This window comes from Schistocerca americana, chromosome 8 (genome assembly GCF_021461395.2).
Source record: "Schistocerca americana isolate TAMUIC-IGC-003095 chromosome 8, iqSchAmer2.1, whole genome shotgun sequence".
NCBI lineage: Eukaryota > Metazoa > Arthropoda > Insecta > Orthoptera > Acrididae > Schistocerca > Schistocerca americana.
The window spans coordinates 27,045,661-27,289,453 of NC_060126.1; the positions used below are offsets into that span (position 1 = coordinate 27,045,661).

The 243,793-nt window shown below is 40.7% G+C and overlaps 2 protein-coding genes and 1 non-coding gene across 6 annotated transcripts; 1 reads left to right on the forward strand and 2 right to left on the reverse strand.

Moving 5' to 3' along the window:
• Positions 1-64,751: 64,751 nt before the first annotated feature.
• Trnas-uga lies at positions 64,752-64,826 on the reverse strand. The gene has a single exon. It is a non-coding gene; the product is annotated as a tRNA-Ser (tRNA).
• A 37,180-nt stretch (positions 64,827-102,006) lies between these two features.
• Positions 102,007-178,775, reverse strand: LOC124545021 (lisH domain-containing protein C1711.05-like). 3 transcript variants are annotated; one of them, XM_047123800.1, is made up of 5 exons: positions 178,487-178,775; positions 168,140-169,482; positions 117,066-117,222; positions 115,633-115,731; positions 102,007-102,620 (listed from the first exon to the last, which is right to left on the reverse strand). In XM_047123800.1, the coding sequence occupies exons 2-5, from the start codon at positions 169,394-169,396 to the stop codon at positions 102,487-102,489; spliced, it is 1,647 nt and encodes a 548-aa protein (XP_046979756.1). In that variant the 5' UTR covers positions 169,397-169,482; positions 178,487-178,775; the 3' UTR covers positions 102,007-102,486. The 3 variants fall into 3 exon arrangements, with proteins under 3 accessions (XP_046979756.1, XP_046979758.1, XP_046979757.1); XM_047123802.1 differs by having other exon boundaries at positions 178,482-178,775; XM_047123801.1 differs by having other exon boundaries at positions 178,473-178,775.
• Positions 178,776-178,964: 189 nt separating this feature from the next.
• On the forward strand, positions 178,965-241,148 carry LOC124544839 (F-box/LRR-repeat protein 7-like). 2 transcript variants are annotated; one of them, XM_047123544.1, is made up of 3 exons: positions 178,965-179,077; positions 215,857-216,820; positions 240,061-241,148. In XM_047123544.1, exons 2-3 carry the CDS (start codon positions 215,870-215,872, stop codon positions 240,403-240,405), a joined length of 1,296 nt encoding a protein of 431 aa, XP_046979500.1. In that variant the 5' UTR covers positions 178,965-179,077; positions 215,857-215,869; the 3' UTR covers positions 240,406-241,148. The 2 variants fall into 2 exon arrangements, with proteins under 2 accessions (XP_046979500.1, XP_046979499.1); XM_047123543.1 differs by lacking the exon at positions 178,965-179,077 and adding an exon at positions 179,088-179,259.
• Positions 241,149-243,793: the final 2,645 nt, after the last annotated feature.

The window sequence follows — 243,793 nt, forward strand, 5'->3', positions numbered from 1 at the left end:
TGAGGTTAATACCTTATCAAGAACCTGATTGTGTCGGTTTGCAGTAACATAAGAATCTTCATGTTTATTTTCATACTAGTATATTCTCTTTTCATTAGCTGTTGATGACCTCTTAAAAATTACAGTACTGTATTAAAAAAACTGAATTAATACTATACCTCTGGCTACAGTGATTGAGATAGGTGTAGTGTGCGTACTGTAAGACCTTTGGTACACACACCATCAGATTATTTGACTTGTCACTCTAACGAAGTAGGCGAGTGTCAGCAATATGTCTCGTGGTCTTATCGTGGCGTGTTTATCTACTGCCGTTAGGTCAGATGATAGAAATGCCACCTGCACGCTTAGAGTAGCAGATTGACAGTGACCAACTTAAAACAGAACTTGATTAATTTTCACACCCATTTATTAAAATAATAACAAGCATAAAAATTACTTAACTTGGTTCTGGATGCTATTTACAATTGACAATCTGAAGTTGCTTTGGTCTTGGTTCGTTAATCTTATTCTCACATATCTCTGATACTTGACAAAGTGTCTATTCATTTATCTTCATGGCTATGTACAGGAATATGGTAATCTTATTAGGCGCAGACTGAAACTTGACTACAGACTGGTACAGACATATGCAGACTCGTACAGACTGGTGCAGACAAATGCAGACTGACTAATCGGAGGTCTGTACACTCGTTATAATACCTCGAGCGTTCAGGTATCACTGCGCGAGTGTGATCCGCGAGGAGAAAAGGTTCTACATTAGCAGCAATCTCATTGGCTGCGTTACATATTCACACGCGGATCGGTGGAAGCAGAATGTGGTCCGTCTTTATGGCAGCGCCATCTCGTAGTGCGGAGACGGACGAGTGCAGCGCCTGCGCTGTTGTGCTTAGCGGGGCGCGCTCTATTGGGAAAGTTGTGTACGCGCTGACTACGCGGAACTATGTACACAACAATAGGAAAGCGTCAAATGTTAAGCATATGGCAAAATACTCTCCTCTTTGCAAACCATCATTTGCCAAAACCTCGTTTGCTATTTCGAACGGTTTAGGAGAAATGAAACACGTTAAGGATATTTCATTCTCACGTACATGCGATTGGAAGTGGAGGCGCTGCATAAAATTCATTTTACGAGATTGGAGACAGAGACTTTCTTCCAAGTCTAAAAAGAGTTCAAATGTTAGCTGACTTTCATTTGCAGCAACATGTGGTGTAACATGCACCAAACGCAAAATCATTGTGACCCCTGTTTACCGTTGTAAACTTCTTCGATTTCGAGCAGTGTCTTCCCTAAATGTGAATATCAAAAGAAGTATTGTAATTAGGGAGATGATGGATATTTCACCATGAAGCTGACACATAAAGCTATAAATAATGTAAAAATCAAATTCGTTTCTTGCATCTCGCTCATGACTGGCCATCTTCATTTCCATTACTTACCAACGTATAAATGTAATGTCTCATAAAATCCGCCAACTCCATAACTGAACTTCAACTGTATAGAGTAGCTGAATATAATTGTTTTTACGAAGATGCTAGTTTATTGTATTTTCTAAGATGTGGTTATCCAGGAATCTAATAACACAGCTTAAATTGCTGCAAATGAAACGAGTAGCATTTATAGTGTTGTTTGTGACAAATACTTTGCTGTTTTCCATGAATCTGTCACGATTTTTGAGGACATAATTATGCAGGAACCTCAAAGCACAGCTTAAATTGTTGATATTTATTTGTGAAGTTAAACAAATGAAGAAACACAGTGTCACTGGCTATCTGGATCCGACTCATGAGTGTCTGTTTTCAATTCCCATGATTCAGCGCACAGTTATCAACAGCTACCTACATTTCGTACAAGTGGATTTCTCTATTTTCAGTCTCTTATTCTGTAACTGCAAATTTACAATAGTATCTTAAGTTGTACTGCACGTCTCCTGTTGATGTTCACATGTTTATTCCTCGAACGCTTCGTGACTGAAAACATAATTACAAACTAAAAATGTTCAAATGAGGACTAAAGTTGAAACAGCCTTTTCAGTGGATATTTTAACAACATTAGATCTATACTGCCTTCAACAGAGTTGCATGTCAAATTATCTGAAACGTTAAAAATTACAATTATTTCATTTTATCAATGAGAATTTAATCACTGGTATGCAGTCAACTATGAAACCAAGTATGTTGTTTACAATAATTGCAATCACAAAATTGCACTTATAGTTACAGTACTTGCATAATACTGTCATGCAACGAAACTAGTAAGGCAATGTGAGAGTAAACATTTTTCTTACAGCCAGCATTAGTCAGTAATGTGGAAGCGTACACATTTCAACACTGCTACTGGGCCAGGCAAAACAGCCACATCGCCGCTCTTAAGAGAGACTGCGAGCAACTCAGTGGAAAGTAGTTAGAACAGTGCAGGTGAACCACCTTCGGTACTCCCGTAGCGTTACACACGAGACATGAGGTGGGACACAGCAACGACTAGCGACGGTCTGACTAAGCGGTAAAGACTCTGTAAGAAATTTGTTATGCGAACGTTGCGGGACTGAAGACCGCTGATAACTTGGGAAAGTCATTACGAGTGACATCGCACCCTCGTTCCTCTTCTCACTCGACAGTAGGATTAATGGCATTCATGTCGTTTGCATTCATTGATGTTGATCTTGCTTTTGTACCTTGAAAGACGATCAGTAATCCTAAGCCACGGATGATGGAGTCCAGCAACCAATACTGACGTCAGCACAGCAGCTACCAACAGGACTCCAGACCAGGGCGGAAACTGCCCTAAAGTCTAGCATCGCACACGTCTGAAGGCCTGCCGCACCGGCAGACCAAAATCAGCATTCAGCACGACTACACGGCATGTGATATAGCGGTCCATCTTAGGGGAGTGGGCAGTGATCTGGGATGGACCGAGAAGTCTCCAAACAGGGGTGTGAATCAGAGCACACGAGTCGTGGTCACCGCCTTCTCTGAAAGCGGACCACAACACGGAGCCATCGACTTCGACTCCAAGCTGACGCAGCACCCTGAGCAGTCGCGAGTCTGCTAGTGGATTCAGCGGATCATTATCTGGATTCCATAGCCACTTGTATTTTCATTACTAAATGGCATAATTTGGAATATTTTTATTGCTTGTAACGACGTTGCACAGGCTCATAGTCTGCATCCCGGCGAGTTAGCAGGCCTTTTGCAGCCTGCCAGAGGGCGGCCCCTACAAACTGGTGTGCAGGAGTGCTGCATCCCAACGCCTGTGCACGTTGGATGCCTTCCAACGATCCAGCGCAACAACATCAGCGGGGTTCACAGTGGACGGATGAAGAGAAGCCTTTGCCACTTGTTTTCTAAAGAAAAACTGTATTCTATGCCATGTGCAGGATAAGCCTTAAATACTTTGAAGAGACCTGGTACAGACCGAGAGAGCCGGCAGATTTATTGCAGTTCAATGGTAACAGACGGTAAGAGTACCTTTTTCCGAAATTTTGCAGTGCACCTTGTGATAGATTTGTATCAGCAACCTGTAGTACTTCTAGAAAACATGGTCACATGGCAGATGATTGATCAGAGTGACGTTGGTTGATGATTAGGCACAGGAATCAAATGTAACTATTTTTACGACTCTAGCTATTGAGTTATCGTCCGAAGTAATACTAGTTTGATTCGTGTAAAAGAGGGAAGAGTAAATTGTACAATCATGGTACAAACACGTGCAGATAGTATTAAAGAGACAGACACCATTACGGAATAAGTTCCTAAATTATTGGCGGATAATGAACAGCAGAAAACAATTAACGGACAGCTAACTATATAAGTGCAATCGTTATTGGCAGAACAAATGCCTTAACCGGGTTTGTTTCAGACTAAAACAGCAGTAAGTGCTCCTTCATCATTTACTGATCCTTCAACCATAAATATAACAACTCCCTTCCCCGGGAAAACAACAAAGCACGGTACTGTATTTATAGAGGATGTATTAGCCACAGCCGCGTTAAGCAGCTGGCCAGATGAAACACGCTTGAGGTTGGCCTAGTTATGTTCATGAGTGAGGCAAAAACCTATATCTCATATCATGAAGTGGCTAATAAAGTACCTACGACCAGTGACTTAGCAGAGTGTTCTCGTCAGAGGTATAGAAAACAAAAGAGTACATAATTTGTTTAGAGAGAAACTCAACAGTTTGATACGAAAGACGAATGAAACAGTGGAATCATTTTCTGTCCGAATACGCAAAATTAATGCACAGAATATGAGCTGATGCAAAATCCAGATGCGCAGAAAGTGTTGCTCTAAGAAGCGGAAAGTAAATATTTGGACGTGTTTCTCAGAGGTATCCACCCAGATTTTTCATGATGGATAGGAATGGAAAACCCTGAGGATTTAGTCGCAGCACTTTGCATTGCTACGCACTGGCAGAAAGTGTATAATGCAACTAAGATGCACTCTGAACGAAAAAAGATTCAGATCCGGTAAAGAATGTTACCGTTATGGACAGCAGGAGAATTTAAAGGCACATTATTGCCAGCCATGATGTTAAAATTGCCAACAGTATGGGCACAAGGCTCGGGATTGTGAATCTAGGAAACAAGGCAAGTACAAAGTGAAAAAGAAAGAGTTAGATGACAGCGGGAATGCCCCTTCCATTGAGTAGCGTGCCCAATAAACCACAGTACTGTAAAAACATACGCAGAGTTGGATGGCTGCTTGATAGCTTGAATACATAACAAGAAGTATAAGTCTTCAATGGATACTGGGGCACACACGTCAGTTGTGAACCTGGATGTCATTGACAAGAAAATACTGTGATAGAGACTGCGTGCAGTAGGAGACAACAAAATAGATTCAATGGGGACAACACCACTCAACTTAAGAGTAGGAAACACATGGTTTTAGGAGCAAATGGAAGTGTTGCTAACTGTGGGACAGGTATTTTCTGCAGTACTCGGACTCGACTTTCTGGACAGGCATCACGCTATAATCGACCTTTGACAACAAGCAGTTGAACTCAACAGGAATCCATTTCCAATGGGTGCAACAGTTCCAAATGTTTCTGTATCACAGGGTACACCCACTGCTAAGCTGGCATCAACTAAACTGTGTAAAAGTACATTGAAAGTTGTTTCACAGAGTACAAGTAGGTACAGGACAGCTAGTTTGGGTTATGACAGATATAGATGTTCCAAAACAAATCGTTGTTTAATAGATGTTCTGTCAAGTAATGACATGTTGGATGAACATGATTATTTTATATGAAGAAGTATTGAATACGATAGGAAAATAATTGAGCAAGTTATGGTGCCAGTAAGTCTGCAAGCAGACTATCAGGACGTCTGCATTACATAGGAGGTACCTTCACATTGTTGAGTCCAGCTCTCACAGTACCTTAATTTGCTACATAAACTTGTTGTTGTTGTGGTTTTCAGTCCTGAGACTGGTTTGATGCAGCTCTCCATGCTATTCTATCCTGTGCAAGCCTCTTCATCTCCCAGTACCTAATGCACCCTACATCCTTCTGAATCTGCTTAGTGTGTTCATCTCTTGGTCTCCCCCTACGATTCCTACCCTCCACGCTGCCCTCCAGTACTAAATTGGTGATCCCTTGATGACTCAGAACATGTCCTACCAACCAATCCCTTTTTCTAGTCAAGTTGTGCCACAAACTCCTCTTCTCCCCAATTCTTCTCATTAGTTAGGTGATCTACCCATCTCATCTTCAGCATTCTTCTGTAGCATCACATTTCTAAAGCTTCTGTTCTCTTCTTGTCTAAACTATTTATCGTCCACGTTTCACTTCCATACATGGCTACACTCCATACAAATACTTTCAGAAACGACTTCCTAACACTTAAATCAATACTCGATGTTAACAAATTTCTCATCTTCAGAAACGCTTTCCTTGCCATTGCCAGTCTACATTTTATATCTCCTGTACTTCGACCATCATCAGCTATTTTGCTCCCCAAATAGCAAAACCCATTTACTACTTTAAGTGTCTCATTTCCTAATCTAATTTCCTCAGCATCACCGGACTTGATTCGACTGCATTCCATTATCCTTGTTTTGCTTTTGTTGATGTTCATCTTATACCCTCTTTTCAAGACACTGTCCATTGCGTTCAACTGCTCATCCAAGTCCTATACTCTTTCTAACAGAATTACAATGTCATCGGCGAACCTCAAAGTTTTTCTTTCTTCTCCATGGATTTTAATACGTACTCCGAACTTTTCTTTTGTTTCCTTTACTGCTTGCTCAATATACAGATTGAATAGCATCGGGGGGAGGCTACAACCCTGTCTCACTCCCTTCCCAACCGCTGCTTCGCTTTCACGTCCCTCGACTCTAATAACTGCATTCTGCTTTCTTCACAAATTGTAAATAGCCTCTCGCTCCCTGTATTTTACCCCTGCCACCTTCAGAATTTGAAAGAGAGTATTCCAGTCAACATTGTCAAAAGCTTTCTCTAAGTCTACAAATGCTAGTAACGTAGGTTTCCCTTTCCTTAATCTTTCTTCTAAGATAAGTCGTAGGGTCAGTATTGCCTCACGTGTTCCAACATTTCTACGTAATCCAAACTGATCATCCCCGAGGTCGGCTTCTACCAGTTTTTCCATTCGTCTGTAAAAAATTCGCGATAGTATTTTGCAGCCGTGACTTATTAAACTGATAGTTCGGCAATTTTCACATTTGTCAACGCCTGGTTTCTTTGGGATTGGAATTATTATATTCTTCTTGAAGTCTGAGGGTATTTCACCTGTCTTATACATCTTGCTCACCAGATGGTAGAGTTTTGTCAGGACTGCTCTCCCCAGGCTGTCAGTAGTTCTAATGGAATGTTGTCTACTTCTGGGGCCTTGTTTCGACTTAGGTCTTTCAGTGCTCTATCAAATTCTTCACGCAGTATCATATCTCCCATTTCATCTTCATCTATATCCTCTTCCATTTCCATAATATTGTCCTCAAGAACATCGCCCCTGTATAGTCCCTCTATATACTCCTTCCACCTTTCTGCTTTCCCTTCTTTGCTTAGAACTGGGTTTCCATCTGAGCTCTTGATATTCATGCAAGTGGTTCTCTTTTCTCCAAAGGTCGCTTTAATTTTCCTTTAGGCAGCATCTATCTTACCCCTAGTGAGACAGCCGGCTGCGGTGGCCGTGCGGTTCTGGCGCTGCAGTCCGGAACCGCGGGACTGCTACGGTCGCAGGTTCGAATCCTGCCTCGGGCATGGGTGTGTGTGATGTCCTTAGGTTAGTTAGGTTTAAGTAGTTCTAAGTTCTAGGGGACTTATGACCTAAGATGTTGAGTCCCATAGCGCTCAGAGCCATTTGAACCATTTGAACCCTAGTGAGATAATCCTCTACATCCTTACATTTGTCCTCTAGCCATCCCTGTTTAGCCATTTTGCACTTCTTGTAGATCTCAGTTTGGGACGTTTCTATTCCTATTTGCCTGCTTCACTTACTGCATTTTTGTATTTTCTCCTTTCATCAATTACGTTCAGTATCTCTTCTGTTACCCAAGGATTTCTACTAGCCCTCGTCTTTTTACCTACTTGATCCTCTGCTGCCTTCACTATTTCATTCCTCAAAGCTACCCATTCTTCTTCTACTGTATTTTTCCCCCATTCCTGTCAATTGTTCCCTTATGCTCTCCCTGAAACTCTGTACAACCTCTGGTTCTTTCAGTTTATCCAGGTCCCATCTCCTTAAATTCCCACATTTTTGCAGTTTCTTTAGTTTTAATCTACAGTTCATATCCAATAGATTGAGGTCAGAGTCTACATCTGCCCCTGGAAATGTCTTACAATTTAAAACCTGGTTCTTAAATCTCTGTCTTACCATTATATAATCTATCTGAAACCTTCTAGTATCTCCAGGGTTCTTCCATGTATACAACCTTCTTTCATGATTCTTGAACCAAGTGTTAGCTATGATTAAGTTATGCACTGTCCAAAATTCTACCAGGCGGTTCCTCTTTCATTTCTTAGACCCAATCCATGTCCACCTACTACGCTTCCTTCTCTTCCTTTTCCTACTGTCGAATTCCAGTCACTCATGACTATTAAATTTTCGTCTCCCTTCACTACCTGAATAATTTCTTTTATCTCATCATACATTTCATCAATTTCTTCATCATCTGCAGAGCTAGTTGGCATATAAACTTGTACTACTGTAGTAGGCGTGGGTTTCGTGTCTATCTTGGCCACAATAGTGCTTTCACTATGCTGTTTGTAGTAGCTAACCCGAACTCCTATTTTTTTATTCATTATTAAACCTACTCCTGCATTACCCTTGTTTGATTTTGTATTTATAACCCTGTATTCACCGGACCAAAAGTCTTGTTTCTCCTGCCACTGAACTTCACTAATTCCCACTATATCTAACTTTAACCTATCCATTTCCCCTTTTAAATTTTCTAACCTACCTGCCCTATTAATGGATCTTACTTTCCACGCTCCGATCGGTAGAACGCCATTTTTCTTTCTCCTGATAACGACGTCCTCCTGAGTAGTCCCCGCCCGGAGATCCGAATGGGGGACTATTTTACCTCCGGAATATTTTACCCAAGAGGACGCCATCATCATTTGACCGTACCGTAAAGCTGCATGCCCTCGGGAAAAATTACGGCTGTAATAAACTATTATCTGTAAAAATAAATGCTTAATTTCGCCTTGTGTTCCTGTCTCTGGCTGTACTAAATCAAAAGGTGACGATATCTTTCGCCCATACACTACGTCGTGTGGTGAAGTCCTGTCCTGTGTGGTTTTTTGAGTTGACACACTCACCACATAGCCTAAGTAGAGATTCCAGTCTAAATGTTGACTGTTTACGTAGTGACTTAGTATCTTTGTTATAGTACAGTGTACTCGTTCTGTATAACCATTAACTTGTGAGTAAATCGGAGTCGTTCACAATTTCTTTGTTTTCGATGGACATTACTGTTTCATCAGATCAGGTATAAAATTACTTCCTTGATCTGTGACTATAGTTTGTGGTACATCAAACTTAAGTAACCAGTTGTTAACAATGGTTTGAGCTACAGTGCTCACTTTCTAGTCTGGTGTTGCTATCATTGCAAGCTCCCTTCACGATTGGACGATCGTCGTCAGTACATACCGAGTTCCCACTAAACTCCTGTCTCCTATCAAACGGCCATAATACGTCAATTCCTATCATATTAAAAGTATTTTCTGATTCTGGTTATCTCTGAAGTTGTATCTTTTGATGACTCAAATCTGTTTATTGTGTGCGTGGGATTGAATTTTTTACTTTTTGCTCTACATCACCAAATCGTATTCTCCACCAAAATCTCCCTGTGACTCACCTGTCAGTAGCCCTCCTACCTCCACGTCCTATAGTACCGGGTGATCAAAAAGTCAGTGTAAATTTGAAAACTGAATAAATCACGGAATTATGTAGATAGAGAGGTACAAATTGACACACATGCTTGGAATGACATGGGGTTTTATTGGAACCGAAAGAATACAAACGTTCAAAAAAGTCCGACAGATGGCGCTATATCTGATCAGAATAGCAATAATTAGCATAACAAAGTAAGACAAAGCAAAGATGATGTTCTGTACAGGAAATGCTCAATACGTCCACCATCATTCCTCAACAATAGCTGCAATCGAGGAATAATTTGAACAGCACCGTAAAGCACGTACGGAGTTATGGTGAGGCATTGGCGTCGGATGTTGTCTTTCAGCATCCCTAAAGATGTCGGTCGATCACGATACACTTGCGACTTCAGGTAACCCCAAAGCCAATAATCGCACGGACTGAGGTCTGGGGACCTGGGAGGCCAAACATGACGAAAGTGGCGGCTGAGCACACGATCATCACTAAACGACGCGCGCAAGAGATCTTTCACGCGTCTAGCAATACTTTGTTTTTTTTTTTTTTTTTTTGTTCTAATAAAACCCCATGTCATTCCAAGCATGTGTGTCAATTTTTACCTATCTACATTATTCCGTGGTTTATTAAGTTTTCAAATTTATACTGAGTTTTTGATCACGCGGTACATGATCACGTGCTTGTCGTAACACTTTCGTTTGCAGTGCTGCAGAAACAACAATTTTTGAAATCTACTACATTCAGTATGGATGCCTGCAACACTGCAATTCTCCTATGGAATGTATCCGCATGCATATGTTTGACTACAGGCTTGTGAACTACTTCATACTGAAACTCACTCAATTTCAGTGCCAATCATGTTAATCGACTTTCAGGGCCTTTTAGTCCTAATAACTACTTTAAATTTATGGTCGTATTGATAGCAATGGAAATATGAATATATTAAAGATAACATCTTATTTTCTATAGTAGAATAACTGTGCTCAGTCCTATGTAGTCGGCAAGATGCATAAGCTGCCAGGTGTTTTGTCCAGCTACAGTTTGAATTAAAATAACAATTAGAGCTGTGTTGCTTATTCGTCATGATAATATAAATTCATAGTAAAATGAGGAGAAGTTGGTACAGAGGCTGAAATGAGCAATTCTTTCGAGTTTTGAAAGACTGCTTTACATTCTGATGTCCCTTTCTCAGTACACTGTTGTAGGCCAAGGTGCACAACTATAGACAGCTTTGATTTTTGTGCGCTGGACCAACGAGGCAATTCTTTTAAAAACTTATTTTACACTTTTCACTCTCACGAGTATGTAGAAAGTGTTTCAACAAAAAATAACAATACAAAGGAAATACAATCTCAAACTTATCTCAGCATACCTGGTACAATACTACAGGAAATGTACAGTCTACTCCCTCACAACCCACTTGTGTCCGAGCTCTGGGATACTGCACAAGTCCCTTTTCGAAGGGACCTTCAATGGCACACTAATTTTGCATACATCATCTGGTATTTTGTACGTTAAAATATCTTCTAGCGTTGACCAAAAATTCCCGCTTTTCTAGATGCAGCTGACTGTGATGGCTGATTTATGCACCTTCAGTGTGGCATCAGACCAGTATTGCCCTCATATTGAACTTGAGGCACATATACTTCTGTCCCATCAACAGAGTTCATTAACGTCTCGTCACTTTCATCTGAACTGCTCAAGTCAAAGTCATTATCGTCATTTGATATAAATGATGCTGTATCTTCGTCACTACTAGTGGTCACCATCTTCTTGCGAATCTAAAAATTAAAAAGTAATATGAATCACATCTCCTTAATGCAAATAATAAAAGTAGAGGAGGACAATGTACAGTCTTAGACATAAAAACTGACCGCCGGCCGGCCGCCACAGAGACTAAGTCCGAGTCGTTCACTTAAGGTGGCCAATAAAACTGACCACCCCTGACAACTCAAAGGCCGGCCATCTGCACAATCTGGCAACACTGTAAGATGGGGAAGCGTTAGGAGGAACTTTTGTCTACTTCCGAGTTGATATGGACCGACTGAGCCCGTGGTCTTGCGGTAATCGTCGTGCATTCTAAACTTGGAGTCGCGTATTCGCGTCCAACTGTTTTTTTTTTTTTTTTCTTTTTACCACATTTCGGTCTAAAGTTATGAGTCTGACTGAACATTAAACCAATTCGCTTGGCATACTACCCACCCGCAATAACAAGTATTCCAGAAACAATTCCGCAGGACAGCTCGTGGCTGCATCGCGATCATAGCAGCTCACGCTCGGGCGTTTCCTCGCGTTGCAGCGGCTACCGGCCACCGGCCAGACGCCACCCACAGCCTGAAATGCGGCGCCGCCCATGTGAAGGCGGCGCCAGGCTGTCAGTGTATGTATCAATGCCATTTACGAATTTGAAGCTCTAGTTATCATCTTGCAGTTAAGCATTGGATTTTGAATACTTGAAAATCATGAACTACAGTGAAGCATTGTAAAATTGAGTCGCAAGTGGAAAAAGGTGTAACATCTGCAACACAACGTTTACTTTTGGTATAACTGAGGGGCGAATGTAGAGAAGGCAGCTAGAAAGATTTAAACTGTGAGTGGAGCGAGTGCTTTTGGGAAAAATACGCCAGAAAAAGATATTATTGTTTCAACAAAGATCGTTCTGGCATGAATGATTTTCCACATTAAGACAGTCTCGACTACTGGTATATGTGACAGATTACCATCATGCGACATTTGCATTCAACAGACAAAGTTCAGAAGTCTGGTATAGGAGTATTGCATGCTCTAATTCGAAACAACAAAAATCAACGGAGTGACTAATATTGAACGTCATCAGGTCGCTCATTGAGCATTCCTATGCAGTACTATTACTGGTGACGTGTTATGATGCCTTTATCGTTAACTTCCTAAGAAGAAATGAAAGGCTGAGCCCCACCAAAAGACGTAAAGTGTAGTGTGAACATAATATTTCACATTTGATAGCTCCATAAGTGTGTTTTGGACTACGAATTCTGCCCCACGGTGTGTGTGCAACACAGCTGGAATTTGTTGTCAACAACTGAGACACCTTTCGGTCGCGGTGTAAGAAAGTCGAGCAACAAAACTACATCATCTATGCTACTGCATGATAACTCACTCTGTTGATTTGAGAAACAAAACTATGCAGGAGATTGATAGGAAAGTCGTCTCTCAGGCATTTGTGCTGATAGAGAAGTCCTCTCTCAAGCACTTGTCCCTCTCGTCATATATTCGTAAAATATTACCTTTCAGCTCTTGATCGATCAACCGTCAAAGCAATTCATTTCTAGACGAAAACACTCTGAAAACTACACTGGTTTAATGACAGCGTTAGAACCAGTGGGTTTCTACAGGGGTAGAATTTGTAAACAATAAACAACTGTTGCCTTGTCAAATTGTTGTAGATATCGTGAAAGAAAATTCAGCTGCTGATTAATTTCTCTTTGATGATTACTGTTGCGTGTAATAAACTAATGGAAAATGGAAATAAAATATTCACTTTACTAATACAAATTAAATTCAGCTTTCTACAGAAACATCACGACGGCAGTCTATCTTAATAAAGCATTAAGTACAAAAATGGTTCAAAGGTCTCTGATCACTATGGGACTTAACTTCTGAGCTCATCAGTCCCCTAGAACTTAGAACTAGTTAAACCTAACTAACCTAAGGACATCACACACATCCATGCCTCAGGCAGAATTCGGACCTGCAACCGTAGTGGTCGCGCTTTTCCAGACGGTAGCGAAGCATTAAGTGTCTGTAAGACGATTGATCCTATTTTAACACGAATTATTAGGATATTACCGACTTTTAACTTCGAAAAGATATGTATTTACTTCATTTCCTGTATCATTCGGAAGTATTATGAAAATGTGGCATTTCATAGATAGAATTATGTATACACAACAACAAAAAATATGTCGGCAGAAAACAAAAGTGGCATTATGAAATTGGCAGTACCGTAAGGTTTTCGCTCTTACAGTAAGGGTTACTGAAAGTACCAAGACGAATTTTGCTCGAGCGCTGTCTTACGATTCCCTTATTGAGTTTGTATCTGCCTGCTTGTAGCTCTACTACAAAAGGATAAAAAATCTGGCTTTCAGCGAGTCTAGAAAGGCGAACAACAGCAGCTTGCACCTGGTAGCCAAGCATGTTACCTGAGAAATGGTATTTTCCTAAAGTGGGGAGACAACCTTTTGTGGTTGAATTGTTGGAAAATATGTCAGACGTGTGCCGTTGGTCTAAGCTTTTCGGTGCGTTGAATTTGTACCAATGATTTTTCTACAGGTTTTTTCTGTCCCAAATAGAGAGTTGAAGTCTCCCTTTAGTATTTTCACGTCATCTTGGTGAATTTTCCTCATAGTATTTTCGAGTGTGGTACGCCATTCCCTACCTTTTGTTGCATTTTGCTCTTGAAGATGCAATGGTTTCCGTAATGCAAGGTTTCATTGTCAGTTAGGCGTGGTTCTTGAAGAGCAATGATGAGAATTTTTTGTCGGTCGTTATTTGGATCCATGTACCGATGTTTTGTTATAAAAAAATGTTCTTATGTGCGTGAAATCTTATGGGACTCAACTGCTAATGTCATCAGTCCCTAAGGTTACACACTACTTAACCTAAATTATCCTAAGGACAAACACATACACACACACCCATGCCCGAGGGAGCACTCGAACCTCCGCCGGGACCATCCGAACAGTCCATAACTGCTGCAACTTAAGCCGCTCGGCTAATCCTGCGCGGCGTGTAGTTTTCAAATGCATGTTTTCTGCTTGTAGTGAAATTTACAAGAGATCTTCAATATTCCCTGCCGTGGTAACCTGGCATCCCCTGAATCCGAAATTCCAACAGCCGCCTGTCGACAGTGTGCACAGTTCATGTTTGCTTGTGTTTCATTGGTTTGGCCTGGGTGATTCCAGGACCGGACAGGACCAGAGGGTGTTGAAGCCTTTGGAAGCAAATATTTTCAGCCGAGCTAATTGAGCTGACAGACGGTGACCAGAGTAGCTGTGGTTTTCACTCAGACGTGCGTGGATTTTGAATTCAACGGATTGAGTAGTTGTTGAGGATTGTGTTAGTATTTGGTTCACCCCAAGTATTTGATTTCCACGGTACCACCCACATGGGGGAGGGTTTCCCCTATCGGCCCCACGGGATTTAAATTTTATTATTATTATTATAATAATTATTATTATTACTGTCATTATGTCATCAGCAAATCCGATATGGTGCATCTTCCCACCACTGAAATAGATGTGCATTGTTCGACTCAGTATTTTCATCAGGTAAATATGGGTTATAATTACGTTACATTGCTGCTAGTAGACATCTCACTTTTTCTTGGGCAGTTGCTACCTGTTACTCCATCATAGGAATTTATGTGCGCAACATTGTTGTAATACAGATGTTCTAATTATCCGATTTCTGTAATTTTATTTCGCTACCAGATCGGATTCAACCAGTCAGGCTTAATGTGGATATCCGAATACGACTCTCATCATTTGATAGACTGGGTAAACCACATTCTTAATCGGACGGTTGAATCTAGATCACTTATTTATGACAGGGCCTGAATTCTTAAACACTGTGAAAAATAATAATACAATGTGATAATTACTAATATTTTATTTAAATATAAATATATGAACGAACGAGATAACAGTTTATTTACAGGAGCAGAGCCCCATCCATCATAGCAGATTGGTTTCAGGGCCAAGAGAGGATAAAGCTGTTGCCGTTTGTTCCACGATCACCGAACATCAACCAGATAGAGAATATGTGGGCAGAGGTAACAAGGTCATTGCCATGTGGACCTACAAATGCAAGCGACCTTTGGACGAATATAAAAAACGTATGGTGGGAAGAAAAACCATCACGCTACACGTCGACGACTTAATGAAAACACTGCCCCTACGCCTTCGAGAAATCTTACGTAATGATCGTGGGTGGGTCGGTTACTAAAAGTATACTCGTCCACAAAACCCATGTGGACAATTATCTGATAGTCGGTCAAGCTTTGCTTTGTCGCAGCTCTTTAGATACAAGTCCATTTACTTTCAGTCTCCTCCTTACAATTCTTGCAATGCAAGGTAATTGAAAAATCTCATACACTCGACGCCAACTGAGGCATTGACTGGTGCATGTGTTGTTCAACACACAGTAGTTGTCACCCTCACTGGAATAAATGACTGTTTGTCTGTGTGTGTTTTCGTGTTCACGCACAATCTGAACCAATACTATTAACATTAGGGAAACAACCAACAATAAATATTGCATCAAATATGACTGTAAAGTATTTTAATGCGATGGGAAGTTACAAACTGAATTTTTACCCAACCCACGACCTGCATATTACGTTACGTTAAGTAAGATGTATTAACTCCATAGCATCGCTAGCAGAGACAGTGCGCTCTTGTTGTCGAGGCTCGCGACAAGTGCAGCGATTAGCAGTACCCAATGCCTCCGCGATTTGTTTATGTTGGCTGAGCGTGGACACTGCAGCATACGCTTCGCCATAAACAGAGAGAAATCACCTTGGCTCTGACTGCAGTGAGCGAATATCACTGCCTGCGTGTTCTTATAGTAACCAACGTGAGACTCTACTCACAGGTGCAATGGGGCATTTGCAACGGCTGTCATGTCATTAGTCATCAGAATATTAACCAGTGATGAAATGTCCACTCTATTTGAATCCCAAGAAAATAGGAACCTTCTCACAAAGGAATGTGAGATGATATCAAAATTTATCCAACATACAAAAATTAACTGCAGGGCTTTCATGCATGCAGTAGTAGAACACAAGGAAATATTATGTCTTGGAAGCGTATATTTCATTTCCTCTTCTCATATCAACGCCCTTGTTTTAGTATGAAGTGAGAAAAAAACATGAAAAACTTAAGTTCCTGAGAAGCATATCAGTCATTTCCTCTTCTCGTATCATAACTTTTATTTTGGTATGAAGTAAAAAAACAAACAGTTTAAGTTTGTGAAGCACAATATGACACAAGATTCTTATCTTAGGCGCCATCGGAAACGCAAAAAGCAGGGAGCTGTCCATTCTTTTGTCCAACAGTCTGTCTCCTTTCATGCGTTACTCCAGCTGGGAGATTCTTATTTAAGGACTTGTGGGCATCAAGTTCTTCAGCAGAACAAGCCTCTTGTTATTGTGCTAATTACGGTATGGAAAAAAATGCAACAAAGACGATTTCCCCTAAAGCAGTGGGGATATTTGCAAATGTCTGTATTCAGCAATGACTGCCAGCTGCCATAACACTTCACAGAATCCATGCGGCAGGCAACACAACTGTGCGTGCACTTCAGACTTCATTCAGTAAGACGTCTGGAGATGGATGGAAACGTCAAATTAACGTCGCTTTCCGAGTCGTATTCAATCCAGAATGAGGTGTTATTAAGGTAGTTGAGCGTTCTAGCAACTACACTTTTATAATTCCCGTATGAGTATTCCGATAGCCAAAAGAACCCGTTAGTGTGAAACTATCGGGAACAGCATTAATATCAAACTGCAAGAACTTGAGACAATGCGTGGACTCTTCTCTTCGCTGGGTGACCTATTACTGTTATTTAGGATTCTCTCCGTCCTGGGCGTAATGCAAATGGAACTTCAGAGGCGCTCTCCTCTATTCTTGACAAACATCAGCAACTCGTAATCACTGCGAATTACAACTGCGTGATGATGTGGCTCAGGTTGTCAGTAGTTGTGGTGGTGTTATGCTGTCAACCTGCTTACAGTAACGTTAATGGTGGCACACATAATTTAGCGCTGACTACCTACTTAAGTAAAGATAGTGTTGTGGCATCGGCGCTTCTCTTTATTTGGCCTCAGCTTGAGTAATCCGATTTAACGAACATAGTACTCCATTCGCGGGCTGCTAATGATATAGTATGACTACAGAGATCATAGTGCGGGTATTACATTAATTCTGCAATGAACTGCTTAACAAATATTACCCTCGGCTATGCAGCTGGAATGACCCATTACATAGGTACTCTATGTTGCACTTGGTTAAGGGATCATTTCGCTGCAATCCTGCTTCTACTGTTCGTAAATACTTCTATACTTCATAAATGGTTCAAATGGCTCTGCCGGCCAGGGTGGCCGAGCGGTTCTAGGCGCTACAGTCTGGAACCGCGCGACCGCTACGGTCGCAGGTTCGAATCCTGCCTCGGGCATGGATGTGTGTGCTGTCCTTAGGTTAGTCAGGTTTAAGTAGTTCTAAGTTCTAGGGGACTGATGACCTCAGAAGTTAAGTCCCATAGTGCTGAGAGCCATTTGAACCAGCCATCAAATGGCTCTGAGCACTATGGGACTTAACTTCTGAGGTCCACTAAACTTAGAACTACTTAAACCTAACTAACCTAATGACATCAGACACATCCATGCCCGAGACAGGATTCTTTTAAAGTTTGAGAAGACTTTCAACACCAGATAGGCGGAGGCAAAGAGGGCAGGGGTAGAAGATCCGGGATGCAAATAGAGTGGACATTTCATCACTGGTTAATATTCTGATGACTAATGACATGATACCCATTGCAAATGCCCCATGGCACCTGTGAGTAGAGTCTCACGTTGGTTACTATAAGAACACGCAGGCAGTGATATCCACTCACTGCAGTCAGAGCCAAGGTGATTTCTTTCTGTTTATGGCGAAGCGTTTGCTGCAGTGTCCACGCTCAGCCAACATAAACAAATCGCGGAGGCATAGGGCACTGCTAATCGCTGCACTTGTCGTGAGCCTCGACAACAAAAGCGCACTGTCTCTGCTAACGATACTATGGAGTTAATACATCTTACTTAACGTAACGTAATATGCAGGTCGTGGGTTGGGTAAAAATTCAGTTTATACTTCCCATCGCATTAAAATACTTTACAGTCATATTTGATGCAATATTTATTGTTGGTTGTCTCTCTAATGTTAATAGTATTGATTCAGATTGTGTGTGAACACAAAAACACACACACACACAAAACAGTCATTTATTCCAGTGAGGGTGACAACTACTATGTGTTGAACAACACATGCACCAGTCAATTCCTCAGTTGGTGTCGAGTGTATGAGATTTTTCAATTACCTTGCATTGCAAGAATTGTAAAGAGGAGACTGAAAGTAAATGGACTTGTATCTAAAGAGCTGCGACAAAGCAAAGCTTGACCGACTATCAGATAATTGTCCACATGGGTTTTGTGGACGAGTATACTTTTAGTAACCGACCCACCCACGATCATTACGTAAGATTTCTCGAAGGCGTAGGGGCAGTGTTTTCATTAAGTCGTCGACAGTGTAGCGTGATGGTTTACTTCCCATCATACGTTTTCTATATTCTATACTCAGTCATTACACAGAAATTAATGACACATACAACACAGAACAAAATAATAAATGAAGAACAAAAAAACTGTTGCAAAGGAGCACGAGGATGTAAAGAGCAACTGATAATAGATGCAGAGGTGACATACCAAGCTAAAACTAAACATAGGTCGCTACACTACGCATACATTGATTACCAAAAAGCTTTTGATAGTGTACCCCACTCATGGTTACTACAAATATTGGAAATATACAAAGTAGATCCTAAATTGATACAGTTCCTAAACATAGTAATGAAAAATTGGAAAACCACACTTAATATCCAAACAAATTCAAATAATATCACATCACAGCCAATACAGATTAAGCGTGGAATATACCAAGGAGATGCATTAAGTCCTTTCTGGTTCTGCCTTGCTCTGAACCCACTATCCAACATGCTAAATAATACAAATTATGGATACAATATTACTGGAACATACCAACACAAAATCACACATTTGCTATACATGGATGATCAAAACTACTGGCAGCAACAAATCAACAACTCAACCAATTACTAAAGATAACAGAAGTGTTCAGAAATGATATAAACATGGCTTTTGGAACAGACAAATATAAGAAAAATAGCATAGTCAAGGGAAAACACACTAAACAAGAAGATTACGTATTGTATAACCACAGCGATTGCATAGAAGCGATGGAAAAAACATATGCCTATAAGTATCCAGGATACAGACAAAAAATAGGAATAGATAATACAAATATTAAAGAAGAACTAAAAGAAAAATATAGACAAAGACTAACAAAAATACTGAAAACAGAATGGACAGCAAGAAACAAGACAAAAGCTATAAATACTTACGCTATACCAATATTGACCTACTCATTTGGAGTAGTGAAATGGAGTAACACAGAACTAGAAGCACTCAATACACTTACACGATCACAATGCCACAAATATTGAATCCATCACATACATTCAGCAACAGAAAGATTCACATTAAGCAGAAAGGAAGGAGGAACGGGATTTATTGACATGAAAACCTACATTATGGACAGGTAGACAATTTAAGAAAATTCTTTATAGAACGAGCAGAAACTAGCAAAATACACAAAGCAATCACTCATATAAATACATCGGCTACACCACTACAATTTCATAACCACCTCTACAACCCTTTAGATCACGTAACATCAACAGATACGAAGAAAGTAAATTGGAAAAAGAAAACACTACATAGCAAGCACCCGAATCATCTAACACAGCCACACATCGATCAAGACGCATCCAACACATGGCTAAGAAAAGGCAATATATACAGTGAGATGGAAGGATTCATGATTGCAATACGGGATCAAACAATAAACACCAGATATTACAGCAAGCATATTATTAAAGATCCCAATACCACAACAGATAAATGCAGACTTTGCAAACAACAAATAGAAACAGTAGATCACATGACAAGCGGATGTACAATACTAGCAAATACAGAATACCCCAGAAGACATGACAATGTAGCAAAAATAATACATCAAAAACTTGCCATACAACATAAACTAATAAAACAACACATTCCCACATACAAGTATGCACCACAAAATGTACTGGAGAATGATGAATACAAATTATACTGGAACAGAACCATTATAACAGATAAAACAACACCACATAACAAACCTGACATCATACTCACCAATAAAAAGAAGAAATTAACACAACTAATCGAAATATCCATACCCAATACAACAAATATACAGAAGAAAACAGGAGAAAAAACTGAAAAATACATCTAACTGGCTGAGGAAATAAAGGACATGTGGCATCAGGATAAAGTTGACATTATACCGATTATACTATCAACTACGGGATTCATCCCACACAATATCCACCAGTACATCAACGCAATACAGCTACATCCAAACTTATATATGCAACTACAGAAATTTGTAATTAATTATACTTGTTCAATTACCCAAAAGTTCCTAAATACAATGTAACATATACTGTACAGTTAAAGGGAAGTCACGCTTGATCAAGGTCCGCATCACTTTCCATTTTTAACCAGACATAACGTCTGAGAAAGGAAACAAATAATAATAATCCCGTGGGGCCCATAGGGGAGACCCTCCCTCATATGGGTGGTGCCGTGGAAATCAAATACTTGGGGTGAACCAAATACTAACACAATCCTCAACGACTACTCAGTCCGTTGAATTCAAAATCCACACACGTCGGAGTGAAAACCACCGCTACTCTGGTCACGGTCTGTTAGCTCAATGAGCTCGGCTGAAAATATTTGCTTCCAAAGGCTTCAATACCTCTGGTCCTGTCTGGTCCTGGAATCACCCCAGGTCAAACCAATGAAACACAAGCAAACATGAACTGTGCAAACTATCGACAGGCGGCTGTTGGTATTTCGGATTCAGGGGATGCCAGGTTACCACGGCAGAGAATATTGAAGATCTCTTGTAAATTTCACTACAAGCAGAAAACTTGCATTTGAAAACTACACGCCGCGCGGGATTAGCCGAGCGGTCTGTGTCGCAGCAGTCATGGACTGTTCGGATGATCCCGGCGGAGGTTATAGTCCTCTCTCAGGCATGGGTGTGTGTGTGTGTTTGTCCTTAGGGTAATTTAGGTTAAGTAGTGTGTAAGCTTAGGGACTGATGACATTAGCAGTTGAGTCCCATAAGATTTCACGCACATAAGAACCTATTTTTATAACAAAACGTCGATACATTGATCCAAATAACGAAAACTAAATTATCTCACATATTAACTCGACCGACAAAAAATTCTCATCATTGCTCTTCAAGAACCACGCCTAACTGACAATGAAACTTTGCATTACGGAAACCATTGCATCTTCAAGAGCAAAATGCAATAAAAGATAGCGAAAGGCGTACCAATCTTCACCATGGCATTTCTCGAACACAGATCTATCATCAGTTCTGTCAAAGAAATCACACCCATCAACAATCAACTTATGACTATGCTCATTCAGAGCCCCAGTAAAAAATAAACACTCATCAATGCACATGGCCCCACCAACATCGAAAATAAGAAAAACACCAAAAATATCGAAAAATTATGGAACACACTCGAAAATACTATGAGGAAAATTCACCAAGATGACGTGAAAATACTAAAGGGAGACCTCAACTCTCTATTTGGGACAGAAAAAACCTGTAGAAAAATCATTGGTACAAATTCAACGCACCGAAACGCTTAGACCAACGGCACACGTCTGACTGATATTTGCCAACAATTCAACCACAAAAGGATGTCTTCCCACTTTAGGAAAATACCATTTCTCAGGTAACATGCTTGGCTACCAGGTGCAAGCTGCTGTTGTTCGCCTTTCTAGACTCGCTGAAAGCCAGATTTTTTATTCTTTTGTAGTAGAGCTACAAGCAGGCAGATACAAACTCAATAAGGGAATCGTAAGACAGCGCTCGAGCAAAATTCGTCTTGGTACTTTCAGTAACCCTTACTGTAAGAGCGAAAACCTTACGGTACTGCCAATTTCATAATGCCACTTTTGTTTTCTGCCGACATATTTTTTGTTGTTGTGTATACATAATTTTATCTATGAAATGCCACATTTTCATAATACTTCCGAATGATACAGGAAATGAAGTAAATACATATCTTTTCGAAGTTAAAAGTCGGTAATATCCTAATAATTCGTGTTAAAATAGGATCAATCGTCTTACAGACACTTAATGCTTCGCTACCGTCTGGAAAAGCGCGACCACTACGGTTGCAGGTCCGAATTCTGCCTGAGGCATGGATGTGTGTGATGTCCTTAGGTTAGTTAGGTTTAACTAGTTCTAAGTTCAAGGGGACTGATGAGCTCAGAAGTTAAGTCCCATAGTGATCAGAGACCTTTAAACCATTTTTGAACTTATAGCTTTATTAAGATAGACTGCCGTCGTGATGTTTCTGTAGAAAGCTGAATTTAATTTGTATTAGTAAAGTGAATATTTTATTTCCATTTTCCATTAGTTTATTACACGCAACAGTAATCATCAAAGAGAAATTAATCAGCAGCTGAATTTTCTTTCACGATATCTACAACAATTTGACAAGGCAACAGTTGTTTATTGTTTACAAATTCTACCCCTGTAGAAACCCACTGGTTCTAACGCTGTCATTAAACCAGTGTAGTTTTAAGAGTGTTTTCGTCTAGAAATGAATTGCCTTGACGGTTGATCGATCAAGAGCGGAAAGGTAATATTTTACGAATATATGACGAGAGGGACAAGTGCTTGAGAGAGGACTTCTCTATCAATACAAGTGCCTGAGAGACGACTTTCCTATCAATCTCCTGCATAGTTTTGTTTCTCAAATCAACAGAGTGAGTTATCATGCAGTAGCACAGATGATGTAGTTTTGTTGCTCGACTTTCTTACACCGCGACCGAAAGGTGTCTCAGTTGTTGACAACAAATTCCAGCTGTGTTGCACACACACCGTGGGGCAGAATTCGTAGTCCAAAACACACTTATGGAGCTATCAAATGTGAAATATTATGTTCACACTACACTTTACGTCTTTTGGTGGGGCTCAGCCTTTCGTTTCTTCTTAGGAAGTTAACGATAAAGGCATCATAACACGTCACCAGTAACAGTACTGCATAGGAATGCTCAATGAGCGACCTGATGACGTTCAATATTAGTCACTCCGTTGATTTTTGTTGTTACGAATTAGAGCATGCAATACTCCTATACCAGACTTCTGAACTTTGTCTGTTGAATGCAGATGTCGCATGATGGTAATCTGTCACATATATCAGTAGTCGAGACTTCGTTAAAGTGGAAAATCATTCATGCCAGAACGATCTTTGTTGAAACAATAATATCTTTTTCTGGCGTATTTTTCGCAAAAGCACTCGCTCCACTCACAGTTTAAATCTTTCTCGTTGCCTTCTCTACATTCGCCCCTCAGTTATACCAAAAGTAAACGTTGTGTTGCAGATGTTACACCTTTTTCCACTTGCGACTCAATTTTACAATGCTTCACTGTAGTTCATGATTTTCAAGTATTCAAAATCCAATGCTTAACTGCAAGATGATAACTAGAGCTTCAAATTCGTAAATGGCATTGATACATACACTGACAGCCTGGCGCCGCCTTCACATGGGCGGCGCCGCATTTCAGGCTGTGGGTGGCGTCTGGCCGGTGGCCGGTAGCCGCTGCAACGCGAGGAAACGCCCGAGCGTGAGCTGCTATGATCGCGATGCAGCCACGAGCTGTCCTGCGGAATTGTTTCTGGAATACTTGTTATTGCGGGTGGGTAGTATGTTAAGCGAATTGTCCTAATGTTCAGTCAGACTCATAACTTAAGACCGAAATGTGGGGGGAAAAAAAAAACTGTTGGACGCGAACGCACGACGATTACTGCAAGAGCACGGGATCACTCCAGCCATACCAACTCGGAATTAGACAACACTTCCTCCTAACACTTCCGCATCTTACAGTGTTGCCAGATTGTGCAGATAACCGGACTTAGAGTTTTCAAGGGCGGTCAGTTTTATTGGCCGCCTTAAGTGAACGACTTGGACTTAGTCTCTGTGGCGGCCAGCCGGCGGTCAGTCTTTGTGTGTAAGACTGTACATAATATAGACATACCGTAAATCTGTTTTCCTTTTTCTGAATTCCCCAGAGGTTCATCTTCTCAGTCGCAGTTGGTTGAATGATCAGCAGTATCTGTAGTATGTACACCCTTCCCTAGCTCGACATTGACTTTTTTCTCTCCTTTTGATCATACTACCAGAGTTGGTAAGAGTTTCTTGTGGCCTCACTAATTCGACATGGTCTATGAAAGAAGCACTCACTAGTGATAGCGAGGAAATGAGTTCATTCCTGTTAAGAGAGTAGAGTCCCAGGTTTCTGGAAACAGCTTTCAAATTACAAGGTACACTGCTGGGCAACCTATCTACCAATTTCTGTAAAAGCGACAGAAAATGGTCTTTTGGGATTGTAGGGTATTTTCTTCTGCAAGATGTTCGTTTACATTCATCCAGTATCTGAGCTCAGCAGGTTTTCATAGGGAACAAATAAGACAAGTCGAGAGGTTTGGTCAGGTGTGCTGCATTGTGAGGGCAAGGTTTCAGATATCTGTTTGTCCTTCCTACCTTAAGGTTTCAGATATCTGTTTGACCTTCCTACCTTCTTTCTTCTTCACTCAGTATAGTCATGAATCAGCTTTGAAAATTGGTTCTGTTGAACCAACCACTTTTTGTGTGGTTATATCTGTCTCCTAGGGGCCACCTTCTATCCAAGTATTCAACATTTTCTCTGCCTTATAATTGACATATGTTGGTAAGATCTCGCCAGCCACATTCCCACGCATGATGATTAAGACCAATGCTTTGCTTGAATTCATTATGAGTTCAGGATATTTACATCCCTATTTGATACAGATCCTTTTCTTTCTTCGGTCATCAGTCGGGTTCATCTCACTGCAACTACAATTTCCAGGAACAGTGCCTTCCGTTTCCTTCCCAATGTTATTGAAGTATAAAATTATGACTTCTCTGTACACGGCTGCTCTATTCCTCTCAGCATTACTTTTATTGCAGAAGTCGATCACGGCGTAGTTGAACAAATGATTCAGTCAAACGTTTTCCAGGAAAGTTGCTGGTGAACCTTAGTTTTTCACAGCGACACGAATCCAGATACATTTTTAGAATGTAGTGGAGCTCAAATGTGGAAATACGGAATCCGAACTCGCTCAGTTTGACAGCATGCTGTAGAAATGATTCCTCCTTTTGTGAAGTAAAGATGCAGCTTCGTCCAGGGTATGCCACATTATTTTCCCAGATATTTTAAGATTTATGGAACTATATGCAATTGTGTAGACTGATGCAGCCTTGCGAGTTGATAGTCTCTTTTTATTGATATCTTCCAAACATTATTGCACCACATTTTCAGAATAAGGTTTATATGGGCGACCCATAATCTTCCACCTTTATCTGTTACCATCATTCATTGTTGTCTGTAAGTTATCTAAAACAATCCAAAAAATTCCTTATCACTCTTAACTTGACTGTATGCTCTTAATTACGTTCTCAGACAACAGTTTTCATCAGTTGAGAACATGGAACACAACATTTATCAACCTGAAAATTCGACCACAGGTTATATATATATTTCTTTTATTGCACAGTTCTGGCATATATCATCAGCAGATAAGCACCAAATTAAAGATAATGTATCTCAAATATTTTGGACTAACAATTGACCAGCATTTAACGTGGAAACCTCAACTATGAACCATCCAACTGAAAGCCCACAATAGACTAAAACTAGTAATGGCCGAACTTGGGGATTGTACCCTTCCACAGTCCTCCACGACTATAAATCCTAGATCCATCCCATGCTTTGCTATGCAAATGTTGCACGGATCTCGGCCCCATCCAAGTTCTATCAGCCCCTTGAGATCCTGGAACGGAACGCCATGCACTCTGCCTCGCTTCCCCCACATGGATCCTTTACTTACTCATCAAACTCCCACCTCTCTTCACTCACACCGAACAACTCCGGACAATCTACACCATCCACAAATTCGACTCCAATAATCTTGTCAATTCCCCTCTACTTTCCAAATCTCATATGTTGCCACGCCTTTACCAACACATCCCACCAACCCTCCACTTTCACATCCTTCACATACTCTCCCAACGAAACATCAAAAATCTTCTCTTCCCAAAACATGAACTCCACCCTGACATTAGCCATCCTACTACCAGCTATAGGTCCACCCCACCCAGTACACTTTATCAGTGCCTCCTCACCTTCCCCTACCCACATTTACTTACCCCCTTTTTCCCCATCTGGTAGAGTCACCAATTCCCCCTCTACTCCACCCCCTCTTCTGTCCCAACTGCAACTCCTAGCCCATCGCTGCTATGCGCAAGTCCTCCGTCGTTATACCACCACATTCCTGTCCTTTTAAGTGGCGAAATAATATGTGTGGATGGATGAAATAACAACAAAGAAAAAAAGGGTGTGAGCTTTGCAGAAACAGTTATCACAAATTTTTTGAGGGTCAGACTGTAATGCCTATCTGAGCCAGCAAGAGTCAAGAGTTCAAGACATCATAGTTATACCTCTTCACCAACTGGCTTCCTATTCCATGGCAGGTCCTTCCAGTTTCTAATGACAGAAAAGTGCTTGTTTTAAATATCATATTTCCAGCAACATATTTTAAATCTTTTAAATGTGTGCTTATTTGTATTCCATTTTACCTTTTATTATTATTTTTACTATCAGTGCAATGAGTCATCTACCATATATATCTAAAAACCTCCATTTTATTTTTCACCTTTAAAAATTTTAAATTGAATGTAAATGTCTACACTATGTGTTTCTTGTTTTTTTGTCTCATTTAATTTTATATTGTCAACTGGTTGAAGAGCAGGTTGCCTGTACCACTGACAGCCCACACCACTGCCCATATAGATCGCAGATTAGCTCCAGGACAACAGTTAGGGAGCTTGTGTTTAGTTTTGTGTTGGGTTATCTGGATTAATATAATTTTTTTTTAGTTTGCTATGTAGTTTTCTATGAGCTATGCTGTTGGCCTAAACAGGGAGGGGACTGATGAGAATGCCTTTCTCCTAAGTGATGTAGAAGGTGATGTTTCAGTATATTATCATTGGTAAAATGTTCTTGCACGTATGTGAAGTAGAAGTGGGTAAAATACAACAGTTTCTATTGAGAGTAGAGCAAGAGAAAAAAGAATTTCCAACACAGATACTACATGTTGTATCGTTACTGAAAAGTAATTTAACATTTTTCTCTTATGTTTCAATAATCCATGTTTATTCAGATCCAGCTAGTGTATATATTGACATACAATTTCCAGTTCCAAGTTTAAATTCCCATTACCATTGTTTCACTATCCATCTGTACATGGTCAAATAGAAAATTATCAATAAGTGGGTACAAGTGAAAATGCAAACTAATAAAGTGTTACTTGTGGTAAGAACAAAGAGATACGCATGTTGTAATGACAACAGGAGATCTTAGCAATTGTGTCACGGAGATAGTCACCATTGGCCAGAACAGGTAGTTCGAACTGACAAATGGAAAATTCAGTTGTCTGCAGAGAACATGACAGCACCAGTGTGCAAAAATTCACCAGAAACAGTAATAGTAAATTGCTACAACAATTTATGGGTATGGGAAAATAAGAGTTAAAACAAAGTGGATTATTAGTTAAAGGAACTAAGTGTGATACAACTGGAATAAAGTTACACTCGTATTGGTTTGAGAAACATTTTAGCATGCGCAACCTAACCTTCCTAAATAACACTGTATATCCCACTTTACTGTGGAAAATTAATGAATTAAATTACAATTAAATCAATATCATTAGCTGCTGATGGACGTTGATGTACATCAATGGGGACAAATGGTTCGAATGGCACTGAGCACTATGGGACTTAACATCTGAGGTCACCAGTCCCCTAGAACTTGTTGTGGTCTTCAGTCCTGAGACTGGTTTGATGCAGCTCTCCATGCTACTCTATCCTTGCAAGCTTCTTCATCTCCCAGTACCTACTGCAGCCTACATCCTTCTGAAGCCGCTTAGTGTATTCATCTCTTGGTCTCCCTCTACGATTTTTACCCTCCACGCTGCCCTCCAATACTAAATTGGTGATCCCTCGATGCCTCAGAATATGCCCTACCAACCGATCCCTTCATCTAGTAAAGGTGTGCAACAAGCTCCTCTTCTCCCCAATTCTATTCAATACCTCCTCATTAGTTATGTGATCTACCCATCCAATCTTCAGCATTCTTCTGTAGCACCACATTTCGAAAGCTTCTATTCTCTTTTTGTCTAAACTATTTATCGTCCACCTTTCACTTCCATACATGGATACGCACCATACAAATACTTTCAGAAACAACTTCCTGAGATTTATATCTATACTCGATGTTAACAATTTTTTCTTCTTCAGAAACGCTTTCCTTGCCATTGCCAGTCTATATTTTATATCCTCTCTACTTCTACCATCGTCAGTTATTTTGCTCTACAAATAGCAAAACTCCTTTACTACTTTAAGTGTCTCATTTCCTAATCTAATTCCCTCAGTCTACATTTTATATCCTCTCTACTTCTACCATCGTCAGTTATTTTGCTCTCCAAATAGCAAAACTCCTTTACTACCTTAAGTGTCTCATTTCCTAATCTAATTCGAATACATTCCATTATCCTCGTTTTGCCTTTGTTGATGTTCATCTTGAACCCTCCTTTCAAGACACTGTCCATTCCGATCAGCTGCTCTTCCAAGTCTTTTGCTGTCTCTGTCAGAATTACAATGTCATCGGCGAACCTCAAAGTTTTTATTTCTTCTCCATGGATTTTAATACCTACTCCGAACTTTTCTTTTGTTTCCTTTATTGCTTGCTCAATATACAGATTGAACAACATCGGGGATAGGCTACAACCCTGTCTCACTCTCTTCCCAACCACTGCTTCCGTCTCATACCACTCGACTCTTATAACTGCCATCTGGTTTCTGTACAAATAGTAAATAGCCTTTTGCTCCCTGTATTTCACCCCTGCCAACTCCAAAATTTGAAAGAGAGTATTCCAGTCAACATTGTCAAAAGCTTTCTCTAAGTCTACAAACGCTAGAAACGTACGTTTGCCTTTCCTTAATCTTTCTTCTAAGATAAGTCGTAGGGTCAGTACTGCCTCACGTGTTCCAACATTTCTATGGAATCCAAACTGATCTTCGCCGAGGTCGGCTTCTACCAGTTTTTCCATTCGTCTGCAAAGAATTCGCGTTAGTATTTTGCAGCTGTGACTTATTAAACTGATAGTTCGGTAATTTTCACATCTGTCAACACCTGCTTTCTTTTGGATTGGAATTATTATATTCTTCTTGAAGTCTGAGGGTACTTCGCCTGTCTCATATATCTTGCTCACCAGATGGTAGAGTTTTGTCAGGACTGGCTCTCCCAAGGCTGTCAGTAGTTCTAATGGAATGTTGTCTACTCCTGGGGCCTTGATTCGACTCAGGTCTTTCAGTGCTCTGTCAAACTCTTCACGCAGTACCGTATCTCCCATTTCATCTTCATCTACATCCTCTTCCATTTCCATAATATTGTCATCAAGTACATCGCCCTTGTATAGACCCTCTGTATACTCCTTCCACCTTTCTGCTTTCCCTTCTTTGCTTAGAACTGGTTTTTCATCAAAGCTCTTGATATTCATGCAAGTGGTTCTCTTTTCTCCAAAGGTCTCTTTAATTTTGCTGTAAGCAGTATCTATCTTACGCCTAGTGAGATAAGCCTCTACATCCTTACATTTGTCCTCTAGCCATCCCTGCTTAGCCATTTTGCACTTCCTGTCGATCTCATTTTTGAGACGTTTGTATTCCTTTTTGCCTGCTCCATTTACTGCATTTTTATATTTTCACCTTTCATCAATTAAATTCAGTATTTCTTCCGTTATCCAAGGGTTTCTAGTAGCCCTCGTCTTTCTACCTATTTGATTCTCTGCTGCCTTCACTATTTCATCCCTCAAAGCTACCCATTCTTCATCTACTGTATTCCTTTCCCCCATTACTGTCAATTGTTCCCTTATGCTCTCCCTGAAACTCTGTACAACCTCTGGTTTAGTCAATTTATCCAGGTCCCATTCTTCATCTACTGTATTCCTTTCCCCCATTACTGTCAATTGTTCCCTTATGCTCTTCCTGAAACTCTGTACAACCTCTGGTTTAGTCGGTTTATCCAGGTCCCATCTCCTTAAATTACCACCTTTTTGCAGTTTCTTCAGTTTTAGTCTACAGTTCATAACCAAAAGATTGTGGTCAGAGTCCACATCTGACCCTGGAAATGTCTTACAATTTACAACCTGGTTCCTAAATCTCTGTCTTACCATTATATAATCTATCTGATACCTCTTAGTATCTTCAGGGTTCTTCCATGTATACAACCTTCTTTCATGATTCTTGAACCAAGTATTAGCTATGATTAACTTATGCTCTGCGCAAAATTCTACCAGGCGGCTTCCTCTTTCATTTCTTAGCCCCAATCCATATTCACCTACTATGTTTTCTTATCTCCCTTTTCCTACTGACGAATTCCAGTCACCCATGACTATTAAATTTTCGTCTCCCTTCACTACCTGAATAATTTATTTTATCTCATCATACATTTCATCAATTTCTTCGTCATCTGCAGCTAGTTGGCATATAAACTTGTACTACTGTAGTAGGCGTGGGTTTCGTATCTATCTTGGCCACAATAATGCGCTGACTATGCTGTTTGTAGTAGCTTACCCATACTCCTATTTTTTTATTCATTATTAAACCTACACCTGCATTACCCTTATTTGATTTTGTATTTATAACCCTGTATTCACCTGACCAAAAGTCTTGTTCCTCCTTCCACCGAACTTCACTAATTCCCACTATATCTGACTTTAACCTATCCATTTCCCTTTTTAAATTTTCTAACCTACCTGCCCGATTAAGGGATCTGACATTCCACGCTCTGATCCGTAGAACGCCAGTTTTCTGTCTCCTGATAATGACGTCCTCCTGAGTAGTCCCCGCCCGGAGATCCGAATGGTGGACTATTTTACCTCCGGAATATTTTACCCAAGAGGACGCCATCATCATTTAATCACACAGTAAAGCTGCATGCCCATGGGAAAAATTACGACTGCAGTTTCCCCTTGCATTCAGCCGTTCGCAGTACCGGAACAGCAAGGCCATTTTGGTTAGTGTTACAAGGCCAGATCAGTCAATCATCCAGACTGTTGCCCCTGCAACTACTGAAAAGGCTGCTGCCCCTCTTCAGGAACCACACGTTTGTCTGGCCTCTCAACAGATACCCCTCCATTGTGGTTGTACCTACGGTACGGCTATCTATATCGTTGAGGCACGCAAACTCCCCACCAACGGCAACTACTTAAACCTAACTAACCTAAGGATATCACACATATCCATGCCTGAGGCAGGATTCGAACCTGTAACTGTAACAGCCGCGCGGTTCCAGATTGAAGTGCCTAGAACCGCTCGTCCATTCCGGCCGGCTTCAATGGGGACAGTTGAAAATGTGTGCCCCAACTGAGACTCGAACCCTAGATCTCCTGCTTACATGGCAGATGCTGTATCCATCTGAGCCACCGAGGGCATAGAGGATAGTGCGACTGCAGGGATTTATCGCCAACATGCTGCCCATGAGACCCACATTCTCAACTTAACAGTCCACATATTACATTCGTAGTGCCCCTGCCATTATACTGATTACTCGCAGCAGACAGTCCACCAAGTCCTGTAAGGGTTCAGGCAATTAGTGTGCATCCACACTGAAGATGGTCATCAGCTGGTTAGCCTTAACGATATGAAGATTGCATCTCTTCTTTCGGATGATGAATAAGTCATTACAGAAAAAGGACAAATCTCAGTAGCTTAAACGAAATTCCTTTGGAATAGATTCGTACTATTAAGAAGAAAGCAAGAAGAATATATTTATGCTAGGTTACGATATATTATGATATAAATAACAAGAACTTCAAAATAAATATACATATTGAAACGTCCCCTTAGAACAATTACACATGACTGTGCTTAAACTGACACACAATATTTTTTGGCGCAACGCAATCTTTCAAAAATCCCTACAAAAGAATGGCCCTGACTAACATTAACCTATACCTTTCACCAATCACTTACCTCACAAAAATCTTGGTTACTTGAACTACTGCAGTACAGCGAGCGCCACTACTGCCAGCTAAATAAAAGATTCAAACTACTGAAGGAACTAACTACTGATAGGTATAGTTAGCAAATGAAAGATTTTGATAGAGAACAAACAATGTATTTACCTCAATAGTGTTCAAAAGTCATAATACACTCCTGAAAATTGAAATAAGAACACCGTGAATTCATTGTCCCAGGAAGGGGAAACTTTATTGACACATTCCTGGGGTCAGATACATCACATGATCACACTGACAGAACCACAGGCACATAGACACAGGCAACAGAGCACGCACAATGTCGGCACTAGTACAGTGTATATCCACCTTTCGCAGCAATGCAGGCTGCTATTCTCCCATGGAGACGATCGTAGAGATGCTGGATGTAGTCCTGTGGAACGGCTTGCCATGCCATTTCCACCTGCCGCCTCAGTTGGACCAGCGTTCGTGCTGGACGTGCAGACCGCGTGAGACGACGCTTCATCCAGTCCCAAATATCCTCAATGGGGGACAGATCCGGAGATCTTGCTGGCCAGGGTAGTTGACTTACACCTTCTAGAGCACGTTGGGTGGCACGGGATACATGCGGACGTGCATTGTCCTGTTGGAACAGCAAGTTCCCTTGCCGGTCTAGGAATGGTAGAACGATGGGTTCGATGACGGTTTGGATGTACCGTGCACTATTCAGTGTCCCCTCGACGATCACCAGTGGTGTACGGCCAGTGTAGGAGATCGCTCCCCACACCATGATGCCGGGTGTTGGCCCTGTGTGCCTCGGTCGTATGCAGTCCTGATTGTGGCGCTCACCTGCACGGCGCCAAACACGCATACGACCATCATTGGCACCAAGGCAGAAGCGACTCTCATCGCTGAAGACGACACGTCTCCATTCGTCCCTCCATTCACGCCTGTCGCGACACCACTGGAGGCGGGCTGCACGATGTTGGGGCGTGAGCGGAAGACGGCCTAACGGTGTGCGGGACCGTAGCCCAGCTTCATGGAGACGGTTGCGAATGGTCCTCGCCGATACCCCAGGAGCAACAGTGTCCCTAATTTGCTGGGAAGTGGCGGTGCAGTCCCCTACGGCACTGCGTAGGATCCTACGGTTTTGGCGTGCATCCGTGCGTCGCTGCGGTCCGGTCCCAGGTCGACGGGCACGTGCACCTTCCGCCGACCACTGGCGACAACATCGATGTACTGTGGAGACCTCACGCCCCACGTGTTGAGCAATTGCGGCGGTACGTCCACCCGGCCTCCCACATGCCCACTATACGCCCTCGCTCGAAGTCCGTCAACTGCACATACGGTTCACGTCCACGCTGTCGCGGCATGCTACCAGTGTTAAAGACTGCGATGGAGCTCCGTATGCCACGGCAAACTGGCTGACACTGACGGCGGCGGTGCAGAAATGCTGCGCAGCTAGCGCCATTCGACGGCCAACACCGCGGTTCCTGGTGTGTCCGCTGTGCCGTGCGTGTGATCATTGCTTGTACAGCCCTCTCGCAGTGTCCGGAGCAAGTATGGTGGGTCTGACACACCGGTGTCAATGTGTTCTTTTTTCCATTTCCAGGAGTGTATATATATCAGTTCATGGCATCCAGTCTTACAAATTTACTGTCTCTGTCCAAGACTCCGCCATCTCACTCCCCACATCCACCACTGCTGGCGGCTCACCTCCAACTGCGCAACGCTACGCGCTGTTCACATCCAGCTGCCCAACACTACAATAGCGACTATTGCAACAATGCCGACCAGCCTCAGACTGCACGCAGCACAGCCAGTGATTTTCATACAGAGCGCTACGTGGCGTTACCAATATAAGAACCTAAACAGCCTACTTACCATATGTTAGACAGTTAACCAAACAGAAAACGGCAAAATTTCCGACGAATTTTATTAAAGTTTAGGAGAATGTTACACGACAAAACTAGTAAGGGAACGTGAGAGTAAAAACGTCCTGACAGCCGTCATTACTCAGTCAAGTACAAGAGTCGCCAGCTGCCTGCTGAAAAGTGTAAACATGCCAACACCGTTACAGTGTCAGGCAAAACAGCCAGCTCGAACTCTTAAGAGAGGCTGCGAGCAGCTCAGAGGAGAATGGTTTATCAGTGGATTCTGGAAGAGCAGAATCGATTCGTTGATTACGAATGACGTCTTAGAACAAGGCCTCTCCTCGCTGACATAAATAATAGTTTTTGGCACTTGAGACCTCCCCAAAACGGCGTATGTAACAAAATACACACGTCGAGGTCATGGACATCTGCAAAAACAGAGCTACCGACAGGACGTGTCTACCTCGTCAGCAGCCGGCGAAATCGCCATATCAGGAGTCATCGACTTCCATTCCAAGTGATGCAGTGCCCTCGGCAGCCCTGAGTCCGCTATTGGATTCAGAGGATTCTTCTCCAGATTACGTAGCAGTCAGTCGTTGCAGAAGAAACGGAAACTACTTGTATTTCCAGTAATAAACTCAAGTTCTCCGTCTGCATCCTGACGAATTAGTAGGGGTTTGCAGCCTGCCAGAGGGTAGCCTCTACAACTTAATTGATTAATGCGTCAAGTGTGACAATTGCTATCTTCTAGTTTCTTCTTTGTGTGAAAAATTTCACTGATTAAGTTACAAAGTAACAAATTGCTAAAATCCATTGTGTCGATAGACCGCGTGCCAGTACAGTACTGAGACTCGAAAGAAATTGAAATTACAGTACAAGAAAGTTTTAAAGAGGAAGGCTTTATATAAATTTCTATGCATCCACAGTTTAATTCAGACATAATTTTCTCACCACTAATTTGGTACCCTCATAAGATAACATTATTTCAGGCTACACAAGTGATAGTAACTGATCATCCATCAGTGGCTTACATTCAACAATCTCTTTATAAAAGGAAATGTCCCAACTGACAGAATGACCGACTGACTCATCATCGCCCAGCCCAGCCCGCTAAGGATAGAAGCCTTATTCTGTACATGTCGTTTAAGAAGGGACTTTTCGAAATAGCGCCATAAGGGGGTGAAAAATGGTACGAAGATTTCGAAGGTAGAACTATCAACTTGGACAGAAAAAAAGAAATATATGTTCCAGCATTTTTGGAAATTTGACACCTACAGGGGTAACATAGGGTGTGAATTTTTTTAAAAGTAAGTTATTATTAAAGAACTTCTAAATCATTTTAAAGCTACATCTATGAAAACTGGTATTTAACTTTTGGTTGCAAATATATATATATTGGACATTCGACCCCTAATAGGGTGATGACATGTTTTATGAAAATATTTCTATACGAAAGGATTTTTAAAGCAGGAGCTATAATAATTTGTATTTGGCTCCTCAGTTAGAATAAAAAATTGCATGTTTCATTGTCTATGAAATTCAGTCCCTGATGGGGTGAAGTAGAGCATGAAACGTTCTATTAAGAGATACCATTAAGAAAGCATATTTGAAGCTAAGTCTATGAAAATTTGGCTTCTCGGCTTCTCGGTTGGAAATAAAAAAAATTGTTTTTCAGCATATTGGGGCAGTTACTCCCTATACTCCCTAAGGGAGTAAAATACGAGATAAAAATTTTATGATCATATTTCGTTACATTAAAACACATTTAAAGCTAAATCTATGAAAGTTGATATTTGACTTCTAAAGGAATATGCGTTAGCAGGTGAAAGTTTATATGGAAATTTCACAAGAACTCCAAAGACACGATTAACAAAGACCTCCAACTCTAGCTAAGCGCATTGCTTTTTGATCTGAAGTACACTAGGAAAAGACTATGTTTCCATGCCTTTAACAAGCGTGAAAAATTTAGAACACGTCACGGCAACAGTTCTTTTAACCGGTTTATTTAATTACCTCACATGACTTGGAAAGTGTTGTTGGTTTGTATTTGTCTCTCCCACAGTTCTTAATGATTTAACTTCCCAAACTTTGTTTGTCTGTAGGAAATATTGACCTGATTTCTTTAGATGAGCTGCTACTACAGTTCTGTGCAGCACAGCAATTCATATCCAACTCCAAACACTTCCTAGCGACAGACACTATACGAATACAGTCTACTACAATCCAAAATGGCGGCCATCGCAAAAGATCACGGTAGCGTGACCTGACCTTGAGCATAGCTTTAGTCAACTCGTGGTAGTGCCGTGAGGCAGGACTGCCATCTCTCGGTACCGCTAAGTACTTAGTTGTACACAGCTTAGTTGTATAGAACGCCGTTCATCATTTAACTTCAAATTTTTGAAGTTTTGAAGAAAAATATTTGAAGTAATAGTAATTTTCTTAAAATTATCCCTTATTTATTTTCCATTTTATTACCAAAATTGCTATAAGAGTTTGCCACTTTGTAATTACTATTTTCAATAATACTTCATTCCCGTTGGACTCGTTTGTAACGTGCTGTATTTATATGTCAACGCACGCTCTTGCAACACGAAGTATTTTCTAAACATGTTTGGTTTGAAAACTTTGATAAGAACATCATGGCGATCTCAGTTTGCAAGACTTTTAATGTCATGATCATGTGACCGATGTGGCTGATTATTACCCTTGCAGAATGAATCAAGTAAACGAAGGCGACATAGTAAGTAGCTTGAATAGAGGGTAGTTATTCCACTTTGCTGTTGTTGTGTGTGATAGAGAAGCGAAACTCAAGATGTCCCATACGTTTTATGATAAAGGGTCTCAGTTAGCCAAAGTTTGTAATCCTGCAGTACAGTACTTTCCTTTCATAATCTAAATCTAACAGATCAGTATATATTATTGCCAAAATTTGACCATTATGGTATTATAAACAACTGAATATTGTTCTACAGCAGGGCCGGCTGCAGAGATTTTGGCGCCCCAAGCCCACTGTTTGTGCTTTGTACCGATTGCTGCTGTGGTGAATATGATGTTCAGGAGAGACAGACTTCGTGAAGGCACATATTTGCAGGGACGTTTATCTTCACATGTGATACCTATTCCTAGCACACCACAAAGACTGTTCACTGCAGTGTTGAACAGTGATAAGTCGCATACGATGGCGGAGGCTGCAAGGCACAAACCGTGCCAAATTAAGTCAACTATTTCCGAGCAGAACTATGGGTCTCAGGAAAAATGGAAAAGGAAACAGGCTATAGTATGTGAAATAGTACTTCCAACTTAGGTTTGCGCAGATAGGTGACACTGACAACCTATTTGGCCGTTAGACAAAAATAATTTAAGCCTACCCTAAGACAAATCTTTGTTATGTAAATGAAAGAAAAATCACGACATACATAAATAAATCAAAACTAACATTAATAATAGACATATGCTTACACATTCACCTTATATTAAAGATATTTTTCTTGCTTTGGCATCAGTGAACTCCTGTATGGCTTTGTTGAAATCCAAACATTCAGCCATCCATCTCATGTTTAATCGACACTTTTTCTAGCCCACGCAGTTGTGCCTTGCCCATTGTTACCCTCAGATGCGTTTTACTCCGTTTAAACTTTCTTCTTTCTCTACTTGCTACTGTCACCAGTTACACTAGCAAAGTACCTATGGCTACACTTTAGTTGTGAGCTACAAATATCTTGGTACTGTTTACTTCAACAAATTACCTGAAAATGCCTACACAGTGCCAGTAAATAAGTTTAAAACTAGTCTTTCGACGTGGATCAAAAGTAAAGTAATTTACTCTGCTCAAAAGTTCCTTGAGTATGTGACAAATGACCCACTTTCCTTATGAGAATGAACTATAAATAAACTGCAAACTATACATATGCCATACTGTGCAACTATTTTATTACTGTTTCATGTACTTATTGTTAATTGATGAATTAATAAAGATGAATACACTAAGCAGATTCAGAAGGATGTAGGTTGCAGTAGGTACTGGGAGATGAAGAAGCTTGCACAGGATAGAGTAGCATGGAGAGCTGCACCAAACCAGTCTCAGGACTGAAGACCACAACAACAACAATTGTTAATTATCAGTTTGATTGTTTATTTGTCATTCACTGAACTATGTAGTTCATTTATCTTGTAATTGATCTATTAGGAAAATTCTTGTTATGATTTACATTTATAAAATATGTATTGCATCCATCCTGGATTATTATATTGTAGTTAATAACATTTATATTATTATTATTGTTATTATTATTATGTAAACACTGACGACACCAGTTGCATGTAAATATGCTCAACAGTGGAATGAAACATTTGTATTTATTTGTATGTGAGCAAAGCCATACTCTTGTATGAGCTTCAAAGTTTCACTTGGTGTACTACCAGACTTTATTAACATTGGTCCAATTTAAGTTCATCTTAAAGTCGACAAGATTGATATGCTTAGCCTATCATGACAAAAATTGTCACACAGTTTCAAACAATAGTCACTGAGAATCCAAGCTGATGTATCTTTAATTTTACTAATGATGCACAAAAACATTAAAAAGCTCACTGTGATTCTGAAGCTGTTGAAATCTCTCGTACAGAGCAAATATTGTGATACAATATCCAGTACTGTAAAGTCCAGCAATTCTTTTAAACGGTCAATTTAGTTATCTGACATAACTTGGAAAGTGTTGGTATGGATTTGTCTCTCCAACAGTTCTGTAACCGTTTAACCTCCAATCTTTCTTTGTCTGTAGGAAATATGAATGACTTGATTTCTATAGATGAACTGCTGCTACAGTTCGGTGCAGCAGAGCAATTCATTTCTGAGCGCAAACACTTCCTAGCGACAAACGCTATACGAATACAGTCTGCTACAGTCCAAAATGGACGCCATCCTAAAGGATCATGGTAGCGTGTCCTGGCCTTGAGCATAGCTTTAGTGAACTCGATGGCAGTGTCGTGAGGCAGGACTGCCTACTGTAGTGCCATCTTTTGGCAACGCTTGGTACCAGGAGTTGTCTAGAACGTCATTCGGTGGCAGGACCATATGAAACTCGTTTCATTTCATATTTTTGCGTTTTAAAGAAAAGTATTTGAAGTAATAGCAATTTTCTCAAAATACCCATTATTTATGTTTTATTTAATTACCAGAATTGCTACAAGAGGTTGCCACATTGTAACTACTATTAACTATTTACAACAAAACTTCATTCCTGTCGGACGTTTTTTTAACGTGGTGTTTTATATGTCAACGCAAGTCTATAAGCGAATGAATCAATAATCACAGAGTTAGCAATTTTTGGAAGACAGATCGATGTGATGATCTGAGCTAGTAAGTGTCAATGCGTGAAAAGTCGCCTATGTACCTATAAGTATGTGCTTTCATTGTTAAAATCGAACCATATAGCCAAAGCGACGTTGTGGTAAGTTTTCCATCTTGCTGTAGTGAGTTATAGTGCAGTGGAAATCTAGGTGTCCCATAAATTTAATGATAAACAGTGTTCTAGAGCCAATGCTTATATTTCTGGTGTACAGTACTTCCCTTTCATAATCTTTATCTAACAGTTTAGTATATTTATTCCCAACATTTGACCATTATGGTATGATAAACCATTGACTATTTGTTCTATAGCAGGGCCGGCTCCAGGGGTTCTCGCGCCCCGTGCTCAGTGCTTGCGCTTCGTACCAGTTGCTTTTTGCGGTGAAAATGACGTGCAGCAGACAGGTATCATGAAAGCACATATTTTCACAGACGTTTATCTTAAAATTTGGCACCTACTCGTAGCACACCACAAGGACTGTTCACTGCAGTGCTGAACAGTGGTAGGTCGCATACAATGGCGGAAGCTGCAAATGAGCTTCAAAACTTCACTTGGTATGCTGCCAGACTTTACTAACGTTGGGACCAATTTAAGCTTGTCTTCAAGTAGACAGGATTGATGTCTTCAGCCTGTCCATGACAAAAACTGTCGCACAATCTGAGACAGTAGTCATTTAGAATTCCAGGTGATATATCTCTAATTTTACTTACGTCGCAAAAAGCTCACTGTGACTTAGAAACCGTTGAATTCCTTCACTCAGAGCACATATTACAACATCCATTACTGTGAAGTCCAATCAATGCCAAGCCGAATAACTGCTTGCATAGGGGCCAACACGTCACTGACATACTCAACTTGTCTAGCTCCTCCTCTTGAGTGAATCATCCAATTATTCTGAAACTGTTGTCCTTTGTTTGTCTGTACATAAACGTCACATCTACCACCTTTGTACCATTCTGCTAATTCCCTCGTGGTGCATTATTTATTTATTTTGTGTCTTAGAACTAACAAAGGAACACAAAATCACTGCCACCCTCATGTGCGACCATTCTGTCTGTATTTTCGGCTTCGCTTATTATAACCAGCGCAGAATTGACTTCTTCTGCGTTATACTTAAGAGGGGCAACTGCCTAAATCCTACATTCCCGTTTAATTGTAATCACTGGCTTCAACGTTAGGGCAGATACATGACCTCTGCAGACTGTCCAGGGTCCCGTAGACACAGAAAATAAATCATAAATTTATCTCTCATACAACAGAATCAAACTGCGTATTCAGATGTGTGTGCAACATCATTCACTACTAGATTCAGTGCAAGACTACTGCAGGGAACATAAAATGCCTTGGGATTTATATCTAAAATCTGGTTTTACATTCCTTTGCTCTTGCCCTGTAGATCAGAACCTTAAGCCTTGTCCCCTCATGTGTTCTAAATACATTTTGATTCGTTTTAACTGTCTTAAGCTTACCTCTGTAGGCTCCAAACCAGATGTATCTCATGTGGGTACAAAGCCAAGAAAATGTTCAGTAATATTTATATCATAAATGTCAACATCAGTGGAATTCACACTAATTAAATGCACTATCATTTCAACTGCTCAGCACTGGAAATGTGTGTGCACAGTACAAAAATATTCCATAGTTTTAGCACCTTCACTAATGACAGTATTTTGTTTTTTGATTGTTTGATGGAGTATTTGAATTATTTAATTTCGTATGTTTCTCCCCAGATGATGAGACTTATTTTCACCTCGAGTTGTTCTCCTTATAAGTGGTGGGGCAACGTATGTACCACAACACTTTCCATTGTTGCCAAATTCATTCAAGATGGCGGCGATGACGTCACCCAAGATGGCGGCATGCAGACTTGTCAACACTGCATGACGTCATCCAAGATGGCGGATTTTGGCGGGAAAATATACCAATTGTGCTACGTCCACTAACCTAAGCCTCCAGAAGAAAAAATGGCAGGAACTTTGAATTCCAACAAGATAACGCATGCAAAACTGTACTTGTGTTTGTTATCATTTATTATCGTTCATTATCACTTATCATCATTTATTAGCATTTATTATTATTTATTATTATTGACCTGCCTTCACTAGAAAATTCCCTCCAAATTCAAATTCCAACACGATAATGGCTGCAAAACCTTACTTTTGTTTATTATTATTCATTATCATTTATTAACATTCATTATCATTCATTGTCATTTATTATGATTTATTATTACTATTATTTATTGTTATAGGCATATCTCCACTAGAAAATTGCCCCAAATTCAAATTCCAACACGGTAATGTCTCGAAAACTGTACTTCTATTAATTATTATCATTTATTATTTATTCTAGATGTCCGATTTTCTCGGCGAGAAAGCCATTTTCCTTACATCCATAACAAAAATCTATTTCAAGTTCAAATCCCAACGCCATAATCGATCACACATACGAACTTTCTTCTCCTTCACTTATCTTTTTTCACTGGTAACCTATCAGAATCGCGTCAAATAATAAACTGCACTAACAGTAACCTAAGTCACGTCCTTTGATTTAGCAGGGGGGCAGGGACTGAAGACTTTATTTCAAGCAGTACGGTCATCACTTGTTCTCCAACACAATCAGCACACATCTTTGATATCGCAGTGCAGTCGCCACGACGTCCGCGCTCCAACTGAATTAGTTCAATTCCTCGCCACCCCCTAGCCAGCACGTGGAGCCACTGCCGACGCCTGTCACGTGAGGCTGCCACTCGCGCTAGACTGCCGGTATGCTGGGCGCGAGCCCAGCGATCGCGGCGGGTCCACCACATTTGAACGTTAACCCTACTCTACCGCCGGTCCAGGGAGCCTTCCGCGAGGCCTGCATGTACATAGAGATACAGAAAGCAGAGCAAGCGCTCTCCGAATGTGGAAGTGACTGGATATGCCTTGGTTACATTTAGAGAAAATTTTAGAACACAGAACGATAGCTTATGTCGAGGTCGCATGGATGGATCTGACATAAAATCGAAAGAAATGCGAAAACTGATTAGCGCATGGGTATAAACTAACCTAATATACAACGAAATGCGGTGAAAATGAGAACGTACTTGCTTATCTTCTGGTTCGTAGGGGAGAATTTGTACATGGAGTCAAGTATGCGGCAACAAAAGGAATGTAGGAACATGATGACATTGAAGCGAGCGGAATAAGGAAGGCAGTCAATTTTTCTCGTTGAGTTCGTATTATAGTGTATGTCTACTGAGGTAGCAGTGATACATGCGAGTTGAATACTGTATTTGATGCTTTTCAGGAGGACAGAGAATCATTCACATCTAAACCTACTCACATCTGTGTTAAATGATAACAGAGAGTGTACAGGATTATCGATTGAGACAGAGCTGCAACTAGGTACGATTCAAACGTTTAATCATTTATTCTAGAGAAGGACAAGTTGCTGAAGGTCGATTTTTTTTCTAGTATTCTATTTGGATGCTTTAGTCATGTGATATAGCCTGCGTTCTAGTCATATGCGGCTACATGTTCCGTATGTGACTTAAAGCACTGTCTACTTGCGATCGTTAACGGTAAACCCGTCGGTCATCAGAGGTCTTCCATCTCTTGTGTGATGAAGGTTGACACATTTCTCTAAACGCACTTTGATTTACGCGATCCCCACCCTGTCGTATGCTTGGTGGAAAATCGAGACTTCAGCGTCATAACTACATTAGCTGTGGGTATTTGTGAGGGCCTGTAATCATTGTGTACACACTTACCCGACAGATGGGTGTTAACAGAGTCGCTGACGGGATGACTTTTAATTTTCACATGTTGGATGTTGCTGTTATACGTATCTGTTTGCTTGTAGGATGTACCGGCTGCTAATAACTATCATTTTTATATAGACCTGATGGAGTAATAGTATTATTTCTGACTCGTGATCGGGTGTGATCATTGGGCACTAGACGTGTCCGCAGGGCTATATTGGGCTTGCATCATAGAAAGGAAAAGGAGGAGAGATAGCTCAGTGTAGGGGAACCGGGGAGAAGGATGTATGTCTGACAGGACAGAAAAGCAAGCGAACTAAGGTTATCGCCCGTTTTTAAGTGTTGAACGTTCTAGTCTTAGGAGTGTGTGTGTGTTTATGTTTCTGTCTCTCTCTCTCTCTCTCTCTCTCTCTCTCCTACCGCAGAACCTTCGATGCACCGATCCTGGACCCTAGGACAATAGTTTAAACACGATAGATTGGATGATATAATTAAAAATGTGTCGAACAACGTTGTGTATAAACATCGCTCCATTCTTGTTCTTCTTAAATGTATGCTATTAAATTAAGGCACTTTGAGATGTGTTACTATGGATCGATATGGTGTGCTAAGCTCCAAGACTTGGTTACATTTCAGGAAATGTGGTGCACTTGGAGGGTTTAGGACTAGGAAAGCCCTATTCAGTCAAGAGAGGTGGAGTGTAGCTGTATTCGTCTGCTTGGTTGACGAATAATTGGGTAGCGATGTTGCGGGGTAGGTTGGTCAATGCCGAGGTAAGGATCGTCTTTTAAATTAAGAGGACTAGATAGCTCTGTGACCACCATAAGCAGAGAGATTGATCGAGTACTATGCGCGAGGTCTTAGAAATATGTATAGCGTTGTCTGGTATAATTTGATCGTTTTCATGTGTGAATGGACGTGCTGAGCAGTCATCTATGAATGTTCGCAATGATACTTGCAAAGTAGAGGATGTATGGTTTAGCTATGATACTGAAATTAGGAAAACAAGCTGTCACATGATTGGCCAGTGTTGGACTTACTGTAAAATTTTTCGCGATATCAGCAGCGATGGATAATATTACAGTAGATCGGTGGTGTCTTATCCATCGCATCTGTCCATTGGGTACGACATAATGATTGACTGACATTGCTTGTTTGAGTTGGAGGACAAATTTTGGTTGATGGACCGCAACTTCCGGGGTTGCTAGCACTGAAAACGGTGATCCCGTACTTGTGTGCAAAAATAACCAATCACTAGAAATGGAACGCAGAGTTATAAACTATTCGGTCACTGCGCCACATGAGTTTAAATGTAGAGGTGGTCAATCACTTTCGAGGGAAGTCGCTACAACGCCACCAGGCTCTTCTAGTTTCCTTGTATTGTGGCTGTCATTTATTTAAAATCATTCAATGTTATACTATCGACTGTAAGAATATGATTTACAAGGTGCAAGGTATAGTTACCTGTGAGAGGCCGTGCATCAGTCCGTGGTAATGTCTGTTTAGAATCAGACACTGACTTCGAAGTCGTGGCAGAAAGACGAAATGTTCGGCAGTGTGCAAAATCGTGTTAGAAAACACTGTTTGAACAAGGGCCAGAGGCAGATTCTCATTCGCTTAGAGTATGGGTGATCAAACTTTAAAGGGGTCTCTGCAGCGTGTGTATATTTAATATGATCTTGTTCAAATAGGCATCTGTAGTTTGAGGTGTTGGACTTGGCGAGATGTTAGGAATTCTTGGATGGTCCCACTCTGAGTTATTCGGGCAGAGTATTGCGAATTCCGTTTGTCTGCACTGGAGGTGGATCGCATTGGTGCCTTCGTGACGTTTTCACTGTTTGATGGTAGAGGATAAAGATGATAGTGTCTGTCGTACTTGTACCTAATTTGGGGCGTACAACATTGCGCGAATTTCCGGCGAATGGTCAAAACAAGGTACTGTTGCAGTAACTGAGATCGTTCTGTTTATAGACAGGTTGCAGAAGGTAATAGATATGTCGTTCTCCAACTTAAATTGCAGAGATCAGATGGGTGAAGATAAATGCATACTCATCTATGCTTAGAAAGGGAGAATGCTTTTTTATTATTAAGTGCGTTTTGGCAGGAGTGAATATGGTTTTATATATGTGAGTGTTTAAGATTTGTGAGTGGAAATTGTCAGCGAAGGGTGAATGTCGTCGGGTTCGCTGGCTGGGGGAGCCACTGTTTACATGTCCTGTTGGAGATGCAAGGGGTAGATAGAGATCTGTGCTATTCAGGAATCCATTTGTGCACTGTATGTCGTTAGACAATAGCTGGAGAGCAGGTATAGAGAGAGCCCACTTCAGCATGCAGGTCCTGGGGCTGAGTGGACGGTTGTTTAGATGGACAGCTATGTGGCTTTGACATGCCACCGGCGGCGCTCGGACGCTCGCTTTGTAAGGCGCTATGGGATTAGTTTGAGCATTTAGCGCGGTTCTAGGCGCGCAGTCCGGAACAGCGCGACTGCTACGGTCGCAGGTTCGAATCCTGCCTCGGGCGTGGATGTGTGTGATGTCCTTAGGTTAGTTAGGTTTAAGTAGTTCTAAGTTCTAGGGGACTGATGACCACAGCTGTTAAGTCCCATAGTGCTCAGAGCCATTTGAACCATTTTGAGCATTTAGCACTTGTTTTGGTGGTTATTGGATTAAGAACTGTAATATTGAAGGTCATGTCCTCAGCAGGACCGCTGTGTAATCGAGTAAGAGTGTTTATGTATTTGAAGATATGTTTCGCGATTGGTGATGTTAAGTTGATGGCGCGATTTAGCTACCACTGTAAAAAAGTAGCTGTCTGCTGCTGAAAGAAAGAAAGAAAGAAAGAAAGAAGTGACCTTGCCTTAAGACCTGATGGATAAGTTATTAGATAAGAGCAAGTGATAGTTGTTGAATGATGCTATGTGTTCGCATATAGGAGTCTCTAAACGGCGGCGCGAGAGTTTTTTATGTGGAAATTTATGCAATCTATAGATACTGATATTCGACCGCTAGTGACAACAGTTAATAGCGGAAAAATAGGTCCAAATCGAGCGCTGGCAGAATGTATCGGCAATGGTAATAATATTTAATTCAAGGTGGAGGTGGTAAATATGGACCAGGCTTTGAATATTGGTGTGAGTGTCGTATGTGCTTGATGCTCTGTATAAAAGTTTGACCCTTTAACTGCATTTGGTATTTCTGGGTGTGTGTAAAATTAATTTTACTGTTGAAAGTGCGAGAAAGATGAGTTGATTGGTGTTTAGATAGAGGCTACGTTTGTAATTCGAAAAGAGGGGATGAGAATGGTAAATTGATTGATGGACATGGTTTGTGGGGTGATATATGAGTGTCAAGATAGGGTTGAGGACGTTTGCGTATGGTGATGGTGGGATGGGTGTGAGGTTAGATGCAGTGGGAGGAATAAATTAGATCTTATTTAAAAAAAATTATGTAAAGTAAGAATAATATTGAGATGGTTTTAGATGGCTGGTCACGCGACGAGGCAAGAGCAGGGATGTGTAGTTATATTTAATTAAAGGGCCGTGTAATGTCGTGTCAGGAGCAATGCGCAGTGTGCTACTGTGTGGTAGGAGGTAAAGACGTGCTGCTATGATGTGTCTAGCGTATGGAGGCTGCGCTTTGGAGTTATGCTACGTCGATATAAAGTTCACTTTCACCCGCGTTCGGTGGTCGCGGCTCGGGGTTGTGACGGATCATGGACCTGGACGGACGTATGTGTGTGCTTTGCCCGCTGACGAGCGCGTTGACCGCGCCAACTCACGCTTGTGGAAGCCGAGCAGGGGCTGTGCGAGGTCTGAAATCAGACGGATGGGTGACTTCACGATCCTGTGGGCAGGGTGTGGAATGGGGGTACCTGCACACGTCTGCTGAGTTATTTTGCGAGCGGATCTGCAGGCTCTGCTATGCGTTATTAGGGTAGTTTACGAGTACTGAGCTTATCTACGTATCTGTGTGAAGAATTATTTAGTAGCAGTTTCCTATAGTGTGTACTGAAATTATGATTGGGTGCGTGTCTGTGGGCTGTGCAACATGGCCCAGGGCACATCTGGGTGGGTGTTTTTGTGATAGCGTGATAGATATACTGTATGGTTAAATAAATTGTTCGAAAAAATAAATAGAGTGTTCTCAATGATTACACGCGCCTGAAGCGCAGATCAGCGTGACTGGTTTTCTGGCACCATCTCAGTTGCATGCGAGTAGTAAATGTTTTCAAATGGTTCAAATGGCTCTGAGCACTATGGGACTTAACAGCTGTGGTCATCAGTCCCCTAGAACTTAGAACTACTTAAACCTAACTAACCTAAGGACATCACACACATCCATGCCCGAGGCAGGATTCGAACCTGCGACCGTAGCAATCGCGCGGTTCCGGACTGCGCGCCTAGAACCGCGAGACCACCGCGGCCGGCTAAATGTTTTCCTGGCCGCGTTAATCATGTGTGTCAACGAGCAATGAGCTATTCTGACAATAGATGTGAAGGCAGTTTCAGACCTGAGACGCCGGCGGCATACATGAGAAGAACAATGCAGCTTTCACATGTGTCAGAGGAGAGTGCCCTTTCTGGTCATCTGTCACAAGCGCTCGGAAGCTGAACTTGGCTGGAGGCTCTGGAACGCCCTTTCCCGCTGGCCGCACGCGCGTGCGCCCTGCCTTGGAGCGTAATCTAAGGCGCATAGGCGATATCAATTTCTCCGGAGTTAGACGCGAATGCGACTGTATTGAGGTCATGTTTGGGGGAGGCCGAGCAGAGACTTTTGGTCGGTTTGGCAAGTGGGGGGGGGGGGGGGGGGGGGGGGTGTTTGGGCGGGTCTGTCACACTATTTTTCGAGCATGTCTGTGCACTGTGCGGTGCTTTATTTGGAGAGTTTAAGAGTACAGATCTCGTCTGCTGATATTGTGTACTGCATTATTTAAGAGCTTTTTGCTATTTTGTGGTGAAATTAGGTGTTGTTTACGTGTTTGTGGCCTGTGTCAGATGACCACAGGCGGATCAGTGCGGGTGTTTTGTGACAAATATACTCCACGACTAAATAAAAGGGCTCCAAATAAATAGAGTGCAGTGCTTCCTTACTTCCCCGAGCAGCACAGCGCAGTCTGAGGGGGTTTTGTGCAAAAACTGCAATCTGGTCAGACTGTGAGTGAGTCAACAAATAACTGGACAAATTTATCTGTAGAGGAGTTAGAGGTCTGGATTGGAATGAATATATTGATGGGTGTGGTTGTGTTGCCACGTGTAGTGCACTACTGGAGTTCAGAATCTGCCTTATGTCAGCCTTACATATCCAAAACCTATGAGATGCAAAAGTTTCAAAAAGATATGTCCCAAATAAATAAAGTACACTCCTTCCTCCTTCCATCAGCCTATGGACTGAAATTATTTCGGAAAATTAGGAGTTGTTTGGCTATTTGGAAGTAAATGTTTTGCATTATTTATGAGCGGTTTGCATGTCTGTAGACTGTGCTACGCGTTATTTTTAACTGTTTACAATTAGCAAGCATGTGTCTAGACCATTATAAATGAGTTATATAGGAGTGTTTTGCAGGTCTGTATGGTGTGGAACATGTCGGTGTGATACATATACTCCATTCCTAAATAAGGTAAATTCGTTCCTCCATCCATGGGCCTAGTGCAGGGTGAGTCCTTTTACCCAAAACGTGTTGGAAGAGGTTGAGTGCTGGTGGCTTAGTTTAGTGGTGATGAGCTTCGTTTGAAAGAATTTTCTTAGGTTGGTGGCAGAAGCGCAAGTGAGCTTTGTTTACTGCTAGATTTCAAACTTGGCGCTGGTTTCTAGGAGGAAGTGGCGGTCGTGTGGCTGAGGTTAGTACAAGTGCCCTTTCTTTCCAACAATTTCGTTAGGTTGGTAGAATTCAAACTCGGCACTGGTTCCTAGGAAGAGGTGGTTGTCTGGTCCTCGAAAAGTAGTTGAAATTAGGTAGTTGAACACCTTTGCATATGTATATGAAATTGTAAATTGAATTATTTAATATGATTAAAAACGAAATGTTATTAAGTAGTTAGGTAATTGATAGGTTAGATGAGGGATGTGGGAGTTAGCATATTTACAGAAGACTATGTCCATCGCGTGTATGGAGGGTGTGTAACGTAAGCGGGGTGGCGGCGCAGCGATAGTAAAGTTATAACGCGTGCGTGAGAGAGAGTCAATTAGCGAGCGTCCTAGTGCCGACCAAACGTGCTGTTATATGGTCATGGCGGATTCCACTGTCGAGCAAACTATGCCGCCAAAAGTGTAGCACTGCGTTCTTGCTTGCACAAGGACACATGGTGGATGGTGAGTGGTTGGCATTGACAGGTTTGAACGTGTCCAGGAAAACAACTTTGGCGCCAAAAGTGTGGTAGGGAACAGCCGACCGTTGTGTGATTCGGCTCCGAGGCAGACAGTTTTGGCGGGAAACGTGTGGAGGCGAAGAATACACGTGGTGAGCAGCCAAGGGACCGCTGTGACGTCAAACTCGGTAAGTTCCAGCGTGTCCAGCGAAAACATGTTTACGACATCGGAGCGATCACTGGGCTCGCCCCCAGCGTACCGGCAGTCCAGCGCGAGTGGCAGCCTCATGTGACAGGCGTCGGCAGTGACAACACGTGCTGGCTGGGGGGTGGGGAGGATTTGCACTAATTCAGTTGGAGCGCGGACGTCGTAGCGACTGCACTGCGATATCAAAGATGTGTGCTGATTGTGTTGGAGAACAAGTTACTATAAGTGCAGTTTGTTATTTGATGCGATTCTGATAGGTTACCAGTGAAAAAAGATAAGTGACGGAGAGAGTTCGTACGTGTGATCGATTATGGTGTTGTGATTTGAACTTGTGATAGATTTTTATTATGGATGTAAGGAAAATGGCTTTCTCGCCGAGAAAATTGGATATCTTGAATAAATAATAAATGATAATAATTAATAGAAGTACAGTTTCCGAGACATTATCGTGTTGGAATTTGAATTTGGGGCAATTTTCTAGTGGAGGTAGGCCTATAACAATAAATAATAGTAATAATAAATGATAATGAATGATAATGAATGATAATAAATGACAATGAATGATAATGAATGTTAATAAATGATAATGAATAATAATAAACAAAAGTAAGGTTTTGCAGCCATTATCATGTTGGAATTTGAATTTGGAGGGAATTTTCTAGTGGAAGCAGGTCAATAATGATAAATAATAATAAATGCTAATCGTACAAGTACCACATTTTAAGTACCTGGGAGAAATCATCCAGCCATCAGGGATCAACCTAAAGGCCAATGAGGAAAGAATAAAAAAACTACAGAAAGCATATAAACTCACATGGAACTATTATAACAAAAAGTCCATATCCATTAATGCAAAATTGAGGCACTACAACACTGTCGTACATCTGGAGGCACTGTATGCATCTGAAACAACACAAATAGGTGGGCAAACTAAAATCAAAGAAATAGAGAACAAGAAAGGAAAATTCTCAGGAAAATTTTTGGCCCAATACAAGAGCAAGGAATCTGGAAGAAGAGACCAACATCAGAATTATATAAATACACAGAAAAGATTACGGATACAACAGAGTGCGATTTGTGCTTTTACCAGTGGGGGGAGGGGGGGGGGAGGGGAAGGATGTCCTAGGGGGTTAGTATAATTATATATGTTACTAGCTTGGACCGTGGCGTTACCCATGGTTAAACAGTTATTTATAAATAGATGTTAACCCCAAAACTCACTATTCACGCATATGCACTACCAGAAAAGCCATCCCTTGTTATATCTGTAAAAGTACATTATAAGTAAAGCTTATTTACAAAATCATCTACATACAGGTATACGAGGGGAATTCAAAAAGTAAAGGTACATTTGTGAAAAGCTGTACTAATTCTGATGATAGAAAACTGAAACATGCGTTATTTTTCTACGTAACATCCCTCGACTTCAATGCAGTTTTCCCGACATTTTACGAGTTTTTTTATTTCATCAGAAAATACGTTTATCGGTTCCATCTGTAACCAATTGGCCAGCAATGACGTCTTCATCACTTTTAAATTTTCTTCCCTGTAGTGCTTCCGTTAAGAGTCCAAACATGTGAAAATCGCTTGGAGCCAGGTCTGGACTGTATGGTGGATGTTCCAGCACCTCGAATCTTAACTCCTTTATTGCGTCGGCTGTCCGTTTGGCAGAATGTGAGCGAGCGTTATCTTGCTGCAGGATGACTCCTCTTCACAGTTTTCCACGAAGTTTGGATTTGATTGCGGGTTTTAGTTTCGTACGCAACACATCACATCCACCATACAATACAGACCTGGCTCTAAAGCCTCGTTTACGCTGGGGCGACGTCTTGCAACATTGTGGCATGCTACGGAAATGTGGCGTGCGTCGTCTTGTCATTTAGTTCTAAATGTTTTGAAACGCTTACCTACTACATAACACTTTTTCAAAATTAATAAGCAAACATATTAACAGTATTAATAGTAAGACTATGTTAAAAACTTTCAGTGTTCGGCTCGACAAATTTAATTATATGTAAAGTTTTACTCCCGTGCGTGGGAAACAAACATCCCAGGTAGGGATGCATAAACTAAAACCAGAGGAGGGGATGATTTGATGTAGAGGGGGGGAAATCCCCCCCTGCAAATCGCACACTGGGATACAATAAGGAAAAGAAGAATGCAGTTCTACGGACATATCCACAGGATGAATGAAAACAGAATTTCAAAACGAATTCTTAAAGTCATCAATTCAGGCAGGGAAAAAACCAAATGGATAAAAGAAATTGAAGAGGACCTCAGACAAGCACACATAACGGTAAACGATGCAGAAAATAGAACTCAATTCAGGAACATCTTCAAAAAACATAAATTTCACATCACAACACAGAAAAGACCAGGATGCAAATGGACAGTGGAGCGTAAGAAACAACACGGTGAACACATGAAGAAAATTTGGGCTCAGAAAAAACATAAACAATCATCATAAAGGAATTCAGGTTCAAATGCTCTCTTCAATGGGAATAACCGAAAATAATAATAATAAATGCCAATAAATGATAATAAATGATAATGAACGATAATAAATGATAATAAAGACAAGTTCAGTTTTGCATGCGTTATCTTGTTGAAATTCAAAATTACCGCCATTTTTTCTTCTAGAGGCTTAGGTTAGTGGACATAGCACAATTGGTATATTTTCCCATCAAAATCCGCCATCTTGGATGACATCATGCACTGTTGCCAAGTCTACATGCCGCCATCTTGGATGACGTCATCGCCGCCATCTTGAATAAATTTGGCAACAATGGAAAGTGGGGTGGTATATATGTTGCCCCACTACTCTTATATGTTCTCCAACAATTTATTAAATTTCTCCAAATAATTCGACCAATTTTAAGCGATTCCCATTGTTGTGGGTTACCAGTTCGTCTAAAAATGGTTCAAATGGCTCTAAGCACTATGGGACTTGACATCTGAGGTCATCAGCTCCCTAGACTTATAACTACTTAAACCTAACCAACCTAAGGACATCACACACATCCATGACCGAGTTAGGATTCGAACCTGCGACCATAGCAACAGCGCCTAGAACCGCTCGGCCACAGCGGCCGGCAGTTCCTTTAAGTTCCACTTAAAGGAAGACACTGTATAGCAAAAAATGAATAATTGCTATAAGGCTATTGATTACCGCTTTCTAATGTCAGGTTTCCACATTTAATATCTGCAGAGTTCCTGCATCGACAGTACTGCCAGATTTTAATCTTAACGGGGAGCTGCACCCACTTTTGGTGCGACGCGACGCTATGTGAACTTGGGACCTTCTGCGGCTGGCTAGCGCCTCAGCCATGTGCCGCCAGTCACTGTAGCCACCTGAAGTGAGTAATATTTTAATGTTAGAAAAGAGTTTGCAGCAGAAACAAAAAAAAAGTAAACTATCTTCCACTAAACAATCTCACCACTTCACAAACTGTAATTCTAGCTTTTAGAAGTGATGTGACGGTTCGAATCATCCTTTGGACAACCGCCAAAATCGGTTATTTGTTCTGGAGGGTCTCTTTTGACTAAGGTTGTCCAAACAAAATCGCCTATTTTGTCAGCTCAGTCTGAGGGATCCGTATCAACTACATAAATTCTAATTTGTGTGAGAGATGGGCTGTAGCTAAACTGAGCTTAAATAATTTCGCATTCATTAGATAGCTCACATACAGTGTCCAATTTACTCTGTGACGTTGAAGGTACATCTTCACCTACCGAAGGCGTATCCTGATTTATGTCTGCATCTGCATGGATACTCTTGACCAAAACCTTCTTTAGATTGAAAAAATTATCTAACGAAAATTTCAGTTTTTCGTGTTTTTTTTTTCTTTTTTTTTCTTTCAGCTCGTCTTTCCCCACACTGACTGCCCGAGAGGCGCTTCTTGCCGTCAGACATTGTAAGTTTATAACATTCGCAATATAGCTCGATGAAAACAAGTCACATCACAATGAGAAAGCCTTTTCACAATACATGATGTATCAAAAAGACGCTTCCGATTTTAAAAAATCGTAACTATTATGTTGTTTGAGATACGTGCGTGAACAATGGACTATTGGAAAGAGCAAACTCTCGAGTTTTACATGGTTTCTGCTAGGTAGCAGCAGTGCGCGCCCACTTCAGTTCTAGTAAAAATGGTGTCGGGACAACAGAAAGCGTTTGTTCTACGTTTTGCGCAATGTGGGTCAGTAATAAGTGTTCACAACGACTTCCGTACTAGGTGTGGTGTGGATCCTCCTACAGCACAGAGCATTATACGATGGCATGAACAATTCCGAGAAACAGGTTGTTTGTGTAAAGGCAAATTGCCGGGCCGTGTCCGATTGCCTGACACAGACGTCCAACGCATCCACCATAGTTTCACAAGGAGTCTGCAGAAATCCGTTCTCTGTGCAGCTCGACAGCTCAACACGCCCCTGTCCATCTGGCGCGTGTTGCGCTGACGTTTATACATGAAACTCTATAACATTCAACTACTGCAAGCTCTTCGTGATGGTTGGTTGGTTGGCTGATTTGGATGAAACTATATAAAATTAATATATATATATAAATATATAAAATTACTATATATAATTAAGTCGGGTGATTCTGAGGGAATTAGATTAGGAAATGAGACACTTAAAGTAATAAAGGAGTTTTGCTATTTGGGGAGCAAAATAACTGATGATGGTCGAAGTAGAGAGGATATAAAATGTAGACTGGCAATGGCAAGGAAAGCGTTTCTGAAGATGAGAAATTTGTTAACATCGAGTATTGATTTAAGTGTCAGGAAGTCGTTTCTGAAAGTATTTGTATGGAGTGTAGCCATGTATGGAAGTGAAACGTGGACGATAAATAGTTTAGACAAGAAGAGAACAGAAGCTTTCGAAATGTGATGCTACAGAAGAATGCTGAAGATGAGATGGGTAGATCACCTAACTAATGAGAAGAATTGGGGAGAAGAGGAGTTTGTGGCACAACTTGACTAGAAAAAGGGATTGGTTGGTAGGACATGTTCTGAGGCATCAAGGGATCACCAATTTAGTACTGGAGGGCAGCGTGGAGGGTAGGAATCGTAGGGGGAGACCAAGAGATGAACACACTAAGCAGATTCAGAAGGATGTAGGGTGCAGTAGGTACTGGGAGATGAAGAGGCTTGCACAGGATAGAATAGCATGGAGAGCTGCATCAAACCAGTCTCAGGACTGAAAACCACAACAACAACAAGTTTATGTAGCAAATTAAGGTACTGTGAGAGCTGGACTCAACAATGTGAAGGTACCTCCTATGTAATGCAGACGTCCTGATAGTCTGCTTGCAGACTTACTGGCACCATAACTTGCTCAATTATTTTCCTATCGTATTCAATACTTCTTCATATAAAATAATCATGTTCATCCAACATGTCATTACTTGACAGAACATCTATTAAACAACGATTTGTTTTGGAACATCTATATCTGTCATAACCCAAACTAGCTGTCCTGTACCTACTTGTACTCTGTGAAACAACTTTCAATGTACTTTTACACAGTTTAGTTGATGCCAGCTTAGCAGTGGGTGTACCCTGTGATACAGAAACATTTGGAACTGTTGCACCCATTGGAAATGGATTCCTGTTGAGTTCAACTGCTTGTTGTCAAAGGTCGATTATAGCGTGATGCCTGTCCAGAAAGTCGAGTCCGAGTACTGCAGAAAATACCTGTCCCACAGTTAGCAACACTTCCATTTGCTCCTAAAACCATGTGTTTCCTACTCTTAAGTTGAGTGGTGTTGTCCCCATTGAATCTATTTTGTTGTCTCCTACTGCACGCAGTCTCTATCACAGTATTTTCTTGTCCATGACATCCAGGTTCACAACTGACGTGTGTGCCCCAGTATCCATTGAAGACTTATACTTCTTTTTTTTGGCCCACCACGAATTCCCCTTCTGTTATCATCCTCTTCATCTCAGAGTAGCACTTGAAACCTACGTCCTCAATTATTTTTTGGATGTATTCCAGTCTCTGTCTTCCTGTGCAGTTTTTGTCCTCTACAGTTCCCTCTAGTACGATGGAAGTCATTCCCTGATGTCTTAACAGATGTGCTATCATCCTGTCCCTTCTCCTTGTCAATGTTTTCCACTATCAGTCCACCTAATTTTCAACATTCATCTGTAGCACCACACCTCAAATGCTTTGATTCTTTTCTGTTCGGTTTTCCCACAGTCTTTGTTTCGCTAGCATACAATGCTGAGCTCCAAATATACATTCTCAGAAATTTCTTCCTCAGATTAAAGCCTATTTATTATACTAGTAGACTTCTCGTGGTCGAAAATCCCATTTTTGTCAGGCCTAGTCTGCTTTTGATGTCCTCCTTTTTCCGTCTGTCATTGGTTATTTTGCTGCCTAGGTAGTAGAATATTTTCTCCTTTCATCAATTAAATTCAGTATTTCTTCTGTTACCCAAGGATTTCTACTAGCCCTCGTCTTTTTACCTACTTGATCCTCTGCTGCCTTCACTGCTTCATCCCTCAAAGCTACCCATTCTTCTTCTACTGTATTTCTTTCCCCCATTCCTGTCAATTGTTCCCTTATGCTCTCCCTGAAACTCTGTACAACCTCTGGTTCTTTCAGTTTATCCAGGTCCCATCTCCTTGAATTCCCACCTTTTTGCAGTTTCTTCAGTTTTAGTCTACAGGTCAAACCAATAGATTGTGGTCAGAGTCCACATCTGCCCCTGGAAATGTCTTACAATTTAAAACCTGATTCCTAAATCTCTGTCTTACCATTATAATTCTGTCAGAGACAGCAAAGGACTTGGAAGAGCAGTTGAACGGAATGGATGGTGTCTTGAAGGGAGGATATAAGATGAACATCAACAAAGGAAAAACGAGGATAATGGAATGTAGTCAAATTAAGTCGGGTGATGCTGAGGGAATTAGATTAGGAAATGAGACACTTAAAGTAGTAAAGGAGTTTTGCTATTTGGAAAGCAAAATAACTGATGATGGTCGAAGTAGAGAGGATATAAAATGTAGACTGGCAATGGCAAGGAAAGCGTTTCTGAAGAAGAGAAATTTGTTAACATCGAATATAGATTTAAGTGTCAGGAAGTCATTTCTGGAAGTATTTGTATGGAGTGTAGCCATGTATGGAAGTGAAACATGTACGATAAATAGTTTGGACAAGAAGAGAATAGAAGCTTTCGAAATGTGGTGCTACAGAAGAATGCTGAAGATTAGATGGGTAGATCACATAACTAATGAGGAAGTATTGAATAGGATTGGGGAGAAGAGAAGTTTGTGGCACAACTTGACCAGAAGAAGGGATCGGTTGGTAGGACATGTTCTGAGGCATCAAGGGATCACCAATTTAGTATTGGAGGGCAGCATGGAGGGTAAAAATCGTAGAGGGAGACCAGGAAATGAATACACTAAGCAGATTCAGAAGGATGTAGGTTGCAGTAGGTACTGGGAGATGAAAAAGCTTGCACAGGATAGAGTAGCATGGAGAGCTGCATCAAACCAGTCTCAGGACTGAAGACCACAACAACAACATATAAAATTCAACTACTGCAAGCTCTTCGTGATGGGGATGAAGGGATCAAACAGCGAGGTCATCGGATTAGGGAAGGATGGGAAAAGAAGTCAGCCGTACCCTTGGAACCATCCCGACATTTGCCTGAAGCGATTTAAGGAAATCTCGGAAAACTTAAATCAGGATGGCCAGACGCGGGTTTGAACCGTCGTCCTCCCGCATGCGAGTCCAGTGTGCTAAGTACTGCGCCACCTCTCTGTCTCGTGAAGGTGACAAACAACTTGTTCAGTTCTGTAATTTCGTTCTTGGCGAGATAGAGGATGACAGTTTTCTTCCACACTCAGTGTGTAGTGACGAGGCAACATTGCATTTAAATGGAAAGGTGAACTGTAATAATGTGAGAATATCGGGTACGGAACAACCACACGAGGCTGTACAACATGAGAGACCGCTAGAAATTTAATGTGTTTCGTGCAGGTTCACGGGGAAAGGTGTTGGTCCATTTTTCTTTGCCGAGAACACTTTTATAAGAAGCACATATCTCGATACGTTTGAGAACTTTCTTTTCCACAGCTGGAGACTGACTCGGAAGACTTCGTTTACTAACAGAATGGGGCACCGCCACACTGGCATCTGGAAGTGCGGGAATTTTTGAATCATAGAATTACTGAACGATGTATCGGTTGCACTGGACCAAATGATTCAGTCTTACATTACTGGTCTCCATGCACCGGACTTGACTGTATGTGATTATTTCATTTGGGGGTGTATAAATGACTTTATGTTCCTCCGTTACCAACAACAATGAATGAACTGAGACATCGCATAACAGCAGATGTGGAAGCTGTAACTCAAGACATGCTCGCTGCAGTGTGGGAACAATTCGAATAGCCGTGCATCTCAAGGGAGGCATAGTGAACACTTATGAAAACGAATGAAAAAAAAATTTGACTTTCCCGTTTATCCTGTAGTGAAGTAGAAGTGGATAGTTCCTGTGAATTATTATGGGTGGAGGTTACACTAAACAACCGAACTAGGTTAATAATTGGCTCCTTTTACCGACCTCCCGACTCAGCAGCATTAGTGGCAGAACAACTGAGAGAAAATTTGGAATACATTTCACATAAATTTTCTCAGCATGTTATAGTCTTAGGTGGAGATTTCAATTTACCAGATATAGACTGGGACACTCAGATGTTTAGGACGGGTGGTAGGGACAGAGCATCGAGTGACATTATACTGAGTGCACTATCCGAAAATTACCTCGAGCAATTAAACAGAGAACCGACTCGTGGAGATAACATCTTGGACCTACTGATAAGAAACAGACCCGAACTTTTCGACTCTGTATGTACAGAACAGGGAATCAGTGATCATAAGGCTGTTGCAGCATCCCTGAATATGGAAGTTAATAGGAATATAAAAAAAGGGAGGAAGGTTTATCTGTTTAGCAAGAGTAATAGAAGGCAGATTTCAGACTACCTAACAGATCAAAACGAAAATTTCTGTTCCGACACTGACAATGTTGAGTGTTTATGGAAAAAGTTCAAGGCAATCGTAAAATGCGTTTTAGACAGGTACGTGCCGAGTAAAACTGTGAGGGACGGGAAAAATCCACCGTGGTACAACAACAAAGTTAGGAAACTACTGCGAAAGCAAAGAGAGCTCAACTCCAAGTTTAAACGCAGCCAAAACCTCTCAGACAAACAGAAGCTAAACGATGTCAAAGTTAGCGTAAGGAGGGCTATGCGTGAAGCGTTCATTGAATTCGAAAGTAAAATTCTATGTACCGACTTGACAGAAAATCCTAGGAAGTTCTGGTCTTACGTTAAATCAGTAAGTGGCTCGAAACAGCATATCCAGACACTACGGGATGATGATGGCATTGAAACAGAGGATGACACGCGTAAAGCTGAAATACTAAACACCTTTTTTCAAAGCTGATTCACAGAGGAAGACCGCACTGCAGTTCCTTCTCTAAATCCTCGCACAAACGAAAAAATGGCTGACATCGAAATAAGTGTCCAAGGAATAGAAAAGCAACTGGAATCACTCAATAGAGGAAAGTCCACTGGACCTGACGGGATACCAATTCGATTCTACACAGAGTACGCGAAAGAACTTGCCCCCCTTCTAACAGCCGTGTACCGCAAGTCTCTAGAGGAACGGAGGGTTCCAAATGATTGGAAAAGAGCACAGATAGTCCCAGTCTTCAAGAAGGGTCGTCGAGCAGATGCGCAAAACTATAGACCTATATCTCTTACGTCGATCTCTTGTAGAATTTTAGAACATGTTTTTTGCTCGCGTATCATGTCATTTCTGGAAACCCAGAATCTACTATGTAGGAATCAACATGGATTCCGGAAACAGCGATCGTGTGAGACCCAACTCGCCTTATTTGTTCATGAGACCCAGAAAATATTAGATACAGGCTCCCAGGTAGATGCTATTTTTCTTGACTTCCGGAAGGCGTTCGATACAGTTCCGCACTGTCGCCTGATAAACAAAGTAAGAGCCTACGCAATATCAGACCAGCTGTGTGGCTGGATTGAAGAGTTTTTAGCAAACAGAACACAGCATGTTGTTATCAATGGAGAGACGTCTACAGACGTTAAAGTAACCTCTGGCGTGCCACAGGGGAGTGTTATGGGACCATTGCTTTTCACAATATATATAAATGACCTAGTAGATAGTGTCGGAAGTTCCATGCGGCTTTTCGCGGATGATGCTGTAGTATACAGAGAAGTTGCAGCATTAGAAAATTGTAGCGAAATACAGGAAGATCTGCAGCGGATAGGCACTTGGTGCAGGGAGTGGCAACTGACCCTTAACATAGACAAATGTAATGTATTGCGAATACATAGAAAGAAGGATCCTTTATTGTATGATTATATGATAGCGGGACAAACACTGGTAGCAGTTACTTCTGTAAAATATCTGGGAGTGTGCGTACGGAACGATTTGAAGTGGAATGATCATATAAAATTAATTGTTGGTAAGGCGGGTACCAGGTTGAGATTCATTGGGAGAGTGCTTAGAAAATGTAGTCCATCAACAAAGGAGGTGGCTTACAAAACACTCGTTCAACCTATACTTGAGTATTGCTCATCAGTGTGGGATCCGTACCAGGTCGGGTTGACGGAGGAGATAGAGAAGATCCAAAGAAGAGCGGCGCGTTACGTCACCGGGTTATTTGGTAACCGTGATAGCGTTACGGAGATGTTTAATAAACTCAAGTGGCAGACTCTGCAAGAGAGGCGCTCTGCATCGCGGTGTAGCTTGCTCGCCAGGTTTCGAGAGGGTGCGTTTCTGGATGAGGTATCGAATATATTGCTTCCCCCTACTTATACCTCCCGAGGAGATCACGAATGTAAAATTAGAGAGATTAGAGCGCGCACGGAGGCTTTCAGACAGTCGTTCTTCCCGCGAACCATACGCGACTGGAACAGGAAAGGGAGGTAATGACAGTGGCACGTAAAGTGCCCTCCGCCACACACCGTTGGGTGGCTTGCGGAGTATCAATGTAGATGTAGATGTAGATGTAGATCCAAAAACAAAATTCATTGTACACGTTTATTAGTTTCAGAAATATAGACGTGCCAAATCGGATGATTCTTTTTGATACACCCTGTAAACCAAGAATCACTGGACACTTAACAACGTCATTTCTGTCGTCTTTACTGGACAGCCTCCAACAGGAATGATAAGACAGGTGACAGAACCTTCTTCATCTATATGATTATAGTTCGAAGTTAATACAGTAAAACTTCGTTAACACGAATCCGAAGGGACCGAAAAATCAGGAGTTCGTGTTAAAAAAATTCGTGTTAAGAGAAAAATACAGATTTTAATAAGTATTCATGTACAGCAGTACACTAAAGTGTAATACACTCCACTATCAATCACGCTATTGTAGACTTATAACACTATAAAGTGATTGTAAAATTACAAGTACTCACAAATTATGTACGTTACTTTCCTGGAAAAAATTCGGTCATGGTTCGCTGACGTTCATGGGAACGATAATATATTGTAATTTCACAACCAATTGTAAAGATAGCGTCCGTAAACCCAGCAGTGATGTCGGTGTTGAAGCAAACCGTTCTAAACAGTCCAAGGCTGTAAACATCTCCTGACACGTAGGTGGAATGGTATCTGTATTCCCTTCCTCTTCACTTTCTTCTGATGGCCCTTCTTGCACCTCGTTCACAGCTTTTGGCACATCCGATTCCACAGAAGCACATATGGCAACATCGCCGACTACACTAATGAATTATTCGAAGCTAATCCCAGGGTTTGCAACGTCCTGCAGAACTGTCCATTCATCAGGTGAAGTGGCATCTTCTAACTCGTGGACATCTTCAGTGTTGCTATGTCTCCAAGCTCTGTTAAAGCACTTCCCTATTTGACGAGGCGATACTGAGTTCCAGGCTGATGCGATGGCTTTTATTGCGTCAAGCAGATTCCAATTTGGGGTTGCACTATTGTTTTCAGCAGCAGGAATTGCCGCTCTTACAAGTCGCTTATGGTAAGCTCTCTTTATGAGAGAGATTATGCCTTGGTCCAAAGGCTGAAGGCGGCTTGTGGCGTTGGGTGGAAAAAACTGAACCTTTATGTTGGATAGGTTCAGATCATGAACGTTATGGGCAGTACATATGTGTCCAATGTAAGAATAACATGTCTATTTTGAGCAACCATTCGACTGTTGAAACGAAGAAGCCACTTGCGAAATGATGTGCTATCGATCCAAGCTTTCTTGTGGTGAGAGTAGATGCAAGGTAAAATGTCCATATTTATGTTTTTAAAACAATGTGGTTTCTCGGATTTACCGATAACCCAAGGACGAAACTTCTCACTGCCGTCAGCAGCACAGTACAACAGTCACATGTTGTTCGCTTCGTACTCCATCGTGACACTTAACACCTTTTATCCCCAGGATGTGATTTGGAAAAATATTGTAGAAAAAAAAAACAGTTTCATCTATGTTAAACACATCACACGAGGCATACTTTTCCCTCACTCGATTGAATTCATGCAACAAACTGTTCGCACTTTCTTCATGAACTTTATTTGCTTCACTACAAATTTGTACAGATGAAATTGAGTGTCTCTTTTGGAACCGATACAACCAACCATATCTTTAGCAATATCATTTGCTTTTCACTGAAGCACAGGGCCAGTTAAAGGTATGTTAGATGCACGCATATAATTCAACAATTCCAGCAGTAACGTCTCGATGTCTTCACACTTGGCGGTACGAATTCGTTTGGATTTGTTTCCAGAACCTGATGCTACAGCATTAATAATTTTTTCTCGATTCTTAATAATCGTAGATAAAGTAGATTTAGGTATTCCAAACTGCTCTGCAATTGCTGTTTTCTTGATACCACGGTCAATTTCACCTAGAATCTTAAGCTTTAACTGTACATTTAGAACTGTCTGTTTCCTCTTTGCCATTTTCGCGTGCTACGGTACCAGTTGTAACTGTAGTTTTTATTCAGTATTCCAACTCGATACGGCTACGACTAACAGAACACCTGTCAAATCTGCCACTGAGTACGTTCCTAAATGCTGCTGCACACATTATTGAATGCCTTACAATGTACAGCATACGCTGATTGTTGAGGTGATAATCGCGGCTACCGACCTAGAATGCGTTAAAAGCGAGTCAACAATAAGTATAATTACCTTTGTAGCTACATTTCCTACATTCATTTGGGGAAAAAAATGACGCTTTAGAATACTCTAAGGTCGGAAGTTTGTGTTACAGTGAAATTTAATTACGCTAGGAACTGAAACAGAGTTCGTAATTCGCCTTAACCGAAATTCGTGTTAACCGATAAAACATACCATAAAAACTAATGTATTCCTGGTGGGACCTATATTTTTTTTCGCGTTAACCGTGAGTTCGTGTTATGCGAGTTCGCGCTAACGAGGTTATACTGTAGATAAAAAGAAATTGTTTGCGGCGAATGAAATACGTTTCTAACAAACACGGCACTTACAAACCTTTATCAGCGACAAAAAGCACAGTTCGACCACCACATCACACTTCACTCACCACTGACGTATTAGTTGCCCATTAACTAGCAAAGCAAGCGAATATTGTTTCCCCATATTGGAACTGCTATTCATCGCCTGGTGGAGACGGAGTGGCAGCTTCGAGACAGCTGAGCACTGCGTTGTTGGCGCTTCTGCTGTGCAAATTGGAACGTCATACGACAGCGATGACTTACATATAAATGCTTTATTTTTTGGGAAAAAAGTGTACAAGTTGCCAGTGTCTATGTAGTTTGTCCATTGTACACAAGGGAAATGAGCAGCTACGGTCGGATATCGGGAAGGCGTGCTTTCCCACATGCCACGACCACGATTTATGGTTCAAAACAAGTAATTTTGAAAGCACTATCATTTATTGTAGCAAAAAATAAAAGTTAAATTGTAAATAAAGTTGTTGAAATGCGAACAGCCTGAATTACGACGAAACTGGATAAACAGTTCGTGCAGTGCACTGCAACTGCAAAATAAAAGTTTGATAGCCTTTTTTCCGTATGATCTTTCTTTTAATATCTACTGATGATGGCTTCAACATGGAGAAAGAAAAGGAAATGCATGGAAAACTAAAATAAAGTTAAAGACAAAGCAGACAACATTAATTTAGATGCGTGTGGCAAGACGAACAGCAGTGTACTGTTTCCAGAATGAGATTTTCACTCTGCAGCGGAGTGTGCGCTGATATGAAACTTCCTGGCAGATTAAAACTGTGTGCCCGACTGAGACTCGAACTCGGGACCTTTGCCTTTCACGGGCAAGTGCTCTACCAACTGAGCTACCGAAGCACGACTCATGCCCGGTACCCACAGCTTTACTTCTGCCAGTATCTCGTCTCCTACCTTCCAAACTTTACAGAAGCTCTCCTGCGAACCTTGCAGAACGAGCACTCCTGAAAGAAAGGATATAGTGGAGACATGGCTTAGCCACGGCGTGGGGGATGTTTCCAGAAAGAGATTTTCACTCTGCAGTGGAGTGTGCGCTGATATGAAACTTCCTGGCAGATTAAAACTGTGTGCCCGACCGAGACTCGAACTCGGGACCTTTGCCTTTCGCGGGCAAGTGCTCTACCAACTGAGCTACCGAAGCACGACTCACGCCCGGTACTCACAGCTTTATTTCTGCCAGTATCTCGTCTCCTACCTTCCAAACTTTACAGAAGCTCTCCTGCGAACCTTGCAGAACGAGCACTCCTGAAAGAAAGGATATAGTGGAGACATGGCTTAGCCACAGCGTGGGGGATGTTTCCAGAATGAGATTTTCACTCTGCAGCGGAGTGTGCGCTGATATGAAACTTCCTGGCAGATTAAAACTGTGTGCCCGACCGAGACTCGAACTCGGGACCTTTGCCTTTCACGGGCAAGTGCTCTACCAACTGAGCTACCGAAGCACGACTCACGCCCGCTGCAGAGTGAAAATCTCATTCTGGAAACATCCCCCAGGCTGTGGCTAAGCCATGTCTCCGCAGTATCCTTTCTTTCAGGAGTGCTAGTTCTGCAAGGTTCGCAGGAGAGCTTCTGTAAAGTTTGGAAGGTAGGAGACGAGATACTGGCAGAAGTAAAGCTGTGGGTACTTGCCGTGAGTCGTGCTTCAGTAGCTCAGTTGGTAGAGCACTTGCCTGCGAAAGGCAAAGGTCCTGAGTTCGAGTCTCGGTCGGGCACACAGTTTTAATCTGCCAGGAAGTTTCAATGTACTGTTTGTCCACGATAAGCTACGATTGGCGCGGTGGCTGTAGGGAATGGCCGTGTCCCCACATTATGGTAGGGTTAGTGAAGTTAACTCAAGACTTAAGTTTTGACAATGGCAGGAATAGTTACAGAATTGGTGATTACAAGTTTGTTTGTTAGAACGCAGAAAGAGAAGAAACAGGGACATCACACAAATCATATGGACGAATATGACCTTTCCAAATGTATATAAAGATTTCGTACTACTACTTTTTGATCTCAAGCTTGAGAAACTGGAGCGCATGAATGAAATGTGAAACTACATCCTAACATAAATCTTTTTGCTTGTATTTGATGTTGGTACTTCGTGAATTATATTCTGTTGTGTTATTTATGTAAATGAGGTACATAAAAATGACCATTTGTGCCAAAAGAGTCTTGCTTTTTTGGCATGTGTTACAACTGCTGCAATATTAGAAATGCCTATTTCGTTCATCTAGCAGACAGTAAAGAACCGCACCAGTCTTGGGAACTATTCGCGTTAAACAGCTTTTTCAGCATTTAACGACATTTTGATTTTTCTTGTAGAAAAACGTTTGACTATCTTTGATGAGGTAATAGATTCATTTGTAGAAAGGAAAGGAGCCATATGAAGCTGTAGCAAGCTAGGGGCAGCTTGACATTGGCAGCACTTGGAGACAAATGAATATCTTTCAAGTAGTGCTGATTTTCTCCGCTTCTGGCAGCGCTGAGCACTAGCGAAATCGTCAAGTTGTCGTGGCCAATGCTAGGACCTAAGGTTTGAAGAAATGTGTACTGTCTTACTTGTCTCTTATCTTTACTGATTTTATGTTTCCTATATTTAATGTTATGTCACATAAAAGAGGCAGTTATTAGTTAATAGGCAATAAAGGGCGCAAATCTAAGAGTTCTTATTCTCCCCGTTACAAATAAACCCAACCAGTATTAATTGTGAATTTTTTAAACGCTGGGTAAGATGTCAAACTGGCCGACTGGGAGCAGGAGAAGCACCACAGGACACTTTAATTTCCACTGTCCTGAATATAGGTTTGATGGCTTCCATTACAAGATACACACATTTGAATTCCACAGAGCAAACTATAGTGACGTGCGATAGAGTGGTGTGTGAAGAGGTGTGGCCCTGAACTTTGGTACAGTTAAGACCAAATAACATGTCTTACATTTCCTCGAACATACAGTATATCCTTTATATGTAAAGCTCCTTAGAAATCAAGTTTTCGCCCCGGTTCGGAAATATCGTAGATCCGGGGCTGCTTACAGAAGTTACTTACTAGTGGACACAAGCCTTCCGTAATACTTCGCATCTAGGGGCAGCTTGACATTGGCAACACTTGGATACAAATTAATATCTTTCAAGTAGCGCTGATTTTCTCCGCGTCTGGCAGCACTAGCGAAATCGTCAAGTCAGGCCAAACAATAAGTAAAAAACAGATCCAATGGAGAGGGAGTGGTGGACGGAGGATTCCATGCATCTTTTCACATGTAAACTCCACTTAATCACAATACCTGGGTTCAAAAGACTATGGCATGTGACGGGTAGTTCATATTTTTTTTATTTATTTGTTAAAAGGTGTTTTTCTCAGTGATGCTGCTAGAGGTGTTTAATTTTTCTGTATAGCAACAGTTACGCCATAACCTGCTGACATTTATCTTTTTTTCCTTATTATAAAGTTTTTCGCATCTGTAGGGACTTTCAGGCTGACGTAGGTACATTTCAAGTGTTGCGTACGTGCATGGTGGAAATTGAGTTGGTAACACTACCACTAGTAAACTTTGCTATTTTGATAACTGCAGCGAAGGTTATCAGCTCCAGCACTTGGTGTGTCATCTGTTTCACAATACTGTAGATAATTTCCACTAAGACACTAGATTTTATGAGGTTTCGCCTCACTGAGCAGTGGCTTGGTGCCCCTCCCCGAGCTGGCCCTGTTTACAGCTGAATCACTGCAGGTTGGTTGGCCTAAGACCATCAGCCGATGGAACTTTCAGTTATCCACTAGCTTGTGCCAGGACAATGAAAGGCGAGATATGTAGTTACGGAGTAGGCAAACGACAGACAGGAAATCTTGGGTAATGGAATACACACATGTAAGAGATCTTTTTTTACCCACATCTGACCTGTTCCTCTGTGTTTAATGTGACCAGTGCTACTTAGATTAAAGGAAATGCTGAGTCGCGATACGCACAATAAAAAGATTCACACAATTAAAGCTTTTGGCCATTAAGGCAGTAGACACACATACACACACACACACACTGCAGTGTGGTCTGAGCTCTCCGAGACTGCAGATGTGTGTGCAAGTTGCGTTTGAGTGTGTGTGTGTGTGTGTGTGTGTGTGTGTGTGTGTGTGTGTGTGTCTACTGCTGACAAAGGCCTTAATGGCCAAAAGCTTTAATTGTGTGAATCTTTTTATTGTGACTTTCGCGACTCAGCATCTCCGCCATACGGTGAGTAGCAACACATTCCATCCTGGGTTTTCCATTGTTAGATTAAAGGAAGATAGAGAAAAGATTAAACATGAGATGTGCCATCCAGCAAGGATATAAATACAAAGCTGGTGGCAAACTTCCACACAAAACTTGTATATTTATTCGAACCTATATACATAAATTTCGTGACAAACTTTGACACAAAATTTCTGCAATTTTGGGAACTTTCAACATAAACACACTGATCCAACCAGGAAAACTACACAACCTAATATCAATGCTCGATAAACAAAAGATAATTATACCATACATAACAGACGAAGACACAATGTGTTACAGATACACGCTATTGTACCTTCAAGACAGAAAAACGAGTCACCAAGAGTACTCCACTTCTAAGCACGGCCCTCATGGTAAATGTACAGATAATCAGTTCAATCGGAGAAGTCACTCCTGTGTACAACAGGTTGATGAAATGTGCTTACAGTGTGTAAACATGAAATGCACCAGGATAAATGTACACAGCACCACAAATGAGAATAGCAAAAAAGACCTCAAATCAACAGAGAAATTCTGGGCAAAATTTAGACAGTGATGACCAAGATCCCCCAAAATGAAAAACGTAATTTCAATGCACATATCACCAGAGAAAAATGACACCGCCCACAAATACACAGTGGTATGAGACTCATCAAAGTACGTCAGCAGAGCAACCAGAAGATTATCTCAACATCCCTGAGAAAATCTCCATGAAATAGAAAATGTGTAGTAATCTATACAAGAGGTGGGAGAAAATCAACTAGACCATGCACGATTTCCTATCTCTGACATTCAAGTTGTCAGAGGTGCGAATGTTGACTCTGACCACTACCTAAATGAAATGAGATTTACAATGAAGAAAATTCATTGGAAAAGAATACATACAGAAAAGTTTGACATAAAAAGATCATCAAAACCAATATAAAATGGCAAGGGTAAGATAAGAAGCAAATTCATCGGAAGATTTTCACAGAAAGACCACAAAACAGCAAAAGAACTAATACAATGAGAAAAGAATATTAAACACCAATGTTTGGGCCAGGATATAAAAAGGTAGTAGAAAGATGCAAACAAGCTTTCTAGAAATACAGAAACATAATTTATTTATTTATTTATTTATCTTACAGCTCGAAACATGTATTTAACATGCATGGGCAATGTTATAATAATTACATTCAGATTATTGATACACAATATAAATAGATTACATGCTACTAAGTAAAATATCATTGAATTATATTTAATATAGCATTCCTGAGGTCAAATCATGTCAGCACCATACTGTATGGGCACTTCAATACAAGCCATTTTTTTAACTCGTTTTTAAAAATTCTACCAGAAAGCTGTTTCAGGTTGTTTGGCAGAGAATTATAAAATATTGCTCCCTTAATGAATGGGGTATTTGTTGTTAGATTCAATCGTCTGCTCACCATATGAAAGTCTGATTTTTGTCTTGTATTGTAATCATGGATTTCCATATTCCTGTTTGTCACTTTTTTGTCTTTTTTCACTAATAATATTGATTGAAACATATATACTGCATAGATAGTCATAATATTAAACTTAATAAACAGGTTTTTACATGAAGTTCTGGGTCTTACTTTTGCCATAGTTCTTATTACTCTTTTCTGCAATACAAATACCCTTTTTATATTGTATTGGCTACACCCACCCCACAATACAATTCCATAAGATAGATGGGGATACACCAACCCAAAATACGCTATTTTTATTGCTTCTATATCTAAATATTGAACTAATCTCCTTAGTAAATACAGACTAGATGTTATTTTACCACAGACATGATCTATTTGCTGATTCCATGAAAGTCTGTCATCTATATATATCCCCAGAAATTTACATTCTGAACAGGTATTTTCCTGAATGTCCTCATTTAGAACAGTATTTTTATTTGAACTACTTGTCTTAAAATAAATTAAATTAGTTTTGTTAATATTGACCCTCAGGTTTTCTTTTTCAAAATGTGTTTGGGCTTTTTCAACAAAATTCTGTACCACTGAATTTAGGCCATCATTACTATGTGCCCAGCAAACCCCAGAGGTGTCATCAGCATACATAGTAATACGATGACTGGTGTCTAATACTTTTGGGAAATCATTCACGTAGCAAATAAACAAGAAGGGGCCCAAGATAGAGCCTTGTGGCACACCAAAATTTATGTTCCTTATCTTCGATCTTCTTTTTGCAATTACCTCTCCATTATCATACACAACTTCTGTGCATTGTTGTCTATCTTTAAGGTAAGATTCTATTAAAAGCAACAGTTTCCCACTGACACCATTATAAGCAAGTTTACTTAAAAGAGTGCCATGATGGACTCTGTCAAACGCTTTGGAAAGATCTAAAAACACTCCTGCCGTTTCGTATCCCTCATTTATTTTCTCCATCAGACAGTGTACAAACTGTACTGCTGCAGATATGGTGCTCCGACCACTTCTAAAGCCATGTTGGAAATCTCCTATTAAGTTATTCATATTATAGTGCTCAATTAGGATTTCTAGCATTATTTTTTCAATTAATTTACCAAACACTGACGTTAAGGCAACTGGTCTGTAGTTCTGTGGTTGTTTTCTTTCCCCTTTTTTATATAAAGGTTTAACTAAAGCAAGTTTCAGTTTCTTCGGAAACACACCTTCTTCAAGTACACAATTTATTAGATGGACTAACGGTCTGGCTAGCTCACCCTTGCATTTTTTCAGTAGAAAAGGAGAGAATTCATCCCATCCAGCTGATCTTTTATTTTTTAGGTTGTCAATTAGCTCAGTTACGTCCTTGATGGTTACTGTAGGTAGCATACAAGAGTCCCTTTCCTTTTCCTTATCATATTTAAACGGCCTCTCCTGTTTCATGCAAGTATCATTTTCAATAGCATCTATAAAGTAATCATTAAATATATTGCTAACTATATAAGGATCAGAAAAATTATCATTATGTATACTTAACTCTATATTATTAATTTTAGTTTTTGAATCAGTGTTCCTCATATCATTAACTACTGCCCAGCACGACTTTGAGACACAGTCAGAATTTCGGATCTGTTTACTAATATGTTCTACTTTCCTTCTCTTTACTTCCTTGCGATACTCATATTTATATTTTTTATAATCCTCTTTATATGAATCAAGACTGGTTTCTCTGTGTAGCTTATACATATACTCCATTCCTTCTTTGAGTCTTTTCGTTTTTTCATCAAGTTTTACATGTTTGACTATTGGAGGTTTATTTTTATTTACATTCATCTTCTTTGCCGGGATAGTAATATCAATATGTCTAGTTAAAATTTTTAAAAATACTTCCCATTTGCTGTCAACTCCCCTTTCTCTATAAACTGATTCCCAAGATTCTTGACCCAAAGTATTCTTTAGCAAGGTGATGTTGTATTCAGAAAATAATCTTCTATTCTCAAATTTTTTGTTTTGTTTAAGTTTATTAAGACAACCAATCACTAATAATTGTCCTAGATGATCAGATATGTGCCCGTTTACAGTCTGTGCCGAAACAACATTTTCATAATTGGTCATCACATGATCTATGGAACTGCTGCTTGACTCAGTTATTCTAGTGGGCACATGACCAAGTAGATCTTTAATATCATAGGATCTTATGCAGTCTTGTAAACCTTTGCATTCCTGGCTGTTGCTTAGTGTGTTTATATTAAAGTCTCCTAACATTACAATATTTACTGTATTGCCACCCTTGCTTAGCTTCCCCAATACACTATCCACTGCTTCCAGGAAAACCTCGAGATTACCAGAAGGGGCTCGATATATACCTAGCACAATAAGTGGGACGGATACAATCATTAACTTAATTATCACTGCTTCAAAGTCTTTCTCGATACAATAATCCTTAACCCATGATACTTTTTCTACAGAACTTATTAGGTTACATTTCCTTACGTAAGTAGCAACACCCCCTCCTTTATGTTCTGTTCTACAAAAAAACGATGTAAGATTATACTCCTGTAACTTATAATACTGAATATTATGGTTAGCTTTTTGATGCTCTGTAACCACGATTACATGTGGAGCTAGATCTGTAACTAAGGCCTCAAATACATCGATTTTGTTACCTAAGCCCTCAACATTATAATGTAAAAATGATACATTGGTACAATCATGAGAGGATATATCCTTCTCAAGGTTAACATTATCACACAAATTGATAGTTTCTAAATTGGGAACACTGAGGGACTTTTTTATCCTAAAAAATCCACAGTCTTGACACTGCAGTGAGGAATTATTTCGGTTTGCTTGCTCTGCAGGCATATATAATTATCACTTCCGTCTTTCGTGTGTATGACATCTGAGGTACAAGGTATCACATTTGAATTATCGCATTTTGTTTCCTCAATAGCTCTGTTGATGTCAGTTGCTAGAGTATTCTTGCCCAGACGATTAAGATGTAGTCCATGTACAGAGAAGCTGCTTCTTTGATAACTGTTAAGGTCCAGCAGTCTCACATTTTTTAACTTGGAGCAGAAATGTTTTAATTTTTTATTTGTAGATCGGATTTCTCGGTTCACACACGACCAGTCAGGCAGATCAAATCTCGCCGGAATATTTGACAAGATCACATTTGTATGGGACAACATCATTAACATAACAATCAACTTTTTAATAAATGAACTGGCCTCGTTGCAATAAACGTCGTTTGAACCTGCTATAATAACAACGACGTCACTTTCTGTACAATCGGTGCAGTCGTTGTTTACAGAGCTTGTTACATCAACAAACTTCGCCCCTGGTTTAATAACGGATGAAATGCGCACGTTTTCTGTGGTCGAGTTAGACATACAATCTGAAATATTGCGTGCATGACTATCTCCGTAAATTTTAACATTCTTTTTAGACTGAAATTGAGCTTGTTTAAACTTAGGACCACTTTTTGTAGTTTTGGTGACACTACTTGCATTTGCAGTTGCACTTTCACACGTGGTTTTCAATTCTTGTTGTTGTTTTGTTTTATGTATTTCACCCACATCGGACTGTTTTTCAAGTATTAATCTAGAGTTTTCTTCCTTTAAACATAGTATTTCAGTTTTTAATGCCTGAATGTCCTTTTGAAGTAATTTTATAATTTCATTTTTGGAGTCCACTATAGTTGCAAGAGCGGCCGTTTCGTTACGTAAACAAGCGTGACACGTCCACGGAAAATCTTCACTGATGTATTTTAAGTTTATTTTCGCGCACTTTTCGTGTAACCAATAGTTGCACTTGACACACCAAATACCTTTCATAATCTGCACACATCCAGAAAACAGGCTGCAAACCTCATTAGGCAAACCAAGAGAAAGTACATGAAGGAGTAAATGGATGCTATAGAGAAAAACTTGTGGAACCACAACGCGAGATAATTGTACAGTACTTTCACAACGTAGATCTGAGTGTACACACTTCAGAATTTCTGCTACCAAAAACAAGATAGAAAACTCACACTAACCAATCAAAAGAATTGTCAGGTAGTGGCAAGTAATTTATCTAATCTTCTTAACTGCTGTGAACTTGAAACAAGAATTCCAACACAGAACTGCACCTACAATCACTCCCATCAACATGAGAATAGATACACAGACATATACTTGAACCCAGAAAACAACAAGCCATCCAGTGAAGATGGCATCATAGCAGAATTTCAGTACTGATACTGAAAGACTTTGGACTAAAGTCTCTATAGGTACTCAAACAATATCACAATCATCTGGCAAACAGAAAAACTTTCTGGCAATTGGAAATGTGCACTTATCGATCCGCTGTACAGAAAAGGAGACAAGACAATTGTTAACAAGTACAGAGGAATCTCACTGCTGCAATTTTCTCAGCATGCTTACTCCATAGAACACAAGAAAAGATAGAACAAAAAACTGGTGAATATCAGGCAGGATTCCACACTCGTGAATTATGCACAGAACAAATATTCAATCTGAAAACAATTGGAAAATAGGGCCACCAGGAATGCTCCACTGATTTGCACATTCATAGATTTCAAGAAAGCGTATGTTTCTGCTGACCGAGAACCCATGTTCAACATATTAGGCAAACAGGGACTTGACTCTAAAACACTATGCTTAATCAAACAGACATTGGCTGACACAACACTGGAAGTCAAATTCATGGTTGAAATCTCTGATCCCCTCACGATCAAAACTGAAGTACGCCAAGGCGATGGATTACCCCCGTTTTGTTCAGCCTAGTCCTGGACAAAGTAATGAGGGAATGGTAAAAAGAACTGAAAATCCAAGTGCACTGGAATCAACATGATTAGGATACTCCTGGGTCAAAATAGAATTCTCAAACACAGTTTTCACAGATGACTGGCATTATTCTCTGCTAACAAAGCAACAGCAACCAATCAAGTAGAAATTCTAAAAGAATGCAAAGAAAAGTTGGCCTGCAAGGCTTTTACCAGAAGTTTGAATTTTTTCCTCAAAACTAAACATACAAATATTAAACACAAAATACAGCAAGATAAATGGAGTTGCACAATTCATGTATCTGGGTGAAATCCTCGAACCTAAAGAAGGAGACACAAGAAGTATATAATAATATAAAAAACAAAGATGCTGTGACTTACCAAACGAGAAAGCGCTGGTAGATAGACACACTAAAAAACACACAAACACACACACAAATTTCAAGCTTTCGCAACCCAAGGTTACTTCATCAGGAAAGAGGGAAGGAGAGGGAAAGACGAAAGGATGTGGGTTTTCAGGGAGAGGGTAAGCAGTCATTCCAATCCCGGGAGCGGAAAGACTTACCTTAGGGGGAAAAAAGGACAGGTATACACTCACTCATACACACACACACATACACATATCCATCCACACACATACAGACACAGGCAGACAAATGTAAAGGCAAAGAGGTTGGGTAGAGATGTCAGTCGAGGCGGAAGTCCAGGAGCAAAGATGTTGTTGAATGACAAGTGATGTACAGGGTGCGGCAACTTGAAATTAGCGGAGGTTGAGGCCTGGTGGGTAATGGGAAGAGAGAATACATTGAAGGGCAAGTTCCCATCTCCAGAGTTCTGATTGGTTGGTGTCAGTGGAAAGTATCCAGATAACCCGGGCGGTGTAACACTGTGCCAAGATGTGCTGGCCGTGCACCAAGGCATGTTTAGCCACAGGGTGATCCTCATTACCAACAAACACTGTCTGCCTGTGTCCGTTCATGCGAATGGACAGTTTGTTGCTGGTCATTCCCACATAGAAGGCTTCACAGTGCAGGCAGGTCAGTAGGTAAATCACGTGGGTGCTTTCACATGTGGCTCTGCCTTTGATCGTGTACACCTTCCGGGTTACAGGACTGGAGTGGGTGGTGGTGGTGGGAGGGTGCAGGGGACAGGTTTTACACTGGAGGCGGTTACAAGAGTAGGAGCCGGAGGGTAGGGAAGGTGGTTTGAGAATTTCATAGGGATGAACCAAGAGGTTACAAAGGTTAGGTGGACGGTGGAAAGACACTATTGGTGGAGTGGGGAGGATTTCATGAAGGATGGATCTCATTTCAGGGAAGGATTTGAGGAAGTCGTATCCCTGCTGGAGAGCCACATTCAGAGTCTGATCCAGTCCCGGAAAGTATCCTTTCACAAGTGGGGCACTTTTGGGGTTCTTCTGTAGGAGGTTCTGGGTTTGAGGGGATGAGGAAGTGGCTCTGGTTATTTGCTTCTGTAGGGGGGTAGTTGCGGGATGCGAAAGCTGTTTTCAGGTTATTGGTGTAATGGTTCAGGGATTCAGGACTGGAGCAGATTCATTTGCCACGAAGACCTAAGCTGTAGGGAAGGGACCGTTTGATATGGAATGGGTGGCAGGTGTCATAATGGAGGTACTGTTGCTTGTTGGTGGGTTTGATGTGGACGGATGTGTGAAGCTGGCCATTGGACAGATGGAGGTCAACGTCGAGGAAAGTGGCATGGGATTTGGAGTAGGAGCAGGTGAATCTGATGGAACCAAAGGAGTTGAGGTTGGAGAGGAAATTCTGGAGTTATTCTTCACTGTGAGTCCAGATCATGATTTCATCAATAAATCTGTACCAAACTTTGGGTTGGCAGGCCTGAGTAACCAAGAAGGCTTCCTCTAAGCGACCCATAAATAGGTTGGCATATGAGGGGGCCATCCTGGTACCCATGGCTGTTCCCTTTAATTGTTGGTATGTCTGGGCTTCAAAAGTGAGTTAGGATGAAGCTGGCTAAGATAATGAGGAAAGAGGTTTTAGGTAGGGTGGCAAGTGATTGGCGTGAAAGGAAGTGCTCCATCGCAGCAAGGCCCTGGACGTGCGGGATATTTGTGTATAAGGAAGTGGCATCAATGGTTACAAGGATGGTTTCCAGGGGTAACAGATTGGGTAAGGATTCCAGGCGTTCAGGAAAGTGGTTGGTGTCTTTGATAAAGGATGGGAGACTGCATGTAATGGGTTGAAGGTGTTGATCTACGTCGGCAGAGATAAGTCCTGTGGGGGCTTGGTAACCAGCTACAATGGGGCGGCCGGGATGTTTGGGTTTGTGAATTTTAGGAACTAGGTAGAAGGTAGGGGTGCCGGGTGTCAGTGGGGTCAGGAGGTTGATGGAGTCAGGTGAAAGGTTTTGTAGGGGGCCTAAGGTTCTGAGGATTTCTTGAAGCTCCGCCTGGACTTCAGGAATGGGATTGCCTTGGCAAACTTCGTATGTAGTGTTGTCTGAAAGCTGACGCAGTCCCTCAGCCACATACTCCCGATGATCAAGTACCATGGTCATGGAACCCTTGTCAGCTGGAAGAATGACGATGGATTCGGTCAGCCTTCAGATCACGGATAGCCTGGGCTTCAGCTGTGGTGATGTTGGGAGTAGGATTAAGGTTTTTCAAGAAAGACTGAGAGGCAAGGCTGGAAGTGAGAAATTCCTGGAAGGTTTGGAGAGGGTGATTTTGAGGAAGAGGAGGTGGGTCCTGTTGTGATGGAGGATGGAACTGTTCCAGGAAGGGTTCAATTTGGATAGTGTCTTTGGGAGTTGGATCATTAGGAGTAGGATTAGGGTTATTTTTCTTTGTGGCAAAGTAATATTTCCAGCAGAGGCTACGAGTGTAGGACAGTAAATCTTTGATGAGGGCTGTTTAGTTGAATCTGGGAGTAGGGCTGAAGGTGAGGCCTTTGGATAGGACAGAGGTGGTTTCGGATTGGGAGAGAGATTTGGAGGAAAGGTTAACTACTGAATTGGGGTTTTGTGGTTCCAGATTGTGTTGACTAGAATTTTGAGGTTTTTGGGGGAGTGGAGCTGGAAGTGGGAGATTGAGTAGATGGGAGAGACTGGGTCTGTGTGCAATGAGAGGAGGTTGAGGTTTGTTGGAAAGGTTGTGTAGGATGAGTGAGTTGCCATTCCGGAGGTGGGAAACCAGGAGATTGGATAGTTTTTTGAGGTGGAGGGTGGCATGCTGTTCTAATTTGCGGTTGGCCTGTAGGAGGATGCTCTGAACAGACGTGTGGATGTGGGAGGGGAAAGATTGAGGACTTTGATTAGGGATAGGAGTTGACGGGTGTGTTCATTGGCTGAGTTGATGTGTAGGTGAAGGATTAGGTGGGTGAGGGCTATGGATTGTTCGCTTTGGAACTGGTATAGGGACCGATGGAAAGAAAGGTTCCAGCCAGAGATGGGAACTTTAAGTGTGAGGCCTTTGGGGGTGATGCCAAATGTCAGACAAGCCTGAGTAAATAAAATATGGGAGCGTAATCTGGCTAGGGCGAAGGCATGTTCGCGGAGGGAATCTAAATAAAACTTAATGGGGTCGTTGTGGGGATGTTGTGAGGGTGACTTGGTATTAGAAGGTGGAAAGTGTAACATGAGGCTAAAGTGAAAATAAAAATATATGGGGAGAGATAAAGGTGAACTAGAAAGCAACTGGAGTTCTGGTGTGAAAAAAGTCGAAAAAGTGTTGGTTTAAGATGAGCTATGTTGATCCTGTGGTGAACTTAGGTTGGTAAACAACATTGTGTAAAAAGGTTAGGTAGTTCTATTGCCTCCAAAACACGTTAAAGGGTGGAGAAATTCGGGAACATTTTGCATTAAAACCTGTGGGAAGCTGCTAAAAAATGATCAGTTATGTGGGAAAAACGGGAATGAAAATAAAACGAAAGTTGTTAGAACTAGCAGAAATGATTGTTTAACAGGTGAAAGGAACTGAAGCTGTGAAATAGTATTCACGAGATTACACGAGAAATGTTTGTAAACTGGGAATGGTGGATTTTATAGCAGCAGTAGTGTTGAAAGCGATAAAAATTTTTTTGGTTATGGTTTGGAGGTAAGTTATGTATTATTGAGTATATATAGGCAGGATACAATTGTGTGTGTGTGTGTGTGTGTGTGTGTGTGTGTGTGTGTGTGTGTGTGTGTGTGTGCGCGCGTGCGCCCGCGCGAGTGTATACCTGTCCTTTTTTCCCCCTAAGGTAAGTCTTTCCGCTCCCGGGATTGGAATGACACCATACCCTCTCCCTTAAAACCCACATCCTTTAGTCTTTCCCTCTCCTTCCGTCTTTCCTGATGAAGCAACCTTGGGTTGCAAAAGCTTGAAATCTGTGTGTGTGTTTGTGTGTTTTTTATTGTGTCTATCTACCAGTGCTTTCTCATTTGGTAAGTCACAGCATCTTTGTTTTTTATATATATTTTCCCCACGTGGAATGTTTCGAGGTATATAAAAAGAAATACATGTCCTTTCACATAAATATCAGAGACTACAACACAATAATCAAGCTTGAAATAATGTATGCAACTGACGATTGACACTCATACGAAAAGCAATCTGGAAAGCATACAGAAAGAAGAATGCAAAATCATGAGAAACATTCTCATCCCAAAGCCGACAGAAAAGAGATACAAATTACACTCTAGGAAAACCACAGAGGAGATGTCAGACGTAGCAGCAGATGTCAGCATAAGAATGCTAAAGTTTTTTGGGCACACCAGCAGTCTGTCACCAACAAGATACAGAATTCTGATATACAGACAAGGGGTCAAGTCAACAACACTGTGGATCACACAAATGAAACATGACCTAGAAAAAAGCATAAATCGATCCAGTAGAATCTGAAGAAAGAAACATATACAGAGATAAGTGGAGTGTGAGGTCAGAGAATGTTGTCCCAAAGAAACCAGGGATGAAATGGGCTGAAGGTAGACCTATGTGACAGAAAGCAGCTCGTGTGTGTAGACAATCAAAATCAAACACTCTACGATTCACAAAGGAAGTGCCTTAGGGCTCAGTTCTTGGACACCTTTTATATACCGGTATATGAATGATGTGCCCATATGATTTGCTTGTGGAACAGTGTTCTATGCATATGATACTGCACTAATTGAGCATGATTACAGCTTGAAATGTAATGCAGCAGCAACAACAAGCAATTACAGTGTATGGTTTAAGGTATATACACTGCAGGTAAATGATACAAAAGCTGCATACATATTGTTCAGTCCAAATACACCAAACAGAGCACTATGTCAGTAACATTTGATGGTTTCCAAACTGACTGAAGACGTACATAGGAGACACACATCAACAAACTATGCAACAGACTTGTGGATAGTACGACTAGCGTAGATGCACGACAGTAACATAAATCTTGGCTGAATTTCCACAAAGTGTTCATACAGTGCGTATGAATAAATTTAAAGGTAATATTGTAAAGTGGACGAAAATTAAAGAATATCACAAAGTGGAAAAATCAAGACAGTATATTAGAATATCTGCTTTTATGATGACCAGCTGTTTAAATAATAAAATGCTATGTTAAACAAATCATTGTGAAATGTACATGTACAATCTAGTGTGAAATCATAATGTAGTACTGCAGGATTAATTAATTATTGTAAATGCATTGTCAGCTGTAAAATATAATGTTTAGGCATAAAACATTTTTGTAATTATAGCATCGTACGCAAACTTCGACTCCATTGTAAATCTAGGTAACATATGCTCTGCCACATACCTGATGTTGGCCTGCTTATTTGAGGTTTCAATGGCATTTTCTTTCACCTACATCACACACTTTTTCCACAAACTCTTCTAAACTTTGTAAATAAATCATGTGAAAGAAAATTATGAAGCTCTTCTGGATGGCAATCGATAAGCCTACCATTTTTACCTTAAAGCTTATTAAAACTGATATTTACAATACGGAAGATTGTCCCCATGACGTATTTTGTTACAACACCTACATGATCGTCTGGTTAGATTAGTCAGTTTTCATACCATAGACCCAAAATCGAGATGATTCTCATGGGTGTGGAACAAGTGAGAAAGCGTAACGTAACACCTCTGAATACGATACTCACTACCTTGATCACTTGTCATGAGATTGTCAAAATAGGTGAATACCGTACAGTAAACTGGACTCCTAGTATTTACAGGATTAATATACTGTCAGAATGAAGCATAGTTATGCACTTTTAATAAATTTATATACACAAAATACCTAATCTTGGCTGTTGTGACCAAGTGCTGTCAAAGCTGAAATCTAGCAGACATCTTTACTTAAGCTGGTCTGACAGACCCTGTTAAGATATTCATCTACAGACTACAAGAAGTTGCCTATCAAACCCTGTTAAACTGTGCTTTATCTGAAACCGTTTTTAATGGTTGCTGACAATTTGCTGAAAATGTGTGTTCCAGAATACTGGACCCCTTTTTGGACCAAGGTAAGTGATTTTAGGTCTTTATGTAGGTTTTTTTTATTCCTAGTGTTGATACGACGTATTGAGCTATTGGCTGGAAATAGTGATATCTTGCAACAAATTTCATTAAGGAATAAATATACTGAGAAGCAGTGGTTGGAATACAAAGTTCCTTGAACGGGTTTCTACATAATGTTCTTGAATTTACACCACAAGTGAGTCTTAGTACACACTTTTGCATGCTAAAAATGTTTGCTCAGTTTGACCCCGTATGACGTAATAGAATGAACCAGAATATTTATATCTCCTACATTTGTCATCACTCTCACTGCAAATGCAGACTTGTTTAAGCACTTCAGCACTTCCCAACTGAATTTATTGTCGAGTTGTAATCCCAAAAATTTAACACTGCCAACCTCTTCGATATGCATGGCTTCCTATGTTTTACACACGCTAGAAGGAAATCTCTTATGGGTCCTGAACTGCATGTAGTGGGTCTTTTCAAAGTTTAATGACAGGGAAGAGCGATGGAACCTCGTGGACCACCACATGTAATTAATTCCCAGTCAAATCGAGCAGCAGTAAGGGTTGAAATTAAACAAATGCTTGAATAGAACACAACTGAACCTTCCCTATCACCATATTGTAGTCCATTGCTAGCAGTAACCAAGCTGAATTGAAGCATTCATCTCATGTTAAGACACAGGAGCTATTCCTACTGGTAAATAAAACTAACACCAGTATCTAAAAAATATACAGCTGTTAGTTTCGGCAGTAGGAGTTATTAGTTCCATATCCTGTCTTTTGGACCTAATGTCAGTTTTGGAGTGCTCATCTCTACTTTCGACACACTACTAGGTCAAGACCTACTTGAAAGTATAACACTGTATGTTGACAATGTTCTGATAGCAACAAGTACATGAGAAGAACATCTACACATTCTAGAAGGAACATTAGAGAAGTTTTCACAGGCAGGAGTAACAGCAAACCTACAAAAGTCTAAATTAGCAAAGAGAGAAGATCAAGTTTTTAGGACTTGTAATATCATCACAAGGAATACGACCAGACTGTAATAAAATTAGCACAATCAAGGATTTCCCATTTTCATGTACAAAGAAACAGTTAAAAGAATTTCTTGGTCCTTTTTCCCGTAGTTTTGTACTTGACCAGTTACTCAGTAGCACTACATTACATACTCTACTTAAGAAAAACACCTTAAGGATCTGGATGCAGGAATATATAGATGATTTTAACACAATCAAGGAAAAATTAGTTAATTCAGATATCCTATGTCATCTTTATGAGTAAATATTTTTCTGTCACTGCAGATGCCTCACGTAAAAGTTTGGTCTTGTATCTGTTTCAAATTGATAAAGAATAAGGTAAGTATGAAGAAAAATGATTAGCTTTGTGAAGAGTACACTCACCGAATGCAAGCATTCCTACTAAACAACAGAATTAGAAATATTAGCAATAGTATGGGCATTCAAAAAATGCAGTTACTACATTTATGCTAGAAACATAACGATCATTGAGCTCTAAGGTTCTTGATGTCACGCAGATTATTATATCCATGCCTAACGTGATGGGCATTGCCCTTAGAGGAATATTCATTTGAAATAATCCACATAGCAGGAAAACAATTTTCTCAGCTGCCACAAGGTCTAACCGAAAATGCCGGAACACTAGAACAAGTAAGTAACTGTGTCATATCTTGCGTAGTAAACCACTGGAAAGTACTGCCCTTGATGTTGCAGGACCATATCCTACCGCCCTTGGAAGTGTAAAATATATCATTTCTCTGTATGACATTTTTATCAAATTTGTAAAACTATATGCTGCTAAGTTAGCTACAGCTGCTGTAATTATCAAAAGGATTTCAAGTAACTACATTCCGATAGTAGGAAAATACAAGACGCTGTTACTCAATAATGTATCTTACTTTATTGGATATAAATGGAGAACTTTTTACAAGAAGATAACAAACAATTTTAATATCCCGATTTAACTTGCAAGGAATTCCATGTGAAGGGGTGTTCCATGAGTTTTATCGTTTTATACAGACATATACATATCTTCAACAGACCCACTGGATAGAATATCTCGACTTATTTGAGCAGGTAGTGAATCATCTGCCTATCATGATACACAATACACTCCTGCAGACTTGATGCTGAACATTAGTGAAAGCAATGAGTGGGTGGATCCCTTCCACAAAATACAGAATCCTAAGAAAAGAAAGTAAGGTCTCATCAAGCACACATAAAGAAATTACAGTAGGACAAGAATCAAATATAAACAAAATTATGAAGAGGGAAACTATGTTTTACTGAGAACTTACCAAAAATCTTTGTATCTCAGACACAAGAATAGCAAATGGGCATTACTTTATGAAGGACTTTACTTCCTCACATGTATTCCACATCCTGGTTGTCATCTACTCGTGAATCCTACAACCAACAAAATCCAAGATTTATTTCTGTATAAAAATTTAAAGAAATTTCAACCTGCACAGAACACTGTAAATGAATAACTTGAGAGATATCATTCTTGACAGTACTAAAAGTGCTGAACTCTGAGTTATAGAAAACATATGTGAAACCTGATTAAATGTACCTAAACTTCTGCACTACTCCCATGAAACTGCAACTTTCTCAACTACCATGAGTAAGGAATACCTAAACTGAAGCAGCTGATGACTTGGCTTTGCTATGGAGTGAACACTACACTCGCAACACACACAAGTATCAGTGATATAGACGTAGTCTTTGTTGAAGTTCTGTCTACCTACATACATATGTACATATTAGTTTACGGAAGAAGTGCAATAGCACCAACTTATGTTTAGGATTTATTTTTCTGAGTACAGAAGTGTGTCTCAGATCAAGGCACGGCTGAACATCCAATGTGCCTAAGGCAACACTATACTATGACACTCACTTTGTGCAGAGAGAGGAGAACCACAAAAGCTTACAAAACTGGTTAGATTTTGAATTTTGTAGAATGACAACATGCCACTAGGAGAACAATATTTATGTAGGAAAATTTGGACACCGGTACACTAACTGTATGTTCTGAACTAACCATATTAAACCATGATGACATGCAAGTACTGAATCCATTATCTTGTTCAGTCAGTAGAAACAAGTGGTACACTAGCAAGAAAAATATTAAGTAACAAAAGGAATAGTGTTCTGCTCATGTGAGCTTTGTCACAGTAGAGGTCGTCTCTGCTCAATTTAACTAACACACTGAATCTGTTTTACAGTTAATTTATTTCTTTAGTATGAGTTGCTCTAATTCACATTCATATACCTTGGGTAATGGTGTGTAGTAGTGGCATTTCTCAAACCTGTCTTTTAAGTGTGTATAATTTATTGCGATTTTGGTTTTGGCGGTGAATAAACATTTTTACCCAGACTTTAAAACCTATTGAAATTACAAAGCTGATAACCTAACATTTTAACCTTTGTAAAAAAAAAAAGGCATTAATACCAATAACAACAAAAAATAATACCTAGATGATTAAGGAAAATAAATGCAAGAGACTTGTACATAGCATATGAAAATATGAAAGCCCATCATAAACAAAAGGAATGGTACAAGGGTACTTGAACTTTTAAGCAAATAAACCCGAAACAAATAACAGTGCGTCACAATAGTGATTAATGAGTGTACTGGAGTGAAGGAAAGGTGCTTTGTATACAACTTTGTTCCTAGCAGAATGTTAAAAAACCAGCAGGAATGTGCACTTACATTGTGGAGAGCTAGGACTCCTCTGAGTGTGACACATAAGGGAGGCCAATCAATTCCAAGGCACAGGACTCCTTAAGACATGTCACCAACACCAGTCTTCGAAGATGGAACTTTAAAACGCAAGCACACTGTGTCACATCCAAACGGCCTCTTGTGAAGTGAACCGCAGCCAGGTCCGCAGCTAAATGGGATTGTAGTGTTGAATGTGTCATGTGGTGGATCTTTTTCAAGAAACAAATATTGTACTAGGATTGTTTCATGAATCCTGAAATGTTAGTACTAGTGACTGTGTGCAAGCAGACACTAAGGTGCGAGGCAACTAATCGACGTCATGTAAGCAGACTGAATATGCACTTACAGAGCTAGCAGCCAGTCATCATTGACCAGTTGATGTCATAGAAGCTACCTGTGATGTCACTCTAGCAGTCGTCTGACATACTCCAGCATGCAAACACGTCACTAACGTAAACTATCCTCCTATCCTTAGAACAGTGATACTGTTCTGACATTAAATTAACGTGTCATGTACTCCAGTGCCACTGACTGATAACGACTTGTCAGACTGTTTATTTAAAACATGCAAAACTGTGTACTGTTTTTTCTTGTGTATACCACTCTTGTAATTTTGTTATACTTATAAGCTGAATGACTACTCACAGAACAGCCTGTAGTGTAGTCATTCAAAGGGGCAAATGTAAAACCCCCCAAAATTTTTCTTTCTTTGTTGCTGCTGTGGTCTTCAGTCCAGAGACTGGTTTGATGCAGCTCACCATGCTACTCTATCCTGTGCATGCTTCTTCATCTCCAAGTAACAACTGCAAGCTACATCCTTCTGAATGTGCTTAGTGTATTCATCTCTTGGTCTCCCTCTGCGATTTTTACCCTCCAGTACTAAATTGGTGATCCCTTGATGCCTCAGGACATGTCCTACCACCCGATCCCTTCTACTAGTCAAGTTGTGCCACAAATTCCTCCCCCCCCATTCTATTCAGTACCTCCTCATTAATCATATGATCTACCCATCTAATCTTCAGCATTCTTCTGTAGCACCACATTTCAAGCTTCTATTCTCTTCTTGTCTAAACTACTTATTGTCCATGTTTCACTTCCATACATGGCTACACTCCATACAAATACTTTCAGAAAGGACTTCCTGACACTTCAGTCTATACTCGATGTTAACAAATTTCTCTTCTTCAGAAATGCTTGATGCTGATGTTCATCTTAACACTGTCCATTCCATTCAACTGCTCTTCCAAGTCCTTTGCTCTCCCTGACAGAATTACGATGTCATTAGCAAACCTCAAAATTTTTATTTCTTCTCTGTGGATTTTAATTCCTACTCCATATTTATGTTTTGTTTCCTTTACTGCTTGCTCAATATACAGATTGAAAAACATCGAGGATAGGCTACACCCCTGTCTCACTCCCTACTCAACCACTGTTTCCCTTTCATACCCCTTGACTCATAACTGCCATCTGGTTTCTGTACAAATTGTGAATAGCCTTTCACTCCCCGTATTTTACCCCTGCCACCTTCAGAATTTGAAAGACAGTATTCCAGCCAACAGTGTCAAAAGCTTTCTGTAAGTTTACAAATGTTAGAAATGTAGGTTTGCCTTTCCTTAATCTATCTTCTAAGATAAGTTGTAGGAATAGTACTGCCTCACGTGTTCCGACATTTCAATGGTATCCTAACTGATCTTCCCCCAGGTCGGCATCCACCAGTCTTTCTGGTCATCTGTACAAAATTTGCATAGGTATTTTGCAGCTGTGTGTATTTATAACCCTGCAGTCATCTGAGCAGAAGTCTTGTTCCTCCTGCCACCGAACTTAACTAATTCCCACTACATGTAACTTTAACCTATCCATTTCCCTTTTTAAATTTTCTAATCTACCTGGCCCATTAAGGGATCTTTATGTTTATGAAATGTATGGACAAGAGAGTCCACGAATGTTAATAGGTACTACCTTATACGACAATAATGGAAGGCAAAGCCTTCACATTTTTCTGCAGCCAGCAAGGGGATGCCTTGCTGTTTTGCTTGTCTTTTATCAAAAATGGTTCAAATGGCTCTGGGCACTTTGGGACTTAACATCTGAGGTCATCAGTCCCCTAGACTTAGAACTATTTAAACCTAACGAACCTAAGGACATCACACACATCCATGGCCGAGGCAGGATTCGAACCTGCGTCTTTTATCTAGCAGCTTTCGCCATGTAAGAACCATGATACATTTACACAAAGCTATCCTTTTGTGTTAATTTGTTGTAATTATCAGCTGTGCTTGCAGATATTTGTGAAAGAAAAGCAAACTTGCTGATGTGGAGCCTGACTGCCATTGGCGTCATCCAAACACTTATTCAGATCTTTTATCACGCACCAATAAACCTGCAGTCTCTCAGAAATGAAGTTTGACATTCCATTAATCATACAGCATAACGCGATTGACTGACTGCGTGATGCACTTGACTTTTCAAAATTATGTTGGGGAACATCTGTAACTTCGTATTTTTCCCCAACACTAGTCTGGGGTGATAAAAAATTACAAAAGGAATTAACAAGCACTGCTTGGGTAGCTTTAACAAACAGTAATAACTGTACACAAGAGGACATTTTCAAGTCTAAATTCATCAACATTGCAATTGTTTGTGTACCAGTGAACACTGTGACTGGTGATACACAGTGCAGCATAAAACAAAAGTAACTCAACAACCAGTGGCAGGAAAAAAACTAATAAAAAACATGTCCTCTTCAGTCTGAGCACATATTAAAAGTACATGTGAGCTACTGTATTAATTGTTTTGTGTTAGTGCTAGTTAAGAATGAATTACAATCAAAATTTTTTTTGAAATCACAGAGAATCTTTCATACATGATATCATATATGGTACCTCAGAACTTAAGTAGGACAATTGATTATACATACAACTTTGCAGCTTCTTGTTGCTTTGTTTCTTTAAAAAAGAAAAAAAAACTCAGCTGTGTACACTAGACATATTCTCCATATTTGCTGTAGATTTCAAGATGGGTTGAAATACGCATTTGGTACCAAAACTTTCAACAATTGTTGGAAATACTTAAACAAAATTACCATAGCAAAATTATCTTTTCCTGATATTACTGTACGGATCAGTATAAGGTTAACATTGCTTGATCTAATTTAATTTAATTTTTTTTTTAACATGTAAAGTGATTCCTGTCAGTTGTGAAGCAAAGAAGCACTTTGCACTGCTCACACTATACACAGGTACGGTACTGCAGCCTTCTGCCTGGCAATTTGACTTGTTCTTCTGAAAACTGAAGTGAAGCCTACTGATCAAGGCAAAATATGTATATAATCCTACTCCCAATGACGTAAACATAGTTGGCACTGAGTCCTTATGAGGTATCATATATGATACCCGTAAGCTTAAATCTTATAAATCCATACTTTATAGTTAGTTATTAACTGTAGAGTTTTAATGAGTTATTAAAGTGTAGTAAAACACTTGTAGATAGAAAAAGCTATGTCTTTACTTTTACTTCGCTGAGATATGCTATGCAGTTCCAGAATCCAAAGTTTGCAATCAGTGCTAACACCTGACGGCGCTCAGCAGAAGGGTGAACGAGTGAGCTGTTCAAGTCGATGTGTATCATACATATCACAGGCAGAAAAGGTTCAGCAGTGTATGAAACTGAAAATAAAAAAATAAAATAAAACCTGGAGGTATCATATATGATACCTTGGGACTGAAGAGGATATGGAAATGTGCAAGCTTTAGGAGCCAGGGTCTCTTTCTTCTGGCAAAATGGTTCGAAGGGAAGCACGAGGGCCGTATGGCAACATGTGGGTCACAATAACAGACAAACAAATGGATTGTGAAGCCAGGATAGCCAAGAGCAGCAGTAAAATGTACTGTGTAGCAGTAACCAAGTAGCCAGCAGGTTCATCTCACCACTCCGAGGCAGGCCTCTTGTTATGGCCAACGTGACTAGGTGCCGGGGTTTTAGTGAAACAAATGCGGGTCAGAGCCATATAATCAGTCTGGATTTTGAGGCAGGAAGTATTTCTTACTGCCAGAAACCAGCAGCACTATTGTGACACCAGAGCTACACCGGACAGCGAGACAACTGGCCATAGCCAGCAGAAGCCGTGGGTTTGAGATCAGACTGTGCCTGCTGCCAGCAATAAGTCCTTCACAGGACTTGGTGCCACAGCCTGTCGGCCTGCCATCTGTGCCTGCCGCCATCGATGCTGAGTTCCTAGTGGAATTCAATGTCACAGTGCCAGCTGCCATTTGACTACTGCCCATGGGCCGCCACCGGTGCTGAGTTCCTAGTGGAATTCAATGTCACAGTGCCAGCTGCCGTTTGACTACTGCCCATGGGCAGTGAGTTGAACCCCACACACCATCACCATGGCCCTGTGTGGTGCCGTTCCCCGAGTAGACCACCATCACAGCACAACATGTAGCGCTGCTGATTTCTATGGCTGTGGCTTCCACAGGCTACCCCCTTCAGCAACGCAGGGCACTGGTTCAGCAATCACGGGCAAAAGCCACTGCCCATTCATCACCAGCAAGGGGCAAGGGGGAGAGGCGTGCCTACCTCACTATGTCACATGTTGAAGTCAATAAATGTCATTCTCAATTGTCCACATCGTTTCCACTGGGGACTTTGGCTCCACCACTCTCCCCACACCCTACAGAGAGGGGTCTGTCACCACTTCAGTGGTGCCAGGAGTGCCAAAATTGCCATAATCAGCAGTGGAGTGTGTGCTAGTCCCATTGTGTGATGACTGAGCCACAGCCTACAGTGTCTTCATTGTGGTGAGTGAGATTATTATAGTCATGAGATCGAAGCAAAGGGGTATGATTATATGAGGGTTACACTTATGAAGCTCAGGCAGAGATAAGAGCAAAGGTGTAGGGAGCAGTAATGGTGCACAGTTTTTCTGTGAGCAGCTGAGTATGGTTTCTAAGAGGCATAACAAAGGGAATGAAGATTTCGAATAGGGAAACTAAACATACATACTTATGAGTTAATGCAGAGTGAGGAGAAGAACGAAGTATAGTTACAAGAATCTGAGCCATGTATTCTGAATGCTTTTCTGATATGTTTGGCACCAGAGATGTCTGGGAAGGTTCACACTGGTGTGCTGAAAGATCTCCATACAGTGGTCAAGCTAGTACTGGAGTATGAGGATACTGATGTTTCCATGGGTGTAAGGGGTTGGAAAAGTGTGTTTGTGCCAAATGTATGATGTTTTATTGTGGTCATACTGGGAACGTGCAAAGAGAGTGCTGCCAGCCACAGAGAAGTAATAGAGATGGCGTGGACTCCAGATGATTTAATGGAAGTAATAGCAGGGGCGGTACGGTCCAATGGCAGTGATATAGTGGTGGTGAAAGAGGTGGCCTGGGTGGTAAGCCTAGAGAGGAAACATCGGAGTGGCCAGAAGTAGTTCCCAGTAAAGGTGAATGCAGTAAAAGCAAATTCTGTGGTGGAATATGCATTAGTGTGAGTGACAAATGGTAGGGAACATAAAGTTCTGTTGGACACGGGCGCATTTGTTAGTGACCTCAAGGGAGTTAGTAGGTAATAAGTGTTGGAACCCACCATGTTACAGTTTTTATGGGGCAGGGAGATAGTGATATATGGCCATTGAGGTCAGTTGTTATGAATTTTTCCTTGGAGGCAACAAAGATTAAGCAACATGTGGAGGAAGCATCTCATGTATGTGAGGGCTACAGCATGATCCTAAGATTAGACTTTCTGCATCAATACAATACCATAATTCACCTTTGACAACATACAGTGGAACTTAAGTGGGAAGACATTCTGGTTAAGAAAAACTATTGTAAATGTTGAGCTGCTGCAAGGGATGTGCTGCTGCCACACACTTCGGACATCATAGCCCCTACTGCATCGGTATCCCACTTTACGTCGAGCCATTATGGGATGCCTGCAAAACAGGGTGTATATTCACCAGGAAAGCCTATGTCATCTGTGTTGTCAAAACAAAGACTTACTGCTGGCCACAACACAACACAAAACAACACAACACACCACCAGGTCTCCACGACCAGCCCCCAGGAACCGCTACCCATTCACTGAGCCTGCAGAACAGCTTCACCAGAAGTCGCAGCTAACCTTTGAACTACTTTGCTACGCCAGGCACGTGATCGCAAATAGTTCCAGCAGATACATCCGCTCACTTGCTTTATAAGGGGGCGCACTGCCGGCAAAAGGCAGTTCAACAAACTGCTTGGAAGAATACAGAGCTGCTGCCCCACCAGCCATGGCTAGACTCCTCTTCTAGCTGGCTAATCTCTTGGTCTAGTCGACGAACCTCTTGACATTGTAGAAATGTTTGTGTTAGCTCCCCGTGAAGAGTCGGGTCTTTTTTATTATTAGTATTATTTGTTATTTTGTATTTTTGTCGACCTGCAGTTGGGATCGAGTTGGTTGATCTTTTGGATATTGTATTATTGTTTTGTTTTGGTGAGTCCAATAAATTGTTTTCGGACGTGTGTTTTCTGATTTTCTATTCTGCTAGTGCAGACTTTCAGAATGTCTAGTATATTACACAGTCTAGTTAAACTGTGAGCAATGACATTAAGGCTTGATTCCCATGACTGGCAAGAGGCACTGGAAAGTCACTATCGATGAATACGGAACCTGATTTATCAGTTGATATGTTGTGTGCAGTACCACAAGTTGGAAGTGACTCCAAAACATACACTGAAAATGGCATTTTCTGCAGCCTGGGAACTCTACCAACACAGAAGGATGCCTTCTGGTTGAAGAATGCACCAAAATTTCAACATTTGCTGGATTGAGTTCCAAAAGGACTGCAACAGCGTATATCTTGGTGACATAATCGTCTCTTCGAGGGCATGTAAGAGCACAGACGACGTTCGAGGGAGGTGTTCAAGAGATTATGAGCAGCCTATTTGGTAATCAGCACAGAAAAATGTCACTTTACACTGAAGGAAAACTACTTGAGCCATATCATTAGTAAGGATGGTATGTAAGAACTGATTCTAAGTTACTAAAAGTAGTGCAAGATTTTTCAGTATCAGGAACAATGAAGGAATTGCAATACTTCCTGGGCCTCGTGAATTATTGTAGAAAGTTCATGAGGGTGTTTGCAGATATTGCATAACCACTTACGCAATTGTTGAAAAAGGGTGTTAAATTTGTATGGTTTTCAGCGTTGGTGTTCCAAGACTTTCAAAAGGAGTTCATATTACCAGGTGGCACATCAAACTGTGCTCTTAGATGAGATTTAAGTCAGGAAGTGGGGGGGTTATGAACATCCTACTGCCTTTGCAGAAAGACAGTTCAACGTAGGGGAAACGAATTACTCCACAACAAAGAGAGAGAGAGATACATTGCTCCTTACATACTTCTCGTGTTGCCTGTATGGTAGGAAATTTGAGGTAGTGACGGACCGTGCAGTTTCGAAGTGGCTAACACCATCTCTTCTTGAACAGTAATGGGGCCATTTGTGTGGGTGCCATCCATTGTCTTCGTAAAGCCTGTGTGATGTTGTTTCATTCATCTTTTCGTCATCAGGGCCTACCCAGTAGATTGAAGCGATGGGCATTGAAACTTGGTGAATTTGAGTACGGAGTAATCAATAAAACCTGGGAAGAAATATGGAATCGCAGACGAGCTGAGCAAGAAGATAGTAGTAGTTGAAAGGTCAGGATCTTGTGGAATGGCAAGTAGCACAGTATGCCAACAAAGTATCATATGCAACAGTGGTTTAGCAAGCAAGACAGATTACTATGTAGAGAAATGAAATTAGGACCACAAATTGTCATGCCAGCCAAGCTGAAGATAGAAGTATTAAGTGAAATGCACGATCACGTCTTACAGGGTCAAAGGGGATGCAGGTAATGAGTTGGAGGGTGGCAGAAAAGTAGAGGTGGAATGGAAGGTAAAATGATGTTGATCAGTATGACAGAAGTTGTATGGACAGTGTACACTGGGCAGATTTAAAGCAGAAGCAAGCATACACAGTTACAGAGATTATGAGAAGCAACGGAACCATTCAGTTTCATTGGAGTGGCATGTTGAGCTCATTCAACTGAACACCAGTAGGTAATTGTTTAGTGCTGATGATATAAGACCATTTTTCTCATTACATAGAGATGATGCTGATGCCAGATCAGTGGGTAGTCAGAGTCACTCAGGAGTTAACACATGGATATTGAAGTTCAGGATGCAACAGACAATAATTACGGACCATGCGATGAACTTCATAACAGTCCTAATGAAAGAAGTGTCGACTGCTAAAAGTAAAGAAACTGAGAACCAGTCCACTTCATCCACAAGCTAATGGAAGGATGGAACGAGTTTACTGAACAATTGGAAAGATGGTTAGTTATTACATGAATGCACACCATTCAGATCAGGACACATATCTATCCTTTGTAGTGAGTGCATACAACTCCAGAGTATATTGCAGTGGTGAATCGAAAAAACAGTCTGTAGTCATTTGACATGATTAGAAAGAAAGGAGGCGGGAGCGGTCAGACAGCCAGGGAGTTTGCAGAATGGTAAAGGAAGTGTGGCGAAAAGTCCAGTGGACAAATACTAAGGCACTGAAGAAGTAGGCGGAGACAGTGGAACAAGTGGGAACATTAGCTTGGTGAAAAGTAGGCCAGTGGATGATGATGTCGAGCCTATACACTCCGAAGGGAAAGACAAAGAAGCTTGTAACATGGTAACAAGGTCCATAGCAAGTAACTGGAATACACCACTAGTAAATGTGAAGCTGCAGCTGCCGACATAAAAGGACAACAACTGTGCATGTTTGGCGCCTGTGACCATTCAAGGGCATGCCAAAGGTAATCCCATAACAGGTATTAGTGAAGGCGAAAAAAGACACAAAGAGGAAGCTGAATGAAGAGCAATAGGAATGAGAGATCCAAATAGCTCAATGAGCCCGAGGAAGTAATTAATATATATTGTAATAGAGTGATTTTGGAATATTTTTCTTTTGTGTCTTGCATTGTTGTTGTTGTTGTTGTGGTCTTCGGTCCTGAGACTGGTTTGATGCAGCTCTCCATGCTACTCTATCCTGTGCAAGCCTCTTCATCTCCCAGTACCTACTGCAGCCTAAATCCTTCTGAATCTGCTTAGTGTATTCATCTCTTGGTCTCCCTCTATGATTTTTACCCTCCAGTACTAAATTGGTGATCCCTTGATGCCTCAGAACATGTCCTACCAACCGATCCCTTCTTCTAGTCAAGTTGTGCCACAAACTCCTCTTCTCCCCAATTCTATTCAATACCTCCTCATTAGTTATGTGATCTACCCATCTAATCTTCAGCATTCTTCTGTAGCACCACATTTCAAAAGCTTCTATTCTCTTCTTGTCCAAACTATTTATCATCCATGTTTCACTTCGATACATGGCTACACTCCATACAAATACTTTCAGAAACAACTTCCTGACATTTAAATCAATACTCGATATTAACAAATCTCTCTTCTTCAGAAACGCTTTCCTTGCCATTGCCAGTCCCTCGCCATTGCCAGTCTACATTTTATATCCTCTCTACTTCGACCAATAGGGCATTAAAATGATTTTAGATAAGGTTATATGTTTGTTTTATAATAGTTTTTATCATTAGTGTGTTAAGATGTGCTGTTTGGAGACAGTGGGCTTCTGAGGGGAGGGGAGGGGAGGTGGTGATGAGCCCTTTCCTCACACTGCCATATGGGAGAAAGGCCGGAGTAGGGGAATGCTAGTTTTGGTAGTGCTGTAGCTTTTCACCGAGAATGGAGTGGGGCTGCTGCAAGACCATCACCTGGACGGAGGAGTTTTGTTTTCCAGGCAAACACATGTGGTAGGTCCCAGTCACAGGTGGTCTTATGTTCAGTATTTAGTGGGTGGAAGTTGTAGAACAAAATTAGGAGGCTGGAGGAGGTGTTTCCAGGGATACAACAGTTAGCAGCAGGAGGCTAAGACAGATCTCAAAGGAGCGCAGCAAACTGCTCGGAACACATGCATTACTTGTGAGATGGTGATGAGCAGGGCATGTGCATTACACAGCTCTTCAGTGGTAAAATGGAGGGACGACCTCGCCAGAAGGAAGTGACTGAACAATAAATACACTTTTGGAGAGCAGATTTACACTGGATACACTCAGTGCACCTGTGGTCTAGGGGTAGTGTCTTTGATTAGTGATCAAAACATCTTTGGTCCTGGGTTCGAAACCTGCCACCGCTTAAATTTTGATTAATAATCAGCCATGGTGGTCAAAGACTTCCAGCATAAGAAGTCACCCCCATTCTGCCAATGGTCTTGTCAGAGAGGTTGGAGGAGTGGACAGAGGTTCAGGGCACACTCTTGTCCTTGGTGTGGGGAACTGCCTCTACAGGCAGAAGATTCAGCAATGTTCAACAGCATGAGGATGCAGAAGGCAATGGAAACCACTGCATTAAAGAGACAACGTGTGTCCACAGGATATGTGGCCTGTAACTGAAAAAGAGTCATGATGACCTTTCCACTGGCAAAAGATTCCGGAATAGTCTCCAATTCGGATCTCCGGGAGGAGACTGTCACGGAGGAGGTGAATGTGAGAAAAAGATTGAATAACTGATGAAAGGATAACGTTCTATGAGTCAGGGTGTGGAATTTCAGAAGCTTGAATATGGCAGGGAAGCTAGAAAACCTGAAAACAGACACAATGGCTCAATCTATATATAGTAGGGCTCAGTGAAGTGAAATGTAAAGAAGACAAAGATTTCTGGTCAGATGAGTACAGGGTAATATCAACAGCTGCAGAAATTGGTATGATGGGCGTAAGATTTGTTATGGATAGGAAGGTAGGACAGAGAGTGTATTACTGTGAACAGTTCAGTGATACAGTTGGTCTTATCTGAATTGACAGCAAACTACAATCAATGATAGTTCAGGTATACATTCCGATGTCACAAGCTGAAGATTAAGAGATAGAGAAAGTATATGAGGATATTGAAAAGGTAATGCAGTACGTAAAGGGAAATCAAAATCTAATAGTCATGGAGGACTGGAATGCAGATGTAGGGGAAGAAGAGGAGGGAAAGGTTACAGGAGAATATGGGCTTGGGACAAGGAATGAGAGATAAGCAAGACTACTTGAGTTCTGTAATAAATTTCAGCTAGTAATAGCAAATACTCTGCTCAAGAATCACAAGAGGAGGAGGCATACTTGGGAAAGGCCAGATAATACAGGATGATTTCAGTTAGATTACATCATGGTCAGAAAGAGATTCCGAAATTAGATACTGGATTGTACGGCATACCCAGGAGCAGATGTGGACTCACATCACAGTGTAGTAGTGTTGAAGAGTAGGATGAAGTTTAAGAGATTAGTCAGGAAGAATCAATACGCAAAGAAGTGGGATACAAAAGTACTAAGGAATGATGAAATACATTTGAAGTTCTCTAAGGTTACAGATACGGCAATAAGGAATAGCTCAGTAGGCAGTAGAGTTGAAGAGGAATGGAAATCTCTAAAAAGAGCCATCAAAGAAGTTGGGAAGGAAAACATAGGTACGAAGAAGGTAACTGCAAAGAAATCATGGGTAACAGAAGAAACACTTCATTTGATCAATGAAAGAAGGAAGTACAAAAGTATTCAAGGAAATTCAGGAATACGGAAATGCAAGTTGCTGAGGAATGAAATAAACACGAAGTGCATGGAACCTAAGACGCATGAAAAATGTGAAGAAATCGAAAAAGAAATGACTATCGGAAGGACTGACTTGGCATATCAAAACAACAATCAGTGATATGGATGGTAACATTAAGCATGCAGCAGGAATTCTATTATTAAATTCAGAGGAGAGAGAGGATAGGTGGAAAGAGTACACTGGAGGCCTCTATGAGGGGGAAGATATGTCTGATGTGATAGAAGAAGAAACAAGAGTCGATTTAGAAGAGATATGGGATCCAGTTTTAGAATCAGAAATTAAGAGAACTTTGGAGGATTTCGGATCAAATAAGGCCAAAGGAATAGATAATGTTCCATCAGAATTTCTAGAATCATTGGGGGAAATTGCAACAAAACAACTATTGGCATTGGTGAGTAGAATGTACGAGTCTGGCGACATATCATCTAACTTTCGGAAAAATATCATCCACACAATTCCAAAGAGAACTGACAACTGCAAGAATTATCACACAATCAGCTTAACAACCCATGCATCCAAGTTGCTTACAAGAATAATATACAGAAGAATGGGAAAAAAATTTAGGTAGTGTTAGATGACAGTCAGTTTGGGTTTAGAATAGGTAAAGGTACGGGAGAGGCAATTCTGATGTTGCGTTTCATAATGGAAGCGAGGCTAAAGAAAAAGCAAGACACATTCATTGGATTTGTTGACTTGGAAAAAGCATTTGACAATGTAAAATGGTGCAAGATGTTCGAAATTCTGAGAAAAACAGGGGTAAGCTATAGGGAGAGCCAGGTAACATACAATATGTACAAGAGCCAAGAGAGAATAATAGGACGACCAAGAACAAAGTGTTCAGTCTGTACATCGAAGAAGCAATGATGGAAATAAAAGAAAGGTTCAGAAGTGGAATTAAAATTCAAGGTGAAAGGATATCAATGATACAATTCACTGATGACATTGCTATCCTGAGTCAGAAGTGGAATTAAAATTCAAGGTGAAAGGATATCAATAATATGATTCACTGATGACATTGCTATCCTGAGTGAAAATGAAGAACAATATGAGACTGGAATAGAAGGGAGAACTGATAGAGGTATCCTCCGCCACACACTGTCAGGTGGCTTGCGGAGTATGGATGTAGATGTAGATGAAGAATTACATGATCTGCTGAATGGAATGAACAGTCTAATGAGTAGAGATTATGGACAGAGAGTGAATCAAAGAAAGATGAAAGTAATGAGAAGTAGAAGAAACGAGATCAGCGAGAAACTTAACATCAGGATTGATGGGCATGAAGAGGTGAAGTTAAGGAATTCTACTACCTTGTTGTTGTTGTTGTTGTGGTCTTCAGTCCTGAGACTGGTTTGATGCAGCTCTCCATGCTATTCTATCCTGTGCAAGCCTCTTCATCTCCCAGTACCTACTGCAACCTACATCCTTCTGAATCTGCTTAGTGTATTCATCTCTTGGTCTCCCCCTACGATTTTTACCCTCCACGCTGCCCTCCAGTACTAAATTGGTGATCCCTTGATGCCTCAGAACATGTCCTACCAACCGATCCCTTCTTCTGGTCAAGTTGTGCCACAAACTCCTCTTCTCCCCAATCCTATTCAGTACCTCCTCATTAGTTATGTGATCTACCCATCTAATCTTCAGCATTCTTCTGTAGCACCACATTTCGAAAGCTTCTATTCTCTTCTTGTCCAAACTATTTACCGTCCATGTTTCACTTCCATACATGGCTACACTCCATACACATACTTTCAGAAATGACTTCCTGACACTTAAATCTATACTCGATGTTAACAAATTTCTCTTCTTCAGAAACGCTTTCCTTGCCATTGCCAGTCTACATTTTATATCCTCTCTACTTCGACCATCATCAGTTATTTTGCTTTCCAAATAGCAAAACTCCTTTACTACTTTAAGTGTCTCATTTCCTAATCTAATTCCCTCAGCATCACCCGACTTAATTTGACTACATTCCATTATCCTCGTTTTTCCTTTGTTGATGTTCATCTTATATCCTCCCTTCAAGACACCATCCATTCCGTTCAACTGCTCTTCCAAGTCCTTTGCTGTCTCTGACAGAATTATAATGGTAAGACAGAGATTTAGGAATCAGGTTTTAAATTGTAAGACATTTCCAGGGGCAGATGTGGACTCTGACCACAATCTATTGGTTTGACCTGTAGACTAAAACTGAAGAAACTGCAAAAAGGTGGGAATTCAAGGAGATGGGACCTGGATAAACTGAAAGAACCAGAGGTTGTACAGAGTTTCAGGGAGAGCATAAGGGAACAATTGACAGGAATGGGGGAAAGAAATACAGTAGAAGAAGAATGGGTAGCTTTGAGGGATGAAGCAGTGAAGGCAGCAGAGGATCAAGGAGGTAAAAAGACGAGGGCTAGTAGAAATCCTTGGGTAACAGAAGAAATATTGAATTTAATTGATGAAAGGAGAAAATATTCTACTACCTAGGCAGCAAAATAACCAATGACAGACGGAAAAAGGAGGACATCAAAAGCAGACTAGGCCTGACAAAAATGGGATTTTCGACCACGAGAAGTCTACTAGTATAATAAATAGGCTTTAATCTGAGGAAGAAATTTCTGAGAATGTATATTTGGAGCTCAGCATTGTATGCTAGCGAAACAAAGACTGTGGGAAAACCGAACAGAAAAGAATCAAAGCATTTGAGGTGTGGTGCTACAGATGAATGTTGAAAATTAGGTGGACTGATAGTGGAAAACATTGACAAGGAGAAGGGACAGGATGATAGCACATCTGTTAAGACATCAGGGAATGACTTCCATCGTACTAGAGGGAGCTGTAGAGGACAAAAACTGCACAGGAAGACAGAGACTGGAATACATCCAAAAAATAATTGAGGACGTAGGTTTCAAGTGCTACTCTGAGATGAAGAGGATGATAACAGAAGAGGAATTCGTGGTGGGCCACGCCAAACCAGTCAGAGGACCGATGACTCAAAAATAAATAAATAAATACTCAGTTTACAATGACATGGTGATGATTGCTGGTTGCTATGAACAAGGGAAACTCATGGAGGCAAGGTGTTCAGAGTTGTGTGGTAGTCGATTGTTAAACAACAGGACTGTGTATAAAATTACTGAATGCACTTTTCATTTGCTAACTACTAAGATGAAAATTACTCACTTGAATATAACATAGCCACAGCTGGATTAGCCTGATGAACTGCAAGACATATCCAAACAAAATATCACCTTCCTTTACGACATCTGTGAACTGAACTTGGACCGTTCATTAAGTCCAACGATAGCAGTACAGGAAGAGTTGGATCACTGCAGGGCAACTGTTACAGCATGTGGAACTGTATCAGGATGGAAGACGTCAAGTAGTGTGACCTCAAAGTGTTGCAATTCATACTATCACGGTGACTCTGATTTTGCTCTACCTAGTTCTTACATACTTGAGATGAAGAGCCATGCAAGAACTCAGTCCAAGAGTAATTCAAGTTCTCGTAGACTAGATCCTCTGAGTGAGGGATGCAAGAGAGATTTACAGAGTCTCAGGTCAATATAGTAATTTGCGGAATAATCAAGAGTAAGTGATTTAGAATTATGTATTTGTTTTACAGATTGAGGGACAATAGCAAATTGGGCTGGGGGCAAGAACCTAGGGACCAGATCTTCTCCATGAATGAGGGCAGCACAGCACCACTGCCTAGTCTTTCAGCATTGCATTAATGGTGATGAACTAACAGCCGGCAGTTTGGCGACATGTGGATGATCACAGTAAAAGACACGCAAGGGGACTGCAGAGCCCGATAGCTGAGCGCTTGTGATAAACCTTTTGCATTTCCTTTATGTTTTCGTCTTCCTTAAAGGCAAAGAGACGAGATGAAGCGGTAGCACATCATAGAGCCTATGCCTACCGTCATGTATTTTTTGACTTTCAGTTGTTATTAAACAGAGGATTTTTTCTGGTACCGGTAGGAGGAAGGAGGGATTCGCGCTCAGCTAGTGAAAGAGTGAGAAGCACGTCAATTTTTTAGCGAGTAATTGTAGACCGCCATTTTGGGGTCGCTATGAATAAGTGAGGAGTGTGGATTTCATATGTGCACCGTTTAGAAAAATACAGTATTGTTTTATTAACAGAAAGGTCGTGTGAGTTGTTATTTCAAATAGGACAATAATTACAATAACTGAAGCCCACCTGTGTACTTTGGAAAATTACGAAGATCCGATAAGCTTAATAGGAACACGGTCAAGACTTCAAAGGTGAACGCGGCGACCAAACGTAGTATTATAAAGAATGGTAAGCACAAATCTACAGCGGAGAAAGAAACTACTCCGCCCTGCAAAATAATATGAACTAATACGGACTTATTTCCAGGCATAGCTCAGCTTATTGTGCTTGTCATTCACGCCGAAAAATTAATCTCATTAATTCAATACATTTTAAAAAGCCACGCATTTTATTATCATCTATTCCATTATTTTATTATACTATACGCTGCAGTACAGGAGTACTGCAAAGCAGTAACTGTGTAGCCAGTAGGTTGATGTCACCACAGAAAGGCAGGTCTCTTTTTACAGACGATGTGAGTAAGTACCCAGCTGTACTGAAACAAATGCGCGCCACAGGTGTGGCAGGCAGCACTTCTCATTGCCAGAAGCCAGCAGCACCACTGTGACACCAGAGCTACGCTGGACAGTGAGTGCCAGGAGCAGCCACGGTTCACGATCAGGCTGCTGCTGCTGCCAGCACCGAGTCCTTCACAGGACTTGGTGCCACAGCCCGCCAACCTGCCATCTGTGCCTTCTGCCACCAACATTGAGTTCCTAGTGGGTTTCGACAACACAACACCAGCCGCCATTTGACTCCTGTCCAAGAGCAGTGGGTTGAATCCCACACACAGCAAACTCTATATGCTGCCACTGTGCCTGTGTGCGAAGCCATTCTCCGAGTGGAACACCGTGACAGTGCAGCATGTAGCAGTACTGACATCGACAACTGTGGCCTCCAAAGGCTGCCAGCCTCAACAACACGGCGCACTGGTTCGGGAGCTGTGAGCGGAAGCTGCCACTTGTTCATCAGCACCAGCTAACGGCAGTGGGGAAGAGGCATGCCTGTCTCACTCCGTCATGTAGTGAAGCCAACAGAAGTCATTCTTAACTGTCAACCATGTTTCCACTGGGGACTATGGCTCCACCTCTCATTCCACACCCTACAGAACGGGGTCAAGTACACTTCAGCGCATTATACATGGTAGTGAGATGAGGCTGTGTGTGAAAAAATACACAGGTCATAAAATAAAAAAAGGAAAAAAAAGAGAGCGAAGAAAAGGAATATTAAGAATGAATTTGCCTGTTGTGATTATGGTTCCGCATCAGCTGTAGAATATTCCAAAACAAATGAAATTTGTGAAAGATGGGACTCGAACCCTGATTTCCCACTTGTTGCAAGAGGTCGTGCTAACTACTTCGGCTATCCGAGCGTGCCGCCAGGACTGGTCCAAATCTCCACTTGTCCTGGTGTCTTCACTTCCTCATGCTCACATTATAATAAGGGATGCCATGCCATTGCAAGGGAGCAATGAGAGAAAATAGTGTCTCACCCTGTGTGGGAAATATGGAAACATAGTGTGAGCACACAAAAGAGTGAATAGGACAAAGGGAGTTTGGATCACTCCTGGAGGTGTGCTCAGGCAGCCAATGTGGTTAAGGTGATCGCTTGCAGCAAACGGGTAATTCAGATTTGAGTCCCGTCCGTAACAAAGTTTCATTTTTTTCTGGAATATTCTACAACTGATGCAGAACTATAATCACAACTGGCGAGTTCATTCTTAACTGAATACGGCTGTTGATTGTCAACACAATCTCACACATTGCACTCTCCCCCAACTGCCTGCCCTCACTTCTTGGTGGTGCATGTAAATTAAAAGGCTTGTAATACATACTGGAGTTGCAGCTGAGTACAGAGAGACAGTAATTACAGCTTGAATGGTTACAGTTGTCGAGAATTAACATGTTAGAATACTCAAAATAACTTATCTACATTTAAAAGCTGAAAGAGGATACCTGTGTGATGTCCGTGGTGTTATATTTCAATGAGATTCAGTCCCATCATTTTCTGAAGAAGTTAAAACCATAATGAAGCTATCCACAACACAGGCTTTCACGGCCACTATTTGCAATATTGCTGTTATTTCATTTTTGGCCTTATGCCCACAAATCAAATATAAGTGATAGATCAAATAAATAATTCAGGGAAAAAAACAACAGATTTTTTTTCCAACCAAAGTGGCAGATTTTAATTTGGCACTCCAAGATAATATTAAAAGGTCACTGCAGAATGTTATTAAAAAAATGAACAGAAGTTATTAAGTTTAACATTGATTTACTATTGCTACAAACTATTTACTGTACAATTCATTAGTGTCAAGCTACAAAATAAACTTTAAATTCTTAAACTATGTCTATGACTAAAAACAAATCTCTTTTTCTTAAGAATAATGTGTACAAAATCTTGTCTACAGAAATATGACACTAAAACTAGAACTTAAATATTAAATAATGAGGTAAAGATGAGTAAAAATCTTTGTTTATGGAGAATATCAGCCTTTAGTCATGACATTCTGGGAACACATCCTATTATTAACATCTTCTGTTGTGCTATTACATGGAACTTATACTTGCATTCATAATTGCAGCTATGTACATACAATCTACAAAAAGAATTATGAAATTATTCAAACAGGATCTGCCCTAAAATATCTGACTCTTAAAAAAGAATCTGATAATCTGCATCTGTATTAGTCCGATTCAGATGAATCACTATCAGCTAGCACTTGGAGGCGCTTCCTTACATCTGAAGATGTCTGCGGTGTTTCATTAGGAAGCTCTTGTGAAACAGATGTTCTTTGCCTTGAACGTCGAGTTCTGCCTTCTGTTGAATGAAAAAAAAAAAAAAAAAAAAAAAAAGTCAAGTTTTATAATGGAGAGACAAGACAGGGAGAGAGAGAGAGAGAGAGAGAGAGAGAGAGAGAGAGAGAGAGAGGGAGAGAGAGAGATGATTACTTAAGACATTAAGATGATGTAACATGTGCAAAGCTTATCCAAAATGGTTCTATCAAACATGACAAACAAATAAAGTCTTCATTCATGAATAGTACACTGTACCATATTAGCAATAATTATTTTTACAATAAACCTTTATGCAATTTTGTCAGTGAGCATGAAAGATGTTAGCTTGTTTCATTTCTTCTGAACTGCCAGCACTACACATCAAGTCTAAGTTCAAAAGCTTAGCCCAACCCTAAAGCAGATGGATGCATGAAGCATATGGCAAGGGGGCCAGACACAAGCCAGGCCACCTGTAAATGCTTGGTTGCCGTGGTAACTGTTACATCACTACTGGAAACAGGACGGGGGTACAGGCTGCCTTGGCCATGCTGCCATGTTCCTCCATGCAATGGAAGGCCAGTCATCATACAAGTACGGATGTAATACTTTTGAGTGAGGACATCATTACTTTCTTGTTGGAGCTTTTGTTTTCAAAGAGATGTGAAACTGAACAACATGAAATTTTGATGAATGAACATCAAACACTGGCATTATAACTTTTTCCGAAAGACAAGTGCAAAACATGTGCATTCCAAACTTCATGGTATAAACAGCACAAGTGGTGGTGTGCTATCCCTACAGAAGGAAAATTCTTCTGCTAGTCAGGTTTGCTCCTAAACACAAGAGAAACTATAGTCTGCTGATGGTTTTGGTTATGTGAAGAATCTGCGATGAGGTTTAGCACAGAATGCATCTTCTAAAGATCATCAAGTAGAGGTAGAAGTAGAAGAGAAGTAGTAGTAGTAGTGGTGGTGGTATGGTATTCTGCCTTGCGGCATGGGTTAAGCCTCTTTCACTTTTGTCTGTCCATAGCAAGTCTTTTCATTTCTGAATATTTGTCTCCTTTGATATTGTCCAGCATTTGATATCTTCTTTTTCCTCTTCCCCTTTTTCCCTCCATCATTCCTTCCTTCAATAAACAGTCCCTCCTCAAACAATGTCCAATCCAGTTCCATTTTCTCTTTCTGATGACTTTCAGCATGTTTCTTTCTTCTCCGACTCTTCTTAATACTTCTTCATACCTTACTTGGTCTTTCCATTTCACTTTTTCCATTCTTCTCCATACCCACATCTCTAGTGCCTCCAATCTTCTTTCATCTTCCTTCCTCAATGTCCAGGTCTCCGCACCATACAGTGCAAAATTTGGCAAGTCTTTTCCTCAGATCATTGTTAAGTGGTCCGCAAAGTAATTTCTGTTGAGCAATACGTACTATCCATTATTACACTTCCCAAGCAACTGAATTTATTCACTTGCTCTATTTCCTCTCCCCCTATTTTCATACAGCATTTTCTCCCCTTTCCTCCAATTACCATGCTTTTCGTTTTCTTGTTAATCTTCATTCCATATTCTTCTAGTTTTGGGTTTAGATCATCTAACATTTGTTCCATCTCTGTTGCACTCTCTGCCATCACAACCAATCTAAGTAGTTGTATTACATATAAAGAACTATACAAACAAGTGTTCAGTATATCAGAGCTATTGAATGAACATCAAAAACCAGTGAAAATCAGACTCAACAATGAAATGAAAGCTAACAAAGAGATAATGAAAATTCTAACTGATCTCACATATGTTTTGAGTAAGCAGGAGCTAGCTTTTAGAGGTCATGATACGACAGAAGAGTCCCTGAATCATGGAAACGTTAGAGCCATTTTTTAACCTGTACTGAACAGAAACAAAGATTTCAAAGTGTACCGGTATTGGAAGAAAAGGGGATATTTCTGGGATTTTCAAAAACCATACAGAATCAGAATGAACTGATTGGATGTATAAATGTGTCGATTTATAAATACATTCACTGGATAGAATGTCGCTTTATACCTGTACTGTGGATGAATCAACAAATGTTTTGAACAAGTCACAATGCTGTATTGTTGTGAGGCTGGTGGACTGCAATGGCAACATGCACGAAAATTTTATTAGTTTTCACAACATTAGTTGCAGCTTTATTAACTGTGCTCTATGGCGTGTTTCAGAATTATGATGTGAAGAACAAACTGTTGGCCCAAACCTACGATGGTGCTTCTGTTCTGGCAGGAAAATAAATAACCTGCAAGCTAATGTTCATGAAATTGTCTCCCAAGCTCTTTTTACTGACTGTTTTGCACATGGCTTCACTTTATTTTTGCAGCAGAGCTGTTCTTGTACAAAACCAGTAAAGATTTTTTTCTCCAAGCTTCAGGATATTCCTGCTTTCTTCCACAAGACTTCCAAATGCACAGCTATTCTGAATAGTATTGTTGCTAAACACAATCTTTCCAACAGTGAAAGGAACTGTAATGCCAGAAAATATATGCCAATCTAAAAAAACCATCCAGATGTAACTGATGTTTTAAATGAAATACCTGACAATATATATTCGACTGAAATTACAACAAGAGTAGCCTATGGTTTCAAAAATAGGCTTCTAGACTTTGACTTTGTTTTCTTTCTGTCTATTTTTCAAAGCATATTTTTAAAGGTAGAACTGCTTTACAATATTCTTTCGAAAAAGAAAAAAAGAAAAAAACAATGATGCACTCTTTTGCAACATGGCTCAGGATGCACAGCTCATGCGAAAAACCTAATAAATGGAAATAAATTGATCAACTTTTTAAGTTCCATGAAATGTTCGACTAATATGCAATCTGAAGCTTCCCTGAATAGAGCTGAAATGATGGACGAATGCATTGGCAATCTATTGAAGTCAAAATACAACAGGTGTACTTCGAGTTATTGGATAACACTGTAAGAGAATTTGAAACAAGACTGTCACATTCTGATAACTACTCATTATTAAACTAGGCAACATTACTACTATGTTCATCAATTACCATCAGCATTTCCCTGTAGACAGTGTGGATTAATTTTAATATTCTAGTTCCGACCCTGTTAAAAACCTGCGTGCTACTGACTTTTAGATCACTTTCTTGCAAAAAAAAAAAAAAAAAAAAAAAACACCTCACTACACTGCATTTTTCCCTTGCTCCAAGAACAGAGGGCCTCGGGGGTTGGCCCCTCTTGTACTGGGTATGGGCACCCAGGCAGGCATGGCTCTTACTTGTTCCTCAATTGAAAAATAAGCACTGTGAATATTTGAAAGCAGACACACATGGTATGACAATGTCGTCAAAAGATTTGGGAAAAAGTAAGATAGTTGAGTTAACTTGTTTTACAAGTAACAACACTCAGATGCTCAATCTACCAGTTTGTTTGTAAACAACGAGTGTAATTATTATCATCATCATCATGTCCGCGGCTCGTGGTCTTGCGGTAGCGTTCTCGCTTCCCGCGCACGGGGTCGATTCCCGGCACAGTCGGAGATTTTCTCTGCCTCGAGATGACTGGGTGTTGTGTGTCTTTCAAGTCGCTGTAGTGGAGCAGCGGCCGAACCACCCTGCGAGGGGTCTCCCGGCCACCAATGCCATATGCTCATCATCATTATTATTATTATTATTATTATTATTATTATTATTATTACTTTGACTTTTAAGATTTATCTTACTGTCCACAAATTATTTTGTTTCTTGTTGCTGATGTTTAGGGCCTTGCATTGAACAGTGTCACTAAAAATCTACAATAATTCAACAGAGCGCCTGCTCACTGTTCAGATGATAACTTGCGGAAAGTCCCTATAATTGGTTAACTGTTTGCATTCAGAGAAGAGTCTGCCTGTGTCAAATAATAAATGGCTTAATGTAACAATGAAAACAATCAATTTTTGAGAAAATAATTTAACTGTATGGGTAAAAAAATTTACTCACCAAGAGGTGGCAGAACACACACATAAAAGAAGGTTATAATTATGCAGGCTTTTGGAGCCAGTGGCTCCTTCTTCAGGCAGAAGTGTTGATGGGGAAGGAAGAGAGGTGGAGGAAAAAGACTGGAGAGGTTTAGGAAAAGGGGTGGATTTGGGGAAAGTCGTCCAGAATCACGGGTCATGGGAAACTCACCGGATGGCGTGAGAAGGAAAAACTGATTGTTGGAGGCTGCATCAGATGGGATTGGAAAGCCTGAGAGCTTAAAGGTGGAAGACAGGATAGTATGCAAGACAGAGATTACTGTTTAAACATAATGTATGAATTAATAAGAGTGAAAAGTTAAACGCATTGTAAGTAACAGAGGTGGGAGGGGGCGGAGAAAAATAAACAGGTAAGACAATGAAGGATATAGAAAACTAAAATGGAGTTAAGAAAAGAGTAGTTACAGTGAAGAAATCCTGAGACGGAAGAAATTAACGTAAATTAAGGCCAGTTGGGTTGCGAGAGCCAAGGAGATGTTGTAGCGCTAGTTCCCACCTGTAAAGCTCTGAGAAACCGATGTCTGGGGAAAGAATCGAGATGGTGCATGAGATGACACAGGCACCAAGGTCATGATTGTCATATTGTAGAGCATGCTCTGCAACAGGATACTGCAGGTAGCCATTGTACATCTTCTGCCTATGACCATTCATCCTAATTGATAATTAGGTGGTAGTCATGCCAATGTAATATACCAAACAGTGGTATATGATGTGTCGTTTAACAGGTGGCTCTCCCTTTGACAGTACATGTTTTGCCACTTACAGCAGATTTCCTGGACCATCACACCGAATCCTGGTACTGCTGAACCCTCCAAAAAACAAGTTCGGAGCACACCACTAGTCACTCAGTATTATCCTGGCCTGGAATGTATTAATCAGCTAGTTCAACAAGACCATGACTTCCTAAAATCACGCCATGAAATGAGATCTGTTCTGTGTGAGATTATGCACACCACACCTAGAATAATTTTTTGTCACACTCCCACTTCACAATATTCTTATCAGACCCTATGCTCCTTCTGCATCAATCTCCCTACCCTATGGCCCCTACCCCTGTGACCATACCCACTGCAAGACTTGCCCTGTGCACCGTCCTACCACTTTGCACTTTGCTCTTTTTCTTCGAGAGGAAAGAAAGAGTACGATTTTCCAATGAGAGTCTACTTCACATTACTGTGACTGTTCCAAAATAGGCATAAAACTTGTTCTAAACAAATACCTACTTTGTTTCTTACATGTTTATTTGACAGATACATTTGTTTAAAATTATTTGTAACATGTCATCCAGCAATTAGAGTACGAATCGTGTTACTGACTGAACTGGCTATACAATTTACCAATATTAATGAAAATTAAACGGATAGTTAACTTTGAGGCAAATTATGAAGGTCACTTTCTTTTATTCTTAGTTAAAACAATGGTGTAATCTTTATTGTAAAAAAATTTTCTGCAACAGTCATAATTTTTTATTTCTTTACTAACAAATAAAACTGTGGCTGTCTGTGGCTTCGATGGTCAAAATGAAACCATACAAGTACAGGGTGTACATAAAGTCCAGGAACACTTTCAATTATTTATTGCACAAGAACCAAACATTGTACAGGTATCATACATATGTCATTTTGAAGAGAAACCCTGAGGTCGTGTCCTACGTGAGTGACAGAATCGAGCGACTTCTGGATATGCGACACTCCAGCGACAAGCAGCAACTTCGGGCAAAAACCTTGGGTGTCCTGCATGTGAGCAACCATGTCATGCTACAAGATGGCTACTTAGAGTCAACCAGCTGTTTCTATAAAACAGCGTCCTTAACCTGTAGAATACTGTAGTTGGAGAATAAGGGTACAGAATTAGGTTTACTTAAGAAAATTAAGCGAAAAGGAATGCTGTGCATGAAATTTACAAAGGGGGGAATCACCACAGAGAATTTCATAAGTATCATCAACTGTGAAGATCACCAGACAAGTTCTCTGAATACACGTGAATGAGCAGAGGAGCATTCGACTATCTCATCAATAAATACGAATGTTTTTTACATGATCAAGAACTTTTAACAGCCAATAAATGTGGAGGAATGACTATTACATGACTAACTATGCCAAATACAAACAAACACACAGATTGATACTAACGAACAATAGGTAGCTGTGGTGTAGGGGTAGCGTGCAAAGTTCATAATTGTGAATGAGGAAAAGGTCCTCGGTTCAATTCCCGGCCATTCTCATATTATTACTAACTCAATTATGATTCTGTATACTAAGTTTTATGTACACTGTTTACACTGTATCACTAAGTATATTTTTAAGGTCTTGCCAAAGAACTTGATCTTCACACGTATCCCAGTATATCACACACATTTAATTCCTAATAAATTACAATGAACAATGAAATTTTAAAGATATTTGATGTTAAGAACGTAATTCATCAGCAGTCAGTGTTAACGCAAAGTGTTTCAAATACTCTAAATAGTCTATAAAAGTAAAGCTTACAAAATTTTTGAAAAGAAAGTCAAACGTTTTGTGTACTGATTTGTCTAAAAGTATGAAATAAAAAATATTAGGGAAACGTTTGGTGCACCTCATTTTCTGTTCATGATTTTGAGTATCATTCACAGGCACGTAGAACGTTTCTCTGATCTACTTACTTCTTTTACACAAATCATTTCATAAAATATTTGACTGATTTCTTCCATTTTTGAATTTCAAGTATTATTCAGAAAGCGTGATCTTACTACCTTCTCGTTTGCCTACCTAACATACTTGATTCGAAGGAAGCCTTTTTGACATTTAAATACCGCGCCAATGTATCTTTTTATGTGCGAAATAGCTAGGTCTTGAACAGATGACATTTTTGACACTTCATTTACAGCAGCTTTTCGTGAAATATTTCAATTTTTCCTCAGCTTATTAATTAAGTTTTCATTCATTACCCTGATTACTTTCAAGTAGTTAAATATTTTCATGCCAAACTAGATCTCATGCTGGTCACTTTGATAACCCATTTACCTGTTTCTCTCCCTTTGTTTGGCTATGAAAATTTGGACAAAACCTCATGGTGTAAGTTATAGGGAGTCTTGTTTTCACTCTGCTCATGCGTTTACAAAAACGTATCGAGTGTTAGTCATATGATAAAATAGTCCTTTCATCGTGCTGTCATTTCCAAAATTCTTCGTTTCAATATCTTGAACCTTTTATGAGATACAACGATTTTTACAAGCACTTGATTGTCGAAGTGCTGGAAAGGTTCGGACACACAGCGAGCAACCTGTCCGCGGATATAACAACCAATATCTCCAGAATGAAAAGAGATATCATTCTGGTTTCAACTTTAAATACAATTTAAATATATTGGTTACATTTCAAGTGCAATAATGTTTGTCCTTAAATGAGCTATATGGGAAGTCTACACAATACGATTTCACCTCTGCAAATTCTGAAAAATTTTGTGCAGCCATGTACTCAATTTCGTGCAGCACAGTAACTTGATGAATAACAAAAATAAATTCTGACCTTTATCATTTAAGGATATCAAGCTATAGGTTGCGTAAGAAGCAAATTTTTTCGCCGAATAGTTTTCTTAAAATAGGATGTTAAGTAATTTATAGCTGCCATCGCGTCCACTCCACTGCTTTGCCAAGACGACACGTGGCTGTCGCTCTGTGTCGCGCGTGCTGCAGCAACAAGATTCAAACACGTTTGAGCTCAAATGTCGCCAGTTGCAGCTGGAGACAGGCATTGGCACAGAGGTCGCTCACGTATGACACTTCCATAACTTCACCTACGGTTGCATTTTGTCGCCTGAAGCTGTTGCACGCTATCGCTCGCTTCTGTCGCTCACGTAGGACACGGCTTGAAAGTTTTTTTTCATGTGTACTGCCACAGTGTAGTTTGGTAATTTGTCGATAGTCAGGGCCAATCACCAACATGGCAAGTTCAGGTGTGGAGCGAGCTTTCTGTGTGATGGAGTTCGACAAAAACAAGTGTGCTACAGCTGTTCAACAGATGTTTAGAACCAAGTACAGTAAGAAGCCACCAACAAGGAATGTCATTTACCACTGGCACAACAAATTCATTACAATGGGTTACTTGAAGAGAAGCGGACATCCCAGTGTGAGTGAAGTGAATGTGGAGCGCGCAAGACAGAAATTCATGAGGCCAAAGAAATTGGTGTAGCGTGCATCCCGTGCACTCAAAATGGCTCCAACGACAGTGTGGAAAGTCCTGTGACAGAATCTGTATATGAAACCACTGAAATTGAAGCTGGTGCAGAAGCTCAATGACGACAACAAAGACAAGCATTTTGAGTTTTGTTCGCAATTTCAACAACTGAATGTGGATGGGGATGGCATTGTTGATCACTTAATTTTTAGCGACGAAGCCACTTTTCACACTAATGGGAAAGTGAACAGGCATAATTGTCGAATCTGGGGTACAAAGCATCCACACAAATGCATTGAATTTGAGCGTGATTCCCCAAAGGTAAATGTTTTTTATGCCTTGTCACATCAAAAACTGTACGGGCCTGCCTCAAATGCAATCAGACTCTCCGTTCATCTTTCAGCAGGATGGGGCTCCACCCCATTTTCATCATGAAGTTCTTGGGTACCTGAACACGGAGCTGCCGCATCGATGGATTGGCCATGCTACAGAAGGGGACAGCTATTTCATGAAATGGCCTGCCCGATCACCAGATCTCACTCCGTGTGACTTTCTTCTGTGGGGACAGATTAAAGATCTGGAGTATGTACCGCCTCTACGATGTGATGTAGCAGAGCTCCGGGAGAGAATACAGGAAGCGACTGCCACAGTCGACGATGTCATGCTGGGACAGGTATGCCAAGAATTCGATTACCATACTGACGTCTACCTGATCACTCATGGTTTGCATATCAAATGTTTGTAAAAAAAAACTTTCAGGGTTTCTCTTCAAAATGCAATATGTATAACATCTGTACAATGTTTAGTTGTTGTGCAATAAATAACTGAAAGTGTTCCTGGACCTTATGTACACCTTGCATAATTATGAACGTTTTGAGACAGGAAAAACATAAATAACGTAAAACAATTTCGTAAGCAATGGAATATTTCCCCTGTTCCTTGTCTGTCAATGAAGTTTTGCCTTATTCAAAAACCACTTAAAAGATTATGACACATGAAACAAAGGAACATGGAGTCATTGGGTGCGGTGTCCAACAACAGTAATGCCTCATTTTTAATAAATTTCTTATAGTTAGTATCACTGCCAATATAACAGGGTTTAGGTTTTATTTATTTGCATTACCCATTCAGATCTTGATTCAGCAACTGCTTATCTGGCGACGACCATTTCTACTGTCAAAGACACAATCTGTGTGTTCCCTAATTCCCCTTGATATTTAATGTTTGCTCCCATCTACAAACACATTTGAATGAAAGCATTAGAATAAACTTCGAAATGATATCCTACAACTGTGCTCATATGGATGGCTTATTGTTAAAGCAGGGCACCAAGATTCCTGAGATCTTCACCCTGTCCCTTTATAAATGCCCAAAAAATTATTTCATTCCCACATGATGCTCAGAATTTGACTTAACGTTAGAGCATTTATATTTACCTCTTGCCTAGCTTCTACATGCTCGCAAAGTGTGTCTACGTGAAAAGTACATATACCATCATGCAACACAATGATTGAGAAGTGATTGTGATTCAGAGCTCACTCAAGGTATTTACTAGATATGTAACAATGGTAAAAATAATTATGCACAGCAAAAAAGTTGTGGTGAGGGTAGTTAATATAAATAGGAAAATAAAAGGAAGATAATGCACAACAGCATTGAAAACACACAAACATGGAATTATATGGTTAATTGATGTGGATTGTTCAAACTGCACTCCTCTACTAAACAAATGTTTCAACATATTGCCTTCTCCTTCCAGACAAATAACGAATTCCAAGCAGAAGCAATGTGCTGTCTTCAATTATTAGGTAAATGGTGAAGGAAGGTGGTGGTCTCAAGTTGTGCGACAATTTGGCGTGAGAGAATGTGCGGAGATGATATTAATTCCATGTGGCTCAACAGCATGGTGCAAGTCTCTTAATTACAGGCAACTTCAGTGACCAGCACATTCCTAACCTACCCCAGTAATCTTACATTTTAACGTGGAATATGAACCAAGTAGCATTCCTCACAATCTTCACATTGTTGTAAGTACACTAAGTTATAGTCAGACTGAGTCTGTGGTACAACTGGGATTCAATCCTGCGACAGAGGTTACATTATTGACTTTAAACAGATAAAGAAAGAGCCTTTTAAAAGGGAAAGATAGATCACTGACAAATAGAGCAGTGGAGGTTATCATCTATGAACAATGAAACTGAATGTTAACATGTGCTTGGGTTGATCCATGCAACAAAGACTGAGCTTGCTGTACAACTGAGCTGCAATAATGTTATACAAATGGTGACAATCTCAAAGTAACAGAAAATACGAGCGGAATGCATACATCAACCACAGATACCAAATTTGAGTGAGAGAAGGGTGGAATTTTAGTCTGATCTGTTAAACACACTCAAAGGCAAAACCAAAGAAACAGAGTCCTCCCCCCCCCCCCCCCAAGACAAAATAAGGGAACATTCAGATGCTCTGCAGCGAAGCACCAATTGCTGGACTTTTGTACCTCTTCTCTGTGGCGTAAGGCATACCAGTGACCAGCATAGAAAGTTATGACTTTTGTTACAATTATTATTTTGTTTTGTTTTGACTAGGATACCATTTTCTATGATTTATTCCATAAAAGATCTTTCACTCTGCAGTGGAATATGCACTGTTATAAAATTTTGAGGCAGATTAAAACTGTGTGCCAGACTGAGACTCGAACCTGGGACCTCACCCTTTGTGGGCAATGCCCTTACTGACTGAGTTAGCCAGGTATGAATAACAAACAATCCTCAGAGCTTCACTTCTCATGAGCGTGGGCCATGAATTGTGCCCGGATTGTTCATTATGTAGGAGATTTGACGAGAAACAGATGGTTCTGGATTTCAGTCCTGGCCTGGCATCCAGTTTTAAGCTGCCAGTATGTTCTTCCCCGACTTTCTTTTACATGATCCAGCCATAAACAAAAGGCAGTGTACTCAGACACCTCAGAAGCTTAGAGAAGCCATTATGAAGAGAAGACCACACAAGATTCTTAAAGTAATCCAAATTCACTCTTTACAACACAAATGTGCACACTTCTTTGGTAACAAACTGTATGAGTAATAAAAAGGGCTGGTCTGTGGTCTTCCAGCCATCGTAGAGCCTAGACTTGCAACCTCTGACATCTACCAATGTGTGGAGCCTTTGAGGACAATGATCTGATCATACACACAGCATCGAAATGGTCCCATCACACGGACTATGATTTTGTAACATCGACCACAATATAGTTATTACTACTAGTAATGGCTGTTTTGTTTACACCATCTGTAGTTCAGACTGCAAATTTTTAAGTACCACAGTAGGCAACACTCTCAAGTTGTTAGTGATGGAAGTAAGAGTTGTGTAGCTCGCTCCAGTATGTTTGTGTATTGAAACAGATAGTAGATTGCAGATGTGTTTGTTTTCAAAAGCGGTTTATTCCTATAATGCCTACATTAACTAGAAGACTGAATATGTTTTGTTGTACTTGTAGTTGTTTCATACTGAAAACACATTAGGCCAATAATAAAATGAATGCTGAAGGATATTCCACAAAGCAAAGAATGAAACTGTCTACCCTAATATGCCATCTGCCATTAGATCAGTCTCTCATAGAGAGGCATTAACAATACCAACACCTACATTAGAATGGGGAGATTTGTACTCCAAGGATGTAGTAATGGCAGTGATTCAACTGAGGATGTGTCTTGTAACTTCAATCTTGCTTACCAACCTGGAAACTCTAAGGAACCCCACTAAAACCAGCAACATGAACTTTATGACTTACTTAGTTCTCTCTAAGCAACAAGTTGAACTTCTTGATTCAGTTTTTAATATAGAGCAGTTCAAATCATAAAAAGTTTTGATTTCTAGTTCCACACATGTGTGGATGGATATGTGCGTGTGTGCGAGTTTATACCTGTCCTTTTTTCCCCCTAAGGTAAGTCTTTCCGCTCCCGGGATTGGAATGACTCCTTACCCTCTCCCTTAAAACCCACTTCCTTTCGTCTTCCCCTCTCCTTCCCTCTTTCCTGATGAGGCAACAGTTTGTTACGAAAGCTTGAATTTTGTGTGTATGTTTGTGTTTGTTTGTGTGTCTATCGACCTGCCAGCGCTTTTGTTCGGTAAGTCACCTCATCTTTGTTTTTATATATAATAATTTTTCCCACGTGGAATGTTTCCTTCTATTATATTGATATCATTAATTATTTGTTTATTTGCAGTCCCCACATTACAGTACCATGGTACTCCACGAGATGAGCCAAAACAAAACAGTGTGGCTCATACAACTAAGGCAGTGAGGTGTGGGAATTTTAATTTGAACCAGGATTGCAGGCATGCACCTGGAAACAAACAAAATACTTATTATGTAACTTTATTTTTTCAAGGTGATAATCAGAACGTTTTGACTACTGCTCACTGATGGACTTATTTTCCTTTGGACAGCAATTACCATCACAATTCCTTCTGCAGTACCCTTAATTCAAATTAGAAAGTACAATTTAGTATAAGGATTATTTGATGATGGTGGTTTTAGGGTACTTTCTAGAACAAACAGAGCTGGAATGATGCATATACATATAGAAAACGAACACTGAAATGATTATTTCTTCCAGCTCATGTGTGCCTTGTGATTCAAAACAGTTTCTCTTTCCTGTGGTTCATTTTCCTTTTCTCTTGATAAAAGTAATGCTTAAAAGTTATGATAGCTACACCTACAAAATCTGTTTCTTAACTTAGGTGTATATTGGTCCTGATCCATTAGTTGTTATTTGAAGAACTGGTCTGTAGATTCCTTACTTCTGCTTCTAATAGGGATGATATTCCTCAATAAAAACACACTCACTGTCATTTGGAAACTACTACGAAGCAAGGAAGATAGTGTTCTCTTTACCTCCACATTCCATGACATTTGCCAAGTCCAACTCCTCCACTTCCCTTCGGGTTTCAATCTTCTTTCTGAGTTTCTTGCACTTCTCTATAGTTGGTCGCCCTGAAAATATTAATTGGACTATGACAATATTTGGAGTGTAAAAGTATCTGCTGAGTCTTGAATGAAGATCTCTATTATTAGTTTACAAATATGTGCTGTTCCAATGATGAATGGTAGTGTTAGTTGTGTTATAATAATGCTTGTCACTGAAGTGAATGGAAAAGCTGGCCACATTGCTCACATAGATGTGCTTTATGGCTACTCGAGTGTGTTATTTAACTGCAAATCACTAAAAATATATTGAAAAGTACAAAAAATTGTTCATATATAGAATGTATAAGAATGTTCACCAGAAACAAACAATCCTATTCCAGGCAAATACTGGGTGGTCCCCACCGAAAGACCACAGCCAAAACTTTTGGATTTCCTTATTCATTACTGAGACAGTTTAACTGAAGAATTTTCATTCTGTATTACCATTATTATTTTACATTGTTAGTTTCAGCCTGGAGTATCATTTATGTACTGATAACAGTCCCACAAGTAACTCACTGGTGGTGTTTGACCTGATTATTGAGATCACAGCTGGAAATCTGTTTTTCTTTAATACTTATTTTGGAAACTGCCATTCCCATAGACTATCACATCATGTAATCTATTATTAACTTTGGGACCGATATTGTGAGTAACCAGCAGCAGATGAATGTTCCCAAAATTGGATGAAAAAGAAACTCCACAACTGGCCTCACTTCAACTTATGTTTAAGTATTGTTGTTCTGACTACAACAATTGTGAATACACATACTAATAAACACAAAAAAATTTGCCTCTGGCTGCAAAGCTGGTTTTCAATTTATTTATTGCATTATTTATTTCGGGACTACCAGCCCGTGCATCTGACGGGGCTCGTGTCGCGAAATCGATAATGGAATAAAGAAATTGAAAACCGTACTTTCAGCCAGATGCTAATTCATTTACAATTTCAAAAACCAAAATGGTGTTGGTTTAAGTCACTGCACATTAACTAACCCATAGCCAAACTTAAGGACTCACAGTCTTCACATGTGGAATTGTGACTTCTTAAACGCAGGCTGCAGTCTAAAACAGCAGCCCTGAAAATGCTGGCCCAATGAAAATCGTTAAAACTATGCACTACTGCACTTAAAGCTGTAGTAAATTCACTGTTTGTGAGTTTCACGATGTGACATCCATGTGGAATGATCTGTGAACATCAGTGCAATCAGGTTGCATGTGCTATATCTACATAAAAATGCTCTTGTTAATGGAAATCAGAGACACAATCTTGACTCCCACACAGCACAGAGATATACATACAAACAGACAAACCAAGTCACATACTGTTCACAGACTGTACACAACTAAAAACTCCTTACCTTTGAGACCATTCTCCTCAAGGAGTGATAGCAACTTCTGTGCTCTCGCTTTGTTACTGCGGCAATCCTTCCACAGATCTGAATAGTTGTGAACACGAATACCTGCTATCTTCAGGTATTTCTTAAGAGATATAATTCGTTTGTCCTCATCTGGTAGCTGTCACAATTCAATTAATAAATAACACACATGAAAATAATGAAAAAAATATAGACAGAAAAATGCATCTATAATTAAATTATAAATAGTGGACAAACAAATATTGCATAATTGAAATTGAAACACCATTATTTTGAATGAAATTTTATGCAATGTTCTTCATACAATAAAATTACACAGTCCATGCCCAAGTCGATAAAAATTCATTTTTTACGACACTTTTAATGGAGGGCTACAAAATACTGTGCGAGTTCTATGGCAGCTTCGGTCAAATTTGAGACAGCTTAGAACTGAAACTGTCTTGATGCTTCACAAAGGGAAAATAACCAACTGCAACAATTTTTTAACCTTCTTGTTACAGCAATTGTTTTTGGAAACACAAATTAGTTTTAATAGCCTTTTGTAGTTTAGTGGAGAAGTTACTGTTATGAATGATAATTAACTGCATAAGTTATTTGTGAGTATTTTATAACTTATTATGATACAAACATACTGTCAATTCTTTTAATCAAATCTGAGCGTTGTTTGATTTCATTAGGAAGAGGCAATTTTTTGCACTAGAAAAGATTGTTTATTTTGGAGAATCTCTGGATGAGGTTAAAAATGAGCTTAAAAATACTACTGTTCAATTTTCACATACTATCATGTTAAGAAATGGATTTTGTATTAGAAATGTAAAAATATTTGTATAGTAGTTTTATGTTAATCTGAGTATGAAATACAGATTTTACAAAAGTTTTATTGGTTTGACACAGTCCACTTAGAGCATTTTCATTCTGGTTAATTACACTGCCTTGAAAAATGCTAAAATCTGGCTTTCTCAACATCAGAAAGCATTTGTTCCTCCTTGCCAAACATTGTTGATACAATGACTTACTGTTTAAGATCCCCCCCTCCCCCTGCATTCGAAGAAACTCACACTTTTTGTATCAGTTTTTTACTTCAACTCACTCAATAGGTTATCATTGTCAACACAGCACTGGCATTGCAAATAATTATAATTTTGCTGTATCGATGTATCTGGCTTAACCTCTTCCCCCTCCCAAAATGTTCCTTTCAGTTTTCTTGTTTTTCTGTTTTGTCATTTACTATAAAGTTATTCAGTTCTTGTCTAATAATTTCATCAGGAATCCTGCCCAATTTTGTGCGACCTTTAACTGCTAGTAAACATTTTATTTCGGGTGTCTGAGCACGGCTAGAATCTCTTCTTCATAATACAAGGTTTCACTGTCAAGCATCAGAACAGGCCCAGCCATCATCTTATGGAATTTCTTTTTTGTCTCTCTTTATGCACTTTTTAATGTTCTGCTTACTGTCTTTTTTTTTTCAATTGCTAAAAAAGGTTTGACGGCATAAGTAATTGTCCAAAAACCCAACTATGGAAAGTCTTAAGTAAGGGGAATTGTCTGGATCCATCTGATGCATTCTGGCTAATGTGCACTGCATATTAACTGTTGGTGGTAGTCACCAACAATTAAAATACAGTGGACGTTATTTAGCTTGTGCCTGGAAATAAATATACGTGAATCCATCTAGTACTTGAAGAAATACGTCTGCTCAATTGTTTAGCCAATTATTTCCACACTAAATTTTCACTGTAAAATAATTTCTTGTTTATGATTAGAGATAAAAAAAACAGCAAATTACAAAATTACAGCACGTAAAAATAACAAAACTGTGTCAATGTTAAATATAAAAATACTTCACAAATGTTGATAGTGGCATGTTCAACATAATTTTTGAAACTTTATACAGTCTTCAAAACAGATAAAATCTTTTCTGGTACATAAAATGAAAACAAAGAAACTAAATATTTACGACATCAAAGTATGCACAAATCTGACAAAATTTTTGGATCACAAATTTACATGTTCATTACTTCTAGAATGCTAATGCTCACAAATAACTGTAACAGATTGCAGAACTGAAAACTAGTTATTTATCTACAGAACTACCAAAGTGTACTCACTATACTTTGCTCAAAAATTACTGCAGTCACAATATGGTTCAAAAAATGTCATGATTGATTTTTCTGCAAATTTTGACCTAATGTAGCACGAAAACTGTCAATGACTCAGTCTTGAAATTTTAACACTGTGTGACAATGTCTCAGAAGTCAAAAAACATTTTTCAGCCTGTTTGTCTTCTTGCACACTTAATCACAAAACACAGATTTTAGATGCAGAACTATTACTTGGAAACTTCCTTCCTGTCACATGCCCAATATCACACTCCAACAACAAAACAACTGAACTCTAGATCTCTTACTCTGAAAATTTCAAAATATAATTCGTTTTGGAAAAAAATAAAAATAACCCCCCCCCCCCCCCCCCACACACACACATACACTCAAAGAACAATTGTTTACAGAACTACAGGTTATGAACATAAATATATACATTATCCCCACATCAGTTTGTAAGTCAATTACTTGAACTTTTTGGAGAATTTCACAACTCGACCAAATCTGATAACTTTCTTTTATGAGGCTGTTGATGTGTGAGTAACTCATGCACTGGCTAAGTGCTCTGTGTGTTATCCTGTAGACCACAGGTGTTTGAGTTCACAAGGATGTAGACAGGTCTCAATCTGTTACGTGAAATGCTTGTTGCCACATCCTAAATTTTTAGAGTGAAATATTTTTTTTCCTCCAAGACTTCATAGGGCCCTTCACAGGGAAGCATTAGTTTGGTTTTCACTTTGTCATTCCTCACAAATATACAAGTTGCATTATGCAGATCTCTGCTAGCAATCGGCACTTCCTTTACCTTATGGGAACATTATGAAGGGCGTAATTTATCCATATGTTGGTGTAACTGAGAAGTGAATGCTGGTAGATCTATTTGTAGTTTATTTTCCAACCTTACATTGAAATCACCAGACAGTGTTAGAGTTATGCCATACAGCAGCTCCACAGTTGTTGAGCTATTTTCTTCTCTTGCACAGCAACATAGTCCTCAGAGAACTGTCGGAATTATGTCACTCCATTTAGTTATACAATGCGCTCTTATGACTGGCTGCAATGTTTGTCGGAATCTCTCTATTTTTCCATTTAATTATGGATGGTATGCTTTAGTTTGAGTTAATTTAGAACTAAAAATCTTACTAACGCATGGAACAGTTCTAATTGGAAGTGTGCTCCTTGGTCAGTCACTATTTGGTTAGATGCTCCAAATCTAGCGATCCAGGAGTTATTAAATGCTCAATGCCATGATTTCTGCTTGAATACCATGAATTGGAATGTCTTCTGTCCAGTTACTGAACCATTCAATGCATGCTAAACAGTATATGAATTATATGAGAAAAGTACCAACACGACTGTATCTTGAGAATGTCTTTATCCTATCACACGACTTAGTTTCGGTGGCACATTACCACCGTCCTCAGCCTGCTGCCAAAAGAGTATTTGGTTTCCTTGACACATATATTGTGGGATCCTTGTTACTAACGCACGTGGACTAGCTTTGATCAGGAGTCTATACTTGACACCTTGTTGTCTCCAGTGTAATGGATCACAGTAAATGTACCAAATAAATCAAATCCTCATTTGACAGTGGGCATGAGAATGGCGGTAATGTGCCACTGAAACTAGTCATGTGATAGGATAAAGATATTCTAAAGATACAGCTGTGGTGGTACTTTTCCCCACATATATCATCCATTCAATAAGATGGACATCCATAAATTTATTATGAAAAGAAAAGTTGCTACTCACCGTATAGCAGAGATGCTGAGTCGCGGATAGGCACAACAAAAAAAAAAAGTCTGTCATAAATAAAGCTTTCGGTCATTATGGCCTTCGTCAACAACAGAACACACACACACACACTCTCTCTGCAGTGTGGTTTCAGTTGCCTGAGACAGCAGTCGTGTGTGTGAGTTGGGTTTGCGTATGTGCCTGTCATCTATTGTTGACAAAGGCCTTAATGACCGAAAGCTTTATTTGTGACAGTCTTTTTGTTGTGCCTATCTGCGACTCAGCACCTCCGCTATATGGTGCATAGCAACTTTGCTTTTCATAATATTGTTACATTCTAGCCTGGATTTTCTACTGTTTGACATCCATAAATTTAGTATATGAACTCATCTGAGGGAGGCAGGGAGCCAATTAGATCAATGTGTATCACCTTAAATCGTCCATCTGTGCTTGGAAACTGGCCAACAGCAGATTTAGTATGTCTAGTAACTTTTTCATTTGGCATGCTATGCACGATTTTGCCCAGTTTTGGATATCTCATTTTATGTTTGACCAAATACATCTGTATGTGAGTGATTCCACAGATCTAAACTGATGCAGAATATAAGGACGAATGTTACTTGTTGTTACATCACACCATAATAATCTTCCACCAGGATTTTCATGCTGTTTAAAGTTCAATGATGATGAGAACTAGAGCAAAGTTTCTCAAGTTCTCCATCACTCGCTTGTGCACCTGCTATCTTCTCGTAATCAACTGGTACTACTTCTTCCAGTCTGGATATGTTGTCAGCCACACTGCTTTCTTTTCCAGAAATGTGTCTGATATCGGTCATAAATTGTGATATGAATTGTAGGTGGACACAACTGCGTAGGGGTTACTTTATCGTTTCGTTGTTCAAAAGCATGTGTCAAAGGAGCACGGTCAGTGTACACTGCAAATGAATGTATTTCAAGGCGGCACTTAAAATACCTAAATGCTGAGAAGTTCCCTATCATAAGTTGAATATTTCTTCTGTGATGGTGAGAACGTTTTGGAGTAAACACCAACTAGTTTCCATATTCATTCTTCTTTCTGTTGCAGCACTGCTCCAGATGCAAAATCTCAAGCATCTACAAATAATGCAAGATCATTGTTTACATTTGGTAATGTTAAAAGGACTGCATTTGCAAGGTCCATTTTGCACTTCTCAAACTGTTTTATTGCGTTTTCTGTCCACTGTGTGCTTGTTTTGTCACTTTTCTTGGTGTTCTTCAAGTAATCACTTAGAATAGCTTGATGTTCTGCAGCACATTCCAAATGCATTCAGTAAAAATTCAGTATGCCACAGTTCCCGGTAGTTGGAAATTAGTTATCACTTGTACTCGTTTTGGGTCTGGTTTCGTATCTTTTGGAGTAAACACATGATCTAAAACATTAATTTCTTAAACTCCAACATTAATCCTCAAACCAAATTTGTTCAACTGTTCAAACAGGATAATTAAATTAAATTAGATTACATTCACTTTTCGTTCCAAAGACTCAAAAAATGAGGTGGTTCACAAGGGTGTGGAATATGTCAGAAAGTATAACATAAAACATTTGAATACAATACTTATTACCCAGACCATTTGTCAGGAGATTGTCAAAATAGGTGAATAAAATGTGGAAATTTGCTGATATTTACAGAATTAATACGCTGCCAGAATGAAACATTGTTATGCACTAATAATAAATTTATCATACACAAAATACCTAATCTAGACTGTCGTGACTAAGTGCTGTCAAAACTGAAACTTAAAAGATATATTTACTTAAGCTGGCTTAACAGTCTTTGTTAAGATATTCATCTATAGAGTGGAAGGAGTTGCCTATCAAAAAATCTTTCATCCTCTGTTTAAGCCATGCTTTATCTGAAACCAAGTTTCTAACGGTTAATGGCAATTTATTGAAAATGTGTGTTTCTGAATATTTGATCGCCTTTTGGACCAGGGTAAGTGATTTTAGATCTTTATATACGGTTATTGTAGTCATTAGGTTTAAGGGCTTGCACTACCTGAATTTTGTATGGATGATAGTGAAGGTCACTCTTCAAAATCCGTCTTACTGATCGATTGCTGAGACCAAGTTCTGCGCTGTGCCGTCTCGCGGATTTTCGCGGACTTCGTCCCAACGCTTCGCGCACACGATTAATGTTCTCGGGTGTCCGGATTGTTTTTGTGCTGCCGCCTCTTTTCTTTGTTGTGCTAGCAGTAGCTTCAAAGGTTTTAACCCAAAGGAGAATGGCTTTCCTTGATGGCACGGGAGCCCGTGGCGGCAGGTTGAATTCACGACGAAAGGCGCGTTGAGCACCAACCACACTATCCGCGTTTTTGTAATATGCCTTTACGGCATATGCACGTTGCGCACTCGACCAACGCTCCATGTCTACTGAAACTTCCACCACTCTTAGACGCCCAAGGTCACTTCCCCCACTCTCGCAACCCCCCCCTCCGCGCCCGACAACCACTATCGAAATCGTGCCGTTTCACTGCCTCACCCTGTAGATTATTCTTATACCTGGTACTGAGTCTATGTATTGAGCTATTGGTTGGAAATAGAGATATGTTACTTGCAACAAATTTCATTAGGGAATAAATACACTGAGAAGCACTGGTTAAAATACAAAGTACCTTGAACAGGTTTCTACATGATGTTCTTGAATTTACACCACAAATGATTCTTATCATTTGCTTTTGCATGCTAAAAACATTTGCTTGGTTTGATGAGTTACCCAAGAATATGATCCCGTATGACATAATAAAATGAATGCAAATAAAGTATGCAAACTTTTTATATTTATATCTCCTGTATCAGACATCATTCTCATTGCAAATACAGACTTGTTTATGCACTTCAGCAGTTCTGTCGTATGCCCTTCCCAACTGAATTTATAATCGAGTTGTAATTTCAGAAATTTAACACTGTCAACATCTTCAATATGTGTCTTCATATGTTATACACACTTTGGAAGGAAATCTCTTACAGGTTCTGTACTGCATATAGTGGGTCTTTTCAAAGCTTAATGGCAGTGAATTGGCTTTAAAATATTTATTAATGTCAACAAAAATCTGATGAGCAGCTATTCCTAAATCTGTACTTGACTTGATACTTATTGCAAACAAGACAAACTTAGCATCTGGCAATGTAACAAACGAGAGGTCATTAATGTACACAAGAACAGGCAATGGACTCAAGATGGATCCTTGAGGAACACCACATGTAGTTAATTCCTAATCAAATGAAGACTGACTGCTCATTGCCCAAGTATTTTGCAATGACACCCTTTGTTTCCGGTTAGTTAGATAAGACTCAAACCACTTTGCAGCACTGCCAGTGACATCATAATATTCTAATTTAGTTAAGAGCTTGCTGTGGTTCACACAGTCAAAGGCTTTTGACAGGTCACAGAAAATGACAGTAGCTTCTAATTTATTATGTAATGAATTAAGTACATTCTCAGTGTAAGTGTAAGTAGCTTTCTCTATATCAGAACTCTTAAGAAATCTAAACTGTGACTTGGACAATATATTATTTGCAGTTAGATGCTTAAGGAGCTGCTTGATCGCAACCTTTTCAAATATTTTCGAGAAAGCCAGCAAAAGTGAAATTAGTCAATAATTTGATGGTATCTCTTTATCCCCCTTCTTGTAAAGAGGCCAAACTTCAGCATATTTTAGCCAGTCTGGAAATGTCTCGCTGATAAGAGATTGATTACACAAATAACTTACGACAGAACTCAACTCACATTAGCACTCTTTGATTAACTTCGTTGATATGCCATCATACCCACAAGAATACTTAGATTTTAAGGATTTTATGATGGATGCTACTTCTTTGGGAGACGTGTTATTTCCATTTTACTGCAGTTATTTTTAAAGACTGGTCTCAGATACTCCATTGCACCGTTCGCCGAACCTGATAACCCCAAGCTGTCAGCAACAGAAATAAAGTGCTTGTTTAAGAGGTTTGCAACACTACATGCACTTGTTACCAAAGTCTCATTTATTTTTAGAGCTATCTGTTCCTCTTCTTTTCTGGCCCCACCTGTTTTTGTCTCCACTATATTCCATACAGTTTTCATTTTGTTGCCTGATGTCATCCTCTTTTTCTCATAATAAAGCTTCTTCGATTTCTGGATTACTTGCTTTAATATTCTGCAGTATTCTCTGTAATGCATTAAAATGCTAACATCAGGGCTGCTCCTAGATAGTAAATACACTATCCTTTTTGTCCCACATGATATTTTTATTCCTTGTGTAATCCATGGTTTATTTTTTGACTTCTGTGTAATCTGAGTTACCTTTGGGAGAAAATAATTTTCAAAATAATAGAGGTAACTTTATTAATGAAAGCTTTGAGTCAGAAGTATTGTAAACATCTATCCAGTTCATGTCTTTGAACCATTTCCTGAATTTCTCAATTTTTGACTTATTTATTATGCTCCTGTACTCGGATTTAATAGATTTTTTTATCCTGACAAGTTTCAACTTTTAACACAAGATGCTGCATGTCATGATCAGATGGCCCATTTACTATTGGTTTTGTGCTATGACTTTTTTCCCCTAGATTTGTCTACAAAAACATTATCAATAGCAGTTTCAGAGCATTTACATATCCTAGTTGCAAAGTTCATACAAGGAACTAAATTGAATTATAGTGTTACTGACTGCAATAATTGTTCACTGACAGGGCTTTCGAATAAATCCACATTAAAATCACCAGCAACCACTATTTTCTTGTTTTTTACCATGGGGTGGGACAACAGAGTTTCCAGATTTTTTTACAAAGAAGTTAAAATTTCCTGAAGTGATCTCTATATACCTACTATTATAAAGGACTTATGAAATACCACTTTTGTTGCACATGCTTCTAAGTGCTGCTCCGAACAAAATTTATTAATATCAATATTCTTGAAATCAAAACAGTTTCAGACAAATGTGGCATCTCCTCCTTTCTTGACATTTTCTCTACAGAAGTAAGAAGTTAGCTTGAATCCTGTAACATTTAACGTTTATATACCAGTAGTCACATGATGTTCAGAGAGGCACATTATACCAACTGGTTTGCTCAACTCTAATTCTAGAACACAAATAAGCAACTCATTAAGCTTACCCCTTAGTTCTCGGATATTCGGATGCAATAAGGATAACAGATCTTGTGCACTGGTTGAATTACAACTGGATGAACCTAATTTTCCTGTCAATTTTTAAGTATCTCTAGTTTCAATCAGAGGCTGTCTGCATGAATTGTGTAAATTAAAATTTGCTTTCTGGCTGCCTGTTTTATCAATGCGTGTGTCATTTCTGTCTCTGAACATCTTTTGTTTCTGCCTCCCTACCGTAAAAAACTGCTGTTCTGTCACTTGTAACCACTGGTACTTTACCACTTGTGACAGTGCCCCCCCCCCTCCCCCCCACCTCTAAGTTATTTGCTATTAGCCCTTTCCTGCTGAGGTGAAGGCCATGCCTAGTTTAGTCCCACCTGCTGAGTCGACAGGAACCACACTGATATGAGACCCCATACCAGACCCAAGCAGCCATTCCACCTCCGAATTAACTCTCCTGACAGAACAGTTTAAATGAGACCGGTCATGGTGCCTCAGAACAGACACAAGCCCAACACCATTATGTCTCACTGCTGAAACTATCTTTAGCAGGTCACTCTCAACTGAATAATTAGGATTCCTATCTATGCGGTTGCCCACCTCATCCACAATTACCAGTCTCTTCCTTTGCAAGTCTTTACAAAGTGAACCTATATCCTCTATCACCTGACCCAGACTTGCACTATGTTTAAAAAAACTTGTGACCTGGTAACCTGATTCTAGTTCATCCTGCAACAGTTGGCCAACATCTCTACCATGTGAACTACCGAACAACAAAACTTTCTTCTTCTTCACAACTTTTTCTGACTCCTTACTTTTCTAACACTTTTTTTTAAAGTTTGTTGTGTCCTGTCTACTCCTACATCTACTTGTAGCTCGTCAGTTTCCAACAATGACAACAGATCAAACCTGTTTTCCACATTCACAACCACACGGTCTGAGGGCATATAACCTTTTGCCACTTCCCACCTCTTTTTTCCCTCTTCCCCCCTTAACCTGTTCGGATCTTGTTTTGCTTTATCTAGTTCCGCCTGAAGGGCAGAAGTCTTCTCCTCCTGTTCCACTATATTCCTGTCTCCACAGCAAATCCTATACAACCAATGAGCCTTGTTTATTTCCCCAATTCCCAGACCACTACAGTAACCCACATGAAAGAAACTGCGACAACCCTCACACCACACCCCAGAACTAACAATCCTATGGCAAGTCATACACTTCCCACTCATGGCAAACAAATTTTAGCTTTAGGCTAAGTTAAAACAAGAATAACTTCCTAGACTACTTGATTAGTACATTACATTTCTTAGACAGTTTAGGCCTAACGTTTGGATACTAATTCAAAACTTCCAGAGAAACAAAAATGATTTAACCTGTATTGTTTACATGATGAAACAAAAAGTAAACAAAGAACTGAGCCTGCACTATACAATATTTTCACTTATTTCGAAATTTTTCACTTTGCTTACTTATTAGAGAATCAAACGGAGAGCATACAAGAAAACACTAATAACACAAACTTTACTTTATTGAAATAATCACGTAACTTACAGCATATAAAACGTAAACAAATCCTAGTCCAAAATTCGCACCTACAAAATGTTTTCTTTTTCTGGAAAATACGCAAAAAAAAGTGAAACCTTCAATTGATAGCTTACAAGAGGTATTAATTTAGTTTTTTATGATGTAATATTGCCTCAATTAATTGTTATTACTCAAACATTTATATTTACAAGAGCTGTGAATGTACAGCACTCATCAACCAAAAAGTTGAGTATGTTGTTTTGGAGAGCTAGAAGCTATCTGAACATCATCTAAATACGCAAATCAGAAATCTAAATCTCTCAAAACATAATTCATAAATCTCTGAAGGGCACTGGGCACATTCCTGATGTCAATGGCATGAAACTGAATTCATAAAGTCCAAAAGGTGTGCACAGCACTCTCTTTCCTTATCACTTTCAGGTAGTGGGATTTGGTAACATGCTTTGAAGAGATTAACTTTCAAAAATTTTTCTTGTCCAAAAGGACACAATTTATGTGAGGAACTGGATAGCAGTCCGGAACAGACCTGTCATCAAGACGTCATTAGTCTTCACAAACATGCCAGTGACCATCTGGCTTTTCTACCATGTGTAGCGGACTAACCCACTGGGATTTAGAAGCACAAATTATATCATGATTCATTAGGAACTGGAATTATTGTTTAACCAACTTTAGTTTATGTGGCTCTAACCTGCAGGCTTTTGAGTACACTGGTGGGTCACTGCTGGTTGCAATATAATGTTTAACATCATGCTTAATTTCTCTCGGAGTAAGAGTGGGTTTTGTCAGGTCAAGAAATTTTTTAAGTAGTTCAGAGTAATTACAGTTAGCTTGGAGTGAACTGATGGAATCAGGCAAATCAACTGCACATTGCAGGGCAGCCACATGTAACTGAGTATTGCTGTCAACTAATAATTTTCTTTTCAGTTCTATAAATGAGCTCATGAGCTCAACTGATGAAGAAAGTCTGCACCAATTATATTTTTTGTGGTGTTACGCTACAATGAAAGGTCACTCAAAACTATCTTTAAACATAAATTAATATTAATAATTTTGATCCATAAGTTTTAACCTCAGATCCATTTGTAGCATTAAGTTTGTAGCCTACTTCTTTAACCTTATCCTTGGGACACACTGGTTGGTTAGTTGGTTTAAAGGAGGGGGGGACGACGACCAAATTGCGTGGTCATCGGCCCCTTGTTCCCAGTAAAATAATTACACAAGGGAAAGAAGGAAAAAAAGGAGACATACAGCAAAATAACAGGAGAAGGGAAGAACCGGAAGAATGACAGAAGGATAACCAACACTCAACATAATGCTGAGATATTTCTCTTTAACTGTTTGTCACTGTACTTTCTACTATATTTAAGAAATGATTATATTAAATATATTTGCTACTTGTGACTTATCTTTTATAGCCCTTCCATTCAGTTTAATAGTGATGTTACCCTGTCCTGTGGTTGGCTGTCTCATATTCACTACATTCCATATGGCAGATTTAAGAACCCAAAACATGATTTCTTCTCAGTCAGAATAATGTCCCGGGACTACATTGGTTGAATCTTGAAGTACAACTTTCTGCATTCTTTTGGTTAGATATGACAATATCCAACAGTCAAATGACTTAGATGGGGCACAAAAAGTACCAAACAGCACTATTTTGTTACTTAATGCACGTAAAATTTAGTGAGTGAACATTTACATGGCATTCTCAGTAAAGTAACTCTCCTTAAATCCAAACTCTTGGTTTGCTGAAGATATTATTGTCGCTCAGGTGAGGTACTATTCTAGAATATATCTCCATCTCAGCAGTTATTGACATATCTCTTGTCACCTTCTTAAAGAGGGTTTTAACAATGACATAGTTCAGTTTAAAAAATAACAGCTCATTTGGATGTGGTGGTGTTTCCAACAGAGTGCTGAAGGTAAGATTTGTTCGCATGTAATAAGCCCTGTCATATCTGAAATATGTAATACATCACAATTCAGGGCATTTTGTTGAAATTACTGATTTCTGACATTATGTGCATGTTCCTTGAGTTTTTAATAAGTTTTCTTAGTAATTTTGTAGCGTTTTTGTAGTGTGCAACTACTGCAGGATCTATGCTTGTTTTTGCCAACGGATACATTTCCCTTCTCCTTTCACAAGATAATTCAAACCCTCTTGTGATCCATGGTTTTTTACATGTCTGTTTAATCTCCTTTTTGATTAACTTACGTGGAAAGCTGTTTTTCAAATAATGATATGAATTTGTCAATTTGTCATGGAACAGATTAAATTTTATGTTAGCATTTGGTTCACTATAAATTTAATCCCAGGTTATCTCTAGTAAACCATTCTTAAAAACATCTGTCCTGGAGTCATTAATTATTCTGATTTCCACTGAAGAGTACACATAATGTAATGCACTATTTTATTTACCCTAACTAACTGTGCACCATCGTCAGGGAGAGAATTTATAATTAGGTAAAAAGCAAAGAAAATATAATCATTTAGGATCCTACTGTCTTTATCCACCCATGCTGGCAAGTTAATTACTGAGATCAAATTGTAAGATGCAAATAGGTTTCCAGACCATTCTTTCTACCAGTGTACTCCAGAAAATCTACACTGAAGAAATAAGGTTTCCAGATCATTCTTCCTATAAGAATCCTCCAGAAAATCTACACTGAAGACACCACAGACTATTAATTGTTTGCTGCTGTCTAAAAGATAGTATAGTAAAAGATAAAAATTCCCCATAAACCGTTCAAAGTTTCTCAGTAGGGATCTATAAACCGTTAAGTGAACTATTTTTCATTGTCAAATCACACGCACACAGCTCATGTATTGATCACTACAAAATCTACTTGTCTCAATGTTTTAGAACTTGTGTTCTGTCTTCATAGATGTAACAATTCCTTTTTCCCATATAATTTCTGCAAGAGTAAGATGCTGGGGTGCAATCTTTTATATGTAACTTTTCTAGCTCTGTGGTTATGTGGTGCTCAGATAGGCACTGGATGTCTATCTTTCCCAAACTTTTTAAGTTTTCCAAACAGACGAGAAGCACTTCTACCTTATTAATCAGTCCTCTAATATTTTGATAAAATAAGCTAACATTACTTATCTGAGCTTTCTTAAGAATGCTGGGGGCTTTGACTATCTATCATCATGGCTTGAAATGAGAGACTTTCTACTCGAGATTCTTCCCACCCCACTGGAAGTGGTCTTCCGTTGCCTATCCAACCTTCACAACATTCTAGTCCATCCGTAAGCCACTTCCAATCCCAACACCTTGCCACAAGGATCATATCCTGTGGAAGATCCATGTGCAAGACCGGTTCAATAGACCAACCCAGAACTACCAATTTCTGTCCTGTCATAGGTGTACCCTACACCATCAGGGGCTGCGTCACTTGTGAAAGCAGAAATGTCATTTACCAGCTCTGCTGCAATCATTACATAACTAGAGATGAGATAAAAGAAATTATTCAGGTAGTGAAGGGAGACAAAAATTTAATAGTCATGGGTGACTGGAATTCGAGAGTAGGAAAAGGGAGAGAAGGAAACATAGTAGGTGAATATGGATTGGGGGTAAGAAATGAAAGAGGAAGCCGTCTGGTAGAATTTTGCACAGAGCATAACTTAACCATAGCTAACACTTGGTTCAAGAATCATAAAAGAAGGTTGTATACATGGAAGAATCCTGGAGATACTAGAAGGTATCAGATAGATTATATAATGGTAAGACAGAGATTTAGGAACCAGGTTTTAAATTGTAAGACATTTCCAGGGGCAGATGTGGACTGTGACCACAATCTATTGGTTGTAAACTGTAGATTACAACTGAAGAAACTGCAAAAATGTGGGAATTTAAGGAGATGGGACTTGGATAAACTGACTAAACCAGAGGTTGTACAGAATTTCAGGAAGAGCATAAGGGAACAATTGACAGGAATTGGGGAAAGAAATACAGTAAAAGAAGAATGGGCAGCTCTGAAGGATGAAGTAGTGAAGGCAGCATAGGATCAAGACGAGGGCTAGCAGAAATCCGTGGGTAACAGAAGAAATACTGAACTTAATTGATGAAAGGAGAAAATATAAAAATGCAGTAAATGAAGCAGGCAAAAAGGAATACAAACGTCTCAAAAATGAGATCGACAGGAAGTGCAAAATGGCTAAGCAGGGATGGCTAGAGGACAAATGTAAGGATGTAGAGGCTTATCTCACTAGGGGTATGATAGATACCGCCTACAGGAAAATCAAAGAGACTTTTGGAGAAAAGAGAGCCACTTGTATGAATATCAAGAGCTCAGATGGAAACCCAGTTCTAAGCAAAGAAGGGAAAGCAGAAAGGTGGAAGGAGTATATAGAGGGTCTATACAAGGGCAATGTACTTGAGGACAATATTATGGAAATGGAAGAGGATGTAGATGAAATGGGAGATACGATACTGCGTGAAGATTTGACAAAGCACTGAAAGACCTGAGTCGAAACAAGGCCCCAGGAGTAGACAACATTCCATTAGAACTACTGACAGCCTTGGGAGAGCCAGTCCTGACAAAACTCCACCATCTGGTGAGCAAGATGTGTGAGACAGACGAAATATCCTCAGACTTCAAGAAGAATATAATAATTCCAATCCCAAAGAAAGCAGGTGTTGACAGATGTGAAAATTACCGAACTATCAATTTAATAAGTCACAGCTGCAAAATACTAACATGAATTCTTTACAGACGAATGGAAAAACTGGTAGAAGTCGACCTCGGGGAAGATCAGTTCAGATTCTGTAGAAATGTTGGAACATGTGAGGCAATACTGACCTTACGACTTATCTTATAAGAAAGATTAAGGAAAGGAAAACCTACGTTTCTAGCATTTGTAGACTTAGAGAAAGCTTTTGACAATGTTGACTGGAATACTCTTTTTCAAATTCTAAAGGTGGCAGGGGTAAAATACAGGGAGCGAAAGTCTATTTACAATTTGTACAGAAACCAGATGGCAGTTATAAGAGTCGAGGGGCATGAAAGGGAAGCAGTGGTTGGGAAGGGAGTGAGACAGGGTTGTAGCCTCTCTCCAATGTTATTCAATCTGTATATTGAGCAAGCAGTAAAGGAAACTAAACAAAAATTCGGAGTAGGTATTAAAATCCATGGAGAAGAAATAAAAACTTTGAGGTTCGTCGATGACATTGTAATTCTGTCAGAGACAGCAAAGGACTTGGAAGAACAGTTGAACAGAATGGACAGTGTCTTGAAAGGAGGATATAAGGTGAACATCAACAAAAGCAAAACGAGGATAATGGAATGTAGTCGAATTAAGTCGAGTGATGCTGAGGGAATTAGATTAGGAAATGAGACACTTAAAGTATTAAATGAGTTTTGCTATTTGGGGAGTAAAATAACTGATGATGGTCGAAGTAGAGAGAATATAAAATGAAGACTGGCAATGGCAAGGAAAGCATTTCTGCAGAAGAGAAATTTGTTACCATCGAGTGTGTCAGGAAGTCGTTTCTGAAAGTATTTGTATGGAGTGTAGCTATGTATGGAAGTGAAACATGGACGATAAATAGTTTTGGCGAGAAGAGAAGAGATTAGAAGCTTTTGAAATGTGGTGCTACAGAAGAATGCTGACGATTAGAGAGGTAGATCACATAACTAATGAGGAGGTATTGAATAGAACTGGGGAGAAGAGGAGTTTGTGGCACAACTTGAAAAGAAGAAGGGATCGGTTGGTAGGACATGTTCTGAGGCATCAAGGGATCACCAATTTAGTATTGGAGGGCAGCATGGAGGGTAAAAATCGTAGAGGGAGACCAGGAAATGAATACACTAAGCAGATTCAGAAGGATGTAGGTTGCAATAAGTACTGGGAGATGAAGAAGCTTGCACAGGATAGAGTAGCATGGAGAGCTGCATAAAACCAGTATGAAGACCACAACAACAACCAACCAGCTGTCCACCAGGATGAATGGCCACTGCCAAGCCATGGCCAAAAGCAAAGTAGACCACCCTATGGTACAACATGCAGCTGGACATAGCTCACCTGAATGGCTGCTTCACTACTTGTGCCATCTGGATTCTCCCCCTCCACCACCAGCTTTTCTCCACTGTGTAGATGTGAGTTATCCCAACAACACATTCTGCACTCCCGTAACTATCCCTGCCTCAAACGTACCCTACACCCTCCATGCAACAGTTTCCACCCCCTATGTTCTATCACCTCCTCGCCATTCTTGTCTCCCAAACTCTTTGTTTGCCGCCCTCTTCAAACACACTCATCCGTCATGAAGGCTGGGGCCAAAAGGTTTATGAAACTGTCTTTTAATTGTGCCCATTTGCAACTTAACGCATCTTGTGTACAGTAAATAGCAATCTATCTTTTCCAATATTGTTTTGTACATACAGATCACCAAGTGGTAAGATTAGCATCTTTCTGAAAAAAAATGGCAATTTACTAAGAATGAATGTGAAGAAAAACTTTGTTATATGTGGAGACTACAATACTTACATGAGAAAAAGAATCAAAACCAACACAAAATTCTGAAGAATTGTCGATACAATACAATGTGGAGGCAACAGTATCTGCTCTCACAAGAGAGACTTCTCAAAGTCAGACATTTATTGACAGCAGCATTACTAATATTAGTAGGTGTAACTATGAGTCACATGTAGCCCAAACGGAGATGTCTGATCATCATGGACAGCTGATTTGCTTCCACAGAAGCAAGAACATAATATCAGAACCAAAACAACCACAGAAATCAGGAACATCAGTGAACAGAATGTTAACACCTTTAGAACAATATTAAGCAGGGAAGCCTGGAATGAAACCCTACAGGTGCAGAATACAAATGAAAAGTATGATTCATTTATTACAATAAGTAAACACCTTTTATTGTAGCATTTCCCAAAGTAAATTGACAAGAAAAGCTACATGGACAAATTGGATTACCAGTGAAGTAACAGAACTGCAAAGGAAGCTGCAGGATCTGAGACAGAGAGGTGAAGCTGAAAATTATGAAATGCTACAAAAGAATTATAGAAAAATAATAAGAGAGGTAAAAGCAAAAGGAATTAATGGCACCATAATGAACTAAAAACAACAAGATAAGGCAGCTTGAAATGCAATTAGTGGTGAAAGAAAGGAAAAAACTGGTTCAAACAAAGAAACAGATATCAGGTCAATGAAAACAGACAACACAGTGGTTACAGACGGTACAGAAATATCTAACATATTCACAAAAACTATATAAATGTAATAGAGAACTTAAAAATTGGAAAGAAATAGTCCACAAAAGAAGGTTCCTAAAAATATATCTGAAAGCAAAGATTCTGTAACTTACCAAACGAAAGTGTTGGTACATTGATAGAGACAGTAACACACACACACACACACACACACACACACACACACAGTCACATAAAATGAGCTTAGGAAAACTATACAAAAACTGAAATCTAAGAAATCAGCTGGTGATGACGAAATATCAAATCATATAATAACACGAGTGAGTAATCAAATAATCTCACCATTGCTGGACATAGCAAACAGCTCTTTCATAGATGGAATTTTTCCACAAAAATGGGAGATAAACAGGGTGTTACTAGCACACGAGAAAAAGGATGAAGACGATCCCAACAACTACAGGCTGTTGTTGTTGTGGTCTTCAGTCCTGAGACTGGTTTGATGCAGCTCTCCATGCTACTCTATCCTGTGCAAGCTTCTTCATCTCCCAGTACTTATTGCAACCTACATCCTTCTGAATCTGCTTAGTGTATTCATCTACAGGCTAATTACACTGATATCAGGTTTCTCAAAAAATAATGGAAACATTTATGTATAACCTGGACAAATACAACAGTCTTATACCATCACAGCACGGTTTCAGAAAGAGTAAATCTACGGGAACTGTGATTGCCAGTCTGACAGAATATACACTCCTGGAAATGGAAAAAAGAACACATTGACACCGGTGTGTCAGACCCACCATACTTGCTCCGGACACTGCGAGAGGGCTGTACAAGCAATGATCACACGCATGGCACAGCGGACACACCAGGAACCGCGGTGTTGGCCGTCGAATGGCGCTAGCTGCACAGCATTTGTGCACCGCCGCCGTCAGTGTCAGCCAGTTTGCCGTGGCATACGGAGCTCCATCGCAGTCTTTAACACTGGTAGCATGCCGCGACAGCATGGACATGAACCGTATGTGCAGTTGACGGACTTTGAGCGAGGGCGTATAGTGGGCATGCGGGAGGCCGGGTGGACGTACCGCCCAATTGCTCAACACGTGGGGCGTGAGGTCTCCACAGTACATCGATGTTGTCGCCAGTGGTCGGCGGAAGGTGCACATGCCCGTCGACCTGGGACCGGACCGCAGCGACGCACGGATGAACGCCAAGACCGTAAGATCCTATGCAGTGCCGTAGGGGACCGCACCGCCACTTCCCAGCAAATTAGGGACACTGTTGCTCCTGGGGTATCGGCGAGGACCATTCGCAACCGTCTCCATGAAGCTGGGCTACGGTCCCGCACACCGTTAGGCCGTCTTCCGCTCACGCCCCAACATCGTGCAGCCCGCCTCCAGTGGTGTCGCGACAGGCGTGAATGGAGGGACGAATGGAGACGTGTCGTCTTCAGCGATGAGAGTCACTTCTGCCTTGGTGCCAATGATGGTCGTATGCGTGTTTGGCACCGTGCACGTGAGCGCCACAATCAGGACTGCATACGACCGAGGCACACAGGGCCAACACCTGGCATCATGGTGTGGGGAACGATCTCCTACACTGGCCGTACACCACTGGTGATCGTCGAGGGGACACTGAATAGTGCACGGTACATCCAAACCGTCATCGAACCCATCGTTCTACCATTCCTAGACCGGCAAGGGAACTTGCTGTTCCAACAGGACAATGCACGTCCGCATGTATCCCGTGCCACCCAACGTGCTCTAGAAGGTGTAAGTCAACTACCCTGGCCAGCAAGATCTCCGGATCTGTCCCCCATTGAGCATGTTTGGGACTGGATGAAGCGTCGTCTCACGCGGTCTGCACGTCCAGCACGAACGCTGGTCCAACTGAGGCGCCAGGTGGAAATGGCATGGCAAGCCGTTCCACAGGACTACATCCAGCATCTCTACGATCGTCTCCATGGGAGAATAGCAGCCTGCATTGCTGCAAAAGGTGGATATACACTGTACTAGTGCCGACATTGTGCATGCTCTGTTGCCTGAATATGTGCCTGTGGTTCTGTCAGTGTGATCATGTGATGTATCTGACCCCAGGAATGTGTCAATAAAGTTTCCCCTTCCTGGGACAATGAATTCACGGTGTTCTTATTTCAATTTCCAGGAGTGTATTATGCCGTCCTTCGATGAGAAACAAGTTGTATCTCCAATGTTTCTGGATCCCTCCAAAGCATTCAACACTACTGACCATGAAATACTGATAAGAACATTGGAAAACATGGTATTCGAGGGTAAGCAGGTGAATGGATGGAATCATACTTATACAACAGGAAACAATATGTATCAATAGGGAATGCATATCAATCAGAGCCCAAAGACATCACATGGAGTGCCACAGGGATCTGTAATGGGGCCACTGCTGTTTAATCTTTTTGTTAATGACATAGGTATTGAAGATAAATAGAAAAAAAATTGTATTGCATTTGACATGACAATACTGGACAATGATCAAAATGTGGTACAGCTTGAGAGAAGAGCATATGTATCTGCAGACAGCACAGCTCTGTGGCTCCTGCTAATTGGACTGGTTATAAACCTAAAAATGACTATGTATGTAGTGTTCAGAAATAAAGAGAAGGTGGTGCAGATGGGTTTAGAGGTGGATGAAATGAAACTGGAAGAAGTAGAATCCACTATGTTCTTAGGTATTACTATGGATAACGAGCTGAAATGAAAACAACATATTAATTCTGTCAGTAAGAAACTCAGCTCCGTAATATTCATAATGAGGCAGCTATCACAGTATGCAGACAAACAGTTTCTGTACACAATATGCCATAGACTCTTTTAACCACACCTCAGTATGGAGAGAGAGTGTGGGGAAAGTCAAAACATTCAAGAAATAAAAAGGGTGTTCACATTACAAAAAAAAAAAGTAATCAGCATCCTGCTAAGAAGGCAGGCACCTGAAACATGAAAAACTGCTTCAAAAGACTAGACATCCTAGCTTTCACACCCTTTGTCTTTAAATATGTCTGCTTGTATAAATATGTCTGCTTGTGTCTGTATATGTGTGGATGGATATGTGTGTGTGTGTGCGCGCGAGTGTATACCCGTCCTTTTTCCCCCCCTAAGGTAAGTCTTTCCGCTCCCGGGATTGGAATGACTCCTTACCCTCTCCCTTAAAACCCACATCCTTTCGTCTTTCCCTCTCCTTCCCTCTTTCCTGATGAGGCAACAGTTTGTTGCGAAAGCTTGAATTTTGTGTGTATGTTTGTGTGTCTGTCGACCTGCCAGCACTTTCATTTGGTAAGTCACATCACCTTTGTTTTTAGATATATTTTCCTACGTGGAATGTTTCCCTCTTTATATATATATATATATATATATATATATATATATATATATAAGATAGTGTAGAGTAGACTACAAATGCTAGTGCACACGCCCACAACACATGGAGAAAGAATGACATACGAAGCACACCTCACCAACTGACAATGCTCGCCAGTTCTTAGATATCAAATTACTAAGAAGTCTGTTTAAATGCTGCGTTACATTGTACAAGACACTAAGCTTTCAAAGAACCTCAAAGACTATCTGATGGAAAAGGAATTTTATAGTGTTGAAGGGTACTTATTACATTAAATTTGTGTATATTGTTACTTATAATCAATGATGTTAGAATGTAAGAAAAATGGTTAGGAAGTATGTGATAATGAATGTTTTCTATTTTTTGACATGTCCTATATCACACGTCCGTTCACTGCACACCATGTAATCATACAGGATCAAATAAAATTCAATTCAATTCAGTTCAATCAGAGTTGAATGTCACTGGCCTTAACCAAGTTACATATTTGATGCCCAAAAATACTCCTCCAAGTTGCTGTGCTTTGTTCTTAGAATTTTAAATTTTTCATGGATAATGTATGGTTTTTGCATTTTTCCTGACATGGCAAAAATATGCAATAGTGGTTGTGCTAAATACTTAATTCATGATTGGAGCTACTTCTCTGTGTTGAATCAATGTCCCTCTCCCTGAATGAAGAGAATCTGAGTCCAGATATTAGCCAGACTTTCTCTCAGCTTCCACTGCAATTGCCTCTGACCCACTGTAAAGGAAAACTAGATTCATAATGTAAGAATATTTTTTTTGGAGAGAATTAAATTTTCTGATCTATTGTGCGCCATTGATAAACCTCCTCCCCTTGTTCATCCAGTAAATCCTCTCCGATTGTCACCTAGTTGTCATTTATAATTCTGTGAAACTTTACTTTTCCATTCTTAACTACATATGACTCACAGAGACCATTTAAGCTATTTGACCATTGTGATCACATCTGTTTACTGAAAGACAGGATGTCTAAATAATTCGTTACCCATTGTTGTGCTATGTGCTTCTATTCTGGTTTGCATTATATCGGTGTGGAATAAACCTGATCTAGGCATCAACAGCTGTATGTGCCGTTGTAGTATCCAAGTTCAAATCAATACTGAAATCTCCACACGAGTTCCCAGTTGCTTCTATTAATTTTTATTAGCATCTCTAATTGCTTGATAAAACATTTCCTGTTGGAGCCACTAATTGTAGGTTTTTCTAGCCTATCACTAAAGAACAGCACTCGAAGAGCTGTTCAATGCAGTACTCATTTAGTTTTTCGGCCACAGGCTTTATTTCTCTTTTCGTGTGTATAGTCACTCCCCATTTCCTTATATCACAATACAATAATGTGACACAGCTTTTATCCATTTCTTCAGTTTATGTAATTTCCCACTAATGATTTGATACGCATAGCACATCTGTAGAAATACGTATCGATTTTTAAATTTCCCGTAGTGATGTGAGAAACATCATTTTCCTTATTTAACAGGCTTCTCTTGGTTTGATACAAAAATCCAAATGTATGTTGACTTTTTGTGCTGCTCAAGCTGCTGTTTTTTGTTTTACCACTAATTTCTGCTACTATGTTTATAGTTTTCCACAGCTCTGTGTTTTCAGAACAATTACTATAAATAAGGTTTTAGTGACATTACTGGAAATGACAAAAACTGGACAAACTGTACAGTAATTAGAATTAATGCTTTTGGAAACTGGACACTACTTTGCCCTGCACGTAGCTTAGACATATTGGTTACTAGGTATTCACTACTCAGGGAATATGGTACAAATCATTTTTGTTGTCGTCTTCAGTCCAACGGCTTGTTTTACATGGCTCTCCACATGTGCCTATCCTGTGAAGCCTCTACATCTCTGCATAGTACTACAAGCAACATACGCCTGAGCCTGGTTACTGCACTGAAGCCACCAACTTTCCTTCCATTATTAATTTAACTATTCTCTGATGTAATTCACTATACTAATTAAAGCAGAAAAATGTAATATATGTGAAGAAATATGTTTATCTTTATACTATATACCTCTTTACTTCTGTATGTATCCTCTTTGGTTTGAAGCTGGCACAGTACTTACAGTAGAATATCTTTGGCTTCCCTCTGACAACCATGCCTCCATCCTTGCTACCCTCCCTGTTTACCTTTCCCTGTTGCTTCATAACCTGGGTTGTGAGTAACTGAATCCACTTTCCCTTCTTCCCTTTTTTCCCCTCTCTCCTCCCTGATGAAGGAACAAAGTTCCGAAAGCTAGGAATGTAAATTTTCAGTTCTGTTTTGTGTGTATCTATCGGCTGTACTGAGCTGAGGTAAGTACTGGCCAGCCCCTCTATCACTTTGTTAGTATTTGTTTCACATCTTATATGAGATTTTCCATTAATCATTTTGAAGAAATGTATGTTGTCATTTGAAGATGGGTTATGGTCCTAAACTAGTAGAGGGGAAACAAACTGTTCACATTCAATACAAGTGAGGTTGACTCTAATGTTTTAACTCCTTTTAATACACTGTGTAACACAAATTTGCTCATAAAGTATATCAACATTAATTACTCATAAAAATCTGGACATGCGGATGTGGGAACACGAGAAAAAAAAAATAAAGCAAAAAAATTACATAAAATAACACTTATGGAACAAAAACGATTCAGAAACAAAGGCTTTTTGCTTAGAATGAGACAAGAGGGAAATACTGGAGAGAAGGACAGAAAAAAAGTAAGAGGGGAGGGGCGAGGCACTCACAACACCCCCCACACACAGAGGGACCCACTAGGTGACGAGAAGAAAAGAGAACAGAAGCAAGTTGACAATGTGCTGCAGGCTGCTTGGAGGCAACAACAGAGTCTGTGAGGAGTTACTACTATACACGTTGAGGGATTTGGTGTCAGAGCACCTACATCTACAGCTACATCTACATGATTACTCGGCAATTCACATTTAAGTGCTTGGCAGAGGGTTCATAGAACCACAATCATACTATCTCTCTACCAATCCACTCCTGAACAGCGTGCAGGAAAAACGAACACCTAAACCTTTCTGTTCGAGCTCTGATTTCTCTTATTTTATTTTGATGATCATTCCTACCTATGTAGGTTGGGCTCAACAAAATATTTTCGCATTCAGAAGAGAAAGTTGGTGACTGAAATTTCGTAAATAGATCTCGCCGCGACGAAAAACGTCTTTGCTTTAATGACTTCCATGCCAACTCGCGTATCATATCTGCCACACTCTCTCCCCTATTACGTGATAATAGAAAACGAGCTGCCCTTTTTTGCACCCTTTCGATCTCCTCCGTCAATCCCACCTGGTAAGGATCCCACACCACGCAGCAATATTCTAACAGAGGACAAACGAGTGTAGTGTAAGCTGTCTCTTTAGTGGACTTGTTGCATCAACCTTTGGCTCGCTTTCCCCACAATATTATCTATGTGGTCTTTCCAACTGAAGTTGTTCGTAAATTTAACACCCAGGTACTTAGTTGAATTGACAGCCTTGAGGATTGTACTATTTATTGAGTAATCGAATTCCAACGGATTTCTTTTGGAACTCATGTGGATCACCTCACACTTTTTGTTATTTAGTGTCAACTGCCACCTGCCACACCATACAGCAATCTTTTCTAAATCGCTTTGCAACTGATACTGGTCTTCGGATGACCTTACTAGACGGTAAATTACAGCATCATCTGCGGACAACCTAAGAGAACTGCTCAGATTGTCACCCAGGTCATTTATATAGATCAGGAACAGCAGAGGTCCCAGGACGCTTCCCTGGGGCACACCTGATATCACTTCAGTTTTACTCGATGATTTGCCGGCTACTACTATGAACTGCGACCTTCCTGACAGGAAATCACGAATCCAGTCGCACAACTGAGACGATACCCCATAGGCCCGCAGCTTGATTAGAAGTCACTTGTGAGGAACAGTGTCAAAAGCTTTCCGGAAATCTAGGAATACGGAATCAACTTGAGATCCCCTGTCGATAGCAGCCACTACTTCATGCGAATAAAGAGCTAGCTGTGTTGCACAAGAACGATGTTTTCTGAAACCATGCTGATTACGTATCAATAGATAGTTCCCTTCGAGATGATTCATAATGTTTGAATACAGTTTATGCTCCAAAACCCTACTGCAAACCGACGTCAATGATAGAGGTCTGTAGTTCGAAGGATTACTCCTACTACCCTTCTTAAACACTGGTGCGACCTGCACAATTTTCCAATCTGTAGGTACAGATCTATCAGTGAGCGAGCGATTGTATATGATTGCTAAGTAGGGAGCTATTGTATCAGCGTAATCTGAAAGGAACCTAATCGGTATACAATCTGGACTTGAAGACTTGCCCGTATCAAGCGATTTGAGTTGCTTCGCAACCCCTAAGGTATGTACTTCTAAGAAACTCATGCTAGCAGCTGTTCATGTTTCAAATTCTGGAATATTCCATTCGTCTTCCCTGGTGAAGGAATTTCGGAAAACTGCGTTCAATAACTCCACTTTAGCGGCCTGTACCATCGGCACTGCGCAGCAAAGGTATTGACTGCGTCTTGCCGCTTGTGTACTTTACATACGACCAGAATTTCCTCGGATTTTCTACCAAATTCCGAGACAATGTTTCATTGTGGAACCTATTAAAGGCATCTCGCATTGAAGTCTGTGCCAAATTCCGCGCGTCTGTAAATTTTAGCCAATCTTCGGGATTTCGCGTTCTTCTGAACTTCGCATGCTTTTTCAGTTGCCTCTGCAACAGCGTTCGGACCTGTTTTGTGTACCATGGGGGATCAGTTCCATCTCTTACCAATTTATGAGGTATGAATCTTTCAATTGCTGTTGCTACTATATCTTTGAATTTGAGCCACATCTCATCTACATTTGCGTAATCTGTTTGGAAGGAATGGAGATTGTCTCTTAGGAAGGCTTCTAGTGACACTTTATCCGCTTTTTTAAATAAAATTATTTTGCGTTTGTTTCTGGTGGATTTGGAAGAAACGGTATTGAGCCTAGCTACAACGAGGATCACTAATCCCTGTATCAGTCATGATGTTCTCTATTAGCTCTGGATTGTTTGTGGCTAAGAGGTCAAGTGTGTTTTTGCAACCATTTACAATTCGCGTGGGTTCGTGGACTAACTGCTCGAAATAATTTTCGGAGAAAGCATTTAGGGCAATCTCGGAAGATGTTTTCTGCCTACCACCGGTTTTGAACAAGTATTTTTGCCAACATATCGAGGAAAGGCTGAAGTCCCCACCAACTATAACTGTATGAGTGTGGTATTTATTTGTTACGAGACTCAAATTTTCTCTGAACTGTTCAGCAACTATATCATCGGAGTCTGGGGGTCGGTCAAAGGAGCCAATTATTAACTTAGTTCGGCTGTTAAGTATAATCTCCACCCATACCAATTCACACGGAGTGTCTACTTCGACTTCACTAAAAGATAAAAACTACTGACAGACACAAACACTCCACCACCAATTCTGCTAATCTACCTTTCCTGAACACCGTCTGAGACCTCGTAAAAATTTCTGCAGAACTTATTTCAGGCTTTAGCCAGCTTTCTGTACCGATAACGATTTCAGCTTATGTGCTTTCTATTAGCGCTTGAAGCTCAGGGACTTTCCCAGCACACTTTCCCAGTCCATGCCACACAGCCTCTGCTACCCGTGTAGCCGCCAGCTGAGTGTAGTGAACTCCTGACCTATTAAGCGGAACCAAAAACCCCACCACCCTATGGCGCAAGTCAAGGAATCTGCAGCCAACACGGTCGCAAAACCGTCTGAGCCTCTGATTCAGACCCTCCAACCAGCTCTGCACCAAAGGTCCACAGTTGGTTCTGTCAACGATGCTGCAGATGGTGAGTTCTGCCTTCATCTCGTAAGCAAGACCGGCAGCCTTCACCAAATCAGATAGCCACTGGAATCCAGAGAGAATTTCCTCAGATCCAAAGTGACACAAGTCATTAGTGCCGACATGTGCCACCACCTGCAGCCGGCTGCACCCTGTGCTCTTCATGGCACCCGGAAGGACCCTTTCCACATCAGGAATGACTCCACCCGGAATGCACACGGAGTGCACACTGGATTTCTTCCCCTCCTTAGCCGCCATATCCCTAAGGGGCCCCATTACACGCCTAACATTGGAGCTCCCAACTACCAATAAGCCCACCCTCTGCGATTGCCCGGACCTTGAAGGCTGAGAATCATCCTCTGAAACAGGGCAGGCAGCTGCATCTGGCTCAGCCAGAGACAGTACCTGAAACCTGTTTGTCAGACGCACTGGGGAGGCTTTCTGATCAGCCTCCGGGGACGTCTTTCACTGCCTGCCACGCCTTGGAACGACCTCCCAATCAACCACAGGTGAGGGCTCAGCCCCACTGCAGGCAGCAACCGGGGCAACCACAGCGGCAGACCGATCTGGGGACAGACGGGACGAGGTTGACATCCCCGTGATACCCAAGTCTGGCTCCCCACAGTGGTGCCCATTAGCAACAGCCTGAAGCTGCACGACCGAAGTCAGTGCCGCCTGCAGCTGTGAGCGAAGGGATGCCAACTCAGCCCTCATCCGAACACAGCAATCACAGTCCCTGTCCATTCTAATCGATGTTGAACAACAGTTACTGAAACACGAGTCCGTGCCTAGATAACGCAAGGGAAACACGCAAAGAATGTATGAACTAACCTGTACAATGCCTAACGAGTGTGCTACAATCTGCCTGAATTTACGATTACCGTAACTAAAAATCGAAATTACACCTCCTATACGAAACTCACGTGCAATTTAAGTAAGAATCTACAAAGTAAACACAGAAAAGAAACTATATACGTATCTTTCTGCGCTGTCGATGTGCACCAACTGGGAGCCCACGCCACACTGGTCTCTGAGAGCCTACTAGACAGACAAGTGCAACTGACGTACCAAAACAAAACAAATGCCTAATGACTACACTACAATCTGCCTGAATTTACGATTGCAGTAACTAAAACTCGAAATTACACCTCCTATACGAAACTCACACACAAAGAATCTAAAAAGTAAACACAGAAAAGAAGCTATATACGTATCTTTCTGCGCTGTCGATGTTCACCAACTGGGAGCTCAGGCCAGGCTTTCTGGTAGAAGGCTGTAAGGAAGGCAATGTTCTGAAGAGAAGAGTTGGCACAAGTAGTGAGTTTTGTGTGGACAAAAGTGTACAAATAAGACGAAGTTCGGTACTATGACAGAGAAGCAAATTTTTGAAAGGCTTTGCAGCATAAGTGTGATGTATAAATGGAACAATGGTACACAGAGTTGCAGAAGGAAAGGGTGGGTGCTCATTTAAGGCACTCCAGGAAATATGGCACACCACACATTATAAACGTTAACTGTGCATTCGTGAGAGATTCTGAGCACAACTAACGTATACGGCAGTCGCCATTATGAGCACTGTCACCATCAATAACAACTGAAAATGGACAATTTGATTCCATCTTGAGCCAAATGCGGGGTTAGATCCATGACACACATACAGAAAATGGCGTAACTGATGCTCAAGTCTGTCTAGAATATGGGATGGATGTCACGAGTAAGGAGATGATGTATTGCTGGATGTGACAAAATATATACTGGGGTGACAAAAGTCATGGGATAGCAATATGCATATATACAGGTGACTACTATCACATACACAAGGTATACAAAAGGCATTGGCAGATATGTCATTTGCACTCAGGTGATTCATATGAAAAAGTTTCTGACGTGATTATGATCACACAATGGGAACTAATAGACTCTGAATGTGGAATGGGAGTTTGAGCTAGACGAATGGGACACTCCATTTCGGAAATTGTTAGGGAATTCAATATCCCGAGATAAACAGTGTCAAGAGTGTGGTGAGAATACCACATTTCAGATATTACCTCTCACCAAAGACAATGCAGTGGCTGCCAGCCTTCACTTAATGACCAAGAGCAGCAGCATTTGCACAGGGTTGACAGAGCTAACAGACAAACAACATTGCACGACACAACTGCATAAATCAGTGTGGGATGTAAGATGAACATGTCCATTAGGACAGTGTGGTGAAATTTGATGTTAATGACTACGGCAGGAGACAACTGGCACAAGTGGCTTTGCTAACAGCACCAGATCACCTGCAGCACCTCACCTGGGATTGTTACTGTATCGGTTGAACCCTACACAACTGCAAAACTGTGACATGGTCAGACGAGTCCCGATCTCAGATGGTAAGAGCTGATGGTAGGGTTTGAGTCTGGTGCAGACTCCATGAAGCCAAGGATCCACATTATCAACAAGGCTCTGTAGAAGCTTATGGGACTCAATAATGGCATGAGCTGTGTTTACATGGAATCAACTAGGTCCACTGGTCCAAGTGAACCAATCATTGACTGGAAATGGTTATGTTCAGCTACTTGCTGACTGCTTGCAACCATTTGTGGACTTCATGTTCCAGAACAAAAAATGAATTTTCACAGATGACAATGTGCCATGTCACCAGGACTCAAATTTTCATGATCGGTTTGCAGAACGTTCTGGACAAGTCGAGCGAATTATTTGGCAGCCCATATCGCCCAACATGAATTCCATAAAGCATTTATGAGACACAATCGAGAGATTAGTTTGTGCACAAAATCCTGCACCAGTAACATTTTCACAGTTACGGGTAGCTACAGAGGCAGCACGGTTTAGTATTTCCACAAGGTACCGTCAACTTGTTAAGAACTCGCAACATCAAGCTGCTGCACTACACTGGCGAAAAGGAGGTCCCAACGATATTAGGAGGTAGCCCACGACTTTTTTTGTCATCTCATAGTAGTAGACTTGGTGGTTTAGTAAGGGATATCGAGACAGTCAATTGGATATGTTACTTGAAATTGTCACCACTGTGACAATATAAAAGTTTAGTGAACAATGAATGTGTGATCTACATTCAATAATTAATACTTGCACTACAATTTAGCTTTTGTCTGGTCATAATTAACTAATTTAAAGTAAATAAAACAAATGTTATTTTTTATTTGGAGAAATTAGTATTATGAAGTCAGTACAAAATGTTATCGTTTCTCTCATTAGTTAATGGACAGGAATGGTGTAATTTGATTTGCAATGTCAGTTCATTTAACTGGAAATTTTGTAATTGTTATATTGAAATTCAAAATACAACAGAAAGATGTTACTTCTCACAACTGTGGTATACATAAAAGAATTTTTTTCAACAGTATTGAGAAAAGGAAAGTTGCTACTCACCATATAGCGGAGATGCTGAGTCGCAATAAAGACTGTCACAAATACAGCTTTTGCCCAGTAAGGCCTTCATCAAAATTAGATGACAAACACACACGTACACACTCGTGCAAATGCAACTCAGTGTGCAGCTTACTGGCCAAAAGCCATATTTGTGACAGACTTTTTGTTGTGCCTATCTGTGAATCGGCATCTCCATTATATAGCAAGTAGCAACTTCCCTTTTCACAATATCATGAATTTTTTTTAAATATAAAAGTTAGAATATCTTTCGTACAGGAAAGGAAAAATAATTAATAAGACAGCTTGCAACAAACTTCAAACTAGTGTGCAGTGTACAACATACTTGGATGTGCAAACGATTGGCAATCCAGTCCAACTGAATAAAGCAGTTAAAAGTAACACCATTTACATTCTATATAAAAGGAAAGATTACACTGCTCGATTCTCATTCAGAAATCACATTCGAATGTCAGTCACTTGTGAGAATATCAGGCCAAGCTCTATATAAGAAGGATAAATGTCCAACAGCATGTGTCGGACTTTGACAGTGGCCTGTCGAAACCTTAGTTCATCGTTCTGTGATATCTCTGTTCATTTCCACTGGTATCCCACGAGTGACAGAATATGGAACTGATGTATTCAGGAGGGCTACATGTGACAACATGCAGGATCTCAATGGCCTCGTGCAATTAACACTGAACAGGACAGGGAGACTGTTTATTTTGCAGAGGCATACAGTCACATCACGGTGAACTTGTCTGCAGCACGACAATTATCCACACTGACAGTGGGTCATAGGGTAGTATGAAAAAAAATAAATAAAATAAAATAAAATAAAAAAGCAGATGATTCTCAGGGCAAAAGAACATTCTTTGAGAAAGTTCTCAATTTTGTATGGATAAAAAATTTGAAAATTATTCTCTGAGCAGGGAGTTGTTTCTCACTATCTCCCCTCCTTCTTCAGAAGGTTCTCAGTGTGCATTGTCTGCCACATGTAGCACGGAACACTCACTCAAACAGGCAAACTATTCGCTAGGTTTGCAATAAACCTGTTGCTTTCCTGATCTGCCCACTAATTTCTAACATAACAAAATATAAGATTTATGCTCTGAGCAATAATGATAATGAACATCTGAAAATGCCAGTGACAGAGATGTCTGATGTACACCTAAGTGTTCTCCTAGATCAGTCCGAAGACCAGGGTCTGCTAAAGAGCACAAAGAATGTTTTCATTTTCGCTTCCTTTGGAAAGTGACTTCTTTCAAAGTATCTGGGAAGGAAGTTCACCAGCCAAATAATGTTGTTATTGTTAAATCTTTACAAACTTGCATAGCTTCTCTTCTCATTATTTTTTCGGGCTACATTCACCTTTCTTTGCCTCCTGAGCGACATAAATTCTGCCACTTTTAGAGGGGGGCGGAAAGCTCAGTAAAGCAAGGCCTCGACAGAACTTATTTAGCATGAAGTAGGCTACAGAGCTCACTTCAAAAAAAGGAAAATTTTCTCTGTTTGTGAGAAACTTCTCTAGTTTAGTTTCACTCATACGAAATTAGAGAATGTCGTTTGTGTCAAGCAACTTCCCTCAACCTTTCACTCGGGCTGAGAAAATTCTCAGGTGAAGTACACTCTCTGACTCACTTTATTTGTGCAAAAGTGAGAATGTTCTCCAAAATTCTGGGAGTAAGTACATTCTCTGTGTTGTTCATACAAACCAGTGTAATATCATCTGGAGCACTGTAGGCCATCAGCACGGGACATATTGCAGCACCTTCCCAGGGCTTGGCTAGAGAGGTGAGCCTGCTGACAGCACTGGACACAGGACTGGCAACAGTTTTATCCCCAGACGAGTCGCAGTCCTGTGTTCAGTATCACAATGATCGCATCTGTACGTGAAGGCTGTGAGGAGAGTAAATATTGCCAGACTGAATTCACCATTGTCATACAGGCTCAGCACGTGGTATGATGCGTGTCATTAAGTACACTGATATGATCTCCTGTGGTCTGCATAGCCATTAATTTCACCCATTAAATTTCTAGCAAAGGCTAGTGGTTGTGCCCTATTTTTGACATCTCCACGACATTACCTTCAAGTGAGGTAATAAGAGCCTACATGTTGGCCGTGCTCGTCCTGACCTACCTCTATACAGAGAGTGTTTGGCAGTTGCTCTGGCCAGTGCATTTTCCAGACCTCTCACCTACTGCAAACATCTATTCACGAATTGCCAAAAGACTGATAAGCCACCACTTGTCACCCAGTATGACTGATGAACTTTGGTGGAGAGTTAAAGCACCACGGTATGACATATCCCTATATGTAATTCAAACTCAGTTTGACACAATGCTCAGCCTGAATGTTGCCAAATGTGGCTGCCGTGTGTACTAAATTTATACCACTAAACTAAATTCTGTATTCTTCATACCATACTGCAGATGAACAATAAGTAAAATTTCGTCATTTATTATATTTCCTAGAGTTGAAATTTTAATGGACAGTAGGGCAGATGCATTTTGTAGATCAATTTAACTGTTTAAGTTTTCATACATCCATTTTTTTGTCTTGTTTTGGTGCCAACACTGCAGTGGCCCATGTATGTACAATGCAGTTCTGAGAAGTTCATGGAGGGCATTTCTGGTGTATACTAATAATGAAAATACATAATATAAAGCTCATGAGGGGGGCGGGGGGAGGGGGGGGGGGGGAGGAAAACTGGTGTGAGCAGGGCTTGCACACTCACGGTTTCATACTAACTTAATTATGTATACAAACAGTTCTAGGAATCGAGAATCTCCACCATTTTTCCTATTGTTGACAATGATACTCGCAAGATACAAGTCCTGTGGATTACGAGATTTTTGACAAAGTTTTAATTTCAATAACATAAATGTGATACAAAGTCATGCAGGAGGCAGGCAACCATTATTATAATAATCAGTGGTTCTGCATTCAGGCTAACTGGGGAGGAGCAGCAAAAAGGCAAACATCAGACATGGGATGACTCTATTGCTCATATGATGCGTTTAGGAATTTATCCATCATCGGATATCCAGGAGCGACTGCTGCACGCAGATATGGATTTTCAAGTACAACTTGAAAAACAGACTAGCCTATGAATGTTTGTTTCACAAACAACTTGAAACACCATATCTATGTGCAGCAATTGCTGCTGGATATCTGATGATGCATAAATTTCAAAACATGTCATATGAGCAATAAAGTCATTCCTTATCTGATGTTTTTGACTTGTAGCATTTCGAATGAGTCAGCCTGAATGCAGAACTACGGACTGTTACAATTTCAAGTTCAACGTTGGATAAAAAATGATGAAAGCAATAATTTTTTGTAATACAATTACAAAATAACAATTTTTAGATTTTTTCCTTCACTCGTACTACTTCTTGCCATATTTCATAATTATAGGTCGAAGAGAAAGAGAAGTACCCTGTAGGTTTTGACAAGTGATTTTGCAAATATCAAAATATGTGACAGAAATGCCTGCATCTTTTGTTGCATTGACTTGGAAAGCTTACAACATTTATTACATCACTAAGGGCCTACAGACCTTTCTATGCGACATAAATTTCAACTTGATACATCTAACTGTTTCTGAGAAAAAGGGGTCTTAAAAGACAGACGAACAGACGGAATATCAGAAGGGGAAAAAATTCATACGACATAATTACAAATTTATAGTTTTAGAATATTTTTCTTTTGGTTGTACTATGAAATCTTCCTTTTAGCCAAATTTCATGATTCTAGGCAAATGGGAAGCCTACAGGTTACGATGAGTGAGTTTACGAGTATAAAAATATGTGACATAAATGTCTGTTTTGACTGCACTGACTTACAAGCTTCAATTTATTTACAGTGCCAAGGGACAATCGGCCTTAGTATGTGACACAAATTCCAACTTGGTATGTCATCCACTGATGAGAAAAAGTGTTTTCAACAGCATACAGACAGACAACAAAGTGATCTTATAAGGGTTCTGTTTTTATTATTTGAGGTATGGAACCCTAAAAAGTAAGTCTGAATTGGGAATAATAAAATTTGCTAAGAGTAATATTTTATAAAGATATTTTGATGAACTTTTGTCAGCGTATGTGCCAGATGGAATAAACAGATGATTGTGGAGACCTGCATTTTGATTTACAAGACAAAGTTGTTCTTTTGTGTGCATGTTTCTAAGCTGTTCCCGTGACAGAGTTGAATATATCACAAATTAACTTCAAGAATGCAACAGATAAAACCAGACATATCTTCCATCATCATAAAATTGTACTGGTCATTTTTCTGAATATTTGTAGCAGAATTTGCTTAAGCTGTGGTATCATGCATGCAATTGTAAGAGGAAAGAATGAGCTAGTTATATGGTTATGAGAATTTTCCAAACACCCTCAAAATGTGTATGATGAAAAATGTAGTGAGCACTATTCTGTGTAAGTGACAGCTTTGAAGACTACTTGAAATGGCATATTATGGAGAATTCTCATTTTACAATTACATAACTTGATAGAAATTTCCAGAGGATATTGTGATCATCGTTGGAGAAAATTCTCAATAACTATATGCTGTTCTGTGTTTTTGCGAGTCAGGTGCATATCACAGAGTTTACTCCTGAACACAAAGCAAGCAAGTGGGAAACTGCTTCTACAGTGGTTACTGCAACAACAGTGATGGTGTCACAAAAAGGTGCAGGCTCTTTTACCATGGCTAGGTTTTGTGCCATGAGCCGCAGACACTGATGAATCCAATTCCAATGTGCAGAAGGGGCAGTTGTGTAGTCTCTCATTATCAAAGCTACAGTCCCAAGTATCCACCACAATAATGTCTTGTGGTGGCATAAGGATAGATGCTGGCAAGTAATGATGATCGCTGTTTCAATATTGTCTGGGCAATGTCTCAGTGGCCTGCCAGGTAGACATCAATTTTGTGTTGGGCACCGCCCATCTCTGCCAGAATTCCACCAAAGGATCTCTCGAACTGGTGCGGAATGAGTAATGACTCACAATGTTGCCCTTGTTATCAGAAAGACATAACATTCTCTTCAGCTGCCTCTGTGTCAATGAATGCACAACAGCATGCCTTACTACATAAGGAGTAGGTGGCATGAAGACTTTGGAATGGACATCACACAACGGCAATGCAGTCCATCAATGGCTGAATGCTGTCATAATGTTAAAATGCAGCCAGCTGGCCAGACCATATTCCAATCAATCTTCCTGAGCACTTACTTCCACAATATTCTTCAGGCCACTAATCAATCTGCTATGTACATCCAGTTTTGGGAATGGTCTGCAACAATTTAACACGGTCTTTAAAATGTCTGTCTTAAACATTCACACTGCTTCCCACTGACAGACTCATTTCAGGTAACATACCTGTTTGCCCTTTCTCCGATTTGTTTTCACTGCATATTACAAAATACACCACTTATATTTTGAGTTAATTGAAGAAGAATGGTTTCCAAATCATTTGTATTTCAGTTTAGATAAAAAAGATGTCAGAGGTCCAAAGTCAATAGATGTCCACAGTAAGAATCAGATAACTTTGTTGTGAAATTTGCCTGAAAAGAACTAACCCTAGGAATACACTCAATGAAAAAATAAAGAGTAGCTGGTGGTTGATGACGTATGTGTGCAACAGATCAAACACTTTGGCCCTGTAGCCAAACAATGGATCCAGACCTTAGGAACCACTACCTCAAGACACACAAAAATAGCTGGGAACACCATTTCCCAAAGAACTTATCACCTGGTATTGCTTTTATGTCACCAGTATAAACTGTGTGAATGGCTGATACTGAAACACACAGCAGGCATCATGAATCTGAGGCTCATCACCCAATACACCGGTTTCGGACCTGGAAAATCTTGCATCAGCCAAATCTAGTTACATACCGAAACATGAAGGAAGGATGTGAAAATAAACAAATAAAAGGACTAGTCTTGGTTGATCTATAACCTGCATACAATACAGCGAACTGTACGTCACTCATGACAAAACTGTATGACATACTTAAAGATTACCAGCTAGTAAATATTAATGAAACACTGTGGTAAAACTAAATGTTCCGTGCCAGAGGGCAGAAGGAGCCTATGACAATGGCAGAAAAATGAGCTCTTCCAGAGTCGTGAGTGTCCCAGCCCTTCCTATTCAAACTGCATACCAATGACTGACCTATACCAAATTACATGAACTACTTCCTGTACACAGATGATCAGGCAGTCACAGCTCTGCTTTGATGAGACTGAATTGAACCCAGAACACACTCTGAGTACCATGTCAAAATACTACCAAGAAAATTCCCTTAAACCAAATCGCTCAAAGACATACGTCAGCCCCTTCCATCTTCAGTTCAAACAAGCAAACTGATAGCTGACTGTAACTTGTAATGACATCACCCTGAAACACACCGATAAACCATCATTTGGTCTCATATTTGACCAGTAGCTGACATATATACAGCACTGTGAGAAGGTCATCATAAAGTTGCAGTACGAAATAACGTACAGAGAAAAATGGTGAAAACCAAAAGGGAGCTTGAGCAAAGGAGTTTTTCCGTGGCATAATATGCTTCCTCAGCGTGGTCTATGTCAAAAAAAGAACAACTTACATGAAATACACCAACTAATAACCAATTGCATGAAACCCACACCATTTGATAAACTGTACAAAGCACTTTGACTTATGGACCCCTACTTCCAAAGAGTTGGACACGAACACTCTGAGAAGTTTAAGCATAGCTTTGTTGAATACCATACCTTATGTGGCACTTCCTGTGGACCTGGAAGACTTAAATATCACAAGAGCTCCCTGAACAAATAATTAACTGAGCCTTCAAAAGGCTACCCTCCACTACAGGAGATACCTAGTGGCGAGAACTTGATATGGAAGATTTAGAGGAGCCTGTACTGCATCAAAAGGGGGTGTAGTGCCAATGGAGACAAACCTGATCATGAATGAGGCCTTATAAATGAAAATGACAACAGGTGTGATTGTGGTGAATATCAGGATATGCCGCAGAAAATGTTGTTGTTCTTGTGGTCTTCAGTCCTGCGACTGGGTTGATGCAGCTCTCCATGCTTATCTATCCTGTGCAAGCTCCTTCATCTCCCAGTACATACTGCAACCTACGTCCTGCTGAATCTGCTTAGTGTATTCATCTCTTGGTCTCCCTCTACGATTTTTACCCTCCACGCTGCCCTCCAATGCTAAATTTGTGATCCCTTGATGCCTCAGGACATGTCCTACCAACCGATCCCTTCTTCTAGTCAAGTTGTGCCACAAACTTCTCTTCTCCCCAATCCCATTCGATACCTCCTCATTAGTTACGTGATCTACCCACCTAATCTTCAACATTCTTCTGTAGCACCACACTTCGAAAGCTTCTATTCTCTTCTTGTCCAAACTATTTACTGTCCATGTTTCACTTCCATACATGGCTACACTCCATACAAATACTTTCAGAAACGACTTCCTGACACTTAAATCTATACTCGATGTTAACAAATTTCTCTTCTTCAGAAATTCTTTCCTTGCCGTTGGCAGTCTACATTTTATATCGTCTCTACTTCGACCATCAGCAGTTATTTTGCTCCCCAAATAGTAAAACTCATTTAATACTTTAAGTGTCTCATTTCCTAATCTAATTCCCTCAGCATCACTCGACTTAATTCGACTACATTCCATTATCCTTGTTTTGCTTTTGTTGATGTTCATCTTATATCCTCCTTTCAAGACACTGTCCATTCTGTTCAACTGCTCTTCCAAGTCCTTTGCTGTCTCTGACAGAATTACAATGTCATCGGCGAACCTCAAAGTTTTTATTTCTTCTCCCTGGATTTTAATACCTACTCCAAATTTTTCTTTTGTTTCCTTTACTGCTTACTCAATATACAGATTGAATAACATCGGGGAGGGGCTACAACTCTGTCTCACTCCTTTCCCAACCACTGCTTCCCTTTCATGCCACTCAACTCTTATAACTGATATCTGGTTTCTGTACAAATTGTAAATAGCCTTTCGCTCCCTGTATTTTACCCCTGCCACCTTTAGATTTGAAAGAGAGTATTCCAGTCAACATTGTCAAAGGCTTTCTCTAAGTCTACAAATGCTAGAAACGTAGGTTTGCCTTTCCTTAATCTTTCTTCTAAGATAAAAGGCCAGTATTGCCTCACGTGTTCCAACATTTCTACGGAATCCAAACTGATCTTCCCCGAGGTTGGCTTCTGCCAGTTTTTCCATTCGTCTGTAAATAATTCGTGTTAGTATTTTGCAGCTGTGACTTATTAAACTGATAGTGCGGTAATTTTCACATCTGTCAACACCTGCTTTCTTTGGGATTGGAATTATTATATTCTTCCTGAAGTCTGAGGGTATTTCGCCTGTCTCGTACATCTTGCTCACCAGATGGTAGAGTTTTGTCAGGACTGGCTCTCCCAAGGCTGTCAGTAGTTCTAATGGAATGTTGTCTACTCCCGGGCCCTTGTTTCGACTCAGGTCTTTCAGTGCTCTGTCAAACTCTTCACGCAGTATCGTATCTCCCATTTCATCTTCATCTACATCCTCTTCCATTTCCATAATATTGTCCTCAAGTACAGCGCCCTTGTATAGACCCTCTATATACTCCTTCCACCTTTCTGCTTTCCCCTCTTTGCTTAGAACTGGGTTTCCATCTGACCAGAAAATGTAACCTCAATGAATTATGGTAGGGTAGCAAGGAAACATTGGACACAGCACAATTTTGGGCTGAAAAACTTTGAAGTAAGGGAAATTTATGAAAAGTAGCTAATTTTTCAAAGAGCATGTACTTTCTCGTGTTGGATGACTGTAAATATATACATGATTAACATGAATAAGGGTAAAATTGATCCTCAGGTGGTAAAGAAAAAAAATATTTTTATTCAAGAAAAATCTAGGGCCACAAAATCCATTATGATGAATAAAACATACACGTCCCATGTTTCATAAATATTTTCTTGGATTTGTTTGCTGTTTCTCAATCTTTATCTGAAAATATCAAAACTGGCATTTTGAGGAAATGACAAATGTCACTATTTAATTGATCAGCTTATAGTAATCCCACAATCCTTCCACTAATGGTTCTGAGCCAAAGGAGATTTTCTTTCCATTCTTGATTCATAATTCCAAACGATATTCTTCACCTAGTAAAGTTCATTGGAAGATGTTTAGTCTTATATTTAAAATATGTAGTGAATTTGCTCGCTAAGAAAAAGTGGACATATTTACAAGGGTCGTTCAATAAGTAATGCCCCACATTAAAAAAAAAAAGCCGTTAATATACATAGACAAACGTCCTTGTTGGTGCTTTACATTTGATGTTTATTCTGTGTGCCACTGAAATTTCGAACCATTCTGGCAGATGGCAGAGCCATAGAACAGCATCAAAATGGCGTCTACATATGACTCACGTTGCAAGCAGAGTGCTGTTATTGAATTCTTGTGTGCAGAAAAAGAAACAATGATGAACATCCATAAATGTTTGTGTGCTGTGTATGACAATGCTGCAGTTGATAGGAATACAGTTTGGTGATGGGTAAGAAAGTCACAGCTTCAGGAAATGCAGAAACAGAACTCCACGACCACCAGCCACGCTTGGGATGTCCTGTCACAGCCACTGCTCCAGACATGCTGAATCATGCGGATGCCATTGTTCGTGCCAAACAGTGCATCAAAACTCGACAGCTGGCTCTACAGTTGTCAGTCAGCATTAGAATTGCAGTCATCATCATCATCTTGGACAGTTTCCAGCCACTGGCTGGGTCTGTCGGGAACACAAGCCTCTCCATCGTGTTCTGTCTTTCCACCATTCCCCCTCTTCCACCTTCGTCCAGTTCTCTCCTCTTCTCGTCACACATTCCTTCACTCCCTTCACCCATCTATCTCTTGGTCTTCCCCTGGGCCTCTTCCCCTCCAGTTGCAGATCAAACATCCTCTTTGGAATTCTTCCCTCATCCATTCTCTTCATGTGTCCATACCACTGCAGTCTTGATTTTTCTATCCTGTCCTGTCCTGGTTCCTCCTTTAGTCTTTCCCTCACATACACATTTCGCAATCTGTCTCGTCTTGTTACACTCAACCTGCTCCTCTGGAACTTCATTTCACTAGCTTGTATTCTACTTTTGTCGCTTTTGTGCATTACCCATGTCTCACTTCCGTATGCCAATATGGGGACAAAGTAGGTTCGGTATATAATTCCCTTGGATTTCTGTGGCACATCCTTGCTCCAAATAAGCCCCCTGATGCATTTGAAGAACTGCCCTGCTTTTCTGAACCTTTCATTTATTTCCATTGCATTTCCCCCCTTACTTTCAATCATGCTTCCCAGGTACTTGAAGTTCTCTACCACTTGTAGTTTTTCCCCTCCACAAGTTATATCCACATTTGGCCTATTCTTCTTCCTTGTTGTGACAATTATTTCACTTTTCTTTGCAGAGAAATGCATTCCATATTGTGCTGCCGTTGCCTCCCATACATCTAACTGCTCCTGCACCTCCTTCTCGCAATTTCCCCATAACATCAGGTCATCGGCAAAAAGCACTGCTTTCATTTTATGATCTCCAATTGCATCTGATACTTGCTGTAGGATTTCATCCATAACAATAATAAACAACAAAGGCGAAAGTGCACTTCCCTGTCGCAGCCCATTTTCCAGCTTGAACCATGCAGTACGTTCCCTCCCCACTTTCACACAACTCTCACTTCCCTCATACATTTTTCTGACCTTTCGTGTTATCTCTTCATCTATCACTTTTGCGTTCAGCACATCCCAGAGCTTGTCCCTATAGATACTGTCATACGCCTTCTCAATATCTAAAAAGGCCATGATTAAGTCCTTCCCGTACTCATAGTGCCTTTCCTGCAGTTGCCTTACCGCAAATATGAGGTCCGTTGTTGATCTTCCCGGTCTGAAACCATACTGCTACTCTTGCAGTCTACTTTCAATACTGCTTCTTATTCTCTTCTCCAGGATCTTTTCATAGATTTTTCCACAGTGGCATAGCAGGGTGATTCCTCTGTAGTTCTCACATCTCCTTTTATCCCCTTTCTTGAAGATCGGGACTATAATTCCTTTCTTCCAATCCTCAGGAATTCTGTTCTCCTTCCCTCAGCACTCTGTATAGCCACTGGGTTCCTACTTCTCCTGCTGCTCGTATCATATCCACTGTTACTTCGTCCCAACCTGGTGCCTTGCCCCCTTTCATCCTCTTTATGGCTTCTTCCACTTCATTCCAAGTTAGATCATCAATTTCCCCACTATTATAATCGTCTGCTGCCTTAGGCTCCCCATCGCTGTTAGTTACCCGCTTGACGGCATTCAACAGATCTTCAAAGTACTCCTTCCAAATCTTTTTGAGCTCATGCATTTCCTCCACAACTCTTCCATTATTATCCATGATCCTCAGGCACTCGCTTCTATCGTTCCTCTTATTTCTTACCATGGTGTAAAGTACTTTTTTGTTCCCTTCACTGTCCTCTTCTAACATTCTTGTCCATTTTTCCATCCACTTCTTCTCCGCCCTTACTATGGTCTGTGCCGCTTTCTTGCTTCCCTTGTATTTTACCCTAGCTTCCTCTGTTTGGGTCTGGAACCATTCTCTGAAGGCTTTGTTCTTTCGAAGTACTGCCTCTTTACATATGTTGTTCCACCATGGGGTTTCCTTACTTCTCCTCTTTGTGCTAGTTCTTCCGCACACAGTCTCAGCTGCCTCAACTAGAGCCCTCTTAAAATCTCCCCATTCTTCTTCCACTGTTCTCTGATCTTCCTTTGGCAGCTTCTTCCTGATCAGTGTCTGGTACTGGGTCCTCCGTTCATCCTCTTTCAGCATCCATGTCTTCAACCTTTTGCAGTCATGCAGTGAAAACACGGCTATGCCTACAGGACAAGAGCTTTTCCCAGCAGGGAATACATGCTCTTCCAAAATGTTGGCATATGGCCATACAATGTGATGGAGACTACGTGGAAAAATACGACATGGACAACACATGTCGATGTACGAGAGTTGGAACTTTAACAGTGGCAACTATTTATTTACAGCTCTTACAAAATAGATGCGTGTTTCGAAGTTTTACTGACCTTCAAAGTAGTCACCAGCATTGTGTATAACCCAATGCCAGCGATGTGGAAGTCATAGGACACTCTTAGCAGTGCCAGTTGTGTTGACAGTTCAAGTGGTGCGGTCCATTGCCCGACGAATTTGTAGCAGTTCTGAAGCGAATGCTGTGAAGTGTTTCCTTCAGTTTAAAAAGAGTCCAGTAGGTGGTATGGCACTTAGCAGCCCCATAAGTCAAACAAATCAGTAACAGCTTGCACTCTACGAGCTACAGCACTGTCCTGCAAAATGATGGCCAGGTCCTGCAGAAAGTGTCATCACTTCTGTCTCTAAGCTGATCGTAGGTTGTGTTCCAAAAATGAACAGCATAGAGACAAAAGTGATGACACTTTCTGCAGGACCTGACCATCATTTTGCAGGACAATGCTCAAGCACATACAGTGCAAACTGTTACTGTTTGTCTGGCTGATGGAGCTGCTAAGTGCTAAACCACCTACTGCACTCCCCTGGCTTAAGCCCTCATAAGTTCAACTCGATTTCTAAACTGAAGGAAACACTTCATGGAATTCGCTTCAGAACTGCTACAAATTCATAGGGCAATAGACCGCGCCGCTCGAACTGTCAACACAACTGGCACTGCTAAGAGTATCCTATGACTTCCACATCACTGGCAACAAGTTATATACAATGCTGGTGACTACTTTGAAAGTCAGTAAAACTTTGAAACACATATCTATTTTGTACGAGCTGTAAATAAATAGTTGCCACTATTAAAGTTCCAACCCTCGCATACTGTCACCAAATTCTGACTCTTAACAATAATTATGTTCTGAGAAAAAAAAAAGTGGGGTATTACTTATTGAACAACAGTTGTATATACCTCATCCACTCCACATGGTCATCAGGTGCCTTGTCTCTGGTGTTTTGGCAGGTATTTGCAGTTTTGTTTTTGCAATGTATGGCTGAAGTCACCACCAAACAAATATTTCTCATCATGTCTTTCATAAGAAAACCTAGTATCAGCGGAAAGCATCGGTTTGTTCACTGTTACGAATAAAATTATTTTTAAAGTTGAATTTTACATGCTCATTCAATAGAGCAGTTTCAAATTAGTCTTGCACAATGTTTGTCTTAAATTAAAATATGAAGATTAATTAGCACTCCAGCAGCAACTGAGCAGTGCTGCTGAAAGAAGGCACCAGCCAGTGCAGGCCAGAATGCTGCTCAGTTGCACCTGGAGGACTGGTTATTCTTCGTGTTATGATGTCCCTGTTAATATACATATATAGATATAACGAACATTGTACTATACTACTTTTGGACTGCTCTATTGAATGTACACACAAAAGTCCACTTTAAAAATAATTTTGTTTGTAATGGGAAACAGCTGAGGCTCTCCATTGATACTGGGCTTCTTATGAAAGGCATGATGAGCACTATTTGTCTGGGGTGACTCTAGCCACATATCACAAAAACAAAATTGCAAATATCTACCTAAACAGCAGAGAAAATGTGTCTGACAACTCTTACGAGGAGCACCCCTGTATGTATGACAAGTCTCAATACCACTAGTGGTAAGATTTCAGTCAAAATGATAAGACAGTCTTCCAAGTTCCTCTTGATGATGCATCCACAACTGTTGTTATTTATCAACAATGATAAGATCCACTACCATTGTAACATTTTTCGATTCATAAAAGGGAAAGCATAACTTGATTTTGGGACCTGTATCCCATCTTCAGGTGTATTATAAGTAAATAATGATGTCTATCCAAGTTATTAATATTAAAAAAGCCAACCAGAACTTTTACTAAAAGTCTTAAGAAGAGAACCCCATTGCGCTCTCTGTAGATTAGTTCAGACGTTCTTTGCAAAACAGTTTTTAGCATGGATAGGGACTGCAACTGCTGTGTTCGGATGCAGGCTGAGTTGGCATCCCTTCGCTCCCAGCTTCAGGCAGTGTTGGCTTCGGTCACACAGCTTGAGGCTGTTGCCAATGGGTATCACTGTGTGGGTCCGGATGGAGGTTTGTCGGGGACGGCCAGCTCGTCCCACGCATCCCCTGATCGGACTACGACTGTGGTTGCCCGGGATTCTGCCCGCATTGAGGCTGATCCCTCACCTGTGGTAGAGTGGGAGGTCGTTTCAAGGTGTGGCAGGGGGCGAAAGACATTCCGGAGGGCTGAACGGAAAGCCTCTCCAGTTTGTCTGACGAACCGGTTTCAGGCTCTGTCTCAGGCTGATACTGATATTCGGCCTGACATGGCTGCTTGTCCTGTTCCAGAGGTTGCCCCTCAGTCTGCAAGATCCGGGCAGTTGCAGAGGGTGGGCTTACTGGTAGTTGGGAGCTCCAACGTCAGGCGCGTAATGGGGCCCCTTAGGGAAATGGCAGCAAGAGGGGAAGAAAACCAATGTGCACTCCGTGTGCATACCGGGGGGAGTCATTCCAGATGTGGAAAGGGTCCTTCCAGATGCCATGAAGGGTACAGGGTGCACCCATCTGCAGGTGGTCGCTCATGTCGGCACCAATGATGTGTGTCGCTATGGATCGGAGGAAATCCTCTCTGGCTTCCGGCGGCTATCTGATTTGGTGAAGACTGCCAGTCTCACAAGCGGGATGAAAGCAGAGTTCACCATCTGCAGCATCGTCGACAGGACTGACTGCGGACCTTTGGTACAGAGCCGAGTGGAGGGTCTGAATCAGAAGCTGAGACGGTTCTGCGACCGTGTGGGCTGCAGATTCCTCGACTTGCGCCATAGGGTGGTGGGGTTTCGGGTTCCGCTGGATAGGTCAGGAGTCCACTACACGCAACAAGCGGCTACACGGGTAGCAGGGGTTGTGTGGCGTGGGCTGGGCGGTTTTTTAGGTTAGATGGCCTTGGGCAAGTACAGAAAGGGCAACAGCCTCAACGGGTGCGGGGCAAAGTCGGGACATGCGGGGACCAAGCAGCAATCGGTATTGTAATTGTCAACTGTCAAAGCTGCGTTGGTAAAGTACCGGAACTTCAAGCGCTGATAGAAAGCACCGAAGCTGAAATCGTTATAAGTACAGAAAGCTGGCTTAAGCCAGAGATAAATTCTGCCGAAATTTTTACAAAGGTACAGACTGTGTTTAGAAAGGATAGATTGCACGCAACCGGTGGTGGAGTGTTCGTCGCTGTTAGTAGTAGTTTATCCTGTAGTGAAGTAGAAGTGGATAGTTCCTGTGAATTATTATGGGTGGAGGTTACACTAAACAACCGAACTAGGTTAATAATTGGCTCCTTTTACCGACCTCCCGTCTCAGCAGCATTAGTGGCAGAACAACTGAGAGAAAATTTGGAATACATTTCACATAAATTTTCTCAGCATGTTATAGTCTTAGGTGGAGATTTCAATTTACCAGATATAGACTGGGACACTCAGATGTTCAGGACGGGTGGTAGGGACAGAGCATCGAGTGACATTATACTGAGTGCACTATCCGAAAATTACCTCGAGCAATTAAACAGAGAACCGACTTGTGGAGATAAAGTCTTGGACCTACTGATAACAAACAGACCCGAACTTTTCGACTCTGTATGTACATAACAGGGAATCAGTGATCATAAGGCCGTTGCAGCATCCCTGAATATGGAAGTTAATAGGAATATAAAAAAAAAGGGAGGAAGGTTTATCTGTTTAGCAAGAGTAATAGAAGGCAGATTTCAGACTACCTAACAGATCAAAACGAAAACTTCTGTTCCGACACTGACAATGTTGAGTGTTTATGGAAAAAGTTCAAGGCAATCGTAAAATGCGTTTTAGACAGGTACGTGCCGAGTAAAACTGTGAGGGACGGGAAAAACCCACCGTGGTACAACAACAAAGTTAGGAAACTACTGCGAAAACAAAGAGACCTCCACTCCAAGTTTAAACGCAGCCAAAACCTCTCAGACAAACAGAAGCTAAACGATGTCAACGTTAGCGTAAGGAGGCTATGCGTGAAGCGTTCATTGAATTCGAAAGTAAAATTCTATGTACCGACTTGACAGAAAATCCTAGGAAGTTCTGGTCTTACGTTAAATCAGTAAGTGGCTCGAAACAGCATATCCAGACACTACGGGATGATGATGGCATTGAAACAGAGGATGACACGCGTAAAGCTGAAATACTAAACACCTTTTTCCAAAGCTGTTTCACAGAGGAAGACCGCACTGCAGTTCCTTCTCTAAATCCTCGCACAAACGAAAAAATGGCTGACATCGAAATAAGTGTCCAGGGAATAGAAAAGCAACTGGAATCACTCAATAGAGGAAAGCCCACTGGACCTGACGGGATACCAATTCGATTCTACACAGAGTACGCGAAAGAACTTGCCCCCCTTCTAACAGCCGTGTACCGCAAGTCTCTAGAGGAACGGAGGGTTCCAAATGATTGGAAAAGAGCACAGATAGCCCCAGTCTTCAAGAAGGGTCGTCGAGCAGATGCGCAAAACTATAGACCTATATCTCTGACGTCGATCTCTTGTAGAATTTTAGAACATGTTTTTTGCTCGAGTATCATGTCATTTCTGGAAACCCAGAATCTACTATGTAGGAATCAACACGGATTCCGGAAACAGCGATCGTGTGAGACCCAACTCGCTTTATTTGTTCATGAGACCCAGAAAATATTAGATACAGGCTCCCAGGTAGATGCTATTTTTCTTGACTTCTGGAAGGCGTTCGATACAGTTCCGCACTGTCGCCTGATAAACAAAGTAAGAGCCTACGCAATATCAGACCAGCTGTGTGGCTGGATTGAAGAGTTTTTAGCAAACAGAACACAGCATGTTGTTATCAATGGAGAGACGTCTACAGACGTTAAAGTAACCTCTGGCGTGCCACAGGGGAGTGTTATGGGACCATTGCTTTTCACAATATATATAAACGACCTAGTAGATAGTGTCGGAAGTTCCATGCGGCTTTTCGCGGATGATGCTGTAGTATACAGAGAAGTTGCAGCATTAGAAAATGCAGGAAGATCTGCAGCGGATAGGCACTTGGTGCAGGGAGTGGCAACTGACCCTTAACATAGACAAATGTAATGTATTGCGAATACATAGAAAGAAGGATCCTTTACTGTATGATTATATGATAGCGGAACAAACACTGGTAGCAGTTACTTCTGTAAAATATCTGGGAGTATGCGTGCGGAACGATTTGAAGTGGAATGATCATATAAAATTAATTGTTGGTAAGGCGGGTACCAGGTTGAGATTCATTGGGAGAGTGCTTAGAAAATGTAGTCCATCAACAAAGGAGGTGGCTTACAAAACACTCGTTCGACCTATACTTGAGTATTGCTCATCAGTGTGGGATCCGTACCAGATCGGTCTGACAGAGGAGATAGAGAAGATCCAAAGAAGAGCAGCGCGTTTCGTCACAGGGTTATTTGGTAACCGTGATAGCGTTACGGAGATGTTTAATAAACTCAAATGGCAGACTCTGCAAGAGAGGCGCTCTGCATCGCGGTGTAGCTTGCTTGCCAGGTTTCGAGTGGGTGCGTTTCTGGATGAGGTATCGAATATATTGCTTCCCCCTACTTATACCTCCCGAGGAGATCACGAATGTAAAATTAGAGAGATTAGAGCGCGCACGGAGGCTTTCAGACAGTCGTTCTTCCCGCGAACCATACGCGACTGGAACAGGAAAGGGAGGTAATGACAGTGGCACGTAAAGTGCCCTCCGCCACACACCGTTGGGTGGCTTGCGGAGTATCAATGTAGATGTAGATGTAGGTGTCAGGTCAGAGGGGTGTTCTGAACACAATTTCGACACCAAGCAGCTCAATAGGCCGCAGAGTGGACGGGGTAGGCTAGCAATAGAACAGTGTATCACCATTGACTAGACACTCATTTATTGAACACATAAGTCAGGTATTACCCAAAAGGAACAATCAGTACAAATTACAAAATAATATTCTTTTCCTTTAAGTCACTCAAACATTTAAACAGGCAAATAGCAATCATTTAACTGAAAGCCTTTTAAGAAAGCCAGACTAGAAAATTTGAATGGTGAGTTAAAATCATATTTAAATAGGCTCTGATCGAGCAAATATTTTAAAACGAAATACTTCCTTTAAGGAACCAGCGATCAAAATTAATTACATAATCCTCAACAACCATATTACATCCAAGACATTTAAGATTAAACAGTAATATATAACATCAGAGAGCTGCAGTCCCAAGTTTTAAGCAGCACGTTTCAGATGGACTGCACTGCAACAGTACAATACAAGTCCCGCAGAGGATCTCCCCACACAGGAAGTTATTGCCGCAATCGACAAAATATCAACATCATTCCGTGGACAGAACTAAGACAAACTAAAAGCTCTCTTAAGTTTGGTACAGTTAATTCCCTTTCAACATAACATACATCACAAGTTTAGCCCTAGGACGGCACCGACACCTCGCTATTTAGCACGCGAAAAACTACAGCGATGCACTCATCACGTATTCTTACAAAATCCAAGAACAGAGAGCCAGCTCCCCAATAGCGGAACATTTAACCACGAGCAGCCTGCGGGTTTGCGGGATGCTGATCTGGCCCTTAACCTCAAAACCAGTTCAAATACTAGTCAGCCTACAATCTTGAACCACCATACACATTCCTTCAGTTACTGCATAGAAAGCCAATGTGATAGGCAAACAGACCAGCATATGATAAAAGCTTAAGCAATTTCCTTACTAGACAACCCTTGTGAATAGTAGCCGTAATTTTTTTTTTTTTAAAGGTGAGCACGCCCACAATCAAAAGACAAACAACGCCAATCATAATGACAGTAGCACATTAGCAAGTAGCAATGGTAACTTCTGCTTGGATTGGCTACAAATCAGCACGTGATTTAACACACCAGAGAACAGTCTTTACAACATAACCATCAATACAATAGCAAATTACTCACATGTGTAATCCCCCACAATTTCGATTCGCAAAGCCATAGACAAAACGTGGAGAACGTATCACTTAGACCAACATAATGGTGCTCCCTCAGTTACCCCAAATAACTGACTCCCTTAGTTGCACAGCAAAGAACCAGACCTAATGAAACCACCACAGTTTTCGCCTCTAAATTATCACAGTACAAGTGAGACTCAACCACAAATGTAATTTTACATCACCAGTTCCCGTATAGTCAATACAAGCGCCTGATTTACACCTGTTTATAACGGCGGGCAGCAACATCATACGGAAAAGAGTGTAGACACAAGCTCTTACCAATTCTCTTCTCCGAAAGCAGCCACCGCAACTCTCGTTACTCCTTCACACAAATTACAGGACGAATGCCTCCCACTGCTTGCTATGGCGCCTTCCGTTCAGAGCCAACTTGTATATCTCCATGCGATAGGTCCGGTCCCACATTCGCTGCATCAACCCGACAACCATCTTCCACCACGTCCCGGAGCACACCCCCACAGGACCTCGCCTCGTTACTCCTCGTGTAGGCCCCAGAGGGCGCTGCTTACCGCCCTGACCGTGGCAGGAAAGATAAACCACCAGAGTGGTACTATCGATATGAGCCGCCACGGCTCACCCATGAATATACATAAAATATGAGTCCACAAAAGTCAAATAACAGACATTACATTAGGGGAAAATAGTGCATCCCTGGTGCATGGCATAAAACAGGAGATCCTCTCAATTCCTAGGCCTGATGGAATGCCTCTCACAAAGCAGGACACAGATCCAGGCTTAAGGGCATGTGAAACATGGATGTGCATGAAGTTAGATAGGCGGTCTTTCAAATACAGTGTTGCACGCACATCCAACGGGCCTGTGTCAAGAACACCTATTTTATTATAAGTTCTATTTAACTTTTTTAATGCTATGAATTTGGATAGGCATCATTATTTATTTATGATTTTGCAGATGCACCTGAAGATGGCACACAGGCCCCAAATTTGGGTTGTGCTTTTCTTTTAGGAAATTCAAAATTTTACAACTGTAGTGGCTCTTATCACTGATGACAGTTTTTCATTTTTTTGTGACAGTACACATATTCTGTTAACTAACAACAATTTTAGAGCTTGTTATTTAAAGGAATAAAACATTTTCTTTTTCTTGTAGCTAGTTCGGACTGAAATGATTGGTTTATACCACCCATGTGACTTTTGACTAACTCTCCTGTGATATTTTTGACTAATTGTCCTGTGTACTTAACAAAAAGAGCTCTTTATGGTTCCAGCTCATTTACACACATAACCAGTGCACAGTTAAGTTTATTCAACATTATGCATGCTTTGTTTATGTTTCTTACTGTAAGATTTTCATCTTGTTTTAAACAGTTTCTCATAAAATTGGAATTTGGATACAGATTTTTCTTTGCAAACATGAACACCAAAAGATCTACTATATTAAAAAGACAATGTAATAATTGAAGAGGTTAACAGAAGAAAGAGATAACCCTTAATTTAGCATGGATTAGTTTGATCTCTCTGCATGTTGTGTTTTCAAATGCACCACATGCTGATAACTAGTTTTTGCATATGTACTACTAGGAAGAGCTATCTGGTATATAATTTGTTATTTTTATTGTGTTTGTGTTCTTTCCTTTGAATTTAACCTAACAAGTACATGCAGCAACTCAAAATATGCTCTTGTGGGTAACACTTTCTCCCACAAAGCACTTCAATACAGGAATCTATTTGTACTAATGAAATCTACATTACCTTATTTTTCCGTCGTTTCTCTTTCTTTGTACTTTCTTTGCTTGAACTGCTATCTGAGTCATTATGAAGTTTCTTATTCTTGGCATTGTTTAAAGGGCTCTCAGATCTTCTTTTAGCCTCTGCACCCTTTGCTGTTTTCTCTACATGACTTGAATCAGATTCTGAATCATTTGAACTTTTCTCCTTCTTTATCTTCTCCTTCTTTATCTCCTCCCTATCTGGCTTCCCTTTGATTAAAGGTTCACTGTCAGAGTCTCCTGACGTGCTTCCACGTTTTGCTGCATCTGGATTCCTGGAAGTTTCATCTTCAGAGTCATCTGTTGTTTCAGGATCTGTTTTTACCTTGCCTCCGTCACTGCTGCTCTCTTGTTTCATATTTCTCTCTGTTTTCACTCTCTTGTGGGGTCCTGTAGTATTTGAACACTGACTGGAAGAGCTTAGTGTATCTATGTCGATAACCTTCTTTGATTCAGTGGTCGCTTCACGCTTGTCTGTTTTCGGAGACACATGCTCCTCATTATCTTTGGTTGCCCGATCTGATTCTTCCGATGAGGAATGGTGTTTCGGTTTTTGGAGAGGTATGTCGTCCTCTGAATCACTACTGCCCTCCTCTACCTTGTTCTTGGCACGTTTCCTCTCTTTTAGTGCTTGTGATGTAGTTCCACGTTCTTTGCCTCTAGGTCTCGTCTCAGTAGTAGTACTGCCTTTACTTGGTACTCGGTTTTGAGAGTCTTCATCAGATTCAGAATCTGTTTTGTAACTTTCAGAATCAGAACTCTTTTTGCTGGGAGCTTTTCCTCCAGAAATTGTCCTGCGTCTCCTGAAGGACTTCTTCGACGATGAAGGTGACTTTGGAGAAAGAGGACCCTCATCTTCCGATTCTGAGCTACTGCCTACTTGTAAATTATTCCTTGACCTCCTCTCATTTTTAATGCTTATTTTCCTTTTCTTTTTCGGTCTACGGTTAGGCTGAGGACTTTCGTCATCAGTAGTCGGTTCGACGTCAGTACCGGCACTGTCTGAATCAGTCAAACCATTTTCTACAGACTTTTCATATTTGCCATTCTTCTTGCCTTCCATTGGCTGCTGGGAACCCATTGCATAGTTCTCTGGAATTTTCCCATGTAAATCCACTTCTCTATCTGTAGGTTCATCTAAATCAGCAGCCTTATGTTTCTTTAACACTTCATCATCCTCACTATCAGAAAGGAAGGCTTTCCTCTTCTTGATCTTGGAATGGCTTTCATTTTCAGCCATATTTTTAGTTTATTTTGAATAGAGTCTGTTTCTTATCTTTGATTTCACTTACGGTTTTAGGTTAATAAAACCACACAAATTTGTACCTGCAACAAAAAACATTTAAAAAAATTACCAATGCTCAAGAAATTATCTACAAAAGAAATCTTAATGCAATTGCATATTTATTTTTATCTTTAACTTGTTGAAAATGGCTGATATCACAACATGAATTTTCATGTTTTTACTGAAAGTAGAAAAAGATACAGCTGGTGTATCACAAGAAGTTTTAGTGTAAGTTTAGCTTTTACTGTTTGAGTGCCGAAGAACAAAAATTCGTCTTCTCTACCCCATTTTTTGGGATGTCAGTTGTTTACTGTAATGATAGTCATTACCTACAGTAGTACCACTGAGTCAAATATCAACACGCGAGTTACATAACATACAATGAAACATTCCCATTATGAGCCCTCATAGGGTATGAAAATTCTACAGCAAAGAGTACAGAAAAATCATTTAATATAAAGCATATTACATATACTATGTTATACTAATATCAATGGAGGCGCAAAACCATGTACTTTGTGGCAATATATTTAGTATGAGTCAGTACAGGTAACTCTAGGGGGCATGTCACTGGAACACTACATTTACTTTAGGGAGAGCACGTTTTGAGTGACTGTGCTCTGTTAAGCAACAGTGACACAAACTTCATGGCGAACAAAGTTACATGCACTATCACATGAAGCGTGAATGATCGTTCTTAGTACTGATGAAATTATAAAAATTATGGGATTAGTTCACTGTTTTCCTCTCCACTAGTGTTCTACCCCACCATGTTGAGCTAACATACTGGGAGACCAGTATGTGCAGTCAGCCAAGTCTTGTATGATACATATGTATCAAACTTTTTTTTTTAACTGACTTAAAATCTTGTGTGCCTCCTATTTTTTGTGGTGACTTTGGATGTCTGCGCCACATGTCGCTGTTGCAATGTTAATGCTCGAACCTTCCTCTTTCATTTCCAAGTGGTTCCGCTGTTCTGCAGTAGTTGGCACCAGCAGAGGAGTGTTCCAAAATGAAGTGTGATTGGACACGCCTATAAAACAGTGACATGCAATTGAATTCCTCACTGCTGAAGAAATTGCACCAATTGCAATCCATTGTCACTTGGTAAAGGTGTATGGAAACAATACAATAGACATCACTTCACATCTGAAGTGATGGGTACAGCATTTCCAAGGTGGTGAAAAGGGTGTGCACGACAAGCCATGGCCCAGTCGACCCTGGGCAACTGTCATTCCTTGCAATGAAGAGCACCTCCATCAACACATCCATGCCAGTCGGTGGATAATGACTGGAGAATTGTGTGAAAAGCTGAATGTCAGCTGTAATGCCTCGGAAATAATGTTGGAACATCCCGGTTACCACAAAGTCTGTGCACCATGGGTCTCGCGGATGCTTACAGAATAATAAAAAGCTCATCGAATGGAAATTTGTAAGGACCTGCTGGACCAATATGAAGGTGAAGGTAACAGTTTTTTGAATAGAATCATCACCAGAGATGAGACATGGTGCCACCACTACAAGCCAGGATCCAAAAGACAGTCCACAGAATACCACCGTGTGAATTCTTTGTCAAAGAAGAAATTCAAAATGCAGCCACCTGTAGGCAAGTTGATTTGCACAGTCTTCAGGGATAGTCAGAGTGTGGTTCTTTTGAATGTCTTGGAGCCTGTCAGTTCAGCATATTACAAGATGACACAGACTAAGATGAAAGCTCAAATTTTCAGGATAAGGCCAGAGAAGAAGACCAACTTTCACCTGCAACGTGATAATGCCACACCCCACACCAGTTTTGCGACCACGTAACTCCTGCAAAATTCAGCTGTACTGCCTTACTACATCCACCACACAGTCCCGATTTAGCGTGGTTAGCACACTGGACTCGCGTTCGGGAGGACAAAGGTTCAATCCCACGTCCGGCCTTCCTCATTTAGGTTTTCCGTGATTTTCCTAAATTGCTCCAGGCAAATGCTGGGATGGTTCCTTCGAAAGGGCACGGCCAACTTCCTTCCTTCCTTAATCCGATGAGACCAATGACCTCACTGTTTGGTCTCTTCCCCCAAACAAACCAACCTCGATTTAGCGTCTTCAGACTTCCATCTCTTCGGGCCTCTGAAAGATGGACTGAACATTTTCAAGATTTGAATGCTGCTGTCAAAGCCGTAAGGAAGTGGTTAGCCTCTTCTGGTTCCAATTTTTTCAAGTGCGGCACGCAGGCTCTGGTTTATTGTTGGCAAAAGTGCATACCGAAGGGTGGTGACTATATGGAAAAATGACAGTCTGTAGCTGAAATACTGCTCTATTTAGTTCTGCTGTTGTGATTTATGTATCTCCTATAGTTTCTATGAATAAAAATAGGAGGCATTACTTTCAGAATGACCCTCGTACTATCCTCCCATTGGCTGCCCCCATCTTGGCTTGTAAATGGATTGACAATATCTGCTGTACACCACGACTAAGTGCAGCCTGTGGTCAGTCCTTTGTTAAGTGGATGATTTTCAAGATACTATAATACGTGGTTCACTTTATATTTAGCTGATAGGAAACAAAGCGTCACATCAGATGCCTCATGCAGGACCAATGATAAATTTTCTTCTCATTTGGAAGAAATTGCAACTAGGAACGCTCCAGTTCATACTACATTAAATCAACTTCCATCGTACACCTATAAAGTGGAAATAGTGTTCTTTGCTGTTGATGCAAGCACTATGATGAAGCTTAACAGAGCTGCATTAAAAGAAGAAGCAATAAACAAAATACGCAGAAGTATTATTGAATGGCTCCCAAAAACAGTCTACCACTTAACATACACCGAAAGGACACAGTTCATTCAAATCAGTACAAGGAAAGATATACCATCATCAACAATACAGGATGGGAGAAAGAAAATTTGTAGAACTGAATGTTCAAAATTTCTCGGTGAGCATACTGATAGGATCACGAATTGGAAATTACATGCTATAGAATTCCTCAAATGCTTCAGTTTAGCAACATTTGATCTATGCGTAATTGCTGTTTTTTGTGATGAAAGCATTGGAAAACTAGCTTACTTTGCATACTTCCATTCATTTATTCATATGGGACACTTTTCTATGAAATTCCACACAATGATACAACATATGCCTTGCAAACAAATGTGATGTGAGGATAAAGAGAAGGTTAGATTAGACTAGCCTAACACTTGTTCGAGGAACGTGTCAGTTTAACGAATGGTTTCTTTAAATGATGTAATTCAACTTTTTAATAATTGTAAAATTACTAAATAAATTCATCTATTGAGTAGAAGGAGTAGTCATTCAGAAACTCTCTTAATTTGTTTTTAAATGCTGGTTGGCTATCTGTCAGACTTTTGATGCTCGTTTCGTAAGTGACTTAAGACACTTGTGGCAGCATAATTCACCCCTTCCTGGGGCGAAGATAATTCACCCCTTCCTGGGGCGAAGTAACATTTAATAAAGAATAGTGAAGATCAGGCTTTCTCCTAATGTAGCTATGCACATTGCTAATGATTTTGAATTGGGATGAGTTATTAATAAACAAATTTCATAAGTGAACATATAGACTGTGAAACAAAATTAAAGGATCAATTTCTTGAGAGCCTGTAATTGTCTCCCATTCTGACACATAAATTTGAAATCTGACTCAAAGACCTTCCTCTGCAATGGTGCACAAGCATGGCGCCCTGTGACGTCAACCACAGGTTTGGCGATGCTTCAATCAAGGTGTCAGGTGTAAGAAAAAAAGGTCACAGCTCAAAAGTTCGCGAGAGCTATAAGGTGGGTTAATGATGTCACATTGGCACCAAATTTCACTACAATTCTGCCCAACATCATCTTCCACTAGTCACACCCCCCTCTTGCCCACATTTCACCCCTCCTTTGATGCCTCAGCAATGGAGGTCAGAACCGTGATGACCGGTGTTGAAATCACACGGTTTTCTTTTGGGTGGCTGAGGAAAATATTTCAGACACACTGCCACTCAGAATTGTCACGAAAAGCCTCAAGCAGTGGCATAAAGGGCACCAATGAAGGGCGGTCGAAAATGACAGTTCGCTGTGCGATGAGCATCAAGACAGTGTTCTTCACAACGTTCAACACTGCTCCCACCTCCTGGGTGTTTCAATGCTAATCTAAGGACATACCCCTTTGGAGTGTAGAACACACACAATTTTTGCTCTGCTGTACAGCTTGGAATAACCAGGGAATGTCAAAAACCATTTGACAGAGTCTGAATCTGAAGCATCAAAGGGTTCATATGCTCTTTCGTCCCTCCTTTTTTGTGCCCTCCTATGGTGTGCAACATAAGATGTGTACGAATAATACGACAAGACCACTAAGACCCCCTACTTTGGCAACCTCGTGGCTGTTCTAGTGCCTGAGGGTTAGGCAATCCCTCGACACCCCTCAGGTGGTGCTTGCCTGCCTAAAAGTACTAGAGAAGCTGAGAGGCAGAATGTATCGAAGTTTCTTACAGGTACATCTGTAAAGAGCTCAAATAAGGCGTACGGGTGGAACCAAGGGTGTTGCTGAATTGGGGGTATTAGGGGGACCTTTTGCTATTTTATGTACATCGTAGGAGGGTGTGAAAAAGGTGGGATGGGAAAGCATATGAACCCTTCCCTGCTTCGGATCACATTTAAATTTTGTCCCTAGTGATTCCGAGCTGTACAGCAGAGCAAAAATGTGGTCAAGCTATACTTCAGAATAGTCAGATCAAGTTCAATGGGGCTGCCACTCCTGTAACCCAGGCTACTGGGAGGCCGTTACGTAGGAAAGATCAGTAGATCATCTGCAGATTCGGTCATTAAGTGAGCTCAGAAGCATAATGCTAACTACTTAAGCCCCATTTTATTCTATTATGTGTTCCTGTGAACGTGAATGCGTTATGCAGGTCTTGGACTCACTCACGTCCACCTAGAAAGTATTTACTGAGTTTAACAAAGGCGATGTTGGCCTGATGTACTCGACGATGCCCTTTAGCTACACTATATAAAGGATTCTCCTAAGAAGTACCAAATTAAGATCAGCCTGAAGATGCCTAAATAAGGTGAAAGGCGTAGTTGATAAATAAAAAACTAAAATTGCAACAAAGACTGTTTTCAACTAATACTTTTAACATTGCACTTTTTTTTTTCAATGAATGGAGAGTTGTCCCATTGCATCAGCACCCAACATGGAGGGCAAGGTAATTTTTTTTGTTTTTTGTTTTCAAGATTGTCTTCCTTTGGCCTTAGATATGCTAATATCTAACTACAAGGCAGCAGCTGGGTATTTTATTTCTCCAGTACTCACTATATCTAGTGAGCATTCCCCCATCTGCCACCTGTAGGAAGAAAATCAAATTTGATGTGTAATCTTTGGGTACCGGAAAATGTAAAATGTTACACGTGAAATCAGATAACAATAAAAAATAAATAATGACAAAAACTTTCAGCAAAATGTTTCTTGACTTGAGAAAATTATAAAAGCAAACGTAGTGAGGTGGTGCAGTGGAGTCGCATTCGGGAGGACGACGGTTCAAACCCGCATCTGGCCATCCAGATTTAGGTTTTCTGTGATTTCCCTAAATCATTCCAGGCAAATGCCAGGATGGTTCCTCTGAAAGGACATGGCCAATTTCCTTCACCACCCTTGACACAGTATGAACATGTGCTTTGTCTCTAAGGACCTCAATGTTGACAGGACGTTAAACTCTATCTTCCTCCCATCCTTCCTATACAGAGTAAGGGAACTAACAGTCAGTGAGTGGGGCGGGGAAAAAAAACAGTAAAAAAAGAAAAACAGTAAGCCAGAAAAGATGTGTTCAAAACTCTAAGCAAGTCTAAGTCTTCACTCTGAATGCACCGGAACATATATGGCCTGAGTGCAATACATTCACATGATAAAACCACAAAAACAGACGAACTGCAAATTATTCTTTCAGGAAGAAGAAGTATTAGAATCATATGCCTAAAGTAACACTGGCGAATGAAAGATTCTATCAAAGTTTTAAAAAAATTACAAAACTCTGCAGAAGCTACCAGTTTTTGGAGGAAAAACAGACTTCTTGGAGGTTCCCGTATACTTGTTTACAACTCATTAAAATATAAAGAAAGAGGTTATTTTAATTTTCTGAACAAAGCCCTTATATTTGAAAGTTGCTGTGTTGAACCAGAACAACATATTATTAATTATTGCTATTATTATTTTATCATTAGTATCATCACAATATATGACATTCTAGGCAGTGAAAGCAAAAAACTTATTTCTGGAGAAAATCCAGCGTCTCCTATATAAATTCACAAAAGAAAAGAGGAAATAATTGTAACTGATGCTGCTGATTTTAACACTGATATAACAAACATGTTTAACAAGCCTTTTGACTTAATTCCAGAACATGGCTTTAGACTACATTTCATTGATTTCATTAGAGAAAATGTGTGAACAGCAGCATGTATAGACAATATTTTGACAAATTATACACTTATTGACACTGCCAAATTCCCTGTAGACCTAGGTATCTCAGATTACTGTTTTGCTCATCAAATTACTAAAAATAGACCTAAAGAAAATGAAATATGTTTCATGAAAAGACATATGTTATTCTGTTGTCGATTAAATGAGGTAGATTGTTCCTTACAACACAAAAGCTCATGTTCAAAAAACTTTGATAAGTTTTTAAACAGTTTTCTACATATTTTTCAATAAAACATTTCCTCCCATAGTATGTCAAAGAAAGGCATCAAATAAAGTGGATACGTACTAGTATAAAAATGTCTAGTAACAGAAACAAACTGAGATACACGCAGTGTTGAAAAACAATAAGTGTCCTTAGTTCATTAACTACGTTAAATCATTCAAAAAATTGTTTAAGAAGATTGTAAAAGCAGTGAAGGAAATGACAAACACAAAATTTATTAATTTTTTAAAAAAAGTCTGTAACAAAATGAATTTGAAAGGAAATGGTCATGGTCCGCACACAGACTATCTAAAAAATAGACTAAACAGCCTGGCATTTTATATGTCAGCAACCTGGCAAGAATATTAACTTTGCAGGAAAAAAATTAGCCTACAAGAAACATGTAAAGTGTACAGACAAGGAATCCTGTCAGCCACTACTAAGAGACTGCAACTCTGAACTGATTGTTACAAATAGCTTTGTTACAGGTTTGAAACTAGAAATAACGTAAGTTTCATGGTTTCTACACACGGACTCAATCTTTTTGTGCATATTTTACAATATATGGAAATGAGGAACTGCTATAAGCTAAAAAACACAAATTTTCGAAAGATTGGAAATGAGTCAATAAAAAAAAGAGGATTATATAGGGCTGTAATACAAAACCTGTACACTACTGTAAGTCTCTGACTTAACATATACGTAATGAGACTTTAAAATCTTGATTCAAAAGCACTATTCGCTGCAATTTGTAGGTCCTTGATATTGTGGACATCTCTATATTGGTCAAGTGATTTTGTTTTATACCAGTTTTCTGCAGGATTTTTTTTTTCGTTCACTGCTATCGTAAGGTTCAGTTACAAATACGGATAACTGAAGGCACTGTTATCTGTTTGGTAGGTCTTGCCTTCGACTGGTGTAAAGCTGACGTAACGGAATTTTTGTGTAAGTTTTGAAATGCATATGTTACGGTAAAAATGTAGCTTAGTTTGTTTCTCCTTGCCCAAAACCTACAAAATCCCAGTCGTCCCATTAGTTATAGTAAATGTTGTATTATGGAATTGTCTTCGCTTGCTTGATTGTACTGGAATAGTGACATTACCGTCGCCATAGTGGATCAAGGCGATGTACCTGTCCGCCATCTTGGTGACGTCGCCAGTCCAAGCCGATGGCCGGTATCGGATATTTCTGTATTTCAAAAAATGTGCTACCACCAACCAGCTACAACGGCAAGTACTTCACTACGGTTGAATATTGCAGTCCCGCGTTATCTACTCGTCTGCGGTGTAGTACTAGACCCATCCCCCCTGTAATTTTGGTTGTGGTGACTGACTAATCTGTAACATTGCCCGAGGTCTAGGTAGCGTCGAAATTTGATAATTTGGATACGAGTTGGTGAACCCAACGAATGCGAACGTCAAATATGGGTTGTGGTGACAGGCTAGCCTTTGGCGTAGCGTAATGTTTACGTTCGCGCCATAATTAATAGAACTTTTCCATATTTAATGCACTTTTCATCATAAAAACTAAAACTGCACGGCAAATTCGGAAAACATATGTTAAGCAGTGGGCAAGTCTTTGAGGAGTAATTTTCATGCATATCACGGGTATAATCGTATATAAACTGCGAGAAAAGCAAAGGGTGTCCGTTACTACTTTTCATGTGGCATTTCCCTTTCCAGTTAGTTAACTTTGGGGTCACACAATCTAATTCTATAAACTGAATCATTTGCTTTGGTTTCTTTTCGCTCTAATTTCACACATCTTTATAAGATGTTCATTGTTTTTCACTGTGGTAGCGTGCCTGATCTGTGTAAGATATTGTATCATTAAGAAGTAAACTATTTATGTTTGTAATAATATGTTACTGACGGATTTTGCGTGTAACTAGCAAAACTACAGACCATATTCAAAAACACACCTTCCCATAGCAATGAAACTCTTCAGGCACCGTTTAGCAAATAACAAAGAGATACCTCCAATACTTTATAGACAGATCTCTTAAAGGCAAGTGAGGTATTTTACCTAATCGCACTGTCCATCCAATGAGTTGGATGTGAAACTGTAAACAGGGCGCGAGGATTCTGCTTGGGGAATGTGCTTATTTAGCACTTAATTGACTAATTGTCACGGTTGTAAGTATTTCCAATGTGGACAAAATAAATGCATATGTAAACGTATTAACTATTATTTTAACTGAGCGAGATATATTTATATTAAACACGGACAATTTTAAATGAAATGTGCAAAGCTATCATTTTCTGGCTTAATCATTTCAATGGCAAGGAAGTTCAACATGCTTAATCATAAAGTTAAATGTTCAATATAACAAAGAGCAGAGTGTAACGAAAATAAACTAAAAATGAAACTTACGGGGCGTACCTTACCTACTTTTTCAGTACCAGAGCGGTTTCGGGCAGCTTATTTTCTAAAAAAAGTATCCACATCAAAACATTTACATTTTGGCCAATCACAACAAACCGGAGGGATAAAAGGACGCCCCTGAAACAGCTTCAAATCTAGCGTAGATTGCATTCATTCAGTGGTCGTCCACTATTTTCTCTAAATTCGCATCTTACTCCAACCGAAATTGCTTTACGTGGTCGTCGTACAATATTTGTTATATTTCTATTATCAATTACTAGTCACCACAGTTCTTACCGCGAAAACAACTGACAAATTTCAAAACTAACAGCAAAGATGTACATCAATGTTTTGTATACAACCAAAGATCATTGTATTATGTGGGGGTGTAAATTGTATGTAAATAGAGAGGATGAGTTGCCTGTGCTGAGTATTACGTTTAGTAATGTCGCTTAGTGATGTTGACAACATTCATATTAAAGCCAGAGGGGTACTAAACACGTACAACCTGTTTCATTGAATCTACCCCTAAAAAGAAGTTGTGCTTGTTCATATACCATGGAAGCGATCAGCTGAGAAGCTAGTCACTGAGGATTGTTGTGTAACATTTGATAGTAAGTAAGGAATTTCCTTTCAGGGCGACAAGAATTACTTGAAGCGGTGTTCCGTATTCCTTAAAGAAAGATATACTTGTATCCAATGTTTTCTTGGTGTCTACCCATAGCTCTGGAATGAGGGCGTTAAGTTTCAGTGCGGTAGCAAGTGCACTTTCGAAAAAAAACGTATGGCAGGAAAGGTAAGGTTAGAGGACTTCAATACACATCTAACATTGTTTACGTCTTGATTTACAATTGGCACTTTTTATACGCATAGTTGCGACCAAAATCCTTCAGCTCATAGTGCTGTGCAAAGACCCCACCTAATGTCAAGGTGTAGTTTTGGCAAAAGTTACATTGTGGACACACCTTGCTCGTGGTTTCTGTACGATACACGATATGCGTCAAAGTAGTTGTAAAGGACTTGATCTTGATCAAAAAAGGTTTTGTGATTCTGTGATGCTATTTTAGTTTGTATGACGAAAAATACGTTAAAATTGATCCCAACTTAAACATTACACAACAGTTCAGATTAATCTGTTTGTATCATAATATACCCAGAGTTTTCATGTTTATAACGCAAATTAATTGCTGCTGAGCTATTACTGTTCTTTCTGTGAGATACTGCGAATTTTTTAGGACATTAGCGAGTGAAACTAGCGGTAGAGTTGTGAAAGCAAGGCTGCATCCCTGGGTCTAGTGCAGCAGGGGATACAACCCGTCGGCTTTGGACAAGGACGTCACAAGCCGCCAGAGAGCAGTTTACCATTTTCGCTTTTGCTGTTATGTTTCAGTTTCGTTTTTTTACTGATTGCTTAATAAAGTGGATCTGTTTATTCTATCTCGTGAGATTTTTTTTTTAAAAAGCCAAAAAACACTTATCAGCCACTGAAGGGAGCTACAACACTAAGAAGAATCGCTTCTCGATTGGCCACTTGTGACGTCATTGTCCAAAGCCGACGGGTTGTATCCCCTGCTGCACTAGTCCCGCATCCCTGTAGTACGAAGATATCCCCAAAAAACCGTGAAATTGACTAAATACCCTTGGAAAACACATGCTGATATCATTTGCAAAATGAATCCCAAACTTGTAGACCTCACTGAGTCTCACATTGAAAAGTCCTACGAATTCTTTGTCCCATTCATTCATCACACGGTACATAGGGTAAGAGCTATAAGTTCACTCATGCATTATTTTCTTTGATCCTGTCGAGGGGGATCCTCAGGGATTTGGAATGAGTCAGGGTATGGTAGGACACGTTCTGAGGCATCAAGGGATCACAAATTTAGCATTGGAGGGCAGCGTGGAGGGTAAAAATCGTAGAGGGAGACCAAGAGATGAATACACTAAGCAGATTCAGAAGGATGTAGGCTGCAGTAGGTACTGGGAGATGAAGAAGCTTGCATAGGATAGAGTAGCATGGAGAGCTGCATCAAACCAGTCTCAGGACTGAAGACAACAACAACAACAACAACAGGGTATGCATTAACAAAAGGCAAATAATTAGTAGAAACTGAATCTGTATGCTCTATTAATAATAAATTAGCACTGTATTGTTGAAAAGTATATATGCTTATGAAGTTATTGTGGTCTTGAGACTGGTTTGATGCAGCTCTCTATGCACCCTGTCCTGTGCAAGCCTCTTCATCTCCAAATAATTACTGCTATCTATACTCTTCTCAGTCTGCTTACTGTATTCATCTGTTGATCTCTCTCTCTCTCTCTTTGTGACTTTTACCTCCCACACTTCCCTCCAATGCTAAATTGGTGATCCCTTGATGTCTCGGAATGAGTTCTATCAGCTGATCCCTCCTTTTAGTCATGTTGTGCCACGAATTTCATGTCTACCAAATTGTGTTTAGTACCTCCTCATTTGTTACATGATCTATCCATCTAATCTTCAGCACTCTTCTGTAGTGCAACATTTCAAAATCTGGTCTAAACTGTTTATCATCTGCACTTCACTTCCATGCACGGTTGCATTCCTTACAAGTACTTGCAGAAAAGACTTCGTAACACTTAAATCATTTTCGATGTTAACATACATCTCCTCTTCCAAAATGCTTTCCTTGCCATTGTCTGTTTAATTTTATATCCCCACTACTTCGGCCACTGTTGATTGTTTTGCTGCCCAAATATTAAAACCCATCTAATACTTTCAGAGTCTTGTTTCCTAATCCCGAGTCCTTTTGCTGTCTGTGACAGAATTACTGTGATATTGGCAAACATCAAAGATTTTATTTCTTCTCTCCGATCTTTAGTTCCCACTCCAAATTGTTCTTTGGTTTCCTTTACTGCTTGTTCAAACTATAGATTGAATAACATTGGGAGTAGTCTACAGTCCTGTCTCACTCCCTTCTCAGCCACTGTTTCCCTTTCATGCAGCCCGACTGCTGTCTGGGTTCTGTTCAAGTTGCAAATAGTCTTTTGCTTCCTTACCCTCTGCTACATTGGCAAAAACTTTTTCTTAAGTCTACAAATGCTATAGGTTTGCCTCTCGTTAACCTATTTTCAAAGATAAGTCGTAGGGTCAGCATTGTGTCCATGTTCTTACATTTATCCAGAATTCAAATTGATCTTCCCCAAGGACAGCTGCTACCAGTTTACTATTCTTCTGTATAAAATTCACAATTGTATTTTCCTGCCATGACTTATAAAAGTGGCAGTTTGGTAACTTTCACACCAGTCAGCATGTGCTTTCTTTTGAATTGAAATTATTATATTCTTCTTGACATCTGAGAGTATTTTGACTGTCTCATACATCTTGCACACCAGGTGGAAGAGTTTTTTCGTAGCTGGCTTTCCCACAGCCACCGATAGTTCTGACGGAATGTTGTCTACTCATGGGGCCTTGTCTTTCAGTGCTCTGTCGAATTCTTCTCACAGTATCATATCTCCCATCTCATGTTCATCAATGTACTCTTCCTTTTCTATAAGATTGCCTTCAAGTTCATCTCCATTGTATGTACCCTCAATATACTCTTTCCACCTTTCAGCTTTCCTTTCTTTTGCTGAGGAGTGTTTTTCCATTTGAGCTTTTTTCCCCAATTGCCTATGTAATTTTCCTTTAGGTGGTATTTACCTTCCCCCAAGTGGTACATGCTGCTAAATCCTTACGTTTGTAAAATTAAAACAATTGCAGCCCTTGGTCACGAAAATGAAGTCGTTTTGACCTAGGTTTTGGCCACTTCTAAAGAGTGCCTTCATCAGAAATAAAATATTTAAGACTGACATGTCACGTATAAAATAAATATGAAGCTATAACGCTAATGGTAGTCTGATGCTACCGCAGCTCGACATGTGGTGCAGCCCTTAGTGGCCTGTCTCTGTTTTCTATTGTAGTACTTTGTGACTAAAGCGTTATCGCTTCATATTTATTTTATATGTAACATGCCAGTTTCAAATGTTTTATTTCTGGTGAAGGCACACTTAGAAGAGGCCAAAACCTAGGTCAAAAAGACTTCATTTTCGTGACTGAGGGCTGCAATTGTTTTAATTTTACCTTCTAATGGTCGCTGACAACGCATCCATATTTAAACTATTATGTTTGTCCTGTAACCATTCCTGTTTGCTCATTTGCACTTCCTGTCGGTCTCATTTTTTTAGACATTCGCATCCCCTTTCACCCCTTGATTTGCTGCATTTTTATATTTACTACTTGCATCAGTTAAATTCAGTATCTCCTGTGTTATTCAAGAATTTCTACTAAGCCTTATCATATCTCACAGCTGCCCTTTCATCTTCTGCTTTATTCCTTTCCCCCATTCTAGTCAGTTATTGCCTAATTCTCTCCCTGAAACTCTCAATAACCTCTGGTGCTTCAACTTATCCAGGTTCTATGTCCTTAATTTCATTTGTTTTTGCAATTTCATCAGTTTTAATCTAAATTTCATAACGAATAAATTGTGGTTGAAGTCCACATCTGCCATTGAAAATGTTTTATGACTTACAATCTGCTTATATGAATTAAATTTAACATAGAAGGAAATTCATTGACATTTCACATTCTGTAAATCCCATCATGGAGCAAAATCTTCAGGTACGTGGAAGAAGTTGAGATGCACACTAACCGGTAAAAGTGACTACCGCAGCCTATTTTTGTAAAGTGTAAAGTATACCAATAACAAACTGTGACTGTTGCTGATGTCTCAGAAATAGTTACAGGAATTGCTTTGTATATCTGTACTAGGCCTCAGTCTCCACCATGCTTTGCCCAGGACCCACCTGCTCTGTCCATGTGTTGCCCAGTCAACTCTTTGTACAGTCCCCTCTCCACAGTCTCCAACTTCCACTGCTTTATCTTGCCCTTCCAACCCCAGTCCACTTCATCACCTGCCACACACAACTCCTTGTGCCTGTGCTAGGGCAAGCTAACCAATTCCACATTCTTATCCCCATCTGCCAGCTCTAAGCCACCTCTCCCTCTATTCACCTTTTCCCCTACCTGCCTCCTTACGTCTGTTGCCAACTCCACCCAATACAGAAACTCACGCCTGTTGAACTGTAGTGTTAGGATAATATAGTTGGCCAGGAAAATGGAGCTGAATGTACAGAATTTTTTTATTTTTTTTATTATTTTTTTAAAATCCTTTAGCTCTGAAGGAGGACATTGTCTGAAAATTCAGCAACATTTTTAATCTGGTTTATGCATCCGTCAACCACTCAATGCTTCAAGTGTATGGTGAGTGGTCATTTTTATTCTTTCTGCTACGTATTAGGAGAAAAAGTGGCTTTGAAAAAATCTACTGCTGCTATTAAACTACTGAAATAATTTTGGATACAATAATTTTGGGTACTGGGCTGCATCCCTGCAACTATTGCAGCTGAATGGCAGTGAACTGCTCTGAAGAGGGCTGCAGCAAGTTGGTCAAATAGTCAGCAGTTTAGCTGCTTAGTAGTTACAGTGACACAGACTAATACCTAAAATTGTTGTATCCAAAATGGCTCCAGCAATGGAAGCCTACAAATGCATATTCAAACAATGCATTTGTGTATCTTTACACATCACAGTTGTTGTGACTTGCCGATCTTTCAAAGTGCCGCCGCGCCGTTACGTGCATCCTCTACATGCGGCGTGTCTGCCAGCCATGCAGCAGCAGCGCCACCTAAGTAGCCAGCCGGCTAGCGGCCGCTAGACTTGGACTCAGTTATGATTTGACTGTTAAAGTGTACACACGTCTTACTCTGTTTACTTGATCTGTGACTTTCATTTATTGCGTCGTCCTTGAAATATATTTGTTCAACTTGAAGTTATAACAATTGGTGACGAGGTAGTGAATTTTTCTTTTTCATCGTTGACCCACGTGTTTCCATGGCTACTTTAGAGCAACTATTGCAAGGTCTCATAGAACAACAAATGCTTCTCACAAATGCTATTCGTGATTTTGTCGTGGCATCAAATGTGGGGCATCTCTTGTTGTTGTCTCTACCTCCTTTTCCTCCTCGAGACAGCGGAAGACTGGTCTGCTTACGAAAAAGTCTTCGACAGCACTTCTTGGCATTTCGGTCGCGGACGACCAAACATGTAAGTCTCTGTTCCTTTCATGGATTTCACCTCAAATGTATCAGTTGTTGTCGCAATTGGCTCCTTTGTAAGAACTTCACGGCCTCAGTAGAAAGTGTCAATTTGTTACTGAAGTTCACAAAGAATCCTACACCGATTCCATGGTATGGGATGCTATTATCCAGTCGGCGCCCGGCAAAGAAGTTAAGCAACGTGCCCTTCAGTTGGCAAATCCGACTCTAGATGAAGTCCTATCCATCGCTCAGTCTTTTGAAATTTCTCGCGCCGCTGGAGCGCAAATAGAGAGGCATGGGGTGACGTCGGGGAAATACAACCTCTGTGCGCTGTTGATGAAGTGTGTGGCGTGTCCGCGCCGGCCGACGTGGCCACAGTATTCTCCCAAGCGCAGCCTTGGCCTAACCTTAAGCAAACCTCTAAGAAACTGCAGCAAAACCTACGGCAACCTCCTTCATGTCCGCGGTGTTTTACGAAACATTCACGAGAGGGTTGTCCACAACGTTGGGCCGTGTGTCACAAATGCAAAAAAAGGGTCATGTGTCATCTGTTTGCAAATCCGACCGCCTACATGATGCTCATGAACGTGGCACTGATTCTGATTCTGTGTTGTCTGTCAATTGTACTTCTTCCCTTTCAGGGAAGTTATTCCTCGCTGTCCAAATACTTGGTCGAGATGTTCGCATGCGGGTGGATACTAGTTCTGCTGCCACTATCATCAATTCTCAGATGTATCTTCAGTTGGGTTCTCCAATCCTGTCACCTGTCACTAGGCAATTACGAACTTACAATAAAGGGAAGGTTTCTCTCTTGGGACGATTTGATGCTGAGGTATCTTACAAATCTGTCGTTCGTACTATTCCCATATTTGTGGTCGACCATAGTAACGCAAAGAATCTTTTTGGTTTCGATGCCTTTCGCGTTTTTGGGTTCTCCATAGATGATTCTGTCAATATCGTCTCTGATGCTATTCCTTATGCTCAATTGGATTCCTTGTCGACGACATTTTCGTCCCTTTTTTCTCCTGGGTTAGGTCATGCAAACGACTTTGAAGCTCATATCACTGTCAAACCCACTGCTCGGCCTAAGTTTTTTTGGGCTCGGCCATTCCTGTGGTCCTTTGTGATCAGGTCAAACAGGAGATGGATCGTCTCACTGCTTCAGGGGTCTTGCTTCCTGTCACTTCCAGTGAGTGGTCCTCTCCTGTCGTTGTCGTTGCTAAGCCAAATGGTGATATTCATCTCTGTGGCGATTTTAAGGCCACTGTAAATGCTCAATGCCTTATCGACACTTACCCTATGCCTCGACCTGAAGAATTGTTCACTAAACTTGCTGGAGGCCAGTATTTTTCTAAACCTGACCTGTCAGAAGCTAATCATCAACTTCCTCTCGACACTGCTTCCTGCCAGTTTCTGGTCCTTAACACGCCTTTCGGCCTCTATCAATACCAACGATTGCCATTCGGGGTTGCAAGCGCCCCTGGTCTCTTTCAGCGATTCATGCAGCAATTATTGCTCACTGTCCCTGGGTGTATAAATTACATGGACGACATTGTTGTCACTGGCTCCACCACTGAAGAACATCTTCAGAATCTCTGCACACTTTTTCATGTCTTACAGACTGCCGGTCTTAAGTGTAATCTTCAAAAGTCAAAATTTTTTCAGGAATCTGTCTTGTACTTGGGGTTTCAACTCTCTCGGGATGGTATTCGTCCGCTTCAGCAAACTGTCGCTGCGATCGATTCCCTCCCTCGACCTACATCTGTTAAGGAACTGCAGGCCTTCTTGGAGAAAATAGCATACTGTCACGGGTTTTTACCATCTGCTGCTTTGGTGGCTCAGCCGTTGCATTGCCTGTTGCATAAAAACGTGCCTTTTCACTGGTCCGCGTCATGAAATGCGGCTTTCCAGAAATTGAAGACTATGCTGAAACAGGCCCCGTGCCTGGCTACTTATCGACCTGGCCAACATCTTCCTCTTGCCACAGACGCCTCTCAATACGGGGTCGGTGCAGTCCTTGCGCACCGTTTTTCTGACGATTCTGAACAACCCATTGCTTATGCCTCCAAAATGCTCACGGATGCCCAACAAAAGTATTCTCAAATTGAAAAAGAAGCTTTGGCCATTATTTATGCTCTTCATAAGTTTGGTGTTTTTCTCTATGGATCCAAATTTCATCTTGTTACGGATCACAAACCACTTGTTTCCTTGTTTCATCCATCAACGTCACTTCCCAACAAGGCTGCACACCGCCTCCAGCGTTGGGATCTTTACTTGTCTCGTTTCAATTATGAGATTCATTCCCGGCCGATGGCTCAACATGCGAATGCTGATGCACTGTCTTGCCTTCCCATGGGTCCTGATCTGGCCTTCGATAGAGACGAACTTTTGTGTTTCCACCTGGATGTTGCCGAGCAGTAGGTTGTGGACGGGTTCCACATCACCGGGGGACCAGCTGGCGGCTGCTATGGGTTCTGACCCTACCCTCTCCCATGTTTTACGCTGTATTCAGAAAGGTTGGCCAGATCGTCGGTCCGCTAAGACTTCTGATCCGTTGCAGAACTACTACGCTTTGCGTTACCACCTCACGGCTAGGGATGGTGTTATCCTCCTTTCCTCCGAAAATGCTTCGCCGCGTGTTGTGGTACCTGCGTCTTTGCATGCTCTGGTCTTGCGCCTCCTTCACCAAGGGCACTAGGGTGTCTCTCGCACAAAATCTCTGGCGCGCCGCCATGTGTACTGGCCGGGCATCGACTCTGAAATTGCACACATGGTCACTGCCTACGGCCCTTGTGCGTCACAGGCCGCTGCTCTGAAGTCGTCTTTGTCACTGTGGCCTTCACCTGAAAAGCCCTGGGAGTGTATTCGTGCTGACGTCGTGGGACCTTTTTTAGGTACTTATTGGCTTCTCGTTATTGACACCTACTCTAACTTTCCTTTCATTGTTACTGATGATGGTCCACAAATTGCCTCTTCCGATTTTGCGGATTTTTGTGCCCGTCACGGCATCGTGCATGTCACGGCCCCTCCGTTCCATCCACAGTCAAACGGTGAGGCTGAACGACTGGTCTGCACATTTAAGGCTCAGATGAGGAAACTCCTGACTACTTCTGCTGCTGATGATGCGCTTCTCCAATTTCTGGCTTCTTACCGTTTCACCCTTCATGGGCGACCATAGCCCGGCTGAGCTCTTGCATGGCCGACAGCCCCGCACGCTACTTCATCTTCTGCGGCCTTCCACCTCACGGCCGTGGGTGCCTTCACTTGGCCGGTTCACCGCCAGCGACCTTGTATGGATACGGGGATATGGCAGGCGACCAAAATGGAGTCCTGGCCGCATCTTACGACACCGTGGCCGACGTTTGTATGAAATCCAGACGGACACGGGTGTTGCAGTGCGTCATTCGGACCAGCTTCGGCCTCGTGCGCTGGCAACGTCTGTTCTGGATGCCGCTACACCACCTTCGGCTCTACCTGACACTCGGGATCCTGAAATCTCTCATTACTCACAACGCAGTCCTCTCACCATCATATCGATGCCAGCACAAGAACTGATGCCAACAGGAGATTTGCCCATGCAGGAACCAGACGACCACCATCTGTCGGAGCAACTCTACTTGCCTCCTTTTCCTACGGACGTGGACACATTGCCCATGTCTCCTGTTATAACAACCGGCCTTGCCGCAACGGGCAGATTGGTGCACGGGGCCCCAGCAGATTCGACCCCCACTTCCGTCCGTACAGGAAGCCTCCTCCATCGAGACTTTACGGCCAGTCAAACAACACCTATGGACGTTAGCAGTCTACAGGCCACCTCCATCAAGACCAGTGTAAAAACTTCAAAGGGGGGAAAAGTGTTGGGACTCGCCAATCTTTCAAAGTGCGGCCACGCAGTTACGCGTGTCCTCTACATGCGGCGCTGTCTGCCAGCCATGCAGCAGCAGTGCCACCTAAGCGGCCAGCCAGCCAGCGGCCACTAGACTCGGACTCAGTTATTATTTGACTGTTAAAGTGACACGCGTCTTACTCTGTTTACCTGATCTGTGACTTTCAGGTATTGCGTTGTCCTTGAAATATATTTGTTTAACTTGAAGTTATAACAACAAAATAATAGGCAGTATACTGACAAGGTCAAGGTCTGTTATGTACAACTGTTACAGATAGCTGAATTTGTATATGTGATTCTAGATACTTTGATAAATTTGCTATGGGTGTTTCATAGGATATTACTTTATTTTGTTGTAGAATATATGGGTTTTCAATTTTCTACCTGATATTTATTGGAAACTAAGATTGTCTTTGGCATCATAATAGAAAACTCCATTCTGAACTCTGGAGAGGGATGTATAGTGCATGTAGAAAGCCTTTACCTTGAGAAAAAATCTGCTGCCTCCTCAGTTATATAAAACAGTTGTTGTTATTTTCTTTGGTAGCTTAATATTTACTTCATTACAATGATATTTTTCCAAGAAAATATTTTTTATAGTGCTACTGATTATGCACATTGACAGTGAACAGTGCTGTTTTTGCTGTGCCCATAACAGTAATTTTTAATGCTAGTCAATCAGCTACTTTGATGGAGAAGTGGCTAATGAAGTGTTTTTAAAATATTTATTTGAAAATTTGATTAATGCACTTTGGAGAGGGGTCTCTGAGAGGAAGATTGCATAATAATAGTAGGGGGTGCATGCAAGAGTTTGAACTGTAACCTAACTATACATTTTAGGATGCTCTGTGATGCGAGTCCAGTGTGCTAACATGTAATGTAGAGTTGACAAGGATTGGTACGGGGCTTACCCTTGTTCTTAAACTATGGAATGATCTTCTAGTGATTTAAAAAGTCTGTTCAAAAACTGTAATGTGTGCTCATGGCACAATCATACTAATCAACCTTAAAAGAATAGTTCAGCGGAACTGGACTACAAGTGCTCCAAGCTAACATTTTTCACAAAAACTCACATTATGTGATTCAGACAATCGGCAATGACCTGTTAACACCAGAGTAGACATTAACAGTTGTATGTTAAATGAAACACTCAGTATAGTACCCCAAGAAAGTATGATAGGTCTGTTACTGTCTATGTCTAAATGATACAGCTGATAATGCTGGAAACTGTATGAGGTGGTTTGGAGATGATGTGGTTCTCCACAAGAAGGCAGTAATGACCAAAGACAGTTGCAAACTACATGAAAACGTGCAGAGGATTGTTGAATTGCACAGGGACCGGCAGTTAATGCTGTTGTTGTTGTGGTCTTCAGTCCTGAGACTGGTTTGGTGCAGCTCTCCATGCTACTCTATCCTGTGCAAGCTTCTTCATCTCCCAGTACTTACTGCAACCTACATCCTTCTGAATCTGCTTAGTGTATTCATCTCTTGGTCTCCCTCTATGATTTTTACCCTCCACACTGCCCTCCAATGCTAAATTTGTGGTCCCCTGATGCCTCAGAACATGTCCTACCAACCGGTCCCTTCTTCTTGTCAAGCTGTGCCACAAACTCCTCTTCTCCCCAATTCTATTCAATACCTCCTCATTAGTTATGTGATCTACCTCTCTAATCTTCAGCATTCTTCTGTAGCACCACATTTCAAAAGCTTCTATTCTCTTCTTGTCCAAACTATTTATCGTCCATGTTTCACTTCCATACATGGCTACACTCCAAACATAAATAAATGGAACATACTGCGCATACATGAGAGGGGAAATCTACAATTGTATATTTACAAATTGCTGGAAACTGTAACTACTGTGAAGTATTTAGGAGTAACCATCCGAGCAACCTTAAGTGGAATGACCACATATAACTAGTAGTAGGAAATGCAGATCCCAGACTGATATTCATAGGGAAAATCTTAAGGAAATGTGACTCCTCCACGAAAGAAGTGGCTTGCAAAGCACTGGTTCAACCAATACTTGAGCACTGCTGTTCAGTCTGGGACACTTACCTAGTTGGATCAACAGAAGTCAGGGATAAGTTCCAACAAAGAATGACACATTTCATCACAGGACCGTTTAATTGGCCTGAGACGTTCAACATACTCAAATGCCAGACACACAAGAGAGGTGTTGTGGATCATGGAGAGTTTTACTTCTGAAATTTTGAGTGTGTATGTTCCAGAAAAACTCTGACAACATATTACACCATCCCATGTCTCATGAAATGACCACAATTTGAAAATTTGAGAAATTAGAGTTAAAATGGAGGTTTACCAATGATTGTGGTATCTATGCACCATTTGCAAATGAATCAGGGAAGGGGGTTTAGATAGTTACTACCAACACCATTAGCTGGCTGCAGAATGTAGATGTAAATGTAGATTTTTGCAACACTGTTCAATAACAGGTTAAATGATGTCAATACGTAGGCAATCAACTTAGGTCCGCATATTTTTCTGCAAAAAGTTTCTCTCATTTTATTGATTAAAGACAAGACTGTTGGCGTATTTTGCGTATTTCCATTCCATTTTGTCATGGAATTACTTTCTGGGGCCATGCACCAACTTACATAAAATTTTTATTCAGCAGTAGTGAGCAGAAGTATTGTTTGAAGAAAGCTTTTTGAAGACTTCTCATATTCATTCCCTAATACATTTCTACATCTGCATCCGTATTCTGCAAACCAGTGTGAAGTGCATTGCAGAGGCTACTTCCCATTGTAACGTGTGTTAGGATTTATACTATTTCTATGCACCTCTTTAAACTGGTTGGCGCATTGGCAATAGTTTCACAACTCATTTACTCCCTTATAAAATTTGTTGTTAACAGTCAGTTACAGTTCAAAGACAACTGTAACATTCATAAATATAAGTTCACAACAACATGCTGAAAATTTATGTTTTCGAATTTTTCATGCAAAAACTATTAAAGTGTTTTAAATAAAACAAACTTGTTTAAAATTCTACATCTTTATTCTTCATGTCTACATATTTATTTCTCAACATAATCACCAGGTGGACTAGTTTGTTGATACCGTCGCTGTAGAATGTTTGACTTTGGTGACAAATCCACAACCTCACCTCTGCTTGCACCATTTCATCACTATCAAAGTGAAGTCCTCAAAGGTGTTCTTTAGGTTTTTGAATCAGATGAAAATTGGATGGGGCCAAGTTGGGACTGATAGAGGATGACCAATGGCAGTGAACCCAAGGTGTCGGATTGTTGCAGATGTTGCAGTGCTCGCGTGTGATCTGGCATTGTCTTGCTGCAGGAGAGGCTGCTTCATGTGTGGACAAGCTCTTCAAACTCAGGCTCTCAGTTTTCTGAGTGTCTCACAGCGCAGTGCAGAGTTTATGGTGTGCCTGTAGGCATGAATTCCAAATGCACACGCTTTGAACATGTATTCCAGAACATTGTGAGCATGATTATGCTTGCTGGTGTGAACTATTTTGATGTTGGTGCTCCTTTATGGTGGAACTCAGTTAATGCTCTCTTTGTTTCAGGGTCAAAATGTTGAACTCGGCTTTCATCACCTATTGAAATGTTGTGCTCAAAATGCAAAAGAAATTGTTGACAGGTGTCCAGTCTCTTCTGTTTTTATGTCAGAAGCTTTCATGGTACCCACCACAGACAGTTTTCTGTACCGCAGTTTGGCTATGATGGCTTGTACAGGCTCTTACTTGAGAACTGTGGCTGTGTTATCTGCTGATTTTCCTCTGACGAGTTCATCGAAACCAATTCCAGTGAGTCTCGGTTACCACATGCAATCATCCACTCTGAGCTCTGTCACATACATTTAGATTAGGACCACATTTCCTTTATTATTAGTGTGAACAACTCAACAGTGCACATTACTGATGTTGGTACAATCATCACTGTACCCAGCTTTCATGCCTCTGTGGATTTCAGTTGGAGACACATTTTTTGCTGGTAGAAAATTGATTACTGCACGCTTTTACTCTTGCACCTTTGTAGTTACACTACCTGTTGCCATATTACGTGCTACAATTTTTATCAGCGAATCGGGAAAGTAGACAGAGTAATATGCTTGACGTATAGCACCTCTAACGATATTGAGAACAGAATAAAAAATTCAAAGGCATTACTTTCACCCTTGTTGGATGAAAATTGCAGCAGGATGGTGCAGTTATGATCCCAGGAACTAAACTTATCCTTTGTACATACACACAGTGTGTGAAGAATGACCACTGTGCACGTGTTAATTAGCATTTTAATTAGTCTAATCTTGTCCCTATGTGAGTGATAGTATCTTTGAAGTGGTATGTAAGAACTCACTTGCAAGTTGACAGAGATAACTATCTCTGTTTGTCCCCTTAAGTTGTCTAAGCAGGGATTGTAATTGTTGTAGCAGACAAGTTCACTGACTCTGAACAGGTTATGTCCAGAAAGACCACAGGATAGGCCTGTTGTCACAGGACACAGTACAGTAACAAGCTGTAGAATAGCAGAGTCCTGTCGTCAGTGCTGCATGACAAGACACAGTGTAGATGGCCAGTGGCCTGAGGCAGGCTGCATAGGTGGTGTTCTCCAGGCTGGCGAGCAGGCACTGGCACTGGCACTGGCATCCTAAATACAGTGCTGGCTGGAAGCAAATAGGTCCACTCTGGCTGTGCCTCCCAGGGGTGATGAGGTTGCTGTCAAGGCGATTGCCTTGGATCCCAACAGTGACACCTTGAGTTGCACATGGCAACAATTAGTAGTTGTTTCTGTCATTCGGAACTCACTTTTGTTTAGCACTCATTGTTGTGGCCCCTAAGAGCTCTCGTATTGGCTACCTGTGACGCTGTCCAGCTATGTTGGTGGACTTTATGTCCAGACACAGTACTGTTCCTAGATTGCTGATTTAATACTGTTTCTCTTTCTCAGACCATTGTAAGTTGGTTGTTGTGAAATAGTGGACTTCAGTGTTCAGGTGTCTGCCATCTCCAGATTTACAGCACTTTTGAGACACTTACCTGTGAGTGACACAAATCTGTCAACATTTGTATGTTTGTATATTAAATCTATTTTGATACAGGCAGTACCTGTGGACTTATTGCAGGGTTTGAGATGTTCATTTTCAGTTAAGGTAACAATTAAAATTATTCATCATCTGTTGGCTGTATTATGCGTTACGGTGTCAGGTGACCCTTCAGAAGGGAGTGAGTACTGGTATCCCAATGTTTTCTAGAGAGGTACACAGATGCCAGTTGTCATTTGTGGACATTGTATTCAACCAAGCACAGGCAATGTGACATCTTAATGCGGTGCAAATTGCAAGGGCAGCCTGTTTCATCCAAAAAGGGTGTACTTTCCTTTGTGTTACTGCAGATGCCAATGCCTCACCGTGTGTCATATGTATATAAATTGTGGACACACTATAGGAACCCCCCAGGCGGTCCACAACTCTTTTGTGGACACGTGCGTAGCGAGCACGGGACCCCGAGCTAATGTGGCCCTCCTTCCTTTCCGGGCTGCATACCTTCCCTTCCCTTTCCGCATCCTTCCCCGTCCCGCATCTTCGCCCCCCCCCCCCCCCCCCCCCCCCCTCACCTCTGGCTCTTTCCTTCCCTTTCTCCCCCTCTGGGAGTATGGTTTGTGCCTACGTCCGGAGACGGACGCTTGAAACTGTTCCAAATTCCTTGCTTTCCACACTTGCAAGTCCTCGTCCTTCCTCTGTCCTTCTCTTTTCCTTCCCTCTTCTCCTTGCCCTTTTGTCCGCTGCGGCGTTTGAGACCCCCTCTTCTTTCCTTTCCCTTTCTCTTTTTTCCTCCCTGTGCGTGTCTGAAGGCCGACCCACACACTTCCATGCGTAGCCGGTGACGGGGTAACGCGTAATTCCCCGCCCCGGGTAGACAGGTAGGACACATACGTACCCCCTGGTAACGGCCAGGCCCAGGGAGGGGTGATTACCCGAGCTGATACCTTCCGAAAGTGCCGATTGGTCCCTCCGTCCGTTTGTCAGGAGGTGTGACCTGAGGTGTGAACAATCACCTAAGGCGGGTGTGCCCTCGGTGAGGGCCCCCTCAAGGGAGGAGCGTGCCATCGGAGACGCCGGTAATCGTGGGGGATTCTTCCGCAATGGTTTCCTCACCTTCCACTATGTCTGCTCACAAACGTAAGCTCACTGAGTCTCAGCCACAGACGGTTCTTCCATCGTTGCCACAGTTCCTTGTTGTTTCTCGGTCTGACGAAGGTCATGACTTCTCCACGGTCAACCCTTTCATTATTCAGAAAGGTGTCGACGCAATTGCAGGTCCTGTAAAGTCTTGTTCCAGATTACGGAATGGCACCCTGTTGTTGGAAACACACAGTGCCCTCCAGGCTCAAAAATTGCTACGTACTTCTCTGCTCCACACCTTCCCTGTCCGGGTGGAACCGCACCGTACCTTAAATTCCTCGCGTGGAGTCATTTATACACGCTCCCTCGATGGATTGTCTGACGAAGAAATTCAGCACTAGCTGTCTGACCAGGGCGTAACGGCTGTTCATAGGGTTATGAAAAGGGTTGACACGAACATCATTCCAACCCGCACTGTCTTCTTGACATTTGACAAAGTTCAACTCCCATCGAAAATCAAAGCAGGCTATGAGATAATTTCTGTTCGCCCTTACGTCCCAAACCCTACGCATTGCTATCGATGTCAGCGGTTTAATCACACCAGCCAGTCCTGTTCCAATCCGGCCAAATGTGTTACGTGTGGCAAGGATGCCCATGAGGGTGCTTGTCCACCTCCATCCCCTCGCTGCATCAACTGTATGGGTGACCACGCTGCTTCCTCTCGAGATTGCCCCGTTTTTAAGGACGAAAAGCTCATCCAGGAAATAAGAGTGAAGGAAAAGGTGTCAACCTTTGCTGCTCGAAAATTATTCGCCAGTCGACAGCCCTCCGTGCCTCAGACAGGAAAATACAGCACTGTCCTTGCTTCTCCTCGGCCAACAAAGGAGGCGGCCACACAGACTTGCGACCTCACCTTTAGTACCACGGTCGTCAGATCGGCCAGCGCAAAGATCGCCCGTTCAACCTCACCACTTTTGCCTGCCCACTCTATGGCTCACCCTTCGTCGGGTTCTGCTAAATCTCGAGCCCAAAAGTCAGACGCCAAGTCTTCGAAAAAAGAGCATACTCGTGAAGCGTTTTTACGTACCGCAACTTCACAACCATCGGTTCCTCCTTCATCTAAACATCATACTTCCAAGAAGGCTACGAAGAAACACAGTTCCTCTCCTTCTCCGCCAAGGCGTGTCCCATCTACAGCACCACCTGGCGGAAATCGCCCTCGGCCGTCTTCTGTGTCGCCGAGGCGCACTGCTGGTGGCCGGTCAACCGGCCGATCGCTGGTGGCAGGAGCTGCTCCTGACCAACCTATGGATCAGGATCTTCTGCCTTTGACTGAATATCATTCCATGCTGTCGGTCGCAAGCTCTGAGCAGTCGTTGAGTTGACAGCACCCTTGGTCACATTCCTCCATTTTCTGTTCACCCTATGTCCATTATCCACTGGAATATCTGCGGCATTCGAGCCAATCGGGATGAATTGTCGATCCTCTTACGATCCTACTCGCCGGTCATCTTCTGTCTTCAGGAAATGAAGCTGCGTCCCCATGACCGCTTTGTTCTCCCTCATTTTCAGTCCGTCCGATATGACCTCCCCTCTGTTGAAGGCACTCCAGCTCATGGAGGACTCATGATTCTTCTCCATGATACTCTCCATTATCACCCAATCCCCTTAAACAGTTCCTTCCAAGCTGTCGCCGTCCGTCTTTCCCTTTCTGGATACAAGTTCTCTTTTTGTACGGTATACATTCCATCGTCCAGACCAATGGCACGAGCTGATCTCCTTCATCTTCTTGGTCAGCTTCCACCCCCCTATTTGCTGGTTGGGGACTTAAATGCCCACCACCCGCTTTGGGGATCTCCACATCCTTGTCCACGTGGCTCACTATTGCTAGACGTCTTCCACCAAGCGGATCTAGTTTGCCTCAACACTGGGGTCCCCACATTTTTGTCTGCCTCCACGACAAATTTATCTCATTTGGACCCTGCGGTCGGTATTGTTCCGCTAGCTCGGCGCTTCGAATGGTTCACCCTTGATGATACACACTCGAGTGACCACTTTCCATGTGTTCTTAGACTGCAGCCTCCACTGCCATATATGCGCTCGCGACGCTGGAAGTTTGCCCAAGCCGATTGGACACTTTTTTCGTCTCTAGCGACATTCGATGACCGTCGCTTTCCCAACGTCGACGATGAGGTCACCCATATTACCGACGTTATTCTTACAGCTGCGGAACGTTCAATACCACGCACCTCCGAATTGCCCCGGCGCCCCCCAGTTCCTTGGTGGAACGAGGCATGCCGTGACGCAATACGTGAGCGGCGACGTGCTCTTCGCATTTTCCGTCACCATCCAACTTTGGCCAACTGTATCCGATATAAGCAGCTCCGTGCGCGATGCCGTCGCGTCATCCGCGATAGCAAGAAGGCAAGCTGGAAATTCTTTATTAGCTCATTTAACACCTTCACTCCCTCCTCGGAAGTTTGGAGTCGGCTTCGACGGTTCTCAGGCGCGCCTAGTTTCTCCCCGGTCTCTGGGCTCACTGTCGCGCATGATACATTAGTGGACCCCGTCACAATTTCTAACTCATTGGGTCAGCACTTTGCTGAGATTTCGAGCTCTTCAAATTACCCGCTAGCGTTTCTCCCGAAGAAACGTGCAGCGGAAGTGCGACATCTTGCTTTCTCCTCTCAAAATCACGAAAGCTACAATACTGTTTTCTCCATGCGGGAACTCCAACATGCCCTCTCTTCTTCTCGCTCCTCCGCCCCAGGACCGGATGGTATCCATGTCCAAATGTTGCTGCATTTATCAACCCATAGTCTGCGTTACCTCCTTCGCCTTTATAATCGAATTTGGACCGACAGTACCTTTCCCAGACGATGGCGGGAAGCTATTGTCGTTCCTGTTCCGAAACCTGGAAAGGACAAACATCTCCCCTCTAGCTATCGCCCCATTTCTCTCACGAGTAGTGTCTGTAAGGTTTTGGAGCGTATGGTGAATTACCGTTTAGCTTGGTGGCTGGAATCCCGCAGTCTTTTAACACCAGCCCAATGCGGATTCCAAAAGCATCGTTCTGCAGTTGACCATCTTGTTGCTCTCTCCACTTATATCATGAACAATTTTCTCCGGAAACGCCAAACGGTAGCAATATTTTTTGATCTGGAGAGAGCATACGATACCTGTTGGAGGACAGGCATCCTCCGCACACTGTTCTCTTGGGGCTTTCGAGGCCGGCTGCCCCTTTTTCTTCGCGAATTTATGGCAGAGCGCACATTTAGGGTGCGGGTGAACACTACTCTCTCCCGTACTTCCTCCCAAGAAAACGGGGTACCCCAGGGCTCCGTGCTGAGTGTTGTACTGTTTGCCATCGCCATAAATCCAATTATGGATTGTCTCCTTCCTGATGTCTCGGGCTCCCTCTTTGTGGACGATTTTGCGATCTACTACAGCTCTCAACGGACCAGCCTTCTTGAAAGACGTCTTCAAGGATGTCTCGATCGCCTCCACTCGTGGAGCATCGAAACCGGCTTCCGTTTCTCACCCAGTAAGACCGTTTGTGTTAATTTTTGGCGACGTAAGGAGTTTCTTCCGCCCTCCTTACATCTAGCTCCTATCAACCTTCCGTTTTCCGACGTCGCTAAATTCTTGGGTCTTCTGTTTGACAGAAAACTGTGCTGGTCCTCCCACGTTTCCTATCTTTCGGCTCGCTGTCTGCGTTCCCTTAACACCCTCCGTGTCCTGAATGGTACCTCCTGGGGAGCGGACCGAGTGGTCCTTCTCTGCCTCTATCGCGCCTTAGTGCGCTCGAAATTGGATTATGGAAGCATAGTCTACTCCTCTGCTCGGCCGTCTATTCTTCGGCGTCTCGACTCTATCCACCACCGTGGATTACGTTTAGTGTCTGGAGCTTTTTACACCAGCCCTGTGGAAAGCCTTTATGCTGAGACTGCTGAACCTCCGCTGTCCAATCGGCGGGCAGTCCTTCTGAGTCGTTATGCTAGCCATCTGTCTTCCATGCCTGCTAATCCAGCCCATGACCTTTTTTTCGACGCCTCCTTTGATGTAGGGTATGCTGGCCGCTCCTCCTCCCTACTACCCCCCGGAGTCCGCTTCCGTCAACTGCTCCATTCTCTTTCCCTCCGCTTTCCTAAAACCTTCTTGACAACTTGGGGTACAGCACCGCCTTGGCTCCATTCCCGGATCTACTTGCTCCGTGACCTATGTCAATTTCCCAAGGATGGTACCCCTACACTTGTTTACCATCGGGCATTTGCTGCTCTATGTGCACAAATGACGGACGCCACATTTATTTACACCGACTGCTCGAAAACATCGTTAGGTGTAGGGAGTGCCTATATTGTTGGCGACACCCCAAATCACTTTCGGCTTCCCGACCAGTGTTCGGTTTATACTGCGGAGCTTTACGCTGTTCTCCAGGCTGTCCACTACATCCGCCACCATCAACGGATACAGTACGTAATCTGCTCAGATTCTCTCAGCTCTCTCCTCAGTCTCCAAGCTCTTTACCCTGTGCATCCTCTGGTCCACCGGATTCAGGACTGTCTGCGCTTGCTCCACCTGGGGGGCGTCTCGGTGGCGTTCCTCTGGCTCCCGGGACACGCTGGTATCTGTGGGAATGAGGCGGCCGATATAGCGGCCAAGGCTGCAGTCTCTCTTCCTCGGCCAGCTATTCAGTCGCTTCCCTTCACTGATCTACGGAGCGGTTTATGTTGCCAAGTTGCTCATTTATGGCATGCACATTGGTCAGCACTTCCCCATAATAAATTGCGGGAAGTGAAAGCCCTTCCTTGCGCTTGGACCTCTTCCTCCCAAACGCGTCGTCGGGAGGAGGTAATTTTAGCTAGACTCCGGATAGGGCACTGTCTTTTTAGCCATCGACATCTTTTAAGCGGCGATCCTCCCCCACTCTGTCCCCACTGCTCTCAGCTGTGGACGGTAAGACACCTTTTAATTGAATGCCCCTATTTTAATCCGTTACGCTCCCGTCTACAGCTATCGCCTGATCTATTGTCGATTTTAGCAGATGACACGCGCTCAGCCGACCGCGTTCTCCAGTTTATTAGTGACGGTGAAATGACGTCAGTCATTTGAAGCTTTTTTTGGGGACAACCAACCCCTTTCTGTAGTGGATTTTTAAGCATTCCTTCTGCTTTTAGTTTCTCAAATTTTATGACTTTGTTCCCATTGCTGCTGGTTTTAAATTTCGGTTTTTTCCTGTTTCCTAAGTCACGGGCTGGGCGCTAATGACCATAGAAGTTTTGCGCCCTAAAACCACAAACAAACAAAAAAAAAAAAACACTATAGGAAGAAAGGTCATTACACAAGGCGAGTTGGACACGGTCACCAGTTCATTACAACCCACTGTGTAAGGCCAATAACTGGCCATCTCTGTGTTGCGGCATCATTTGGATAACTCCAGAGCACTAAGAGACAGTCTCAGAAGGGCCACTGAAGCTGCCATGTCAGATTAGATTTAATGGATTGGTTACAAGAAATGACTGTATGATCCAGATGCCCAGTTTGAGTACATGAGAACATCTTGCAGTTCGCTTTGAGTTCTGCCATTCCCATGTCAGCTGGCAGCTTCATTACTGGCAAAACATGTTATTCACAGATGAGTCCAGATACGCTCTTATGCAAGGTGATGGCCACATTTGTGTGCGGAGACCCGTGGTGAGCAGTACCTGTCAAATGTTGTCCAGGAAATCGACAGGTTTCCAAGTTTCTGTAATGTTGTGGGGAGGTGTCAGTGTTGACAGCCATATGGATCTTGTCATTTCCCGTGGTTGCCTCATCTCCAAACAGTACATCAAACAGTTTCTTTTGGACTTAGGGATGGATGTGAATTCCTTGCAATGCCGGGGCTTATGTAGCAGGCATCAGCAAGTATGTCTTGCAAAACCTGGACACTAAAGTAATGGAACAGCCAATGGCGAGTCCCAACCTCAACCCCATCGGGCATATGTGGTACTTGCTTGACAGATGTGTTTGTGATTGTCTTGTTCCGCCAAAGACACTCCAAGGAGTCTTATGTACTCTCGTTGAAAAATGGGAATGAATACCACAGGGTGACTGGAACATGTCGTGTTGGTGTCAGGCAGTGATAATGATCACAGAGGACATTCACAGTATTGAGGCTCTTGGAGTGCAATGAAAAGCACCCAAGATGGTGGGATGAATGATTATTTCCACTTTATTTTTGACACCTGTTGGACATTTTAGTTCCTTTTATGTAAACAATCAAGGATGTAGTGATGTTTTGCTGTGTAGTTAATTTGTGAAAGATTTTTTAAATTTATTTATTTGATGTCGATTATACACCATTTAGTCATTTCTGCGCAGTAACATGTACATTACAAACATAGTATTTGCATTTCTTTGTGTAATTAATCTTTCACCAACTGCGACATAATCGCATGTACAAACAGTGATCCAATACTGTAAAATGCTTTATTATTCCAGTCTCTGATCACAAATGAATTTTTTAGACGATGACCGGTTTCAGTCTGTAATGACCATCTTCAGATCTAAAATATATAAAGATGTACATCTGGTGAGCAGTGTGTCTTTTAAAATAAAACAGCAATATGTATCACAATATACTGTCATACACCAGGGAAATGTACAGATAAAATATGGTATAACGTACCTTTTTTACGCCATGTCCTAAAGTGATATGGCCATAATGGCATCATCAGAATATATAAATATAATCAGCATAGCATCGTCACATAGATTTAAAATATTGTTTAGAATAGGCCACATCGTCCACATAGTGATTATTGCGAACTAGCTACTGAGGTACAGCAGCATCCAGAAACCTGTTTGCCTACACCCTCCCTAGATGTCGCTACTGTGGGCTTGCTTATATGTAGTCAGCATTTACGCAAAAACATAATCTGATAAAAGCACATTAGTTAAAATGCATGTAGCAGACTTATTGAAATTGATAACTATCATAGAAACCAATTGTGATACATTAAAAGATGAATGCAGTTACCCATGTAAAATTATTAAAAGAAAATATATGAAGAGTATAGGTCTGACCCTTTTTTTATGGTGAATTTATGGTCAACAATTAATATAGCATAATACACTGCCTGTGGCAACCTATAAATTACTTATGAAAGATAAAATGTCTATATGACATCTGAAAAAGAGAGAGATCAATGAACAGCGCCCTCTGTTGGGTCGGCCACTAGGATCTTATGTAGGCACGCACTGATCGTAAGAACTTTAACCAATAGAGGGCTTTACATACATCGTGACATGTCTCCCACAGAAAACTTTTAAACAATATACAAGCATTCAATAAATAAAATTATATAGTTTGGCTATACATCCCATGAGCAGGTGGGAGATAATCAGTTACAAGATTAGAGCGACTACTGTGCGGAAGTAAGGGAAATGTCTTCTGTTCTCAACATAACTCGTCAAGTAAGGCTAGGTATAAATACATGAGGCGTTATTCATTTGTGATCAGAGACTGGAATAATAAAGAATTTTAATTAATCTTTAGTGTCTGTGGGTGAAGAGCATAGCTAGTTCCACTGATTTTGGTACATGGTAGATGGCTCAGCTGATCTCTCTGCTACCTTTCAACATCAAGAATATATTTGCATGCATCACCAAGGGTGTAACCACTGTCTTGGATGAAGCTACACATTCTGATCTCAATTGCTTCTTTGATGACAGTAGGTAGAGGCATGTGATAATATTTCCATTTTATCAAATGTAATCATGTGTTTGTCCATGAGGCTGTGTTTAGCAAAAGTAGATTTGCTGAAATTGTGGTACTTAATGTGGCATCAGTACTCTGTGGAGTGTTTTGAAATTGTTTGTATTGACTGAAAAATGTAACTGCTACCACTTTCACAACACATTTTATAAATTCCAAGAATACTGAGACCAAGGCTGCCTTTTACTGTGCATGACATTTCTCTAATTTTCTTCAGTGGTCGGAAAGTGGATTGAATACTGTCTCTGCCCAGGACACTGCCTATTTTATTTGTTGCAGCTCCAAAGAAAAGAAAGAATACTATAAACTGATCACCTTCCGATGACTGATGGCAAATGGAATAACTCAATCATTTAATTGGATGGATATAAAAATCTACTCACCAAGTGGCAGCAGAACACACACATAAAAGACCGTTGTGATTGGCAAGCTTTCGGAGCCATTTTCTCCTTCTTCAGGCAAATGATTTTGTTGTTAATATCTCAATCCCTACAGTTATTCTTCCAGAATATATGTCTTAGATATCTGATATCGAAATCCAGGTGTTCCTTGTCACAGAGTTTCAACTAAGTGTATCATCATATTTAAAATGTCTTTCTTATGGGCTGGATGATCAAAGCTTTGTACACTGAAATACATGTCAGTGTGTTTTGACATCTGGCAAACAGAGTGCCTTAGCTGCCCATCTGATTTTCATTCAAGTAGAACATTTGAAAATGGTAGTTTTCCTTCTCTCTCCATCTAAGCAACGAACTTGATTTTAGGATGCATATTATTCCTGTAATCCATGAACAGGTGAAGAGCTTTGATTCTATGTGACCAGATCATAAAGGTGTCATAAACATAATTAAAGAAGCAAGGTGCATCAAGAGGAGCTAAATTTAATGGCCTACTAAGATCTCGGGATGATTACAGTGCAAGAAGTCATCGAAAGCTCAAGACTGAATACAAATGATTCAAAACTTCTGGAATACTTGAAATGACAACAATTTTGATTAATGATAACTTTTGAAAAATGATAAGTAGTTCTTAGAATGTTCAGATGTTCTTTCGAAGGACAGCAATGAAGGCTTTCAAATAAGGTTACGTCAGTCCTGAAAGAGAGAATTATTAGCAGGTAAAATTTTGGCATTGCATGTGTTCTTCATGAATAGTAAATTTTCAATATTTCTCTAACTAAAACGTTTCTACAGATACCATTTACACATTTGCTAAGATCAGTTGTGAACTGTAACAAGACTGATAAAGTTTTGAAAACCACTGCAAACTATAATAGCACTGAAAGTGAGCTCTTGGAAAGAAGAGCTGAGATGAACAGGAAAATGTGTACCACATTCGTTGACCTAGAGAGAGTTTTTGATAGAGAGGACTAAAAGACACTGTTTGAGAAACTGAATAAAATTAGAATAGTCTGGAGAGATAAAACATTGATTCTTAATCTATATAAAAAACCAGAGTGCAGAGAGTACAGTGACACTAAGAAAAAGAGTAGAGTAAGAATAAGGTGTCTGACGAGGCAACATAACTGACATCTACATAGTGTATGACTGAGGGTACCATGTACCACTACTAGTCATTTCCTTTCCTACCAACTGTATACATGCATCTGTATAAGCTCTAACTTTTCTTATCTTTGTGGTCCTTAAGCAAAATGTGCATTGGTGGTAGTGGAACCATTCTGCAGTCAGGTGGAAATGCTTGTTCTGTAAATTTTTTCAATAGTGTTTCGCAAATAGAATATCGTCTTCTCTTCGGGGGTTCCCATTTGAGTTCACGAAGCACCTCCGTAACTCTCTGGTGTTGATCAAATCTACCGATAACAAATCTAGTGGCACACTTCTGCATTGCATTGCTGTCATCCTTTAATCCAACCGTGTTGTGATCCCAAACAATTTGGCAGTACTCAAGAAGAATTGCATAAGAGTTCTATATAGGCCTATGGGCTTCATTGTAGAGAGCTAAACTTTCCTAAAACTTGTACAATAAACTGAAGTCGACCATTTGCCTTCCCTACTACCATCTTATGTGTTTGTTCCATTTCACATTGCTTTACAGTGTTCTGCCTATATGTTTAATCGGTGTGACTTTGTCAAGCTGCGCGCCACTAGTACTGTATTCAAATACTAGATATTTCAAAATGAATATCAAGGTTTTAAGACTTTATAGCACTTGTTACATTCAACTTACAATTATAAAAATACAAAAATCAAGCAATGGAAAATCCAGGATGGAATGTGAAAATTATGAGAAGGAAAGTTGCTTCTCACAGAATAGCGGAGAAGCTGAGTCGCAGATAGGCACAACAAAAAGACTCACAGCATTTGGCCATTAAGGCCTTCCACAACACGAGACACACATGCGTGCGCATGCGTACACACACACACACACACACACACACACACACACACACACACCTGCAGTCTCAGGCAACTAAAACCATACTGTGAGCAGCAGCAGCAGTGCATGATGGGAGTGGTGACTGGGTGGAGGTAAGGAGGGGGCTGGGGCAGGGCAGGGGAGGGATAGTATGTTGGGGGCGGCGGACAGTGAAGTGCTGCAGGTCAGATGGAGGGCAGGGGAGAGATTGAGGGAGGGGGGGGAGTAGTGGAAAAGGAGAGAAATAAAAAGACTTGGTGTGGTGATGGAATGACGGCTGTGTAGTGCTGGAATGGGAGAAGGGAAGGGTCTGGGTGGGGGAAGACAGTGACTAATGTAGATTGAGGCCAGGAGGGTTACGGGAACATAGGATGTATTGCAGGGAAAGTTCCCATCTGTGCAATTCAGGAAAGCTGGTGTTAGTGAGGAGGATCCATATGGTACAGGCTGTGAAGCAGTCATTGAAAGGAGGGATGTCATGTTTGGCAGCGTGTTCAGCAATAGGGTGGTCCACTTGTTTCTTGGCCACAGTTTGTCAGTGGCCATTCATGCGGACAGACAGCTTGTTGATTGTCATGCCTGCATAGAATGCAGCACAGTGGTTGCAGCTTAGATTGTAGACCACACGACTGGTTTCACAGGTAGCCCTGCCTTTGCTGGGATAGGTGATGTTAGTTACCAGACTGGAGTAGGTGGTGATGGGAGGATGTATGGGACAGGTCTTGCATCTAGGTCTATTACTGGGGTATGAGCCATGAGGTAAGGGATTGGGGGCAGGGGTTGTGTAAGGATGGATCCATGATTTACATATCAATTTTGCAAATGTAATGTTACTACATGACAATGAAGATTTTCGCCTTCAGTGGTGAATCAACATTTCTCGTGAGTGGAAATGTGAACACGCGTAATGTGCACATCTGAAAATCCTCGTGACATGGTATAGTTGCAATGAAATTCCCCTTAATTGATTGTTTTTTGTGCCACATCCCAATGGAAAGTTTATAGACCTTTCTTTTTCGGTGCAGTAACTGTAACTGATGTTTCTTATCTTGGTGCTGTAGAACTCTGACTCTCAGTTGGATGAAGTTGAACCACAGAAATTTATGTGGTAACAAGAAGGTGTACTGTCTCACTGGCATAACTCAGGATGTGACTGGTGTAATGACATTGTACCCGACTGTTGGATTGGCCACAGGGGGCCACGTGACACATTTTGTTTTGCATGGTGCCCACATATGCCCGATCTGAGGCCATACGATTTTTACCTTTGGGGGCACAAAGGATCATGTGTACATGCCTCTGCTACTAGGTAATCTATCCAACTTAAGAAACAGGATTGAAGGGATTGTTGCAACTCCAATCACTTTGGTCAAGGTTTGGGAAGAACTCACCTATTGACTTGATGCGTGCCATGTGACAAATAATGTTCACATTGAAAACTTGTAAGAAAACTGTTTGAGGTGCTCTTTCATTTGATGTATTATTTATAAGTTGAATGTAATGTTACAAAGCCTTAAACCCAGATATTCATTTTGAATCACCTGGTATTACAAGTCTTTTTTTGTGCTTATCAGAATTAACTTTCATTTTTGTACATTTAGAGCAAGCTGCCATCAATCTACCAAGTAGAAATTCTTCCTGTCTTCCTTTGTCCTTCTAGTGTAACTCAAAGACTGTTCTCCCTCTCTCTTTATTAATTTCATTTATTCATCAAAAGTGGAATACAAACTGTTGTGACTTGGCAAGACAGGCAAGCCACAAGGAGGTAGCCGAAAGGCACGCGTTTAAGCTCACGCAGGCTGGCGTGAGGTCTGGAACAGTTAAAGTAATTGAGACTAGCAAATAAAGTACGAAGCTGCTGGAATACTTAACTTTAACCCATAAGAGGTGAACATAGCTCTTGACGGTACATGCATCATAAGATAAATAGCAAATGATAATGGCGCCTTGCTACGAGGGTCAGTCAAAAAGTAATGCCTCCTATTTTTTTTTCTACGTTTAATTGTCAGGAAATTTAAATGCAATTACATAGGTTGAAAACCACAACATTGAGGATCATTTTGTCATTTTTCAATGTAATCTCTGCCCATCTCTACAGTTTTGGTCCATCTTTGAACAAGGGCATGTATCCCAGCACGGTAAAAATCACAGCTCTGCTTCCTAAGCCATTGACGCACGGATGTTTTGACGGCCTCCTCATCTTCAAAATGAATCCCACGATGAGCTTCTTTTAGTGGCCCGAACAGATGGAAGTCTGATGGTGCCAGGTCAGGGCTGTATGGGGGATGAGGCAAAACTTCCCATCCAATTTTGACAATCTCGTCAGAGGTGTGACGACTGGTGTGTGGTCTTGCATTGTCACGCAAAAGAACAACATCTGCCATTGATTTTGTTGGGCGAACTCGCTGAAGACGTGCTTTAAGTTTGTTGAGGGTTGTGACGTATTGAACAGAATTTATTGTGCATCCCTGCTCCAAAAAATCAACCAGAATCACACCCTCTGTATCCCAGAAAACTGTTGCCATAACTTTCCCTGCCGATCGCACAGTTTTGAATTTTTTCTTCCTCGGCGAGCTTGTGTGACGCCACTCCATTGACTGCCTCTTTGATTCAGGTTCAAAAAAATGCACCCATGTTTCGTCCCCGGTCACAATTTTTTTCAGAAACTCATCTCCCTCCAAACGGAAGCGCTGCAAGTGTTGGGAGGCTATTGTTTTCCTTGCCTCTTTATTCTGATCGGTTAACATTCTTGGAACCCACCGTGCACAAACTTTTGAGTACCCCAATTGTTTAATAATCGTGATCACACTGCCTTTACTAAGAGAAATAATGCGACACACTTCATCTGCAGTCACCCGACGGTCACCACGAATGATGTCATCAACTTGCTGAATGTTGTGTGGAGTCACTGCACTCACCGGCCTGCCGCTCCGCTTTTCGTCAGTCAACGGTGTTTGCCCTTCAGCTTCCTTACAACGACGAACCCATCGTCTAACAGTGCTGACATCCACTGTCACAACACCATACACCTTCTTCAGTCTTTCATGAATGCGTATGGGCGTTTCACCTTCTGCATTCAAGAATTCAGTCACACAACGCTGTCTCAAACGAACATCGATGTCGGCCATCTTACAAACTTCTGCTGTGCTGCCACCTGTTGACACAGAAAGTTACTACTGCAGAGGATTGCAGAAGAAGGTTTGAGGAATGGCGCCAAATTCAAATTTTTCACTTAACTTAATTTCTTTAAGTAGAAAAAAAATGGGAGGCATTACTTTTTGACCGACCCTCGTAGGTCGTAGCAAATGACGTAGCTGAAGGCTATGCTAACTATCGTCTCGGCAAATGAGAGCGTAATTTGTCAGTGAACTATCGCTAGCAAAGTCGGCTGTACAACTGGGGCGAGTGCTAGGAAGTCTCTCTAGACCTGCCGTGTGGCGGCACTCGGTCTGCAATCACTGACAGTGGCGACACGCGGGTCCAACGTATACTACCGGACCGCGGCCGATTTAAAGGCTACCACCTAGCAAGTGTGGTGTCTGGCGGTGACACCACACAATGAAAATGGTAAAAAAAGGATTAAAATTAATGGTACACAAATACATTGTAGTTATTTGATTTCATGGTAATGTCACTGTCTCGGCATATTCTGAAATGGACATGAACTATATGTTATAAATTTTGTCAGACACCCTGAATGATCACACTTTGCTTTATTACTTTATATTGTGCCAGTGGCTTGTTTTGCCTTTTTAAAGGCATCTTCAGAGTGACCTACAATGAAAATAGCAATGTTTCTTAAAAATGGCATAACCCATATTTAGTAAAAACTTTGGACCAAGGAAAATACTAAAACTAACTTACTGGTACAACAGGTATTAAATACACAGGCTGCCATCCATGCAAATGTCATTGCAGGCAAACAACATTGTCAATATTTTAGAAATTATTGCATGGTGCCCTGATATGAAATAGCACTGAGTACACGGGAAGTCACGTTTAAAATTCATAAAAGACCTCAGTTTGTCAAGATCTAAGAGACTTTTATTTTTCACGCAGTGTTGTTGTGGTTGCGCAGTCCAAAAGACACTAGAAGTGACCACTGATATAGATATGTTAGACATTTCAGGATTTAAGCTAGCTTCCTACTTCTGCAGAGTAGATATGGATGGAGGAGGAGTTGCCACATTTATCAAAAACTGCCATAAATTCAAGAACATTGACATTAATAAATTCTGTTTAGAGCAGCATCTAGAAGTGTGTGCAACAGAAGTAGAGTTCCATAACAGATCCTATATAATAATAACTATTTACTGAGCACCTACAGGAAATTATAATCTATTCTTAGATCATCTAGAAGCTCTTTTGGGTTATCTAACAGCAAGAAACAAAGAAATTTTGATTGCTGGTGACTTTAATACAGATTTTCTAATGCAATCTTCCAGTAAACATTCACTGCAGTTAGTAATGTTGTCTTTCAATCTAACTCACACTGTAAACTTTCCAACTAGGATCACTAAATCCTAAAGGACAGCCATTGATAACATTTTTATAGACAAATCAAAGGAACAAAATCATATCATAAAACCTGTTATAAATGGACTATCAGATCATGACATGCAGCTCCTTGTTTTAGATGTAAATTCTAAGCAGATTATCAAGACTGCTAAATCTGAGTACAGGAGGGTAGTCAATCAACCAAAAATTGAGTGTTTTAGAAAACTGCTCAAAGATATGAACTGGAAAGATCTTTATAGTGCTCATGACATGAATGAAAAATATAACACATTCATGAACAATGTCAGTACCATGTTTGAAAACTGTTTTCCTCTAAAAGTTACTCAAATTAAACAGAAGTCTATAATAAAACCATGGGTTACACAAGGAATAAAGATTTCCTGTAAGACAAAAAGGAAAATGTATCTGTCGACCAAGAATAGCTCCAATGCTGATGATTTAGCTAAATACAAGGAATACTGTAAAACATTAAAAAAAGTAATTCAGACGTCTAAACAAATGCACTACGAGAAGAAGATAGCAGTGTCAGGGAACAAAATAAAAACAATATGGGATATAGTGAAAGAGCAAACTGGTAGAACCAGAAAGGAACAGGATAAAATAGCACTAAGGGTAGATGACATATTAGTAACTGATGGGCATAGTGTGGCAAATCTATTTAACAAGTACTTTATATCTGTTACTGATAGAATGGGACTATCGGGATCAGTAAATAATGCCCTTGAATATCTGAAACTAGCCTTCACAAATAGCTTCAAGTACATGAATATATCACTCACTTCACCAAAAGAAATAACTTCCGTAATAAAATCTTTAAAAACAAAGCATTCTAGTGGGTACGATGAAATATCAACAAAGTTAATTAAGGCATGTTCTTGTGAGTTTAGTACAATTCTAAGTTACTTGTGTAACCAGTCAATTATAACTGGGACATTTCCTGACTGGCTAAAATATGCAGATGTTAAGCCTCTATTCAAGAAAGGGGATAAAGAGATACCATCAAACTACAGACCGATTTCACTTTTGCCAGCATTCTCAAAAATTTTAGAAAAAGTAGTGTACAGGCAGCTGCTCAAACATCTGACCACAAATAACATATTATCAAGAACACAGTTTGGATTTCTGAAGGGTTCTGATATCGAAAAGGCTATTTACACCTATAATTCATTAAATAACAAATTACAAGCAGCAGGTATTTTCTGTGATTTGTCAAAGGCATTTGATTGTGTGAACCACAACATCCTTTTAAGTAAATTAGAATTCAATGGTGTCACGGGCAGTGCTGCAAAATGGTTCAAGTCATACCTCACTAACAGGAAACAAAGGATATCAGTGCAAGGGACTAGTGAATTAAGTCATCAGTCATCGTCAGAATGGGAAGAAATTACATGTGGTATCCCACAAGGATCCATCTTAGGGCCATTGCTTTTTCTTGTGTACGTTAATGATCTCTCATCAGTTACACTGCCAGAAGCAGAGTTCGTTTTGTTTGCAGATGACACAAGTATTGCAATAAATAATATGTCAAGTGTAGTTCTAGAAAGATCTGCTAATGATATTTTCATGGATATTAATAAATGGTTTAAAGCCAACTCACTGACATTAAACTTCGATAAGACTCACTATATGCAATTCAGAACCTGTAAGAGGTTTCCACCCAGCATATGCATAAAATACGAAGAAGAGCAGATAGAAGAGGTTGAATCTTAAATTCCTGGGATTACAACTTGATAATAAATTCAGTTGGGAAGAGCACACCACAGAACTGCAGAAACGCCTTAACAAATCTGTATTTGCAATTTGAGTGTTAGCAGACATAGGCGACATAAAAATGAAAAAGCTTGCATACTTTGCCTACTTTCATTCCATAATGTCATGTGGTATAATATTCTGGGGTAACTCTTCAAGTCAAACAAAAGTTTTCAGAGTCCAAAAGCGTGTAATACGTATTATTTGTGGAGTAAATTCACGGACGTCCCGTAGAAACCTCTTCAAAGAACTGGGTATACTAACTACTGCCTCTCAGTATATTTACTCATTAATGAAATTTGTCCTAAATAATATATCTCTTTTTCCAACAAACAGCTCAGTTCATACATACAATACCAGGAACAAAAATGATTTGCACAAGGACTTAAAAGCACTTACTTTAGTTAAAAAAGGGGTCCACTACTCAGGAACACTCATCTTCAATAATTTGCCAGTAAACATAAAAAATTTAGTTACAAATAAAGATCAGTTTAAAAGGAGCCTGAAAGACTTACTAGTGGCCAACTCCTTCTACTCCATTGACGAATTTTTTAATAGAGACAAATGATATATTGTGTATATTCATACTATTAGTATTGTTATTTCAGCTAAAAAAAATAAATAAAAAATGAAAATAAATTGACATGTTCCACATCCTCGAGGATCTCCTCAGCACGGATCTATGGAACGAAAAACTAATCTAATCTAATCTAATCTAATCTAATCTAATCTAATCAGAAACGGGATTGGCTGTACATAAACATGTAAGAAATGCCACTGGATATGTTTACATTTTGTGATGCATTTCTGTAGGACTGGTCCCCTTTCTGGTGTCTTTTGTACTGCACTGTATACTTTGCAAGGGCACTATGTGAAGTCTCTTAAAATTTGACAAGGGCAACTACCTGCCGAGGTCTTTTGTGTATGTTTAATGTGACTTTCCATGTACTCAGGACTATTTTATACCAGGGCACCACACAATGTTCTTAAAATATTGCCAACAGTGTTTGCCTTCTAAGACATTTGCATCGACGGCAGGCTATGTGTTTAACACCTCTTGTGCCAGTAAATCAGTTTTAGTGTTTTCTCTGGTAGTCCAATGTTTGTGCTAAAATGGGGTCATGCCATTTTTAAGAAAAGTTTGTATTTCCTTCATAGATCAATCTCAAGACGCTTTAAACAAGACAAGCATTACTGGCAAAATATAAAATAATAAAGCCTGCTTCTCAGCCGAGACTGTTTATCGCTTCAAGACATTTATCACTGGTTGCTATAACATCGCACCATGCATTGGAAAAAATGCTAAAATAATGGTGATAGAGAAATTGACCTGTCAAGGAAAGAGAGACTTTAAGATCAAAAATAAAATATTGATGCAAGTAAATGAATTTTCTGTTTGGGAAGTACAGTAACATATGGGAACAGAAGTATGATGGGTATTAGGAGATTTACAATGACTAATCAAGCATTCATAAATAAGGGTGTTTTACCAACAAACAGCCACATTAATACAGAAACAAGAAAGAAATTTATCAATACATCTACCTGAAGATTTCAAGCTGTGGTTGTGAAGGTGGACTGTGGGAAAACAACAAAAGAAAATAATAGAAGCAACAGAGATGTGGATAGGGAGAAGAGTCACAAAAATAGTCTGTAATCAAAGAAAATGTCATGAACAAATACTAAAAGACATTATTGAGAAAAGGACATTGATTAACATGGTACAGAGAAAAAAACTAAAATAATTGGACCCCCAATTCACTATAATGTCTTGGAGAAGTAGTCCCAGAAAAAAATAAAATAAAAAAATAAAAAAAAATCAAGGGGCAAGTTGTGAAGTGTTCTCAGTGGAATGAACTGCAGTGGCTACAAGCAAGCAGTACAAATGGAAAAGCAGAGAAGGATGGCAACAGTAACAAGGCATTGTTTTTAGTGTCTGATGATAGTGAAGACTTTGTAGATTTTACATATGCGTAGTATATGCATTACATACACAACAGAGTGCAGAAATGAAATAAAAGTGTGAATCATGTTAGGAGAAGCATTATGGCAAGTGGAGGTATTCCACTTCTGCCCTATCAAACATGGAATGACATGTGAAAGCAGCCATGTTACGTAATGAGTGTGCAGTTTTCTGTGTGGGGGTGACTATTAATGAGCTGTCTTCTCATACTACTGCTGCCATACTGTGGCTAATCACAAACTTGACCATCCAGTTGCTGGGAACGTGGCACTTCACAACACTGGTGGTTTCAATGCCTCTTGTAGTGTCCATATCATTTGTATCTTATTACCTTCCTTTACACCCCTTCTCAGAATTAACTCATCCAGACTTGCAGGTGCCAAAGTCCTTCCAGTGTATTCTCCGTCAGTGGTCACCTTTCTCAAATGAATGCTTATTTTAACTAACTTGTATAACATGATAAGCCAAGAGACTTTGCAGATTGTTATTGTTACCATGTTGCACAGAAGTTGCTCTGTGTTGTTGCATCTGCCTGTTAAATTAGAATTTAACTTGTTCCACAACTCTGAAGCCTCCCTTCACTATGCGATTTATGGAATGTGATGCATGAACAGATGAATGAAAAGGAGTCGTAATGGTGACATATGAGTGTAACAACTGTGTTATTGTCAGATGTCCGGTGAAGGGCAATATATTGTTGTGAAACTTATATGCTAGACACACTTTAAAAGGCAGAAAGATTATGGTTTAGTGTCCTGTCTGTGACACTGTTTTATTGGACCAAGGGCACAGCCTTAGGCTGTATCAGGTATAAGCAGGAAATCTTATGTTACCTTGTCAAAGTAACCATCTGGGCTTTCAGTATGTGTGGGTGATCAGTTTAATTTTAACCAGTATTGTCTGGTCACAGTTGATGTACGTAGTAGCTGTATATCCTGTTCTGTTGAAATACTAGAAATTGTGGTGCACTGGTCCCATCACTGATTATGTCCATTGGTCCACTTGTGTGTCATCTTCAGTTTTATCATTTTTGGAAAGGTCTTGAATTATTTTCTGACTATGCCATTGTCAGTGTGGTACAGCTCATAAGCCTGTTAACTGTTCTGATAAATTTCATTTCAGTCACCTCAGTTCTACACCTCTCTCTTTGTTTCTATTTGGGTCTCACTATCACATAAATTTATGGGCATGGACACAATTTTCTAAAATTCCTCAGTGTTGATGGTGATGCATGCATCTTCAAACATTATCTAGTAATATGTTTTCATCATCATTCTTGTACTGTTGTTAACATGTCACTGATGGTGTAAAAAAATTGTGACGTAGTAGAGTGTAACAATGTGTAAATTCTTTCCTTTTCTTGTATATTTTGCTTCAAATACATCACTCTGACATTTTGTTGTTCATATTTCACTGTTGTAATTTAGGCGATCTTACTGAAGAAATGAGTAGATATGTGTGAATCTTGAATGACCAGATCATCAGTGACAATGAGATTATTGGCTGATGTATGTTGGTGTAACACTTAAAGCATTTGATTGGTTCTTTCATTTCTTGATGAAATCACCTACATACAAACTGAACACTACATGTAGCACACAAAATTCTTGTACAACTCTCTAGGTAACATTTAGTGGCTCTCTGATACCATTGCTCTCAATGGGTAGTAGAAAAAACTGGTCTCTTGCACATATTTTTTGTTACATGTGCTGAATTGTTTGACATTCATATCTCTTCTAAAATATTCTATGGCTTATTACTCTATAGTCTGTGAAAACTGTTTGTGTTTTTGTGGTTTATCTGTGTGACTTATGGGTTGGTAGCTCAGTTTTGATATGCCATGCTACAGATCCGAAGCCCTAAGTTTCAATCCCCAGTCAGTTGTAGACTTTATCTGTCATTTATCACTTCTTTCACCTCTGGCAATCATTTGTATGTGGAAAATGCCAAACTGCACCACAGTTTGGATTCCATGTCAAACTGTAGGTCCTCCTATAACTGGCTGGGTAATTTAGTTCAAGGGTTGGAAGAAGGCAAGAGTGTACTGCCTCAAATAGTACTGTGCACCATAAAGCATTGCAGTGTTCAACTAGATCATCAGCTTGATGGCTTTACATTTGTTGAAGAATAATCACAACATTTTACACACAATTTACATTTGCAAAAACTATTTTGTTGTTTGTCAAGCATTATGTCAGCAGTTACTTAAAATGTCATTTTTATTATAGCATAGAAATTTGACTGTGTTCAATTCTTTCCTTTCTCTCCATTTCACTCCAATACATGATTCTGAGGTGAACTAAACCGAATACTACCTATGACATCCAATATTTCAGCAGTTCTAGATTAATGTTCTGTGTACTGGAAGTAACAACCATAAAACAATAGATGTTGAGTCTTTGGCTTTTGGAATGTTGTGAGCAGTTCTTTTACTGCAGTAGAGGGGTAACAACAAAAACTGAATCAGAAGAGACCCAAAAAGAAGTTAAGGAATCAAAACTAACTAACAATGTTACTTCTGACTTTCACTACCATCTGTGTGTCTTGTGATCAGATGTTTGGGGCAATATTTCTCCCAGTCCATTGCTGATATAGCTCTTTCAATGTTTAAGAAAGTACATCAAATGCTTTAGAAATTCATTGCTTGTCATATACTTTTCTATGTGCATGCTATCATCTTTGTTTTGGTTGACCATCTGTGAAAAACTGTTGGAAACTTGCCCTCTTCTGCTTTGTATACTATTAATCCTTATTCCTTATCTCTCTTTTTATTCCAATTGGTCAGTTTTATTATTTTTTATAACTAAACTATTAAGAAGCTGTGATTGTTGTGTGTTCAGTATTATTATGAGATTGTTATAGTTTGTATTCTAACTTGAATTTACTTGTGATAACAGTGTTACTCTCTGTTGTTCCAGCATTAACTGCAACATGAGCAATGTAACAGCACACATTAACAATTTTCCTGATGAAATACTTCTACATATATTCAATTATTTACCTACACCGGACTTACTTGTGTGTGTGACAAAAGTGTGTACTCGATGGAACGCCTTCGCATACGATCGCAAGCTTTGGAATCGCAGAATGGTGGATCTACCAGAAGATACCTCTGTGCAGGCTTTGGTTGAATGTTTCCCTAAATGCACATCTGTCAGTATGGAACTCAACAGTGCCTCTTGGCCTGGACAGGCTATGTTTGACGGGAAACACCTACACGCATTCATGCGGACAAGAGACTGTTTCCTTAGTTTCCTAACAACAATAATAAAAAATGGTGATGACATTACAGATATATCTGTATGTGGCATTAACGAGGATGTGGAGGAAGTGCTGACGGTCATTGCCCACTTACCGAATCTACAGACTTTACTTATAAACGGATCATTTTTTGCTGATAATTCAGGAATTAGGCACATTGGGGACAACTGTCCACACTTGAGGAAAGTGGACACTGGCGAAATCACGTTTGCAGAAGAGGAAGTGGAATATTTTATAAGAAAGAAGAAACATCAGCTGACACATATAGGTTTGGCCCTACAAACAGCTGAAGGTTCCTCATTGTTGCCTTTTCTGGGCCTCTGTGGTGATACATTAATCAGCCTGGATATTTATGGCATTGCAGGCTTTTATATTACTGTCGTGGATGATGTGACTGTTTTCAGTGCCCTTAAAAAATTGGAACATCTCAGATTTCACAATTACATCAAATTTGGGAGTGATGTCCTTGTAAATGCATTTACCTCCAGTTGGTTCTTAAATCTGAGGACTCTTGTGATAGATACTGCCACTTATGTGGATGATGAAGTAATGGCAGCCATTAGTCTCAATTGCCCACTGCTGAATGAGCTGCAGATCAACTATTCTCAAATTACGGGAGAGGTGAGTACCTCCTACATGTGTTGCTACTGTGTACGTTATGCCACCAGGTTATGGCGGTAGCACCAGGTATTTTAATGAAGGGCTTATTAATAATCTATCACAGTCACAGTACATATGTTTAGTGACTAGTTCAATTCTGACATGCTAAGTAGGCAGATGTTGATTGTGACAGTCATCTGTGGACATTTTATAAAGCATGTATTGCCATTTTGGTGTTTGTTATTAAGATCTTTCTGTGCAACCTCTGTAGACCAGGCTAATATATGTATTGCAATTGTGAAAGATTTTTTGTAAATGCTTAATGATAATTGATTGTTGATTACTGAAATCAGTTCCTGGGCAGATGGTGGTGAGAAGAGGGTAGGGAGGGATGCACAAGGCAAGGAGGTGGTAGTCTGATAATATGAGGCAGGCCTTTCATCAGATGACTTAGAAGCTGCTTGCCCACATAGATTGTGGGTGGAAGGAAGGGTGGTGGCAGAAGGCAGTAAGCAATCTGGTTGAGGAAGGAGTGGCGTGGACAAAAGACAGAAGGTTCAGGCCAGAGTGCAGGATATGTTGGAGAGAAAATTCCCACTTGCATAGTTCAGAGAAACTTGTGCTGAAAGGGAGTATCCAAATGGCTCATGCAATAAAGCAGTTGTTGAAGTCATTAGTGTTTCTGTGCATGGCATGTTAGGGAACTGGATGGTTAAGTTTGTGTTTTGCCGTAGACTGGCAGTGGCCATTTGTGCTAGTAGATCTGTCATGCTTGCATAGAATGCTGTACAGTAACTGTAGCATCAGTTGTACATAAAATGACTGCTTTCACATGTGGCCCTCCAATTTATTAGCTAGGAGGTGCTTGTGACTGGACTGTGGTAGGTAGGGGTGAGTGGGTGTACAGGGCAAGCCTTTCCCCCATGGCTGACCACAAGGGAATGACCCTCTAGTTACAGGATTGGGAGCAGAAATGACAGGGATGCTCTCCTTTGCTCCCTCCCTCCGCCCCTCTCTTTTTTTCACCCCTCTCCCTTTCTCTCTTCCCTCGCTGTCTCCAATTTCATTTCCAGTTTCCTCTTCATCCCCCCCCCCCACTTTCTCCACTCTCTCTGTATCTCTCATATCTCCTTTCATCTCACTGTGCGGCCACAGAGTCATCTGTCAAAAGACCTGCCTCACACCATCCCACTCCACCTCCCCCCCCCCCCCCCAACCCTAACCTCTCCTGCCTTGTGTGTCCAACTACCATCTGCCTGGCCAACTGCTCTCAGTAACTGACAGTTGACTATCAGTCTCGCCGCCACAGCTGTGTGATTGTATGTGTAAACGTGTGTACTTTTACTAGAAAAATAGCAGAATCTCGAAAACTAGTATAATACTGTTCTCTGTCATGTGGTGAATACTGTTCTCTGTTATGTGTTTCTGTGCTCCATGAATCAGTGTGCTATATGTGAGTGGTTGCCTTTCCCATATTTTACATTTTTTTCCACCCTTGACTTTCCATTATTGTGAAAAATAAGCTTGATACTTCTTTCACTTAATTGAATTGCTGCATATAAAATGTATTTGGAATAGACTGAACAGAAAGACAATCACATAAACTTTATTTTTAAATGATATTTAGTAAGATCAGTGGACGTCCTCTTCAGTCTGGGCTGTGATTTGATGCAGTTCCCCACACTAGTCTATCATGTGCAGTCCTCTTTATCTGTGAGTAACTATTGCACCCTACTTCCATTTGGACCTGGTTATTGTATTCAAGCCTTGGTCTGCGTCTTCTGTTTTTATCCTCCGCACATCCCTCAGTTACCAAGTTGATGAGTCCTTGATGCTTCAAAATATGTCCTATTAACTAATCCCTTTTAGTCACTATGTGGCATAAATTTCTTTTTTCCCCAGTTTGATTCATCATTTCCTCAGTATTTATTTGGTCGGTCCATCTAGTCTTCAACATTCTTATGTTGCATCACGTACGAAAAGTTTCTTTTTTCTTCTTGCCTGAACTGCTTATCACCATGTACAAGCTGCACTCCATAAAAATACCTCCAGAAAACACATCGTAACACTTAAATTCATATTTGATGGTAACAGATTTCTCCTTATCAGAAATGCTCTTCTGGGTATTGCTAGCCATCACTTTATATTCTCTGTACTCTGGGTGTTATCAGTCATTTTGCTGACAAATTGTAAAACTCATCTACTACTTTTAGTATCTCATTTTCCTAATCTAATTCCCTCATCATTTCCTTGTTTAATATGACTATATTCCATTACCTTTTTTTGAAATTTCTCTATACTTCTCCTTTCATTTTATTGAAGTACTGTATATAAAATGTATCTGCCGGACCGAGACTCGAACTCGGGACCTTTGCCTTTCGTGGGCAAGTGCTCTACCATCTGAGCTACCCAAGCACGACTCACGCCCCATCCTCACAGCATTTGCCCACGAAAGGCAAAGGTCCCGAGTTCAAGTCTCGGTCTGGCACACAGTTTTAAACTGCCAGGAAAGTTTTGTCTCCATTGTGACTCACAAGTTGCTGAATGTGACTTGTTTTTTCCTGTTCAATGTTTGGAACTGTCTATTACAGCCATTTTGTGAACTGTTGGGTCAGATCGTTGAACGATGATTTTATACATATATGTGGAAGCTAGTGTAAGTGCTATCATGACACAAATTTCCTCACATCCTAAGAAAATGTTTGTTGTTTTATTGTACTGCAATACAATTTTTCACTCTCGAATCACGTTTTACTGTGTGATAAGTTTCATCAAAATCGATTAACTTGGTTGCAACAGGTTTATTCTTGTTCACCGCTTCTTGTGTGTGTGTGTGTGTGTGTGTGTGTGTGTGTGTGTGTGTTTAACCCTGCTATGCAAGTTGTAGATAAATTATTCTCAGCGTGCTGGAGAGGTTATTTAAACAATGTTCAGACATACCCTTCCTATCTCCTAGCACTTGTGCTCGTGGATGGAGTCCATGTGCTTATAATGATGTGTGGTTATAAGCCTAATTATGTGATATCTTACACCATTGATTAGTTAAGCAAACATGTATAATCAGACCTTCACTTATTTTCATTACTGCTTTGATCTCATCATTGGACTGAAAACCATTTATTGCTAACACTTGTCAGTGCACCACCTCCAACTACTTTCTTCATACTTTTGCAAAAGCCTCCAAAACAAAAAACAGAATATCAGGTTAAAACGTATCCTATCCAGGGCCAGAAGCCCAGCTCCAACGTCAAATCTAATGTAACTTCTCACACCACCTCCATTCACCAAATCTAACGTAGCAGCTGCAGAAAATCTTTGGTCACTACCAGCTGTACACCAATTAATCCGTTGACAACACTTCTTTATTACACACATATATACAACTGTCTGTCAGAACTTCCCAAGAACTGGAACGCACCAGACAGTACTTCAACCGCATACACCCCAAGGCTTTGGACAAGGTGTAGTGATACATCTTTTAACAATTATGTTCTTTGACATTATTATGTTATTTCATGTTTGATGTTACAATTGCAACAAGTTAATGCAGCAAAAACTGTCATTGCAGAGTTTTAGTAGAAATTAAAATGAATACAATGATAATGCAAATTTCTGAAATTAACGATCTTTTACAAGTGCAATTTTGAAACATATATACAGTTAACAATTAAGTTCTTATTATTCAGTCCAGAACATTCTCGAATATCTTTATGTAATCTAATTAATTATGCAATTTTATGAAACAATTTGGAGCTGGTAATATTTCTACATCATCAGAATTACATTTGAAGGACATTATCTTTACGCCAGTGACTGTTATAAGTTTTGCCGGCCAGGGTGGCCGAGCATTCTAGGCTCTACAGGCTATGGTCACAGGTTCGAATCCTACCTCGGGTATGGGTGTGTGTGATGTCCTTAAGGTTAGTTAGGTTTAAGTTCTAGAGGACTGATAACCTCAGAAGTTAAGTCCCATAGTGCTCAGAGCCATTTGTTACAAGTTTTTATTACACTATTGCAATTTCGGCCTTATGCCATTATCAGGTGCTGATATTATGGCTTTAAGCTATGTCAACGTAATGTAAGCTGACACATTTGTATGTCAGCGTCAATACTGTTAAATACACTCGTGACATTGTTACACAGTGTGAGCACACGTATTCAGACATCGTAAAACAACATAATCTGTAAGTGCACATGTTCGTAAAACCATCAATAGTCACAAATGCATTAGAGCTGTGGTCTAATGCATTTCTGACTAGTGATCATTTAATGAACATGTGCACTTACAGATTATGTTGTTTTACAATGTTTGAATACTTTTGCTCGCACTGTGTAACAGCATCACAATTGTATTTAACAATATTGACATTGACGTACAAATGTGTCAGCTTACATTATGTTGACATGCTTAAAGCCATAATATCAGCACTTTATATTGGCCTACTGCTGAAATTACAATAGTGTAATAAAAACTTATAACAGTCACTGGCGTAAAGATAATGTCCTTCAAAAAATTTGTTATGACTGTGAATCCCAGCTACAACAAGCTTATCAGAATTCCAATTCAAACGTTCAAAATGAATTTTTACAACATTTGAAGGCTAAAATACGGAATAGTTATGTACATCACAAAATCTTTAAATTGTGTTACAAAAAATTAATGAATCGTTCTTCTAACATTATTTAAGATACAAATTGTCTTTCTGGATCAGGTTATGTCTCCAGCTCAAACGGATATTCTCTAGTTTTCATAATATGTGGACATTACACTAAATTTCTCTATAGAATGTTCCAGAAACATTAATTACGAGTTTATTTACAGATTTTTAGTTGGTGATTTCCATAAGAATATGTTGTCCTGACTTGCAAAGATACATAAATGTTAAGGTTTTCCAAAATTAATGGTTTACACAGTTAATTTGCATTATGGTAAACAATGAATTTTACTAATTGAATTATAATTACAAAACTGAATGAAAAAGGTTACTAACATTTATACACTATTAACACTGATTCCAGAACTTGTTCTTTCTCTTCTAAATATCCCGAAATTCATATCAAAGTGATAATGACTTATCCTAATTACTTTATCTGATTAAGAATATATATTAATTGGTCTGTGACACGGTTTAACATTTTTGTTACAACTTCTCACACTGTTACGCTAAGTGATCTTATTCACTAAGTGTCCCACATCTGTTTTAGCGTGTATCACACACTACGAAACCTGCTCTATTGGGTACTCCACAGGACCCAATACAGCCATTTCATTACAAGGTCAATAGTCACATTAAAAAAAAAAAAAATGTTTCTACAGGAACCTGAGGAATTTATCAATTTTATGCAAACCTTGCCCTGTAAATTTCTTTCAATAACACCAAATCCAGCTAGCCAGTAGTTCCTCAGTGTAAATCGAAGTCTCAGAAAAATAATTGGGCCCTATGCTGGAACACCCACCTAAAAAAAAGTTGGTAAAAATGATCAGAAGTCAATGCTGACATATAGGCAGATAGAGAGGTGGCATGGGGAGGGGGCAAAACAAATTGTCATTGACTGTTAGAATATGAAATTTAATCCTGTTTGTGAGCTTTACTGTAGGAAATAATCCAAAGCTGTGCACTAACAAAACTCAAGATGCTTCCAGTCAGAAGTATATGACAGAAAATCATCATTAAAATCTGCCACCATTTTTTCACTACTGCAAACTGGGTGTGGTTGTACATAAGCCCATTATAATTATTCTTGCCCTTCCACACTTGCTGCTTGTTTATCTGATGGCAGTTGGCACATCAGACGTTGAGGTCCTCCAGGATCCGATTCTGCCAAATAATCCTAGTCGGAGGATATTCTCATGTCTTATTTTATCAAGTTTTTGTTTTCTCCAGGCAAGAACAGAGGAACTTATTTTTCATTACCAGGAGGTGGTTTTTATTTAGTGTTTTTCTGGTTCATTCATTAGTGTAGGCAGGAGGTACATATTATACAGTTTGATTTGAGAAGGTTGTGGAGGAGTTCCACACCAAAGTGTCTTATGTACCTTCTGGAGGAATTTGTATTCTGTTTGTGGTCTTGTGATTTGTAGTGTTGTTTGAGGAAGCAATGCTACATAAGTTCTATAAGCTGTCTACCATATCTCTCTCTGCAGCTACAATTCGTAGGTGGACTGTAGCAGAGTTGCTAGTCATGCCAAACTAACTGTTTTGGTTTTGCAGATTTTAAGACCCATTGTCATGAACTCTTATTGCCAAATATCTAGTTTTCTTTGCATGTCTTTTGTTGTGCCCGGCTCTATGACTAAGGACAGATTGATGTTCACCACATAGAGGAGGTATTGACAGTGGACCACCAAACTTAAAAGTAGCCTCTTAATTTTTTTTAACTATCTTGACAAAATCATTTATCAGATCAAGAGGCAACAGTGGCCATGTTTGTGTAAGTTGTGCATATATGAATCTGTGTTTGTGTTTCTCAGTCCAATGAAGGACTTTGTCAATAGCCAAATAATCTAAAGGCTACTTTTAAAAGTGCCTGTCTGCTGTTTTAATGCCTTCTATATGTGGTGAACAACACTCTGTCTAAATTCATATTGTTATTGCAGCTCAGATTTTCCATTGTTTAACACTCTTAACTCCTGACAAGGCTAAAGATATTTCCTACTGGTTTTCTGCACACTTCCAGTACTAACTTCTGTCTTTTGAAACCCATTAATATGGTGTAGGAATTAAACCTTCTCAACACAATATTCATTTAACTGTAAGACTAGGACTTAACACCTCTTCCATCTAATGGTTGTACATTAGTATGGTATTTCATGAGTGCTTGTATTAATGTCACTAATCGGCTTGACGTGTGTGTGTGTGTGTGTGTGTGTGTGTGTGTGTGTGTGTGTGTGTGTGTGTGTGTGTGTGTGTTTGGGGAACGGGGGGGGGGGGGGGGGGAGGATCTGCATTTTTTACTCATTTGTGGTACTTCCATGGTGTACCACATAAAACCAACATGCTTCACAGCTGAGATTCAAATAGCAACAAACGAACTAAAAAAGAATAGATAGTAGTAAAAATGTGGTTATCTGCATATTAACCAGTAAGTAGGGCATACCCATTTTATGTGGGACACTGTGTAATGTTAATTTGGTTATGGAGGAAAGTGCAAGAGGTAAAAATTGTAGAGGAAGACCAAGGTATGACTACTGTAACCGGATTAAAATGGGTATAGCATTCATTACTTATGAAGAGATCGAGAGGCTTGCACGAGATTGACTGTAATGGAGAGCTGCGTCAAATCGCACTTTAGTCTGAAGAACACAAAAACAACGCTGATTAAATGCTGGTGCAGTTAAAGTTCTCTATTGCCATCTCATGTCAATTGGACTTCATTTCTCTCCCCTATATTTTGATTTACCTTTCCATGAAGTTTTTCTGTTAGTTTTTGGGACAATTCAAAGGATTTGCTAGGTTTTGGGTGCTACAATCTTTGCCATCACCTTGAGCTTATGAAGACGCCTTTCTATTTATTGTGCAGATAGTTTGAGACAAAACTGTTCTCATAGATTTAGGACAGTGATAAGAAAAATATGACTTTTAGCATGTGTAGTGCATGTTTTTCTAGTTGTGTTGTTGTCTTTAGTCTGAACTCTGGTTTAATGCAACTCTCCATGCTAGTATATCCTGTGCAAACCTCTTCATGTGTGCATTATTTCAACCTGCTCATCATCTACACCTACAACTATACTCCAGAAACCACTCGTGGAGTGTGACAGAGGGTGATTTGTGTACCAGTCTCACTTTCCTCCTTTCTTATTCCACTCGCAAATAGTTCACAGGGATAACGATTGTGGGTAAGCCTCTTTGTGAGTTCAGATCTCACTAATTTTATGTTCACAGTCTTTTTACGAGATATATGTAGGAGGAAACAACATATTTGACAACTCTACTAGGAATGATCACTCTCAGAACTTTAACAATAAACCATACTACCATGATGCAGAAGTCCCTCTTCCAACAGCTGCCACTGGAGTTCATTGATCATCTCTGTGATGCTTCCATGCTTATTAAATGAACACATAACAGAATATGAGTTTTATCTGGGGTGGGTCACATTATGAACAGTATTGAAGTATTGGTTGAATGGGGGTTTAGTAAGCTGCTTCCTTTGTTTATGGACTACATTTCCTGAGGATTATCCTAATTTGCCTAATTTACATTTAATTTTACATTATGATTCCACTTCAAATTGCTCCATATGAATGCTGCTAGCTATCATATGGAGTTTCTAGTGACTGATCTGCAATTGTGTAATCATACAATAATGGCTTGTTCTGTCAAATTATTTGAAATATGTTAGATTTGTTTATGTCGAGGGTCAATTGCCATTCCCTGCAACAATCGCTGATCCTCTTCAGGTCTTCCTGTGTTTTGCTACAGTTTTCTAGAGTTGCGACTTCTGTATATACAACATCATCATCTGTGGAAAGCTGTATGGAATTTCAGACATTGCCTAATAATTTATTTATATAAATTGTGAAAAGTAATGGTCTTATAACATTCCCTTGGGATACATCCGAAGTTACTTTTACGTGAAAAGACTTCTCTCTGTTGAGGGAATTACATCCTATGTTCTGCTTGCTAGAAACTCTTCAACCCAGTCACATAGTTAGTCCAGTTTTCCGTGTGCTTATATTTTCTTCAGTAGGTGACAGTGTAGAACTGTATCGAAAGTCAAACAGGGCATGTACCTGGGTGCTTGTATCTACTGCTCGCTAAGTCTCTCGGACAAGCAGAGTGAGTTGCATTACTCAAGACTGTTGTTTTTGGAACGTGTGCTGATTCCTACAAAGGCTGTTTTTGGTCTCCAGAAATATAATATGCACGCATAAAACAAGTTCCAAAATTCTTCCCTGAAAATGGGAAAGACCTGTGCTTTTTTTCCCCATCATTAGCAACTCCTCTAGAGACCTACCTTACACTGCTGCTAGAACAGCTGCAAGTTCTTTTGCATGCTCTATGTAAACTCATATTAGTATGCCATCAGCTCCAGTGGCCTTTCCTCTGTTGAGCGACTTCAGTTGCTTTTCTACACCACATCCACTTATTTTGATATCTGTTAATTTGTCATTTGTGCAAAGATTTAAAGGAGGTACTACAGTGCAATCTTCCTCAATGCCATCATGGTCACTGAGTGTCTGGACAGATGGATTTAATCCATTTACTGATTTAACATAAGATCAAAACTAATTACATTCAAGTTGGTAGATAGAATTTTATTTCTAATTAGGTGAATGTTTCACACACGGCTCTCCTAACACCAGTTTTGCCTTTTTTTGGTTTTTCTTTGTCTGTGAGGCTGTGGCTATGTTTAAATTTGCAATGAGTCACTCTTTGCTTTTGTAACAATTCTCTGACGTGGCTGTCAGACCACAATGGGTCTTTCTATCAGTGACAACTTCGCCCAGCACATCCGTATTACTGAGAGACTGTCCTGGAACCCGGGACCATGTACCAGTTGCGGGTTTCCTACCTAACAGCTTCCCCCTGCGGGTCCAGGGTAAGAATAGGCCCGAGGTATTCCTGCCTGTCGTAAGAGGCGACTAAAAGGAGTTTCAACCGTTTTGGCCTTCCATGTGATGGTCCCCCTTGGGGTTTGACCTCCATTTTTCAAAATTCTACAGAAGTACGAGCCTTTTGGGGAAGGACGCCTTACGTGGTGTACCACTGGTCCTCAGTGCACTAAGACCTTGGCACTCAGCATTGTACCGGCGTTGTACCCATACCCACTATTCCTCAAATTGGGCCTAAACGCCTGATGGGTTGTACAAGTTACGCCCATAGTGCGTCCCCATCTGCACCTACGATCATGATGGACTTTCCATGGCACCAGAAATCCAGCACGGTAGCCAGCCCGTTGTGGTGGGGTCGTCATGTACCCTCTAGGTTGTAGCCCCCTGACAACACAGGGATTGTACTGCCGATACCTGAGCTGCACCCTCCCCACGTCGGCCAAGGAGTAGATGCCCGTCTCCTTTGGGCATCAGGACTCCCGGCAACGGTCATCCTGCCAGGTGGCCCTTGCTGAGGCTGGGTGGCGCCCGTGGGGAGAGCCCCTGGTCGGAGTGGGTGGTATCAGGGCGGACGTTTCGCAGATGAAACGTCAACCCATATCACGTCACTCTGCGGCCGAGTCTTTCAAAAGAAAAGGTACTGTCTCTAGTTCTGGTTGTCCTGCCCTTTCCCCCTTGGCCACTCCCTGGGAGGAGGGACAGGCCCGCCGGCTTGGGGCGAAGTACTTCCCCCGCTATTTGGTCTGTTCTCGAACCGATGGGGGGACGTTCGCCACCTCCAAGCCCATGTTCTTTGTTCAGCACATTGAGGACATCTTCGGGGAAATCGAGGCTCTCAGTAAGATGCATTCGGGGTCCGTTCTTATAAAGACCACCTCCGCCACACAGTCGGCGGCGCTCCAGGCGTGCGACCGCCTAGAGGACATCCCAGTGTCCATTGTCCCGCATCTGACTAAATAGGACGCAGGGGGTTATTTTTCATCGGGACCTCCTGCTGCAATCTTATGAGGAGCTCAGGGCCAACCTGGAGCACCGAGGCATGCATTTTGTCCGGCGAGTCCAGCGCGGCCCCAAAGACCGTCGCATCGACACCGGGGCCTTTATCCTCGCCTTCGAGGGGGACGTTCTCCCGGAGAAGGTAAAGGTGATGTGCTACCGGTGCGACGTGCGACCTTACGTCCCGCCTCCTATGCGCTGTTTTCGGTGTTTGCACTTTGGGCATATGTCATCATGGTGTGAGGCTGAGCCCCTTTGTGGCGATTGTGGACGTCCTCTTCGTGAGGAACATACATGCTCCCCACCACCTCGGTGCGTTAATTGTCCTGGCATCCACTCGCCTAGATCCTCAGACTGCCCCGCATATCAGAAGGAGAAGAAGATACAAGAACTCAAAACTTTGGATCGTCTCTCTTATTCTGAGGCCAGGAAGAACTATGACCGCCTCCATCCCGTGCCGTTGACCACTTCGTTTGCCTCAGTTGTGTCCACTCCTTCCGCGGTATCCTCACCCCTATCCTGTCCCCCCTCCGCCTCCTCCCCCCATTCGGGGTCTCTGCCTCCGCCTCCCAAATCCCTCCCTTTCAAATCCTCCTCCCCCATGGCCCCGCCCCCTCTGCCCCAGGGGCCACCCTTCCTCCTCCTCCTCCTCCTCCTCCTCCTCCTCCTCCTCCTCCCCCCCCCCCCCCCCCTGCCGCCTGAGAAGCAATCCTCTTTTCAGGCGTCCATCGGGGAAACGTTCCGGACCCCAGCTTCCGAGGTCTGGCATTCCAAAATGGACCCCACGCGTGAGGACCTTCTTCCGGTCCAGCCCACCATCCCTGTGCCTCCTCGGACTTCCAAGAAGGCCTCCAAGAAGAAGTCTCTACCCCCCTCTCCACCCCGGCGCGTTTCGTCTGACACTCCATCCGTGAGTCGCTGCTCCCGGCCATCCTCAGTTTCGCCGGGACGCTCTGCTGCCAGGCGCTCAGCTGGCCTCTCGTCGGCAAATGATGCTGCCCCTCCTACACAACCAGGGACAGCGGCCGCAGCTGGCGATGACTCGATGGAACAGGATCCGCCTCCCGCCGGTTGTAGCGTTGTTCCCTCGAAACCTGGCCCTCCGCGGCCGTCGAGGTGACCAGCTCTTCCCCCATCTCGTTCCCCCTCTTTTTTGACTAGCGATGGCCTTGTTACATTGGAACATAAGAGGTATTCGATCTAATCGTTAGGAATTACAACTGCTCCTCCACCTGCACTGTCCGCTCGTCCTTGGTCTCCAGGAAACCAAGTTGCGCCCGACTGACCGTATTGCCTTTACCCACTATACCTCGGAGCGGTATGACCTCACCCCTGTGGACGGTATCCCAGCTCATGGTGGGGTCATGTTACTCGTTCGGGACGATGTCTATTACCATCCCATCTCATTGACCACCCCACTCCAAGCAATAGCTGTCCGTATTACTCTTTCTGCTTTTACTTTTTCAGTTTGTACCATCTACACTCCATCGTCATCCGCTGTTAGTCGGGCTGACATGATGCACCTGATTGTTCAGATTCCCCCGCCGTTTTTATTGTTTGGCGACTTCAATGCCCATCATCCCCTTTGGGGCTCTCCTGCATCCTGTCAAAGAGTCTCACTCTTGGCGGATGTCTTCAACCATCTCAATCTTGTCTGCCTCAATACTGGCGCCCCGACTTTCCTCTCGGACTCTACTCATACCTACTCCCACTTGGACCTCTCGATCTGTTCTACCACTCTTCCCCGTCGGTTCGAGTGGTATGTCCTTTCTGACACCTATTCGAGCGACCACTTCCCCTGTGTCGTTCGTCTCCTGCACCACACCCCATCCCCACGTCCTTCGAGCTGGAACATACCGAAAGCTGACTGGGGACTTTACTCCTCCCTGGCGACCTTTCCGGACCACGATTTTCTGTTGTGACAGTCAGGTCGAGTACCTCACGGCTGTTATCATCAATGCTGCCGAACGTTCCATTCCTCGTACTACCTCTTCTTCACGTCGCGTTTCCGTCCCCTGGTGGAACGAGGCTTGTAGGGACGCTATCCGTGCTCGACGACGTGCTTTACGCACCTTTCGCCGCCATCCTACGTTGGCGAATTGTATTGGATACAAACGACTCCGAGCGCAATGCCGTAGAGTCATCAAAGACAGCAAAAAAGCTTGTTGGGCCTCTTTCACCAGCTCCTTTAACAGTTTTACTCCCTCTTCTGTCGTTTGGGGTGGCCTGCGCCGGCTGTCGGGCATTAAGGCCCACTCCTCGGTACCTGGCCTGACCTCAGGTAATGAGGTCCTTGTTGATCCTGTGGCTGTCTCCAACGCCTTCGGGCGGTTTTTCGCGGAGGTTTCAAGCTCCGCCCATTACCACCCTGCCTTCCTTCCCAGGAAAGAGGCAGAAGAGGCTCGGCGACCTTCCTTCCACTCGCTGAATCTGGAAACTTATAATGCCCCCTTTACTATGCGGGAACTCGAACGTGCGCTTGCACTATCCCGGTCCTCTGCTCTGGGGCCAGATGCCATTCACATTCAGATGCTGGCACATCTTTCTCCGGCGGGCAAAAGCTTCCTTCTTCGTACCTACAATCGTGTCTGGACCGAAGGTCAGGTCCCCGTGCGTTGGCGTGACGCCGTCGTTGTTCCTATACCCAAACCCGGGACGGATAGACACCTTCCTTCTAGTTACCGCCTCATTTCTCTTACAAGCTGTGTCTGTAAGGTGATGGAGCGCATGGTTCATGCTCGGTTAGTTTGGATTCTTGAATCTCGACGGCTACTTACCAATGTCCAATGCGGCTTTCGTCGCCGCCGCTCCGCTGTTGACCACCATGTGTCATTGTCGACATTCATCATGAACAACTTTTTGCGAAGGCGCCAAACGGTAGCCGTGTTCTTCGATTTGGAGAAGGCTTATGATACCTGTTGGAGAGGAGGTATCCTCCGCACTATGCACAGGTGGGGCCTACGTGGTCGCCTGACCCTTTTTATTGATTCCTTTTTAACGGATCGAAAGTTTAGGGTACGTGTGGGTTCCGTATTGTCCGACGTCTTCCTCCAGAAGAACGGAGTGCCTCAGGGCTCCGTCTTGAGCGTAGCCCTTTTTGCCATCGCGATCAATCCAATTATGGATAGCATTCCACCTAATGTCTCAGGCTCTCTCTTTGTCGATGACTTCGCGATCTACTGCAGTGCCCAGAGAACATGCCTCCTGGAGCGCTGCCTTCAGCGTTGTCTTGACAACCTATACTCATGGAGCGTGGCAAATGGCTTCCGGTTCTCTGAAGAGAAGACGGTTTGTATCAACTTTTGGCGATATAAAGCGTTCCTTCCGCCATCCTTACATCTCCGTCCCGTTGTTCTCCCATTCATGGAAACAACTAAGTTTCTAGGGCTCACTTTGGACAGGAAACTGTGTTGGTCTCCACATGTCTCTTATTTGGCAGCCCGTTGTACACGTTCCCTTAATGTCCTCAGAGTTCTTAGTGGTTCATCTTGGGGAGCGGATCGCACTGTCCTGCTTCGCTTGTATCGGTCCATAGTCCGATCAAAGCTGGATTATGGGAGCTTCATCTACTCGTCTGCTCGGCCATCCCTCTTACGCCGTCTCAACTCCATCCACCATCGGGGGTTACGTCTTGCGACCGGAGCCTCTACACTAGTCCTGTCTAGAGTCTTTATGCTGAAGCTGCCGAATTACCATGGACCTACCGGCGCGACGTACTGCTGTGTCGGTATGCCTGCCGGCTGTTGTCTATGCCCGATCACCCCTCTTACCAATCCTTCTTCGCCGATTCTCTTGACCATCAGTACGGGTTGTATGTGTCTGCCCTGCTGCCCCCCGGAGTCCCCTTCCGTCGCCTGCTTCGACAATTGGATTTTGCCCTCCCTACCACCTTCAGAGAGGGTGAGAGCCCGACACCACCTTGGCTCCAGGCTCCGGTTCATATTTATCTCGACCTCAGCTCACTCTCGAAGGAGGGTACTCCGGCTGCAGTGTATTGCTCACGGTTTGTCGAACTTCGTGCTCGACTTGCCGGTCACACCTTTATTTACACCGATGGCTCCAAAACTGACGATGGTGTCGGCTGTGCCTTTGTCGTCGGGGCCGCCATCTTTAAATACCGGCTCCTCGACCAATGTTCCAGCTTTACGGCCGAGCTTTTTGCTCTCCATCAGGCCGTTCAGTATGCCCGCCGCCACCGCCATTCATCGTATGTACTCTGCTCTGACTCACTCAGTGCTCTTCAGAGCCTTGGAGCTCCCTATCCGGTCCATCCCTTGGTTCAACGGATACAGCAGTCCCTCCATTCTTTCGCTGATAATGGTTCTCCTGTCAGCTTTCTGTGGGTTCCCGGACGTGTAGGAGTGCCTGGGAATGAGGCTGCAGATGCTGCAGCCAAGGCTGCAGACCTCCTCCCTCGGCCAGCCTCCCATTGTGTCCCGTCATCTGACGTTCGTGGGGATGTTTGTAAGAGGCTTGTGTCTTTGTGGTGGGATGCTTGGTCATCCCTCCAAGGAAACAAGCTCCAGGCAGTAAAACTGCTCCCAACTGCTTGGACAACCTCCTCCCGACCATCTCGGCGAGAGGAGGTCCTTCTGACCAGGTTGCGGATTGGGCATTGCTGGTTTAGCCACCGCTACCTGCTCTCCGGTGACCCAGCCCCGCAGTGCCCTTGTGGTCAGGCATTAACAGTGCGCCATGTTTTATTGTCGTGTCCCCGCTTTAGTCAATCTCGTGTTGTCCTGTCCCTGCCATCTACTTTACCGGATATTTTAGCTGATGACGCTCGAGCAGCTGCTCGTGTTCTGCGTTTTATAACTATGACTGGCTTGTCCAAAGACATCTAACCTTTTTACTTATTTTATCTGCATCTTTGTCAGGTCTTTCTGGTGTTTCCCCCTCCCCTTGAGTTTTACTAGATTCCATGTGCTCTAACAACAGTGACTGGGCGCTAATGACCTCAGTAGTTGAGCGCCCTTAAACCCCACCAAAAAAAAAAAATATCTAACAGCTTCCAAGGGCAACAAAAATTTGATTTTAAGTAATTCACTTAATTATTGATTGAATTTAAAAATCCAAAATGCTGTCGTGATCTACTCATTAAGAGGTACAGTCTTGTGTTAAAAGTTTAACACTATAAGACAGGGGTTATGGAACTAAATGTTTATCTTGAGGCAGCATGCATTTACATCTACATGGATACACTGGAAGTCTCACTTTAAGTGTGTGACAGAGGGTTCATCAAATCACCTTCACAATAATTATTTATAATTCCACTCTCAAACAAAGTGCGGAAAAACGAACACCTATATCTTTCCGTGTGAGCTCCATTTCTTTATATTCCTATTCACAGCTGTATTCAGTGATTCTGTAATTCCTTTGTGACCACTGATTCTCTGTTCTGTGATAACTAAATGAAAAAGTTTGGGTCTATTTGTCGCTCACAGGCCTAAGAGTTGGCTCTCTTATGCAACCCGTCTGGTTGTGTTGTGGTGATTGTAACTCACAAGGACTGCTCTGCTTTCTTCATGTTTAGTTTTAGTCTACAGTGTGACTCTTCTATAGTACATGTAAATGCGTAAGTTTAATGAAGTAGCACATAATTGGGCTGAATTGTGCTATTGTGATTTTGTGTTTTATTTTTAATTTTTTTTGTTGCTAACTTGATGTCAGTTAGGTTTTTAACTGCAGATCTAGTCTGTTCAAGTATGCTTCTCAGTTATTGGTATATTATCTCACGGAAACCAATCTGTTTAGCAGTACTGTATAGTATATAGTTTAAAAATTGTATCATGGTGTTAATTGAATTTTTTGTACACGAAGGATTTGATGGACCAAAATATATTTTCTTCTTACATATAGAAACTGAAGCTCAGTGCCTGTACATCAATTCATTCTGAAATGAACTTGGGAAAATCGTTTTTGATGCTTAGAAAGTTCCCAAGTGCTGCTGGTTATGAAACATTAGTAATTTGTTAACATAGTATTGGTAGTTGAGCACATAGCATAAAAATTGATAATCACAAAGTTGCCATTTTGAATTTCGCTAGTAGTAAAATGCTTTTTTCATTCTTTTTACTTTTACTTAAATTCCATACTTATTAACAAATAGAAATAGTAAATAACAAACATTGAATCACATTTTTTAATAAAAATAACATATTTTAATTTTTAACTAGCTGAGAAAACCGACGAACCCGGTTACTTATTTGTAGCTGCGCCAGAGACTTCGTACACATGGAATTTATTTTAGACTTATAAAGCTTCCTTGTATACAATATTCGAAGTAGTGTGCTGGGGGGACATGAATGAAAGGCTTGTTTAATTTCCTACTGTGAGAGAGAGTCATGTAGAGTTGGTTGTGTGAAAAGCAACCGGCACTGAGGTCCAAGCCCACAACACTCAAGGTACGGCCTTGTACTTTGTTTATGGTCATGGTGTAACATAACTCATCAGGAATTGTACACACATAAAGTGAAGTGCTAAATTGTTAAGAATTAGTTGGATTAGGAGGATAAAAACTCGGTCACCTATGCCATTTCCTGTCAAAATTTCTGTTTTGTGATGTTATGTTGGAGAGTAATAACTTTAAGCCTCTGTGAATGAACAGTTCTTGAGAGTGAAATAATACATGATGCTCTCAATCAGAGTTATATGTTACACCTTGCTTTGAAGGAGTTTCCAAAGAACGAGTTAAAGTCTGACGTTGTCGAGTAGCAGCAAATTGCTCCACACGATTTTCGTAGGAAACACCCCCTTCCCTTGCTTTATAAGCATTTTTATTCATAAACGAACTGAAATCAAAGTGTAATGAGTTGGCACCCCAATCACAAAGTAAACTCTATAAATTCATGTTTCCTAACAAAGAATATAAATAAAAGCTGTCAAAAGAAATGTTGTTAAGTTTAAGTTTTTAATACACGAAGCAAAATCTATAACTACACATATCCTAGTCAAGTATATCCAATGCTTGTTTGTAATTGGAAGGATAACATTGTGGCACTTAATACTGTCACGGACATAAACTTCAGAAAAGACATCTCTCACTGAGTTAAAATAAAAAAAACTAACAGCACCACAATTGATTCTTAGGTGTACTATGAAACTAGCAGCACCATCTATTGGTTCTTTGGTGTACTACACCATGATGATCATGTCACTGAGGTAGACATCTGAACTATTGAGCTGAGCATATGGTTTTAAATGAAATGTAAAATTATGATATCTTTTTTCTATGATCAGATTTTGAAGAAATAAAGTCTATTTGTTGCACTAAGCTACACTTACATTACCTGTGAAAACCTCATGAAAATTTATGTAGTAGTTTTGGAAATTAGCATAATCAGACAGACATGACAGTTTTAAGATAAAATTTTAAATCAGGATATCTCTCTCTGTGATTTAGTTTAGGTGATAAAACCAGTACATTGCCCCAAGCCATGACCAAGTTACCTGAGAAAATCCCATAAAAATTCGTTAAGTAGTTTTGGAGATTAGTGTGGTCAGGCAGGCAGCCATGATGGTTTTACAGTTTTATTAATAGTGTAGATTACTGACAACTGCGTGACAATGTCAGTATTTAGAATAAATTAAAATTTGGTGCCAAACTGCAGGATGCCAAACAGAAGACAAAGAGGCTTTTCTGTTTCTGGAAACTGAGCAGTATTATTGATGTATGTAATATTTTCTCATTTAACAAGACGATATTTTGCATGTCTGGGTCAAATTTTTATTTATTTCCACTTGACCAGTAGGTAAAAGTAACAAGGTGTTATTTTTATTTAAAATTATGATTCAGAATTTGTTAATTAACATTTCTATTTGTTAATAAATATTGAATTTGAATAAAAAGGGAGAAATTTGCTACTAGTGAGACTTGAACCAGCTACTTAAAATTGCCAAGCCTTGATGCTACACACTCAGCTACTGATAATTCTCTTAATTTGTCTTAAATGTTTTGTACTTAACAGCACTCGGAAATGTCCTTTGAATCCCAAAATAAAATCGAACATTGCCAGTCCCTAAGATGCCCTTGTCAGAAAAGCTGATTTTTAAGCATAAGAGCTATTAGTCTAAAAACATTTCCAGCAATACATCTTATTTTATATTTTCATAGTTTTGCCAAATTGTTTCATGTGAATGTTGAGATAGAACCCCCGGGCAGGAGGTGTCTGACATTTTTTCCATTGTTACCATTTTTGTTGTTATTTTTCATCATTATTTTCATATTGGACTTACACAATTAAAAATTTCATTACTGAATTTTCTCATGTTGAGAAATGAGAAGGAGGTATCATTATGTCTTGGAACCTCATGTCAAGTTGTCATGTTAGTGAATAAAATGTAGCATGTTCTACGAAGGTTTGTCAGAAATAAAACATTTAAGTCAAAAGGCACCTCATTTACATGGCCTTGTCGGTATATGTATCACTCACGGATGATTGTTAAGCCTTAGAAATCAGTTTATACAGTAAAATGTACTTAGCACATCTTTTCATGTTGGCTTACATGTTCCACTTCATTGGTGATCAAATTCAATGAATGTTTTATTTCTGACAAACTTGTGCTACATTTTACCCGTTAGTATGACAACTTTGAATGAGGTACCAACTCATAATGGACAGTTTTGTAACAAATACATTTTGGAGACCAGAAGATGACAGCAAATTCTGCTAAACCAGTTGCCAAAAATAAAGAAGTGTTTATGTGCTCTTGGCTACAGAACGTTTTTTACAAGTTTTGTTATTATTATGATATTTTGAATTATTTCAGTAATTGTGTCATTGAAACAGGAATACAAAAGAATAAATAATAATAATAATAATAATAATAATAAACCCCGTGGAGGCCCGGGAAAAGAATCGGCCTCCGGTATGTTCTGCCAGTCGTAAAAGGCGACGAAAAGAACAAACCACTAATAGGGCTAACCCCCCTTTTAGTGTGATTAGTTGGTTCAGGACAGAACTAAAGAAGCCTCGGACAAGTGCCCTCATGGTCGGGGACGACGCTTGAACCCTATGCCCGCCCACAATGGTAACGACACTGCTAGCCAACTGGAAAATGATTTAAATCCAAATAGAGGTGTTTTGCAGGATATGCTTCCTGCAACCACCCTAGAAGGAAAACAAAGACAGAGGATGAGATGGTCAGATGAAGTTAATCAACACCTCATGTTCTGTTATTACCAAGCAACAAACCTAGGAACCAACACAACTGGATACAGATCACAAGTATACACAACATTTATTACCAGATACCCAGAATTAAAATTTTTAACAGAACAACGATTAGCTGATCAGATCCGTGTAATAATAAAAAATAACAGGATACCCCAGTCAGAATTAGAAAACATCAAACAACAAGTACAACAAATACTGGAACAAAATAATGTGCAATCAGAAGAAGAAAATACAGTAATGGACTCAAACATCCCAGAGCAAACAAACAAAGAACAACATGCACCAATTAAACAATCAGAGGAAAACGAAATCTTAAGACAGCCACCAGAACAAGCACAAATAGAACACGAAGTGACACAGATGTTAGATATACAAGAAAAATTTCAGCTAACATATATAGAATACAAAGACACAAATACAGACATTAGACCATTCTTGCGTAGACCACCAAATAACCCACAAGTCGAAACAACAATAAAAACTATCAACACAATCATACACAACAAAATAAATGAAAACACAACTATGGAAGAGTTACAACTACTGGTTTATATAGGAGCACTCACTACACTAAATATACACACTAGGCAGAGATCAGAACCAACCAACACACAGAAGAAACCCACAAAACCAGCATGGCAACACAGGCTACAGATCAAAATAGAAAAACTGAGAAAAGACATCGGACAGCTAACACAATTTATAAGAAATGAAATCTCGGAAAAAAAACGAAAAAAGTTAGGTAAAATCTCACAACAAGAAGCGACAGACCAATTAGACGAAAAGAAGCAGAAATTACAAGCATTAGCCAAACGACTCAGAAGATACAAAAAAAGTGAAAATAGAAGGAAACAAAACCAAACATTCAACACAAACCAAAAGAAATTTTACCAGACAATAGATAACACACACATTAAAATAAACAATCCACCAAACATAACAGACATGGAACACTTCTGGAGCAACATATGGTCAAACCCGGTACAACATAACAGGCATGCACGGTGGATACAAGCAGAAACAGACACATACAAGATGATACCACAAATGCCTGAAGTGATAATTTTGCAACATGAAGTCACCCAAGCAATTAATTTTACTCACAATTGGAAAGCCCCTGGAAATGATAAAATAGCAAATTTCTGGTTAAAGAAGTTCACCTCAACACATTCACATCTAACTAAATTATTTAACAGTTACATTGCAGACCCATACATATTCCCTGATACACTTACACACGGAATAACATATCTGAAACCTAAAGATCAAACAGACACAGCGAACCCAGCTAAATATTGCCCCATAACATGCCTACCAACAATATACAAAATATTAACTTCAGTCATTAAACAGAAATTAATGACACATACAACACAGAACAAAATTATAAATGAAGAACAAAAAGGCTGTTGCAAAGGAGCACGAGGATGTAAAGAGCAACTGATAATAGATGCAGAGGTGACATATCAAGCTAAAACTAAACAAAGGTCGCTACACTACGCATACATTGATTACCAAAAAGCTTTTGATAGTGTACCCCACTCATGGTTACTACAAATATTGGAAATATACAAAGTAGATCCTAAATTGATACAGTTCCTAAACATAGTAATGAAAAATTGGAAAGCCACACTTAATATCCAAACAAATTCAAATAATATCACATCACAGCCAATACAGATTAAGCGTGGAATATACCAAGGAGACTCATTAAGTCCTTTCTGGTTCTGCCTTGCTCTGAACCCACTATCCAACATGCTAAATAATACAAATTATGGATACAATATTACTGGAACATACCCACACAAAATCACACATTTGCTATACATGGATGATCTAAAACTACTGGCAGCAACAAATCAACAACTCAACCAATTACTAAAGATAACAGAAGGATTCAGCAATGATATAAGTATGGCTTTTGGAACAGACAAATGTAAGAAAAATAGCATAGTCAAGGGAAAACATACTAAACAAGAAGATTACATATTGGATAACCACAGTGACTGCATAGAAGCGATGGAAAAAACGGATGCCTATAAATATCTAGGATACAGGCAAAAAATAGGAATAGATAATACAAATATCAAAGAAGAACTAAAAGAAAAATATAGACAAAGACTAAGAAAAATACTGAATACAGAATTGACAGCAAGAAACAAGACAAAAGCTATAAATACCTATGCCATACCAATATTGACCTACTCATTTGGAGTAGTGAAATGGAGTAACACAGACCTAGAAGCACTCAATACACTTACACGATCACAATGCCACAAATATAGAATACATCACATACATTCAGCAACAGAAAGATTCACATTAAGCAGAAAGGAAGGAGGAAGGGGATTTATCGACATAAAAAACCTACATTATGGACAGGTAGACAATTTAAGAAAATTCTTTCTAGAACGAGCAGAAACTAGCAAAATACACAAGGCAATCACTCATATAAATACATCGGCTACACCACTGCAATTTCGTAACCACTTCTACAACCCTTTAGATCACATAACATCAACAGACATGAAGAAAGTAAATTGGAAAAAGAAAACACTACATGGCAAGCACCCGTATCATCTAACACAGCCACACATCGATCAAGACGCATCCAACACATGGCTAAGAAAAGGCAATATATACAGTGAGACAGAAGGATTCATGATTGCAATACAGGATCAAACAATAAACACCAGGTATTACAGAAAGCATATTATTAAAGATCCCAATACCACAACGGATAAATGCAGACTTTGTAAACAACAAATAGAAACAGTAGATCACATCACAAGCGGATGTACAATACTAGCAAATACAGAATACCCCAGAAGACATGACAATGTCGCAAAAATAATACATCAACAGCTTGCCTTACAACATAAACTTTTAAAACAACACGTTCCTACATACAAGTATACACCACAAAATGTACTGGAGAATGATGAATACAAATTATACTGGAACAGAACCATTATAACAGATAAAACAACGCCACATAACAAACCTGACATCATACTCACCAATAAAAAGAAGAAATTAACACAACTAATCGAAATATCTATACCCAATACAACAAATATACAAAAGAAAACAGGAGAAAAAATTGAAAAATACATCCAACTGGCTGAGGAAGTCAAATACATGTGGCATCAGGATAAAGTTGACATCATACCAATTATACTATCAACTACAGGAGTCATACCACACAATATCCACCAGTACATCAATGCAATACAGCTACATCCAAACATATATATACAGCTACAGAAATCCGTAATTATTGATACATGTTCAATTACCCGAAAGTTCCTAAATGCAATATAACACATACCGTACAGTTAAAAGGAAGTGACGCTTGATCAAGGTCCGTGTCACTCCATTTTTAACCGGACTTAACGTCTGAGAAAGTGAAGGAAATAATAATAATAATAATAATAATAATAATAATAGGAAGAATAAGAATAATAATAGGAATAATAATAATAATAATAACAATAACAACAGCAAATTGAATCCTGTTCCACATTTCTTAGGGACTGAAGTACCTGCACTGTCTCCGGAACCTGCAGAAGCTGGACCTGTCGCTCTCACAACTTTTGAAGTCTCTGGGAACACTCTCGCAGTGTGTCCAGCTGCGGAAGTTGAGCCTGGAGAGCTGCACACGTGTCCATTCGAGAGAAATAGCGGATGCGGTGCCGCACATCCACGAGCTGCGAGTACTTGACCTCAGCCAGTGCGGGGCGTCACTGCTCCGTCTGCGGGAGCTGCCACAGCAATTGCCCTTCCTCCGTACACTTGTCCTTTATGGTGCTGACATAAATGTTGAACAGCTGCAAGCTATGAGGCACTGCGCACCACACATTAATGTTGTGATATAAAAATCTGAATTGGGCAGTCCGATCGTATACTGAGTGAAAAATGGGGACCTGTTGTGTAAAAATTTAATCGTTGTGATGCAGATTATGTTTCTTACAAGGTGTAAGATACTAGTCACAGAAAGTGTATAAAAGCTGTTATGTAATACTCATATTCAGTATTAATGTGCTTAAAGTATCTGCAAATCTTGTCCACCTTAGAAAGGGCATATTCGAGCTAAAGCAAATTGTAAGGTCTTACCACAATAGCATAGAAAACCACCAACTTCTACCACATGTTAGCCTTTTTAAATAATTTCTCTACATTTTTTCGATTGCCAGAAGCCACAATATATTAATCGTACAACAACAGTTGTTAAACAATTGAGAGTTGATAATGTATTGTACCTGATGCTTGATTTTCACAGCGATTGTAATTTAAAAGTAACTGTCATGTAATTTTATATATTTCTTTCCTTTTATTTATTATATATACAAGTCTCATCCATTTTGTTCTTTCCCTTTAAATTAATGCTCTTTGTAAAATTACTGACAGGAACAAAGTGAAGGATTTACCATGAGTTTGTTGACCAAACTGCCTTCACTCTCACATAAAGGAAAATTGCAGAAAATCTTAATTCATAAATTTGACTTCATGTAAATGTATACCTCAAAGGATGCCTATGGTATCTTATACGCATTCAGGAAAAAAAAAGAAGAAGACATCATTGTGAAAGTGCTATTGACAAATACACCTCTTAAATGTATTATTTGATAGGTTCTGCACATTTACATTTCATTTCTTTATGCAAAGAATACCCCCAAATGATATTTTCAGTTTCAGAAAGTAATTGTTATTGTTTAAGGTAACTATGCAAGGTGAAAAAGCCACCAGTAAAATGGGGAAGCCAGACAGGTTTATTTCCAGCGCATTGCAAATGTTCAGGTACCACACCATAAGTCTCACATTATCCCAAATACTTACAAGCATTGGTCAATCAGTACAATAGCCACAGAGGTGCATGTTTGAGATGCAACTAGCGTTCTTGCAAATATTGACACAAACACATTACCCTTTATAGAAACTTATTTCGTAATTTGCACCAGAGCGTGAATTTTTTTCCTTTGCGTGTATCACATTGCTTCAAGAAGTACCAGAATGAAAATGTAATATGTAAATAAAATGAAACTTCTGAAGTAATTGAAAGCTAGTAAGTTTTGCCCCAGATTTTTGAAATAATAGCTGAGTTAACATTGTCAATTTTTACAATACATTGACATTTTCTCTGTCAGCCTTTGGCAGGTCTTTTGAGACCAGTTCTCAGTTGCTTGTTGTCTAGTTTTCTACCAATATTCAAATGTTGTCTTCAGCCCTAGATATCTCAGTATTCTATAAGGAACAGTCAAGTGTAAACGAGACAGATAGAAAAAAGTAAATAAACTGTTTATTATTTCAAAAGTAATCATCATAGCTGTTAATACATTTATCACACTTTGAGACAGAACAATCAGTACATTAATTGTAAAATATTTGCAGTTGCCAACAGAACCATAATTGTCCCCAGGTATGGACCTCTTCATCAGAAGCAAATTGACGGCTGTGTATGTCTTGCCCCAGGCTCTAAAAATATGGAAATCACAAGGGGAGAGATTGGGACTGTATGGAAGATGTGTAAGGGCTTCCCAGTGATTTGAAATACCCTTGGTAACATGTGGTTCCATATTTCTGAAACCCTGAAGAAAGACACCCATGGCTGTTGATTTGCTTTGAATAATGAGGTGCACACCTGGATACCATCATGGTTTTGTAGGCAGCTGCAAACATTTGTCCATGAACACATTGGCTACCTTGTCTCACAGTGTGATAAATGTATTAACAGTTATGGAACTTACTTTTGAAATAATAACCAGTTTATTTACTTTTTTCAGTTTTCTCACTTTCATTTTATTGACCCATGTCATATCTTAACATGTAGCATATTTTGAGACATTGAAATGAATAAATTGAAATGTTGACCACAAAAGATATAACTGTCTGATACAAACATTCAGCAAAGCAAAAAGATTTTAAAAAGTTTGATTTTTTTTTTCTTTTTCATTTCCTTCAGAACAGAAAAGTAACTAACCAACAAGATTCCATTCTTTTTATGTGTCTGTTGATCACTCAACACTTTTACTATTCGGTGAATTGTCTCCTAAATTATTTACTCTCTTAAAACTACAAAACTAGGAGGTTAACTGATTAAAGTATGAGGGTGCTAAGCTTGTTCACCTTATAAGGCAAGTCAGTTACACTGTTAACTTGTAATAGTGTTACATTATCAGTTACCGTTGTTACTCACTCAAACTGTCTACGTTTAACATTATACACACACCAAAAAAAAGTTTTGTGTCACCTCGGTTCTGAGAGTTCCAGAACGTGTACAGAAAGTTGAATAGGGATCAACATAAACATCATTTCCGCCCTTTTTATTGCTCATGAAAACCACATATTGCATCTTGTACCACCATACAGTGAGACCCTCAGAGGTCGTGTCCAGATTGCTGTTCACACTGGTACCTCTAATACCCAGTGTCACGTCCTCTCGCATTGATGCATGCCTGTATTCATTGTGGCAGACTATCCACAAGTTCATCAAGGTGCTGGTGGTCCAGATTGTCCCACACCTCAACAGCGATTCGGGCTAGATCCCTCAGAGTAATTGGTGGGTCACGTCGTCCATAAACAGCTCTTTTCAATCTATGCCAGGCATGTTTGATAGGGTTCATGTCTGGAGAATGTACTGGCCACTCTAGTCAAGCGATATTGTTATCCTGAAGGAAGTCATTCACAAGATGTCCGTGATGGGGGCACGAATTGTCATCCATGAAGACGAATGCCTCGCCTATATGCTGCCAATAAGGTTGCACTATCTGTTGGAGGACGGCATTCACATATTTTACAGCTGTTACGGTGCCTTCCATGACCACCAGCAGCATACGTCGGCTCCACATAATGCACCCCAAAATAGCAGGGAACCTCCACCTTCCTGCACTCGCTGTACAGTGTGTCTAAGGCGTTCAGCCTGACCGGGTTGCCTCCAAACACGTCTATGACAGTTGTCTGGTTGAAGGCATATGCAACACTCATAGGTGAAGAGAATGTGATGCCAATCCTGAACGGTCCATTCAGCATGTTATTGGGCCCATCTTTGCCGCACTACACGGTGTCGTGGTTGCAAAGATGGACCTCGCCATGGACGTCAGGAGTGAAGTTGCGCATCATGCAGCCTATTGCGCACAGTGTGAGTCATAACATGACGTCCTGTGGCTGCACGAAAAGCATTATTCAACATGGTGGCATTGCTGTCGGGGTTCCTCTGAGCCATAATTGGTGGGTTTTGGTCATCCCCTGCAGTAGTAGCCCTTGGGT

What these genes read in the sequence shown, in the direction of transcription:
- LOC124545021 (XM_047123800.1), bottom strand. Translation starts at nt 169,396, where the DNA reads ATGGCTGAAAATGAAAGCCATTCCAAGATCAAGAAGAGGAAAGCCTTC. An exon ending in AGAAACGACGGAAAAATAAG is followed by an intron (nt 117,223 to 168,139) that starts GTAATGTAGATT and finishes GAATTGTGACAG; the next exon opens with CTACCAGATGAGGACAAACG. An exon ending in AAATGTCATGGAATGTGGAG is followed by an intron (nt 102,621 to 115,632) that starts GTAAAGAGAACA and finishes TTCATTCAACAG; the next exon opens with AAGGCAGAACTCGACGTTCA.
- LOC124544839 (XM_047123543.1), top strand. Translation starts at nt 179,195, where the DNA reads ATGAGGGCGTTAAGTTTCAGTGCGGTAGCAAGTGCACTTTCGAAAAAA. An exon ending in AAAAACGTATGGCAGGAAAG is followed by an intron (nt 179,260 to 215,856) that starts GTAAGGTTAGAG and finishes CTGTTGTTCCAG; the next exon opens with CATTAACTGCAACATGAGCA. An exon ending in ATTCTCAAATTACGGGAGAG is followed by an intron (nt 216,821 to 240,060) that starts GTGAGTACCTCC and finishes CACATTTCTTAG; the next exon opens with GGACTGAAGTACCTGCACTG.